This window comes from Homo sapiens, chromosome 13 (assembly GCF_000001405.40).
Source record: "Homo sapiens chromosome 13, GRCh38.p14 Primary Assembly".
NCBI classification, from domain to species: domain Eukaryota; kingdom Metazoa; phylum Chordata; class Mammalia; order Primates; family Hominidae; genus Homo; species Homo sapiens.
Genome location: NC_000013.11, coordinates 88,069,525 through 88,357,882, shown reverse-complemented (window position 1 = coordinate 88,357,882; position 288,358 = coordinate 88,069,525). Strand labels below are relative to the sequence as shown.

At 35.2% G+C, this 288,358-nt stretch overlaps 2 long non-coding RNA genes and 1 pseudogene across 2 annotated transcripts; 1 reads left to right on the top strand and 2 right to left on the bottom strand.

Annotated features, from left to right (window-relative positions):
- Positions 1-94,384: 94,384 nt before the first annotated feature.
- Positions 94,385-104,134, bottom strand: LOC124903243 (uncharacterized). The gene is made up of 2 exons (XR_007063932.1): positions 99,693-104,134; positions 94,385-97,481 (listed from the first exon to the last, which is right to left on the bottom strand). It is a non-coding gene; the product is annotated as an uncharacterized LOC124903243 (long non-coding RNA).
- RPL29P29 (ribosomal protein L29 pseudogene 29) lies at positions 120,914-121,321 on the top strand (annotated as a pseudogene).
- On the bottom strand, positions 121,801-215,016 carry LINC00373 (long intergenic non-protein coding RNA 373). Its single transcript, NR_131919.1, has 5 exons — positions 214,783-215,016; positions 145,444-145,542; positions 143,563-143,614; positions 123,465-123,560; positions 121,801-121,880 (listed from the first exon to the last, which is right to left on the bottom strand). It is a non-coding gene; the product is annotated as a long intergenic non-protein coding RNA 373 (long non-coding RNA).
- Positions 215,017-288,358: the final 73,342 nt, after the last annotated feature.

Genomic DNA, 288,358 nt, shown 5'->3' with positions numbered 1-288,358 from the left:
TCCTAATTTCTTATTGACCCACAGTCATTTAGGAGCATATTGTTTATGTTCCTTGTGCTTTCATAGTTTCCAACATTCCTCTCATTACTATTAGTTTTATTCCATTGTGGTCCAAAAACTTACCTGATATGATTTCAATATTTTTGAATTTTTTTACACTTGTCTGCAGCCTAACATATGGCTTATCCTTAAGAATGTTCCATGTGTGAGGAGAAAAATATGTATTCATCAGCTTTTGGATAAAATGTTCTATAAATGTCTATTAGGTTCATTTGGTTTATAGTACAGATTAAGTCTGGTGTCTATTTGTTGATTTGCTATCTAGGTAATATGTCAAATGTAAGTGGATTTAAAAGTCTCAAACTCTGTTGTATTGGGGTCTATCTCTCTCCTTATCTCCAATATTTGTTTTACATATTTATATGACTTAGCACTGGCTGCACATATATTTAAAAGTTTTATATCCTCTTGCCAAATTCAGCCCTTTATGATTATATAAGGATGTTCTTTGCCCCTTTTTATAGTTTTTGTCCTAAAATCTATTTTTTTCTGATAAAAATATATCTACTCTTGCTTTTTTTGTTTGCATTTGCATGTAACATCTTTTTCTATCCCTTCATTTTCAGTTTACGCATGTCTCTATAGGTTAAAGGATTTTCCCGTATGGAGAATATAGTTGGGTCTTTTTTTTATTAATTCACACATTCTATGTATTTTGATTGGATTATATTTTTCATTTCCGTGCAATGTTATTTTTGATAGGTAAGGACTTACTGCTGTGATTTTGTTGTTTTCTTATTGTTTTATTGGTACTCTCTTCTTCCCCCCCCCGCCTTTTTTTTTTTTTTTTTTTTTTTGTTTTCTTTGTGTAAATGTGATTTTACCTGGCAATATGTTTTAACTTCTGGCTTTATTTTTTGGTATTTATTATGGGATTTTGCTTTGTGTTTACCATGATGCTTAAAACAACATCTTGTAACCAATTATTTTAAACTGCTAACAACTTAAATCTAATCATAAAGAAAAGAAAAACCAAAAAAAAAAGCAAGCAAAAAGAACATTTAAAAAAACCTCTTCACTTTAACTCCATCCCTCTCCTTTTTTGCTTTTTCTGTTCACTATTTATCTTTTTGAAATTGTTGTAGTTACTACTCTGTGTAGGCTTATCTTTTAGTCTTTATACTAAAGATATAAGTGGTTTACCCACTGCAATTATGATGCTAGGGTATTGTCTTTGTCCATATACTTACTTTTACCGGTGAGTTTTATTCATTCATATAATTTCTTATTACTCTTTAACATCCTTGTCTTTCATACTGAAGAACTCCTTTTAGCATTTCTTTGTAAGATAGTTCTGGTGGCGATAAATTCTCTCACCTTTTGTTTGTCTGGTATAGTCTTTATTTCTCATTCATGTTTGAAGGATAATTTTGCTGGACATAATATTTTAGGTTGAAAGGGTGTGTGTGTGTGTGTGCGTGTGCACCTTAAATATGTCATCCCACTCCCTCCTTGTAAGTAAAGTTTCTGCTAAGTCTGCTGCCAGACGTATTAGAGCTTCTGTATATGCTGTTTGCCTCTTTTCTTTTGCTGCTTTTGAGAATCTTCTTTTATCTTTGACCTTTGAGAATTTATTATATACGCCGAGATAGTCTTATTTGGGTTGAATCATTCTGAGGTTCTCTAACCTTCTTGTACCTGTCTATTCACATCTTTCCCTATTTTTGTAAAGTTCTATGTTATTATTTATTTGAATACGTTTTCTACCCCAATCTATCTCTCTCCCCATCCTTCTTAATCCCAGTAACTCTTAGATTTGTTGTATATATACACATACAATGGACTGCCTTCTGGTTCAGAGTGAGTCTAGGAACATAGTCCAGGAGTAAAATCCTGGAATCACAGGGTTTAGGAATTTTCTTGGTGCTTTATTTTACTGTGCCTGAGCTGGTACCCAAGTTGCAAAACAAAGTCTTCTGTACTCTTCTCTCCCCTGAGTGGGAAATGTCATTCCCTGAGCTACTCTGCCAGGAGTTGGGGGGAAGGTGGTGCAAACATTCCCATGGCCACTGCAGTTGGTGTCACACTGGGTTACATCCAAAGTCCACTGCCTCTGAGACCAGGGCAACTGCATGGCTTGCCCAAGAATTGCAGTCCTGTGGCTCAACTGCCACACAAATTAATTCAGGCCCGCATCATTTAAGTCAGTCAATAGTGAAGCTGGCCAGCATTTAGTTTCCTTCCACTGGAGCAGAGGATTCTCCTCTAGTCCAGGGCTGGTCCATATGCCCCCTCCAGGGGCACCAGCTGTATTATTATTCCACTGTGACAGAGAGGCACTGAGTTCCAGTGCAAAGTTCCACACTCACTTTGCTCTCCTTCCACTAGGCACACAGCTTCTCACTCCATGCTTATACTAGCTGGAGGAGAGGTGGTGCAGGCAATGTAAGACTGTCTTTTCTACCCTCTTCAATGACTCTCTACTTGTTATTATGTTAAAAGTAGGTTCTGTGATCACTGACCTGAATTTTTTGTCCTTATGAAGGTGCTTTCTTGTGTAGATAGTTTTTAGTTCAATTTGATGCTCCTACAGGGAGATGAATGCTAGAAGGTTCTACTAGGCCATCTGGTTCTGCCTCTTTCTCCAAAATCTGAGTATTTTTAAGGCAAATATTTTTATTTTATGCCTTTTTAAAAAATTTTATTTGTCTTCTTGGGTATTCTTGGCCCTTTGCTCTTTCTTATATATTAGTATGAGCTTGTCAAGTTTCTTGTAGCCTCTTTTAGAATTTTGATTACATTTTTTAAAAATACATTTTACTATAAATTGGCAATTTATAATTGTATAAATTTATAGGGTACAAATATTATAATTTGAGTACAACGAGCAATAATTAAATCAGCTAGTTCACATATCCATTACCTCAAATATGTAACACAATGTTGTAGTGAGAAGAGTTAATATTTACTCTCTTCGCAATTTTGAAATATATAGTACTCTATTATTAACTACTTTCACCATACTGTGAAATAGAACTCAAAAAAAGAAAAAAAAACACATCTTTCTCTTAATGGAAACTGTGTACCCTTTGACCTTCATTTCCCCATTTACTCAACCTTTCAGTGTATGTAATCAACATTCTACTTCCTTAGAAGTATGTAAGCTATTTTATTCTAAACACTCTTTGCCCTCTGATGATAGCATGTTTTTCTTTTATCCACAAGAAGAAGCTAAAAGAGTGAGACCAAAAAAAACACATGGAGTTCCATAATCATTGGTGTCATCAAAATATACAGGAATTTCACAGGCTAATTAATTTGCTCTCAAAGTCTTCTCTGTCCTACTGACATTTGTTTTGTTTTACTTTTCCCTTTATGCACTCCTTCTATCATAAAAAATAATAAATCTATTATCTCTACTTGCTAAGAGAAACTAATTTTTAACAGTAAAACTATGTCAATTTTAAAAATTATTTTAATTATAATGCCTGAACATTCATTTATAAAAGGAATTTTTTTCTGAACTGAGTATAAGTATGATTGAGTAGACATATTGTAATCCATCTTGGTACACTTATATTATCGTGGCTGGATGGAAAACTTCTAAGAGTGGAGGTGACAGGTCAAGAATACGCCAATTTTAAATTCTGGTATATATTATCAAATAGTCCTAATGACTGTACAAGTATAAACGTCTATCAAAAATTTACAAGGGTGACTAATTTGTTATGCCCTTATAATCATTGTGTATTTCAGTTATTTAAATTACTATATAGTTCATATAATAGAGATGACTGTTTTGTTTTTTATTTAGTATTTTAATAATTATTTAATCATCCATTGTTTTAGAGCCATATAATTAACTATATTTCAATGTCAAAACATAACATATTAATATATACTAATACTTAGGAAGAGTCACAGTGTGTCTGTGAATGAAAGGAAGTTGAAAGCAGTGTGTATAATAAAATGCCAATTTGTAAAATATGTGAAAGTTTGTGTATATCTGGATGTTTATAAGTGCACTAATATGCACACATATAAAGATCTATATATATATACTGAAAACTTTGAGAGGTACCACTGGTATTAATAACAATGGTAATTTTAAGAAGAATACTTAGACTTTTTAAAATTTATTGTAATAACATTCTCTAATAGTCACTGGCTTCTCAAGATGAAGCTAATACAGAATCTATGACTCTTTCCTTCTTATGATGTTACAAGTAGGTACTATGATTGCTAACCTTCATATGAAGGTGATGTATTTTGTAGATAGTTGTTCAATTTGGTGTTCTTAAAGGGGAATGATTGCTAAAAGGTTCAACTCAGCCATCTGGCTGTGTCTGTCTCCAAAATCTCAATATTTTTAAGGCCAATATTCATACCTGTGAAATCTGAGCTTGCTCTCTGAAAATACAATATGACTTAGTACCTCCTGATAGGAAAGCATTGATGCGTTTTCACTAGACCTTAATTCATCACTAGCATAAATCTAGACAATGTAAACAAAATCTGTTTTAATAGCTGTTGAGCTCTGTTAATCTATAATGTAAAAATATATGAATATAATATTATCTATGTAACATATTATTTATTCATTAACTTGGATGCCAAAATTTTTAAATTTAAAATTTCAAAGATTATATTTCTAATTAATATATATTAATTTATGCTGCATAATTCAGTTATTTATCTTGGAGATAAAATAAAATTACATTCCACACTTGTAAAATTCACATTCCATATATCAACATTAATATGCTGGGCATGAAGAAATGAGAGACTTTGTTCACTGCAATAACTACTTACTCTTGACACTGCACTCATGTACATGTATACGTTCATATATATCTCAAGAAATGTGTTAAATCCAGTGTTTACATAACTGATGGCAATATAAGTATTTATTTAATGATACTGATGAAAACAGTAAATTGAAGACAGGCTTTCTGAAAAACAAGTCAATGTTCTTGTTCTGATAAACAAGAAAATGTTTTATGCAAATATGTTAACTCATGAATAAGTTGATTACAGCAGCATTACTCTTTTTATATTTGCATGTATTATTAACTTATTTTAAAGCTAACAGGCCAGTCCTATAATTTAATATAGTATAAATTGGATGTTTATTTAAATTGTTTAAGTTTGTTTAAGTGGCACTTTTATTTCTTTTTTAAGGTGGATTTACAGAAGAGTTGGATGTATGATGAATATTCTTAACCTTTGGATATTAATATTCAGGCTTATCCTGAACAATCGAACAGAACAACTGGACTTTTCACTAAGTGGTTAAAAATAACTGAGTCAACAGAAATATTTTTAGTTGCCATTTTAGTACTTATTTGATTTTTCTCTTAAAATAAATAAGCTCAAATTCACCTTTATTTAATCTTTGCACCCAATAGTTATTCTCTTCTATCAGACTTTTTTGACAAATACTGGATATCTTCTTAGTCATAATAAGATCTGATGAACAGAGATCAGAACAATGACACTTTTAACAAGTGCACTTCTGATTTCTTTTCTCACTTAATGAAAGACATCACTTTAGTGATTTACTATCACTAGAATTTTGCCACATACGAATACAACTATTATATTTTTAAATTATTTTTAAGTTTGTAAAAAGGCATTTATGGCCTTAGCATCAGACAAATCCTGATATTTGATGATATAACTAGAAAGTGACTTACATAGAAATTATAAAGATATTTTGGTATCTTTGCTGGAAATTTTAATGGCCCTTCCATTATCACGAATGTAAGATAGATAACATCAAGTAAATATTAGTGTTATTAGCATTGATGATATTTATGCATGGGAATTAAAGAGAAGACTAGACTTCCTTAATTTTGAACGTTAAAATAATGTGAGTATTTAAATTGAGAATAAATATTTCCAAGAAATGTCTAAAATTAAAGCATGGAATATTAGGGCTTCAGGTAATTTTCCCTTAATTTATGTTGTAGCATGATGCATTTTTCTTATTCTAAATTTCTGACCACTACCATACAGATCATTTATTCTGCTAACAATGGAATGTGCCAAGTGCTTCCTATTTAAGACACCAATGCTATACAACACAAGTTGGCTTAACGCCTACTTGTTTTTCAAGGTCTAGTGCTAACGTTATTGCTTTCCTGAAGCTTTTCCAAAATCCATCATTTCCAGACAAAACTAGTTATTAGCAAAACCTGAGGTGTTAAACATGATATTCACAACTTTAAATTAATATAGAATAAAATACTATGGATATAGTTCATAAGCTAAGAAATTATTATATGAAAATATTTCTGTATGTGTAAAGTTGAAGTGTGTATCACATGAGGTGCCTTGATTAATATGTTGGTAAGATTTTTAAGAAATTTGTATTGCTTTTTATTTAAAATAAAATTATTACTGTATTTAAAATAAAATAAAATTTCTTCAGCATTAGTAGCCATTAGACATCTTTTAGCTCAAGAGTCAGACTCTCATTCATTCAGTACAGAGTAGAATTGGTAAATGATACTCTCAGAAAAATACTAGATTTAGGCCGGGCGCGGTGGCTCACGCCTGTAATCCCAGCACTTTGGGAGGCCGAGGCGGGCGGATCACGAGGTCAGGAGATCGAGACCATCCCGGCTAAAACGGTGAAACCCCGTCTCTACTAAAAATACAAAAAATTAGCCGGGCGTAGTGGCGGGCGCCTGTAGTCCCAGCTACTTGGGAGGCTGAGGCAGGAGAATGGCGTGAACCCGGGAGGCGGAGCTTGCAGTGAGCCGAGATCCCGCCACTGCACTCCAGCCTGGGCGACAGAGCGAGACTCCGTCTCAAAAAAAAAAAAAAAAAAAAAAAAAAAAAAAAAAAAAAGAAAAATACTAGATTTAGATATCAGACATTAGAATTAGGGAAAGGACTGTTACAGTACTATGGTGAAAAAATGTAACAGAGGAGAAAAAATGAAAATCATTTCTCCCTTTAGAATATAAAATTTTAGGATGTAATCCCTTTTTTAGATAAGAAAAACACAACTTAGTCATATGTTTTCCTATGGGAAGAGACAAGCTCTCACAAAGACATAGAAAATTTTCTCCGCCGAAATGAAAAAAAAAGGAATATCTTGCCAATTTTTTCTTTTTCTTTTTTCTTCTTGATTAAGCCTTTTTATATCACAGGGGAGAGAAAATTGATTAGAAGTATTTAAATGTTTCATTTGGATGACATTATTTTTTAGTTTCCTACTTGATACAAGATTTATTCAAAGATTGATTTGTAATAATATACTAATTATCTCAATTTTAAAATAAATATTCTTAAATAAATTATGTAATCTACACAACAGTTTTCTTGTCAAAATTTCTCTTTGTCAAAAATTCTCATATAGTGTTCAGGCGTTTTGTTACTATTCAACATATTAATTTAAATTAGCTTTTTTATTTGCCTTTGCTTTTCCAACATTTGCTGGTTGCCCTTCCAAAACAATGTCTTTTTGGCAGCCTCTCTCAGAAAAGGTTTGATTAACTTATGAATGGGCATCATGCCACGTAAACAGATGAGGTAGAGTAGGTAGAATATAAACAGAATGTATCTGTCAGTGTAGCCATTGTGCTGGTATAATCCATGATTTCATTCTAAGTAACTGTATTAATGTACATATTAAGCCATAGTCACCTAGAGCATAAACTCTTTAATGACGAACAGGGACTTTTAGAAGCTGCTAAAAAAAATTTTATGCCAGTAGGATAATGTGCTATGTATTAAGGCAACTTAATAAATTATACAAGCTAAAAAAATTTGCACTGTACCAGTCCATCGGTAGAGTGGTGATGACAGCCTAAAGGCAGTCTAAATTCCCATGCATTGTTTTATCTCTTCTTTAATCAAGTATTAAGGTCTGCTAATGTTCAAGCAGTGTGATATACACTTATAAAAATATGTTATCTCATTTACGAGGCACAAAATTCAATTGAGCAAATATTCCTATTTTTAGCAGATGGGGAACACCGGCAGAGAGATTGTTCTGCCTCTTTCTCTCTTGGTCATTGTAACGATTTTTGTATCTTTTTCATTGTAAGTAAGAGTTTATCTTAGCTCTGTGTAAATCTGAAAATCAGCTGCTAATGTGGAGTTTTGATTTCTTTTTTACCTTTTTTTTTTTTTTTTGCGACGGAGTGTTGCTCTGTCGCCCGGGCTGGAGTGCAGCGGCGCGGTCTCCGCTCACTGCAACCTCTGCCTCCCGCCTTCATGCCATTCTCCTGCCTCAGCCTCCGGAGTAGCTGGGACTACAGGCGCCCGCCACCATGCCCGGCTAATTTTTTTTGTATTTTTAGTAGAGACGGGGTTTCACTGTGTTAGACAGGATGGTCTCGATCGCCTGACATCGTGATCCACCCGCTTCGGCCTCCCAAGGATTTATTTAAGAATCTAAATATGTGAATGAGTGTAGATAAACCATCTTTGGGTGCTGCTGAAATTGCAAGATAAAATTCCCCACAACTAAGACTGTGGTTTCATTGAAAGTTGAGCAAAATGTCCTAAGTAAAAACAAGTACTTTCGGTAGGAACACGTTCACCTCTCAGACAGATGATAAGCTGTAAGTACTCAGGGTGGTCGATAAGTAGATGTTTAGGTTCCTATTTCTCATTCAGGGCAGAATCCTTGGGCAATTTTCATTTGACACCCAGATTATGTAAATCAAGACCAGAGTAAGACAACTCTCCCTTTTCCCTTCCCAGTTACTGAAAGTGAATAAAATTATTGGAAACAGATTTCAATGTGCAAACCTTTACTCTCACAATATGCTGCAGCCATTTATCTTCATGCTCATTATTGAATCCCATACATTAAAAAAAAAAAATAGTTTAGGCCGGGCGCGGTGGCTCACGCTTGTAATCCCAGCACTTTGGGAGGCTGAGGTGGGCGGCGGATCACCTGAGGTCAGGAGTTCAAGACCAGCCTGACCAACATGGAGAAACCCCGTCTCTACTAAAAATACAAAACAAATTAGCCAGGCGTGGTGGCACATACCTGTAATCCCAGCTACTCGGGATGTTGAGGCAGGCGAATCGCTTGAACCTGGGAGGCGGAAGTTGTGGCGAGCTGAGATCACACCATTGCACTCCAGCCTGGGCAACAAGTGTGAAACTCCGTCTCAAAAAAAAAAAAATAGTATTAAACCAATGTCTGACTTCCTCTTTTTTAAATGCCATGTTTAATGGACACAAAAGTAGAGAAAAAAAGTCAATGAAATAAAAGGAGATGGAATTTAAACCTACCCCATTCTACGTAATGAACAGTTCCTGAGATGGAAAACTCAAAGGTGAGATACTAGAGTTATAAAGTGAGACATTAAAAGTACTCCAAAACATTAAAGCATCAATCTATTTTTAGACTAAATACAAGGAGGTCTATAGTGCCCTATCCCCACCAAATGCTTAATAAGAGGTGCAAGTCTGGACAGAATAAGGAGTAGTATTTACATGAGAAATAAAGCCACATAGCAATGTGCAGGTGGGACAGAAAATATGGTGAGTGCACCCTGAATGCTAGCTGTATGAAGTGGCAAACAAAAATTTGTTTCTAGGTGGTGGTACTTGCACTACTCTATTTGTTCTCTCTCTCGCTTCCTTCCTTCTTTCCTTCCTTCCTTTTTCCCTCATTCCTTCCTTCTTTCCTTCCTTCCTGCCCTCATTCCTTCCTTCCTCCCTCCTTCCCTTTTTTCCCTTCCTTCCCTCATTCATTCCTTCCTTCCTCCCTCCTTCTTCCCTCCTTCCTTCCTTCATTCTTTCCTTCCTTTTTCCCCTTCCTTCCTTCTTTCCTTCCTTCTTCCCTCCCTCCCTGCCTCCCTCCTTCCCTTTTTTCCCTTCCTTCCTTCATTCCTTCTTTCCTCCCTCCCTTTTTCCCTCATTCCTTCCTTCTTTCCTTCCTTCCTCCCTCCCTCCCTTTTTCCCCTTCCTTCCTCCCCTTCCTTCCTCCCTCCCTCCCTTTTTCCCCTTCCTTCCTTCCTTCCTTCCTCCCTCCCCTTCCTTCCTCCATCCCTCCCTTTTTCCCTCATTCCTTCCTTTTCCTTCATTCCTTCCTTCTTTCCTTCCTTCCTCCTTTTCCTTCCTTCCTTTTTTCCTTCCTTCCTCCTCCCTCCCTTTTTCCCTCATTCCTTCCGTCTCATTCCTTCCGTCTTTCCTTCCTTCCTCCCTCCCTTTTTCCCCTTCCTTTTTTTCTTTCCTTCCTTCCTCCCTCCCTTTTTCCCCTTCCTTCTTTTTCTTTCTTTCCTTCCTTCCTTCCTCCTCTCTCCCTCCTTCCTTCATTTCTTCCTTCCTTCCTTTTCTTCCTTTCAATAATAATAGCTAATTAATCTTCAATTTTCTCCCCCATTCAGTGTCTTCCAGTTACTATAAAATCTAGATCCTCTCAAAAGGTGAGGATTCCCAAATCTCAGTTGAGGAAAAACAAAATAATTTCTTCACAGAGATTAAAAGGGATTAGTTGCTGACGCTAGAATAGGTATTAGTGACTTCAATCCTAATTTTGCCTTAATCGTTTCTGTAAAAAGCCAAAAACGTATTTAACATAAACTGATTTGAGTTACATATAAATGGTGTGTAAATGACATTTGAATAAGGATGTATTAGGTGGCAGTAACTTGAGTTCTCTAAAGAAAAATATTGAGAAGTCTTCATTATCTTGTAATAAAAATCATTTTAATATAAAATATAAAAATAAAACCTAATTTGGTATTTGACATATTATCATTGGCCAGTATTTGCTGAAAGCCATTACAGTACACCCGTGAGCATCCCACCACTATAGAAGCTATTATTTCACCTTAAGTCATATTTCATCCAGACCTTAAGTTTATACTCTAACTGCTAAACACGTTTATTGCTTCACAAATATCAGAAAATAGTTTGTTCTCAAATAAGCTGATTAGTAATTAACAAAGTAAATTTGTGAGTATTCCACTCGTTTGGGTAATATATTTTAGAAAATTTGGCTAATCAACATTTTTGTCCTTCAGCAAATGTAACATCAGTTAATGAACTTGGCTATAAGGACTTTATACGTAACAAATGAACAACTTATTAATTGAATAATTATTTTCTGGGGAATAAGGAAGGAGTTTATCTTCTTCATGGTAATATAAATTATTTATTTTAAACAATAAATCAATATAGTGCACAGTATCAGAAAATATGTTGTTACACTATGTGTTCTTATCCTGCCATATGCCAGAAAACCTAAATATAAGCAAGGTGTCATATATTTAAATTATGTTCTAACATGATAATGATCTAATACACAATTTTTCAGTTGTGCTTTCTTTCAAGGCTGCTTTTATATTTTCATCAAGTGATAGTAAAATAGATTATCTTCTGTGTTTCTTACAGCACTTTAGGCTACTTCAGAGAAATCAATGTAGAACAAAGAAAAATGACGTTTTCTTTTCACAGGACATTTAATTATGGTTAAGCTCTATTTTATTTTATAATATGCTAATGGATAATAAGTATGTTTTTACACTTAAACTTGAGTTGAAAAACTCTCTCTGGCCTTATGTAAATCTGAAATGAAAGATCTGGCTAGCATCTTCGTAGAAAAGATTGTCTAAGCATCTATACTTATATCTATCTATTTTCATCTATCTCTCTGTCATTCTATGTATACATATTTTTGTGTAAACATATAAATACAAAATAGATATGTGCATATTTATGTAATTTAGATATCGATCTGTGTCTGTGTTGATACATCTATAAGAATACCTATACATATGTGTAGCTATGTTATCTATATACAGACAGCTAACATTACATATGAGACAGTGGTAGAGTGTTGATAATTCAACTCTTCATCTATCATTACTTAAATGTTGAATCTGGACTTACCTTTGGCTTTTCACATTGACAACCTGGAGTAATAATGTGTTCCAGTTACTGAGAGGTGACAACGTGCTAGCAGCCCTCACTCACTCTCAGCACCTCCTCGGCCTCGGAGCCCTTCAGCCCGCCACTGCACTGTCCCAGCCCCTCTCTGGGCTGGTCGAGGCCAGAGCCGGCTCCCTCCGCTTGTAGGGAGGTGTGGAGATAGAGGCGTAGGCGGGAACCGGGGCTGGGCCGGGAGGGGCGACACGGCTCGCGGGCCAGCGCGAGTTCCAGGTGGGCGCAGCCTCAGCGGGCCTGCACTCCGAGCGGCTGGCCCGAAATGAGGGGCTTGGCACCCAGGCCAGCAGCAGCGGAGGATGCGCTGGGTCCCCGACCGCTACCAGACCTCCCGCGCCAGGCTTGAATTCTCACCGGGCCTCAGCCGCCTCCCCACGCGGCAGGGTTCAAGACCTGCAGCCCGCCATGCCCAAACCTCCCGCGCCCGCGCCCGCGTCCGTGCCCCTGCGTCGCCCCGCCCCCTCCGCCCATCCCCGCGCCTCTCCCCGCGCCCCCCGCCACCTCCCCCCTCCCCCCCGCGCACCCCCCCGTGCCACCTCCCCCATTCCCGCACCCACCGCGACCCCCGACCATGGGCTCCAGTGCGGCCGGAGCCTCCCCAACACACGCACCGCCCCCTCCTCCGCAGCACCCGGTCCCATCGACTGCCCAATGGCTGAGGAGTGTGGGCCTGCGGGATCTAGTAGGCAAAGCCAGCTGGGCTCCTGAGTCTGATGGGGACTTGGAGAACTTTTATGTCTAGCTAGAGGATTGTAAATGCACCAATCAGTACTCTGTGTCTAGCTCAGGGATTGTAAATGCACCAATCAGCACCCTGTCAAAATGGGCCAATCAGCTCTCTGTAAAATGGACCAATCAATCAGCAGGATGTGGGAGGGTTCAGATAAGAGAATAAAAGCAGGCTGCTGGAGGCAGCAGTGGCAACCTGCTCCTGTCCCCTTCCACACTGTGGAAGCTTTGTTCCTTCACTCTTTGCAGTAAATCTTGCTGTTTGTTGCTCACTCTTTGGGTCCCTGCTGCCTATAAGAGCTGTAACACTCACCATGAAGGTCTGCAGCTTCACTACTGAAGCCAGCGAATCCACCAGAAGAAAGAAACTCCAGACACATCCGAACTTCAGAAGGAACAAACTCCGGACATACCATCTTTAAGAACTGTAACACTCCACGGGAGGGTCCGCGGCTTCTTTCTTGAAGTCAGTGAGACCAAGAACCGACCAATTCCAGACACATTACCATAAATATATGCAACTTCTTTGCACTAGGTTTCCTGTCACTTAGTCCCAACAATGCACTAAAGAACTTTCCATCAACTCCCATGTGACTAATTTAAAACTACTTCTACCTCAACCGTAAATCAATCCCACCATTACCATTCTTCAATTGTATTGTAAAATCCTATTTTTGACTCCACTGATTATACTTAGTACATCATTATCTCACTTTCTTCATTTCCTTCCTTGTTTAGATTCATTCCTATACTGTTATTGCAAAAGTATGTTTTGAAATACATTAAACTTCCCTGTGTTGATGTACTTCTAGAATACTTCTAATGGGTGCAGCACACCAACATGGCACATGTATACATATGTAACAAACCTGCACATTGTGCACATGTACCCTAAAACTTAAAGTATAATAAAATAAAATAATAATAATATATATTAGTTTGGACAGGTTAGTTTGAGTAATAAACATACTCCAAAATTTCAATGTAGTACTAGATGTCAGCAAACTATGGTGTATATATCTGGTTCATGGTCTGTTTTAGTAAATAAGTGTTTATTGAACACAGTCATGTTTGTTTGTGTTGTCTCTGGCAGCTTTTTCATTACAATTGCACAGATAAGTACTTGTGACAGAGACCTTATAGCCCACAAAGCTTAAATTATTTACTATCTTGCCTTTTAGAGTAAAAGAGTGCCTACCATTTATCTATCACAAGTAAATTTATTTTCTGTTGGCAAAAATATCTTGAATAGATACAAGTTTTGCTGGGAATTTCTCTGTCACGTGGTTATTCAGGGAACTTGTTTGATGGTCTCTCTGCCTTCTGCAACATGTGACCTCCAAGATTGTCCTGACATATTTATCCCAGTCAGATGAAAGACCACAGAGGAATGGATGGGAATATTTCATGCGTCAGAACTGAACTTACCTAAGATAAATTTCACTCACAGTTTTTGGCTGGAAATCAACTACTGGTCTTGTTGAGATACAAGGGAGAATGAAATAAGTAGCCCAGTTTTGTATTCCAGGAAAGAATACAGATTTTACTGAACAACCTGCAGTATTTGCCACAAGCTGTCTGTTAGAATGTTAATCTTGGAAGACCTCAACAATATGATTCTTCTAGGCCTCTCAGTGAACAGTCTAACAATGCTGTAGAAATTCACAAAACAAGGTTAATTTTTGTCACAATACAGAGAGGCATCAGATTCAAGTGGGATTTTCAACTTGTTCTAAAAATCATGTTAGAATTCTCTAGTGAACTCTCATACTTCCAAGTAACAATTTCAAACTTTCTTTACTTTATCCAACCTTTCACTTCTCTTTCAGCACTACTATCCCCTCTGTCTTAGAAGATAACCTTATCACTGGCTTCAAGGGGAAGTATAATCCATCAGATGGTCAGTCTTGAAAACTTTTGTACCAGTGATATCAACTTAACTTGCATCTGCAGCCAACCTTCACTTTTTCCCCGCTCTTATAAAACAGGAGTTCTTTCACTGAAGGACAAAACTTTTACTTCTACTGGAGATCCTTTATTTCTTACTAATTAAGAATATTACATAGCTTAGCCACTCGCGGTGGCTCACGGCTGTAATCCCAGCACTTTGGGAGGCCGAGGCAGGCCAATCACGAGGTCAGGAGATGGAGACCATCCTGGCCAACACGGTGAAACCCCATCTCTACTAAAAAAAAATACAAAAAATTAGCTGGGCGTGGTGGGCGCCTGTAGTCCCAGCTACTAGGGAGGCTGAGGCAGGAGAATGGCGTGAACCCAGGAGGTGGAGCTTGCAGTGAGCCGAGATTGCGCCACTGTACTCCTACCTGGGCGACAGAGCGAGACTCAGTCTCAAAAAAAAAAAAAAAAAAAAAAAAGAATATTACATAGCTTATTGTCCACGTGACAATAATTCCTCTGATAATAAGCTATGTAACTGATATTTATTTAAAATATAATTCTCAAGTTATAATCCTTTGGATAGTCTACTTCATCTTAAATGAAACAAAATAAATGAAATTATCCAGTCATTACCTTATATAATCATCTTTACATGGCCTCTAATTTATGGCATTCTTTAAAACTAAAACTTAACTCACTGATCTCTGCTTACATGATCTTAGACAAAATAATATGGAGATGGTCTTTGTATCATCTCCTCTCCCTATTCTCTGCTCCAGATTCAGGTATCATATTGTACAAAAGTACATACATTGCCATCCTGCTTATTCTCCCCATTGTTTTTCCTCTAATGTTACATAGCTCAAAAAATGTTATGGATATCCATTTGATTGAATGGGAATCAGCAAACCTGGGGCCCATCTTCTCATCTTTCTCTATGCACTATCTTCATAATACATCCTTTAAACACATAGTAACTTCAAAATATACAGTCTCAGAACACCTCAAATTTCTTACAAGTGTTTTTCTTGTTTCTACTTCAAGCTATTGTCATTTACTAGAAATGATAGCAGATAACATCCATCAGATCCGTCAGTAAGCCACCCTTTCCATTTCTATTCTCCACAATGTAGGCAGTGCAACATTATTTGCTGGCAAGACAATTACTTCCCCACATGCAAATATTACTATTCCCCCCTTTCACATTCCACAAAATGTTTAAGACAAAGTTGTCACCAATTCTATTGTTGTTGAAAAATGTTTATACCCTGAATAATCAAGCTATTTCCTATCCTGAAACTCACCCCTTGTAAGCCTCCTACATTTTAGCCTCATGAATCTGCTTTTCTCCATGGCCGCCTTTGTCCATTCTGTTTTCTTCCTTCTGTTATTACCTACCATACCACTCTGAAGAGTTAAAATCTGCTTAGCTACCAGAACTCAGCTCTAATATTACTTCCTCAAGGAAGGTTAGAATTATACTAGGTTTTTGTTTTGTTTTTTGGTATTTCCCCCTCCATGTGTGCCTGAGCAGCTGCTCTGCTGAGTCTCCACGCAGCTCTGTATGTCAAACCCAAGGTGGTGTGGGCTCACAGGGGACTCTGAGATTGCAAAGATCCATGAGAGTTGTCCACAGGAGTTGTATCTTCACTAACCACTTCTCTTGGCTTTACATACTCCAGCTCTGGGATTCCCTTCAAGGTGAGAGGTCTGTGCATATCCCTAGGAAAGGGGATGAATCCAGGCGTCTGAGCAGCATCGATGTTGGGGCCTCACTTTGATGGCACCTTACAAATGGCACCATTTACTTTTCTTATATAGCACTTAATAGAGGTGTCATTTGGTTTACTGTGACTATTATTTATGTGCTCATTCAATTAATGTGTGCATAAATTAGTACATTGTGAACTCCAGAGAGGCAGGACCTTGATCTGATTTTGCTCTCCCCTTTATTTTTAGTGCTCAGGAGAATTCTTGAAACTGAGTAGCAAATAAAAAAGTGTTTACTTAAAAAGCATCTCACAAATAATCTGATGAATAAAATCAAAGCAACTAGACTGTTTAATAAACTCATGACATTATCTAGTCCAAGCTTAACAAGTTTTCAACTCTCAACTCTAACTTCTCATCAAGTATCAAGGTGTTTTTCACTGTGCACTTTTAATAATATAGTATTTAAGAAGGCAGTGCATTCTATGGTTGAGCTTCTGTAATTTATTGGATCAGGCTTTGCTGTGCTGAATTAATCTTCTAAATTGTCACTCCAACGATATTGGGCCTTGTGTGAGCAGTAGTGTCTGCTTTATTGACCACAACATATGTTTTTATATGCAAACACAATATATTATTTTCCTTATGTGTTTATTTTTACTATGATAAAAAAATTATTTGTTTTATTTCTCATAATACTTATCTTTCTCATAATACTGTAGGGCAGAATTTTTCACAATAAAATGTGGATATTTATTTCATTAAAATTGATACTGAGATAATTGTAGATTCACAGGCACATATAAGGAATAATAGAGACAGAGCCCATGTGAAATTTTCATGGCTCCTGCACGACAACATTTTACAAAACTATAGCATAGTTTCACAATGAAAATAGTAATTTTAATCAAACCTACTGATTATACTCCTTTATCCTCAAATTTACCTTCATTCAATTGTGTTTGTGTGTATATGTTTTATTAACATAACATAACATAACATAACTGTGTTTATTTCTATACAATTTTATCAGATATGCAGATTCTCGTATCCCTCACCACATTCAAGTTACCGAAGGGTTCCAACACGACTATAACTTCTTTTGTTCTATGATAGAACAACTATGCCCATCACATTTGAAACTTCAAAACTTACCCCTAGCAACCACAAATCTGCTCTCCATTTCCACAATTTTGTCATTTCAAAAATGTTACATAAATTGAACCGTATATATAACCTTTTTGGAATGGCTTTTTACACTCAAATGACATGGAGCTATGTTGTAATTATGAATCATTCGTCCTTTTTTATAACTGAGTATTCCATGTTATGTAAATGTATACTCGAATTTAACCAGACGTTCATTAAAATATATTTAGGCTATTTCCAGTTTGGGGATATTATGAATGATGCTGTTATGGGCATTCATATGCAAGGTATCGTGTGAAGGTATGTTTTTAGTGTTATGGGGTAAATGGCAAAAAGTCAATTGCTGGGTTGTATGGTAATTGCATAGATTTACCATTTAAAAAAAATGTATCCCTAAACTTTCACCACTTGTCATAATAAGGTGATTTCTGAATAGCAGAATTACTTGAACATACGATTATTAATATACTTGAGTAGTTCATATGCAAATTTATTTTAGACACTCATCCTCAGCTAAGAGACTTGGTTAGTGAAGGTGCAACTCCTGGGAACCATGCTTCTCTCATGGATCTTTGCAACTCTCGGAGAGTCCCTTGTGAGCCCACACCACCTTGGGTTTGACATACAGAGCTGTGTGGAGACTCAGCAGAGCAGCTGCTCAGGCACACATAGACCCAGGAGCTTTACATAATCCAGCTCTGGGATTCCCTTCAAGGCAAGAGGTCCGTGTATGTCCCTAGGAAGGGGGATGAATCCAGGCGGCTGAGCAGCATCCGTCTGGTGGCCTCACTTTGATGGCACCTTACAAGATAAGATATGCTGGCTGGGAATTCCAGCCAGCCACCAGCAGCAGGGTGGAGCCTGCTTGAGACTGGATGGAGCCCTCCGTCCCCCGCCCCGCAATCTGTGCAGCTGTGTGTGGGAGCTGCCAGCCGGCTCTCCCTTGCCTTCAGGGTCAGCAGCTTAACTATTTCTCTCTCTGGTAACGAGTGCACCTGTACAGTGTTGGCAGGGCATTATACTTTTTACAGACAATAGTGGTGTAGAGCCAAGTGATGACCTTCCCGTTTTATGGCTTGATAGCTGTTTATACATTATATATGGAATTGTGTGCCTGTGCTCCAAACTCACTGAGTCATGCAGGATGTTTACCTCAGCCTCTCCTGCCTGGCTGCAGTGCAGCCATATTCCTCACAAGATGCTAGCGAGGTTACAGAGAAAAAAGGAATGCTTTTATACTCTTGGTGGGAGTGGAAATTAGTTCAACAATTGAGGAAGACCGTGTGGTGATTCCTTAAAGATCTAGGGACAGAAATACCATTTGACCCAGCAATCCCATTACTGGGCATATACCCAAAGGAATATAAATCATTCTTTTACAAAGACACTTGCATGCATATGTTCACTGTGGCACTATTCACAATAGCAAAGACATGGAATCAACCCAAATGCCCAGCAATGATAGGCTGGATAAAGAAAATGTGGCATATATACACTATGGAATACTATGCAGCCATGAAAAGGAATGAGATTATGCCACTTTCAGTGATATGGATGAAGCTGGAAGTCATTATCCTTTGCAAACTAATGCAGGAACAGAAAACTAAATATCACATGTTCTCACTTTTAAGTGGGAGCTAAATGATGAGAACATATGGACACATGGGTGGGCACAGCACACACTGAGGCCTGTCAGAGGGCAGGAGGTGGGAGGATAGAGAGGATCAGGAAAAAGAGCTAATGGATACCTGGGTGATGGGATGATCTAAGCAGCAAACCACCATGGCACATGTTTACCTATGTAACAAACCTGCACATCCTGCACGTGTACCCCTGAACTTAAAAGTTGGAAATTAAAAAAAAAATTACTTTACATACTCTTTCCACCCTTACTGAGATAACACAAAAGTCAACTGAAAAAAAAAAAAAACATTTCTTACTGTCAACAGTTTTACTAATAGTTCAAATGATATGAGCAATCTCAGGCTACTGGTTAACAAACTTTGTGATGTTTGAGACCAGCTTTTTATGTCTTTTTTTCCCACTTTAGGACAGGCTCTTATTCTGATTAATATGCAAGTTTCTAAGATATACTTCAGGGTACCACCTGTACAATGTAGTGATTTTAGCTGTGCGATTTTTTTTTTTTTTTGAGATGGAGTCTTCGCTCTTTCGCCCAGGCTGGAGTGCAGTGGCACAATATTTTATTTTATACTCTGACCACTACAAACTGTCACTGACATTTTCTGGCTTCCTATATTGCATAAATTTGAGGTTTGTTTATAAGCCATTTAGATGGACAAGATATATTCTGTTAAAAATATTTCATAGATAAATCTCAGTTAGATTTCCACTAGTATATACCACCAGGAGGTCATATTAGCATGTTTAAAAGCGAATTTGACCACATCATTATTTTAATTTAATTCATGAGCATTTCTAGGGGAAATGGGGAGGGAACTTGATTTTATTCAAGCTATTTATCCTTTCTTTTCCATCCATTTTCTTAGTTTGGAAGGTCCTAAATGTATTTTTATGACATATTTGGAATATATGTATCTATATCTATCTCTGTATGTGCCTTATGTGCTTTTCATGGTTTACTGAAAAATGAAATAAAAATGACCTCCTGTCCATAACATCATTGGCCAGTGGTATTTTTTCCTAGTAGATTCTACCGCAGCTTCTTCTGAGAGGAAAATACTGATAACTCTCATCATAAAGGTGTTGTCAACCTTTACTCCCATCTCTAAAACTCATTTGCAATCTTGCGCTAAACCTAATTTCAACAACACTCATATTGATTTTTGTGTGTGTGTGTGTGTGTGTGTGTGTGTGTGTGTGGTCATGTTTTGCAATATCCGTGGTAGGAATCTTACATCATGAGCTATTAGAACATTTCTGAGGAACCTCATTCTATAGGACATTTTTTATTTAGTATTCAATATGAACTTTATCAAATCTGAATATTTTAGTGAGTGTCATAAAACTGGCAAACATAAATTAATTTTAAAATAAATGAGCATACATTTGAAAAAAATTGCTGTAGTCAATGCCTCTAATATTGAATAAAGTAAATAAGAAGCAAAATTTTTAAAAGGACACAAAAGAAGAAATACAAATAGGCTTTGTGCCTTTAAATAGTCAGATTCATGTGTCAACTCGAATCCCATATTAAGTCAAATGCATTTCTTCATATGACAGTTATATAACATAAATATTGTCATGATGGTGACACAGTATATTAGTTTAGAAGAAAAAGAGCAGTTTTGGAAGATAGGCTTGCTCAACTTTAAGAACTGTATAAATATTTTTCAATTGCATTGCCTAAGAAAGCTTTCTACATTCTAAAATCATTCATTTAAATAAATGTATTATTAAGAGAAATATTCACTTTATTTAAATGATATTTAAATGCTAACTTTGACAGCATCAGCAAAGTAAAAGAGAAAGGAAACATTAAAAGACCAAAGAGAGGGAAAGAGCAGCCAGCCATGTTAAATTCATAACATACACCAAACATTAAAAGTATGACTGTCAAATAAACATGGAGGTATTTTGTACATTTTTTATATATTATTTTTACTTAGTTTTTCTTTACGAATCATAAAGACAAAATTGAAAGTCACATTTCACTTTTGAGTGTATTTTGTATTTATATACTAAAATGTACTTTTCTTTGTTTTGATTTAAAAATAAAAAGAGATCCACACTTCTCGTAACTTTACTATATATTTTTTTCATGAGCCAGAAGGTCATTATCCCTAGCTGGGAAAGAACAAATCACATTTAAGCCCTTGAACTTGACTTTTTGTGAAAATAAGGAACAAATAAGAAGAAAATTCTCTTATTCTCAGACCCCCTAAAGAGGCAATTTCCCCAGAATCCCTGTTGTGAAAGGCTGGGGGTGGGGGCCAGCTATAGAAACTAGACACTTCAAGATATAAGCAAAAAAAAGTATATGTGAGTAGATTATCTTTAATATCACTACCAAACCTGATTCTGTATGTTTCTATAATAGTCCTTTACAATAATGTAGCTAATAATGGAAAATGCAAATATCCAAATATTACATAACTATATCCCATCATGAACTTACATTACACTGCCCAGTCCCTCCATCATCCTGTAACACATGGATTAATTTACTAATCCTACAATTTCTCTTTATTCTCCCTTCTCCAGAACTCATTGAAAACTTGAGAAAACTTGCTTTTAAATGACTTATGGACATTTGATACAATTATCATTCTTTCAAATATGCCTTTTAGGTTTTTTGTCTGTTTGTTTTTGTTTTGTTTTGTTTAGCTTAAATCAATCTCCCTTTTCCACCTCTTTCTAAAGATAATAAGCCTTGGATAATTTATGTAGTTATTACCATACTCATTCAAACTCAAATTTGACAACTAAGCTTTCAGCTTCTGGAAAACACAAACATATTTTATTCATCTTGGTATGCTCACAGTATAGTACAGTACTTTTCCCACATAAACACAGAGGTGTTTTAACCCTCCACATGCTGAACACATGATTGCATAACTGAATTGCAAATTATCCAGGTAGAAAGATTTGTCCAAGTAGGTTTATAGCACCAATTTTTTATCTCTGCAACTTCAAGTTTTCTCACTTAAGAGGAAGGCTCTTCTGAAAAATATTGAATGGAGAGTTTCTAAAGTATTATCATAAAATGTTAAATATTCCCAGTGTTAATTTTTTTTTTTATTGAACACTGCAACCATCTCCAGAAAGATGGAAAGAAAAAAAAATCCAAATTGATATGGTTTGGCTGTGTCCCCACCGGAATCTCATCTTAAATTGTAGCTCCCATAATTCTCATGGGTTATGGGAGGGACCCGGTGGGAGATAATTGAATCATGAAGGTGGTTTCCCCCATACTGTTCTCATGGTAGTGAATAAATCTCATAAGATCTGATGGTTTTATAAGAGGTTTCTGCTTTCACTTCTTGCTCATTCTCTTGCTGCCACCATGTAAGAAGTGCCTTTCGCCTCCTGCCATTTATTCCACAGGGAATAAAATATTTAGCTGGCATGGTGGCTTACAACCATAATTCCAGCACTTTGGGAGGCCAAGGCAGGCGGATCACCTAAGGTCAGGAGTTCGAGACCAGCCTGACCAATATGGTAAAAACCCCATCTCCACCAGGGATATATTTAGCAATATCAAACTGCTGGGATTGGTGATTTTCCTCTGACTAGGGCTGGTTTAAATGCTCCCTCTGTGGACAGGCATCAGTTGAGTTTGGTCTTGTTTTCCTTTTTGCTCTAACAGGACAGCACTGAGTTCAATGCCTCACAATTGTTGTGTTCTCCCTCCCTCATGGTCCATAGATGGTCTCCGGACTGCACCACACTGGAACTCCCAAGGGTGGGAGAGGATGGGGATGTCAGAAATTCAGGACAGTTTTTTTTCTGTTTTTTTAGTACTTCTTTCAGCAATATGAAGTTAAAACCAGGTACCATGAGTTCTCACCTGATTTTTGGTTCTTATGAAGATTATGTGTGCGTGTGTGTGTGTGTGTGTGTGTGTGTGCGTGTGTCTGTGTAGATAGTTCTTAAACTGGTGTCCTTGTAGGAGGGATGATCGGTGGAACTTTCTACTCTGCCATCTTGCTGTTCCTCCTCTCTCCTTATTATGTCTAAATTTAGGGGGAATTTTTGTATGTTTGTTTTATATTTAGCTGTACACCAAGCTCTGTTAAATGAAACATGTATCATATTAACCTTTTAATGTTAACAAGATTAAAATCTATGCCCATGGTCTCATTATGCACACGCATAGCAGCTCTATTGACCTGAATTATTTGAATTTGCAAAACAGAGAGCTGATGATTTCATATATTCTATGTCATTTGAAAATTTCAGCTGTGCTTGCTATAGAGCTTTCCAATAAACCCTGCCATCACCTAGGGCTTTTCCAAAAGCTCAGAGGTCATGGATTTGGATTTGGAGATCCAGTTGCTATATCGCTTATCCATAGAATTAATTTGTCTTTCCCACAGCAATGATTCTGTCTCCCTCATCTTATTTACAACTGAAAAGCCATAAAATACAAGGCTTTAAGTAATACAGAGGTTCTATGCCTTCAATGTGCAATTTGGGATTTTCCTACCCGGTTAATACTTGTTCTCATAGCAGACATCTGCTATTCAAATTGTTCACTTTCTTATAACATAGCTTTTAATGCTAAAATTAATTTTTTATCTGGAAAAATCTTCCTTCTTTTGTTTTTTGTTTTTCTTGATAAACTCCCTCCCTTACATTGTTGTTTGTTAGTTTGTTTTCCTAAAAAGATAATATGGTTCTCTGTAAGCCTCAATTTATTTTTCAATTCTAACCTCTCAAATTGTCAGAGGTTATACAGTCTGCTTAAGCCATTTTTTTAAAAGACACATGCATTATGTGCTAATAAATTAATTCATCTATTGTAGTAAATAAAATACAGATGTAGTCTTCCATAAACTCAGAGGATAAAAGATCATACTAAGAAAATATTTATTTCCTACAGATGTGTGAACATCATGACTTTTAACTTCTACTATAGTTATCCTTCAAGATAATATGGTAAAATTGAGACCAGCCCAACTGCCCCATAGAAACGATGTTTATGTTTCTTTTTGAATACACATAAATTGATCCTCCCAGTCTTAAAACTTGTGAGTTAGAATTGTCTTATCTGAGTTCCTTTCTCAGGAAACCAAACATCATGCCTTCCAGATACTATAAATGAACTAAAACTTAACTAGATCACCCTGTCTGGACAATGAGACTCCAGACCCCTCATCTGTCATAATTGCCTAAATGACCACCTGGTTACTGTTGACCACCTCTTCTTTCTTACCTCTCCCTAATTCCTATTTTCTCACACATGGTTATATTTCTTCCCTCCTATGTAAGCCCTTCATTTTAGTCTATCAGGGAGATGGATTTGAGGCTAATTTCCCAACACCTCAGCTGCAACATTTGATTAAAGCCTTCTTCTCTGGCAATACACATTGCCTCAGCGATTGGCTTTCGTGCAGCAAACAACAGTACCTAACCCCTGGTATTTTGGTAACAAAATCTAAAGTTTATCTTTTAATGGGTTTAAAATATTGTTAGAGAAACATGGGAAAGCAGTTTGTCTTTCTAATCCCTACTTTGAATATATTTCAAGGGATTTAAGAAAAACATCAACCACAGACATTTTTCAAAACTATGGGTGACTTTTCTGCAATTAAACACATTTATTGACTTATGGAATACTATTATTTCCTGTCCTTTCTCCTATAAATTTTAAAGTATTTTTATGTTCTAGTTTTCAGAGACAAATAGCAAACATACTAATAATCTTGCCAGTGTTTGAAAATCTAGGTAATGAACATGACTAAACAGAGCCAAGATTACTTTTTTTTTAATTCAGAGCCTTTTGTTGGAATATATAATGTTTAAACATTTTTTTTTTTTGCTCCACCAGTCTTTGTGCTGTGGATGGGACAAGTTTCTTATCTGTTTTTACTTATGAGTAATCTTATTTTATGTAAAAATAACTTCATTTTATAAACTTAAACTTTTTTTCTGTTAAAATAAAACAAAACATTTGAGGTACAATTGAGTAATTTACTAATCAATGTGTTTATTAATACATATTTGTGTGTGCATTCTTATACAGAGTTTATCCTATGTATAATTTACCTTGTGGGTACATGTTTTTGTTTTTGTCAGTATTCGCATGGTTTACTACAAGCACAACCCCCCAGACACTCATCGCAAAGTATGTACGGCTAGCCATATAGGGTTGCTATATCATATACAAAGTAGCTCTTCATTTTCAAAAAATGTTTAGTGTACTTTTGTAACTTCGGGAGAATATGAATAAAGTTATACAAATATCATTTCAAATATACCATTATTATTATTATTGAATTGTTTCGAAACTAAATTTTAACATCACATGCATTGGCTTTGAGAAACTTAACTAGTAATAAAATATTATTAGCATCATTGCCCTGGAGTGATACTGGATTTCTCAAGCCTGTGTAACATCACCAGGGTCTCGGCTTTTAGTAATACATTTTTAAGCAAATTCTTCAAAGCAATGATATTTGGAAGACATGCTACAAAATTACAAATGATTGCACGAGGTAGTTGGAATCTTTCCTCATTTTTATAGATAATTTTGTGTTTATCATAAAATAAAAACAGGAAGTCAATACATTCAAAGCATCAGAGTAAGTCTCAAACCATTGCTATAGGCACTTACCCAGCTACTGGGTTTACTTCTTATGGCTTGAATGCAGATTGCCCTGTCCTGTTCAGTCAAACAAAACAGTCATATTTTAATGTTAAAATTGAAGCATGCTGAACATCATCATCAGTGTTTCTCCCCAGTCTTTGTCAATATTCATTCTTTCTATTTTCCTTGGGGACACAATAATTATTGCTGCCCTCTGAATAACATAAGGTCCCCTCTACAGATGCTGCTGGCATTCAGCCAGGAGCTCTCTCTTTGGTTTAGCAACCAAAGTTCAAATAGGAACATCATTTCAGTTTTAAAATGCAGAAAGTTAACCTGATTAACAATGTATGTGTATGTGTGAGTGTAAATATACATATATATATATATATATGACTCATTGTATTCTTGAGGTATACAATGCCTTCTGAGCATTGTTTACATTGTTTTTTATAGCTTTATTGAAGTATAATTGAAAAATAAAAATTGTACATATTCTGTTATGATATATGTATACATTGTGAAATGTTTACTGCAATCAACTTAGTTGGCATATCCATCATCTCATGTAGCTACTGTTTTGTGTATGTAGATGTATGCTGAGGACGATGAGGATCTCTCTCTCTCTTGCACTCTCTTGCTCGCTCTCTCTATCTTCTCTGTGTGTGTGTGCATTTTATTACATTAGGAAAATTTAAACATTTTTCCAAATTAAAATGAATAAAGTGAAAAAAAGAACAAACTCCAAAGTAACATTAGCTATTATGTTTATCTTAACGTGTAATTAAAAATAATATCTGACAGGCCAGGGCGGGGAGTGGCTCATGCCTGTAATCCCAGCACTTTGGGAGGCCTAGACGAGTAGATCACCTGAGGTCAGGAGTTCGAGACCAGCCTGACCAACATGGTGAAACCCCTTCTCTACTAAAAATACAAAAGTTAGCTGGGTGTGGTGGCATGCGCCTGTAGTCCCAGCTACTCGGGAGGTTGAGACAGGAGAATTGCTTGAACCCGGGAGATGGAGGTTGGAATGAGCTGAGATCGTGCCATTACACTCCAGCCTGGGCGACAGAGTGAGACACTGTCTAAAAAAAAATAAATAATAAATAATAATAATGCTGGGAATAGTGCTCAAAATCCTAAGGAGATTGAATAGTCAAAGAAAGGATTCTTAGCAAAGCAATTTTACTTCTGTGCAGAGGCGTGCTTCTCCTTGGACAGTTGACATGAGAGCACACCTGAACAAAGGGGCACGAGAGCCTTTATTCCTGATGCAAGTCCTGCCCCTGTACCCTTTCCCCATTGGCTGGTGTCGGGTAGCACAATCTGAACTAATCTCAGTTGGCTAGACATTTAAACTTTCTTTAGATAAGGTGGGCACATAAGGCAAAGAGGGAAAGAAGAAGGAGAAGGGGTGTCTGCAATGAGCTAGAGAGCTAGTCTCTTTTCCAAGTAAGGAAAGGAATGTGAGCTGGTACTGATAAGCCTGGTACTGTGGCGTGTCCGGGCATGTAACAAAGGCAGAAAAGAGAAAAAGGAAAAAGGGTTGGTGGGGGTATACTATGAATTAAACAATAAAGGATTGATCAGGCTATTTGAAGAGAAACCTCATTGTATCCCACAATAATAATAATAATATCTGACTACATTAGGCGTCCCAACTTTCTGTGTGGTATACTTCTCCTAATTATAATTTAGAAAAATGTTTTTTAAAAACCAATTAACTAATATTTAAAAATCAGAAGATAATTTATATTACTTTAAATGATATTCTTTTCAGAAAAAAAAACTCATTACATCCCTTTAACTTATTCAATTACTGAAAAAAAAAAAACTCATTACATCCCTTTAACTTATTCAATTACTCTTTGGGCTTAGTCTTTTTTAATCCCTCGGAATGAGTACACTAATCTCCATGTTTTGAAGGTTTAAACTCAACATCAGTAGATTAAAAAAACATGGCTTTTAAATGTGGCATGCACTTTAGAATACTGGTCATCACCTAGATGGAATCTTTTTTTCCCCCTCTAAAATGTATAGTTATCATAAAAATAATTTATTTTGTATAATTATCTAATTAATTTTTCTAGCTTTGAATGTTGCTCACAATCTGTATTCATGGCAGCATAAACCATTGGTATCGTGCCATACTCCAGTCTGTGTTCATTTAGTGAAAGTACATACTTTTAACACCATTTGTAACTGATCTTTCACATTGACTGTTGTCATTCTAGAAGATGGGCTATGATAGCTGCCAAAAAAATTAAGCATTTTAGGACCAAGAAAATTCAAAGTTTGAGAACCATGTCGAGTACGTATTATAACATTTTGTATTTTTGTCTGTATGAGACAAAACTGTGTGAAAATTAATGAGGCCAAAGGAACAGAGGCAAACTTATTTAGTTCTCTTCTCCTCCTGCCTTTGCCCCAGTAATGCCTTCTCTGATTCCTCATCCATTGATGTGGACTTTTTTCTTTTTTGTTTTTTGTCTCATTATTTCTCCCTAGCCCGTGAAATGTTTTATTTAATAATCTTAATTTTAGTCAATTTTTTTTCTCTTTTCTATGAGCCCAAAGTATAATTCAAGACATTTTGCCTCTTTCTTCATTTTTTTTTTGCAAAAAATATGATCAAGCAGTTTTTCCTATGCTATGTAGCAATTTTAGCATTGTGAATTTATATTGTGAATATATACATGTAAAAAAAGATGAAGATGAAGATTCCTGATAATAGACTATCCATTCTACTCCATTTGACTAAAGTAGTCTAAATAAATCCTGGACGTTTTTAGATTACTAGTTCCATGGTTTATAGCATTTATTGGCTTTGCGTAGTGACTAAATCATCCATTCCATATTGATAAAAGTAACTAAATAAATGTATGTGATTCACTATGTATGAGTTACGACTGTACCAATAAAGAGTGAGGGAACTGAACAGGTATCAGCATACATTCTCTAATTCCTATATCCCATGTAAGCTCTTTGAGTTGGCTATAATAAAAATACAACAGTTTAAACATTCAGGATTATAAAACATATGCCTAGTCTACTTCTGGAATGTTTGTGTAAGCCTACCATAAACTGACTATCTTACAGTTAACTAAACACTCTGGGTAAAATACAAAAAGAAAATCAATATTCAATGGTTATACAACATGAACAATAGCAGGTAACTTTTGAAGCAAGTTAAAATTTTGAGGGAGCTATGAACAAGCTATGATCACTGTATTTTGTGGCTTGTCACTGAGAGAAGACTGCGGTTGTTTGATGCAAGAAGGCTTAAACTCCAATTAATAGTTTGCCGTCTTTCTCAAATGAAGAACCAGGGAACAGAGTCCAGGCAACAATGGCTGCATGAGAATTAGTCAGAAGAAAGAGTGGAAGAAGAGGAATTGAGATTTAGTTGAGAATTAAATGGATGTTCACAGATTTTTCAGGTTAAATCTAAACAAACTAAACAAAGCATCAACATTCTTTAGAATAATGTAGCAGAATCCACAGTCTTCAACCATTACATTTACAATGCTTAAGCTACAAACCAAAATGTTTGATGTACAAAGAACCAAGTAAATATGGGCCATTTCCAAGTAATACTATAGCCACCAGAGGGGGTCCCTGATATGACCCATATTTTAGAACCATCAGAAGATTTTAAAAGAGCTATGATAAATATATTCAAAGAGGTGAAAAAACACACATCTTAAAAGAAAATAACAGAAAATCTTAACAGAGAAATGAAAATTATATGAAAGAACCAAAGGAAATGTTAGAATAAAAAATACTAAAAAAAATTATGGGCTTAATAGCTTTATAAAGTGACAGAGAAAATAATCAATAAACATGAAAATAAATTAATGATTTTTGCCATCTGAAGAAAATAAAACATTGAGAAACTGAACAGAATCTCAGGGACTTGTGAAATAGGAAGCACATCCCCATCTAAATATTAAAATCTGAAGAGAAAGAACAAATCTTAAAAGTAGCAAGAGAAAAATGACACTTTAAATAAAGGGCAAAAATTAAATTGATTAACAGTTTATTTCTCACCAGAAATTATGGAGGCAGAAGATAATGAAATAATATTTTAAGTTTATGAAAGAAGAATAACTGTCAATGTAGAATTCTACATTTAACAGTATTATTTCTCAAGAAGTAAGGCAAAATAAAGACAATTACATATTTAAGAAAACTAAGAATTCACTGCCATAACTTCCATATGACAGTAAGTGCTAACTACAGTTCCTTCAGATTGAAGAGAAATAATAACAATAAAATTTTGATATATATCAATAAATAAGTGGCATCAGAAATGTTAAATACCTGTATAAACATGAAAATTGTTTTTTTCTTTATTTTTGTCCTTTGACTCTATTTGTAATACATATTATACTTCAGCTTAAGTCATCAACTAAAACCTTATCATGTGGAGTTTACAATATTACCACATTTAAAAACTATCTAATATAAGGAATGAGAGGAGTATAAGCAGAATCCCATATTGGAAGTTTTCCATGCTTTATAAGGATAGATACAACATGAAGTCCAAGTAGACTGTGAAAAGGTAACAACATAGTTTAGTACTGGCACTTTGGAAAATATATGACAGTCTCTCAGAAAGTTACATATACACCATACATCTATTATATAACCCGGCCATTCAACTCCTGGATATTTACCCAAGAAAAATGAAAATACTCAAAGATTTGTACCAAATTTTTACAGCAGTTTTACCCAGAAAAAATAGAAACAAGTTAATATCTATCAGTAAATAAGTGAATAAAGAAAATATGACATATAAATATTGATACACCCAACAACATGGATGAACCTCAAAATATTCAAGCTGAATGAAAGACGCCAGAAATAAAAGAGTAGATACTGTATAATATAGCTTATATAAAAAGAAAATGAATATGTGCACACTAATCTAGAGTGACAGAAAGCGGGAGATCTCGAGATAAGAACTGGTTGGAGAGAGGAAGGGTTGCAAAAGGAACACTTGACAATCTTTGTGGGAGAAAATGATTTGAATATTGAATTTCACAGCCCTCAAAAATGGGTATAGAAGATGGATGGCAATCTTGAGGAACATCTTAGATTATGCCTATTGTGTGTGTGTATGTGTGTTAATACATAATTTTGTACACACATTCATGAATGTTTTGGGAGTGTGGAAGTTAGAGTTGAAAGTAGTATCATGTGAGTAATATTGGCTGTATAATGCTGAAAAAAAGGCAACTCCAAAATCGCAGTGAATTAACACAACATTAATACAAAGCCACAAATTCATTGTAAGCAAGCTGTGTATTTACTGAATTTCTGTATCATTTGCCTTCTAAGACTCAGAGCTGGGTATGGCAGTGAAAGTACTGAAAGAAGCACATTGCAGAAGGACAGAAACTTGTGTTTAGAAGAATCACACTACTAACTAATTTATTTAAGTGATGTCTTATTTTCCATTTTGTTATTCTTTAAATTAAGTTGTATTTTAATATTACTACTTGTTACAGATATATATCTGTATCAAGTGAAGGATTTTCTAAAAATTATTTATTTATGTTTTCTGCCTTCCCCTGCAACCCATTTGGGTTAGAGTTGCAGAAATAGAACAATTTAACCCAGGTGTTAGATTTGTGTAGTAATGCTTTTCAAATTGAGAGAAATTAAGGTAGAAAATGAAGTTTAGGTAGAAAATTTGGTAGACTGCTGGGACCAATTGCATTTTTTTTAATCTAGGAAATTCCCCTTCGGTTCTAAATTATTACAGATACTGAGCTGTGTTTCAATGTATTTACTTATTTTCCTTCAGACTCAAAAAATTGTCTGTAACACAGTTTCTTAAATTGAGTGCTTCACACAATAAAAATATTCTGAAATAAATGAAGATAGAACGGAGAAAAGAAAAAAGTAAACAGGAATGAAAAATTTGTAAAATGTAAAAACTGATTTATTGTGTCCTTTGTTCTTCCAGTAAATCATGTAAACATTCTTCATGCTGATGTAATCAGTGCTATAATTCGCAACACTTTCCAATGATGCATATTTTTAAATGTATGAAAATTTGTGCCACAATTTTCTTATTCAATTTGATCTCTTTATAATAATGTAAACATTTTGAATGCATATGATAGAAATAGCAGAACATTACTTAAAATTCTTTTAAAGCACATGTGAATATAGTCTAAAACTGTTCTTTATTTCCTGGAAATCTGCATCATTTTAGAGAAACTTAGAGACATATCTATTTCTTTAAAGTAAACTTGAATATCTTTTCTCTAGCTGATGTTTCTTCTTTTTCCTCTTATTATTGTTGCTGAAGTTTGAAGTTTTTCTTTAAAGATAGGATTCTGAAACACCTAGCTGAGTTTATGACAACTATTTCTGTTCCTTTGGTTGTGTTATTCTCATTGCCAATCATCTTGTTATTTTTGTAACACATATCCTGGAAGAGAAAAGGTGTTCTTAACCCACCTAAATCACAGAAAAATTTAGGGTCTGGTGATGGTGGGAATATATCAGGCTTCACCAAGATGCTATAAAAATGGACTGGAAGAATCTATGTTGATTGTTTTAAATTAACTGTAAACAATACAACTATTGTTTACTGAAATCGTATAGGTAAGCATACTCACTTTTCTCACTGCAAAACACAATTTACTTTTGCCTAACCCAATCAAGAAATTCCAGAAAGAAATATTTCTCATTGTCTCCCATTATCAAGGTTCCCAGAACTCTTATATTTCCTCCAGGCTGTACAAGCTCCACATACACGGCCTTTGGCAACCCACTGGAGTAATCAATGTCACCTTTCAAAATGTTCCAATTTCAGGAGCTTTCATTCTACATCATTTTCAGATAATCACAATCTTCAGAACCTTTTCCTTTTTCCCAAAAACTTTCAAGAAAAACAGAATTTCATGTACACCATGATATATTCAGAGCTCTCTAAACATTGGCATACTTTATATACCAAAAGTATTCTTCCTAGGGAAGAATTCCTAATGCTACGCATATGAAACCATGTTGGAAGACATGAAATTGGAAAAGGAGTTTGAACTTGCAGAAGGAATTTCAGCTGGTTGTCAGAAACACCACAGGAGTATTTTGTGTGTTTGCAGTTTTGTGCTTTCTGGGTAGATAAAGATAAGTGGGGCTTTGTGTAGTTAATTCTTCACTGGGTTTTAAAATGTATTTTATTGATGTATTCAAATAATATTGTCAGCTATTTATGTTCTAACTGTGCAGTTGGAAAAAATGGAGCTACTATGTTTTAAAAATCTGCAAAAGCTAAAATAGCTTCTCTACAATTGCACATATCATTTTGAAGGTATGTTTCTCTGATATATTTAGTCTTTGCTGTGGAATTCAGTAAATTAAGATGTTAAACATTATCCATTCAACTATGTTTAGCTTTGTTTATTTTTAACATGCTAATGTCTTTAATTAAAACTGCACCTGTTACCATCAGTGAATGTAAGGGTCTCATGTTTCCATTACAATTCTATTTTTAGAACTTTTTCTGGTATATCAGCTCTGTCAAACATTTTCAATTCTATATTGATTTAAACTAGATTTCAATACATAGCCATGAATATTTCTTCAAGCATCTCTTTTGTTGTTACTATTGTTGCCCTCCTCGCTTTGTTTTAGAAAATTTCCAGTGAATTATTGGGACATTATTAGGTTTCTTTACAAAATAATGCATGCTGTGGAAGCTAAAATAGTCAATAAGCAACACCATTTTTCTCACAATATTTTTAATGAAAATACTATCTTCCACATGCATTATCTTTTTTACTTTATTAAAAGGTATTCTCAGCTGGGTGCGGTGGCTCACGCCTGTAATCCCAACATGTTGGGAGGCCAGGGCAGGTGGATCACTTGAGGTCAGAAGTTCAAGACCAGCCTGGCCAAAGTGACAAAACCCCATCTCTACTAAAAATACAAAAATTAGCCAGGCATGGTGACACATGCCTATAATCCCAGCTACTAGTGGGGCTAAGGCAGGAGGATCACTTGAACCTGGGAGGCGGAGGTTGCAGTGAGCCAAGATCGTGCCACTGCACTCCAGCCTGGGCAACAGAGTGAGACACCATCTCAAAAAAAAAAAAAAAAAGGTATTCTCCACCATGATTAGCAAAGGATACTGCATAGGATAAGCTCACAGGTAATATTTATTGAATTCGAGAAAAGCTAATGAAAATAACCATAAACACAATTTCAAATTCACACCTCAGTATTTACAAGGATTTGGGGTTCCAGATTTGCATCTAAGATGGCCTTTTTCTACCTTCGTATCTGAAGCAAATCTTCAGGTATTCAGTCTGCTTCTTTCTTTCCATAACTAACTCTATACATTTTTCCCCTTGATATTTTGTTCCTTCCTAGCATGGCTATGTACATACTGTCTTTAAAAATACTCAATTTTTGAAATTTCTTAAAAAAATTACAAATGTAACTTACCATTTGATGGCATATTCAATGGATTGAATGTTTGTGTTTTCCCAAGTTTTTGTGTTGAAATGCTAATAACCAATGTAAGGAGACTTGGAGGCCGGGCCACTGGGAAGTAATCAGATCATGAGGATGAAGCCCTTATGAATGGGAGTAGTGCTTTTATAAAATAGATCCCAGAGAGCTCTCTCATGCTCTTCATGCCCCGTGAGAATTTGGAAGTCAGTAGTCTGCAATCTGGAAGACAGCCCTTCGCCAAAGTCAAATATGCTGTGCCCTAATCTGGGACTTCTAGCCTCCAGAATTGAAAAAAAAAAATTGTTGTCTTTAAACAGCCAAGTATTATAACAGCCTTAAGTAACACAGCTTATAACTGAACACTAAAGGGAAATGTAAAAGAAAAATGTAATTTTACTAATTGCTGAAGGCACAAAATCCTCACTTTAGAATCTTGTTTCCTACTGGATGGATGCTGATTTTATTCATGAAATCTAAAGTAAACGCAATATATCATGGTCTTCCCTCATTTATTTATTTCATAAATATTTATTGGGCAATTTTTCTGAGCTGGGCACTGTATTAAACATCAGGGCTTCAACAACATATAAAAACATCCACTATCAGAGAATAATTCTAGTAGTTTAAGGAGTGATATATTCACCGATGCTCTTTATTTTTCTCCAGAACTTCCTTGCAAAAAATAAAAACTTTATATATTTGAGTTGGGTAGAATTGTATACACACAATTGGATCCAAGTTCTACACACAAACATGTATATCTCATCAGGTCTTCAAATAGTTTATTGACTGATTTATTCATTCAGTGCATATGTACTTTACATCTTTTCTGTGGAAAATTCTAAGACTGAAAGAGTGCTGAACAAAGCACTCTCTGTTTCAATCCTCAAGGAGTTTGCCTTTTTTAAAGTCTATAAAATTGAAAAAATGTTAAAAAAATAACCACTTCATGGAAACTAAAATCATATAGATAATATTTCAGATAAATGTAATACTCATACAGTTTTCAGCTCTTAGAGATTGTAAAGATAAAGATCCCATAATCTCTTCTTTTAATAAAGATAAAATAGGGCCAGAAATATGTCATGACAACAATGGCAAGGAAATAGAATAGCTAACAAAATATCTGCATTTAGTAAACTGAGCATATGTTTTCTGGAGAAAATAAAGACAAGGACTTCAGCTCACTATAGGCATTCTGCTTTATTCTTCATTTGAGCCAGTATGTTAATTAAATCTGATTTGGACCACCTCTGGAGCATATTTCCACCTCTTAGCACACTTACTGCCTCCTTTCTTCTTTTTATATAAGCATCTTTACAAAAAATGTATAGAATTGTCCTCCTGTTGTTCTTTTGACACTCATGATTTTGTTAGATACTCAAACAAAAATGCACCAAGGAAGCTACATAGACTATTATTAACTGATTCTTTTTTGACGAGAAAATTCCAAGTTATAATCATGAGCTCCTAGGTCAAATAGTAATTAAGTCATATATAATGTGCCATTACAAATTACTTTTAAGAAATTAATTTGAATATAATAATAAAGAGATATGGATAGTCTTTGCATGGAAAAGAGTCCCAGGTTGCAGTTAGTAGTAATTACAGAACAGAATATAAACAAAACCATTCACATGACACCATTTAAAGTAGAGTTTAGGAATGGCTGGGGGGATTTAGAATATTTTAAGCAACTGTAATGTACAATTGATGAAACAATTTTAAGGCAATATCAAAAATAAATACAATTAAGTACAGATATTGAAAAATTAATTGATATAACAATGATGCAGGAGGCCACAGTAAATATAACAGTAACTATATAAGAAACTGTTATATAGTATAAGAAACTCTTATACAGTAACTATATAAGAAAACTTTTTTATCACTATCTGGAGCACCATGAATCCCTTCATTTATTCCATAACTATTGTTGACCATTTAATGTATGAAAGACACTACGTATTACATCTATGAGTGACTATAGCCCTGCTCTGCCATCTTGGAGTTATAGTCTTTCAGGGAGAAAACCAGGAAATGGGTCATTTTCATAAAATATACTTGTTATTAAATAAGTAAAAGTCCATTATTCTGTGGGAAAACTTTGAGGAGCTCCATTGAAGAGACTATTTTCTCTCTTGGTTGCAAGTGCCTCTGTTTCCACAGATTACAATGAACCAGAGTTTTCAAAATTGATAGCCCTTTACCTCATAACTTAAAACAGTTCAGAACCCAGACTTTAGATTTGTGACAAGGGCTAAGGTTAATAAACTTTGGGGAGGTAAAATTTGCATACAACTTGCATGTGTTCCTTGAGAGGTGAATAAGCATTTAAAATGCAGAAATGTAATAGTTAAAAAAAAGTATACATAACTTCAAGACTCAGATATTTTTCTGAGTTAAAAGTCAAGTAAAAGCAATCTCAGTGAGAGTACAATATAAATTTCAGAATCCATAAAATATTAACTATTTTCCAAGGTCAGTGCATCTAAACCTTTTTCAAGCCTATTTTTCACCGGGATATATAAAAAGAAACTTGTTATTATTTACCATTTGAAATTGTATTTTTATATGAACTAAATATAAAAAGGAAAATAAGCCAAAGATGCTATTTCTTTTCTTGGAACAGCCAGTGTTTTCCAAATTCTCTTTCCTTTCCCTCACCTCTCCCCTGCATATGCCTAAAATGAAATCCTCATGGCAGGAGAAAGGCACTGAAAAACATAAGAAACTCTATTTCATTTTCTTCACATTGTTAGATTCATGGTAGTAAACTCTAAATGTGATGAAAAATGTCTCTACTTGCCTGGGAGTGTGGGGAGCATTGGAAAGATAACCTAAGTTCATGGTATAGTCTAGTTTATTTTTTAAATGCATAGGTCAAAAGACACTTAAAAAATAAGTACACTGTGGTATCTGAAGTATTTGACTGAAACAATAACCGATCAATAACAAAATGCAAGCTGGTAAGATTGTAATAGCTTGTGGCTTGACTTCAGGGGAATATAGAGAAGCATAACTAAATAAATTCTCCTTTGGAGAGGAAAGTAAAGTCCAAGAGCGGGCATTCTCGTTGGTAATTGGAATCCTTTGAGACTTGTGAATGAGGGAATGAATAAGATCTAATAATTCGAACAAACTAAAAGGAGTCCAATCCATTCTAACGGTGGCTGACTTGAGAAATGCTGTTTTGTTCTTTCTGGAAATGTTAAAGCAAAGGCTGAAGAGTAACTTTCCAAAATCATTGTAAACAAAATTTCAGTTCTGCCCCCGAAGTGTAGTTAGATGAAAAGAACTATGGGTCAATGGGTGTCATGCTTTTAGAAAGGGTCTTTTTTTCCCCCTTCAGGGTTATCATTTTTGTTTTTTCTATAAATTATCCCCCTTCTACCAGACACACACAGTAGATAATGACTGCACTCCATGCAGGTGTTTCTGGTCACTGTTTTTCCCTTTTTTTTTTTTAACATACTGGTTTCAGTATACTTGAACTACACAGTAGCTGTTTCTCTTTTGAGTAAAAGAATGGTCCTCAGACAAGGGAAGCCCATTTCCTCCTTATATATGCAAAGCAAGACATCTCTTGGAATTCTTGTCACCTCCTCTTCCTTTCTGATACACGAACACTTTTATGCTTTACCTAAAGACTTGTGGGTGAAAGACCCTGAAAGACCCTCTTCCCTTCCCTCAGCTCAGGCCAACCTGGGTTATAACTTACTTGCTAGCATTCTTCTGTATGATGAGGCTGAGAGTATACACTGTGATTTTTACCCAAGATGGAAGTCTTTTCTTTGTCCCTTCTGTCCTTTTTCTCTTGACACTTCTATAAAAATAATTTTAAAAAATCTTTAAAAATAAATCACTAAAAAAATCAGCTAATGGTTGCTTCAAAAAAACCTTACATAAAACATTATTTATCATACTCAGCCCATTCCTCTAGATTCCTTGTAACTCCTATTTTTCCCTTGGAACATTCACTAACCACTCATCCTTAGATCATATATACAGACTGATGATCTCTCAAATATTTTAGAAGTGGTATGGAAACTTTTAAATCAATCCCCCTGCCATCTCCCATCTCTCTCTCTCTCTCTCTTTCTCTCTCTCTCTCTCTCTGTCTCTCTCTGCTTCTCACTTCTGTGTTGGCATATTTGGTCTCCTCAATAATATTATAAACTTTTAAAAATTAGAAACATATCTTTTATGTTTTCTTTGTGTGTGTGATGATATATTGGTAAGCAGTGAGAAAGAAGTTAATGAATAGTTAGTAAATGAAAAAATCAAGTCCTTATGAGAAGAAATGGAAATAAAAATGTGCCTGTTTTGTCTAGGCAAAATGCAAAATGAGGGACGTTGATTCTCTAAAACACACATTAGTTTTACGGCCATATAAATCATGAGTGAAATTCTGTACAGTTATCAAGTGAGTGAACTGGGCTGCAAACACAAGCCTATATGACTCAAAGGTTAATGTACTTAGTCAATGCTTTCAACAAAAGAATCCAGCGGCTCTTCTGAGATTATAATGCTGCTTACTTCCGATAAAGCTTATGCTAAAAAGACAAAAATTAGTTTATCCATCCAATTGTTAATACTTGTCAAATAATGACTTGATGCTGAGCTATTAAATTGGCTTTAAAAAATGTGGGAGACTGTCTCAAGGAGATCCGAGTCTAGTGGAAAAAACTGATGATAAAATATTAAACATAGAAAATGGGATAGGACCTTAGACTGCAAGTGTATACCATAGGTTATGGGAACACAGAAGGTATATTTTTAATTTCATATGGAAGTGAGGATGTATTTTAGGAGCCTTTATCTGTTATCACTATAGCCATGACCCCTAAGGCTAAAATTATTTTTTGTTTTAATTAAAATCAGAAGGATAATGAACATTTCTTACCTGGTTCCATTACAAATTGCTTACTCATAGTTTTATTTATGATTATTCAATATAACTGAAGTATTAATGGAGATTGTTAATTTTTATGATTAATTTTGTTATTAGATAAATTTGCTATAGAAATCTTGGTATTAGATTGGTGCAAAAGTAATTGTGGGTTTTGCCATTGATAGTTATTTCAAAACCCGCAATTACTTTTGCACCAACCTAATATATTAATAATATTCTCTGGTTATTTAGAATTCACAACAATTCAAAATTATTGAAAGAGTTAGCAAAAATGAATATGAGATATAAAAGTTTCTCTCTCCTTTTTTTTTTTTGTTGTTATATAGAGTAGCCTCCCCTTATCTATGGGAGATACGTTCCAAGACACCTACTGGATGCTTGCAACCACAGACAGTACCAAACTGTGTGTGCTATGGATTTTCCTATACATACATACCTAGGATAAAGTTTAATGTATACATTAGGCACAATAAGAGATTAACAACAATAACTAACAATAAAATAGAATGATTATAACACTATGCAGCATCACTACTGCTGCGCTTTGGCACCATCACTAAGTCAGATGAGAATTACTTGATCACAAGAACTGCACTACCATGACAGTCGACCTGATAAAGCCGACTACTAAGTGACTGACTGGAATGTAGTGTCTCCAGCACAGAGACACTAAGCATAGTGATGATGCACATGGGAAGTGGGACCTCACAGGACAATCCAAGATTTTGTCACACTACTCAGAACAACGTGCAATTTAAAGCTTAAGATTTGTTTGTTTCTGGAATTTTTCATATAATATTTTCAGACCACAATTGACCACTGGTAACTGAAATCGCAAAATGCTAGTCCAGAGATACAGAGTGGATTACTGTATTTGACAGTAGTTTGAACATCTATGAATCTATATTCATTTTTGAAGCAATGACTAAGAAATTTTAAAATTCAAAAAAACACACTCAGCTTATTCTAAGAAAAAAATCATTATGATAGTACATGGACACATTTTAAAAATTTTCTTTATACTTTACTGTTAGTGTTTTCTCTAAAATGTTATTTTTTTCCAATATATGTGTATGTATATGTGTTAGTAAAATTTTATTTAGTGATGTTATTCTTATCTTTTAGTAAGTTTAAAATATAAACTTTTAAATATAGAAGTCATAGCACAGCATAGATAATAATTATTTTGCATTCTCAAAGATATCTGAGAAGTTGTATTGGAGGGACTGCAAAGTAGAAATCAGGTAACAAAAAAGAGAAAAGATTGCATTGCTGGTGAAAATTTTCCTTTTAAAGTTGATTCATTTCCTTGTTCATCAAACAGAATTTGTGGTTGTAGCTCTGATTAAAGACAACACTAGCACTTTTATGGAGAATATAACGAAAAGAATTCAGTAAATCAACACAAAAATGAAATCCACTGAAAATACGTGTATGTATTAACTTTGAAGCTATTTTATCATCAGCAATTTTACTTGATGAGCACATAAATAAAGAGAATACTAAATAAGATATAGGAGAATAGTATAATCTTCCATTGGCATTTCACATTTTTAATCCATGTGAAATATACATTAACCTTATATTATGCAATCACCAGCCAGTCATTTGCCAATTTGCCAATAACAACAAAGAAGCTTTCATTCTCATATATATATATATATATATATATATATATATATATATATATATAAAGACATATATATACACACACACACACACACACACACACACACACACACAGAATTTATCCTGTTCCCAACTTTATATGCCAAGTATTTTTTCAGACTATTCAAACATATGCATAAGAACAAACATAATGACTTCTGAAGTCAGCTTTGAGTTTTTCTTTTAATTTAATATATTCCTTATTTGGGGAGGCATGTTTCTAAAGTAATTAAACAAATATTTGTTTGAATGACTATTAAAAGAAAGGAACTACAATAATTGTTTTTCTTTACTTTTGCCCAAAGTAGAGTACAGGAGTGTTTGTGCTCATTTATTAGAATAGCTGGTATAGTATTGATGTGTTCAAGGTCAATTACAGTGAAGTGACACCTGGGCAGTATCATACATACACTGGATGTATATTAGGGAATTTGTAATTTAAATATGATGTGTTTTATTTCATGAAACAAATTACTATTTGATTAAACATAATAGAATAACTGTAGCAATCATGTATAGATTTGAAGCCTGATACATCAATACTTAATATTTTTCAAGCCATAACAAAAACCCTAATGCTTTTTCTTTAGCAGATTTTTTTATCCTACTTTATATTTAATTTTGTTTGAAACAGTTTTGGTGTATATGCCAACTGGGTATTTATTTCTAGGTGCTTGCATATTTTGTTGTTCTTAAAATTTCAACCTCAAAAGCATTTATTAGTGTAGCAAGATTATTTTGCTGGAAATCACGAAATCTATACTCTGGAATTGTATAAAATAGGTCCTGATCTCAATCACAAACTCCAGGACCTTCTAATGAACAAATTTGTAATTTAGAATAGTTTAAATATTTTTAAAATTTGGAATTCCCAACAACATAATTTTGCTAAATTTTTCTAAAAATTCAAGGTTGATAAATACCAAATGGAGTTAAAGAGATGCAGTGGAGAGGGCAGAAGAGATGCAGCAGAAGAGGAAGTAGGGAAGGTTCCAAAAGCTAGAGAATTTTGACACACTGTTGCAGATATAAGGGGGCCACAGAGGGGCCTGTAGGCGGCAAGGTTGGCAATCCTTGGCTGACATCCAGTTGGGAAACAAGAACCTCCACCTTAAAAACACAATTCTACCAATAACCTGGTTGAGTTTGAAAGTAGGTTCTTCCTCAGAGCCTATCGAAAAGAAAGGAATTCAACCCTACTGACGCCGTAATTTCATTCCTGTGAAACCTGTAGCAAATGAAGCAGCTGTGCAACACTGTGGCCAGACTTCTAACCTATAGAAACTGTGAGATGATAAGGAAGTTTTTTGTTTGTTTGTTTGTTTTAACTGCTAATTTTGAGGTAATTAGATACATGGAATATTATCACTTATCTAGAGAAGCCATCTTGTTTTAATTACAAACTATACCTTTGGACACCACTTTTAAAATATATCTTATCAGTTTTCAAATATTAAATGTAAAGAAGAATGTATTTATAGTGAATAAATTAAACATTACTATTTATAGAGAGTAAATACATTTAGTGTTTTGTTGGAAATAGAATTATTCACTCATATAATAAAAAGTTTTGTAACAGTTATTATGTGAGCTAAAATTCTTAAATCATGTAGGTTTGTCAAAAAACAATATTTAAATCTAAAAGTTTTGTAAAAATGTAAACCACAAAATGCCACATATATGGGAAATTTTAAAGAGCTTATGAATATTACATATTAATACTTGATTAAATGAGACGTGGCCATAAGGTAATATATACTGTATATAATAATTTTGTCAGTACTATGCAATACTATATAAAATACTATAACAAACCATTTTCAATTCACAAGATAAAATAATTTAGTAAAGAGATTCCATTCAGAGAATAATTTATTCTCTATATTAAAGGTAACGTAATAGTTTAATTTTTATTTTACTGTGCCCTGTTTTTTTTTTCCAGCTTTATTGAAGGATACTTGACAACTAAAAATAATTATTTATAATCTCATGTATATGTGAAATCTGAAAACGCTGAACTCGTAAAAGTAGAGTAGAAAAGTGGTTGCCAGGGGCCAGGGAAAAGGGAAATGGGGAGATCTTGATCAAAGGGTATAAAGGTTCAGCGATACAGGGTAAGTTGTGGAGATCTAATATACAGCATGGAAACTCTAGTTAATAATAAGATACTTTATATTTACTATGTAATATTTTCTAAAAAGTATAGCTTTGATCCCTAAAATAAAAATCATTATAAGCTCTCAGTAACATATAGATATTAAAATATACATAACAACATATGGTTTAATTTCAAGTAATCAGTGTAACAACATTTTTTTTGTAAGTTGGCTCCTTTTTCCAAATTAAACATGTTTGTCTTAACAAATCCTTTATTTGGTAACAATCACAGTGTAGTTGTCAAAACAAAATGCTCATAGTTTTGCCAAATATTTTCCAACAGAAATATTGGTATTAGTTATTTAATGAGATAAACATCTGCTTTAGGACATGCTCCCCTCTGTGAACTTTGCCCTAGGAATATTGTCAATTAAGAAATCATTGTTTAAAAATAGTGGATAGCGTTTTAAGTGGAAATGTAATACTTACAGAAAATATAAACAAAAGTTTTCTTAAGAATACTTGAGTAAACAGACATTAAAGAAGACATAATATGGATGGCAAATAAGTGTATGAAAGGATGCTAAATGTCTTGTCACTAATGCAAAGCAGATTAAAAGACTTATTTAAATGGCTACAATTTAAATGATTGGCAATACCAAATGCTGTTACTAAGCTACAGGAATGTTCTTTCATTGCTATACTTTGCAAGAAATTCTAAATATACAAATGTTTACAGTAGCTTTATTTATAGTTGCCCCCAAACTGGAATAAACCAAGATATCCTTCAAAATGTGGATGGCTAAAGAATTGTGGTACATCTACACAATGAAAAATTAGTCACTGATGAAAAAGGAAAGACATACAGATAAATCCAAAATACATTATGCTATGTGAAAAGAGACAAATTGAAAAGGGTAAAAAATATATAATATGCAATTCCATTCACATGTCATTTTGGAAAAAAGTAAAATTGTAGGTAAAGAAAGCAGATTAGTTTGCCAAAGGTATGGGAAGTATGGAGTGTTTGAATAGGGAGATAATAGAGAATATTTTATGGTCATAGGACAAATCTGTGCATTACTGTGGGTAGTGAATATGTGACACTATGTATTTTTCATAGTCCATAGAACTATACAGCAAAAAGAGTGCAATTCAACCAGGAGGCTGAAGGGTCTCAGGAGATAGGACAAAATTTGTTTTAAGATTCAAACTTTATTACAAACGCATGACCTAATTGATTTAAAATAAAATATACTTAACTAGCCACATTTTATTTTAGAAGTTCAGTAATAAAAATAATGTATTTATCTATCAAGAATATTATGCAAGTGAATATTGTCTTAACTTTGCCTACTTTGTTCATTGGTAACTTTAAGCCAAACTTATAATGACCACATAGTATTTTATAGCTCGCACACAGAAACAGTTTTCTATGTTTTATAGAGCCATAACACTGATGACTTCATGCATTTGAAGGTTTGAAACAAAAGGTCAAAATGTCCTTTATTGAGTTTCATTAGTTGCTACTTGCAACATTTTTGAAGTCAGTGCCTCAGCTGACTGTCTTCAAGTCAGTTTTTTGTTTGTTTGTTTGTTTTTTGAGACGGAGTCTCACTCTGTCGCCAGGCTGGAGTATAGTGGCACCATCTTGGCTCACTGCAACCTCTGCCTCCCGGATTCAAGCAATTCTCCTGGCTCAGCCTCCTGATTAGCAGGGACTACAGGCACACGCCGCCACGCCAGGCTAATTTTTTTTTTTTTTTTTTTTTTTTTGTATTTTAGTAGAGACGGGGATTCACCATGTTGCCCAGGCTGGTCTCGAACTCTTGAGCTCAGGCAATCTGCCCGCCTCAGCCTCCCAAAGTGCTAGGATTACAGGCGTAAGCCACCGCGCCCGGCCTTCAAGTCAGTTTTAATGACTGTACAAATGACCATCCTAGTTTGAACCATTTTTATGCATTATTGACATGTGTACCTCTCTAAATGGAATAAGAAGAAATATGTTCTCATATATCAAAGAAAAAATAAATTAGAATTTCACAGTGGTTCCAGGTGTTAATTATATTTTATCATGGTGTGACAATTGTAGTCAGTAAATTAATAAGTAGTAAAGTATATTACTTTAACAGAGTATCTCTGCCAAAGAACGCAGATAAATCCACCCTGTTACCCATTCCCTTAATTTACCCCAATCTCAATGAGCTGCTCAGATCTTGGACATAGGACAGTTCAAGCAATTAAAGCATCCACCTTCAATCGGAGACCTATAAGTAATGTAGATTTATCTATATTGCTCATGTATTCTATAGTCTAAAAGGTAAGCATTTCATATATCCTTTGCAACAATCGCTGTTATATTTAGTGTTTTGAAATTTTCATTTCACTGCATAAGGAAGTATTAAAGTATGTTCTATACAAGAGTAGCAATGCATCCCCAAATCTGTGATACATACATAAAATCATGTAATAATTTCGGGTATCTTCCTACATATTGGAAGAGTGAAAGAATTACCTGTATAGTCCTCGGTTTTGTTTGCTCAATAAAATGTGCTTTAAGTATAAAATAGAAGACTTAATGGTCTTATAAAGCCACTTTGTACATACATTTTAAAGACAAGCTTATTATTTCAAATACTATTTCCCAATCAGTAAAGAAAAAAGACACATATTTTAGGAATCATTGTCCCTTAAATTTTCCTAAGATTTTCATTCTATATATTTGAATTTTTTAATGATTGGATAGATCTTGAAAATTAGAAACATTTCATAAAGGAACATTACCAATCATTCCTCAGGATTAACATTTTATATTAGTACATATAATAGTCAGACAAACAAAATCACCTGATTGCTTTCTGCAATATAAAATACAACAATTCTATCAAGATTTTATACAGTCATCTAGGCTTATAGACTGCTGCATCTAAGTAAACCAGTTTGCCTGGAAGTACTGGATTGGATGCATTGTGTCAGATAAACACAGTTCTGATAACTGATATGTTAAAGTACATTAAGAAATAGGAAATCTTATTTATTGTCACTAAAGTGACACATCTTAATTGTAGAAAGATATGAAAGGGTATTGGTTTTGCTACTTCCAAAAAAAGATTGACATTTTTCATATGAATTCTGATTTAGCCACTAACTCTGAGGTAAACTGTTATTGAAAGAAAATAACATTTTAGGTTACAAACTTTACATAAACTAAGAGTGAAGGATATTTATAAATTCAACACATATATATTGTAAAACAATGAAAGATTAAAATATTTGAGTTTCTAAAATAGATGAAATTTTTAATAAGCCATTGAAAATAGTATAATGTTGAAGACTATTTTTCAGAAACTTATGATTCTCTTTGAATGAAATTTTTGTTTTGTTTTTCCTATCACAAATATATAAACAAAATCTCCATAAGCATATAGTCAGAAAACTAGATCTACTGAGGATAAATTTGGAATCATCTGAGGATACATGAATGCTTTTAGCCAACCCTATTCGTGTTATAAACAAATGAAAATCAGGGCAGTAAAAATTGCTTAAGGGTTTCTTGGAAAACATTGCTCTTGTTTCTGTGTAAGTAAGTACATAGAAAGGCAGATGGATAGATGAATGGATGGATGGATGGATGGATGGATGGATGGATGGATGAATGGATTCACGTATGGTTAGATAAAGTTATGACAGATAAATTTAGATAAATATATATAGAAAGATATATTTTAATACTTAGATTGATAAATATAGACAGATGCCACAATGTTGTGTCTCAGATATGATAATTGAAAGATATGATTTCTACACCTTAACTTGATTGATTCATTTTTTCAACTTCTGTTTTTAGGTTTGGGGGTACATGTGCAGGTTTGTTACATACGTAACTTGTGTGTCACTCAGGTTTGGTGTTCAGACGGTTTCATCACCCAGGTAGTGAGCATACTATCCGATAGGTAGTTTTATGACTCTCATCTTCATCCCACACTCCCCCCTCAAGTAGGCCCTGATATAAACTATTTTTATCTTTGTGTCCGTGTGCACTCAATATTTAACTCCCACTTACAAACGAGAACATGCGATGTTTGGTTTTCTGTTCCTTGGAGAATTTGCTTAGGATAATGGCCTCCAGCTGCTTCCATGTTCTTGCAAATGACATGGTTTTATTCTTTTTATGGCTACGTAGTATTCCATGGTGTATAAGTCCCATATTTTCCTTATCCAGTCCACCATTCATGGGCACCTAGGTTGATTTCATGTTTTCACTTTTGTGAATAATAGTACTGTGAACATAAGGGTGCATGTGCTTTTTGGTAGAATGATTTGTATTGCTTTGGGTATATACCTAGTATTGAGATTGCTGAGTCAAATGATATTTCTGCCTTTAGGTCTCTGAGGAATCGCCACACTGTCTTGCACAGCGGTTGAACTAACTTACACTCCCACTTACCACTTATACAAAACAGTGTGTAAGTGTTCCTTTTTCTTCACATCCTTGACAATATGTACTATTTTTTTGACTTTAAATTAGCCATTCTGACTGGTACGAGCTGATATCTCATGGTGGCTTTGATTTGCATTTCTCTGATGATTAGTGATTTTGAGCTTTTTCTCATATGCTTGTTGGTCATGTGTATTTGCTTGTTTGAAAAGTGTCTGTTTATGTCCTTTGCCCATTGTTTAGTGGGGTTATTTTATTTTTATTTATTTTATTTTTTGCTTGTAGATTCGTTTAACCTCATTATACTTTGGATTTTAGACCTCTGTCAGATGCATAGTTTGCAAATATCTTCTCCCATTCTGTGGGTTGTCTGTTTACTCTGTTGACCGTTTCCTTTGCTGGAAAGAAGCCCTTTAGTTTCATTAGGTCTCACTTGTCTATTTTTGTCTTTATTGTAATTGCTTTTAGAGACTTCATCATAAAATTTTTGCTAAGGCCTATGTCCAGAATGGTATTTTCTGTTTTCGTCTAGAGTTCTTATAGTTTTAGATCTTACATTTAAGTATTTAATCAATTTTGGATTGACTTTTGTATAGGGTGAAAGGAAGAGGTCTACTTTCAATCTTCTGCATATGGCTATCCAGTCATCACAGCACCATTTACTGAATAGGGTATCCTTTCACTGTTGCTTGTTATTGTTGACTTCGATGAAAATCAGATTGTTGTAGATGTGTGGTCCTGTTACTGTGTTCTCTGTTCTGATCCATTTGTCTATGTATCTGTTTTTGTAACAGGACCATACTGCTTTGGTCAGTGTAGCCTTGTTGTATAGTTGTATAGTTGTTAGTGTAACCTTATTGCGTAGCGTAGGTTTGAAGAGAAGCTTTCTGGTTGCATCTATTCAGACATCTTGGCTCTTCCTCTATATTAGGTTTTAATCAAGGTGGAGTCACTAGCAGTCTAAACATATTATGGCACAACCTCTAAGGGAAGCATCTATATCTGTCACTTTTTTTTCAAAAAAATAATTTGACTTTCCATGAGGAATAAATAGTTAAACATGCCCAATAGGGGTACAGACTTCCTCTCCTTCCTCTGGTTTCATGTAGTGAGAACACATGGAATCCCTCCTTGTGAGTATAATGTAGCACAATTTCAACATATTTAGGTGTACATTATGGGACATTACAGACTGATTTACTAAATTTGTACATGTTTACATACTATATCTTCTGTGGTATAAACCAGTATATAATGACCTTAAGAATATACTTAGAGGGTAAAGTAGTTAATCAAGATCTATATCTTTTGAGTTAATCTCAACAGGTCTAAGGACAACTGGAAAAAAAAGTGAACATAGTACAGTATTAGAAAACCTAGTAAGACTTAATCTTCCTCCTTGCCCTTTTTCTACTCAAGCTCCCAAGGAAAGAGACTAATTCATTATATTAACAGTTAATTACGCCATTAGACAGAGTATATCTTGACTTGCAAGTAGAAGTACTTCATGTACCACCACTCAACATCAGCAGCATAAATGGCATTCATATTAACTATTTAAATGAACTCTACTGAAAACATTATGAGCAGTATGCATTAAAAAAAGTTTCAAATGAATGATACTCATTCATGTTAATATTAATAATATTAAATATAAAAAATACTTAATATTATAGATTTCCGAAGCACATATAGAATGTAGTACTTCTACCTAGTTTTTGCTACATGCCAGAAAGTATTTCCACTTGTTTTACAAATGTTAACTCATTTAATCACCTCTAAAAACTTCTTATTAGGTTAGTTATCTTTCCTGTTTATATTGTTAGAAAATGAAAAGATATTAAGAAAATTGAAAATTCACATGAAAATTAAGTGCCAGATTTAGATTTGAACTCTGGCTCTGGAATCTATTTGCCTAACTAGCGCACCAAACACTGCCTCTAGATTAAAAAGGTAGATACAATCATTAATATTAATTTATAATCATGTACTGTAATAATGTAATACATAATGTAAATTATAATGTAATATATTCTATCCACATAACAAGACTATTCAGGCTTAAAATAAGAAAAATTCCTTTGTTAAGAGAATAGTAAGCTATTTAAAACCTAAAAGATTGGTAGAAAAATTAAGCTTAATTGTGAAATTGGACATGTACAATTTTCTGTTTGGGGGAAAGTGTTACATAATAGGCAGAGCTAAAGCAGTGAGAAAAAGTATTACATAGTGAGCGGAGCTAAATTAGTGAGGAAAAGTGCTTAAACTATTTATATCAAAGATCAATATTACTGAAATGATCAGAAGCTTAATAAAAAAACTCTTAAGGAAAACATTAATAAAACAAGTACATTTTTATTTAAGCTAATGTTATTTTAGATATCATTTGAATTTAGATTTGTTTAAAAACAAGTTCTTAGGCATTTAGTGAGAGTATCTGGAGTCCTTGTATTTTAAAAATCAATTCAGGAACAAAGCATACATCAGTATTTTAAATTTTATTTGTTTAGTCATAAATATTACATAAATTTTGAAATATCAAAATGAAAATGGCATTTATAACATTAATACTTTATGTATAAGATATATTTTAATATTCATTAAAAGTAAATGTCAAATGCATTATTAGTCATATTAAAAGTAGCTACTAGTCCCGATCAAACAGTTAAGCAGTTCTAAGCAGCAGTGCAGTGACAGCTGCTAGGCTGGCATGTCATACTTCCATAGATTTTGCTGGTAAAGAGACAGTGAGCCCAAATGGATTTAGACAGGCAATTTTTCAGGGCAATACAGACATCTTGAGCTTCATGCTAGCATCGGTTTCCCAACGCTGCATAGTATTATGGGGATAATGGGAAAACATGCCCAGGTGAATATGACAAATAAAACCCCAGTGTAAATTTATTAGTATTATGATTTTCTTAAAATACAACATTTAAAAATTAGCAATGGCAAACTATAAAACTAAATAAATACAAATGAACTACATTAATAGATATGTGATAGTCTTTGTTTGCTTGATTAGTCTTGCTTTATTTGGAGTAATTTATTTTAGTCATTTTCATATTCATTCACATCATTTTTTTCCTAATTTTATAATGATATAATTTCAAACAACAAGTCTATTACTTTTCTCGGTCATTTAGTGTAATAATTTGCTCCAAAATGTTACACTGAAACATAATAAAAATGCACTTAATATGAACCTCATTGCATCTTTATTGCAATGTGAGAGAATTGCTGTTAAAAAACATTGGTATACAAAAAAGTACTACGTGGCATTTTAGTGAGAAATATCATATCACCTACCACGATTTAGCTTCTATTATATTTTTGGCATGTTTACATTACTGTTACATTTCATAATTATATTCTTCTGTTATTTTTCTCTTTGACTTATAACACATTTCTCTTTTCTGTATAGAAAATTATTACCGCACTTAGCCTTCATTTGATGTAATTATCTTATTTGTAAATTAACATCATACTTGTTCTTTTCTTATTAGCCCTCAGCAACTAAAATATTTTAGTATTTCACCAAAGAGTGCCATTTTATGAACAAAATAATCACATCAGTATATTATGCAAATCAAACAATAAGGTCATGTACTAGGAAAAAAATGCTATTTTGAATTTTTACTCCAAAAGATATTTGGACTTCATAATTTATAAACTATATGTGTCCATATTATTTTGAAAATGGAAATTCAACAATTATGTGGGATACGTGAGAGTCCAAGAATAGATCCTCTTGAAAATAAGAATTAGCAATATCCATGGCTATTTGGAATGAGGCTTGCCCATTCCTTCCTGCCCTTTCCTTACTTGTTGAGGCAACCAAGAGAGTTGTATGGTTCAATTAAAAAGCTCTAATGTGGTAGAACCTCTGTCCACTGGAGTATCAACATAGAGTAAACCTCCTACAGTGCTTTCTTATATGTATGAAATCAATGAAAATGAAATACAATTATGTTGTTTATATTATGGTTGTCTATATGGATGAATTCAACACATTGCTTCCAAAGTTGGATATCTTGGAAATTCAAGATATGAATTTGATATAATGTGTGTCACATGTAAAGAAATATATGCAATTAATAAATTAATAACTTAAAGTTACAAACATAATTAATACTTATTTACCAACCAAGCCAAATGAGTATTACAAATTACCAAATCTGTTACAACTAACTGTTTGCTATCCCATCTATATTAGCTATGACAAGATTAGACTGCCATAAAAAAGACAAAACAATAACTATTTTAGTGGTTGAAAAAAGATAATTTTTTAAATCCCTAGTAATAGTTCAAGGTGAGCCTCGTAAATCAGTGAACTAGTGGTCTTTGTAGACTCTGATTCTTCTATAATGTCCTCCTATTCACAGCTTTGACTCTTATTTCCATGGTTGAAGTTGTTATAATTCAAGATTGCAATGTGGAATGAAGAAAAAATGTGAAATCTTTCATACTATCTTCAGTATATATTTTAAATTTCACATATCACTTTCATTTACATTCTCCTGAATAGCAGTTGGTCTCATATCCACTCATAAGTCATCTCTGCCAGGTTGTCTAGTCTTATGACCTTGAAAAAGAGAACAACAGATTCTGGTGCACAGCTCTCTAGGTTTGACACAACATCCACTTGCTTACCTTGAAGTTACACATTTCCCTAAATGTTATGTTATTGATTCATTTTTTATTCCTTAAAACAATTGTCCCTGATTTATCTACATATATCCTTAAATGACAAGTTGATTCGTTTCGCTTGGTTTTGAGATTTACAGTAATTTACATGTTGATATGTTTTTAAAATAAACATTATATTACTGCAATTTTATCTACTTTCTCTGAAAGTTTAATTTCATTGATTTTGACTACTATATAAAATTCTATTGTGCGATTTTAATGTACTTTATTTTGCATTCTCCCACTAATGTAAATTGGTGCTATTTTCAGATTTTATTACTGTAAAGAACACTGCTATATATGTTTTCATGGTTACCTTCATTTTCAAATGCAAGTGTATTAGTACATTCTCACACTCCTATAAAGAAATACCTGAGACTCGATAATTTATAAAAAGGCTTAGTTGACTTATGATTCTCCAGGCTGTTCGGGAAGCACAGTGGCTTCTGTCTCTGGGGAGGTCTCAGGAAGCTACCAAGAATGGCCAAAGGCAAAGAGGGAACAAGGCACTTTACATGGCAGGAGCAGGAGGAAGAGAAACAGGGCAAGGAGGTGACACGCACTTTTAAATGAGCAGATCTTACAAGAACTCACTATCATGAGAATGTCACCAAGGGAGATGGTGTTAAACCATGAGCAACCAACCTCATGATCCAATCATCTCCCACCAGGCCCCACATCCAACACCAGGTGTGACAATTGAAGATGATATTTAGGCAGAGACACAGATTCAAACCATATTGTTTTGCCCCAACCCCTCCAAAATCTCATGTTGGTCTCATGTTTCAACATAAAATCATGCCTTCCCAACAGTCCACAGAGTCTTAAATCATTCCAGCATTAACAGAAAAGTCCAAAATCCAAAGTCTCATCTGATACAAGGCAAATTCCTTCTGCCTATGATCCTGTAAAAAACAAAACAAAAACAAACAAACAAAAAAAAACAAGTTAGTTACTTCCAAGATACAATGGGGATGTAGGCATTGGGTAAATACTCCCATTGCAAACAGGAGAGATCAGCCAAAAGAAAAGGACTAAAGTCCCCATGCAAGTCCAAAACCCAGCAGGGAAGTCATTAAAATTTAAAGCTTCAAAAGAATCTCCTTTGACTCCATGTCTGATATGCAGGGCACAATGATGCAAGGGGTGGATTTGCAAGCTCTTGGGCAGCTACACCCCTATGGCTTTGCAGGGTTCAGGCCCCACAGCTGTTCTCAAGAGTTAGTGTTGAGTGTTTATGGCTTTTCCATGTGTGTGGTGCAAGCTGCTTGTAGATCTACCATTCCAGGGTCTAAAGGATGGTGGCCCTCTTCTCAAAGCTCCACTAGGCAGTGCCCCAAGAGGAATCTGTGTGTGGGCTCCAACCCCACATTTCCCCTCCACACTGTCCTAATAGGAGTTCTGCCCCTGAAGCAGGCTTCTGCCTGGACATCAAGGCTTTTCCATATAGCCTCTGAAATCTAGCTAGAGGCTCCCAAGCCTCAACTCTTGCACTCTGTGTACTGGAAGTCTTAATACCACATGGAAGCCACGAAGGCTTACAGCTTGCACCCTCTGAAAGCAGTGGCCTCAGCTATACCTGGGCCCCTTTGAACCACAGCTGGAGCAGCCAGGATGCAAAAAGCCGTGCATGTCCTGAGGATGCACAGGGCAGCAGGGCCCTGGCCCTGGCCCAAGAAACCATTCTTTCCTCCTAGGCCTCCAGTTCTGTGATGGGAGGGGCCACCATGAAGATCTCTGAAATGCCTTCAAGGCCTTTTCCCCATTATCTTGGCTATCAGAACTTGCCTTCCTTTTAGTAATGCAAATTTCTGTAGCCTGCTTGATTTGCTGCCCTGATAATAGATTTTTATTTTCTACCACATGACCCAGCTGCAAATTTTCCAAACTTTTATGCTGTGCTTTTCTTTTAAATATAAGTTCCAATTTCAGGTCATTTCTTTGTTCATGCCTATGAACATAGGTTGTTAGAGCAGACAGGTTAATTCTTTAACACTTTGCCACTTATAAATTACTTGCACCAGATACCCTAAGTTATCACCCTATCACTCTCACGTTCAAATTTCCACAGATCCCTAGAGTAGGGGTACAATGCAGCCAGGTTCTTTTCTAAAGCATAACAAAAGTGAACTGTATTTCCGTTCCCAGTAAGTTCCTCATTTTCGTCAGAGACCTCCTTAGTCTTCACTTTCTTGTACATATCACTACCTGCATTTCGTTCACAACAATTTAACAAATATCTAAAAAGTCCCAAATTTTTCCTCATCTTTCTGCCTTCTGCTGAGCTCTCCAAACTCTTCTAACCTCTGCCTGTTTCCCAGTTCCAAACCTGGTTCCACATTTTCTGGCAACTTTATATCAATGCCACACTCCTCAGCACCAATTTTCTGTATTAGTCCATCCTCATATTGCTATAAAGAAATACCTGAGACTCAGGAATTTATAAAGAAAGAAGCTTAATTGGCTCATAGTTCTGCAGGTTATACCGAAAGCATAGCAGCTTCTTCTTCTGGGGAGGCCTCAGGAAGGTTCCAATCACAGCAGAAGTCAAAGAGGGAGTGAGGCACTTCACACGCTCAGAGCAGAAGGAAGTGGGAAGGTGTGTCACACACTTTCAAATGACCAGATTTAATAATAACTCACTATCACAAGAACAGCACCAAGGGGGATGGTGTTAAATCACGAAAACCACCTGATAATTCAGTCACCTCTCATCAGGCCCCACCTCCAACACTGGGAGTTACAATTTGACATGAGATTTGGGCAAAGACAGAGATCCAAACCCTATCAGCAAAATTTCTTCCAGTAGAAAATCTAAGAGTAGAATTGTCGAACTGCAGTATATATATAACTGAAAAGACAATGATAAAATTATTTTCCAAATTATTTGTTTAGGCCATTTTTTTCAAATTGATGATAATAACTTTATATAAATTCTAAACACTACTAATTACACTTTTCTTCAAATACTTTAAACCCCAACAGAGGTGTTTAAGTTGTTTATTTTCATCTCTTTCTTGTTGACTTTTGCTCTGTGTGTATGTTAAGAAATTCAACTTATTCACTTCTTAAATATGTGCCTTCAAATTATTAATAACACTACAAGGGATAAAACAGACTTTAAAACCATGAGTCAAGAAATTTCATGGAATAGATGTGTATTGTTTGCCAAATACATCAAGTTGTATATATTTATTATGTACAGCCATTTGTATGTGAAAATACATGAATAGAATACTGAAAAAAATTTCATAGACTGAAAGTTTATTTTGCCCATATAGCACCAATCAAAAGCCAAAAAAAGCGTGTCAAAATACCTCCACTGTCCAAAATACCTCCACTGTCCAAAATTCCAAACTACCACATATTTATTTTAAAAATAGCTACAGAATATAATATATTCATTACTATATTAAAAACTGGAGATACATAAGTGAAAAAAATCACTGTTATTTCCATAGTTTATTGAAAGAGATGAAAAGTGAAGTAGATGTAGCTACTATAGGTATATGAGAAATAGTAAAAAAAAAGTTGTAGAAGTCTTGTGTTTATTCAATATCTTAATCATAGAACATCACAGTGCTATAGGAGTTTGAAGACGGGGTTTTCTAAACTTAAGTTTGGCAGTTCATGTTAAACGGATACAACATGAAAGACGGGAAATGGTACTTTGGGGAAACTAAGCCCATTTGGCTTTGCTTCAGCTAAAGTTACCATAGAAAGAAGGCGATGCAAAAAGGGTGGATGAAGGTAATATACCAAAGATGAAAGAACTTCTTGCCAAACTATGAAGTTTGCTTTAATTTACAAAGAACTCTTGGCTGAATTGATTATATTTCCATCACTATGATAACAGAGTGGCTTAAATAATAAACTTCAAATGAAGTCAAATCTGCATTTGTGTTTCCAAACTCAAAAAGCAGTTGAAACTTCATGTACGTGAATACAGAGAACACGTAAGAAAATATTCACAGCTGGCCAGGCGCAGTGGCTCAAGCCTGTAATCCCAGCACTTTGGGAGGCGAGGCCGAGGCGGATGGATCACGAGGTCAGGAGATCGAGACCATCCTGGCTAACAAGGTGAAACCCCATCTCTACTAAAAATACAAAAAATTAGCCGGGTGCGGTGGCAGGCGCCTGTAGTCCCAGCTACTCGGGAGGCTGAGGCAGGAGAATGGTGTGAACCCGGGAGGTGGAGCTTGCAGTGAGCGGAGATCGCGCTGCTGCACTCCAGCTGGGCGACAGAGCAAGACTCCGTCTCAAAAAAAAAAGAAACGAAAATATTCACAGCTAATATATACTTTTTCAGGAATGTTTTACCTGGTAAAAGTCAATTATTTAAAAAAATTCATAATAATTTAATTAAGTGTTACTATTATTATTCCATTTGACAGATAGTGAAATTATGGCCCATAAATATCAAGTAAATTGCCCAATGACATACAGTAGATGATAGTAAATCAACATAGAATGCAAAGCCAGGCTCCAAGAGCCAGCACATGTAACTACAACGTTATACGAAGAACAACATTTAAAAGAATAGAAAATTATCATCTTTTAAGGCAGGCAAAATCAAAGGTACAACACAACAAGATAAAGAACCAATACATATGTTTCTTAAATCCTTATTTGCCTCTGAGTCAAATCTTCTAGAAGTTAGATCTTTTAAAAAATGAAGACAACAAAAAGTGAGACATTTCAACTGATCTGCATCTATGTGTGATTATACTAGATTGTGTCTCTTGTGAACATTCTATTGTTAGAAGATTTCTTGTGTAATTATAAGATGAAAAACAGATTGTGGATATTACCCTCTGTGATGGGACTCCTTGCTGTTGCAAGTGGAAGATTTTTTTGAGTTAATTGAAAGCACAGCTTGATGTCCCATGCAGTTTAAATACAGATATTCAAAGCAGAGAAAAATAGTAAATAAATCAACTCTGCTAAAGTAATATTTGAATTGAAATAAGTTGGTAGAATAAAGAGAATTCTGGATTATAGTTATTTTAAAGTCTTTCAATATCTCTAAACATATAACGTGTGTAACACATTACTGATAACTTGAAGATTTATCCTTAAGTAAATGTTCATCATCTTGAGGCAAACATGCTAATTAGCACTGGCATACAATGACTAAAGTGACTGGGAATAAAAAGCTTTTGTAGAATCTGTAGGTAAATATTAAGCATTCATATAAGTTCTTTTTAAATACAGTAAGTCGCTATGCATAAATTATTTTTCTCTGGAGATACTTTTCTTATCACCATTTTTCAGGAGATGAAACATTGGTAAAATGATTAAGCATGCCAAAGAGCTCAAGCCTAATTGGTGGCAGAGCCAGAACAACATTAATGACTATCCATCGTGTTCTTTTTACTATTGTTTTAAATTGACAGATAAAATTGTATATATTTATTGTGTACAACATGATGTCATGAATTATATATACATTGTTGAATGATTAAAAATAGCTACTTGCCATATGCATTAACTTATTTAGTTATTTTTGTGGTGAAAGCACTTTATATCCACTCTCTTAGCATTTTTAAAGAATATAATAAAAAAAACCGTAATCAACATCTCCTTTATCTAAGAAATCATTTTTGAGCCAAGTACTCTTGTAGGTGCTAAGAAGAAAGGCAAAAACTGAAGCCATAAAACTGATGAATGAATAAACAATGAGAGCATAAATATGTAGCATAATCATTTATATTAATAAAGTAATACAGATGGAGGAGAAATAAAGTGAGGCTTGATATTTCTCATGAAGTTATCAAGGAAGAAACGCTGTAAAGTCTCATAAAAGATCTCTTCATGAAAGATAAACTTGAATGAAATGAAGAAGTAAATAACAAAGATATCATTCCAGTGTTTGTATATTTTACCTTTTCTTACATATATATTTTAATTATATTTATATTTATATTCAGTATATCTAGATATTATGTATATCTATATACACATGGTTACCCTTTAGTATCCACAGGAGACTGAGGGGATTGATTCAAATACAATATGTAGACACCAAAATCTGTGGATGCTCAAGTCCCTTATACAAAGTCCCAGAGAGGATATGAAGAAAGGGGATTGCTTGTACTTTGTTGGTGGGAATATAAATTAGTACAGCCCTTATGGAGAACAGTATGGAGGTTCCTAAAAAAAACTGAAAATAGAACTATTACACCACCCCATTGTGGAAAATAGAACTATTCTACAATCCCATTGCTTGTTATATATCTGATAGAAAAAAAATCAGTAGATAGAAGAGATAGCTACACTTTTATGTTTATTGCAGCACTATCCACAATTGCCAAGATATACAATCAACCCTAGTGTCCCTCAGTGAATGAATGGATAAGGAAAATGTGGTGTATATACAAAATGAAATATTATTCTGCCTAAAAAGAGTGAAATCCTATCATTTGCAGCAACATGGATGGAATGAGAGGACATACAGTTAGGTGAAATAAGCCAGACACAAAAGGACAAATACTGCATGTTCTCATTTACACGCAGGAGCTAAAATATTTGAGCTAATGAAGGTGGTTACCAGAGGCTAGGAAGGGTAGTGAGAAGGGGATAGATAAAAGGGTTGGTAGATGGGTACAAAAATACAGTTAGATAGAATAAATAAATTCTAGAGTTCAACAGAACAATAAGTTGACTGTAGTTAACAATAATTTATTGTATATTTTAAAATTGCTAGAAGATTTGGAATGTTCCCAATACAAAGAAATGACAAATGTTTGAGATGACGGATATCCTAATTACTCTGATTTGATTATTAAACACTGTATGCTCGTAACAAAAATCGCATGGACCCCATAAATTTGTACAACTATTATTTATCGATGTAAATTTTAAAAAAGCATAGTATTTTTGTATTAGCACATTTCAAGAATTCAATGTATCATCAGCTATAATAATTATCCTCTCCTTTAACTTATTTAAGAAATAATTTTTGAAGCAGGTACCCTTGTAGGTGCAAAGAACAGAGGCACAAATTGTAGCCATAAAACTCATATTTAGTAAAATACATGTAGGCCCACCTGTCATATACTTTGACCATCTCTAGATTACTTTTAATACCTAATACAAAGTAGATGCTATGTAAATAGTTGTTATACTGTATTTTTTATTTGTGCTATTTTTATTGTTGTATCTTTTTAAAAAACCTAAATGTTTTTAATCCACGGTTGGTTAAATCTGTAGACATGAATTCCGTGGATATCGAACACTCAGTATATATGTGTGTGTGTGTGTGTGTGAATGAATGAATACGTATTCATTCATATATATATAAATGAATGTAATTTTAGATGAGAAAGTAGAAAATATAAATATACATTAACATATATTGTATATATTTGTGATCAAAGTATTTCCATATATATTTTTGCCCATATATACATGTATGTGTGTGATATGTATGCATAGTATTAACATATGTGTATTCCATTCCATTCCCAAAATGTCAATCTAAAACTCCTGATATAATTTTCAGAGATATTACCAACCTGTAATTCCCCAACTCCTGACTATCCAATCAAAATGTTGCTTCTCAATCATAAGCACAATAGTTTACATTTGGCCAACTCTCTATTCAGACAATGAAGACTAACAAATGTATTCTTAACTTTGCTGATGTCTTTTAGGGATGCTTCTGATACTGTCTCAGCCCATTCCCAATTAGAATTAAAATACTGTGCAGAACGAAGACTTTTGTAAAAGTTCCAACAAACATTCCAAGAACTCCCCATGAGAAGGTAGATGTGGTTTGAGGAGGAGGGTGGGCACCTAGGAGGTGATACCATGAGAATATGAGAAACATATTTATAAAATCTACCTGCCCCTGGGGTACTGCTTTTGCTCAGCCTAGAGCACATACAGACTTTTCAATTAAAAGCTGCATTTTCGTTAATCCAAAGCTTATAATGTGATAGATTAGTTACAATTTATAATGGGCACCTCAAGTTATGTGAGCACCTCAGGTTATGTGGGCATCTTATGGCCAAAAGACAGGTATTTTTTAAGGCCTATTAGCAAGCTATGAAGAATATCCCATACAACATAAGATGATCCAAAATCCCCAGGAATCTTCTCTGTGAATTTCTATTGAAGCTTTTCAGAGGTTTAATATGACATACCTACTTAAAACTATTAAAGTACAATTAGATCTGCTGGGTTATAGGACCAGTCCAAAAGAAAAGCTTGCACTCAACCTTGGAATTTTCGCAGAGCCTTTTCTTGCTCAGGGTTCTACTCAGAACCTATGAATTACCTGAATCCAGTATATGCTGCTCTAAAATGTAAGGGGCCCAACCAAGGGTTTTTTTTTTTTATGGTTTTGTTTTGTTTTGTTTTGTGATGGGTTGTGTAGGTAGCAGCAACTTGTCTCCCAATTTGTAAAGGATATCATAACAGCTTTTTAGACTATTACATACTGAGAAGTTTCACTTAAGTGGAATGATCTTGAATTTCTATGACATTTATGTCTCACCCTTTAGCATGCCCGTGTCACAACTTATTTGCTAACTTATTCTCTACTCCCTCCTTCTCAGGTCTAGTCAGCATGCTATTATCAATGTGAGAGATAATCTGTATTACATTTTGTGTTATGTCAATTAAACTAAGATCTTTATAACTAATGCAGAGAGAAAGAGAGTTAATATAGACCGGTGACAGTCCATAACAAAGTGTTATTTTCTTTTCTAGGTAAACGAAACTGCTTCTGTGAGTTTTTGTTAATTAATATAGTGAAAAGAGCAATTAATGGATCAATGGTTTTATATTAACTGATAGAAGCCTTGCATGTAAAATATTACACCTGAAATCAGGTGTAATCCTGTAAAATTTTACTACAGGATCAGTCCCAAGTAAAATTTTACTACAACCAATAGCCATTCACAGAAGCTAATAAGCCTCTGCACAGACCAAATCTGTAATTTAATTGATAATGTGATAGACACTAATACCCTCCTTCCTTAAAGTGTGGTGTGTGTGTTTTAATGATATTAATTTCTTGAATTCTCCCAGCTATGTGGTGCTTTTTTTAAAAAAGAATTATTATCCTGGTTAAGAAATAAAAAGGCTAATGGGGCTTCCAATTAGCATTTTTTTTATAATAGCCCAAGTCCATGGTTTAGATAGCCAATATGAGTAATCTGCTTGTTTCCAGTAAATGAATCCAATTCAGGAACAAGAGAATTAATGACAGATACGTTCTGTAGACCCAGTGACCTACCCATGCAGGAGACCTATGCCCAAGTTTAATTTATTACCTGATGTCCACAGAAGTCCACTTTGATTGGTGGACCGCAGTCACAGAGTGGGTGTCTCAGAAAATATCAACTCAAAACCTGTGTCTACTAGAACATGGTATTTTGATTTTTCCATGATAAAGTTATCTTAGTAAGTGGCCATAGCTCCTAATACAACCTAGAAAATTACTTACATACATCTTTCAGCAATTTTGAATGATCTTATCACAAGCGAACCCTGACTTAACTTCACTTGAGGAGTTCCAGGTAAATAAACTAGCCTAGATGTTGGACTTTGATTGCAGGCTAAAATATTCCATTATATCAATTGAGTCAGATTTACACCTTCAGATCTAGAAATTATGTATTTATTTATTTAATAAAGTATCACTTTAATATATTTTCTAAGTATTTTATTTATTGATAAATGTGTTTATTCCATCACCACCAAAATCTCTGTGGTTTAAGACATTCTGTTACTCTTTTATTCATTCCTGCTTCTACATATGGTAATGCCACCCACTTTATTGTTGGAGGTTGAAGATAACAATGAAGCCTCTGTTACTTTCAAACGAACATTGAAATTAGAGAGATATTCTTAATAGCAGCATCTCATAACATCATCCCAAACTAAAGGTCCCAGTAAATACAGAACTTTATAAAGAAGCTGGCCCTTATTTCTCCATGAATGCATTTCTCAATTCCTTAGTAAAGCAATTTTCTTCTGAGTCCTATCTGAGTGTGAAACAGGGTGTATATATCCAGGTTTTTCATCAAGAGTTAGTTCCAACTTTTTCATCATCTTAAGCGTTTGATTTTTTTCTCTCCACTATATCAGAGAAGTTTTGGTACTTAACTGCATAGAATAATATTCGGTCTTGTGTTCAGATTTCAATCAATTCACTGCACAAATTGTTTGAGCCACTCTCCATTGTTTAAACTAACATATAACATCTAGAATCTGGTAAGTTACCTAGAAAGATAATTTACTCCCAATTTTATATTTTATCTTTCTTATTCCAACATCTCTATAATCCAATTCTACACATTTTTCCATAAGCCTTCATAAACAAAAGTTAGTACAGATTTTCAACTATTATTGAGAATAAGCTATCTTTTCCTGTGTCACATTTGATACTTAAACCCTTACAGCATATTAATATATGATTCTAGTTATAGAGGCAATAAGGAGTAGAAGTACTGTATCTTCAGAAAAAATGAACATTCTCTTTTGAAGAATTTCCTAATAACAGGTTATTACAATGTTATTATGTAAAGATGAAAAATAAGTTGTTTCCTGTAGTCATCTGTTTTGCATGAAGGAATACCTAAGACTGGGTAATTTATAAACAGAAGAGGTTTATTTGACTCACAGTTCTATAGGCTGTACCCAAAACACGGTTCCAGCATCTGTTTCTGGCAAGGCCTGAGGAAGCTTACAATCATCGTGGAAGGCAAAAGGGGAGCCAGCATGTCACGTGGAGAGACTGGGAGAAACAGACAGAAGGGGAAGGTTTCAGACTCTTTTAAACATCCAGTTCTCTTGTGAACTCATTACCACAGGGAGGGCACCAAACCATTCCTGAGAGATCCACCCCCATGACCCAAACACCTCCTATTAGGCCCCACCTCCAACACTGGTAGTCATATTTCAACATGAGATTTGGGGGAGTAAAATATTTAAACCACATCATTTCCATTGACATTGGAGGCTCAGGGTGTTTAGGGACTCATAAGTCTCAATTGCATTTGAACGTCCAAGTCATGAATCCACATCTTCCCCAAAGAGGTTTTGGTTGTTACAAATAGATGCTTGACAAGTCTTTGGTTTACACTGTAATTCTTCAACATGCTCAATCACATGAACATGGGGTATTTTTAGTCACGTTTACTTTACAACTTCAAGAGGTCTACCAAAAAATAACTCTGGTTCTATTACTGTGACTTGAGCTGAAACTTTTCTTTCTGAACCTGCAATTTTCTTTCTATAAAGTCTGCAGTTAAATCATAACATAACCATCCTTGCCCACTAATAGCTGTCATCACTCTAATGGTTATGTACAGCAATCACTTGTTTAGACACAGCATGCTCTTCCTCAGGCACTTCACGCTATGCAGGCAGTGATGGTTCAATTCATCAACATACCAACGCATGTCATATTCCCTGTGGACCTTTTTCTCTTGTAAAGACACTCAATATGATGCAAAGGCCACTTACTAAAACATAGCAATCTCAGATTTCCATCGTTGAGAGTCTATTTTCTGACCTTATTGTATCCATCATTGTTTCATTAATGGTCCTGTCAGAACACAGAAAACAAAGTACGTGCTGAAGCGGGCTTATAATGATGAGTGGATTGTGTACTTATCTTCCTAATCTGTATTTTGACATCACATCTGTAGTTTCAATCAGACATGATGAGAATATTTACATCTTTAAAATAGCAAGTTCTACAAATCAAGGCTGCTCCTTTACCCTACCCTATCCATACCAGACAGCCAGTTGCTAAACATTCACCATCACCTCACAGCACATATATATTTTAAGTAGATGATTTTTAATAGGCTTGATTTAACATATATTGGATAACTAAGAGAAAAAAGAGTATCTGTAAATATTCAGAAACCAATAATTGCAAGAATAATTTCCAAACATGGGTGTCAGGAAATAAAGGGAAGAGGTGTCCTTATGAGAACTTAATGGTGCAAAAGAGCAGTGCAATGAGCTGTGTGTTCAGAGGGAACATTGCCCTCCTAGTGCTTGTATGTCTAAGGTGGTTGTTTAAATCACAGAAAAAGGGGTTGTTTAAACTACAGAGAAAAGCAACGTGCTCCCAACAGGCTGTTGTGAGGGGAGCAGCCTACTATGGTCTCAGACAACCCAGAGTTTGTTTCCCAGTGGATATGTGAGAGCAATGTGGCTGCTGCTCTGCTTGACAATAGGAATGGCATCTTTGCTTTTGGTACCTCTGAGTGAGCCCAGAGATGCTGGTGCTGGGAATGCCACCAGACATTGATGGTAACTAATCACTATCATTCAAAGAATATTGAATGACAAGGACTTGAATTCAGAGAAAAAAAAAAGTCTTTTACTTTCTTCACATTTTCTGATCTTACTCTAGGGTCTCCTGTTAGTAGAACCTATTAGAAAGCCAGCTGGTCAAAGAAACTGGGAAATATAATTTATAAGGTAAGAGCCTAGGAACACAAATCTGAGTGTAAAAGCAAGCTATAGAATTAGGATATAATAGGCAAGTAACCACGACTTGGAGCATGTGCATCTTGTAAACAGAGTTTGGAATTTTATACGGAGACAACTGAAAGGGTGTGAAATTCTTAATAGGCAGGGAATAAACTAACCAAATAATATTTTAGAAATAATTCTCTTCTTCAAGGCTAGGTTTGTCTACTTTTCACTCTGGGTTCTACTATTTGCAGGTAGGTCACCAGAACACCCACCTTGAATCTTAGAACAAGGATGTAAAAAGCACAGAGTGAGAAATGTTGAAAGTGTGGCTACACAGGCGTGTCCAAAGTCCAGGAGGAGGTTTGCCCATTATGGAGAACTTTCCAAGTCTACATGCTTCATAGTCCTCTCTGACAGCTCAGTCCTGTTGTGTCCGGAATTGGTGGGTTCTTGGTCTCACTAACTTCAAGAATGAAGCCGCGGACCCTCACGGTGAGTGTTACAGTTCTTAAAGTCAGTGTGTCCGGAATTTGTTCCTTTTGATGTTCAGATGTGTTCACAGTTTCTTCCTTCTGGTGGGTTCGTGGTCTCGCTGGCTCAGGAGTGAAGCTGCAGACCTTCGCAGTGAGTGTTACAGCTCATAAGGCAGTGTGGACCCAAAGAGTGAACAGTAGCAAGATTTATTGCAAAGAGAGAAAGAACAAAGCTTCCAGAGTGTAGAAAGGGACCCGAGCAGGTCGCCACTGCTGGCTCCGGCAGCCTGCTTTTATTCTCTTATCCGGCCCCACCCACATCCTGCTGATTGGTAGAGCCTAGTGGTCTGTTTTGACAGGGTGCTGATTGGTGCATTTACAATCCCTGAGCTAGACACAAAGGTTCTCCAAGTCCCCACCAGATTAGCTAGATACAGAGTGTGGACACAAAGGTTCTCCAAGGACCCACCAGAGTAGCTAGATACAGAGTGTCCATTGGTGCATTCACAGACCCTGAGCAAGACACAGGGTGCTGATTGGTGTGTTTACAAAACTTGAGCTAGATACAGAGTGCCAATTGGTGTATTTACAATCCCTGAGCTAGACATAAAGGTTCTCCAAGGCCCCACCAGAGTAGCTAGTTACAGAGTGTTGATTGGTGCATTCACAAACCCTGAGCTAGACACAGGATGCTGATTGGTGTATTTACAATCCCTGAGCTAGACATAAAGGTTCTCCACGTCCCCACCAGACTCAGGAGCCCAGATGGCTTCACCCAGTGGATCCTGCACTGGGGCTGCAGGTGGAGCTGCCTGCCAGTCCCTCGCAGTGCGCCCGCACTCCTCAGCCCTTGGGTGGTCGATGGGACTGGGCGCCGTGGAGCAGGGGGCGGCGCTCATCGGGGAGACTCAGGCCGCACAGGAGCCCACGGAGCGGGTGGGAGACTCAGGCATGGTGGGCTGCAGGTCCCGAACCCTGCCCCGCGGGAAGGCAGCTAAGGCCCGGAGAGAAATCCAGCGCAATGCTGGCGGGCTGGCACTGCTGGGGGACCCAGTGTACCCTCCGCAGCAGCTGGCCTGGTTGCTAAGCCCCTCATTGCCCGGGGCCGGCAGGGCCGGCCAGCTGCTCCGAGTGCGGGTCCCGCCAAGCCCATGCCCACCCGGAACTCCAGCTGGCCCGCAAGCGCCGCGGGCAGCTCCGTTTCCGCTCGTACCTCTCCCTCCACACCTCCCTGCAAGCTGAGGGAGCCGGCTCAGGCCTTGGCCAGCCCAGAAAGGGACTCCCACAGTGCAGCGGTGGGCTGAAGGGCTCCTCAAGTGCCGCCAAAGTGGGAGCCCAGGCAGAGGAGGCGCTGAGAGCGAGCGAGGGCTGTGAGGACTGCCGGCACGCTGTCACTTCTCACTGTTAATAGTCTGTTTGACCTCAGAGAGAGTGGGAGATGGTGGAATAGAACTCTCTAGCAATCGTCCCCACATAGAAAAATCACTGGACAACTATCCACATGCAAAAATACCTTCACAAAAGCTAGCAAAATAACTTCACAAAATACCTTCACAAAAATACCTTCATAAAACCAGGTAAGCTATCATAGTACCTTCTTGTAGCACAATAGTAAGAAGAATGTATTAAAGAGGGTAGGAAGAAGAGTTTTACATTATCTGCGTTACCCCCACCCTAGGTAGCACAGTACAGACACATAAAAAATTCACTTTGAATGATAGTGATTAGTTACCATCAATGTCTGGTGGCATTCCCAGCACCAGCATCTCTGGGCTCACTCAGAGGTACCAAAAGCAAAGATGCCATTCCTATTGTCAAGCAGAGCAGCAGCCACATTGCTCTCACATATCCACTGGGAAACAAACTCTGGGTTGTCTGAGACCATAGTAGGCTGCTCCCCTCACAACAGCCTGTTGGGAGCACGTTGCTTTTCTCTGTAGTTTAAACAACCCCTTTTTCTGTGATTTAAACAACCACCTTAGACATACAAGCACTAGGAGGGCAATGTTCCCTCTGAACACACAGCTCATTGCACTGCTCTTTTGCACCATTAAGTTCTCATAAGGACACCTCTTCCCTTTATTTCCTGACACCCATGTTTGGAAATTATTCTTGCAATTATTGGTTTCTGAATATTTACAGATACTTTTTTCTCTTAGTTATCCAGTCTTTCCAGTGCTATTCTTGTGGTAGTGAATAAGTCTCATGAGACCTGAAGGGTTTATCAGGGGTTTCTGCTTTTGCTTCTTCCTCTTTTTCTCTTACTGCCACCATGTAAGAAGTGCCTTTCACCTCCTGCCATGATATTGAGGCCTCCCCAGCCATGTGGAACTCTAAGTCCAATTAAACCTCTTTTTCTTCCTAGTCTTGAGTATATCTTTATCAGCAGCATGAAAATGGACTAATACAGTGTTATAATCAAAAGAGATAAAGAGAGGAGCTTGAAAGCAGCAAGAGAAAAGAAGTAAATAACATAAGGAATTTTAATAGAGCTAGCTGTAGATTTCTGAGCAGATATCTTACAGGACAAGAGAGATTAGGATGATATGTTCAAAGAGCTGAAGGACAAGAAACTGCCAATGAAGAATACTGTGTCCAGCAAAGGTATCCTTCTCAACTAACTAAGTCAGGAACAGAAATACAAATACTGCACAATCTCGCTCATATGTGGAATCTATAGAAATTTATATCATAGAAGTAAAGCATAGGCTGATGGTTAGGAGCAGATAGGAAGGTTGGAGAGTAGGGAGTTGGAAAAATATTGGTCAAAGCATAGAATATTTCAGCTACATAGGAAAAATAAGACCAAAAGTTCTATTGAACAACATGGCAACTATAGTTAATAACTTATTCTTAAAACAATACTAAGAGAATGGATGTAAAGTGTTCTACTACAAAAATATAACTATGTGAGTTAATGTTAATTAAATATATTTAGTCATTTTATAATGTATACATACAGTTAACTTTTGAACAACATGGGTTTGAACTGTGTGGGTCCACTTACATTCAGATTTTCTTCCACTTCTCTGATCCCTGAGAAAACAAGACCAATGCCTCCCCATCTGCTCAGCCTATTCAATGTGAACATAATGAGAATGAAGACCCTTATAATAATCTATTCGTAATTAATAAGTAGTAAATAAAATTTCTCTTCCTTATGATTTTCTTAATAACATTTTCTTTTCTCTAGCTTATTTCATGATAAACGTACTTTAAATAACAAGTGTACATAATATGTGTTAATCAACTGTTTATGTTATGAGTAAGGCTTCCAGTTAACAGTTGACTATTAGTTGCTAAGTTTTGGGGCAGACCAAAGTTACACATGAGTTTTTGTTTGTGTAGGGATTAGTACTTCTAACCCACATGTTGTTCAATAGTCTGTTGTACTTCAAGACATCATTTTGTACCTGGTGAATACATACACATTTATCTATCAATTAAATGTTTAAGCATATTTTTAAAGAAGTAAAATCATTTAAGATGAATGTTCAGAATAAGTAAGAAATAAGATAGAATTAATGAAAAACGAAGTAATTATAAGTTTGTTGCAATAACTTAGGAGAGAAATTTTGAGGGCAATAACAGTGCCAGTGGGATGGACAGACAAGGTAGCTTGAAATGCTTCTCGGGACATCAAAGTTCATGTGTCTTTATCCCATTTAGGTAACAATCTTAATAAATGCTAGATTTAACTTTGAAACTGTTGTATTGCTAATGCAAAAGAAGTATATGTTCTTAATATTCAATAGCATATTTTGTACACAGTATTTTTAAGTGTGCTTTAAACGGAAGTTCAATTTGCAATAAAAAACTATAGCATTTCAAGTTAGAAATGCCACTATTTCACTTCTACATAGTAAAGTTGAATATGATATTTTAAGTCAATTATATATTAATAAACATCTAGGTTTAGTATTTTTATAGTTTCATAGTAATTTATCACCTAACAGATATATTTAGATCCAATGCAAAGTTTTCTTTCATTTAGTTTTCATTTTAAGAATGAAGATAATTGCCTGTAACACTTAAAGTCTTGATTACTCAGAGATCAGTATTCTGGAATTTTCATATAATCTAATCAGCATCAAATATATAATTAAAGATGTTGATACAGTCTCAGAGAATAAATGTGCATTATGTGAAGAAACTTCTATTGATAAGTTAATATACAAAAGAGACTCTTCAGCCTATGCACTGCTATGGCTTCAGAAAGCCAGAGAGTTAACAGCAATCTAACAGAAATATAGGAATAGCAATTGCAAAGGCTGGTCTCATTGTAGATAGCCAACTAGTCAAATGAATATGGTCTTACTTATTAGTAGTTTGGATACTATTCAGGTAATTATTGGCCTCCAGAGTTCCAAACTAATAAGTAGAAGATAAAATCCACTCATCCTAGGCAGCAGTTCAATTTTGAAAATTAGAAGAACATGCCAAGGCAGAAATCCAATGCTATAAATGGATTCAGTCTTGGGAGGGGCAGATTATGAAGTACTACAGCTGGGCATGACATGAGTTTTTGTTCATCCATCTGATTAATCAAATCATGGTTCTCATTAAAAGCAAAGGAGATGCCAAGGACTGGCTTCTGTTTTCCTGATCTAATATGAGAACCCTTAGCCGTCTGTACTTCTGGTTGTAAGGCTGAAAGAATCTGTTGATATATGCACAGTTCCTGGTAGGACTGACTTATAAAACAGAAACAAAACTGGACAAACAGATGGTACTCTGCAAAAAATACTGCCCCGAAGATAAAGAAAAGACAAATACAGGTAAAACAGAATAGGGTTACCTGACTATGACCAAAAAAAAAAAAATCAAGAAATACTGAAGACATAACAATTACAGGACTAGATTTAACCAATGATTAGATGTTCAGTTATTTAGAGAAAAGGAATACTCAATTTATTGTACATGTTTACATGGCAAAAGCAGTGAATATAGTAGTAAGTTGCAGAAACTCAGCAAATAAGACGTGGTACTAAAAAGTGTTATGACATTAAAACTGAAATCAATTCAGTTAGAAAGGCAAATCATGATCACAATTTTACCATGATGTATAAGTAACATTAAAAAAAAAAAGGAAAAATGTGACATTTACACTCTTTAATAAAGTGCTACTGTAAGTTTGAAAACAAAATAATTGAGATGTATGCTTTCAAAAATATACCTTCTGAGTTTATTAATATAACAATAAAAGTGGGTCTCTTTATGGCTGTTTCAACATGTTGCTAAATTGAGATAAACATCCGAAAGCAATGACAAAGCAATTTTATCCTTTACAACATTCTTTCAAAAAGTGCTAGAGGTGCTGCAATTCATAACACCTTGGAGAAATTTCTACGAGTACTTGCCACCCAATTATCTCTCCAAAGCCTGAAGCATGGATACTGCATATATCCACAAATCCCTTGCTCAAATCTTCCCCGGACACTTCCCCAAATTCAGCCCAAATTTCTGACTTTTAAGTGGCACTTCCAATTCTACTTTCTGTATATAGTCTTTCCTTCTACCAGGAACAATGCTCTAAATTTCCCAATGTAAAATAGACAAAACAGTTTGAGTTCCATTCAGTTATCCCCTTCAAACTTTACCCTGATATAAACAAAAAGGTCCAGTAACAACATAATATGTTTTGGCTCTGTGTCCTCACCCAAATCTCACCTTGAATTGTTATAATTCCCACATGTCAAGGGCAGGACCAGATGGAGATAATTAAACCATGGGAGCTGTTTTCCCCATGCTGTTCTCATGATAGTGAGTGAGTTCTCGTGATATCTGATGGTTTAATAAGGGGCTTCCCCTTTGCTTGGCACTCATTCTCTCTCCTGCTACCCTGTGAACAGGTGCCTTACACCATGATTGTAAGTTTCTTGAGGCCTCCCCAGCCGGGTGAAACTATAAGCCAATTAAACCTCTCTTCTATATAAATTGCCCAGTCTCAAGTATTTCTTCATAGCAACATGAAAACGAACTAATACAGTAAATTGGTGCTGAGGCAGTGGGGCACTTTTATAAGGATACCTGAAAATTTGGAAGCGACTTTGGAACTCAGTAACAAACAGAGGTTGAAACAGTTTGGAGGGCTCAGAAGGACATAGGAAAATTTGCGAAAGTTTGGAACTTCCAAGAGACTTGGAGGGCTCAGAAGACAGGAAGATGTTGGAAGTTTCAAACTTCCTAGAGACTTGTTGAATGGCTTTGACCAAAATGCTGATAGTGATATGGACAATGAAGTCCAGGCTGAGGTGGTCTCAGATAGGGATAAGAAACTTGTTGGGAACTGAAGCAAAAGTGACTCTTGCTATGTTTTAGCAAAGAGACTGGCAGCATTTTGCCCCTGTCTTAGAGCTCTGTGGCACTTTGAACTTGAGAGAGATTATTTAGGGTATCTGGCAGAAGACATTTCTAAGTGACAAAGTGTTCAAGCGGAAACAGGGCATAAAAGTTTGGAAAATTTGCAGCCTGATCATGCAATGAAAAAATAAAATAAAAAAATTTTTAAAACACACACATTTTGGGGAGAGAAATGTAAGCCCACTGCAGAAATCTGCATAAGTAATGAGGAGCCAAATGTTAATCATCAAGACAATGGGAAAAATATCTCCAGGGAATGTCAGAGACCTTCATGGAAGCTCCTCCCATCACTTATCCAAAGGCTTAGGAGCAAAACTTGGTTTCTTGGGCCCAGTTCAGGGCCCCCCTGCTCTGTGCAGCCTCGGGACATGGTACCCTGTTTCCCAGCTGCTTCAGCTCCATTCTTGGCTAAAAGGGACCAAGATACAGCTCGAGCCATTACTACAGAGGGTGAAAGCCCCAAGTCTTGGCAACTTCCGTGTGATATTGAGCCTGTGGGTCCACAGAAGTCACAAATTGAGGTTTGGGAGCCTCTGCCTAGATTTCAGAGAGTGTACGAAAATGCCTGGATGTCCAGGGAGAAATTTGCTGCAGGGGCAGAACCCTCAGGGAGAGCTTCTGCTAGAGCAGTGCAGAAGGAAAATATGGGGTTGGAGCCACCACACAGTGTCCCCACTGGAGCACTGCCTGGTGGAGCTCTGAGAAGAGGTCCACAGTCCTCCAAACCTCAGAATGAAACATCCACTGACAGCTTGCACTGTGTACCTGGAAAAGTTGCAGGCACTAGGAAGTGTCCCAGTGGGGACTCTGTATGGGGACTCTGACCCCACATTTTCCTGGCAGAGGTTCTCCATGTGGGTTCAGCCCCTGAAGCAGACTTCTGCCTGGACATCCAGGCATTTCCGTGCATCCTCTGAAATCTAGGCAGATGTTCCCAACCCTCAATTTTGGTCTTGTGCATACCCACAGAACCAACACCCCATGGAAGCTGCCAAGGATTGGGGCTTGCACTCTCTAAAACAATGGGCTGAAATGTACCTTGGATCTTCTTAGCCATGGCTGGAGTGGCTGGGATGCAGGGCACCAAGTCCTGAGGCTGCACACAGAAGGGGGTCCTTGAATGCTGCCCAGGCAACCTTTTTTGCCTCCTAGACCTCCAGGCCTGTGAGGGGACAGGCTGCCATAAAGGCCTCTAAACATGCCCTGGAGACATTTTCCGCGTTTTCTTAATGATTAACATTCGGCTTTTCATTAGTTATACAAATTTATGCAGCTGGCATAAATTTCTTCTCAGAAAATGGGTTTTGCCTTTCTATCACATCATCAGGCTGAAACTCGCCTAAACTTTTATGTTCCACTTCCCATTGAAACATAAGTTCCAATTCCAAATTATATATTTGTGAATACATAAAACTGAATGCTTTTAACAGCACACAAGTCACATCATTAACACTTTGCTACTTAGAAATTTCTTCCACCAGATACGTTAAATCATCTCTCTCAAATTCAAAGTTCCATAGATCTCTAGGGCAGGAGCAAAATGCCACCAGTCTCTTTGCCAAAGCATAGCAAGAGTTGCCTTTGCTCCAATTCCAAACAGGTTTCTCATCTCTACCTGAGACCACATCAGCCTGAACTTCATTGTCCATATCACTATCAGCATTTTGGTAAAAGATATTCAACAGTCTCTAGAAAGTTCCAAACTTTCTCACATCTTCTTGTCTTATTCTGAGCCCTCCAAACTGCTCCAACTTCTGCCTGTTACCAAGTTCCAAAGTTGCTTCCACATTTTTGGGTATCTTTATAGCAGTGCCCCACTAACTGGTACCAATTTACTGCATTAGTCAGTTCTCATGCTGCTACGAAGAAATACCTAAGGCTGGGTAATTTATAAAGGAAAGAGAATTTATTGACTCACAGTTCCACAGGGCTGGGGGCACCTCAGGAAACTTACAATTATGATACAAGGAAAGGCAAACACGTTTTTCTTCACATTGCAGATGCAAGAAGAATAAAAACTAAGTGAAGTGGAAAGCCCCTTATAAAACCATAAGATCTTGTGAAAACATACTCACTATCATGAGAATTGCATGAAAAAAGCTGCCTCCATAATTCAGTTACCTCCCACTGGGTCTCGCCCATGACATGTGGGAATTATAAGAAATAGAATTCAATATGAGATTTGGGTGGGGACACAGCCAAAGCATATCAAGTCCCAAAACCTCAAAAGTAGGGAAGCCAACAATGCAGCCTTTATTCTGTGGCCAAAGACCTGAGAGCCCCTGGTAAACCACTGGTGTAAGTCTAAGAGTCTGAAAGCTGTAAACGTTGAGTCAAAAGTTCAAGAGCAGGACACATCAGGCACAGGAGAATGATGAAAGCCAGAAGACTCAACAAGTCTGCTCTTTCCAATTACGTCTCCTGGCTTTATTCTAGCTGCACTGGCTGCTGATTAGATGGTACCCACCTAGATTGAAGGTGAGTCTGCCTCTGCCAGTCCAATGACTCAAATATTAATCTCTTTTGGCAACACTCTCACAGGCACACCCAGGAACAATACTTTGCATCCTTCAATCCAATCAAGTTGACACTCCATATTAACCATCAAAAGTCCATCCCTTTTAAACTTGAACATATATGTCTCCTGAACTCATATATGATCTTCAAATAAAGAAAATAATAAGGTCATGATTAAGCTTAACATAACATGGCTATCATTTGTACAACTGGAAGCACACTATTCCTTAACCCAAATGCTATTACATAAAATTAACAGCACTCAAATGCTGAGATAAAGTCAATAAATCTTGTGTCATATGATAAAGAAAAAGAAAGGAAATAAAATGAAGATATTTTCTTAGTACAAGTGTATACATGCACAAGCATACAAGTATATATATGACAATTACAGTACTTGTTTCTGCAACTGGTCACGTGGTCCTAGCTGATATTGATAGCTACTTTCTTCTTCTACCAATTCTGGATTTCCTTTGCCTTCAGCAAGAACCTCATCTGGTCTTATCTTTTCATCTGATGGAGTGACCTAAACCTTCATTCCTGAAGGGTTTTGGCCATTTGTAGTTCTGCCTGGATTGGGTTGTTGTAGTTTCTCATTGACCTTAATCACAGGGCATGGTAATACTAACTGACGCTCTAAGGGATCTCCTGTATTCCATGCATACTCTTCCTTACCTCCACTGTGGAGTAGTAGAATGATGTCATCTTGATAGTTGCGTCAATTTCCCCAGCCAACACTGTTCATTCCCTTCCTTGCCTGTTGACTTACCTTCCAGTTTAATGGAATTGTTGTTGTGTCTCCTGGTGGCAGCATTCCTCCCTCTGGAACTAAGTTCTCTAGGCCAGAAGAAAATAATGTAATGGAAACAGGAATCAAAAATTTTGTTACTGGGTCACTAGGGGTGATGGTGAGTTGTGCCACTTCCACTTCCACCCCTTGATTCCTGGACCCCTAAATACTGGCTATGGGAGAAACAGTACCATATATTGGATGCTGATTCAGAGCATACACAGGCTTCTGGAGAACTTTGCCCCAGCCCTACACAGTATTGTCACCTAGTTGGTACAATGCTAGTTGGCATTGTAATTTTGACTTCAAAAGGCCATTCTACTGTTCTGTCAATCCAGCTGCTTGAGGATGATGGGGGACATGGTAAGACCAGTGAATTCTATGAGCATGAGCCCACTGTTGCACTTCTTTAACCATAAAGAGAGTGTCTTGGTCAAAGGCAATGCTATGTGGAATACCATGATGGTGGATAAGGCATTTCATGAATCCATGGATGATAGTCTTGGCAGAAGCATAGCATGCAGGATAGGTAAACCCATATCAAGAGAAACTGTCTACTTTAGTTAGGACAAATTGCTCTCCTTTCCATGGTTGAAGAGGTCCAATATAATCAACCTGCCACCAAGTAGCTGGCTAATCACCCCCAAAAATGATGCCATATCAAGGGCTCAATGTTAGTCTCTGCTGCTGGCTAATTGGGCACTCAGCAATGGCTGTAGTCAGGTCAGCCTTTATCCAATTTGTTTGCTACTTCTTGCTCACTGAATCCAAGCAGAATAATGCCCTCAATGTAATAGATCAACGTGGTATCTTGTGGAAGTGAAAAGAGATCAAGATCTCTGCAAACAAGATTATGACACAAAGCCAGAGAGTTGATATACCCCTGAGGTAGGACAGTGAAAGTATATTGCTGGCCTTGCCAGTTGAAAGCAAGTGGCTTCTGGTGGGCCTCATGAACAGGAATGGAGAAAAAGGTATTTGCCAAATCAATGGCTGCATACCAGGTTTTAGGAGATGTGTTAATTTGTTCAAGCAATGAAACAACATGTGGTACCGAAGCTGCAATTAGGGTCACCACTTGGTTAAGCTTATGAGAATCTACTGTCATTTTCCATGATCCATCTGTCTTCTCCACAGGCCAAATAGGAAAGTTGAACAGCAATGTGGCGGGAATCACCACCCCTGCATCTTTCAAGTGCTTGATGGTGGCACTAATCTCTGCATTCCTTCTAGCTATGTGATATTGTTTTCGCTTCACTATTTTTTCTAGGTAGAGGCAGCTTTAATGGCTTCCATTTGGCCTTTCCCATCATAATGTCCCTCACTCTATGAGTCAGGGAGCCAATGTGGGGATTGTTCCAGCTGCTAAGTATGTCTATGCCAATTATGCATTCTGGCACTAGCAAAATAAACACAGGATGAGTCTGTGAACTGCTAGATCCACTGTAAGTCAGACATGACCTAAAACTCCATTAATTACCTGACCTCCATATGCCCCTTTTTAAACTGGAGGGCCACAATAACGTTTTGGGTCCCCTGGAAACAATGTCAGCTGTGAACCACTGTCCAGTAGTCTCCAAAATGTCTGATCATTCCCCTTTCCCCAGTGCAGTTATCCTGGTAAAAGGCCAGAGGTCTCCTTGGGGAAGAATGGGAGAAAGATGAACAGTATAAACTGTCGATATTATAGTGGGGTCCTTCCTCAAGGGGACATAGCCTCCCCTTAATTTAAGGGGGTCTGTAAACTGTTGCAAGTCTGCAAATTGATTGAGGGGCCATGATTCTCTATTTTTATAATTCAAATTAGTCTTTTGTCCACTTGGCCTGGAAGTTTTCTGCCTATACAAATTAAGTAAGAATGCAGTAGGCTTCCTATCAGTTTCACTTCTGGGAACACCGTGATTAATTAACTAATGCCAGAGCTCTACACGAGTCAGACTATTCTGATTGCTGCTTTGCCTCTGCTGTCCATTGTGACAGCTAGGTCCACTTTGCCTTTGATGGTTGAGTGCTGCCACTTGGCCCCTGACACCTTGGAATCCAATTATTCTCATTACATTTAAGTTTTCCAATTGAGTGACTGTGGTTCCCACTGTAAGATCAGGCATACAAAGAAGAGCAATCACGGAGATCTTAGTGAAGAATTATTAGTGAAGAGTATGTCTTACGGACCCTCCCCATTGAAATGAGTATGTCTAAAGTGGCTAATCTCTAGCATTCCCATCCCCCTAAGCCTTTTTATCCCTTCCTCCACATTAAACCAAGGGAGACTGCGCATTTCCAACTCGCTCACAGTGGACCATCTTTTGATCCGTGTTTCAGCTAACCATGGAAATAAGCTATTAGAACTTTTTTTAACTCCCTGAGCTGAACATTAAATGCAGAATCCCTGCTTAGTAGGCCCATATCGGTAAGTTCAGCCTGACCCAAGTCTATGTTTCTTCCACCATTATTCCACACCCTTAGTATCCATTCCCATGGCTGTTTTCCAGATTTCTGCTTATATAAATTAGAAAACTCAAGCAGGTCTTTTGGACTCTAGCACAACACCCTATGGATCACATTCTGAATCTTACCTCTAGGGGCCTGCCAGGAATTTAGTTATAGGCCCAGAAGCAAACAGGGGTGTTGGGGGTCGGTCCTGAGGAGAATCAGCATTGTCTGACAACTGGCTCAGGTAGTGCATAGTTAATCTCCTCAGACCAAGGTGGATAGACTGATGGCAGTGTGGGAGGGGAAGGTGATGTTGCCACCACTGGGGGTGGGGAGGCTGTTTCTTCTGGCAAAAAAAGCTCTTCAGAATTTAAGACTTCAGTGCCCCCAGCCTCATCAGTATCCTTCCACATGTTCCCATTCCAAGTGGCAGGATCCAAATCTTTTCCAATCAATGCCTTCACTTTAACAGTAGACACCTGGCAAGGCTGTGCGTGCACCTTTCACTGCATGATAAGAGCTTATGTCTGATTTTCCACAATTTTAGCCCTTTGTGAACAGGAAATAAGACTCTCACTCAGGGCAGTCTTAGAAGATTTGAAGCTCAGTATGTGTTTCTGGAGCTGGGAGTTAGAATCCCTGACTTCATTTTCTTTCATCACTTTGTCTAGCAAACTTAGGAACAACCAGCCAACTTCATTATATTCCTTGGTTGTCCACCTATGGTTGAAGGTGTTACGTATAGAGTCGCTAAACTCCTTGCCTCTCAAAAGCAGTGAATCAGGAGTATCAAACACATTTTTTTTTTGAGACAGAGTCTCACCCTATTGCCCAGGCTGGAGTGCAATGGCACAATCTCAGCTCACTGCAACCTCCACCTCCCAGGTTCAAACAATTCTCCTGCCTTAGCCTCCCAAGTAGCTGGGATTACAGGTGGCTGCCACCACACCCAGCTAATTTTTGTATTTTTAGTAGAGACGGGGTTTCACCATGCTGGCCAGGCTGGTGTCAAACTCCTGACCTCATGATCCACCTGCCTCGGCCTCCCAAAGTGCTGGGATCACAGGCGTGAGCCATCACGCCCATCCCAAACACATTTATTTTTTATAACTCTCTAAATAGTTCACACCAAGGACTATCAGTGTTCTCCATACTATCAGAAGTAGAGTCCTTGGCATTTTGGAGTCTAATCAGATTAAGCAGCCAACTCCAGAAACCATAAAACTAAATAAAGAAATCTATCCTTAAAATTTTGTTCTTCTAGGTTCACTCCTGATACAAAAATCTGTATCAGTCAGGGTGCTCCAGAGAGACAAAGCTAATAGAATAGATGTATATATGAAGGAGAGTTATTAAGGAGTATTGACTCACTGGATTACAAGGGTGAAGTCCCACAATAGGCCGCCTGCAAGCTGAGGAGCAAGGAAGGCAGTTCAAGTCCCATATCTTCAAAAGTAGGAACCTGACAGTGCAGACTTCAGTCTGTGTCCAAAGACCCAAGAGCCCCTGGCAAACCACTGGTGTAAGTTCAAGAATCCGAAAGCTGAAGAACTTGAAGTCTGATGTTTGAGGGAAGGAAGCATACAACACAGGAGAAAGATGAAGGCTGGAAGGCTCAGCAAGTCTCCTCTTTTTATCTTCTTCTGCCTGCTTTATTCTAGCTGTGCTGACAGCTAATTAGATGGTGCCCACCCAGATCGAGGGTCAGTCTGGCTCTCCTAGTTGACTCAAACATTAATTTCTTTTGGCCACACTCCACAGACACACCCAGAAACGATACTGTGTGTCCTTCAATCCAATCAGGTTGACACTCAATATTAACCATCACAGGTGCCTTCCACCATGATTGTAAGTTTCATGAGGGCTCCCCAGCCACGTGGAACTGTGAGTCAATTAAACCTCTTTTCTTTATAAATTATCTAGTCTTGAGTATTTCTTCATAGCACTGTGAGAACGGACTAATACACCACACATTCATTTATTTTATTGCTCTCTTTACAAGCAGATATATCTCTTGAAAATAAATTGCTCAATTTATTCACCATTGCATACTTTATAATCACATTGACACACAAACTACCTCCATATAAACATATATAAATTTGAAGTAGAAACTACATTCTCAAAGGAATATGTCTGCATGTGTTTACTATACTCGACTCACCCTCAAATATCTTATTTTACATATGTGTGCTATCTTTGAAAGAAATTGTTTTTAGCTGATCTTTATAACTACCCTTTATTTGTGATGCTCTTCCAACCTTCAAATCTATTTTTAAAGCATTTGAGCTTGTATGTGTGTAAAGATGAATGTACAGATGCAATTTTCAATCAATTATTTAAAAATCAGACAAATGAAAGTTACAACAAAAGCTCAATAGATACTGATTTCTTGAGGTTTTTAAGGAAATTCACTACAGATTTTTCAGCAGTTCCAAGAGATAGCACTCTGACACTTGCCAGCTGTGAGGATTGTATTTCAGATAAACAACCTTGGTCCCATTGTAGTCAGTCATCATATAACAGCTGCTGAGTAAAGAATTTTAGATTTCTTTAATTTTCTTCCAAGAGAGAAGGTCATAAACATTGAATGAATTAGTAATGAAGGCATTGTTTTTGCATTTCGTTTTTATTTCAATATAGAAAATTTTAATGTTTCAAATCTTTCTGTGTACTCAATGGTTATACTGAGTCTTACTATAACCTTAAAGAGTGATGCAAAAAGTACATTCTGGACTCAAAGCCATTTTTTTAGGCTAGCAAGCAGTGATCTTAAGTTAATGAAATCATTACAAAATTTGTAAGTGACTTTATTTAATGTAAAATAGCAGAAAAGACAGTTGACAATCAAATATAAATGATCAGAGTACATTTCAAATGGTAAGAATGAGAATTGTCCCAGATACTGGATATATTAATACATATTTATAAGCAATGCTTTTCTTTTTAATTGGTCTCTTTTTTAAACTAAGGTACAGCTACATATAGAAAATGCATGAATCTAAATTATGTGGGTCATTGGGTTTTGACCAATCTACTTACCCATAGAATCAATACCTCAATCAGGTTTTAGAGCACACTCTTAAATCTTCTCTCATGCCCCTTTCAAGTCTCTCTTCCCCTTACACAGAGGCAACCACTTTTCTACTTTCCATAGATTGGTTTGCAAGTTCCAGAACTTCATATAAATAGGATGACACAGGATATGTTCTTTTTTGCCATTTGTCTATTGATATGTGTTTACTTTTCTTTTTTACAGAGTCTAAAGATATCTTAGAAAGTTTATATTAGACATTACATTTTTAATATACTTATAATTATGAATTTTTATAGCACTGTTTTAGCTTCTTCCCATCAAATTTGATATGTTACATTTTCATTAGTGTGTAGATAATAATGGAAATATTATCTTATTTCCATTGGCCAATAGGTTTTTTAGAAGTATATTGGCAAATTTTCAATTAACTTGGAGTTACCTAGATATGTTTTTTATTAACAATCTTTGATTTAATTATATTGTAATCAGACAGCATATTTATTAACACTTCAATTTTTGAAATTTATTGTGGCTGATTGTGTTGTGGACTAGCATACAGTTTATATTGAAGAAGATTCACTGACTGTTTAAACCACATTTGATATTTTTATTAATAAAACACTCTCAAAGTTTATAATATCTTAATTTACAATGTATCAAATATATATTACTTTTACTATTTTATCTTATATATTTATTACCAATAGAAATAAATATCTTTAATATTGTGAACAAAGTTTTTAAAGGCCATGAAGTAATTGCAATTTTTTTCATTGATCATTACTATTGATTTGCACGGTTTCAACCTGTGCAGTCATTTTTATCATGAGGATGAATTATAGTTTACAAAATTATTCACTAGAATTTTGTGGCCAAATCTGGGTTTAAATTTCACATGGCTAATAAGTCTGCCTTCTTATTATAAAGCCACACAGTATACCATGACTCCCAAATAATCCCCTTTTAGACATGTACTCTGATTCACAAAACGTGTGAGATAGTGCAGAAGATGTTTCACAAATTTCCATCCTAAAAAATAAAGTACTCCAAATGACTACTCATTAATGTACAGTGTTCTATTAGCATAGCATGATATTTCTAAAATCTTTAACATAAATTAGAAAAAAGTATTTTTTAATTGTGATTAGTAAGTTATAGTACTGGTAGAATACGTATCAAGAAAAAAACAAAATATGTATGTTGGAACAACTTAGAAATTGTAAGAGTGCCTTGTTTAATAGACAACAGAGTATTGTTTCAAATTGTATAATATTTACAGAAAAGTATGTTTCCTTATTTTTATTATTTAATAAATAATACATTTATAAATTTATTATCTTTATTTTTAGATAGGGCCTCACTCTGTCACCCAGGCTGGAGTGCAGTGGCATGATCTCAGATCACTACAACCTCCATCCTCCCTACTCCCCGACCCCCACACCGGGTCAAGCAATCCTGCCACCTCAGCTTTCGTTGTTTTTAAATAATGCTAAGAACCTTATGATATAATAATAGACATGCTACACCACTAATTTTAACCCATTAAATACAGAAATACGATGAATAAATTGTTTAATGGTAGCATTAAGTGCATACATAAATCTGAGTCTATGACACCTGAAAATTGAACTACTATTATTCAAACTCTTTACCTTTACCTGTCAAATGTAGGTCAACAACTGTATAAGTTTGATAAAAAGGTGTTCACATAATTAATGCATTCCACATAATTATACAACTTGGTAAGGTAACGAAAGTAATAAAGATATTTTGTGTAAAGTAAAAAATAAATCTAAATACTATATGCCACCAGTTTCTGTAGTTTGACTTTATATTCTTTTCAAAATAATTTCAGTAGGCATATCTATTCATTCAAAAGTATATGTTAAGATGCATAATAATTTATATACTCTTCACTTGCTGCAGGACAAAGATACTCTATGTATGTCATACTATAAAAGAGGTAATTTAGCATATATATAAGAAAATCACAGATTTTGTAATATATTAGAGAATAATTACTTTTGACAGCCATTACATTTACTCAAAATAGTGAATAATTTCCATAGTATATGAGTCAGGAGAAATCCAGCAGTTGAAATTTGCAGAATTCTCAATCTAATTACATTTAAATATAAATGGTAAATTAATGCTTATTCAAAGAACAACATGAAAGAATATGCTAACAATGACTAGGTGATACATTTATTAACTCTCCCTCACTAGTGTGGGCACTGTGCCCACGTAGGGTATGTTCTGGAAATACAGCGTGATCCTGTAGCTTCAGATTCAAACCACCTGTCCCCTTCACTGATTGAAAACAAAGAATCTTTACCTAAAAATTCAAACAAATCTCCAAAATTGGCCCTTATTGGCCTGGATTGCTTCATGTGCTTATCCATGTGAACAACAGCATGTAATACACTAACTGGTTAGTTTAAAACATATGGTCCATGGAATCTGAAGCATATAGTTGACTGTGAGATAAGTATAAAGTGAAGAATTATGCCCAATTTCCCAGGACAATTATAGTATTCACCTGATGTCTCCGTGTAATCATAGTAACTCTTTCATTCTCCAAAGTCATTCAATTTAAAAAATAAATTACATGGCCACCCTAGTAAGTGGTGATTTGACAAAATCAAGATAATGGCATTGTGCTGGAGGAATTGAAAATAACTTTAGGGCTTAAAAAATCAATATCTATTACACTAGGCAGGAAAAGTATTCTTAGCAAATCACAGAAAATTATTTACATCTGTGTATATCTCATGACTAAAATAATAAAAAAGGAAGATAGAAGGAAAGGAAGATAGAAGGAAAGAAAGAGACTGGAAAGAATTGGGGGAAGTTCACTTGAGTAAGAAAAGAACTGCAGTAAAGGATCATAGTAACGATATTATTCATTGTTCAATATTTATTATTCAGTATTTTATTATAAATATATGTTTATTCTCAGTTAAAAATAACATGATTTTGAGGGGCACAATGCTACAACAATATTTTTAGTCCTTTTTTTAATCCAGCAGCAGAGTAATATGGAAAATTGCCAATAGAAGAACAAAGGTATTTGATCTGATCAAATCTCATAGAAAATCTAACAGAATTTTTTTATTAAATTAGTTAATGACATGTATCATTATTTCTAATTCTATACTATGTTTTGTTATTGACTCCCTTAATTTTCTTATTTTTTATGAAGTTCTTATCTATATTATATTTATTATACTATATCTAGTCATAAATTTTCTTTGTAAGTGCCAAAATCAGAGTTAGCCCCACTCATATCATCAATGTACACTTCCAGACACTGGGCAAGATACTTTGTATTAAATTATTCTTAAAATCAAAAAAAGACTGGGATTTCATTGATTCAAACAAATATCAAAATAATTAATTTACAAGTAAATATCAAGTTAATCAACTGTTTAGTATAAAATAGTTTACAAAAATTATAATTACATAAATACCTTCTGTTGAGGCTTAAAGATAGTTGACAAGAATGGTAGTATGATAATTCTTCAAAAAAGCTTACATCCATTCAGGAGTATTTGCTGGAAACCTACAAGAAACAAATTTTTGTCCTACTAAAAGCACTACAAACATCTACACCATAGAAATTGTTTAGTTTTTGGAAAATAACTTATCAGCTCTGCAATCATGCAGTTCCCTGAATGACAAGTCTAAGACAAAGGTAATAATTTGAAAAGAGAGTGAAACTTTACCTTTAATTTTACCTGCCAGGTTCACACCTAGGCATTGTCATTTTCAATAACTGCAGTTCCTCCATAAAGCCAGTTTCAAGTGGTACCCTAGTTCTACTCTTTCTTGATTTTTCCAGTGGCGTTCATTTGTTACTTCAATTCAAAAACATCTTTCAATCATTTTGGGACTGTCAATCCAGTGATCCTACTCTTAATTGTGCCACATTCTGCTCATTTGCCTTTGGATCAACTATCTATTGCCACATAACAAATTACTCCCAAAATCAGGGGCTTAAAACATCCCACATTTATTATCTACACTTTTAATTAGAGAACAAAACAAGGCATAATCTACGTGGGTCCTCTGCTTAAGGTCTCTTACAAGGCTGCAATCAAGACGGCAGTCGGGGCTGTGATATAATCCAAAGGCTTGACTGAAAAAGGATTCACCTTCAAACTCACTCAAAAAAATATTTGCACATTTAAGTTCTGCAAATACTGCTGGAAATGAGGGCTTCAATTTCTCACTATATGTTGACTAGAGGATTCCCTCAGTTCTTTGTGACACAGAACACTCCAACATGGCAGTTTGCTTCAACAAAAAGTGCTATCCAAGAACACAATATAGAGAGAATGCCAGCAAATTGAAGTCACAACTTTTACTACCTAATTACAGAAGGGTCATCTCATCACTTTGCTTATATTCTACTGATTAGAATAATATACTAGGTTCATTTCACAGTCTAGGACAGGAGATTATACAAGTGTATGAATACCACTAGGTAAGGATTGTTGAGAATATTCACTAGTTACCTATCAAAGTCCTCATGACACTCCAAACACAACTTAATTTACCAATGGATCATTATTATTATGCCATTGCATACTTTCCTATCTAAATCTAATCATCTACCTACTCTTTTCCTGTACCCCTAATGATTGACTAAATATGAGTGGAGAAATATGGTCTAAACTAACTTTAAATCCATAACCATAAATCTCCAAAGTACCTCTAATGCCTTTAAAAATTACACCATATTTTATGATTCACTCATTCTCCTCAAAGTCTCCTCTTCCAAATTCAATCTCAGTTTATCATTGACTTGGCTTCTCATTCAATTAATTATCAGGTGAATATATATATGTATATATTTTTGAGACTGAGTCTTGCTCTGTCGCCCAGGCTGGAGTGCACTGGCGTGATCTCAGCTCACTGAAACCTCTGTCTCCCAGGTTCAAGAGACTCTCCTGCCTCAGCCTCCTGAATAGCTGGGACTACAGGTGTGCACACCACACCTGGCTAATTTTTTGTATTTTTATTAGAGACAGATTTCACCGTCTTAGCCAGGAAGGTGAATGAGATCCACCACTACATGTATTACCTACCTTTATGAGTTTATATAGTTACCATTATTTGCAATATAGAGATAAGTTCTACGTGTTCTCAAGGTCAAGCCTGCTTACATACTAAATACTATCTTACTTGCTCAAGAAATCTCCTAGGAATTATCTACTGCTACCCTCTTGAACAATCAGTTTCTCCTTAATAAATAGGTCACACCAGCCTACAAACTTGGTATAATTTCTCAGTCTTAGAAGATGATCTTTGCTTGACTCATGGTTCCCTACCAGCTGCTCCTCCCCTTCCTGGCAACATTTCTTTCCTTCTTTTTTTACAGAAAACATTCTTTAAAAACTTTCTAGTCCCCAACTCTTATTATTTTCTCCCCTCTCCCTGTTTTAAATGTGTCTGTATTCTTTATTCACAATCATGAACCACTGTAACTTGTATGGGTTGTAATGGTTTGAGTACTTCTCATTTTCCCCAACTGTATTTTATGCATTTTATGTTCCCTGAGGGCAAAATCCACAAACATATGGTTCTCAGTTTTAGTGAGTTATTGTGTTTTGCTCAGCCACTTCTTTAATCTTACATCTTCTATTCATTCTTGCCTACCTTCACTCTCAGCAGGTATCTTGTTTCCTACTTCACAGAAGAAAAAAAAAGACTATTAGACAAGAACTCCCTAAACTTTCTTCTTCTAGTGTTTACTGTGAAGATCAGTGAAAAAAAAGACAAAGCTAACGTGATTGGAAAATACTCATGAGCACAGTATTTCAGAATAAGTGTTAGTAAAGAAAATAAACTTGAAAGATCACCAACATGAGAATAAATTAAATGAAGAGACAGAAAATAACAAAAGGTAAAGTCATAGAAGGCATATTATAAAAATCCAGGTTACAAAATATAGATTCTGAAAAACAATGCAAATATCTTAGAAACAACAATCCACTGTATTGGTACAAAGAACTTTCCTGATCCCAAAAAGGGCTGATTCAGGAGCCCTAGAGATTGGAAAAATGTTCAAGCAAAACCAGTGTATTAAGTACACACACACACACACTCATACACACAGGTAACCCGGAAGATTTTTAAATTTCAGATTTCAAGATTAAAGAGTGCTCAATTTCAACTTATGATTTATTGTCTGTTCAAGCTAATGTGCCTACATGTCTCAAGACAACTGGTATTATAAATGAAATTTATAAATTATAATGAACTGTGGCTGAGTGCCACTGCCCAGCATCAGAAGTGAGTATTGTACCACATATCTTTGACCCTAGAAAAAAAATCAAAATTTGAGTGCAGTTTCTACTGAATTGGTATCATTTTTGAACTATCATAAAGTAAAAATAATCATAAATGGAGCTATCATAATTTGGAAACCAACTGTAATAAACATGGAAATTTATTTTGATACAAAAATAGTTATGATATTAGGGTAGCACAATGAACACAGGTTTGTGTGAGACTGGATTGTTGGAATTATAGAAAAATAAATTTACATCCACAAAGGTAATAGCTGAGGAAGTGGTAGAGAAAAAGGTGATTGGAAAAGTAGAAATTAAAGCAGAGAGGCTAGGTTATGGAAAGAATCATCTATGTGGACATTGAAATCACCCAGAATTACCATAAAAGTAGTACTGATATTAAAGAGAATGACAGTAATTCAATAGTTAAAATCATTTAGACTATCTGGAGTGACTTGGTTCTTCATAGGACTAAAATGAAGGGCAATAAAGGGTGATAAAAATGGATGGTTTAAGAGTCAAATGGGAAAATCACGAAGAATGGGGGGCTACTGATCTGAAAGTGCCAATGAAGTGCAAATGTGGCCTAAGATTTTAGCTCAGTGGAACAAAGAATTGCTAATCACCATTCACATTCTTTTGTTCAAACTCTTATTTCAATTTCTGCCTTTCCAGTCTGTGTAAAGTTACATTCCCAAAGAAATAGAGAAAGAAAAACATTTATGAATTGCTTGAGAGATGGACTGAGATAAAATATAGACTATTATACACCTCTACCCATCTGTTATTATTTGAAAATATTAATTTTAATTCAAGTTAACATGTTATTACTATCATATAATTATTATATATAGTAGCAAGAACACAGAATAAATAAAATGCTGCTCCTGAAATTGAAAAGCTCATGTCCTAGGTGCAAGAAAAAGATAAACCAAGACATAATTATAATTCAATGTTTGACATAGATTGTAGAAATGTAAAGTGAAAATAGTAGGCATTTTTAAGCTGCATATTGTTAGTAAAAGCTGAACTGTGTATTAAAATGTGAGTGGAAATTTGCCTATCAGAGACTATTCAAATATGTATATTTGAATAGATCATTTATTAAATAGAGGGAAAGCATGTGTAATGGAACGGGTGTGTGAAGGTATTAGGCATATTTGTTAATAATGATTTCCTAAAATGTTTATACCAGAAGAGAAGTTCATGCAATCAAAATAGAACACAAAAATTAGCATGAGGTCAGATATAAAAAAGATTTTTTTGCAATTCTAAAATATTTCTATGGTTAAATTTGTTTTCAAAACGGTTTTTGCTGGTAATAGACATAGAGAATGTTTTGTAATCATATACAGTTGTGAACCACTGCACGTTCTTACTTTTTTGTGGTTACTGATAATTATAAAGTCCTTGAATTTTCTTTTGCAAACGTGTTTGATTATAGAATTGGTATGAATTGTGCGGAGGCTGTAAGTTAAAAAAATAATGGGCCAAACAGGCCAAACAAAAGTGAATTACTTTACTTCATACATGTTGAAAGAAGAAAAAAACAGCTACAAAATTAAAGAGTTGCAGAAATCAGAATGTCTGTCCCTAGAACTAACTGAGATTAGCACTATGAAAATCCTTCTTAATCTCTCTCTCCCTGTTTTCCTATGGATATGTGGAATATATGGATAGATCTCTTTACATTGGCCTTTGGCTTTTGCCTATCCCAATATCACTTTATCACTTTTTTCTAGCAGGTACATGTTCCAAGTTCCAAGTCATGAAATCTCAGGGAGAGATATAAATGGTTAATCCAGATTACGTGTCCAACAATGTGTATGTATTAATGGTGGTGGTGGTGGGGAGGTATATCAGAGCAAGACAGAGAAGAATGGGGAAGCTTACTATCACACATGACTTCAACCACAGAACTGATTTTCATTAGCTCCTATTAATATGCTTTGGAATTCATTTCACACAGCACATGCTTACACAAGTGATGCATGAATGCATGGAGTTTATGTAAATAATTTCAAATTGGGCAATTATGACATTATAGTATGTCACAGAAAGATAACTCTGGATATGATTTAGACGATGGAAATAGTGTAGACAAATTAGAATTTGGGTAAACAAAGTTATTAATATCAAAGTCCTAAATGAGAAATACCAAGTAGAGGTCAATTAAAATATTTTAGTTCCTTAGATCCCTTCTACTTGTTACTTGAAAAGTAGAGAAATAACATTTGATTACTACTGAAAATGGTTGTTTAAATAGTTTTGAGTCTGAAAATGTACATACAACACTAAAAAGTACATGAAGTGTCTTCATAGCATATATCAACTTTTAAAATTTGGTCTACACGAATATTTAATGTTGTACTCTATAATGAGAATAACATCATAAGGTTAAAGAGATTTGGTCAAAGAAAAAGTACTGTTTTGCTAACACAATAAATGAAGATTGCATATTACATTTATATTTTCATATATTATGAAATTGCCTTAGCTATTTTTTTATTAGACAAATAGTTTGTAAAATTATTTGTATGCTAAGATATACTACAAAAATATCAACTGAAATATAATAAAAATCCCAATGACCCTGGGCAATTACAATGTGAAATCTCATTATAATTCATTTCAAAGAAAATTATATATTCTTTAAAAAAACTTTATTTTAGGTTCAGGGGTACATGTGCATGTTTGTTATATAGGTAAATTGTCATGGGGTTTTGGTGTATAGAATATTTCATCATCATTTACCCAATAGGTAGTTTTTTAAATCTCTCTTCTCTCACCCTTCACCCTCTGGGAGGCTCCAGTGTCTGTCGTTCTCTTATTTTTTCTCTATGTACTCAATCTTTAGCTTCTACTTATAAATGAGAACATGTGGTATTTGGTTTTCTGTTACTATGTTAGTTTGGTTAGGATAATGGCCTCCAGCTCTATCCCTGTTGCTGCAAAGACATGGTATCATTCCTTTTTATGGCTGTGTGGTATTCCATGGTGTATATATACTACACTTTCTTTGCCTAGTCTACCATCGATGGGCATTTAGATTGACTCTATGTCTTTGCCATTGTGAATAGTGCTGCAGTGAACATAAGGGTACATGTGTCCTTATAGCAGAACAATTTAGATTCCTTTGGGTGTATACACAATAATAAGATTGCTGGGTTGAATGGTAGTTATATTTCAAGTTCTTTGAAAAATTGCCACACTGCTTTCCACAATGGCTGAACTAATTTACATTATTCCCAGCAGTCTGCAAGTGTTCCCTTTTCTGCACAACATAGCCAGGCATCTGTTATTTTGTTACTTTTTCACTAAAGTGATTCTGACTGGTGTGAGATGTATCTCATTGTGGTTTTGATGTACACTTCTCTAATGATTAGTGATGTTGAGCCTTTTTTCATATGCTCATTGGCCTTGTGTATGTCTTCTTTTGAAAAGCATCCGTTCATGTTTTTTGCCCACTTTTTAATGGGGCTGTTTGTTTCCTTGTAAATTTGTTTAAGTTCCTTATAGATGATGGATATTAAACTTTGTTAGATCGGTAGTTTGCAAGTATTTTCTTCCATTCTCTACATTGTCTGTTTGCTCTGCCAGTAATTCCTTTTGCTGTGCTGAAGCTCTTTAGTTTGTCAATTTTCTTTTGTTGCAATTGCATTTGGCATTTTTTTCATGAAATCTTCGTCAAGGCCTGTGTCCAGAATGGTATTTCCTAGGTTATCTTCCAGGGTTTTTATAGTTTTAGGTATTATACTTTAGCCTTTAATCCATCTTGAGTTTATTTTTGTATACTATATCAGGAAAGAGTTCAGTTTCAATCTTCTGCATATGGCCAGTCAATTATCCCAGCATCATTTATTGCTTGCTTTGGTCCACTGTCAAGGATCATCAAAATACCATCATCATACTTCACAGAACTAGCAAAAACAATCCTGAAATTCATATGTAACCAAAAGAGAGCCCACATAGCCAAAACAATACTAAGCAAAAATAACAATCAAAACAATGACAACAACAAAAACAAAAACCAAAACTGGAAGTATCACATTACCTGACTTTAAATTATACTACAAAGGTATTGTTACCAATGCAATATGAAACTTGTATAAAAATAGGCATGTACACCAATGAAACAGAATAGAGAACCCAGAAATAAAGCCAAATACTTATAGTCAACTGATCCTTGACAAAGCATACAAAAACATAAATTGGGAAAAGGACATTCTATTTAACAAATAGTCCTGGGGAAACTGGCAAACCACAAGTAGAAGAATAAAACTGGACACCCAGCTCTCACTTTATATGAAAATCAACATACAATTGATCAAAGACTTAAATCTAAGACCTGAAACAATAAACATTCTGGAAGACAATTTCAGAAAAACTCTTCTAGACATTGGCTTACACAAAGAATTCATTACTAAGACCTCAAAAACATAAACAAAAATAAATAAATGAGAGCTAATTAAACTAAAAAGCTTCTGCACAGCAAAAGAAATAATTAGCAGAGTAAACAGACAACCCACAGAGCAGGAGAAAATATCCACAAGGTACGCATCTGACAAAGGACTAATATCCAGAATAGACAAGGAACTCAAACAAATCTGCAATAATAAAACAAATAATCCCATCAAAAAGTGGACAAAGGACATGAATAGAAAAATTCTCAAAAGAAGATATACAAACAGCCAACATGAGAAAAGATTCAACATGACTAATTATCAGGGAAATGAAAATTAAAACCACAATGAGATACTACTTTACACCTGAAAGAACGGCCATAATGTAAAAGCCACAACACAATGGATGCTGGTGTGGATGTGGTGAAAACAGAACACTCTTAGCCTGCTCGTGGGAATGTAAATTAGGACAAACACCATGGAAAACAGTAAGGAGGTTTTTAAGGAACAAAATATAGAATCCAGCAATCCAGCTCCTGGGTGTCTACCCAAAGGAAAAGATGTCATTATATGAAAAAGACACTTGCACATGCATGTTTATAACAGCACAATTCACAATTGCAAAAATGTGGAACCAGCCTAAATGTGCATCAACCAATGAGTGAATAAAGAAAATTATATATATATGTGTGTGTGTGTGTGTGTGTGTGTGTGTGTGATGTATGCATACATACAAATACACCATGGGATACTACTCAGACATAAAAGGGAACAAAATAATGGCATTCGCAGCAACCTGGATGGAGTTGGAGACCCTTATTCTAAGTGAAGTAACTCAGGAATAAAAAAATTAAAAAAAAATTTATGTTCTCACTTATAAGTGCAGCTAAGGTATGAGGATGCAAAGGCATGATGATATAATGTTCTTTAGGGACTCAATGGAGAAGGTTGGGAAGGAGACAAGAAATAAAAGAGTACACATTGGTTACAGTGTGCACTGCTCTGGTGACGGGTGCAGTAAAATCCCAGAAATCACCATGAAATAACTTATCCATGTAACCAAAAACCATCTGTATCCACAAAATTATTGAAATAAAAATAAAAATTAAAAGATGAAAATAAAAACAGATGGTGTGGTAGGTGTGTGGCATTATGTCTTGGCTCTCTATTCTGTTCCACTGGTCTTGGTGTCTGTTTTTGTAACAGTACTATGCTATTTTGATTACTGTAGCCTTGTAGTACAGTTTAAAGTTGGGAAATATGATACCTGAAGCTTTGTTTTTTTGCCTTTGATTGCCTTGGCTATCTGGGCTCTTTTTTGGTTTCATGTGAATTTTAAAATATATTTTTCTATTTCTGTGAAAAATGTCATTGGTAGTTTGACAGAAATAGCATTAAATCTGTAAATTATTTTGGACAGTATGGACCTTTTAACAATATTGATTCTTTCTTTCCATGAGCATGGAATATTTTTACATTTGTTTACATCATCTCTGTTTTCTTTCAGCAGTATTTTGTAATTATTATTGTATAGATCTTTCACCTTCATGGTTAGCTATATTTCTAGGTGTTTTATTCTTTTTGTGGCTATTTTAATGGGATGGCATTCTTGATTGGGCTCTCAGCTTGGACATTGTTGGTGTATAGAAATGCTACTGATTTTTGCACATTGATTTTGTATCCTGAGAATTTGCTGAAATTGTGTATCAGATCTAGGAGTTCTTTGGAGGAGACTATGAGGTTTTCTAGGTATAAAATTATATTACCTGCAAACAGAGATAGTTTGCCTTCCTCTCTTCCTATTTGGATGCCTTTTATTTCTTTCTCTTACCTGATAGCTCTGGCTAGAGCTTCTAGTACTATGTTGAATAGAAGTGGTGAGTGGACATCCTTGTCTTGTTCCAGTTCTCAAGAGGAAAGCTTTTAGCTTTTGCCCATTCAGTATGATGGTTGTAGATTTCTCATAGATGGCTTTAATTATTTTGAGGTATGTTCCTTCAATGCCTACTTTTTTGAAGATTTTTAACATGAAAGTATGGCAAATTTTATTGAAAGTCTCTTCTGCATCTATGGAGATAATCATGTGGTATTTGATTGTAGTTCTATTTATGTAAATAAATCACTTTTTTTATTTGCATATGTTGAACCAACCTTGCATCCTAGGGATAAAGTCTATTTGATTGCGTTGGATTAGCTTTTTGATGTGACGCTGGATTCAGTTTGCTAGTATTTTATTGAGGATTTTCGCATGTATGTTCATCAAGGATATTGGCCTAAAGTTTTCTTTTTGTGTGTGTGCTTCTGCTAGGTTTTGGTATCAGAATGATGCTCACCTTTGAGAATCATTTAGAGAGGAGTACCTCCTTTTCAGTCTGTTTTTGGAATAATTTCAGTAGGTGTGGTACCAGCTTTTCTTTATACCTCCGGTAGAATTCAGCTGTGTACCCATCTTATTCTGTTTTTTTGTTTTTTTTTTTTTTTTTCTGGGTAGTAGGCTTCTTATTACTGACTCAATTATGGAACACATTATTCTTCTTTTCAAGAATTTAGTTTCTTCTTGCTTCCATCTTGGGAGGTTATATGTTGTAAGTTTTCTAATGTGCGTACATAGAGATTTTTGTAGTAGTCTCTGAGAGACTTTATATTTCTGTAGGGTCAGTGGTAATATCCCCTTTGTCATTTATGATTGTGTTTATTTGGATCTTCTCTCTTTTTCTATATTAGTCTATCTAGCAGTAAATCAATCTTATTTATTCTTTAAAAAAATTCCTGGATTCCTTGATCTTTGGTATGTTTTGTTGTATCTCAAATTCTTTCATTTCGGCTCTAATTTTGGTTATTTCTTGTCTTCTCCTAGCATTGGAATTGGTTTGTCCTTGTTTTTCTAATTCCTCTAGGAATGATGTTAAGTTGTTAATGTGAAATCTTTCTAATTTTTTGATAAAACCTCTTAACACTGCTTTAGCTGTGTCCCAGAGATTGTGCTATCTTGTATCTTTGCTCTCATTAGTTTTAAAGAATTTCTCGATTTCTGCGTTAGTTTCATTATTTTTCTAAAAGTCATTCAGAAACAGGTTTAATTTCCGTGTAATTGTATGGTTTTGAGCTTTTGTGTTGGTTTCTGTTTTTATTGATCTATGGTGAAAGTATGTGGTTGGTATGATTTTGGCTTTTTAAAATTTGCTGAGTATTGTTTTATTGCTGAATGTATGGTTGATTTTAGATGATATGCTATGTGCAGATGAAAAGAACATCTATTCTGCTGTTTTTGTATGGAAAGTTCTGGAGATTTCTATTGAGCTCCTTTGGCCAAGTGTCTAGTTCAGGTCCCAAATATCTTTGTTAGTTTTCTGCATGGATGATCTGTCTAATACTGTCAGTGCAGCATTGATGACCCCCAGTATTACTGTGTGGTTATCTATGTCTCTTCATAGGTCTCTAAGAACCTGCTTTATGAATCTTGGTGCTCTTGTGTTGAGTACATATAAATCTGGAAAACTTAGGTCTTCTTGTTGAATTGAACCTTTTACCATTACATAATGCTCTTCTTTGTCTTTTTTATCTTTGTCACTTTGAAGTCTGTTTTGCCTGAAATTAGAACAGAAACTCCTGCTTTTTTCCGTTTGTTTGGTAGATATTTCTTTATCTGTTTACTCTGTGCCTATGAAAGTTATAAGTTTAAATAATAATACTGAATTTGCTTTAATTTTAACAGCTTTATTGAGATATAGTTGATATGCAAAGAACTTCACATGTTCAATGTGTACAATTTAATGAGTTTGGACATATGCAAACACCCGTAATACCATCATCACCACAATCAAGGTAATGGATGTGTTCAATATCAACCAAAGTTGCCTTGTGTCCGAGTGTGTATGTGTGTGTGTTTTTAGAATACTTAACATGAAATCTATTATTTAACAAATTTTGAAGTGCACAACACCATATTGTTAACTACAAGAAATGTGCTTTATAAGAGATCTCTGGAACTATTAATCTGGCATAACCAAAAGTCTAGTTTTAAAATAAATTATCCACAAACATACTTTTATCAGAGAGAGATAGAGAGACATAAAAAGAGGGAGAGAAACACAAAGTATCCAAATATTCCTAGTTGTCACAAATGTTCAACTTTAGCTTTAAAGATTTTTAAAAATATTTTTAAGTGGTCTACATGATCCATAAGTAAATTTCAAAACCCAAAGAAATACATAAATATTATTTACAATGTTAACTCCAAATTTTTGAGAGATATGTTTAAAGAATATGTAGAATCAGAGGTGGGGGTTAGGAAAAACACCTTCATGCATGGCAATTTTCCTCAATTTATGAAGAGCTCAGTTGTTGCCCTTAAATTGATTATTCCACAACAGTTTGCAAGAATGAGAGAACCTATTAGTATGAATTACCCTATGTACCCTTTAACAGCATCTCCACAAAAGGAAGATTATTGTTTCAGTTTCAGGGAAAAAAAATGTTTACACTGAGATAATGGGGGCAACTAGGCACGTCTCTCTTTTCATGGAACTTCTATGTTAGTGGGCGGTAAACTAGAAATAAATTTAGTAACAATAGCAAATGGTGACATAGATGAAGAAAAATAATAAATAAAAAAAGACAATTTTAGATTGGGTAGTTTAACAAGGCATCTCTGTTTATATGTTTTGAAAAAGAAACCTGAATGCACTGAGGTAGGAAGCTATGAAAACAAATGAGGGAAGTGAGCTCCAAACAGATGAACTGTATGTTCAAATTTCCTGATGTGGACCCAGATATAATTGTGTTTGAAATTTACCAAGAAGGCCAATTTAACTTAAAGTTATAAGAGATAATGATAATCACTGTAAGTAGCATACTAGGTACTTTGTTTATACTACACTTCTAAAATCCTAGGCCTTATTAACTCATTTATGTTAATTTATTTTATAATCACCATGATCCTCTGATGTACATATTATTATGATCTGTGTCTTATAAAGAAACTGATAAACAGACAGGTTAAGTAACTTTTTCAAGGTTTTTACCTGACACATATGGGATCCAGATTTCAAACCCAAAGCAGTGTGACTCCAATGTCATGCTCTCATTCGCAAATGTTTAATAAATTTTAGATAGATAAATGATAGTTACTCATGTAGATACAAATGTTGCATTCTACTTTCATGTCCATTTCAAACATTACAAATTATAATGTTGTAAGATCTTTTTACTGAGCATCATATTTAAATATGCTTAAGTATGATCCTTTGGTTGAAAAACAGAATTTGTACATCAAGATATTGTCTTCATTCAGAAGTTCATACAAGTGATATGCTGCCATATTATTTTTTTAACTTAATGATAAAAGGAGTCAACAGTTTTTTCTCTATCTCAAGTATATATAATTTGTTACAAAAATTCAGTTTTGTTAACATTACTGTACTACTGTATAAATCAAATGTAAACTATGCGCTTGGACATTTAGGTATCAGATTAAACTTAATCCAAATCATAATCTTATGAATGTATAGCACTCCAGAAGAAGGATTCAAAATTTCTGTAAATCACTGCCTGCTCTTTTTTGTCTCCATTATGTCTTGGCTGTAAAATCCAGCCCATTCATTGATTTCTGTGAAAACTAATTCATTCACACTCAAGCTATGAGGCTGATAACTTTTCAAAAGTTTCATGATTCTTCTTGTAGCTCATGAATCCACAATATTTTCATGTTCTTTTTTCTTCACCTCACGCAGAAACCTGCAAATGCTTTCCAAGTATTGTGCAGAAAATTTCATTTGACAATCAGGCCCAAAAAAGGGTCACTTAATAACTTATGGAAGAATCAAGTAGTTTGTTCCCTCCTCACCTGCACATGGGCACATACACACACACACACTAACCCGCTATCCAAAGTGAAATTCCCTTTCTAAAAATGGTAGTGGAAAATACAAATAACTCTGTCTAATAACAATTATTCAGAAATCCTATGCCAAAATTACATCCTTTAAATTATAACCAGGAAATGCCAAATACTTCCAGATACATTTTTAAATAGTTTGCCTGGTTTATATGGTGCCACTACAAGTATACCTTTAAGTTAGGACAATGTTGGGGATACTGAGTTTGGTCTTTCAATGTAGTTGGAAAATTCACATAGAGAATGGTCAGCCTTGGGCAGCTTTTCTAGAGTCATCTGATTATGTAACTAGAAAGTGTATTGGGCAAAATAGAGAAGGAGTAGAGTTGACTTGGAAGTGAGCATGAAGAGGTGAAAGCATAGTAAAGAACAAATTGAAGCCCATTTGATTACTGAAGATGAACAGGGCAGGATGTTCAAGAAGAGAAATAAATTTATAGTCTGATTGCCTGCATGTTACCAGGGCCCTGAGCTGTGTGCTCTAGACTCTAGAAATGTACTAAATATTTAGACAATTTTAAATGGACATAAAGTTGCCATGCCATTTGCAAAGTATAAGACTTCTCAATTTCAGAATAGGTTAGAAATTGTGTATTAGGGATGAGGGAGTTGTGAAATGGGATTTTGTTGTTGACTGTTTCCGGGATTTGTACATTACTATTTTAACAAATGTAAGTGAGAAATTGGCTTGAGTTATTTATGTGTTGTCCTAGTCCGTTTGTGCTACTATAATGGAATATCATAGACTGGGTAATTTATAAGAAAAGAAATGCATTCTTTATAGTTCTGGAGACTGGGAAGTCCAAGATGAAGGCATCAGCAGATTTCCTGTCCGGTGAGTGCTGCACTCTGCTTCCAAGATGCACCTTGTTGCATTTTCTGGAGGGGATAAATGTCATGTCCTCAAATGGAAGAGAGGAGAGAAAGATTAATTTGGCACCTATGGTCCTTTATTAGGCACTAATCCTTTTCTTGAGCTTAGCGCTCTCATGCCCTAATCACTTCCCAAGGCCTCATCTGCTGATATTGTTGCATTGGTGATTAACTTTCCATATGTATTTTGGAGGCAAAATGAACATTCAAACCATAGCATAATTACTGCAATAAGAGAGGTAAAAGAATATTATAAAGCCCTTCCTGAACACCAATTAAGAAGTGTTGGGGTCTACTTAGATTCTACAACACAAAGGCTGTGTCTTGCAATATCATTTTTAGGAATCATTGACCTTTCATATCCTTGTTTTCCATTATTTGTTTAATGTAGTAACCTCTTTCTGAAGTATAGCATCATACTCTGAAAACAAATGTCTTACATATGTAAAAGTACCTTAAAATACTTGAACATGAAACAAATTGTCTTTTTTTATATTGTATGTGCTGAATGTAATGCTATTCCATTACCATTTAAAATCTGTTACACCATATACATTAAACTGCATTTAGTTGATCTGTGATATTCACCACAGCAACTTTATTTCAAGATTCTTGTCTCACATGGAAAATATTTCCAGGTTGACAGAGAGAAATATTCATGTAGATATTCAGAAGATTTCAACCATAATGGCAAAAAGAAGGTTGAAAATGACAGGACATGGTTTGTCATGGGAAGTGGTTCCAAAAGAGTGAAGTTAATAATATATAGGACAGACTTTCAATCAGCCAGCTGTCTCAGATCAGCTAGGAAATGGTCTTGACAGACAAATCTGTGAAGTAGTTGCCAGATGTTTGACACTTAAATATTAAAGTGGGTCACCAATAACTTTCTTGATTCACAAGGTTTCCAAAGTGGATAATATCACAGACTTTTAACACTGAAATCAGAGAAACTTAAAGCTGGAGGAACTCGAGTACTGACAGTGAGTACTTGCCAAGCACATGCATGGTACTACAATTAAGGACAGTTTTAAATAGTATCAATAATTTGTGAGAGATATTCTAAATACTTTTGGCAAACTAAAACTAGAGAAATTCTTTTCTTCCATACTGGCTAATGAAATAGATTTTTAACTCTTTCCCATTTAGAAAAAAAAAAAAGTGCAGCTACCTGCCAGTGCTGATTTAATTTTACATAAACATTCTCTTTGAGGCTGAGGCAAATCTGACTGATTTTCAATGTGAAAATAAAACATAAAAACTATCCTTAGAGTTATTTCTAAATAGAACTAAAATCAAAATCATCAGAACCATCAGAATCATCTATTTTGGAAAAATCAGACTCTTGAAACTTTGGCCAGCAACTGAGAACGATGTTAACATCACGCCTAGGAATGCTATACTTTCTGGCATTTGACATTTTAATAATAAAAGCGAGATACTTTGTGGCAAAATTATCTCTGGGTAAATGCTGCAGCCAGCAAGTGCCACCAGCAAGTATTCTTGGGACAAATGGGAAAAGGGTTAAAAATAGAAAAACAATGATAAAGTATACCAACAAGAGAAATAGAAGAAAGTATAACCTAAAGAAATTAATTTTATAACATGATGATCAATAAAAAAAACCTAGAACTCTACCATGAAGAGTGCCAAGAGGTAGTGATTCAAGGCTCACATCCTCAACCTCTGTGAAAAGGTAGCCACTATGATTGCCCCAGTTGTCTTATCTCCTGGTGTGCATTCATTATAAATGAGCCACTTGAGTGTGGAGTGGACATATTGGCTCATTTATTAAAAAAAAAAAACGTGCTAGAAATTTTGAGGTATCTCAATACTAGGTTATAAAAAGACATTGGCTTCCATCTTGGGATCTCTTCCCCTCTCTCTCTCCCCGTCACTCACATTAGGGTAAGTAAGATGCCTTGCTATGAGCATCCTCCTAGAGAGCCCCATGTGGCATAGTGAGAAACTTTGTCCTTCAGTCTAACATCATATGAAGAACCGAAGCAAACGACCACATGAATGAGCACAGAAGTGAATCTTTCAGCCCCAGTTGTCTTCAGCTGACTACCACCCCGGGTGATAGCTTCACTTCAACATTATGAGAAAACACTGAGAGACAACCACAGAGCTAAGCTGCTCCTGGATTCCCTACTCACAGAACTGTGAAACAATGTTTTGTTTTGTAAACTTCTAAGTCTGAGGTTATCTTGCTATACAGAAATAGGTGGTTAATTTACCTGCAGAACCCAGAAGTCACGCTGGAGAGTAGATGAGTAGCTCCTAGGAGGACAAATCTACCCAGAAGTGCAATGGACAAATAAGGGAAGAACCCATGTGCCTGATGATCCATGGCAGGGAAAGAGGCTCCTGGACCACGTTGGAATTAGAAGATATATTATAAGAAGATATATTATACTCTTATAACAAGATAAGAAAAAGTAATCTTACAAAACATTAACCAGCAAATATTTTTTTAAAATGACCATATGCCACCGCAGCTATTTACATCTCCCATCACACACTCCAGTCTGACTCAGTAGAAAAACAAGAGTGAATTGAAAAAGAAATGCTCATTCATTCAACTGTGACGAGGGTGGACAATAATTTTTCAGTTACCATAAGAACCAAAATGTTATTTATTCATACCTCAGAGATTTGTTAGTTTGAGCAAAATAAAAAGAATGGGCATGCCATCTACCAATATGCATTCCCTACTCCCTATCACCACCAAAGGAAAAGGATTATAAAAAAGGAAAGCTAAAGAAGGTAACAGAATTTGAGATTGTGAAAGACTAAACAAACAACTTTACATAGAAGAATACAGAGAGCTATTAAAAAGCTACACCCTCCCCTCCAAAAAACACCCACCAGGCTTATAAAGTTTTTAAGAAAACTCCTACCATATGTTCAATTTCCAGGTAGTTTTACTGTATCATAAGTTGTCATAGAACATTAACAAAGAAGAAAACATTCTGTACTTATTTTTCTTAAGCAAGTATAACATCAATATCTAATCCTGATAAACATAGTAACATTAAAACTGCAGAATATCATTATTAATATCTATGCAAAAATACTTAATATTAGTAAACTGAATCCAGCACCACATTAAGAAAATACTATGAACTGTGAACAACTGTGATTTATTTCAAGGATGTATGATTATTTGAGTTTTGAGAAATCTAGTAAAATGTTGTAACACATTAATAACTTGAAGGATAAAAAAGACATAAATTATTATTTTCAGCATAATCTCTGAAAAAGCTTTGAAAATGTTAAATATGCATTTATGATAAAATAAGAAAAGAAGAAATGAGGTTCATGCACATAACATAAAGATTAAAAATAAAGGGTTTCTTTCCACCCTCTGTGTCTCAAAGTGGCTCCTCATCCCACACTTCAAGCCAGAAAGTATTTTGAAGTGCTTCTGTCAGTGCTCAATATGCAGTTTTAGGATTTGCTCTGCCATTGTGTCTAGACCAGAAGATAACAGAGAGGGAAAATTCCTATGAAACTCATGGGGTTATTTATTGTTTAAGTATTTGTTTTCTACCCTAATCTACCTACTCCAATTTGGTATTAAGAATTTTCAGATAGTGGCTCCACTCTTTCTTTGAGGATCTTTAGATACATTTATGCATAGAGGCAGGGTGAAGTATGATTGCTTTATCTTAATAAGAACTTGAAATCTGTTTTTACTCTCAGCTAATTGATATTGCGTGCAGTATACAGAAGTATTTTAATCATTTTCTCATTTGTATTCATCACTTAATTCCTATTGATCACGAAATTGTAAGAAAAATAGGAGACATGATCTAGTTTAAGCCCTCATAATTTCACTTTTCTAGATGTTCCTTAAGAATATCTAAGAGTAAGCCAATTGTGATGGCTCATGCTTATAATCCCAGCTACTTGGGAGGTTGAGGAGGGGTTGCTGAGGCCAGGAGTTCAAGACCAGCCTGGGTAACATAAAAAACAAAACAAAACAAACAAACATAAAGTTTAGGGATGAAGAAAACAGCAGAGACATAGGTTTTATACTTCAAAATTCCCTCCCTAAAAAACATCGGAGCGACTATTCTAGCAAAACAGAAATCTAAAAGACAATATCTATAGCAAAACTAGATGAAAATATATTTTCACTATTCTCACAATCAGCACTATTGGGCAAATCACAGCTGGCAAAAAACACATATGATTTCACTAAGTTGTGGAAGGAAAGGCAAGAAAGAAAATAAACTTTTGGTGTTTTCAAAACACTGAAAAAATTAGAAAATCAAAACCAAAATCCCCAAATTAGAAAATCAAAAATATGATCACAAGGTCGATTCTGGGGAGTTCTCTCTTCCGTCTAACAGCAGCAGTCAAACCTGGGTTTCTCCAGACTTCTGTTAATGGGCTAAACAAATTAGTGATTGTTTGGAGCAAAGAAAATGTGCATAAAAACTCTTAAGACCTAAAGTTAATTGAAAATGTAAAGACTATATTTCCTAATTCTATCCTTTACAATTTTAAATGATGATTAATTCAGTAGAAACAAGCAACCCTAGCATCCAGATTTAGGTTTCTCATTGCCATTTCCTCCTCAATGCAACCAATACTATTAAGAGATGTGTTGGGGCAAGGTGTGTTCAAGATGAGCCTGGTAGACTTCTAATTTTATAATGAAAAAACCCTATCACTACTTGTATTTTGTCAAGAGGACACAGGCAACAACTTGAAGTGATTCCTAATGATCAATGAGATAAATTAAGCATCAGTAAGAACACAGCCAAAAAATATTGAATCACATCAAATACATTAAAATCAATGAATCTATAATTATGTTAAGAAATGAAAATACTTTGATCAATTTTGGAGGATTCTAGGATATCAATTCATTCTGAAAACTAACCATTATAGACAAATATTAAGTATTTAACCTTTCATTTTTCACAAGATAATCAAATTGTACATAATGAGGAACTTTTTAATATAGAAAATCCAACTATTAAATCAGAAAACAATAACAAGATTTTAATATCATCAATTTCAAACTGCTAATAAATCAATTAATCTCATAATAATTAAATTACCAAAATAAAAAGAGACAATGGATGTGATTTTCCTCATCATGAAAGTACACAATTTCACCTGTGAAGTATTCTTGCAAAAATATTTAAAGTTAAATTAGATAGTGCATTGCAGTATTACCAACAATTTACAAAAAATAAGCATAAAATATGTTAGGAAACAGAAGTGCAATCAGCAAAATTCAGACTGCGAGAAATTCTATAGAGAACAAGACTCAGTTTCTTCAACAAATAAATACAAAGACAAAAAGGAGAGATGAAGATTAAATTGCTGGATTAAGCGAGAGAATTTAGACTTAGTAACAGATTACAATAAATAAGCTTTATTTTATGTTATAATTCAAGCTATTAAAATCTATTATAGAACATGGGAACATGAATAGATTAAGTAATATGATATTTGCTATTAGCTTCAAAGTCTTCAGGTATAGTCTTGGTAGAGAATAAATTGGGGATATAAATGAAACAAAACAAGACATCACTTAAAGGGTGTTGAAACCTGGTAATGAGTGCCTAGACATGAATTGTACTAGATTCTCTATCCTTGTACATTATTTTAATTTTCCATTAATAGTTTAAGAAACTCAAAATGTAAAGTTACTGATAATTGATCAGAACTAAGTATAAAAGCTAATGTGAATTCAGACATGTTTACGGCTGAAAATTAATTATTTTCAAGGTTTTTATCTACTGTGATATTAACTCTTATAAACTTATTTCCATAATTAAAAGAGTGCTATGTAAACTAAGATTTATAGTTCTTACTGAATATTAGGTATTAAGAACATTTCGGCAGTGATCCAAAGCCTTTTTGAAGACAAAGAGGAATTATAATCACTTACTGATCTGCTAAGAGATTCTTACAGGAAACCTGAGAAAGCTCATACACCTCAACATATTCAAAGGACTGATGTATATTTATTATGTGTAATTTAAAACATTTTTCCTTTCAACATAGCATTATTTGGTAATAATATTGTAAATTCATAGCTCCAATTAGAATCACTTCATTTAAATATGTGCTCATAATCACTCAATTCTGAGTAAATGTAATTACAAATGAATAGGAATAATTAAACCTATTTTTGAAAGGTACTTTTTAATATATTGCTATCTCTTTTGGGTTTATTTTTCTCATTTTAAAAAGCAGTGATCCACAAAAACATTCATACATAAACTCTCGTTTCATCAATCCCAGAAAATTTCAGTTAATTTCTCACTTTCACCACACTTCCAATACCCAGCTTTGTTGGGAAAAGCTGCAATAGCTTACATAGAGCAGAGCTCTGGAAGCAGAAAACACATTTTGCAACATAATGCAGAAGTTTAAAAACTTCTTGTTTGATTGTATTCATATATAAATAAATTTAATTTACTTTCTTGCATGTTTAATAAAATATTTCAATGGCCAATCTGTTTAATGTTAAAAGCTAATTGGAAAGATCAAACTTCTAACTTCCTGACTACATGAAACACAGTTCCACTGAGGGCCATTGGTTGAATACTCCCAGTGCCTTACATAATTTGCCTTATTATATGCATCTATTTACATAGATTTTGCATCTGTCTCTGTGCAAATTAAAAAAAAAAAAAAGAATGGCTTACTCACTGCTGAGTACAAAGGCATTTGATTTTTCCATGCATTTGAGGACATAAGGTACTGTTAGTTATCAGCCCTTCAACAGCATTAAGATCCTGAAAATTATTTTTTCTTATCATTTTTTTATTTGCCAAATTTAGTGCCATTTTGCTTATTTTCACCTAATTAAAGTCCGGTATCAAAAATTTGTCTAAATTAAGACAAATTGGCTGGGCATGGGGCTCATGCATATAATCCCTAGAATTTGGGAGGCCAAACCAGAAGGATCACTTGAGCCTAGGAGTTCCAGACTAGCCTGGACAACATAATTAGACTTCTTCATTTAAAAAAAAAAGAGAAAAAGGAGCTGGGCATGGTGGCCTGTGCCTGTAGTTCCAGCTAAATGCTGAGGCTGAGGCTGGAGAAATCTTGAGCCTAGGAGGTTGAGGCTGCAGTGAGCCAAAATGAGGCCACTGCACTCTAGTCTGAGAGGGTCTCACTCTGTTATCTTACTTTTAATAAAGTAAATTAACCCAAGTTGATCTGAATATATCACTGCTACTTAATTAATTTATTTATGCTATCTCAAAGTCTATCATTTCAATTTATTGTTAATGCTTATTTTTGGCCTTTTGTCCCCACCTTCCTTGGTTAAAGGTATCCAGATGTCATGCAGTCATTTCTTTACCCTTTCCAAATTATACATTCTAAAGCACTCTTAAAGTACTCTATGCACAATGTTAAGCTTTTCTATAATATCAAGATTGTATTCTTTTTAATTGACATGAGTAACCCAAGATCATATGAAATGTACTTTTAGAATTGTCTCAATCCTGGAAGTTAGACATATTTCTCTATTCAATCAAGATTTTCTGCCAAAATGTTACATGGTCCTTTAGATTCTACATGCTAGATTGGCAAATAGAGACTCTTTGTGACTATTATCATGTCTCCATATTTTACTGCAAATTCCTCTTTCTACATAAATCCAACAGTCACATGTTTTTATCTTGTAAGAATCACCATTTTATTCACTCTCCATTCTGGTCCAGCTGCTTCTCAATAATACTGCCCAAGTTAATCTTGTTATTCTTATCCTGTTAAAAAGTCATTAATACTTTATTTTCATGAAATCTGTAAATTTGCCTATTTTAAAATAAATCAAGTGGGTATTTGCATAACAAATATGCACATAACCTATGTATGCTCCTAAATAAATTTAAAAGTAAATTGAACTTAACACATTTCAAATAAGGAAGCACTACTTTCTAAATATTTATATTTCTTTGTGAACTATTACTTCAGGTTTCTCAAATTAATCATAATAATTAAAAAATTAATTCGGGACAGAATCAAATTATTAGAAGAGAGAACAGAATTTACAATAAATTCAAGTAATAAATATGATTATCATATTTATATAATTTATATTATAGATTTATAATTACAGAAAGACAGCCTTTACATTTTCAGAAACACAATATTAGCTTCTTAAACTTTCTTCTTCACTGATTCAGTAGGTTGTTTGTTCATAGTATCAATGATATATACTGCTTTAATATGGATGATATAGAGTGGCTATTATAGCATTTTTTTTTAATTTTCAAATTTTTAAATTTGACTAGCAAATTGTTGACAAATGAAATAATTATTATTTTCTGGCTTCTCAGACTGTATTGAAAACCAAACAAAATAAAACCCAGACAGACTCCCTCAATCCTGGATGGCTTTAGTTCAACCAATAATACCTGTAGGCCCATAAATTACTCTACTTTACTTAAAAGAAAAAAGAAAAGTTCAAAAATAAATAGTATAATAGTTCAGAGGAAAAAGGCTAAGTGTTCAGGAACTTGATAATGCTTAAGGAAATTTTGAAGATTCACCATAATGATGTACCATGCAGTTTTTCTTTCAGCAAAGATATCTTGAACAGATTCCATGGATCAGCCACTAAAATATAGGATGAGGAAAAAAAAATTAATGACTAATACACAATTTCTTATTTCAGGAGCATCAAAGCCCAATGGAAAAGATGAATACATACACATAATGCCAATAAATTTTATAGTTGTAACAGTCTTATGCAAAATGTGTTATTAGAAAATTGACTCTTTTTACAAGTCTTAATATTTTCAAAAATAGTTACTGAATAATTTTAAACAAGAAAATTAAATTACAAAAGCATTATACAATAAGATTTCAATGAAGAAAAATTATAATAGGAGAAAAACCTTATTAAAAATCAGCAATAATTATATCCATGAGGCTGCATTAATAGAATATTCTGAATATTTATTCCTGTTTGAAATTTGCATTTTCATGGTTGTATTTATATATACATATATATATATATATTTGCACTAGAAAATCAAAATTACAAGTCATAGGAAAAATTGGTGCAGGCTTTACATGTATATGATGAAGCAGGAGGACATGTAGGCTATAGTTGCTATAGTATGGTTAAAAAAATAAGGATGTAAGATATTAACAGGCAAATTATTTAGTTAGTTTTTAGCTACATAGAAAGGACATAATTATTGCTTCATAGCATCCAGTTTAAATTTTTGAAGTGATGTTATTCAAGTCAAAAAAAGGAGCCCCAAATTATGAGAAATACTTTCTCAAACACTGCATTTGAGGTGCCTGTTGAATATGCAAATTATGACTTCCCAGAGACAGTTGATTGTAAACCATTAGAGCTCAGAAGAGATATATGGTCCAGAAGCATAATTTGAATGTGTATGTATGTTTAGTATTTGAAATACTGTTTATATACAATACGTTTCTAAGAAAGCTGTGTAGGAACTAAAAGCAGAAACTCAAGAAAGAAAGATGAGGAAAAGAGGCCAAATAAGAGCATTCAAAGAGTAATGGGACAAAATATCTATAAATGCTGGTAGAAAAGAAGATAGAATATGACAGAAGTTGTGTCTAAAGAACCAAAACATGTAAAAGTTTTAAATTGAGAAAGTGTGTTTATGATTATAATGGTAAATTAAGCAAGATATTTCTTCCTTGGTATTCTAATGACCCATACAATTTTATAAAAATGATAAGACCTATATCACTGCTAGAAAGTCAGTTAACTGCAGTTCAGAAAGAACCAGCTTTAGGGAGATAAGCACACATTTACTTACAAATTTTCCCCTTAAAAATGCTGCAACAACCAGGGGAAATGCTGTAACAACACCAAACATACATCCAGATTTGATGCACAAAGAACAAATAGAACGATTCTCAGTAGTATCTCTTTCACAACAGTGACTCATGGTAGTTAAGTTACGAGGCTTTTGGCTATTCACATCAGCACCCCCAAGCAAAACCATGCTATTGGACAAGGGCTTCTTGATGAAACATGGCTTCTTCCAAAATATGATGCTATAAAAAGGTGGAAGAGGGTAATTGGGATAGTAATTGGACGAAACTGAAATTGGTTCACAGAAAACATGGCCTCTGGCACAGCATTCTCACCAAACAGAGAATACATTATATGAATATGAAATTTATTTAAATGACTTCCTAGGGCTCTGGGTGACTGTCAACTTGCTCTGAGTTCTGCATAATTGAACTGGCTTTCAAAATTTACATTTACCAAACTCTTCCTCCTTAGTATTTTAGAGGATGATGCTAATGAAAACCAATTGGATAGTTCTAGTGTTTTAGAAAAATCTATACTTTTCCAGTAAATGTTAGGGTTGGATTGATCTCTCTTCTTTCAACAGTGAATAAAAGGAGAGCAAATGATCCTTCCTAAAAAGTGTATAAAATGTGTAGAAATAGGAGCATAAAACTTTTTGAAAAGTATATAATAGAATAGCTATATATATATAAATATAGCTATATATATAAATATAGCTATATATATAAATATATATATATATTTAGATAGAGCCTTCTTTGAATCCTATTCACATTTAAAAATATATGGAATTTGGGAATCAAAATCTTGAAAGATTAAATAACTTATTACCAGACCAAAATACAGATGGAGTTTAAGAGAGTGAAATAAATCATTTGTGGGCCTTAAAAGTGAAACAATAAGAATAAAATCTGCATTAGATACCATAAAGGCAGAATTAACACTGAAGAAATGTAATCATTGATGAAGGCCTTTGAAATAAATCTCTCCAGGATACAGAAGCAAAAATAGAAATTAGAAAAATTGGTACAGTTGACAGGACATACGGATCTGAAATGTGGATAATTAATGTTCAGTAAAGACTACAGGATAAATTCACAAGGACTTTATTTAAAAATATTTTAAAAGTATAAAACTTTACTAAAATTAGAAGCAATATAACATTGCAGATATAAAAGTAACCATTCATTCAAAATTGAGGGAAAGAAAATAACTTTGAGGAATAGCATTTTTAGTGTTAAGGATAAAAGAAGTTTATGTTGCTCAGGCAAAAATTATTTACAAAATTATAAAAAGCAAATTTTAGATCCACATCCTTAAATTTTAAAAATAAAAAATGCAGCAACATTTGCAGAAGAATGAAAGTAAAGCAAGGGTGTAAAATACTTTTTCAAAGAGATAAATAACATAGTGCTCAGTTTGGCTTATAGTAAGCAAAAATAAATGTTCAATGAAGAAAGAGAGAAGTAAAATTAAAAATGACCCCAAAAGGAAAAGAAAGAAGTGAAGATTAATATGAATACAAAATTCACTGTAAAAAAGAAAATTTGGTGGTTAGTACAAGAACTGATGAAATAAATATTGTGCATATCCTTAAATAACTAGTATGGCAGAATGTCAAATTTATGAGTAGATAGTTAAGGAAAAAACAGCATACTTACATTAACATCAATATATTTAATACTAATAAGCAATTGTACTCCAAGAAGCAGGAAGATAGAAAGAGCATTAGGTAGAAAAAAAAAAACTGGCTTATTCTCCTATGTTTATTTTACATAGGAAAGAACCAGAAGTTCTTTGACATTTTATAATTAATGAATAATAATTCTCACTAAAAAAAATATTAGGCAGCAAATCTGTTCATCCTCCTGGGTAAGAGGAAAACACACTGCAGCTGGAGGTGGTGGGGAGTTAGCAAAAAAAAAAAAATGCCATTTGCATAAAACTGTCCTGTGTTTAACCCATTACAATCTGCTACAACTGGGTGAGGGGTAAGATGAATGAGAAATCCCCACCGTGGACAGTCAGCAGGCAAGCAACAGCAGGTGGCAAGACACAGTAGTCTACCGCTGAGCGACAGGCAAGCGGATGGAGAGAGGCTCTCTTTTAGGGCAGATATAGAGGAAAAGTCTGAAGCTGCTGATGGCAGAGAAGAAATATTAAGAAAAACCCTCCAGTATACCAACCTTAACTAAGGTAATGCCAGAAGAATGTGAAGCCTACACTGAAGGTAACCATAACAACAATAAAGTCCCAACCTAGCTCAACTCTTGACAGCATTCATCTAACCCCCCCACTTGCATCCAAGCAAAGACAGATACTATTTCAAGGCATATTCTTTATATATCTCAGCTTCTAATATTCTACATACTATGTTCAGAAATCAATTAAGAAATTCAAACTCGAACAGGCCAGAATAAAACAACTTTTTGTCAAGAGGTGAGATGATTAACAACAACATTCAGAGACTATCCCAATGTGACTCTATAAGGAAGAGACAATTAAGTGGCTATGTTAAATATGCTAAAGGCTCTAATGGAAAAAGAGATCAGCATATGTTTATCAACTGGTAAGTTTAATGGACAAATTATGTAAAAGAATAGAAATAATACAGTGTTAAAAGAAAACACAGACAGTCACAGATGAAGAATGCCTTTAAGGAGCTCATCGGTGGACTAGTTGAAGTCAGAAAGAGCATCAGTGAACTTGAAGATAGGTCAACAGAAATTTTACAAAGTCAAATAAATGATTACAAAAGTATAGAGGTAAAGAACAATAATAAAATAAGCATCCGAGAAGAGTGGACCAATAGCAAATGGTATAACATAACTCTAATTAAAATCCCAGAAGGAAAAGACACCAAGAAGAGGGAAGAAGAAAACATATGAAAACATAATGGATGAAACATTTTTATAAACAGTAAAAAAAAAAACCCAACACCACATATTTAAGAACAAACAAACAAATAAATAAGAAACACATACACACATATCTAGACATTGTATTCAAACTGATGAAAACCAAAGTTAAAAAAAACCTTGAAATCAAATTGAGCGGGGGAAAAAGAACTTGTTACATACAGAGAAAGAAAGATAAGAAAAATAAAATTCTCATCAGAATTTATGATATTCCACAAGACAATGGAGTAACACCTTTAGTGTCTAAAAGAAGAAAATGTTTAACCAGCAAAAGTTAATTTAAAAAATAAAGAAGGAATAAAAATATTAAAGCAAAGAAAGGCATTGAATTCATTACCTGCAGACCTACATTTCAGTTATGAAAGATAAATAAGCTCCATATATCTAATATACAGCATGATGATTAGTGGTAACAGTACTGTATTATATGCTTTAAATTTGCTAAAGGGTAGATCCTATGTGTTTTCACCAAAATAAAAAAGTAATTATGTGAGGTGATGGATAAGATAATAAGCTGGATTGTCGTGATTATTTTTAGTTATATATATATATATAATTTTTAGTTATATATAATTATCAAGTTTTAAATCTTAAGTATACACAATAAAAAGTATAGAATATGAGGAGCTCTCGTGAAGAAAAAAGAAATTTTTAAAGCAAAAATAGTGTAGTAAGATAGAGAAGACTACATCAACACCAAGAAATAAGATCCATGAAAATGGTTAAAGTAAAGGTAAATTATAAAAGATTATTTCTATTTTAACTGTATTAAGAAATAAATGATTATCTAAATCAAAAAAATACTGTTGGATTTTTACTACTTTGGATTAATAGCATATTCAAAAGTGAAATATATAAAATCAATAGTACAATACACAGGATGGAGTACTTAAGTGTATACTGTTTTTTTTAACACTACTAATGAAGTGGTATTAATATTACTTGAAGGTGAACTGTGATTAATTAAAGTTGTATGTTTCAACCTTAGTGCAATCACTAAACATCAGTGAAAGAGGTGTAAGTCTTAAGCTAATCATAGAGATAATATGGAATCATATAAAATATCCAAACCAAGCATAAAAATAGAAGGGGATAACAATCAAGCCAGATGAACAACTAGAAACAATTTAGCAAGATAGGACATGTTAACCCAAACATAGAGCTAATCATATGGAATATAAATAAACTAAACACACACATACAGCCACCACCACCCAAGACTGTCAGACTGGACAAACAGCAAAGCCCAACCATATGCTGCCATGAGCTGAGGCCTTCTGCTGCAACTCAATTCCAGTTCAGGGTCTCTCATCTTAATCCCACTTTTCTCTCACCATAAACCTCTTTCATATAAATCTCTATCTCAGAATACATTTCCCAATACAGTATTAATTAGTGGGAATAAAAATAGGCTGAAAACTTCACAAACTGTTAGAACAGGGACTTATAAATTATGTTCTAATGAACACTTGTTCTAAACAATGTTAATACATGTTACCCTCGTAAAAGTAAAAAAAAATAAATATAAAAAACTAGAAATTCAGGCTTAAACAAAGTTAAAGTTAATTTTTACAGAAAATAAGAAAACCATTCCAGTGATAAAATTAATGAGAATAATATAAGGAGTCATAGCAGAGTGGTTACTTGAAGCCAGACTGATTAGATTTGAATTCCGGATCCACCGCTTAATAGAAGTATGAAACCCTGGGCAAGCTACTTGATACCCTACTAATGACTCAATCTCCTAATTTAAAAATCAGGATAACAATAGAGGCCTTATTTCCTACTGTGGCTATGAAAATTAAATAAGAATATAAGTGAAATACTTTAAAGATAGTGAGCACTATATGAAAACTACTATTCTTTCCTGTGTGCTTCTGATTATGACTTTTCTTCATGGATCACTCCATTAGTATAATTTTGCAGAATAATATTATGAGAAAGGATGATATTTCGAAGATCTGCTACTTTGTTTTTTATGTATGCTAAATTGAGAAAGCAAGAAAATAAATTGTATGCCTCTTCTCTCTTACACCATAGCAAGTAAATGACTCTAATTTTCCCCTGAGACAAGACCTATATTGATTCAGTACATTAAAAATCTTTTTTATTTTATGTTTCCCTTGGCTTTGATGTCTGATTACTTAGATGGAAACAAAACCTCTGTATGAGATCCACAATGGAACAACATACAGCTCTGCAATACCCTTTTCAGTGCACACTGCTCTATGAGATATTACATTAGTTTAACCTTGCTAGATTAGGAAAAAAAATTACGACTACCATTGTAACCTATTTAACTTGTCTTTTTAATAGATGAGATGCATTTAAACACACAGGTACACCCCCACACATTCTAAGACAACATTGTTTTATGAGGCCTTTCAGAATAAATCACTTTAAATAGTGATTCAGTTATACAGACAGTAAAATATAAAATTATCACCTGTTACCACTCACCCCAGCAAACACACACGCATATACAATCACACATAATCACAATGGCACACATAGACAGACACACATATACATACATGCACACACAGCCTCATTCACCCTCATACTCTCAAATGTACCTAATTCACACTCATATACTTCCTCTCCCATATGTACACACATTCACAAATATATTCACACACTCACTCTTACAGTACAGTCATACTGTAACTATGTTATATGTATTTCTAATGTTACTAAATGTGGAAAAATATATCTGGGAGTTTAGGAGCACTGTGGATAAGATGTTCTGATTGCTCTGAAAAGTAAACATTGGGTCTCTACATTAAAGTGAAGACCAAGGGAACCACAGACATTGTATATTTAATAATTAACATTTCATCAGGTTTTTGGATCAGTTAAACCTCACCACAACTGGGCACGAGTTTCTTCAGGTCATTTCAGGTACTTAAAGCTGGTGGGACAACCTCAACCATTAGATAGTATTCATTCTGGCATAGATTTTATTTTACTTTAATTTTTTGTTTTTCTTGCTGTCCCGCTGTATCTGAATACTTACGGTAATTTACTGCAGCAATGGAATTGTCAAGTTTTGTAGATGTTATTAAGATGGCATCAAGAAAAATGTAAATGAATTCAAAACATTTGGATTAGTCTGCCACTAGCTCTCTAAGAAACTAGCCCCCTGATGACCATGTTCTAGACCTTTTCTCTTTGCACCCCGCTGACTTCTCATGATTGCCCTTTCGCTACTCAGACTAGAGTCAAGTGATGTTTCCAACATGCTTCTGAAGTGTCACAGTTTCCACTGCCACATTGTCCTCTAATGTCTCTATCAAAGCTAAAAATTTAATTTTTCAGGGCTTTGATTTCTTTTCTGAGACTGGCTTAATACTGGCCTATATGAATTCTTTATGATTACCAAAAAAGTCATTAAAAAGTCATCCTTTGAAACTGGCAGATTTTTTTCTCTTTTTCTAACTCTAAAATACAAAACAGAATATCTACATACTTGAGTTTAATATGAACAAAAATATTACATTAAAACTTCTGTATACTTTGTAATATATATCAAAATTTACCTCTGGAAAGAGAATTTACTATACATATTCTCAATTATTTGTTTACCTCTACTATTTATAATCTGAGCATAATTATTAGAAATCATTACTTAAAAGCTCTCTGTTGTGAAACTAGAGCTATAATTCGAAAGCAACTTTTAGATTTGTTCTTGTTGTTGTTGTTGTTACAGTGTCTCACTCTGTTGTGCTGGCTGAAGTGCAGCATGATTGTGGCTCACTGGATCTCCAGGGCTCAAGTGATCCATCTCAGCCTCTCGAGTAGCTGGGACTACAGGTGCATGCCATCACACCCCGCTAATTTTTGTAGTTTTTTGTGGAGACACTGTTTCTCCATGTTGCCCAGCCTGGTCTACAGTAGCTGGGCCCAAGCAATCTGCCCATCTTAGCCTCCCAAAGTACGGTAGACTACAGGTGGAAGCCACTGCTCCCAGCTAGCTTTTAGATCTTAATCAAATGTGATGCTTTTCAAAAAAGGACATACTACATGGTCTCGCTTCTAAATATGCTGTGTAATAAGTCTAGATGTGGTCATAATGACTTATATTTTCAGAAGTGCCTAAGAAAAAATGATATATCTGTAATGGGAAAAAAACATGAACAGAAAAATTCAAATGTTTTCCCTACATTCTCAATATGTTAGTGATATATCAACATATTTGACCTTAATGGTGCTTCTCTACCATATTTTTGCAAGCAGAATCTCTGTCATCTCTACTTAAACAAAATTATCTTAACACAGGCCACTTAGAAGAGTATATGCTCCAATATTATATTCTAATTTATTAAAGCTAATATATAATATCTACCTATTATGAATAATGTCTGTAATAATAGGAAGTTTGGGGAGAGAGAGAGAATATCATTTTTCTCTGAAGATAGTCGTTATAATTGAAAAGAAATTTAAAAAATATATTTCTAAAGTATTTTAAAATATGTCTCATATAAATATAAATATATTTGCCAAATATTTTATTGAAATTAATAAAGAAGCCAGTAGGATAGTAAAATAGACTCAAAAACATTTTAAAAACTGATTGTTTTGGGGCATTAGTAGGATAAACCTACTAGCCTAGTTACAAAGCTAGGTAATATCCAAAGGCATCATAAAGCATATATTTGGGGGCTTATTTTTTCCTTCAGACAAAAATTATTTGCATCTGTACAAAATCTACTTTTCTCCAAAAGCCTACAAGTTAACATATAGCTTCACTAAGTCTCAGAACTTTAACCCATGGTATATAGTAATTAGAATTAAAATAAATATTCCTCTACACAGTCTTTTACCCTTATGTGACATCGGAAAAATAGTTTACCCATTTTTTCCTTATTGTCAAATTTAAGATAAAATTTTCTCTGAAGTTCTTTTATAGCCTAGTGTTTTTAAGCAAGAATTTTGGGAGTGATAATGATTTCATCTGGAATCCAAGATTAGAAAGGGATCACGGAAATAAACATCCTCAATTTACCAAAGAAGAATTTGACTTTGGAGTTGAAAGAAATAATGAATGTTCTCAGAGACTATGTATGGCAGAGTTTGGCCTCCCACAGATATTGCTTAAATCTGTTATCACCGCAGCATCTCACAGTCCCTAGATATTTTTCAAAAATGAAGTAACCAGAACACAGTAATTTGAACAAATAGGTCAAAAGAGTAGAGCCAATCAAGCTGTAAGATCATCTTCCCTCTATTCTTGCCATCATCCTCCTATATTTTGGCACACCACAAAGACACACAGGTGATTCATGCAGCCACAGGTGGCAGTCATTGTCCCTTCACACAAAATCCAGATCTACTTCTGGAATTTTTCATTATCCCAAAAATTCCATTAGTCTAGAGGCCTTTTTCGATGCTCCATTTCCTCAGGGTACTATTTTTTTGTAGAAATTGATAAACTAATTTTATCTGTGAGGTTAATTGACACTGAACTTTCAATTTCCTGCTCTTTTCAAATTGGAAATATAATTTCACACTAGCTTTATGTGAATAGCAAAATGATGTAAAAATGATTTACATTTAAGGAATGAATACAAAAAACTTGGAGAGTAATTTCTTAGAAAAAATATTTTCCTGGTAGATAGTCCTAAAATTACACCATAGAGGTTCTGGTTTTCCAAGATATTATGATATTAGCCATAAACAGTCAACATTTTAAATCCACATGTATTTTAGTAATTCAGCAAATTATAAACATTATTTCCAAAATACCCATTTGCTATAATAGTTATTACTGATGTTGTCTTTTATTTAAATTCCAGATTCTAAATTTATAAATTCTTTACTATTATTTGTTATTTATCTTTTGCTCACTAAGCTCTAGCTTGCTAAATGTGAACAATGTTAGAATCTAGAGAAGTGCCACAAATGTTTTAAAAATTTACTACTGTTTCTTATATCATTACCTTAGGGGACACAATACCTCTTTTCAATGAAATTCATCACTATATTTTAAAACATCTAAATTATCTCTTTACAACAATAATTTTATATATTTTCCACTAACCCATATATATCATTAAACATTATTCTTTATTTTTCCTATTTAACCATTTCTTCTTTGAAATGCACACATTCATTTCATGACCTGTATCAAGAGAATCAATGATTTCTAGTTACAGTACTGAAGATAATAAAAATATTTTTTAAAATTTCTATAGAAGTCATCTTTTTTAAAGAAGCACAGTTCAGGTATAGCCTCTATTTCTTCTCATGGAAATGTAAAAATTAAATCTTAGAGCAATTTTTTGAAATGTACTACAATTTTACAACTTACAATTTTTTTCATACTGATTGATTTCAATTAAATAAGTGTTCAACCCTTCCTCATTGAGAAGTCTCAACAGTTTTGTATGTTTGTGATATTTTTTGGGTGAACATATATTACCACTGATTAATTATGTTTCAAATTTATTGAATCATAAATGCATTTATTAAACAATGAAAGTATGTAGAATTTTGAACACATTTGAAGTATGATTTTCAGTTGTGTTTCTGTTATTTACAAAGTAAATGATATAGTTGAACACATGATACCTGCCTGTAAGTCTTCAAAGTGGTATAATGTACACATGTAAGTTTGAATAAGGCTATATATACTAACCAGTAAATATACATGATTCCAACTTTTTCTTAAACATACCGAGCAGTATCACTGTGTCTGCTAAAATTTTTGGTTAAAAATACTCTTCGGTAAGCAGATGTCAACCAAAATGACAGAGGACAGACATCCAAATTTCACTCCTCAATGAAAATAATGAAAATGTAGAAAAAATTATAAAACTTCATTTTTCATAACTCTGAAAATTAAAATGACCAAAGTCTTGCAGCAAGCAATTTTGTCAGTAAAGATGGCTGAACCTTGATAAGAACAGTGAGTTTTGTACAAATTTCATCTATTGCAGTCCAGTTCCCCTGCCCCCTTTCCAGCTCTCTGGCAACCTTGAAAAATAACAACTTGCTTTCAGGTACTAGATAGAGAAGGCTAGAACTGTAACAACCCAATGGGTTATTCCTGCCTGCTGCACAAATAAAATCAATTCACAGAGCCCATGGCAGTGCAGTAAAGAAACAGTTTAACTGATGTGAGGCCAGCCACGCCTTGCGGGAGATAAAGTTATTACTCAAATCAACCTCTCTGAGCATTTGGGGCTATAGTTTTACAAAAGTAGTTTGAAGGAAGGGGTAGGGGTGGCTAGGCAATGGGTGCTTGCTGCTGATTGGTTGGGCATGCAATCATAGGAGTATGGTAAATGGTCCTTTTGCAAGCTGAGTCACTTCTGGGTGAGGCCACAAGAGTGGTCAGTGGGTCTAGGTGGAGCCATTATCAGTGGGTCCAGTTGGAGCCACTGGTCATCGGACATTGCAAAAAACCTTAAAAGATATCTCAAAAGGCCAGTCTTTGGTTCTACAATAGTGATGTTATCTGCAGGAGTAATTGAGAAAGTTGTGTATCTTGTGACCTCTGGAATAATGGCTGACAATTATTTATGTCTACACCTTAGCAGAATTCAGGCTCCTGTAGCCTTCTAGCCTAGTGGTCTCTCAGTTTTACAAATGCATTTGAGGTTTGGCAAAGGGCTACTATCATTTAAACTGTAAACTAAGTGTCTCCCAAAGTTAGTTTGGCCTATACCCAGAAATAGTTAAGGGCAGCTTGGAGGTTAAATGCAAGATGAGGGTTGGCTAGATCAGATCTCTCCCACTGCCCCAATTTTCTCAGTGATACAATTTTTGCAAAGTGGTTTCAGATTGAGAGCTCCTTCAAAGTTTTATTCCCAATGAAAATATGTTATTCAACCTGTCTGGTGGTTTCCTGGAAGAACCTGTTCAAAAGACTTATCTTTTTTGTGACCTCAATCAAAATTGCTCAGTACTAAAACTTCTCCACAAGGAAGCATTTGTCACATGTCTTAACATCGCAGCTTTCTCTGGTGATTGGTAACAGCTCGGGGAAACAATAGACTAAACAAAAACTTAAAAGAAGCAAGGAATGAGATGTCCTTAAGGGCTTGGAAAATGTTTAACATATTCCTGGGAATCAAGGTGGCCATACACATGCTTAGGCTGTCCAAATTCTCCTGAAAGACCTTTAGAGGTCTTAGGTTCACACCTCTACCTTACCTTGAGATTTCATGCAACCAGGAAGTGAGGACTCAGGAGAGTTTTCAAGTACCTGACTGCTGAAGGCATGCTCTAAACTCAAACAGGACCCCACAGCAGAGAATGGGAGACTTATTTTCCCAGGTATCTGAGGAAATCTGTGTCCAATGATTAAGTGACCATGAAACTAAGCAAGTGAAGACTTTAGTGGTTACTCATTTCAAAGATACAGACTTTACAGGATTAGTTCAGAAGTGTCACTTAAACTACTACAACAGGTAGTAACAACAGACCCTTAAAGAGGGGGGATCTAATTTCCAGAGATTCCATATTGTATTGATTTAAATATTGTTTTTACTAAAAAAAAGAAATAATAAAAATATAAAGAAATAAGAAACTATGATCCATGCACAGGGGAAAAAATAAAACATTCAATATAAACTATAAACCATTTATGAGGAAGCCCATAAGATGAATTTACTAGACAATGACTAGAATTCAGCGATTTTACATGGGTTCAAGGAGCTAAACAACACAATTTCTAAACAAAATTAAAGGAAAGTACGAGGCTAATATCTCACAAAATGGAGAATAATAATAAAGAAATAAAATTATTAAAATAATCCAAGTAGAAATTCTGCAGCTGAAAAGTTCAGTAACTGAAATAAAAAATCACTAGAGAGTAAACAGTAGATATGAACAGGTAGAGAAAGAGTCAATGAACTAGAAAACAGGGCAATTAACATTATGCAGTTTGAAAAAAATTAAAAAAAGGAAAATATAATTAGGGACAATAAACAGAAAAGTCATAATTCCAGATTTTAAAAGCTACTGTAAAGCTACAGTAATCAAGACAGTGTGGTACTATCATGGTTCTAGTCTAATATTGTTATTAGAAAGGGTTTCCAATCCAGATCCCAAAAGAGGCTTCTTGGATCTCCCACAAGAAAGAATTCATGGCGAGTCTATAGAGTAAAGTGAAAACAAGTTTATTAGGATAGTAAAGGAATAAAAAAAATGGCTACTCCATAGACATAGCCTCCCTGAGGGCTGCTGGTTGCCCATTTTTATGGTTATTTCTTGATTATATTGTGAATGAGGGTTGGATTATTCCTGAGTTTTTGGGAAGGGGTGGGCAATTCCTGGAATGGAGGGTTTCTCCTCTTTCTAGACCCTATAGGATAACTTCCTGATGTTGCCATCACATCTATAAACTCTCATGGTGCTGGTGGGAGTGTCTTTTAACATGCTTATTTTATAAGAGGCACAGAACACACTAGGTGATGTGAAAAAATATACATGATCATATGCAGATGAGAAAACAATTTGTAAATTCAGGAAATCCTTATTGTATGCTTATATTTTGGCATAGCAAACATTTCAACATTTTGAAAGATAATTGCATTTGTCATATTACTCACAATGTAGCGAAGCATGCATGTAAACATCTGTTCTAAAAATTGAAGGGCTTGTTTATTAAGACATTTTAATGAATTTTCATATTTAAGAACAAAATACTAGAACTGAATCATACAGTAAATTTTTTTAGGGAGATGGCTTTGCAACTCCTCATGCATGTTTTAATGTAGAATTCCCAGTGCACAAATCTTAAGGCTATTTTGTCTATTAATGTATTATCCTTATCTTACTGAATGGTTACTTCCAAATATCACTATGGTCTTATTAATTTTTGTGTTATTAAATCTTATCCAATTTTGATTATTTCTGGGGATTATTTTCTTTGGTATTGTGACTTTATTCATAATAAAATTTAGAAGAAATAAAACTCAAATGATCAAGGTCAAAAATAAGTCTGGAATATAAATTTTCTATGCCATGACAATCTCTAAAAGAGTAGCTAAATGCACTTTAGGTTTTGTCTTGTTTTGTATTCATAAGTGGAAAATAATGCATTTAAGTAGAAGAAATATGCATCTTTATAGCCTCAGAGTTCTTGCATCATAGTAGCCTGTAACTTGTCATAGACTTTGCTGTCTGTGATAAATAGTGGATTTCTGATCTGGTATGCAGTAGAAGTACTGCATGCTTTATACCCATTAACATATCTTCTGTATTTTAACTTATAGTGGAAAACTATAATCATAATGATAAAACAATAATCTGGGTGTTTGGGAGATCTTCTAAGAGTTACTAAAAATAATATGATGTGAAGCTAATTGTAGGCATATTAACTCAAAGTGTGTGAGGCTATCTGATGAGGCTGAGGAAACAGCATCATTTTTTTGCTTCTGGCTTAGTTAGTAATGGAACAAGAAGCGGAAACACTCACTTCTTTTACAATGGAAATAAAGTAAAAATATCAGTTAAATTAAAGTAACATAACATTATTCCCCCATCTCCTTGTTAATTTAATATTTTAAAAAACGATTTCAATATTGAAGAGCTTTGTGATAATTTCAGCAACTTTATGAAGATATAAATGACATATTAACAGGATTCTTGTCATTTGTAAAAGGTTAGTCTCCATAGAACCCCTAGGAAACCAACTATAAATGTTAGAAATAACAAATATAATACAGTTTTTTTTAGATAAAATCAATATTATGATCAAGCTGTTAAAGAATACTTGAATCAGGTGGGTTATGATGTATTCATGGCCAAGTTCAAGAACCATACCACATAAAACCAGTCCCCAAAATGGTACAGAGATTGTATTAAGAAAACTCAGTCACAAAGATATGAATTTCTTAAGTGGGTGGACCCCAAATTTCTGAGAAACATGTAGTTTTCCAAGAGGCACATTAATCAAGACCTGAAGAAAATGCAGGCCAACAATACCAAGGCTATGAGTTCATGTGTCGAGGGTATCAAGGTCTTCACAAAGCCAAAGAAAATCAAGCCCAATACCCCAAAGGGGATCAGCTTGAAGCCCAATCAACTTCTTTGTATTGCCTACCTGAGGCTCAGGAAGTGTGCCCTCATCACCAAAGGTCTCAGGCTCTTGTGGCCAAAGGCTCAAACCAGGACCCAAGCTGTGGCTTGGTCTTTTGCCTCACTTCCCAGCTCCAGTTCAAAACCCTGTCTCTGAGGTAGAGTCCTCTGCCTGCCTGTGTGAGGACAGAAGAACTGATGTGACGCCTGGGCTGTCTTCTGCATGGAGCTGGTGTCCTCTGTCCTATTTGTACAAATAAATCTGAGGTAGGGAAGAAAAAAAGCTTAATTTTTTGAGTGCTTAAAAATATATGGTATGTTTCAACAACAAAGGCACAATAAAATTACTAGCTTATTATTTGATGAACTTCTGCAAAAATATATATTTTCTCTATTGTCAAGTCCAAATCTCCTAGCAGCCAACACTGAACAATAAATATTAGACTTTGTGAATTCTCAGGGGCCAAGTGAGCAGATGCTCCTAATACAAGCAAACAAAATAAAATATCTGAGAGAAAACCTCATATCAACTTACCATTCTGCCTCTGAGAGAAGTAAGCAACAGAAAAAAAACATTTTGTGTTTGTGCACGCTTATGTTCTTACCTTATGTATGTAGTGAGCAGAAGCAAGAGCTGCTAGCAAGAGGCTTCCCCGGCTCATCAATCATATTCAAAGAGTATGTACCATCTGCATTGGAAAAGCAGATGAAAGGAAGGAGACAATGCTTTACAATTTTCACTCTCCAGCCCTTAATACTCCCCCAATGATCGTACTACTTTTATAATAATGCAATGTTAATACTGTCATAAAAACTGCAAAGATATGTTCACATTAACTTCTAAATCTTCAATACCAGGGATAAGCAAACTTTTTCCAAAAAGGACCAGATAGTAAATCTTTTAGGCTATGTAGGCCACAAGGCAAAATTGGCATATTATGTAAAAATTTGTATAACAAGAGATAAACCTCTTACACATACTTTCGTATAAGATATCATTTCTATTTTATTTTACATAAATAAATAATAAATAAATAAATAATAAAATAAAATAATATAAATATATAAAATAAAATTAATAAGTACATAATTATTTTATGTAAATAAATAATAATTGAATTTAATTCATCATAGTACAGGTTTATGTACCGTGTATTAGCAAAATGAAACTTTTGGAGGGGGTAAAGGTTAATAGTTGCTTGATTGTATCTCAAAGTTAGTATTCCCTATCAGTACAAGTGACTGAAATACTTCATAAGTTAATGCTGATAAGAAATGAGATTTCATGTATCTTATCTTTGAAAATATTTTCACACAAATATGTACTATGTGCTACTGATATTACATGAGCTCTTTTTTTTTTTTTCTTTTCTGAGACAGAGTCTTGCTCTGTCACCAGGCTGGAGTGCAGTGGCATGATCTTGGCTCACTGCAACCTCCGCCTTCCAGTTCAAGGGATTCCCCTGCCTCAGCCTCCCAAGTAGCTGGGACTACAGGCACGTGCCACCATGCCCTGCTAATTTTTGTATTTTTAGTAGAGATGGGGTTTCACTATGTTGGCCAGGATGGTCTCGATCTCTTGACCTCATGATCCACCTGCCTCAGCCTCCAAAATTGCTGGGATTACAGGCATGAGCAACTGCTCCCAGCCTCATAAGCTCATATTTTTATTGAGAATATTTATTCCTTGGAATGCATTTATGGAAGTCTATTAGATAATTTCTTTGACATTTATCTCTAATCACGTCATTGCATTACCAAGTAGTCACTTTCAGTTGAAGTTTAGGTAGACCTCCTCAATTGTACAGTTCAGTGGATTCTGAAATATCCTCTGAAAATGTAATAAAATATAAATACTAGAAATTTGTGTTGAAACGGTGATGTATTTTTTTATTTTATCATTTGACCACATGGGAAATGTTTTTAAAAGGTTGATGTCACTTAAAATACAAATAATGTTAGTTGTCATCAAAATGACATTACTGCAATATCAGTTTCACGTAGAAATACTATTTTACCCTTTAATTTTACACTGAATTTCACTGAGCAGCATTACCTATTCTGCATAAAAATAATCACTAAAGCCACTAAATATATTCTAATAGTAATTAAGGATGGTTCTTCCATTCAGAAAACAATGTCAGTCTTAGTCCTGAGCTAAAAAAATAAAAATAAAAATAAAATCCCAGTAATACTTTACCACAGCTAAACCATCAGATTTTGATGTGGTAGAAAAAGTCAAGTTACTTCACGTATATTTCTAACTCACATACCTGGCAATAGTTAACTCCAGGAAAATAAATCAAATTCATCAATAAACTTCTAGTTAAATTGTATATGATAGTATAAAATATTTTTCTGACAAGTACCTGCTAAAGAATAATAAAATGAATTAATGGATACTATAAACACCCTTTGCTATCACAAGCTTTGTAAATTTTCCCAACTAATTATTTATCTGCTTTATGTATAATTTTTACCACCATGAGTTCTAACACATCTTAGCAGATTCTGCTTTGGGTTGTACAGAATTAAGTCTTAGTCGCTTGGAAAACACTGCCTCTTGTACTTGTTTCAAACAATCTATTTATAGACTTTAACTCTTCAGTCACTTTCAAGTTGACAGTGACGCATCTGTTAAACAACAACAACAACAAAAACAAAAACAGTATTAGTAAAATTTGTAAACCTATCAAGAGCCAAGGAAAACTAATAAAAATATTTGCCTTGTTTTTTTAATTGATTATGGATATCACACTCAATGTTCTCTTTATGTAGCTGCTCTCTCTAAAGAGCTTGCAGTCTTAAATAAGTTTTTTATCTTAAGCTTAAGCTACATTTGTTCAGCTGCTGCAATCACATGTAATTCAGTTGATTCACTACTAATAAAGAATTTTTCTCATTTGTCTTACAAGTAAGCCACTCAAAATATTTATTTGCTTACTGCTTGACTATTAGAATTTTTTGTGTGTGAAGAAATTCTTCCACGATGAGATATTCCATTTTCAATTTTCAACTTTTCTGATTATTGTCTTCTTGTAAGATGGGATTACTGTGATAAGCATGTGTGTATGTGCATGGTATATTCTGACAATGTCAATGTGCATTATGTTCTTTTTATACCATTAGAGTGCCATTGTAAAATAAACATAACTGTCTTCTAATTCAGTAACCAAAAAATTGTCATACCATGACTTAAAAACACAACACTCAAACTTAAGTTTTCTTGTTGAGTATGTACTAGTATAAACAAACATAAAAAAGTCGGAGTACAATGATAAATATGACACCCCAAATGCTGTCCAGGCATAATTGTGTCACTGCAAGTTTTGGTTTGCCTACCAGTGGTGAAAACAATGAATGGAGACTGTTGCAGCTATTAAACTCTGTTGCTATAGCAAGAAAACAGCCATAGACAATACATCAAGGAAGGAGCATGGCTGTGTCCCAATTAAATTTTATTTATGAAAAATACAATTTGAGTTCCATATACTTTTCATGTGACATAAAGTATTATTTTAAAATTTTTAATCAGTTTAAAATGTAAAAATCATTATTAGTTCCCAAACAGAACCAAAAAAGGGACTGGGACACATTTACATGTCAGGGCATAATTTGCCAATTTCATTTCTATTGTAATACTATTTTGCTTCTGTTAAAAGCATAATAAAAAAGGAGTAAAGAACAAAGAAAGAGAAGGCTTCCATACAGAAGACAAAAGATACAATATGCAATTCATTTTAGAAGCTTCAGGAGTTGACCTCAAGAAATAAAGATACTAACATGGAAATTTCAGATTTTTTTTAATCTCTCAATATATTCTGTAGCAATGATATTTAATTGTAATTTTTTTTAATTTTTCCAAGTATTTCAAATATGTTGCTACATCTGATCTCCAAATTATCAATGTAAGACAAAGAGCGCATACATTACTTTCCTGTTTGTGCAATTTAGAAAACTGAAGCTCATATCTTAACACTTCCATAATTATAGGACTGGTAAATAGGAGAGAACATCGCATAGTTATGTTGATACTTACAGGTGTTATTGATTCTAGTGAAATATATTCTAGTCTAAGTAGTTAACTATAACTACAAAGGGAGAAGACCCATTCTACTTTGTAAGAGCTCCTGTGATATCAATAATCATAGGAAAGGCATTATGAATAGTGCTGCTATTCTACTCCATCACGGTGGCATTGTACATATACAGGAAGATAATATGTAGGTCCTATTTTTTTAATAGAAATAAAATTATTTTTATTTTCTCTGACCCACTATTTATTCCTCATCCTGATTAAAAATAAACTCTCACTTCACTTATGGTTTTTTTTTTGTTGTTTTGTTTTATAATCACTCCTTTCCCCTAGTATATACCTTCTCTGACCTAAGGAAGCTCAGATACGTGACCCCACTAATTAAATTCTAACTTGATTTCTTATATCTTCTTGATATATCTTTCTAATCCAGTATCTTCTCAGAAAAAAAAATTGGAAGGGTATTTTGAAGGTTGTGGCTAAAGGCAAAAGAAAGAAAAAAGTATGGGTGCCCATCAGACATTTCAAAGATATTTCTTTACTTGCCCATGAGTATATATTTAGGAATTGATTATATTTAAATATGAATTTACATCCAAATATATCATCAAATAATCTACCCTGCCAAAATAGTAAGTTGCAAATAGTGTGGTCCTGGAAAACTTGAACACGGCCACAAGCTTTCTGTAAATGATGGGAATTATACATTGAAAACACAAACCAGCAAAATATTAATTTTCCATTTGTAGATATATGAATGACTGACTTGCTCATTGAATTTAGAGATGCTAGAAGTGATATTTTTTTCAACATTCTAAAAAATAAAAGCTGACTCTCCAACAATCAGCCAAACAGGCAACTAGTTAAAATTAAAAGACTAGATACGTGAGAAATCCATTGCTTTATGTAGGTTTTGATTTTCCTTAGACCATGACCCAACTTGCATTAACAGCTATCATGGAATACCAAAAAGAGGGTGTGTTGGTGGTTTGTATATGAGGTTTGGCACCTATTCATGGAGATAATTGTTTAGACCAAATAACTAATTGTCCCTTTAACAACAAGCTGCTATCTACTTGTCAGTCCAATTTTTTGATATATATTCTCAACCTCAACACTAATTCCATATATTTAAATAAAATTTTTTCTCTCTCAGTGCTATTTCCAAAATTCTGAAGAGTATTTTTTAAGAATATTCAGACCCAAATACAGTAATAACACTTTCCCCATATTCAGCCTATTTTTTAAAAATTCAAGGTAATTCCTGTACTTTTATGATGCTCAATTAGACTTTAATAAATTGTCCCAGGAGAGAAATTATGTGTGTGAGTGTGTGTGTGTGTGTGTGTGTGTGTCTGTGTGTGTGTGTGGTATGTTTAGTAGGGACAGTGGAAATCCAATTCAGTTTACATCTTAGAGATATACATATACTGTATGAAAACACAGAAACAAGCGTCATGAAATATTCACAATAAACTCAATTCTTATAAACCAAAATAAGAGAAAAAAAAAAGAATAGGGAAAATGGCTCTCCACTTTCTCAGTTAACTTGTTCTCACTCCACATTCCCTCTACACAAACCCAAAACTGTCTACCCATAACATAATACTTAGTGTACATTTTATTTGTGAAAAAAAAAGAATCGACAGATTATATGTTCTTGTTTTAGAACTGGAAGAGTAAAATACATGTCTTTGAGAGTTTCTTAAAATTTTATGCAAAGTCAAAACTTAATATACATATAATAGACAACATAAGCCAACCAGTGGGCTAGGAAAATATTAAGCAATTCATTTCTTCTTTACATTTTATGACAAATCTCTTACTATCCTAATTACTGTTAATTAGGATAGTAGGTCAAAGACAGTATCTCATCAGTGTCATGGAGCTTTAGAATTGCAAATCTCAATTTTAGCTTTGCTTGGTCGCTCCTCAAAATTGTTAACATAATGAAAACAAGAAATAAACTGATGAACACATAAGACATTCTTCAAAGACAGTCCTATATGTGATCAGTTTCTCCAAGGTAGGAAAAATAAATTTTGTAGAGCTCACTAAAGTTTACCTGGAACACATTTTCATAGTTGTGTCTGGGTGATCCAATCCGGTTTTGAATCTCACATCTGTTATTTTAAACCAGATGACCTTAAACATGCTATTGAACTTATTTTATTAATAGAATCAGAAGCTCAGTGAAGTTACATGTAATTAATTAGATTGCAAGTTTACAGATTTGATGTCCAATGTGTTCTTGACTGTTTTTCAGCTGCAAAAACCAATTGAGTATAATGCATTATGATTTAAACATCTACTACTATCTTTTTTTTTCTCAGGAGCAGAACATCTAAAAGTGTAAAAAACACTTTGTAATTGTTTTGTAATAAAACAACCATAAAATCTTCTTGGACTTAGAGTTAGAACATAAACAGTAACGAAAGGGAATATAAAAATTGAGATTGAAAATGTAGTTAGGGCCACACACATTGTAACAGAATGCTCTGGTCAAAGTAATACGTGTAACTGATAATTATGTATAATTACCGTGTATTAATTTTAAAAAGACACTGTGAGTGATGGATAGGTTAATTAGCTTGATTGTGGTAATCATTTCAAAGTGTATATATATATCAAAACATCAGGTTATATAACACATATTTATAAATTTTGTCAAGTATACCTGAGTGGTTCAATACTTCAGTGGAGCTAGTAACTGCAGATGTGAGAGAAATAGCAAGATAGCTAGGGGTAGAGCCTGAAGATGTTGCTGAACTGCAGCAAGCTAATGACAAGACTTGAATGAATGAGGAGTCACTTCTTATGAATGAACAAAAAATTGGTGTCTTGAAATGGAATCTACTCCTGACAAAGATGCTGCAAACATTGTTGAAATAAAAACAGAGGGTTTAGAATATTACATAAATTTAGTTAATAAAGCAGCAGCAGGGTTTGAGAAGGAAGTCCATTTTGAAGGAAGTTTTACTGTGAGTAAAATAGTATCAAACAGCCTTGCATGCTACAGATAAATCTTTCATAAAAGAAAGACTAAATTAATGCATCAAACTTCACTGTTGTCTTATTTTAAGAAATTGTCACAGCCACCCTAACCTTTAGCACTAACCTGATCAGTCAGCAGTTATCGTTGAAGCAAGACCCTCTATCAGCAAAAAGTTTACAACTCACTCAGATGACTGTTAGCAGTTTTAGCAGTAAAGTACTTTTAATGTAGGTATGCAAATTGTTTTCTTAGACATAATGCGATTGCACAGTTCATGGACTACAGTATGGTATAAACATAACACTTATATGCACTAAGAAACCAGAAAAAAAAGTGTGACTACTTTCACCATGATACTCACTTTATTGTTGTGGTTTGAACTGAATCAGCAATATTGCTGAGGTATGTCAGTAGTTTTCATGGGCCAAGTCCATGGACCTCTAAGATCACTGCTTTTATTTGGATTGACTTTACATTGCTTTTGCTAACCAATACCCGCTTATAAAAATCACATATCACTGCCTGAAAAAAAAAAATCCTGAAAAAAAAAATCCAGCCTGCCTGTATATTGAGTCTAACTCCAGGTTAATAAACTGTCTGTTATTTTTCTGTCCTGGCTATATGCAAAGGCTTTATCTAGCAGGCCTCATGGAAGAAAGTTACCCTTCTCACATTAGACTTGGTGTATAGCCAATGCATGGCAGTCTTGCGGTTTCAAAGGGAAGCTGCATTCAGGGACTCAGGGCCACCTGGCCAATCAATGGTCTTTACATAATCACATTCCTTGCGCTGGCACCTTCATTTCATTCTTTGATCAGCCCTCAAATCCCTCTAACTCACTTCTTATCCTCTTGCATATTTCCCTTTTAAGCTCTTCTGCCCTCTGACTTTACAATTATTTCTGCAATTCCCATACCCGCTTCAATAATACGGTGCAAAAAACTTGTCTCCTCAATGATTTTTCTGACTCTGCATAAGCCACACTGTCTCATACTGCCTTGAGCATCAAAGCACAGGCCAACAGTGCAAATGTAAACCTACACATCATAAGTCTAAATATTTAAAAGTTACAAATTAAGCCCTTGTTCCAGCTTCTGTTTCCATGAAGGGCCAGAAATTTCATTGGTAATGGGCGTATAATGATATTGATGCCTCCCCTGTGTCAGCCATACTACCAAGTGTTTCTGTGGATCCCCTCGATAGAGCACGGAAAAGAGTGAATGCAGATCCCAGCTCAGGCAGTGACTGGACCTGCCTAAAACTTAGATGAGAACTGACAGTTCAAGCTACCCATGGCATTAGATCAGTCAAGTGCTTCTCCCTCATATTGCCTTTTTCCAATTCAGAATTTCCAGGCAATTATACATGCTTTCAAAACTATTTCATGTAAGCAGAAAAAGGAAGAAACTACAGTGATCTGGGAAAAGTGATCTGTCTGGGAGAATTTGGAGAGGCAACCAGAGACAAAACCTAGACAGAAGCTGTTAGTCCTCACCTTGCTCTGCACCTTATCTTCTAGCTACCTTGGCTCAGGTTTTCCTCAGTGGTAACTTCATTTTGCTCAGTTGTTACCTTTCAAAAAAATTTCTTAGGAAACTAAAAATGTGTGTTTTAAGATTGGCTGTTTATGTGATATTCAGGACCTGCTGCCCAGGTCTAAGGGTAGCATGGGCCTCCAGTACCCTCCCATGCTAGTGACTTCATTGGTAGCATCCTGTGGGGGTCATGTCTGATAGTCACTGTCTACCAACATAACATGTACATAAGAGTGCCCATATGCAGTATATAAAGTTCAACCTGATTTTCTGTAATAGATGGCCAAAGGTATACCGAATACCATACAAATGGAAAAGTCTAAAAATTCTTATTCTAGCACTTAGTGGAATTGTAAGATGATTAATTTATCTATCACCGTATCTAGGTTTGCAGCTCGTTATGTGTCATGCATCAAAATTTTCTTTCTTAATTAATTATTAGTGCAGTAACCATTTCTAGTATTAATTCCGAACACAGTATGATGGATAATTTTATTTGTCAACTTTACTAAGCCATGAAGTCATCACATATTTAGTGAAACATTATTCTGGATGTTTGCGTGAGGGTGTTGGTAGATGAAATTAACACTCAAGTGATAGAATAAAGCAGATTGCCATCCCTAATGCACGTAAGCATCATCCACTCAATGGAAGGCCTAAAGAGAACAAAACAGCTGACCCACACACCCCCTTCCCACCCCCACCCTACTCCACCCCAAGTAAGAGAGCCTTCTCCTGCCCAATTCCTTTGAACTAAGACATGGGCTTTTATCTTGCCTTTGGACTCAAACAGAAACACTAGCTCTTTCTGGATCTCAAGCCTGCCAGCCCCTGTATGGGAATTACACCATCAGTTCCATAAGTTTTAAGGCCTTTGGGATTGAAATGAAACTATACCACAGGCTCTCCGGGTCTTCAGTTTGCCAACTCAACCTACAGACCTTACGACTTGTCAGTCTCCATAATCATGTGAGCTAATGTTTTACATCAAATAAGAATATATATATATATATCCTATTGTTTCTGTTTTGCTGGGGAACCTTTACTAATACATGCAACATAACTTCCAAATTTCTGAAAAGTTTCTCAAATTACAATGGTTAGCATTCAGCTGTGAGTCCTCATATATCTATCAGTCTACAAACTCACACTTGATTTGATTGTTCTTAGTTGCTGGCATATTCAAATGATTAACAATTCATTTAAAAATGCTCATACCTGTAATCCCAGCACTTTGGGAGGCTGAGGCAGGTAGATCACCTGAGGTCACGAGTTCAAGTTCAGCCTGGCTAACATGGTGAAACCCTATCTCTGCTAAAAATACAAAAATTAGCTGAGCATGATGGCAGGTGCCTGTAATCCCAGCTACTTGGAGGGTCGAGATGGAAGAATCACTTGAACCTGGGAGGCAGAGGTTGCAGTGAGCAGAAATCGCACCATTGCCTTCCAGCCTGGGCAACAGAGCAAGACGACATCTCAAAAAAAAAAAAAGAAAGAAAGAAAGAAAAGAAAAAAAAGAAAGAAAAAAAAGAAAAATGTTTAATTTTTTTCCCCCACAAATGACCCTGATAAAATATATATGGTAGAACGTGTTAAAGGAGACAACATCTAACATATATAGGCAGAAGTTTGGGTATGGGACAATTATGAAGATAATTTTCATTGCCAGGAGCCTGTTGATGAAAAGCCCTATAATTAGATGAAGTACGAGGCACTAAAAGAGAAAGACTATTATGTATAAATTACATGCTAGAACATTGACATGAAAATAATAATTATTAGCATCGTTATTATTATGAGTTACAAATAGTTTACATACTTAATACAACAGTGAATTACACATGATCTTTCAACATAATGCTCATGCCCTAAAGTTAGACACAGCTGTCTGCCACCAACTCAGAATAAAAATGGGATGTGGAAATAGAATGAAACCAACACACAGCAATACAAAAAAATCAGCCATAAAATATTCATTGGCTCTATTCTCAGAAATTTCTGTTCCTCCTCCCTGATTAGAAAATTTTCCTGGCTGGGTGCAATGGTTGACTCCTGTAATCCCAGCACTTTGGGAGACCAAGGCGGAGGATAGCTTGAGTCCAAGAGTTTGAGAACAGCTCGGGCAACATAGTGAGACATCATTTTTACAAAATAAATATTAAATAAATAAATAAATATTAGCTTGGTGTGGTGGTACATGCATGTGGTCCCAAATACATGGGAGGCTGAGGTGCGAAAATTGCTTGAGCTTGGGAGGTTGAGGCTGCAGTGAGCCATGATCATGCCACTGCACTCTAGGCTGGGTGACAGAGGGAGACCCTGTCTCAAAAAAAAAAAAAAAAGAAAGAAAGAAAAAGAAAAAGAAGGAAAGAAAGGAAAGAAGAGGAAGGGAATGTAGAGGAGGAGAGAGGAGAGGAGGGAAGGGAAGGGAAGGAAAAGGAAAGGAACAGAAATGAAAAAATAATTTTCCTAAATATTTGAAATGAATAAAAGCAAAAATGTTATCGGAGCTGACCAGAGAACTTTCGTGCATAGTGTATCCCATAAATGATAATAATAGAGATTATCCTTTTCAAAGTAAGCAGAGGCAGAATTGTTTGTTCTTTTGCCCAATTACTTAGCCTTGATTTAATGTATGGAGATTTGATGGATAGTTTTCTTACTTTCAGATTCAGCAACAACTTCTAAGAGCTCACTCTTAACTACTGCAATTGTTACCAATATCATTTAATTCACAAATTCTTCTCACACTTATTTCCCCCAGTTTCTTTCCTATCCTATCCATAAAATTCAGTTTCTTTACTGTCACCCAGGTTATAATAACTAGTATTATGTGTATGTCTACCCTAATTTGAAATGCTATTGACAACCTCCCAATCATATTTGCCTACACAATGTTAATGCTTCTTGATGGCCCAATTAAGATCTTCAAGAATGTCTCCTGAAGACTACAACTCTTCCTCCAAATTATGATCCTATTAAATAATAATAGTGACACTTTAAAAAACAGAACTGGGCCGGGCGCGGTGACTCACGCCTGTAATCCCAGCTCTTTGGGAGGCCGAGGCGGACGGATCACGAGGTCAGGAGATCGAGACCATCTTGGCTAACACGGTGAAACCTGGTCTCTACTAAAAATAAAAAAAAATTAGCCGGGCATGGTGGCGGGCGCCTGTAGTCCCAGCTACTCGGGAGGCTGAGGCAGGAGAATGGTGTGAACCCAGGAGGCGGAGCTTGCAGTGCGCCGAGATCGCACCACCGCACTCCAGCCTGCGCGACACAGCGAGACTCCGTCTCAAAAAAAAAAAAAAAAAAAAAAAAAAAAAAAAAAAAAAAACATAACTGGCGGGCGCGGTGGCTGACGCCTGTAATCCCAGCACTTTGGGAGGCCGACGCGGGCAGATCACGAGGTCAGGAAATCGAGTCCATCCTGGCTAACAAGGTGAAACCCCGTCTCTACTAAAAATACAAAAAAAAAAATTTAGCCGGGCATGGTGGCGGGCGCCTGCAGTCCAGCTACTCCTGAGGCTGAGGCAGGAGAATGGCGCGAACCCGGGAGGCGGAGCTTGTCTGGGAGACAGAGCAAGACTCCATCTCAAAAAAAAAAAAAAAAAAAAAAAAACAGAACTGTGGGCCTGGGCGCGGTGGCTCATGCCTGTAATCCCAGCACTTTGAAAGGCCGAGGTGGGCAGATTACCTGAGGTCAGGAATTCGAGACCAGCCTGACCAACATGGCGAAACCCCATCTGTGCTAAAAATACAAAAATTAGCCGGGTGTGTTGGTGGGCGCCTGTCATCCCAGCTACTCGGGAGGCTGAGGCTGGAGAATTGCTTGAACCCGGGAGACAGAGGTTAGTTACAGTAAGCCGAGATCAAACCACTGCACTCCAGCCTGGGCTACAGAGCGAGACTCCATTTCAAAATAAATAAACAAAATAAATAAAATAAAATAAAATAAAATAAAATAAAATAAAATAAAATAAAATAAAAACTGAACTGGTGGGAGAGAGAATGGATATAAAATTGAAGTTAGACCTTTGTGTATGTTTATGAGAAATAAAGATTCTAAGCTAAAATACAATACGAACTTGAAAGGGCCTGAGATCTCTTTTTAGAAAGATGGAAATTAAATGGGTATCAGAAAGTTTATGAACTATATTGGTTGGAATTTGGTGTAGAATTGTGGATAAATGGAGCTAAAATTTTATACTTCTGTGTGAGATAATGAGGGTTAAGCTCTTACCACTATTTTCATTTGCTAGTCTAATATTGCTCCATTTAGCTATTCCACAAAAATTGTTTGTATTTACCAAAAGCATTTTCCGTCTAAAGACACAATATTTCCTTAGTGCTATTACATTACCTATTAATCCAGGATGTAGAGTTAACAAGACCATCCTGATTGAGCACCTAACTCCTCCAGTTCTTCAACTGAGTGGAGAATACCACAACAGCTCAAGAACAAGAAAAACACTGAATAGCTCTAAAACCAACTTTATAAGCGTACAAACAAATGTTGGTACATCCATACAGTGAAATACCATTCATTATGAAAAAGAAATGAGGTATCAAACCATGCATATACATGGATAAACCTGCTAAAGCAAGATTAAATGTATACTTTGCTTTTTTACAAATTCTAACACATTAGAATTTATGAAGAGAAATCAAATGTAGTGAAATAAAAAGCATTATATCCTTATCTGCTAAAATAGATGTAAATTCCCAAGAATACTATAATCATGATATAACTGCTGAAATAATTCATAGAAATGAGTAATGATATTGAGAGTGAATGAATGGTAAATAGAAATGTATTTAATCATCTATAAATTAAAACTTAATTACATAATATATGCCAGGAAAGATAATAGGCATTACAACATTGTACTACTTACCTCCCCTCTAATGTCTTATTATCGAATAGTATAGGAGAAAAAATATCTATTTACATGTATATTCATATTATATGATATGGAATAATAATTAGTCATTCAATGATATGAGAACCAAAGTGTAAAACCTAGGACATTCAGGTAACTGAAACTTTTTTAATAGTGAACTATAAGAAGAGAAAAAAATATAATATTTATATGATCACTCTATTACAAATATATTGTGAATAAATAGGACAAGTATAAAAAATATGGAAATTAGCAAATAGCAGGCACAAAACATATTTGTTTTTTTCTTTTTCTTTGAGATGGAGTCTTGCTCTTGTTGCCCAGGCTGGAGTGCAGTGGCGTGATCTCGGCTCACTGCAACCTCTGCCTCCTGGGTTCACGCGATTCTCCTGCCTCAGCTTCCCCAGCAGCTGGGATTACAGGTGCCTGCCACCACGCCGTTAATTTTTGTATTTTTAGTAGAGACGGGGTTTTGCCATGTTGGCCAGGCTGGTCTTGAACTCCTGCCCTCAGGTGATCCACCAGCCTCGGCCTCCCAAAGTGCTGGGATTACAGGCATGAGGCACCGTGCCTGGCCAACAGATTTTTTTTTTTAATTGACAGATAAAAAGACATATTTTAGAGCTCTGTTTTCCAATATGGTATTCACTAGCCATATTTGAAATGTGAGCACTTAAAACATGGATAGTCAAAAATGAACATATTTTAAGTGTAAAATACACATGTGATATGAAAGATTAAGTAGAAAAATGCAAACTATGTCATTAGTAAGTTCAGATCTATTATTTGTTGAAATAATAACATTTTAATATATTTGGTTAAGTAAACTATATTACTGTAATGGATTTTATCTATTTATACTTTTAAAAAATATGGCTATTAGAAATTTTTTAATTATATCTATGTTTCATATTATATTTCTATTGGAATGGCATCATTTTAAGACATCAGAAATATTGGAAAAATATTGAATATTTTCCCACATTGACCAGAAAATTTGCTGCAAACTTATACCATTCTAAGGAGTCAAAATGTAACCTGATAGATAAAAGAGAAGTCTCCAGTAAAGACACCCATTTGCATCTGCTACCAATTTCATCATGCTGTCTCTACTGTTAAATAACAAACTGCCAAAAACTTGGTGGCCTAAAATAATAATAAACAGTTATTTACTTATTATTCTTCAGTCTAGCTGGGTTCAGATAACTGGTTCCGCTGGTTGGTTGTTTAAGGTCTCTCATAAGTTCAACTAGGTTGTTTAAGATCCTTGGAGGTTCAACTAGGGACAAAAAATTCTGAGCACTCCTCCCTCAAATGTTTGGCACCTCAATGTTAGATGTGGACGAGACGCTCTCTTCTTGTGTTCTCTCCAGTAGGGTATCCTAGATATCTTTCTGTGGTGGCTCATAGTGCCAAGACAGTGAAGGAAACCTTTTTGTATGTTTCCTGAGGGTTCCAAAAGAGCAAGGGGTGTTGCCAAGCCATTTAAGGTCAAACCACATCTGAGTTATTTTTCACTTCTGCCGTATCTTACTGGTTTCCAAGAAAATCATGTGGCCATATAAGGGCAGGTGAATAGATCCAATATATATGGGAAGTGTTTTTGACAGTCTTCTCTGGAAATTATTTACCACATCATTAAATTTATTGGACTACAGACATGTCTTATAATTTTTCAAATATTATTATTTTCTAGATATCGATACAATCACACTTATCATGTTTTCTTTGAAAAATATTGCACAGGTCAGGTGTGATATCTCATGCCTATAACCCCAGGATTTTGGAAGGCTGAGGCAGGAGGATAACTTGAGGCCATCGCAGGAGTTCAAGAGCAGCCTGGGCAACATAGCAAGACCCCATCTCTAGGAAATAAAAAAAAAAAAATCAGGTGTAGTGGTGCGTGCCTGCAGTCCCAGATACTTGAGAGACTGAGGCAGGAGAATCACTTGAGTCCAGGGGTTTGAGGCTGCATTGAGCCACGGAGCCATGATCAAGCGGTTGCACTCCAGCCTGGGTGACAAAGCAAAACTCTGTCTCAGAAAAACAATTAAAAGCATAAAAAATAATAAAAGAAAAGAAAAAAATTGTACAATGTTTGCCAAAGTTGTTTACTGAATTTAAATAATGCATCTTATATTTAAACAAATGACTATATGATTCACATTCTAAAAACTTCAAAATAGAGAATAGCATTATACTTAAAAATAAATGTCCTTATTTAATTTCTAAAGATTAAAAGGCTCAACTTCAGAGATACCATGAGCTTGCTAATTTTTTTGCGAAAACAAAGCTATTTATGTGTTTATGGTAATATATATTAATCTACATTATTTTTCATTTATGTTACAAAGCCTTAGAATTGAAAGCTGCCTTTTGTAGAAGTTATTGACTTCAGAAAAGATCATGCTGCATTTTTAAATATCCATCATATTTCTTACACATAATAACCATTTTGAATGAAATGTTTTTGCTCCTACCATTGCAAAAGAAACTTCTCTACTTATTTTATACTGCTGAAATTTCTGATTAAGTAAATAAATCCCTAAAATAATTCACTTTTTTGAAAATTCCCTCTTTTTTTCCAAAGGCATTAGAAGTTAACTTTTGTTGTGAAAACCAATACCTCTGAAAATATTAAAATGGGCCATTCCATACATAAAGGGAAAGATGGTAGTTAAGCCTCTGACAGCATGAAAGAAAAATCCGTTCTGATTTTTATTCAATAGGGAAAGCCTCAGTTCTAAAGGTGAGGAGCACAGAAGACAAAAACGGCAGCCAGTGGCATAGAAGATAAAACCAAGGATGTGCAGTGTACTGAAAGCCAAAAGAGGTAAGTGTTTCAAGTAGGAGTAAATGAACCCTCTCAAATCTCACCAAATGGTCAAGTTTGATGAGAATGGAGAACTGAATTCTATGAGCATTGGTAGAAATAATCAGGCAGAAGCTGGACTGAAATTGGTTCAAGAGAGGCGAGGAGTTGTGATCTGGAGTTGGTTTTAGAAGATGTTTTGTAGAATGGATGAATACACTTAAAGGAAAAATCTGGAGACAAATTGATTTAGAGTGATTTTTATGCTCAAAGCAAGAGTATTAAAGGCTTATTTAAGATCACCTCATGGACAACAGAACATAAGGATAAAGCTTGAGATATTATGAAAATATAACCTACAAAAATACGAAATTAATTGAACAAGAAAGGACAAAGGGAGAACCAACTACAGATAATTACAGATTTTGCACCTGGAGGACTCTGAGAATAGTGGGTAAAGTAGATAAATGGGACACAAATAGAAACTCTGTTTTAGACCTATTGAATAAAAGTAATAATAACAAGCAGGAGATGGATAGTAGAAAACTGAGAATATATATTTTACATGTAAAATGGTACAAACTATGTGCCAGAAAGCTAAGACCCACAGGCCCAATTTGGGCTGGTGCCTGTTTTTATAAAGTTTTATTGAGACCTAGCCACACTCATTCATTTTTGTATTGTCTGCAGCCGATTTCACACTACAGTGGCAGAAGTGAGTAGTTGTTGTATAACCCCAAAAAGCTTAAACTATTTACTATTTGAATCTTTGTGAAAAAGATTACCCAACTCTGGCATAAATAAATTCTCTCTTGAATGTAGCAAGTGACTACTAACATAGTTAATAATTTATTTTAACTAAAATTCTATTAATCACTAAAAGGCGTAATATGATGATGAAAAAAATTTGTTTGTTAGAAAGTGGTCAAACAGCTGAGTTCAAATATGATTACCCTGAAGTCTTTCAAATCTAGTAAAATATCCCACAACTGTTTGAAACATATTATCAATATTTCAAATGGAAAGCTACATATGGAAAGATAGAGTAGATCAATTGAATAATTAACTTGGTTCTGAAACATTCAGACATTGAACATTTTAAGTCTTTACTTGACTTTAAAAAACTTGAGAATTTTAGAACTATCACATATTTCTATTATATTTAAAAGATCGTCAAAATCAGAATAATTTTGAATAGATATAAATGATACTTTAAATTTTAACTAGCAAGGAGTAAAGTTAGTTGCTTCAATTACAATACCCAAAAGTTATAATTAGGTAAAGCTTTAAAATGGCAATGATAATTATGCCTAAAACATTGCTGAAATTGAAGACTACATAAATATTTTTTATAAAAAATATTTTTATAAAAATATTTTTATAAAATATATAAAATAGTTTTATAAAATATATTTTTATATTTTATATATAATATTTATATTTATATAAAAATATTAAAAATATTTTTATAAGTATTATACTGATAAATATTTTTACACACGAAATACATGATCTAGACATTTACTGAAAACTCTTGATCATCACCATTAGTTTGTAATCTTTATTTAGGTTATATATTTTTGGTATTTTATTTTCAATGATTCAAGTTAATTATGTCAATATCCTATAAGCAAATATGCAGACATACAATATTACTGTTTTGCACCAGTGGGTTTTCACGACCTATTTATGTAAGCAATTATCCAAATATATAAGACAATCATTTCCGTTTGATTATTTTTTATACATGTGTATTTCTTGCATTTAGTGAACAAAGAATATCTGTTTTATTTAGGTTGGTGCCTTAATTAGAATGATGTTCCTCTAACTGGAAAGTAAAAGTACAATTTAAACAGAAAATAAGAATGAAACCAAGACAAAAGATTAATTTTGAAGCAGGAATTTATCACAGTTAAACCTAGGAGATAAGACACATGTAATTAGAATCCTCACAATAGAGGCAGAGTGAATAAAAACATTAAAGGCCTTTGCTAAATTAACACTTCATTGTATTAGCATTTTACAAAATCTTTGCCTGCAAAATATTTGACATAAATGGCAATGTCTGACAACATTGAAGAGTTAACTTTCTGTGACAGTGTGTGGATAATATACATAAATAAATTGAGTATTTTAAAGCTACATTTGTAGAGTGAGAACGATGATATCGTTAAATTTCACTGAAGTCCTTCAAAGGAAAAGATGAGAATCTTCACTCTAGGTATAAATTACATTGGTCCACAATCCTTAAAATTGACACACCAAGAAAGTTACCAAACCATTCAGACACACCCTATTAGCTAGAGAAATCTCTGATGTTTCATGGAAATTTATTCCTGAGTCATGAAAAATTCCTCAGTATATTGCAAAATCTATTATAGAATTTGTGTCTTTGAAGGATTTTTTACTGCCACTCATGGACCCTCTACCCAAAGGCTAGTCCTTCACCTAACACTGCATTGGACAATAAATTACATATTTTCAGTATAGTCTTATCTGTATGTTTAATTTGAACAAGCATTTGGTTATTACTATAATATTTCATATTTAAGAGAAAATGTCAAGGATGATATTTTAACTCATCAAGAAAACCACACCATTACTTTGGAATTTTTTTCTTTTGTATCAACATAATAATAAAATATATAACATGACATTTAATTATGCCAGATACTTTAAACATTAATTTTCATGTGTTTTTTTAAATTAGTGTACCGTGCCGTGTATTTTAGACCTTTTTTTTCAACTTTATACTGTATTAGCTTTAAATGTCTTGCTGAAATGAATCATATTTAGCACTGGGTTTGAAAGTTCCTTGACAGTTTGATTTATAGTGCATATTCCTTCTACATACCTCAGATGCACAGCAGTATGACAAACACGGGGCTTACTAAGGGAGACATTTCTCTCATGTTTCAGCAAAACTACTCTGTTTCTGAATAAGCTCGTTTCATTGGATGCTCAAAAGTTTTATTTTATCATCCCAACCTTGGAAAATATTGTTGATGGAAAACGCTTCTATCGCTATACTATATTTCTTAATACAATCGCCCACCATTTTCTTTTCTGTATTTTAAATTTGAGTCACCTCAAGGTTAACTTTTTGTTAACTCTTTTTCTCCAAGTCTTATCTAATACAATTATAGTGATGAGCTTTTAGAAAAAAAAGGCATTTTCTATCTGCTAATAGAGGAAGCGTCTGGATGATAAAAGATGATAAAGAGACAAAAATGTTCTCCTTTTAACCTATAAAAAGCACCCAGTATGCTGAATAAACAGTACTTGCATAACGTTATTTCTGAAAAAGGACTATCATAAAACCTCTAGACTTTATAGATTATTGCGATTTACTGATTTGTTTTTAAGTTCTGTAGTCCCTCGTTGGTGGCCCTGCTCTCAGAAACCAAAGAGGTACCTCTGCCCATGGGAACCCAGCCGGAGCCAGATCCTGATCCACTTTGAGGATCGTTCTTATCTCTCTTGAAGGATACATGTTCATAGGGGGTGGCTTAATCAGCCCATTTCCTGGCTGTGGAAACACAGATTTCCAGAGCACATTTTCTCTCTCTTTTTTTTATTTCATTATTATTTTTATTATTATTATTATTATTTGCAATATGGATAGTCTAAGTATTTATCAAGTTCTGGTTCTTTTTTGCTTAAAAAAGAAAACCAGATTTTATTTCTTTCCTCTCTCATTTTACTATGAGCAGCAAAGAGAAACTAGCTCATCAATTTACAAGTTCTACTTTTCATAAAATAGCCAAGTTCTCACCACTTTATAACAAGATTATCTTTTTCCACCAGTTTCCCATACATGTTCCTCGTTCCTGTCTGAGACCTCAGCAGATATCTCTTTAACACTCATATTTCTAGCAACAGTCTCTTCAAAGCAATCTGGGTTTTTCCTATTATGTACCACAAAGCTCTCCCAGCCTACAATATTACCCCATCCCAAAACCACTTTCACATTTTTAGGAATTTGTTATAGAAGCACCACACTTCTTGGTACCAAAATCTGTATTAACTGGCTAGGCCTGAAGTAACAAAGTACCACGAACCAGGAAGCTTAAACAACCAAAATGTATTTTCTCACTGTTCTGGAGGCTAGAAGTCCAAAATCAAGGTGTCCGAAAGGCCATGCTCCCTCTAAAACACCAGAGAATGATCAGTTCTAGCTATTTCTTCTAGCTTCTGGTGGTTCCTTGGTTTGTGACAGCATAACTCTAATCTTCATTTGATATTCTCCCTGTGTACGTGTCTGTTCCAAATTTCCTCCTTCTATAAGAGCAACAGTCATATTGGATTAGGGAACAACTCTACACCAGTATGACCTCATCTTTACTAATTACAGTTGACCCTTGAACCATGCAGGATTGAACTGCGCAGGTCCACTTATATGTGTATTTTCTTCTGCCTCTGCCACATTTGAGAGAACAAGACCAAGCCCTCCTATCCTTCCTCCTTCTCAAACTACTCAATGTGAAGTCAATGAGGATGAAGACCTTAATGAACAGTAAATATGTTTTCTCTTCCACAATTTTCTCTTGGTTCCATTATTGTAGGAATATAGTAAATAATACATATACAAAATATGTGTTAGGCATGTTATTGGTAAGTCTTCTGGTCAACAGTAGGTTATTAGTTAAGTTTTGAGAGAGTCAAAATTATATATAGATTTTCAACTGTGTGGAGGGCCAGTACCCCTAACACCCATATTGTTTAAAGAACAACTGTATGTCCGCAATAATCTATTTCCAAATAAGATCACATTCTCAAGTACTGGAGATTAGGACTTCAATATATGAATTGGAGAGGGTGGCAACATTCAACTGATAACATGCTATGTTTTAGATAAGTAACAATTACCTGGTAAAAAGCATATCATTATACAAATACTCACTAAACAGTTATAATTCCTATTTTCTATGTTTCCATGATATTTTCTCCTGGAGACTATTTCTTTTGTTTTGACATAAATATTGTATAATGAGAGCTGGAAAGAAGCAAAATGTTTTAAGGCTATGCTTGTATTAATTCTCTTTGACTAAAGTAACAAATAACAAATTATAGTAGTTTGTATGCTTAAAGATTCTGATTGAACATTATCGATTTCTTGGAAACCACAGGTTAGTTTCACAAAGTGTGGCAAGCCTAAGAGGTTCATTTTAAATTAAATTACAACTTCTTTCAGGTTATTGGCAGTATGTCTTCAGATTTTACTTTCAATGTGTAATTATATGCATAAAAACTAACATGCAACCATATTAGAAAATAAAGAAACATGACAAAGTACAGTGCTCTATAATAGGGTTTTCATTACATTAACAGAGTAAATATATAGCTGTTTGTTTATCATAGGCAGACAGTGATGTTTAAATTTACTGACTGATAAAGATTATTTTTGTTATGGAAATCTCGTGTAATTGTCCCTTATCAGTTTTGTTATATATCCTTGAGTAAATATAATTTGCCTACTAAGATTGTAGAGATGAATTACTTTTCTTTAATGCTATTTGATCCACTGCAAATAACTTAATCAGGTAATCTTTTATCCATGTGAGAGGATTTGCACTGATTTGAACTCAATGCTTACATGGATGCAAGAAAGACACAAAAATAAGTTGTTTTAATGGTTTCCATTTTCCATATTATTTTCATAGAAAGTATGATAAATTGGGCCCAAGATAAGTGACTTTGCATGTTTATAGTATATTAAACATTTCCTTTAACCTAATCTTAGGTTGTTACTCTTGTTCCTAAGAAGAACTGCAAATTTCAGAAAATATAATAAAGACATAGGTAAAATTTCATGTATTTATTTACCTGAGTAACACTTACTATAATTTAGATATATGACAATGTTTACATATATACATATATTTATTTATTTATCTTAGGAATTTAAAAAATATGGACTGCAGAAATATTTCCAAACTTTTTGAGTTGTAAAATTTAAGAAAAAATAAATAAAAGGAAATATACCTTGTAAATCACTGGAGAAATCTGTGAGTCGAAATAATAACTGAAATAAAATTTAAAAGTTAAAGATAGTTGTTCTGTGGTAGTAGAATATAGATTATACTTACAGTTTGTTTCTAATATCTGTATTTTCTCTGATGACCACTGTTATTTGGTAACCTAAAAGGAATCATAAACAATTTTAAATTATTTGAGAAGCAAAATCAGTAAGTGACAATAAAGTAAGAAGAATCAAAGAATATTGATGTGAAAAGGTTTGCATTTTAGAAAAACACTATAATATTTTATTCTATCCTGGGGTTTAAATATTGCTTCCTTATGGAGAAAAAATAACAAGAATGTATCGAAAATGAAAAGAGAAATTTTAGTACTCTATTATATTCTAAAGTATATTTAAAAAATGGGAAAAATTTGCCATAATATCAGCTCTAATGAATTTATTTTGCTTTTTTGTCAATTCCAAATGCATTTACAAAATACCCCCATGATGTTTTAATTTGGTTATTTGTTTTAGGCTCTTAACAAACAATTTCTAAAATCTATGCCAAAAAATAAACACAAAGGAATAGCTGTGTGAATTTTCAGAAACAAGGCAAAGAAAAAAGATTTGAACATACCAGATATTGTGACATTCAAAGAGTCATTGCTATGAAAACAGTTCAGTCTTGGCTTAGATATAAATAAGCTCCTGAACAAAATAGAGAGCTCAAGAAAAAATACATAAATGGAAAAATTAGAAAAATGAATGAGATATAAGACGTAAATTAGTAGCATTGAGAAAACCATCTCAAACATGGCCAAAGATAAGGCAAGATCCTGCTTTTGCCACACATCCAAGTGAGCCATAAGTTAATTAAAGACCAAATGTAAAAGAATATAATATAAACTTAATAGGCAATAATGTAAAAATATATTTTCATCAGAACAAATTTTTTTTCCAAAGTACGAAAGATGAGTGATTTTTTTAGATTTGGTTACCTCAAAATGAAGGATTAAATTAACGAAAAGATGATGTAGACTGGGTAATAAATTAAAAAAAAATTTGCCACATCTTAAAACACCAAAAATTTACTTCTATAGTATAAAAAGAAATCTACAAAGCAAGAAAAAAATATATAAATAGAAAGTTTTGCAGAAGAAAATCCCATTAGCTATGTGTATTTAAAGAGATGCTTAAAATCACTAGTAATCCTATAAATGAGAATTAATATAAGTTATATTACTATTCTAAACCCAATGTATTGAAAAGATACAATTATATATAATATAATGAATTAGAAGGGATTTCACGAGAAAGAAACTCCTATTCACTTGTGGTGAGGCTGGAGGTTATTTCAACTATTCTGTACAATTTTCAAGCTCATTTAGTAAACTTGAGTAAAATAAAGTTCTTCAACTAAACATTTATACTATCCTTGGTTTTATATATGCCAGATAATTTTTTAGTAAACTGTATACAAAGTTCCATACAAATATATTGACTTGGCAACTTTCACAGTCTACATATGTATATAGGGAATAGCTAAATAAGATGCTAGGGATTCATGGTAAAGAATACAATGCAGTATTTGTAAACTATGGATTAGTGGATATGACAAAAGCCATAGGTGATAAAACAGTGCTGAAAAAAATTAAGAATTAGGATGAGATGTAAATCAAATATATTTTAAGTAAATTATGTAAAGCCATATAGAGTGACAAAAACCTATATCAAGACATGCTAATGCGGATGCATTTAGGAGAGATTTGTGTGGGAATAAGGGATAAAGAAAGAACCATAAAATAAGAAAGAACCTTGGGTATGCTGCTGCTGATTACACACTATGAAGTGAGCAGTCTGATTAACTCTCTTTCCTGCACCTGAAAATCCACCAATACATTTTATTCATTCATTCATTCATTCATTTATTAAATCAGAAAGACCACCTTGTCAGTGGGATTTTGCAGTTCAATTTTAAAATAAAGAAATAAAATAAATCAGGACTTACACAAGACACTTATGCAAAAGGATTATTGCAAGGAAGAATAGGGACTTCACAGTCGGGAGAAAGCTGTAACCCTCAGATCCACACGTGCAATCTCGGTATCTGCAGGTTCCATATCCGCAGATTCAACCAACCGTGGATCAAAAATAAATAATAAATAAATAAGTAAATAGAAACAATACAACAATAAAAGAGATTCTTTAAAGTTTATGGGAGAATGAACATAAGTTATATACAAATACTATACCATTTTATATCAGAGACTCGAACATCCGTGGATTTTGGTATTTGCAGGGGGTCCTGAAACCAATCCCCAACAGATACTGAGGGACAAATGTTTCACAAATGTCAAAGAGGCGATTGTTTTTGTTGTTTGTTTTTGTTTTCATTTTTTAAAGAGGGGAGTAAATAAGACTAGGAACATCCCAATGTGGGGAGTAGATCAGTTTGGCCCAGTAAATCAGAGAATGTCAATGGAAGCCAGCCTATCTCAGAAGAAGTTGGCAGTCTGACTCAGGCTGAGAGTCGGCCACGGTGCAAGGTCCTGGAGGAAGGAAAGAATCTTAATCAAAGTTTAGTTGACAAACATTTTGTTCACATTGATCAGCAAGGACAAACAGTTTAGCTATCATTTATGAGACAAATAATGAGAATTTGGAGGATCTGTGTCTGGCATTGTCATAAATAAACAAGTGAGGCATCCATGAGTCTTATCTAAGTCACATGGGAAAGTGTGGTCCTCTGCAGTAGCCATTTTAGGAGACACAAAGGATTGGGGTATTTTTTAGCCTTCACAGTTTTACAGGAGTACAGGGCTCATGTAAAATTTAACGTTGTCACTAAAGATATTCACCTTCATAATCTCCAAAAATTGTCTGTCTTGCCTTGCTGCAATTTCTCTCTCTCTTCCTAACTACAGACCCATTACATAATCTATCCCATTATTTATACTTTTAGAAAAGACAGGGAAAGAAATTAGCATTAGGCTGCTTCTAATGTTTACCTTTAAAAAGTCCTTGAATCGAAAAATTGTACAATCTGTCTACATTTTAGAAATCAGAGGAATATATTTACAGATATACTCAATGTAATATTTGTCTTGCATCACAAATATATCATTCATCACAACTTTCTAACTCACCAACCGGTTTACTCAAGTATTCCTACCAAAGCAAGTCTGAGATCATATCGTGCCAACATTTATTATATGTATAATATTTTCATTGTGCAATAGTCTCTTGTGGCTCACTTCTCTATTGGTCAAGCTGTAATCCAGAGATCTTCCTTTAGACTTAAATTACTAAAAAGAAGGCCCAATCCTTTCACTCAGGCAAAAGCCCAAGTCTGCATAAAACTTTAGTCCATGATTTCCATATCGACATCCAAATAGCTGAAGAATAGTAGAGACATTCACATAAATTTGCTTTAAACGTGTGATGATAAATCCCACCCAACCACTCAACATTGATAGATTAATTTTTCTATTTTTACAAGGGTTATTTAAAATTTTCTTTGTGCTCTTTAAAACTTCTGTATCTTCTTACAAACACATTTTTATGGTAATTTATAGGCTCATACTTCACAGATAAAATAGATTTAATCAGAATAAAATACATTTATCTTCCCTTCAATTAATCTGTAAATACATCTATTATCAAATCTATTTTCAGTATTATTTCTGCTTTACAACTCATTGTAAAACAGACCAGACCCCTTCTCAAATCAAAGTCTCTCCACTTCCCGTGCAGGTTTGACTAGCTCATTCATACTCCTCCCCACAATTCCAGAAGCATACAACCATGACCTAATGTTTTCTTTCTGTAAGAGTCTCTTTTTTCCATATATCTTTCAGAAATTTCACATCCTACTTGATTCTCTTGCCATTGAAATCTTCTCAGAAACTGTATATAAAATGTCTCCATTTCCTTGACCTCAGTTATTTTTAACTTATGTGAATTTGGTTTTATTTCCCACCATTCCAGTGAAATTATTTTGCCAAAGCCACCAAAACACTACATTTTGAAATGTAATTTGCCTACTTCTATCTACATCTTTCTCGATTTATCCATATGGTTTAACACAATTGAATTGATTTGCCTTGTTATAACACTTGTGATATGATCCACTCCTAAATTCCTTCCTATCCCAGTGGATGTTTCATTTCAGTCTACTTCGCTGAGTCCTTCTCTCCTCAATAACAGATGTGAAACTTCATCAGAACTTGGTCATGTCTCTCTTTGATTCATCCTTTCTCCCTAAATTCCGGGGAATTAAATAGAATAGAATCATAAAAACTCAGGAACTTATCTTCCCAGCTATCTTTCAATTAAGCATAAGGAATCTAGTGTCATGTTCCTTATTTTTCTCTTGTAGTTAATTTGGTACTTTTTTTCTGTAAACCTTTAGGATTTTCTTTTTCTGTGAAGTGTCAACATATTCTGCCTAGCTTTATATCTTTTTTTTAATTTATTCTCCTCAGAATTCACTTGGGGATTGTCAGGTGAAGATTTATGATCTTCTTCAGCACAATTTTCCCCTTTATTAAGTATTTTATTGTTTTTCTTTACTTCATTCCCTCTGCCTCCTTCTGAATTTCTCGAAAAGTACAGTAGAGCTATCAAAAAATATCCTTTATCTCATTCACATATGTTCAGTTCAATACATCTTTTTGTCTGCCTCTCTTGCCATGGGATCTAGGAGAATGCTGTAGATCACTAATTTGCTCTTGAGGTGAAAACATTAAGCTAATAATTCCATCTTTTTTAAAGAATATATTTTTAAATATCAAATATCTCTAGTAATCCCATTCACTTTATGGTCTGTCTTTGGTTAATGGTTTCCTATCCATCCCTATGAATTTTCTAGCAATATTTGATATAATATACTTTTGAAATATTTTATGTGCATTACTTTAATTCCACTTCCTAAATTAGCAATTATTCTTTTTGTTTAGTGTTCTTTTATCTCCTGAAACAATATTTGGTAATTCTCAGTTGCCTGCTTGTTTTGTATTTTTTATTCCCTCCTAATCTCTTGGTAAATGCTAGCTCTCATTATAGCAGCTTTTTGAGTGAGTTACATGGTTAATTAAACATGTGGCTGTAGTGGAATGAGGATGAGGTAGCTTGTTTGCTTTTGCCACTCCTCCATGTCTTTCCTGGTGTTCACTTCTTTATCTTCCTTTCATAATACCAAATAAAAATGGTAATATTAGCCCACACATTGATTCTCACCAATGTTGAAGGTAAATTTCTCAAAAAATTGCCAGATTGTTGAATGTTGAAGGTAAAGTCTGTCAACAAACTAACCTGCCTCAAATGCAAATTCCTCATTGCACCTTTCATAGTCAATTACCCCTGAGCTTTACATCACTCTGGTATTTAGTTATTTGGAGTTTGGAGAACTGGAATTCTATCCTCTTTGAAAATAATGCTCATATATTGTATTCATTTCTACTAATCTTGTTTTTCCTTCAATCTAGAAACATCTGCTTCCTGATTTTTAGTAATTTTACATACTCCTGATTTGTACTTCCTTATATTGGACAGTTGTGGAGCATGTTGGGGACCAAGAGGGGAGGAAGTTGGTTCAAAAACTGGTAAGTACCAGTATGTCTTTTTTTATCCACAGAATTGTCAATGATTGGAGCCAAGGGAGGATGTAGATATACATGCCCAGTACATCATCTTAACCCAAATTATGACATTTATTTTTCCTGGTACCATTCAGAAACATTATATGATTACATCATGGAATGAACAGATTCACATGAAGTATGGCACAGCCTGAGAAACAAAAAACAAATATGTGCCAGGATGGCTCGTTCATTGCACGTCAAGGAGTATTATTCTAGTGACCAATGCAGGCATAACATTGCCCTCAGCTTGACAAAACTATAGACAAGCTTCCCATTGCCTCTAGATCCCTGACCTCCCTCTTACCCTGTTCCTTACAGAATTCAGATTTTCTAACCACGGAGATCTCTCCTCTACATTTTCTTAGCTTATTTACCTTAGAAAATTTTTGATTGTAGATTCCTTCTCTGCCCCATTAAGTTGTAAATCGTTTTATAAGCCTCTCATAAGTTTTAAAACTTATGACTGTCTTTCTCAAAGATCTGGGAGCCATCCTTTTGAAATGTAATCAAGGAATATAGCATTCCGCCTCTTCTCTGTGGGAGGGTAGGAGCTTAACTTTGGTAGGCACCATCTTCAAGTTGTAAAACTATCTCCTGTCATGAAGATACAAGAAAATTTCCTTTTCCTTTGGGTGAGGTCAATTCTCACAGATGGCTTAAGACTCCCCACTCTCCAAGCGCTTAAAACGCCTTCCCAACCTTTGTTTAAGTGGAGTAGAGTTTGCAGCACTTCTTCCTAATCTCTTTAAGTTTATCCAGTGCAACTTTTGCTTTGGCATCAGTTCAAATTAAATCATTAATTCATCAATATTGGGAGAGAAAAATGCTTAAAGCAATTAAAGTAAAAAACATACCCATCAGAAATCTCTTTCTTCCTTGACTACATTGGCTACTCCTTAAAGTACATGACTAAATTTAAAAAGATCTGCTTTTTTAAATGATGCAGAGCATACAATTGGGAAAATGTACATACAAACTATGTGGAAACTCATTCTCTTTCTGCCAAATATCTGTTTTCTATTTTTCTGGACAATGACCCTCCATCCATTCTAATGTCTGTGTAAGAAAATACACACAAATAATTGGCAATGTCAGCTCTTTGCCTTTGGTAATATAGGGCATTCTCAATGTTTTCAGAAATAATTTGGTTATTTTGGGATTGATGTAACTCTACATGAACTTTTCTTATCACGATATGTTTTCATGAATAAGAGGTATGTTTTGCATAAAAATAAATTTTTTCTTATTACATTTATTTCTGAACTATTGTGTTTTGTTTTTCATGAATCTGGTAGTAATGGTTGACCCCAAAATGAGATGGAAAATATGAATTATTAATTAAGTTTTCAAGTCTGTGCTTTTATTTCTATGATTAAAAGGTTATAATCAAGGCTGACTTTGGTGGCTCACACCTGTAATCCCAGCACTTTGGGAAGCAAAGGCAGGTGGATTATTTGAAGTCAAGAGTTTGAGAACAGTCTGGTCAACATGGCGATAGCCCATCTCTTCTAAAAAGATACAAAAATTAGCCAGGTGTGGTGGTGGGCGCCTGTAGTCCCAAGTACTCGGGAGGCTGAGACAGGAGAATCACTTGAACCTGGAAGGCAGAGGTTGCCGTGAGCCGAGTTTGAGCCACTGCACTCCAGCCTGGGAGACAGAGTGAGACTCAGTCTAAAAACAAAACAAAACAGAACAAACAACAACAGCAGCAGCAGCAAAATAATAATAATAATCAAGCATTATCTATGTTTGAGGTCATTTTAGTTGATCTCATGATATGTATACATGTAAATGTATGGCTCCTAATTTATTTTCTACAATGAAAGTTGGTAATGAACACATGTAACTGTAGCATAACATGCATAGTAAGAAGACAAAATGTTTGTGACATAAGTAGTATTTGATAAGACTTAAAAGTAATACTTTAGAGTACTTTAGGATAATACTCCATAGGAGTTCTGTTACAAAGTTATGAGGTGTTCACTTAAAGAGGCTTTATACATTTAGCATTACTTAAGATAAATCTTTGTGTGGGGGTATTATTTGACTTATACACGTGATACACTGATGATAATAGAAGAAATGTGAGCAATATAGGGCACTACAGGAAAGTGGTGGGAAAGAAATTACATCCAAAAGACTGCTTCAAAACTCATCTTTGATCCTACCCAACATTAATTTAAGGATACTATTTTTCTCTGAATATCACTTTCTTCATCTGATAATGATAACATTCATTTCTCAGAATTAGTTGAAGAACAAAAAAATGAATTTTGAAATTTTGTAACTAGCAAATTAATTAGCATGGAAGCTACACAAGTAGAAGCTCAATACATATTAGTTCACTCTCTACTAATTCCAATAGATGACATATGAAAAGAATGACATATCAGGATAATAATGGTCAGTAATGCAGTATATCTAGAAGATAGGTTATATCACTAAGTAGATGTAGATGGCAAAATTAGGCTACTTTCGAAAGCTTATAAGACCAAGAAAATATATTTGAATGTTTTCATACAGAAAATGGATAGCAATGATTTTTTTCATATTTGTTGCCTTTCTTCAGATTTATATTACAAAAAGAGTATTACTGTACCAGTAATAAATATATAGGCATATTATGTATATATTTATTTATATAACATTTATGAAAAAATAGTCAGCCAGACCAAAGCAAATATTTTAGTGTAATTTATACCATGAATCAACTGGAATGATTTCAAAACTGATTTTAGGACAATAAACTGAACCTAGCTACATTTATATATTATTAGTAATATTATAAGCATGGTGCAAACTCAAAAAGGTAAAGTCATTTTTCTTTCGACGATATCAAAAGTTTCCCCTCTCCAAAACTGAGCATCTATGGTACTACCTGATTTCTTTGGCATTTGTTCACACTCTTAAATTATTTGAAATAATCACTTTATAATAATTCTGAGGAAGATGATAGTTTACTTAAAATACATATTATATGTATTTAGCCCGATTAGTATGGCAACATTAGTAAGTGTAACTTATTAACAGATACAAATTTACCAGATTATCTAGATGCTACATTAACCCCATTTGGAATAATAACCATGTTGTGAAGAATTTTCTCTTTCTTGGGCAGTGTGATAAACTCTTTACAACCATGTATAGCTCATTCATTATCAAAAAATCCTGAGATTATAAACCTATCATTGTTTCTATTTTGTAGAGAGGATATTGAGCTTGGTGATATTAAGTACCTTATCTGAGATTACTCAAGTAACAAGTGAAATGAGCCAAAATTCTCCAGAGCTAACACTTATATCCATAGTGTTATAGTAGAGATTATTAGGTCCAAAGTCTTAAGGAGAGGTCAATAATAAGCATTCTTACAGAGCATGTGAAAATAAGCTAGGGCAGGTCATTTTCAGTGATCAGTTGAAATGGGTTCTGGATGGTGACAGAAGAAAGCTTTAATCAAAAACATATTTAGTGGCTAGCTAAAATCACTGATTTTTAAACAATCAATTCTGTTTTTTGTTTGTTTTGTTTGCATTTTTCCAGCATATACTAAGAATATTCATAGAATTGTAGAGTAATAATAATTTAGAGGACATCTAAAATTTCCACAAAATCAACAGTTCAATGCTGCTGGAACAGAAATGGCCACTTCTCAGAATAATTGTCACTTCTTTACTGTTGTAATTTGTGTGTGTGTGTGTGTGTATATATATATATATATATATATATATATATATATATATATTCCTTTAAGGATACAAATATATCTTTTTCCACCTCCCATAAACTTGCACTGTTTTCAACAACTAAGATTCTGGTGAGAACCAATTGCCTTTTCCACATGAAATAATTTTTGATATCATAGAGCTAATACATATTCTGAAAACTTCCATTTTCTAGGATATTAATTTTGTTCGTTATAGTTGAATCTCTAGAACACATCACAATTATCCTTGCTTACCCCTGAATACAATACAGCTTATCATCATACTTCTTAACATGTGTTGTACAGAATTTAAATATATACATAATGAATAATCATATATACATTAAAAGATTTTTGATATATCTCTGGTTCCTTTTCACCAGAAAAATCATAATGTTGGTTATTCATTCATATTGAATTTTAACCTACAATCATCTGTCTGAAGACAGAAGATATGAATTTGCCTTAAAAATATTAACTCAATTTGCATGTAAAATATCAGCTGAAGTACATACTTTAATTGTAATAATTATACTTTTGGCTTTTATTAAAAACATAACAATTAAGAAAAAGTTTCAAGTAATTTGGTCATTTAATAATGGAAGATATTTCAATGTCCCTGGAGTTTGTTTAACAAATTAAAGATTTTAAATCATCAACACTTATTTCAATCATTTTAATTAAAAGCCTATGAAGACTTCCACTTAGGGCAGGACCCACCTAAAGATGCAACTCTACTCTCATGCTAAATTAATATTTTAAGTTTTCTATATGATGACAGGAACCATATAAAATGAAGCTAGTCAAAGAGGTTAATTAGCTGGGACAAGTGCCCAAAAAGTTTCATGTTGTATTATTTCTACTTAGAGATAGGGCACAAAGTTAGTCTTCAAGAGCAATATCAATGACAGTGACAATATGTGAGACAGCAGGCAGTGGTAGGAACATGGCTCATGAGAAATCATGCTCCCAATGAAAAAGAATTTCCATTAAAATGAAAAGAAATGGATCACTGTACTGGCACAATGAAAGAAGGCGGGAAAGCAGGAAGGCTGACAAGAAGAAAGAAGCAAAGAAGGGGGAAGGGAGAAAGGAAAAAAAAGAGGAAAGGGAGGGAAAGTAAGTCTGATATAAATTCAGGAAGTGCATTGCTTGTGTGTTACTCTCTTCTCTACATAGAAGTCAATCAACAGCTTCGGTCTCTGCATGATGGAATCCAAAATGACTCTTTTTACAATGTGAAGTAAGAGGATATCCATTACAAAACCCAACATTAAATTCAATGCTGTTAAAATCATAATAAATTGTGAAAATGAAACCTGATTTCCCAGTGTTCCAGCTCCAGCAGAGAGATAATTTGCCTTGCAAAATGGAGCACGCATTTCACTTTCCTATATTATCATCTCTGCTGTTGTTGGACTGAGCACTTAATTACCTGAATGGACCATATTTTCACCTCCAAGATCCCACACAAGCTATTCCTATTCTTGCAACTCTAATTCCTTTATACTACTCCAGAATACTATTGTTTATTTGAATACTTTTAACTTAAAATAACATTTCCTACTCAGACCTTTAAGGGATGCAGCAGGTATTTCCTCTGTGCTCCCACATTGTTTTGTAATTTTCTCTATGTTAGCACTTATCATACTGAATAATAATGGACTAAGAGATTTGAAGATGGAGATTTGTCGGGTCCAGCTTGAATCCCGAGGGTATGGAGCAATATCTCCTCAAGCCTGACACAATTTACTAAATAAATGAATAACTACAGAAAAAAATGTGCTATTGCTTTCCCATCAACTTAATTACACATTCTAAAGGAGTCTATTTATGAGGAAACTAAGCATGCTATTATTTCATATTGATTGTGAACTAACACTACTAACACATTCTCCTCCTCTTTACACAGACTGCTGCCACACCAATTATCGCCAAAACGCAAATTCTCCTTCAATTGATCCTTAGTAATACATACACACAAGTGTGTGCACACACACAGAGACGCACACACAGACACACACACACACACCCCTTACAATTTACATTCTCGTTTTCCAGATCATGTTGAATCTCTTTCTCAACGTGGTTAAGCTGACATTTACTATTTTCTTTTTTAGCTATTAGGTACTGTTCTTGGTATTGAGAACACACAGGCATTTAAGACTTATTCCAAGCCCTTCTCAGTGGCTTTCTGCCTTATGGAGAAAAGGAAAACAAATAAAAACCAAAACGTAAACCAACTAATACAATGCATTGTAAAATTGTGCTACATTAACATTTTACTTAGGATGCTACAGCAATGCCAAACACTTATAACTAAATTCAACTGGGTTCTTATAAAAATTAAGCCTTGTGAAATGAGTAAAAGTCAACTAGATGAAAGGAAGTTAATAACAGGAAAAAGGAGACCCAGATAGGACAATGGGCGAACATAACATGATCACGGAACTGCCAGTAGTTTTAAATGGTTAGGCTTAAGGATGCCTGTTAAGAAATTCTAAGATTATGAAAATCTGTTGAGATAAATCAAGGAGATAAAATTGTATTCTAAGAATTATTGTAAGCTGCTGGACTTCAAATACAGAGTAACTTCAACGTATTTTTCTGTGAGGTTAACCATGCCACAAAATCTTTAACTTCACTTCCACATTTAATTATTTCCTCTAGTCATCGATAAAAATATAGAATGCTTAAGAGCCAAGGATAGAGCCCTACAACACATCACTAGTGATTTTTATTAATTAACAATTTTTAATTAGGAGTTTTTGCCAGATGTGAATACATTTAACCATATTATTTTCTGCCCAATGCTTCTTCATCTTTCTGTGAAGATATAAGAAGAGATTTTGACAAATGCTTTGTCAAAATACAGACACACCATTGATTGCTGTACCTATACTTACAAATAACTTCATTACTTGGAAGAGAGAGCACTTAACATCTTATAATGGAAATATTTTGTTATTAAACCATGACTTTTTCTCTTTTGTCTCTTAGAACCACATTCTTCTTTTGGGCAACTGCTCCTTCCTGACTCCAAACATATGCCTTTAGAGGGCACTAGCAATTATTTCATTTTACCCTCATAGGTACAAGGAGGGTTTCAAAGAATAATCGTGCAACCCAATCCTTGCCAACCAGAATTCTTCACAAAAATTTTTCAAACTGATCTGAATAAAAGTTCTTTTTGTTTGTCTTAAATGGTACAAATGTAAAGACAGAAGCCTGGTAATTGCCTAAGATTCAGCAACTCACTTGTTGAGAAGTTGGTCTGTAAGGGAAATAGTATAGATTCAAAGACAAAGTTTGAATAGCTATGAGTCTCTGCATGTAGTCATAAGCAGCTAGCCATGGTGCATCCGTGCTGTATGAGTTATTAAATGTTGTTTTAGAATACAGACTAGGTTACATTTATATTATATTGGAATTAGATTAGTGCAAAGTGTAAGCAAAAGAATTCTTACTAATATATAGCACATTGATTGTGATTACATCACAAGTAGCCGCATATGGCCAAAGTCATATATGTGCAACATTTTGTATATTGATTATACCTCAATAAGGAAAACAAATGTGTGTGTGTGTGTGTAGGTGGGTGGGTGGATGTATTAGTCCATTTACACACTGCTGATAAAGACATACCCAAGACTGGGTAATTTACAAAAGAAAGAGTTTTAATTGGACTTACAGTTCTACATGGCTGGGAGGCCTCACAATTATAGTGGAAGGCAAGAAGGAGCAAGTCATATCTTACGTAGACGGCAGCAGGCAAAAAAGAGCTTGTGCAGAGAAACTGAGAATTTGGCAATAGAGATGTGATCAGTGAACTCACGAGGAGGTCTCTCACTTTGCGTGTTCATTTTGTGAGTGTGTGTATGTGTGAGTGTGTGTTGAGGGAGTTGTGTGTTTGTAGTAGGAAGTAATCAGGATTCAGGGGACAAATAAGTCATTTATTAAATACTTTATTTCACATTAGCGAGAACAATAAGGTATCTTCTATTAACAAAATGAAAAGAACCACATTTATCTTCATTAACAAAGATCCAGAAAAATAGAAGTCATCTAGTTCTCTAAAAGCTCAGAAAATATTCCAGTTTGTATATCTTGAAGTTTATAGAATTGCCCGGAAAAACTTAACTGGTTCAAGAATTGTAATCTTACCATACATACCTGAAAAAACAGACAAAATACATGTTTTCAGATATTGGACAACGGACCTTGAAGGACTGGGATACTTGAAAGAAAACAAAGCCCACTTGATCATGGTGGATAAGTTTTTTGATGTGCTGCTGGATTCGGTTTGCCAGTATTTTATTGAGGATTTTTGCATCAATGTTCATCAAGGATATTGGTCTAAAATTCTCTTTTTTGGTTGTGTCTCTGCCCGGCTTTGGTATCAGAATGATGCTGGCCTCATAAAATGAGTTAGGGAGGATTCCCTCTTTTTCTATTGATTGGAATAGTTTCAGAAGGAATGGTACCAGTTCCTCCTTGTACCTCTGGTAGAATTCAGCTGTGAATCCATCTGGTCCTGGACTCTTTTTGGTTGGTAAACTATTGATTATTGCCACAATTTCAGATCCTGTTATTGGTCTATTCAGAGATTCAACTTCTTCCTGGTTTAGTCTTGGGAGAGTGTATGTGTCGAGGAATGTATCCATTTCTTCTAGATTTTCTAGTTTATTTGCGTAGAGGTGTTTGTAGTATTCTCTGATGGTAGTTTGTATTTCTGTGGGATCGGTGGTGATATCCCCTTTATCATTTTTTATTGCGTCTATTTGATTCTTCTCTCTTTTTTTCTCTATTAGTCTTGCTAGCGGTCTATCAATTTTGTTGATCCTTTCAAAAAACCAGCTCCTGGATTCATTAATTTTTTGAAGGGTTTTTTGTGTCTCTATTTCCTTCAGTTCTGCTCTGATTTTAGTTATTTCTTGCCTTCTGCTAGCTTTTGAATGTGTTTGCTCTTGCTTTTCTAGTTCTTTTAATTGTGATGTTAGGGTGTCAATTTTGGATCTTTCCTGCTTTCTCTTGTAGGCATTTAGTGCTATAAATTTCCCTCTACACACTGCTTTGAATGCGTCCCAGAGATTCTGGTATGTGGTGTCTTTGTTCTCGTTGGTTTCAAAGAACATCTTTATTTCTGCCTTCATTTCGTTATGTACCCAGTAGTCATTCAGGAGCAGGTTGTTCAGTTTCCATGTAGTTGAGCGGCTTTGAGTGAGATTCTTAATCCTGAGTTCTAGTTTGATTGCACTGTGGTCTGAGAGATAGTTTGTTATAATTTCTGTTCTTTTACATTTGCTGAGGAGAGCTTTACTTCCAACTATGTGGTCAATTTTGGAATAGGTGTGGTGTGGTGCTGAAAAAAATGTATATTCTGTTGATTTGGGGTGGAGAGTTCTGTAGATGTCTATTAGGTCAAAACCACTATGAGATATCATCTCACACCAGTTAGAATGGCAATCATTAAAAAGTCAGGAAACAACAGGTGCTGGAGAGGATGTGGAGAAATAGGAACACTTTTACACTGTTGGTGGGACTGTAAACTAGTTCAACCATTGTGGAAGTCAGTGTGGCGATTCCTCAGGGATCTAGAACTAGAAATACCATTTGACCCAGCCATCCCATTACTGGGTATATACCCAAAGGACTATAAATCATGCTGCTATAAAGACACATGCACACGTATGTTTATTGCGGCACTATTCACAATAGCAAAGACTTGGAACCAACCCAACTGTCCAACAATGATAGACTGGATTAAGAAAATGTGGCACATATGCACCATGGAATACTATGCAGCCATAAAAAATGATGAGTTCATATCCTTTGTAGGGACATGGATGAAATTGGAAACCATCATTCTCAGTAAACTATCGCAAGAACAAAAAACCAAACACTGCATATTCTCACTCATAGGTGGGAATTGAACAATGAGATCACATGGACACAGGAAGGGGAATATCACACTCTGGGGACTGTGGTGGGGTCGGGGGAGGGGGGAGGGATAGCATTGGGAGATATACCTAATGCTAGATGACACATTAGTGGGTGCAGCGCACCAGCATGGCACATGTATACATATGTAACTAACCTGCACAATGTGCACATGTACCCTAAAACTTAGAGTATAATAAAAAAAAAAAAGAAAAAAAACAAAATGGGGTAAGTCCTACAACTTTCCTAGATTGCTGCAGAAATCAGTCTCTAAGCCCGAGCAAAGGTGTATGAAACTAGTCTAGTGATCTTGCTGAGATGAGGAGACAGACATTAGGGTTTAGAAAGGAAAGGTTAAGATGGCTATTATTTATATAGCAGAATACTGGAGATAAAGAAGCTGCATAAACAAAAACAGATCACGAAAAACTGGCCAGGGAAACCCCCTCTCCAGTCTTTGGTAGAGTACCAATCTCTGCATGCATGGGTAAAATTTCAAGGCCAAAGAAAGCACCACTGGCAAGCAAGTAAACAATTTTTACCAGACAGAAAGCAGAGCTCTCATACTCCATAGGATATTAAGTAGAATCTACAGAACAACTGTGTTTAGTAGTACAGCTATAAAAGCGTAAAAGTAGGGGCTGCTCCATATTTGTCATTACAAAAACTCAGAAGCAAATGAATCCCAAGTAATTTAACTAACAATGTAACATTTTCTCATTAATATTATTCATATACAATAGTAGGTTACTATATGATAAATTAAAAATAAAAATGTTTAAAATATTTTATGAGATTAACAGTAGATTATGTACTACAGAAGAAAAGGTAAGTGAACTTGAAGACATACTAACAGTAACTATCCAAAAGGAAACACAGTAAGGGATAGAGACACTAATAAATTATTAGGTAGATGTTTCTTGCTTTGTTCTTTTTGCTTAGTATTGCCTTAGCTATTTGAGCTCCTTTTTGGCTCCATATGAATTTTAAAGTAGCTTTTTCTAGTTCATTGAAGAATGTTTCTGGTAGTTTGATAGGAATAGTATTGAATCTGTAAAGTTTTAGGCAGTATGGCCATTTTAACAATATTGAATCTTCCAATCCATAAGCATGGGATGTTTTTTCATTTGTTTGTGTCATCTCTGATTTCTTTGAGTAGTGTTTTGTAATTCTCATTGTAGAGATGGTTGCCCTCCCTGGTTTATCATCCACAAAGAGGGATAGCTTGACTTCCTCTCTTCCTATTTGGACGCCTTTATTTTTTTTTTCTTGCCTGATTGCTCTGGCCAGGACTTTCAATACTATGTTGAACAGGAGTGGTGAGAGAGGACATCTTTGTCTTGTGCCAGTTTTCAAAGGGACCATTTCGTATGACAGTGGCCTGTGGGTTTGTCATAGATGGCTCGATTTCTTTTGAGCTATGTTCCTTCAATGCCTAGTTTCTGGAAAGTATTCAACATAAAGGGATATTGAATTGTATTGAAAGCCTTTTCTGCATCTATGAAGATAATCATGTGGTTTTTGTCTTTACCTCTACTTATGTGATGAATTACAATTATTTATTTGCATATGTTGAACCAACCTTGCATCCTATGGGTAAAGCCTACTTGATCACAGTAGATTAGCTTTTGACGTCCTGTTGGATTCAGCTTGCTAGTATTTTGGTTGAGGATTTTTGCATCAGTGTGCTACTTAACTTCAAACTACACTACAGGGCTACAGTATTAAAAACAGCATCGTATTGATACAAAAACAGACACATAGACCAATGAAATAGAATACAAAACCCAGAAATAAGTCCTCAAATCTATGGGCATCTGATCTTTGACAAAACTGAAAAAGAAAAGCAATGGGGAAAAGACTCCTTGGTGCAGGGATAACTGGTTAGCCATATGCAGAACACTGGAACTAGGCCCCTTCTTTTCACCACATAAAAAAATTAACTCAAGATGAATTAAAGACCTAAATTTAAAACCCAAAACTATAAAAACCATGAAAGACAACCTAGGCAATAACATTCTAGACATAGAACTGGGCAAAGATTTCATGATAAAGATGTCAAAAAAGCAATTGCAACAAAGGTAAAAATTTACAAATGAGATCTAATTAAACTAAAGCATTTCTGCACAGCAAAATAAACCATCATCAGAGTGAATAGAAAATTTATAGAATGGGAGCTGGAGGCATTATCTTTTGCAAACTAACACAGGAAAAGAAAAGCAAATGCTGCATGCTCTCACTTATAGGTGGGAGCTAAATGATAAGAACACAAGAACACAAAGAGGGGAACAACAGTTGCTGGGGCCTACCTGAGGTTGAAGAGTGGGAGGAGGGAGAGGATTAGAAAAAAGTAACTATTGAGTACTAGGCTTAGTATCTGGGATGCAAAACAATCTGCACAATATACCCGCATGACAGGAGTTTACCTATATCAGGACTGCACATGTACCTTTGAAACTAAAAGATTTTTAAAAAATCAGCACAGCATCAGTGTATTAGTCCATTTTCATACTGCTATGAAGAAATACGCAAGACTGGGTAATTTAATGGACTCACAGTTTCACATGACTGGGGAGACCACACAATCATGGCAGAAGGCAAAGGAGGGGCAAAGGCACATCTTACATGGTGGCAGGAAATAGAGAGTGTGCAGGGGAACTGCTCTTTTTAAAACCACAAGATCTCATGAGACTTATTCACTATCATGAGAACAGCATGGGAAAAACCTGCCCTCATGATTCAATTACCTTGCAACTGGTCCCTTCCACGACATGTAGGGATTATGGGAGCTACAATTCAAGATGAGATTTGGGTGGGGACACAGCCAAACCATATTATCATGGTGGAAGGGGAAGCAGACAAGTCCTTCTCCACTTGGTGGCAGCAAGGAGATGTGCAGACCAAAGTGCGGGGGAAAACCCCTTATAAAAACATCAGATCTCATGAAAACTCACTCACCATGGTGGGAACAGCATAGAGGTAACCATGCTGGGATTCAATTACCCCCCAACGGGTCTCTCCCATGACACATGGGGATTATGAAAGTTATGATTGAAGATGAGATTGGGGTGGGGACACAAGCAACCATATCAATCAGTATCTGAGGAATAAAATTTAATACTCTAATAGATATCTAATAGATATGTAGTTAGAATACTGAAAAAAAGTCTAGGGTAAGTCAGAAAATAATATTTGAAGAGACACTGACAAAGAATTATCTAAATGTGATCAAAACTATGAATCCACAGATCTAAGAAGTTTAATCAACTGCAAGCATAGTAAACATACAGAAAATGATATCAAGGCACATCATAATAAAATTGTTGAATACAAGTCATAAAAAGAAAAAAATTAAAAGCAGCAGGAAAAAAAGACTATATACAGAGAGAGGAACAATGGTACATCATGACATAGACAACTTTGTGTCAGAAACTATTCAATACTGAGAAAACTAGAGCACTACCACAGAAGGACTAAAGAAAAATCTGGTTAATTTAGAATCCTATTCACAATGAAAATATATTTTAAAAGGCTGGCTAAATAAAACTTTTTTAGAATGAATGTATTGCTAATAGACATGACTATAAGAAAAGTTAAAAGAAATTCTTCAGGGTGAAGTAAAATATTTTAAGGAAACTGGGAGCTATACAAAGGAATGAAGACTTATAGAAAGTTATGTGGGTGAATAAAAATCTTTCTTCTCATTTTAATCACTTTAAAATCAATTGATTGAAAGGAAATTACAACTGACGTTTTGTGAGGCTTATAAACATATGATATATAAACAAGTACAGAATTAAAATGCTAGCTAATAGTACACATAAGGGGATAACTAGAAGTACAGTACACTGATTTAAGATTCTTACACTTTAATGTTATTTAAATAGCATTAGATGTTATTTAAATAGCATTAGATAATATCTGATTTAATGTTGTTTAAATAGCATTAGATAATATTTCATACTAAATACTATTTGAACTAGTTTTTTAAATCTAATATTTAATATTACTTGATGTTATGTTATGCATCTTAAATAAGAGTTTCTCAGTCTTGACACTACTGACACTTTGGCTTAGATAATTCTTTGCTATGGGGGGCTCTCCTGTGAATACTAGGATGTTGAGCAGAATCTCTGACGTCTACCCATTAAATGTCAGCAGCACACACACTTCCTATCCAATATGAAAGCAAAAAATATCCCCAGACACTGACAAATGTATCTTGAGGGCAATATCGCCGCTAGTTGAAAATCACTGCTTTAGAATAATTAAAATGTAAATAAAAGAGGAATAGCTAATGAAATAATAGTAAAAGTAAAGTGAAACACTAGCATATAATATTATTCCAAAAGAAAACATGAAAAGATTTTTGTTTAAATAGATGAGACAAGTGGAAAACAGAGACATTGGACTCAAACCCAATCATATTAAAAAGTACATTAAAAAGTATAGCAGTCTATAAACACCTCTACACAAACAAACTAGAAAATCTAGAAGAAATGGATAAATTCTTGGACACATACACCCTCCCAAGACTAAACCAGGAAGAAGCTGAATCCCTGAATAGACCAATAACAGGCTCTGAAATTGAGGCAATATTAATAGCTAACCAACAAAAAAAAAGTCCATGACCACACAGATTCACAGCCAAATTCTACCAGATGTACAAGGAGGAGCTGGTACTATTCCTTCTGAAACTATTCCAATCAATAGAAAAAGAGGGAATCCTCCGTAACTCATTTTATGTGGCCAGCATCATCCTGATACTGAAGCCTGGCAGAGACACAACAAAAGAAGAGAATTTTAGACCAATATCCCTGATGAACATCAATGCAAAAATCCTCAGTAAAATACCGGCAAACCGAATCCAGCAGCACATCAAAAAGCTTATCCACCATGATCAAGTGGGCTTCATCCCTGGGATGCAAGGCTGGTTCAACATACGCAAATCAATAAATGTAATCCAGCATATAAACAGAACCAAAGAGAAAAACCACATGATTATCTCAATAGATGCAGAAAAGGCCTTTGACAAAATTCAACAGCCCTTCATGCTAAAAACTCTCAATACGTTGGTATTGATGAGACTTATCTCAAAATAATAAGAGCTATTTATGACAAACCCACAGCCAATATCATACTGAATGGGCAAAAACTGGAAGCATTCCCTTTGAAAACTGGCACAAGACACGGATGCTCTCTCTCACCACTCCTATTCAACACAGTGTTAGAAATTCTGGCCAGGGCAATCAGGCAGGAGAAAGAAATAAAAAGTATTCAATTAGGAAAAGAGGAAGTCAAATTGTCCCTGTTTGCAGATGACATGATTGTATATTTAGAAAACCCCATCGTCTCAGCCCAAAATCTCCTTAAGCTGATAAGCAACTTCAGCAAAGACTCAGGATACAAAATCAATGTGCAAAATTCACAAGCATTCTTATACAGCAATAACAGACAAACAGAGAGCCAAATCATGAATGAACTCCCATTCACAATTGCTTCAAAGAGAATAAAATACCTAGGAATCCAACTTACAAGGGATGTGAAGGACCTCTTCAAGGAGAACTACAAATCACTGCTCAACAAAATTAAAGAGGACACAAACAAATGGAAGAACATTCCATGCTCATGGATAGGAAGAATCAATATCATGAAAATGGCCATACTGCCCAAGGTAATTTATAAATTTAATGTCATCCCCATCAAGCTACCAATGACTTTCTTCACAGAATTGGAAAAAAACTACTTTAAAGTTCATATGGAACCAAAAAAGAACCCACATTGCCAAGACAATCCTAAGCCAAATGAACAAAGCTGGAGGCATCACGCTACCTGACTTCAAACTATACTACAAGGCTACAGTAACCAAAACAGCATGGTACTGGTACCAAAACAGAGATATAGACCAAGGGAACAGAACAGAGGCCTCAGAAATAATACCACACATCTACAACCGTCTGATCTTTGACAAACCTGACAAAACAAGAAATGGGGAAAGGATTCACTATTTAATAAATGGTGCTGGGAAAACTGGCTGCCACATGTAGAACCTGAAACTGGATCCCTTCCTTACACCTTATACAAAAAAATAATTCAGGATGGATTAAAGACTTACATGTTAGACCTAAAACCATAAAAACCCTAGAAGAAAACCTAGGCAATACCATTCAGGACATAGGAATGGGCAAGGACTTCATGTCTAAAACACCAAAAGCAATGGCAACACAAGACAAAATTGACAAATGGGATCTAATTAAACTAAAGAGCTCCTGCACAGCAAAAGAAACTACCATCAGAGTGAACAGGCAACCGACAGAATGGGAGAAAATTTTTGCAATCTACTCATCTGACAAAGGGCTATTATCCAGAATCTACAATGAACTCAAATTTACAAGAAAAAAACAAACAACTCCATCAACAAGTGGGCAAAGGATATGAACAAACACTTCTCAAAGAAGACATTTATGCAGCCAAAAAACACATGAAAAAATGCTCATCATCACTGGCCATCAGAGAAATGCAAATCAAAACCACAATGAGATACCATCTCACACCAGTTAGAATGGCGATCATTAAAAGTCAGGAAACAACAGGTGCTGGAGAGGATGAGGAGAAATAGGAACACTTTTACACTGTTGGTGGGACTGTAAACTAGTTCAACCATTGTGGAAGACAGTGTGGCGATTCCTCAAGCATCTAGAACGAAAAATACCATTTGACCCAGCCATCCCATTACTGGGTATATACCCAAAGGATTATAAATCATGCTGCTATAAAGACACATGCACATGTATGTTTATTGTGGCACTATTCACAACAGCAAAGACTTGGAACCAACCCACATGTCCATCAATGATAGACTGGATTAAGAAAATGTGGCACATATACACCATGGAATGTCATGCAGCCATAAAAAATGATGAGTTCATGTCCTTTATAGGGACATGGATGAAGCTGGAAACCATCATTCTCAGCAAAGTATCGCAAGGACAAAAAACCAAACACTGCATGTTCTCACTCATAGGTGGGAATTGAACAATGCGAACACCTGGACACAGGAAGGAGAACATCATACACCTGGGCCTGTCCTGGGGTGGGTGGAGGGGGGAGGGATAGCATTAGGAGATATACCTAATGTAAATGATGAGTTAATGGGTGCAGCACACCAACATGGCACATGTATACACATGTAATAAACCTGCACATTGTGCACATATACCCTAGAATTTAAAGTATAATGATAATAATAATAAAAAAAAGTATAGCAATCTTTCTTTGACAGCCCCTCCCTAGGTCTCCTCTGTTACAAAGCTTGACAGACATTATGTCCTGCTCACAAGATCCAGGGAACATCTTTGCAGGCCTGGTTCCTGCTTTCCACTCTATGAATTATATTTAGCTATAACAATACCACTGTACCTCTGCCAATTCACAGAATTATTTTGGGCTGGCTTACAATAAGTCTCTCATCAATTCCTCCTTTAGAAAACTAGGAGTTTATGTAGTAATCCGTGTGTACATCTCAGACACCCTCAACTGTGTGTGACGCTCTCAAGCACCTAAATGGGCCCAGGCCCCAACAAGGTTTCAGCCTTTGATTGGAATTTGGAAGAATAGTTGCAAAGACACTTGAACTCTTTGAGCTCAAAGTTTGAACTCATTTGAGCTCAATCTTCTCACATTTTTATATAAAACACTGGGTTTGAAACATACTATCCAGTGATATAAAATGGAAAGGTATGTTTATATGTTGTTTCTGTAACTTAAAATTAGCTATATTGGGGTGTGTTTTTAATGTTAATGAATAGATAAAATTCTCATAATTTTGAACTCCCTTTAAAATAATCTATGTAGGATTCTGAGAGGCCAGGGGTTCAAGACAAGCCTGAGCAACAAAGGGAAATCCAGTTTCTATAAAAAATAAAAATGAAAATTAGCTGGGCATAGTGGCATGTACTTATAGTCCTAGCTACTCTGGAGGCTGAGGCAGGAGGATCACTTGTGCCCAGTAGTTTCAGGGTATGGTGAGGTATATGATAGTGATTTTATGAGGTCAAAATTTATACTTTTCCTTTAACTGCTTAATAGAATTTTAAAAAAAGGATTAGAACTCTCCTTCTTACAAAATAAACAAATGTCTAGATTTGACATTAATGGATGGCATTTGTTTAAAAATTACAATTTATAGGCCAGACACGATGGCTCCTGCCTGTAATCCCAGCAGTTTGGAAGGCCGAGGTGTATAGATGGCTTGAGCTCAGAAGTTTGAGACTAGCCTTGGCAACATGAGGAGACCCTGACTCTACAAAAAGTAAAAAAATCAGCAGGGTGTGCTGGTATGCACCTGTACTCCCAACTACTCAGGAGGCTGAGGTGAGAGGATCACTTGAGCCCAGGAGGTGGAGGCTGCAGTGAGCCGAAATCATGCCAGTGACACCCTGCCTCCCAAAAAATAACAAATAAAATTACAGTTCATATAACTGGCTAACTTATATGTATTTATTCTATCTAGGCTATTGAAATAAGTGCTTACAAAGTGATTTAAAAGCATGACGCTCGATGAAAGCATTTCTATTTCTATGGAGTATAAAATGGGATAAAAAATAAGGAATAAGGTGACATCCTTAACACTGTAATACAAAGAAAACTTAAATGGGCTGGTAATATGGTTTGAAGGATAAGTTATTCAAAAACCAATATAAGAGAAATAAAAGATATATTTGAATTTAAAGACATAATTTTCCTACTCATTTTGGTAGTACAGAGTTTATGACCAGGTATATACCTGAAAAAAAATTGAGCCAAAGAATGGTTCATAAACTACATAGTGTAGCCTTGAATAAGATAGGCAATTGATATTAATCTTATTCTTTCATATTAAGAAACTTCTTTAGTTTTCATTGCCTTTCTTTTCAGCACATTTAATCTATTCTTCCTGAGTGATATACTGTCAGAGGATAAAATGTAGAATCTGAAAATAATTTTGAAATCCTTTAAGAAGCTATAGTTCACCATTTTAAAAGAATGATATATAGACAATGTGAAAAAAATCTACCAATTGAGCCTGAGAATTACAAAGTTTTAGAAGCCAAAAAAGACAGAGTCCCAAAATAGGTCATAATACTAGAAAGAATTTTCTTTGCCAGATTTGTCGATCACAAACATGCTTCAAGTACAACACTGCAGTGTTTACTTTTGGCAATAATCTTCTCCAGTGTTTCAAGTTGTACCTTATGTTCTGTTTTTGTTATTTTTGTACTCCTGGTGTGCCAAACCCTACAGTAGATGATGGGCAAGTCAAACACAACCCGCCTTCACAAACAAGCATATTAAGAAGAGGAATGAAGGAACATACTTTTGAAATTTAAACTGAATTTGTTGTGATTTTAGAAAGAGGAAAAACTATTAAACAAAGATTACTACAAAGTCATTTCCAAGTCTTAGTAAAGCTATGCCAACACAACATTTGTGTGTGTGTTTTTTAATTTTCAGGATTTTTAGAACCTTCAATGATTTGAGCTGCACAGTGTACTTCATCAAATAAAGGGGTCTCTGCCATGTGAATTTCTCTTAACTCTAAAGAGCCATGCCACTTATGGAAATGTCAAGAAACTGCTGGGTGTTGGGTGAGCTTTTGATTTTTTAATTAAAGACCATACTTTATTTTTATTTTGTTAGTTTTCCCCTAATTTCCTTTGTTTTGTCCCATTTCAAAGTCACATCCAAGACACCACGTTGCATTGTCATAATTTTTAAGCTATTCAAGGCCGTAACAGTTTCTCAGGCTTTCCTTGCGTTTGATGACCTTGACGTTTTTGAGGAGAACTGATCAGATGTTTTGTAAAATGTACCTCAATTCAAATTTGTCTAAAGTTTTTTGCATGGTAAGATGGTGGTTATGGGTTTTTGGCAGGATGACCACAGAAGTGAAAAGCCATTATCATCACATCATATCAAGGGTTTGTGCTATTAACATGACTTCACTGTTTACCTTAATCACCTGGCTGAAAGAGGCTTGCCAGGTTTCTGTACCATAAAATAACCACTCTCATTTTTTTACTGCAAACTTTGGAAGCAAGTAACTATGAAAATCCCATTCTTAAGGGATATAAAATTATGTTTCCCCTCCTTGAGTGAGGAGAGTATCTACGTAAATTATATGAAACCCTAAAAAGAAAATTTGTCTCTTCTATCTCATTTATATGTCCAGTCATTTATTTGTATCAGTATGAACTCATGGGTATGCATTTTTTATTTGAGTTATAATATAATACTACATTTTGTTTATTGCTCAAACTTCCCCAGCTTTAGCCAGTGAGCCTCTTTCAGTTGTTTACTATTCCCCTTTGACACACCTACATCATTGCGTTTAAATTCGCTATGTCCTTACTTTCTGGTCCTACAAGATATTCAAGGTTCATCTTTTATATTCCATATCCCTGCCCTAGAATCAGCCATTTCTCCAAGTAGCCCTAGTTCTTTTTATTGGAGAGTCGTATTAGAAACCAAGTGTTGGGTGTGCTTGTTGTTACTGAAGCATTGTTGGTTCTGCGAACAGAACTATGGAATATATGTAAGTATACCAAGCTTACACACAACAATTTTTATAATTATTTCTCTATCCATCTGTATTTATATTACATTATACATGAGTTCATACTGATGGCTTCGACTCTAATCCAGTAACATAGGATTTATTCTAACCTTCTTCCCTTTTGTGTCTGTAGCTTCACCCTTTTACAAGTAACCTGGTTTCCACCTTCTGCTATCCTTGTAATTATCTGTTCAATACTAGTATATATGCAGAGTGCTTTCAGAATTATCAAACCATATGGAGTAAACTTTTAAGTTAAAGATCCTAGATGGCACGGTGTTAGTGCATATGAAGAGACAGTTCTAGTTTCAATCAACTTGGCAATTATTTTGTTTCTACATTCTTTTCAAGAATGCTAATCTCAAGGTTCATAATGTAATTTTAGCAATAATTAAGTGCATATTTGATGGGCAATCTGTCAGAAACAGCAGGTATTTTAAAGTATATCCTACTATTAATGAAGAGCTTAGTAAGTATAGTACTACTACTACTACTTATTTCATGTCCTATTAGCATTCAGAGCTAATAGATACTATTAAGGGAAATTATAGAAATTCAACTTTCTTAGCATCCGTATCATATTTTCCTACCATTATCTTACAAGCTCTTAAATCCCCTTAAATAAAAACACATGAAATTCGTATTTAATATTAGGTTGGTGCAAAAGTAATTGCGGTTTTTGCCATTAAAAGTAATGGCAAAAAACCGCATAATAATCACATAGACAATACTATTGTAAATATGTATATATATATTTAGACAGAGTCTAGCTCTGTTGCCAGGCTGGAGTGCAGTGGTGCCATCTCGGCTCACTGCAACCTTCATCTCCTGGGTTCAAGTGATTTTCCTGCCTCAGCCTCCCAAGTACCTGGGATTACAGGCACCTACCACCATGCCCAGCTAATTTTTGTATTTTTAGTAGAAATGGGGTTTCACTGTGTTGGCCAGGCTGATCTCGAACTCCTGACCTCGTGATCCACCTGCCTTGGTGTCCATATATATATATATATATATATATATATATATTTTAATTGCTATAATTAGCTCAATTGGCTTCTATTATTAAATACTACTGTGATAGTTAATTTTATGTGTCAACTTGACTGGGCAAATGAATGACAACTTGAGTGTGTCTGTGAGGGTATTTCTACAAACAGTGAGCACTTTTTTTTTTTTTTTTTTTTGAGATGGAGTCTCACTCTGTCGTCAGGCTGGAGTGTAATGGTGCCATCTCAGCTCACTACAACCTCTGCCTCCCAGGTTCAAGCAATTCTTCTGCCTCAGCCTCCCAAGTAGCTGGGGCTACAGGTGTGTGCCACCATGCCTAGCTAATTTTTGTATTTTTAGTAGAGACGGGGTTTCACCATATTGGCCAGGCTGGTCTCGAACTCCTGACCTCGTGTTCCACCTGTCTCAGCCTACCAAAGTGCTGGGATTATAGATATGAGCCACCATGTCAGGCCAACAGTGAGCATTTGAATCAATAAACTGAGTAAAGACGATGACCTTCACTAATGTGGTCATATCTCAATCCTCCTTTCCAGGGCCTGACTAGAACAAAAGGATGGAGGAAGAGCAAATTCTCTCTTTGTCTTCATGAGATACTTCTCTGGTGATTGCTAATACAATAATCAACTCAAACTCTGAAAAATCATCTTGATTATTGGTAAGTCATGAGGTTTATTTTTATAATCAGTAAGTTTATGAATGGCCAGCACATTCTTATCAAGTAATCTATTCTACATAATTGTTGTCCTTGGGCTAGAACTTCTGTTAAACAACTGGAAATTTTCTAAGACTCAGGGATAAATCTATAATGTGTGCATTCACAGCTCTATTTCACTAATTTAACTACAAGAGTAAATATTTAATTAAATTTGAAAGTCTCCATGAAGTATCTACTTGAATAAATCATGACATATACTTCTAAAACATTGGCTTTCAGTCTAAACTACTACAGTGATTTTTTAAAAACTCATTTAGGAATAGAAAGTTATTTAAGACTGATACTAAGCTAGTATCGTGCATATCTCTTTAGAATAATAGAAATGTTCTAAATTTGACACACTGTTTATCTCAGGGATTATTTAATTATATATTCTTTAAGGTCAGGGGAAAAACTCCATTAATTTTATTTAAATGAAAACATTCATTCTCAGAAGCTAGGGAATAATAATTACTATTATTAATTATTAATAGTAATGTGGTAATGATTATTACAATAACTTGCAATTGTTTTAATGCACTTCATTGCGTGCTTTATAATTTATGCATCTTGTTTAAATGTTTTAAAATAGCATTAAGTAAAAAAAGTTCACAAAAGGTTATATCAACTGCTGCTTAGTTTTTATTATTACTGAAAAATGAGATGTTCAGCAACTTTTAAACTAGACTTTTAGCTGCCAATTTTTTTGATAATCCTTATACTTGGGTAGGGCTCTTTGACTCCTTCTGGGCAGTGGGTCATGTACTGAAGCAGTACAGATCACCTCTGCTCTGGGGCATTTAAACGCAAATGTTAAAATCTCAAATATCTCTTCCTCCACCACTTTTATCAAAGATACGCTTCAGATTGTCATGCTAGAAGTTGATGGTGAAAAAAAATGTTGATGCTGCCAGAAACACAGTGGATTGATGATTACTCTGTAGCACAATCCTATCCTCCCTATTACAGAAATTAATATCAGAAGAGGTTCATTGCTATAACTCAAGCCTCAAAAATGTGAGATTAGCCTTTAGATGTTGAATAAGTTGAAATAGGACATTAACACAATAGCATTATATGTTATGTAGTTTCTAAGTATTTGATAAAATCATCTATCACCTGTGGCACTTGAGAGGTAGATAATATACCTAATAAACTTTAATATGTAATTATTGTAAAAACATTAATAGTGTATGTTGACTACTGGGGGTTGTTTTTTGCAAGGTATTAAAAGAAACAGATGACCTCAGGAAAACAAAATAGCTGTGCAAACAGAAATGTACAGAAATAGAGGAAGTCTAAAAATTTTGGGGCCTTGGGAGAGGCAGATTATTCTCAGTTCCAAATAATAAATTATAAAACTAAGAATGTTTTAGAATTAAAAGGCCCCTAAAAATTTGTCCTCAAGGTAAGGACCAAATTAAGGGTATGGCCTTCACCTTATTGTGGAAACCTGGGAAAGGACTAAATGGCCTCTACCTAAGGATCAAATCAAAGGTGTGGTTCTCAGTCATGCCTTTCAATTAGACCACAAGGCTCAGGAAAAAAAGATTTGAATCTTGAGACTCTCCCACCTAAACCTGATGGGATTAAAACACTTTGAATTTAATTACAACCAGAGTCTGGCAAAACCTCAGCATACCTAGGCTATTTCAAGAATTTAATTAAGTCATAACTATGTTCTTGGACAATACTAAGATACATTTGCCTTTCTACTTTGTTTATATTTTCACTAATTGTTCAAAACCAATGGTGGTTAAAGATTCTGGTGTTTTAGCAGGTACCAAGGCACTGTCAGGAAGCTGTAGTAGTATTCATTGAATTCTTCCTTGCCAAGCACTTCCAGAAAAGCAAACAATTTTACTTAAGAACTTCCTTGATAAGACATTGACATTATTGATTTAATTAAATCTTGAATCTTGTACTTACATACTTTTAACGTCTTGTGTGATAAATCAGGAAGTACACATATGTGTCTGCATAGGTTGGGAAAATATAATTGAAAACGAAAACTTTGAATTCAGAAAACCTCTCCACAAAGTTAGTAGAGAAAGAAAACAGTTTTATTATTGAGCAAGTATTAAACCAAAATGAGATGTACGGCCGGGCTCAGTGGCTCACGCCTGTAATCCCAGCACTTTGGGAGGCTGAGGCAGGTGGATCACGAGGTCAGGAGTTCCAGACCAGCCTGACCAACATGGTGAAACCCCGTCTCTACTAAAACTACAAAAAATTAGAAGGGCGTTGTGGCACACGCCTGTAATCCCAGCTACTCAGGAGGCTGAGGCAGGAGAATCACTTGAACCTAGGAGGCGGAGGTTGCAGTGAGCCAAGATCATGCCATTGCCCTCCAGCCCCGGCAACAGAGCAAGATTCCGTTTCAAAAAAAAAAAAAAGATGTACATCATAGGTAATCTGCTAAGAGATTACACATATAGAAAAAAGTCACACTCTTTTACGTAGTCAAGCAGTACAACCTATTACATCCATATTACATCAAAATCGTAGTTAGTGCTCAAATTGTTACCAGTGGAAGATATCCAAATTACCAGTAGAGAATCCCTATGAGTTTGCAGCAACCTCAATTTTTGGCTCCTCAGAAGAAAGATTTTGACTGAGGGGCATAAGGGAGAAAAGGAGACCAAGGCAAATTTCAGAGTTGGTGTGAAAGTTCATTTAAAAAAGACTTCAGAACAGGAAAAAAGGCAAAGAAAAGTACACTTAGAAGAGACCCAAATGGGCATGCAAAGGTCAAGTGCCATGTTTAACCTTGAACCTAGACCTTTAGAGACTGGCTCCTTTTCCATTATTCTTCTCTTAGCGTGGTCTGCCCGCCAGCCAAGTCCTCTCCTCACCATTGGGAAGTGAGCAAACGCAGAGTTTTTTTAGGAAGCTGTACGCTTGCGCATCTGAGGCTTTCTTCCCTCTTCCAGCTGCGTGCCCCTGGAAGGTCATATTCACCATTTTGTCTCTTAGTGCGCATGTCCAAGAAGTTGCTTTTCCGTAGCATCCGCATTGAATTAACACTTTAGTGCAATAAGTATAACCCATCATGAAATAGCCTCTCCCTGGGGCCAGCAGCCAATTTATCACGTTTAAAGGAGCAATGTGATCATTGCTGAACCATCGCTTGACATTCCTAATGGGTGGGAGAGAGAGCCCTCTCCCGCCCTTGCTCATGCCTTTCTAACTACCTGTAACAAAGTAAGAGGACTTGGCAGCACCTTTTATTACGCAATGTTCATCCTAAATTCATCTAGTAATTGGAGTGACCACCCCTGTTAGTTAATTGGTTTTAGACAATGTAAAAATAAACTTTTATTTTTTGACAAGAAGTTTTGCCATGGAGTAAAGCATCTACCAGTTAAGTTTCTACCTTCTCACAGACTCACAGATACAGAGAGATGAAAGTGCTGTCTTCCTTGGATATTTACATTCCCAAGGGATGTTTTTCAGGTGCTTGAGACTTTTCTGAGTTGTAAAGCTGTCTTAAGACTTGTTACCTTTTAAAGAGATTTAAATTCATTTCAAAAAGATTGAGAAGGAATTACAAAGTTTCTAAAGTAAATCCTCTAAGAAAAATGAGGGAGGGAGAAGTCTTTCCCCTGTTCATCAAAAGAATTGTCTCTTTATTTTTAATTTGCATTTGCTGTTATCCATACTGAAGAACAATGGTTCAAAGAAAAGCATTTGTACAATTGTTTGAGTCACAAGGGAAACTAGAAGCTTTTTTTATGGAACAACTTTTTTACTACAATGTCCAACTAACAGATAAGCAATGGTTATGCACATTTAAGCAACTGGCGAATATTCTCTCCAAGATGAATTAAGTGAACCAGTCACTTTAGGAAAAAAAACTGATGGTATTTGTTGCCAATGATACAATTCAAGCTTTCAATATTATAATTAAAAAACTTATATCTGCTTTAATGTGCTTGACATTCTATTCAAATGTTTTCTTGATGACATCAGTAGTAATAACATATGTAATTTTTAAAATACTGTTTAATAAAACATGTCAATATTGAAAAGAACTACTAAACTAAGGAAGCCATGCTTTCCAAATATCCAACATAATGTTATAAAGTTATGCATGGGTAAACAATCCATTCGTAGTGCAAGATACATCAATGGATTTAAAAATGACAGAATCCAGTTTTTTAAATATAGTTTTGAATTCTGTATTGCACAAAACTTTGAGAAACTACCACTTGTTCAATATTAGTGCAGTATAAACAAACAATATCCACAATTATCTGAATATACCGCCATCAAAATTCTCCAGCTTTGTCCAACTTTCAATGTGAGGCTGAATTTTCTTTATATACTTCATCCAAGACAACATATTGCAAGAGACTAAAGGCAAAACAAAAATGAAAATCCAGCTGTGTTCCCTTAAGCTAGGCATTAAAGAGATTTCCACTTACTATGAAAGAAAACACTTTTTTCACTATATTGTTTTGAAAAATAGTTATGCTTTATGAAAAGAGGCTATTTCTATTAACATACAACAGATTTTTGATACTATTTTAAATAAACATTTATAATATTTGTTTAAATTTTTATATCATATAGACAGATATAACCCAGATGAACAGAGCTTCTTTGAACTTTTCAAAGATTTTTAAAAAGAAAAATGGTTCTTAAGGTCAAAAACTATGAGAACCACTGATTTAGAGCAACAAGAGAGTTATAGTGGTTAGAAAGCAAGTATATAACTCTAGGAACCATGCTTTTCAGAAACATATAGGAGTGGCTGCTGGTACATGCGGCTGACTGTTATAAAATACATAAGCAGTATGAAAGGTTCTCAGAAACATGTGCTGTCAAAAAGAAACAACAAAAATGGCTTAAAAGATGTGGTGATGGTTAAAGTCTTAAGATGACTCTTGAGCTTACAATCATATCTGGAAAGAAAAGAGCTGAGAGAACCTTTCAGTCCCCAGTGAAGGAATAGATCTTATGTATACTTCCAGTGTTGGTCAAAAAGATAGTGGGAAAGGGATGATCTCCAAGAGAGAATATTCTGATCCTAGACAGAAAAATAAACCAACATTTATTTAATATCTGTTGAGTGTACCTTTTCATTAGTCCTCAAAACAATTATTTCAAAACAAACAAACTCAGCCCCTTCATAGAGAAAAGTAATCTAATAAGGCACAAGAAGTTGAAGTGACTTGCCTAAAATTAACAAAGATAATAAGTTATGGAGGCAGCATTTAAGTTGGTGTTATTTCATCAGGAGATAAGAGTTGGGCAGGACTAGTTTCCCAACACACAGGTCACAAAACTGTGCTGATAAAATAGGATGCGGTGGAGAAGCTGGCCAAAATCTGCCAAAACCAGGACGGCAACAGAAGCAATCTCTTCTTACACTTGTTCCTCATTATAGACTAATTATAATACATAATCATGGTGAAAGAAACTCCCATTGGTACCATGACAAATGCCATGGCAACTCCCAGAAGTTACCCTCTATGGTCTGAATAGGGGAAGAACCCTTAATTCCAGGAACTCTCTACCCTTTCCAGAAAAACTCCTGAATAATCCAACTCTTATTTAGCATATAGTCAAGAAGCAATCATAAACACAGCCAGTCAACAGCCCAAGAGGGCTACTCTGCCTATGAGGTAGCCACACTTTTATTCCTCTTCTTTCTTAATAATTTCACTGCCACTTTACTCGGATGACTTCCTCTTGAATCTTTTCCTGTGTGAAGACAAGAACCCACTCGGCCTCCCTGGCTGTGCCACAACCTTGGGGTAAGTCTGCCTGTAACAATCAGATAATATAGTCTTTTCTGATTAAAATATGATTGTGTGTTCATTCATTCATTCATCATTCAGTACATTTTGAATGGCTACTGTCTGTAAATGACACTGTCTTTGAAATAATGTATTTTTTAAAAATTTGACTTAAATTTTGCCTTCAAGGTACTTGTAGCCCCATAAGCAGATAAGATATGCACCTCAATTTTTATAATTTTATAATATAGAGAAGATGAAAAGTAACTGAGGGTGTGGGGGTGTGATGGTTAATACTGAGTGTCAACTTGATTAGATTGAAGGATGCAAAGTATATTTCCTGGGTATGCAAAGTATTGTTCCTGGGTATGTCTGTCATGGTGTTACCAAAGGAGATTAACATTTGTGTCAGTGGACTGGGAAAGGCAGACCCAACCTCAATCTGGGTGGGTACCATCTAATCAGCTGCCAGCATGGCTAGAATAAATCAGGCAGAAGAATTTGGAAAAAGCAGACTTTCTGAGTCTTCTGGCCTTCATTTTTCTCTCATGCTAGATGCTTCCTGACCTCAAACATCAAACTCTAAGAGCTTTTGGACTCTTAGACTTACACCAGTGGTTTGCTAGGAACTCTCAGTCTTTTAGCCACAGACTGAAGATTACACTATCAACTCGCCTACTTCTGAGGTTTTGGGACTCCTGCTGGCTTCCTTGCTCTTCAACTTGCAGATGGCCTATTGTGGGACTTCACCTTGTGATTGTGTGAATCAATACTCCTTAATAAACTCCCTTTCATTTTATCCTGTTAGTTCTATCCCTCTAGAGAACCCTAATACAAGGGTCATAGGCTCTTGGGCCCCTAAAGGTTCACCTAAAAATTATTGACATGATTGATCAATAAGAGAAAATGCATACAGATTTATTTAAGGTGTATACATAGGAGCCTCCAGAATGAACACCCCATTTTTCAATGAGTAACAGAAGTTTACATACCATCTTGAGGTTACAGAATAAATGGGAGCTTGGATCCTTATACAACAGATTTAGCGGCAAGACAGGTTATGAGAGAGAGAAAGGAAGAGTTTGGCCAAGAAAAGTGTCCTTGCTGTGTAGATGAAGCCTCCGTCAGAGGGAATAGATGGTGAATGTTTCTTTTCAGACTTTTAAAGATGTCAGACTCTCAATCTCTCCTAGATCTGGGAAAGGCATAGAAAGGGTAAGCATGGCTGCATTAATGAAGATTCTCTACTGATGCTAATTTCACCCACCTCAGTCTGCTAACCCTAAGGCAGCCATTTCAAAATATGCCAAAAAGTACATTTTGGGGAAACATATTTTTAGATCATTCAAGAGGATTAGTACAAGCAAAAGTCTAATCTTTAATCAAGGATTATCAGAAAAGAATTGGTGAAAAGGTCATCTTGGTAAAAGGCTTTGTTTTTATTGTTAATATTCATCATTTCAGTTTTTCTCCAATGTTCTCTTGGTATGTTGATATTTTCACCACATTAAAAAAATCATATTTGCTAGAACAAGAATTATCTGGATATACATATTTTGAAAGAATACTCCAAGGAGAAGCAACACTTTTTAGTTAAGGTTATTAAAAGAATGTGTGGATATAGCTGTGTGTCCAAGTAACATTTTTTCTATGTATTATTCTAGCTGGTAAAGTGAAAGAAATTCAAGGCAAATGTAGTGTTAAGAGAAAAACCTTAGACAAATTAAATTTAACAGAGTTTAATTGAGCAAAGAACAACTCGTGATTCGGGCAGCCTCCTGAGCTAGAGTAGGCTCAGAGAGACTCCAGTGTAGCCACATGGTGGAAGATGATTTATGGGCAGAAAAATAGAAGTGACATACAGAAAATGGAAGTGAAATACAAAAACAGCCAGATTGGTTACAGCTCAGCATTTGCCTTATTTGAACACAGTTTGAACGGTTGGCCACCTTTAATTGTTCAAAACTTGGCGACTGGCACAAAAGTAGGTTACTCTGTCTACATACCCAGTTAGGTTTCAGTTTACTATGTGGGGAGAAATCTTTAGGCTTCACTTAAAATATTTAAGGAGGCAACTTTAGGCCAAGGTTAACAGTAGGATTATAGGAGGTCTATTTTATAAAGCTAAAGAGACATTACATTATTCTCAATTTACAAACAGAAATATACATTTCAGACAGAAATGTCAATTTCTGTGATTACAGATGAATAGTCTATCAAATACACACAAATATTTGACATCTTATCTAGTAATGATAAAATAAAGCAGAATAAGGGAACTAAGAACGATGGTGGGGCTTCTCTTTGGAAGTGACATTTGAACAGAGACCTGAAACAATCAATACCAGAGAAAAGCTTTCCAGGCACAGGGAACCATACTGCAATGTTCCTAAAAGGAAAATAATCTTGCTGAAAGTGACCCTTTCTAAGGTGGGCAGTTCCTTCAGGATATCTTCCACCATGAAGCCGGCCTGCTGTAACTGAACTCAGGTCTGACAGCCAAAAAACTCCAGAGATGAGCTTTGGTGAAAGGAAGGTTAGCTTTATTTGAAAAGCCAGCAACCCAGGGAAGTCAGTCAACCTCCGCTCAAAGACCATCATTCCAAGTTGTGCCTCTGGATCAGGGGATTTTAAGGGCAATTAGGAAAAATTATGATCAGATCATTCCTGTGCAACATGCATAGTTTCAGGCAGGCAGTTAGTGATTGCTTTCTTGGTATTTCATGGCTCTATGCAGATACCCTTAGCCTATTCTAATCAGGCTGGCCAGCCCATTCCAAGGTTGCGGGTCTGTGTATTTTCTTTTATCTCTGCTGAAGGTCCTGTACTCCCACGGCTGTTTTTAGTAAATAATCTTCATACTCAAGCAAAGCAATAATTATATTCAAGTGAGCAAACTTCTCTCTAACATGGAGTCAGCACTGTTACACTGCTGCTTTTGTTCTTTACCAAATTATTCCCCGGGCTTGTACAATTGTCTCTCAAAAACTACTGTTCATTGAGGACCTACACTGTGTCAGGAGTTTTCATCTATGCTATTATCAAGACACATGACAGTAGAGATTATATGGTCATCACCCTTAACCAATACAAAAACTGTTCCTCTGAAGGAAAATTATCCTGTGAGATTTGGATTTAGTGCTGACTGACCACCCAAAGCCTGGACCCTCTCCTCTCTTTTACACAGTCTCCAATGAAATTGAAGTACATTTTATTTTTCTCAAATATCCAGGTCTCACAAAGAATTCTGGGAAATAGACTGAGACTAGTTTCATAGAAATTGGGAAAGTAAATACTGAAAATTGTGGTGTTTATAGGAAAGTAATTTCATCGGATGCAACTCATTCATGTCCCTTGAATCATGAGCAACTTGAGGAACACTCACAGAGTCATAGAGGACTGCATGATAAAGAACTACACAGTGGTCATCTCTCTGCTTTCTTGGGATACAGGCATCCAAAATTTTAAGGACTTGGAGAAAGTATATCTTGGTATATGCAAAGGGAATTTTAGCAGGATAATATTAATTCACAGTTAGTGGCAGAAAGAAGTAATTCCAGGCACTGTTTCTTTTATTTTCCATATAAATCTGAAAATCATTGACTATTCACATTTAGTGTAAACTTCTGTAGTTCACAAATATAGTTGCTCAGATGTGAGAGGATCCCGTCTACAGGGAAAGAGTGCAACAGTTCCAGTTGATTAAGACTGTCCATCTCATTCAAATATTTTGTGTTTATATATATCAAGGAACACATTCCCCAGAGCACAGTGAGACTCGAAACTTTATTTTGATGGTAGGTTTGTGTTTTAACTGCAAGCAAAACAGAAATTAAAAATGTGAAAGAGTCATTTATCATCAAGATCCAAACCTGGGGCATTAACTGATTTGAATTTTTCAGTTTTGTAGAGGTTAGGGCAGATTGGATTGTGGATTTCCCTCAGATTTTCAATGTATTTATTCAATTTAGTTGGTGGGTGCATATTTTCCTAGTGCTTTGAAAGGATGGAATTCAGCACAAGACTCTTCATGGTACAGATCATGCAGTCCTCTGAAACTTTTAGTATATATTTGTATTTAATTTTAATTGTTTTAAAAATTGTTTTAAAATTTAATATGTAGTTAATTTACATTTCTTAAGCATAGTAAGTAAATTGACTTTACTTACTGAGCTGGTAGATGGGAGCCATAAACTTAGAAAATGCTGAAATTTATCTGTCATGTAGAAGCCATGTAGGATGGAAAGAATGAACCAGATAATAGGAATAAAAGCCAAGTACAATAATATTATGGTATGGTATATTTTTAATATTATCATTTAAGCATTGATAATAAAGCAACCCCACCCAGAACATGGTTTTTCATTACTATTCCTTATCGGCTTTTTTTTTTTAAGCTACATAATACTATGTAGTATTGGTGAACATTTAGGTAAGTAATTTGCTAGTATGCCAGCAGACTAGGGCTTTGGACATATTTGAAATGATTAATAGACTTAACATCCCCATCATTCCAATCCTCATAAGATTTCAAGAAGGTAAACATAGTTCTGACTCTTCTAAATTCAATCTTTGTATCCTCCTGAGTAGCTGGGACTAAAGGCATGAGCCACCGTCCCCGCCTCACTGTTTTAGTTTTCTGTAGAAACGAGGTTTCACTATGTTGCCCAGGCTTGTCTTGAACTCCTGTGCTCAAGTGATCTTCCCACCTCAGCCTCCCCAAATGCTAGAATTACAGGCGTGAGTCATTGTGCCCAGCCTGTTTCTAGGTTCATTTTATATAGAAGCTTCATTGAGTTGTTGTAATACATTTGCAATGTATTTCATTAGAAGTAATTCAATATTTAACTGTTAATGACATAATAGTTCATGCTTCACACATTCTAAGCCCAGTTCTTTCTTTGCTGAGAGGAATATATCTTAGTGTAGGCTGGGGAAAGGTGAATATTATTCATTATATTATTTGAATGTGTATTAACTTGTATCAAGTAATCACAAATGAATGTAGTCAAAATTTGTGCTTCTGAATATTTAATATATTATTAATAATAGCAAGTTACCCAGGGGTAATTAAAAAATTATTTAGCATATGACATTTGAGAAAAATAAATCTGAGTAATACATTGTGCAGTGTTAAGCATTTAAATCTGTAAAAACAGTAAATCTTAAAATTAGATAAATGGCAGCACACAATTTTTGTGTGTGCTAGTGTAAGATCATACAAAGGAGGAAACCTATGGGAATTGTTAGATTTAATTATTCTCTAAAAACTGGGTACAAATGCACATCAAAGCAACATTACTATTATTATGACAAAAGTTAAATATAATTCTTATATAAGTGGTTCATATAAACCAATATAAAAAACAGAATTGAAAATATCCACGTTTGGTGATCTCCCAGTTCACCAATCATACGTATGAAATACGAAAATAATTCAGCTGTTTTTCTATTTAATTGGCAAGCATATGAAGAATATAAAATAATCCATAATTAATCGTGGAAGGAAACCAGCTAGAATTTGTACATAGTAATGCAAACAAAATATGGCAATTCTACAATTTTCCATGAAAAAATTAGAAAAGAATTACATATGTAAAACATTATTATTCACAAATGTGATTAATAATATTTTTAAAAGGACAGAAACCAAATGTTTATTTGGAAAATAATAATATATATTGAAATACCAGTGCACAAAAATAAAAATCATATATATATGTGAGTGTGTGTGGGTATACATATATATGTGTATACATATATACATATATATATATACACACTTGGAAAATGCTGTATATATATATACTTGGAAAATGTGTATAAATATATATACACACGCGCGCACACACACACACACACACACACACACATATAGCCTTAAAAATGTTTGGCATGACATACTTGAGTAAAAACATAAAACATATTACAAACTATATGGTCAATTTTTGTGAAATAGAGCAATGCTTTTACAAAGGTACATATTTAACAATGTACAAAATATTAACTAGCAAAATTTTGAAGTGTTTCTCCTTTGGTAGCCTTAGTTCAGATGATTTTTAAATTGAATTTATATGTTCTTATTTTCCATATACTATATTTCCTTTAAAAGAACATATTACACTTGACAGAAATAAGATAATGTTAAAATTCACATAGGATTTTTAACTATTAACATGGTAAATTTTCAGAACTCATTGAAAAACTTATAAAGTGATAATAATTGAGGTAATTGCTTTTTCTTCATACTAAACTTCACATTTTCTGAGTGCATAACACATCACACATATTATGTCTTGCCTGATTCTTAGAATTTATAGTTAAACAATTTTGTATTTTTCATTTACCTTCTGCTTGCAGAGTTTTGTTCTGATGCCTGCCCCCTCAGAAAATAGTACTTAAAATGTTGTCTTTTAATTATTATTTTAGCTAAATTACCAGAAACTGTATGAGTCTTTTGTGAATCTAGTGTGCCTATATATAACAAACAATGTTGTTTGATGTGTTTGGGCAAACGGCATCTCAGTTTGCCAGAGAGAAATGGACTAATGTCTCCACTGAGGCATAGAACTTTGAAAGATTCACAGTTATTTTATTGAAGTTTAGCTGTACATAGACAATTAAGGAAGAATTTGTGCAGATGTGCTGTTTCTTCAGATTTTTTCTTTCTCATAGCTTTTCAAATCAGTCAGAAAATTGTCTCCCTGTTTCTGGCAGTAAGTGCTGTATGTTACCCAGTAACAAAATTGCTCGGTGAAGGTTTCAGTTCTTGCTTTTTTTTTTTTTTTCAAAGCTCGGAATCAAAGTTCATTATAACATGCTGTCAGTTCCGTGGTATAAAAATCTTGCGTTACAAACAGAAAGCATAGCCTATTAGGGAATAGGTTAGAAGGCCATGAAATGAAGTTTGACTGGGGCAAAGTCTCCTAAGAACTAACTATACCCTGGCATTGCTTTTTAATGCATTCCCTTCACTGCTTTAAGTGCCCCCAATGAGAGCAAGTTTTGTAGAGAATCACTATCTTCCCAAAATTAGTAAAAATATTTGAGGGACTTTGTAAGGCGAAAGAGAGGAGCATTGCTATGAAATATACTGAGTCATTAATTTGAAAATTCTTCAAGTATTAAAAATTTGAGGGATTTTTCTTCCCCTGTCTTCCTTTAACTGGTGGAATCTGGTTGAAATTGAACACCAATAATTCAATATTACTTGAACACAAGATTTTTACTCACAGAAGTAGTTGTGGTAGACTAATTGCAAAACATCCTCTCTAACTATATCTTCTCTAAAATGTGACTTTGCATCTATTCCCATCAAGGACAGAACCTCTTCTTCCACTCCTTGAATCTGGCTGGTTTTATGACTGCATTTGATCAAGAGAGCTAGGTGGTGCGGAAATAAATCCAGACCACTCAAATGAGTACAAGCAAAGGCTATTTATTCAGAGCTTGCTACCACAAGGAAGTCAACCACTATTACCTGCATTGTGGCCAAGACTCAAATGCAGGCAGAGAAGTGGGAAAGCTTTGTCATGGAAAAACATGGAAGGTTTCAGGTATGCCTCGATTATTGGCATAGGGAAACTCTAGACAGGTTACCTAAAAACAAGGCATCCTATGTGACTAATTAGGGGTGCAAAATTGGCTGTCTTCAGTTGGTCCTAAGTTGAAAGTAGGGACAGAAATTAAAAGAAGCTGCCAGCTATGAATCAAATTCTGGCCATTTGGGACTAATTGTTACAGGCATTATTGTTTTCCTGGGCTGGCTGCTAGAGACAGTAGTTTCACTTCCTGGACTGGTTATTGCAGAAAGTAGTTCAAAGTTTTATTTTATATACAGTCTGGCCATTGTCTGTTAGGTATTCAGTCTCTCAGTAGAAAGATAGGTTGACAGTTTCAAACTTAGGCCTCAAGAGTCCCTGAGCACTTCTGTCTCTCTCTCTTTTTTTTTTTTTATTTGGCCAGTGCTATGTGTTTAAGCTTCAGGTAGCCCACTAGTGGTTAAGAAGCCACATGGTAGAAAGCCCAAATGCCCCAGCCAATGCCATCCTAGATCAGCTTACCAGCCAGCTAACTTGCAAACATGGGAGAAAACTCAACCAGATCAAGGGTCTCTTCATGCACAACATACAGCAAAATACAGACACGTGACTTGGTTTAGCCGAGCACAGAATATCGTGAGTCCTATAATCATGAGCAGTAATAAATATTTATTGTTTTAGGACACTGGGTTTTAGGATCTTTTTATCATCATTACATAATAAGCATTTTATAGTATATTTCATTATTTGAGAAATTCAAACTAATAACCCAATTAAATCCCAAATATTTTGATTTGTACCTTGTGTGTTGACAAAAGCCTGAGGCTTGAGGATTCAGAGATGAAATTGAGCCTACTGAATTATATTTTTGAAGTTAAAAAAAGGTGTTGCATTTATTTACATCCTAATAATTTAGCTTGCAAAATATAGAATCACGTTTTTTTGTTTTGTTTTGTTTTGTTTTATTCCACAGTAATGGCATTCCCACTGCACTGCACAGTGAGAGAATTTGTTTCTTTTCTATATAAATCACATCCTCCTAATGTAACTTTGAAGAGGAGAATCAGTAACTCCATTGGATGTTTAGCTCCTAGAAAGAAGAATGTTCTCAAAGAACAGAAAATGAATTTTGTCCCTGCCGAGCATTAACATGTGGATGTCATTGCTAAGGGCCCATGCACTGTATAATTTGAGTTATATTTTACCACTTTCTTGTAAGTGCTCAATAATTCATTTCCTTGTTTTTCTTATATTCAGGTCAAATAGATGAAGACTAATGTCAGTAGAATTGGATTGAGTTTCTTCATCACATCAAAATTTTTATTGCTGCTCGTTTGCCTTTATATTAATGTTGTGTGGATGTAGACACATGCATGCAGGTATTCTTATGGATATATGAAGTAGTCCAGAAGAAGAAAAGCAATCAAGATCTTATTTAGAAATATTCTGTCATTTATAGTACCCACTTTGTCTTTCCAGCTACTGGGGTATTGGGGCAGGGAAGCAGGTAGCTTTTCAAAGACACCAAGATGCACACTCACCATCTGAAACATCTCAAGACCTTACTATTAATTAAACACTCAAAATCCTTAGATGAAGAATCCCTCCATATAATGGTTCTGAGTATCTTGAAATTTTCAATTCCTTTAACTTGATTGGTTGACATCAAAGGATCTTTTCTTCTTAGAATAGTAGTGCATTTATTTTATAATTTTTTACAAGTGTTGGTAATTACTATAATAAACACAAGGATTACAATAATAAACAGAAGGTATTTTAAACCATTTTATAACATTTTATGTGTATATTTATTTAAATCTCAAGCAAAGGTTCATCATAGAATTAAACAAAATTCTTCTAAATTACACCCACTCTAAATTACCGCAACTTAGAAACTCAAAGGAAAAAGTAAACAAATGAGACACAATCAAAATTCTAATATAAATCATACCATGCCCAGGAATATATAGCAGTTTTCAGCTTTCTGACATTTTAGTACAAATTGTTGCCTTTGCAATGAGACAATCCCATTGGAAAACAGTTTATTTTTTTATTCTAACATTTTAATTAATGAACTAATGCCTGAGTACTTATTATATGCCCAGGAATTATAATTATGGATGTTGCAGACCATTTAACGTATTTTTGAATTTTATTGATAAAATTTTATTTTAGACATGTTATTTTTCTAGGAATAAAGCAAGTTTAAATGCTAAGGAAATTTTATAGGCTTTTCATGTCTGTCTCCAATCACTTGATCTCATGGCCATATAATTTTACAGTATTCTCAAAGTGTTAAAATCACACTTTTGCTAGTTTTCATTTTTCCCTACTTTTCTTTCTCTTGTGGAGTACAAAGAATAAATGCTGTCATGGGATTAACATTTGAAAGAAAGTGATAATAGAAATGAGGAATATGTAATATTTCATATTATAGGTATTTCAGAGGCAAGATAATCAATGGAATTAACTGACAAAATGAAATTCACCTGTGCTCTAAATGATTGAAACCAATGTATTAAGACAGTGAAGAAGTAAACTACCCGAATCCAGGCATCATGATATTAATGCTACTAAAAGAAAATTACCTGATTCAAAAGATTTCCTTACACAGTGATTACTATACAATGATTCTCAGAAACTACATAGAGACAAATAATACAAATCTATAAATATTATTCTATAGTATACCTAAACAGTTAAGAGTAAAGAGACCTGAATACTAAATATATAACTACATATTTTAAAGCATATATCAGAAAGTCAATTTAAGTAGAATGCCAGGTTCACCTGCAAAAGGGTGTAAGTAGCAACAACATTACCTGAGGCGCTGCAGAGCTTATTGAATGTGTTCACAAAATGACTACAATCTCTCTGGGAAGTTGCCGACAGTACGAAGGTGCCACAGAACTCACATAAGTGGAGCTGCGTAAGTGGAATATGTAACAAGGCCAAGGCATCCATATTTTGAATATTTAAATAATTTTTGGTACACAGAATACTTGCCATAAACAAGTGGTTCAATTAAAAAATTACTTTTGCTGTAGTCCTTAGAAGGTGCATGTTCTATCTTAAACTCAGCAGTAGCTTACACCCATACAGGGAGGAGGTGATTTATAATCATTATTAAATTGATTTTTACAAATCAATACATGTCAAAAAATAAAATAGAAAATGATGAAGTATAGAGGAAATAAATTATATTTTATTGATCTTTGCATTACAAAGTACCAAATAATCATAAAATGTTTGATGATTTGAAGTATTTTAAATTATAAAATTCATAATTTACCCCAATCATATTTTTTGCAGATAATGAATATATGCACTTTTAAAATTTTGATTATTCCATCATTTAACTGTAGCTATTTTAAGAATAATCTATTCTCCCTACCACATGACTTAAGTCAAGTAAAAGAAAGTAAAAGTAATATATAATATGTAAGTATTACTATATATATTTTATATATATGTATATAATATATAAACAAAAGAAACAGGGTAGATTGGCATATTTGGGCATGTCAGTAGTAAGTTCCAATAGCCAGCTGATATTATGATTGAAAGGAGAGAGTGACATACTTTCATGAAAACCTTAAATAAGTCCTATAGTCATTCTATGTGTCTAGCCTAGTTGGCATTATTTCAAAGAAAATTTTGTTTTAATGTTTAATGTAAAAAATAATAGATTTATGCAGAATGGTTGAAAATATGTAACAGAGTGTACATATCCAGAAATATTTATCTTTTTAAAAACAGGCTAAATACTAGAAATAACTTTTAGCTTCAGGGATCATATTACAGTGTCTTCCTTTTTTTTATTTAATGAAATAAAATATCAAAAGGGTATTTGATATTTTGATTTTAATGGAAGGAAAAATTATCAAAGCATTTAGAATAGAAAATTATGTAAAAATACATTAGTGCTGAAATAAGACAAAATTATAATTATTTGCAGACAAAATTATGTGCAGACTATAGTTTTGTATGTATAAAATCTAAAGAAATCAGTGAAAAGTAAGTAAAAACAATAGACTGTATCTGGGTGAGTGATTGCAAAATTTACAAACAGCAACATGTTACGAAGTGAAAAAAATTATGAAAAATTATGGTTTAATATCAGCACAAATTAAATAGTAAAACTAGAAAAATGTTCAGAATTTATGGAAATATACTGAAGTAGAAATATAAAAGAGTAAAAACAACTATTAGGGAATACTATAATGCTCTCTTTATTGTTCACTACCTATTACTTCTACAATATCTCAATATTTTGAACCTGTGTTGCTTCCTAATTTAGTCTAAAAGTAGAAAACTATGTGCATATAAAAAAGTTCCGTTATTTTATTTTTAAAATATGAATAGTTATTCACATAGGGTTTTATACAGGCATATAGAATTATTAAAAAAATAGTTAATAAACACAATCTAAAACATGCATATGAAAATCTTAAATAAGCACGTAAGTGCCAGTTTCAGGATGGTATAGAAGGCAATACAGTTGATCCTTGAACAACATGGGTTTGGACTGCACAGGTCCTATTATAAGCAGATTTTTTTCAACCAAACGTGGATTGAAAATACAGCATTTGAGGGATGTGAAACCCATTTATACAGAGGGCTGACTTTTCCTATGCGGGGATTCTGTAGGGCCAACTTTAGGACCTGGAGTATGTGTAGAGTTGGGTACACATGGGAGTCTTGGACCAATCCCCCGAGTACACCAAGGGACAGCTGTAATTTAAGATGCACCTAAATATAAATTTATAATAAATATCTAGCAGGTTATGTTAAAACATTGGAAAACATTTAAATGCTTATAAAAGTATCAGTAAACATGTTCTATGTAAATACTAAGGCAATTAAACATTTTAAACTATTTAGTGTTCAGCATCTAATATTCAGTGAAGGAAAGCTAGGTAAAGATGGGCACATACATATGATACAAAGCATTATGCATCATTCAGTCTCTTCTCCTTCCCATTCGACCAATTCCCATGGAAACATCCATAAACATACAGATTAATAAACACAATATTAAAAGGAAACACTATTATTCAGGGATTATTTCTGAGTTTGAAACATTCAGTTATTAGGTCTTAACTTAATGTTTCATACCCAGAAATAACCCCTGAACAGTGTTTGAAACACAAAAATAATCCCTGAATAGCATTAAGTTATTATCTATTTAATTAAGGCATTACGGTATTGTCTATTTATAAAATGGTTTTGAATTTAGCATAAATGATGTATGCTTTCGGTTAGATAAAGTCATAATCAAGTCTCCCACCTGCAGCCTTTAAAACAAGATGAAGTAGAATTAGTGCTTTCAAATGCTACTTCTAAATAGATCACACGTAGGCAGTTATTCCTAAAATACTGAGGGCAGTGTACAAGATAGTGGTACCCTCAAACCATTTAATAACTGGCGCATTAAGATATTTTACTTAAAATAGCATTAACATGTGAACTAACTGGAACTGTTCAAATCCACTGGTAAAATACTCACTTGTCATTTGGGTCCACACTAATGTACCAGAACACCTCCAGATTAATGGTTGTTAATCCTATCTATATCTTAGAATCTTCTATGGAGGAAGTTCTAAAATTACCATGCCAGAGCTCTGGGATTGAAGCCAGACAAGACTTTTAAAGTCTACCTAGGTAATTCTAATGTGCAACCAGGCTAGAATCACTATGCTACATGAGATTTAAACCTCCTTCCTGCCTCCCAAGTGAGATTCCTTCCCTTAAAGGATTAATATCAATTTTTGCTTCTGGAAAGGACATCAGAACAATACAACATTTTATTTGGAATCATTTGCTTGTAATATTATATATTATAAATTGCTTTTTAATGCATTAAAGCATATGGACGCAGGTTACATTTTGATATATGGCTTCAAGAACTGGAAACAAATTACTTGAAGCTAAAAATGTAAAAGGCAGCTACAAAGGGCTTGGACAGAGATAGCTGACAGCTGCTGTAGAGATCAGCTACTATAGGATTTCTCCCATCACATCTCTGCATCTTGTCATGGTCTATCCCATTCTTCTTTCTCTATAAACAAACTGGTTTCTCTATTTTCTTAGGTGCTGCTCCATCATAATTTAGTTTATCCATACATAGAATGTGATGGTTAACCTGATTGTTTTTGCTAAGTCAGTCTCATTATCCTGAAGGGAGGCTGCCCTTGGATCAAGACCTCAGCACAGGTTTAACGCTTGGTAGCAAAACTCACAATAACCAAGGGTTCTATTATGTGAGTAGGGAAGGTTCTCCAAAAAGGCATCATTCATGGATGAACGAGGGCACACAGCAGTGAATGACAGTTCCGGTTAACACTAGAGAGTTGCCCAAGACATTCAGGCTAACACTGGAGGTGTTAAACATAACACTAGTTATGTTTAAGGAAACACAAACAACTTTTCTTAAAAACTAGTGAAACTGTTTTTACTAGGATATTTCCATGAAATTAACATGCCTACAATCATGTTGCATCTTTTAGGAACATAAATATAACTAAGCAGTTAGTTCTGTGCTCATTTGAAGGTGTCAGTATTATTTGCCAAACAATCATGCTATTCAGTTGTGTGAAAAACAATGTTTACAAATAAATAACATATACACTGGTGCTCTTGCAAATTGTATTGACACAATTTCACTAGCTTGTTTCTGAAAACTTTCTCACATTTAAGTCGTGAACCATCTTACCTCATTGTTGAGAGCTGCTTTCCCTTTTTACCTATACTATGCCAAAAAGGGCTTCATCATTTTATAACTTTATATATGTTATTTCCTGATTCATTAAGAGAAAGGACAATATTATAAAGGTGAATCCCATTTGAAGAGTAGCCAGTATCAGTTATAAGATCTTAGAGAATGGCAAATAATAACATATTAGCATATTGATGCATCAATTACATGACCTCCACCTATCATTAAAAGTATAAAAGATAAAATTTAGTCTCTTGTTTGAAATGTTCTCCTTACAGTAAATTTTTATCATATTTTATATTACGACTTACTGTATGTTACAAATAAAATTTGGTAAATTATACAACTTTCTATTTACTAAATATATCTTGAGTGGAATGATTCCAAAATAATCATTAACTTTGTTGAAGTTGTTAAAGCCTTTAGCTCTAATGACCTATTTACAAAAAAATACAAGACACAGGTATATATAATAAAGAAGATTGCAATCAGCAAAATCCAGAGCATGCAAAACTGACAGACACAATGAAAACCAACTGGCTTTATTTAATAATCACAAAAGAATGAAAAGAATTTTTAAAAGAGAAAGAGAAAAAGTCTATAAACTGAGACCTAATAAGCACATCTACCAATGGCAATGTATAGACCTTATTTGAATGCTTATTTAAGAAAAAACGCTGCCAAAGTTATTTGCAATAATCAGAAAATTTGAACACTGCATGTTCAATGATATAAAGAATCAATCTTTATCCATATCCAGCTTAAATATTTTTGGTTAACGTTGAGGACAATTAACTTTTTCCTGTTTCTCCTAAAGTAAAAATGTCCAGTATCTGGTAAAATCTTACCTAAGAGTTCTGCAGCTCCATTACAAAACATCAGATTAGTGGTTTTCTAATACTATAATATTCACTAGTGGCATAAAACAGAAATTCTTTCTTTAAGTGTGTTCAATCTGGTTGCTTAGGAAAGTTTCTGCTTATGTCCAACATCATCTGCTCTAAAACGTATTCCAAGTTAAGTGCTGCAGAAAAATATTCTTTTTTTACAGGGAGAAAATAATATTTTAAAAAGGAATGAATAACAAATATACCCACCATACCTAATTTACTATTTAATGTTTGTAATCAGCTTAAATTTCTGCACAGACAAATATGTGATTATTTTAAGCATATGGAGTTCAGCTTAATATGTCTCAATGAGTTTTTTAGCCATAACAAAAGCTATCTTCTACTATATAGCTGGAGCTGAAAAGATATCAAAATTCAGGTTCTACTCCTTAAATTTAAAATAGAGACCAAGAAACTCTACTTGCTTAGGGTCACAACTAGGACTAGATTCCAGACCTAATCCTAGACCATTATTTTTCTAACACAGTATAACTTATGTCAAAGCTCTCTGTATGATCTATCATTTCTGGCTTTAGGTAGGAGAGAAAAGAGGGAAATAAGTTAAAGTTCCAAAATAATTTTATATTACTATTTCTAGTAAAATGTCAGCTGGGTAGCCTCAGAAAAAGGCTACATTTCAATAATTAAAATTGCTAATATTCAGTATTAGCTTCTATACTTAAATAAAAATGAATCATGTCCTTTGCTTGGTTTGAATATTGTTTGTGCCCTCAAACTCATGTTGAAATTGATTGCTATTTTGGTACGGTTTTGAGGTAGGGCCTAATGGGAGGTATTTCGGTCATGAGGGCAGATCCCTTGGAAATAGTCTCAAGAGAGTGAGTTTTCACTATTGCGGGGCTGGATTAGTTAACACAAGAGCAAGACGTTATAGATCAAGGTGAGGTTCCTCCTTAGGTTTGTTTTCTCTTTGTACATACTCGCTTGCTTTTCTGCCATGTTTTGATGCAGCACATAGTACTCAACAGAACCCAAGCAGATGCTGGTGCCATGTTCTTGGGCTTTCCAGCCACCAGAATTATAAGCCAAATAAAACTCTTTTCTTTATGAATTACTCATTCTCAGGTGTTCTGTTACAGCCAAACAAAGAAAACTTGTAACAAGGAGTGGGATTATTGCTATAAAGATACCTAAAACCTTTGAAGCAGCGTTGGAACTGGATAATGAGCAGAGATTGCAAAGGTTTACAGGAGTATGCTAGAGAAAGCCTGCATTGCAGTCAGTCAATGAAGCATTACAGGCAGTTCTGGTGGGTGCTCAGATGAAGAATTAGAACTTCTTAGAGACTGTTTCAGTGGTTTTGACCAAAACGCTGAAAGAAATATGGATAGTAAAGACATTATGAGGTTACAGACGAAAATGAGGAGTATCTTATTGAGTAATGAAATATACCACACCCTTGTTATATGGTTGTAAAGAACTTGGTTGCAGTGGGGCCAAACCCTAGTACTTTATGAAATGAAATTTCAGAGTGATAAACTAGAATTTCTGGCAGAATAAATTTGAGGGAATAAACTGCTCAAGAAGCTCTATAGTTACTGCTAACTGCTTACATGGAGCTATGGGAGTAAAGGGATGATCTAAAGGCAGAATTTATAAACAAAAGGGAAACAGAGACTAAAAACATAACCGTGTGACGAAAGATATGTTCAGGAGATTGTGCCAAAACTGTGGGCCCAGTGACCATTTTGTGCTAAGGAGAGTAGCACAGATCAAAGGGATCCAGGTGCTGTGTAATCAGGACATTGGAAAGGCCTAGAGGCCTGAGAGAGCAAAATTTATTTCAGGGGACAGAACCAAGGCACTCTTCATAGGCTTAGTGTCGAAGGCCACCCCAGGACATTGTATCCCATATTCTAGTCATTCTGGTTGCTCCAGCCATGCCTAAAAGCAGTCTCAGGAGTTGATCAGGCTGCTGCTTCATAAAATATAAGCTGTAACCCTGGGTAGCACACAGCCATAGCTCATGTGGGCCAAGGTATGGCCTATTTTTCAAATCCAGAGGGCAGAAGCAGTAAGCAGGTGCACTAAATATGTTGGCTGTGGGGTCCTGGGAGCTTCCACCTAGCTATTAAAGGATGTAGTAAACAACTGGAAGGCCCAAGCAGAAATCTGCCACAGGGGCAGAGCTGCCACAGAAAATCCCTTCAGGGCAGTGTCTAGTGGAGCCATGGGAACAGGGCTGCCCTTGAGACTCAAGAATCATAAAGCCACCAGCAGCATGAAACACCTGCCTGGGAAAGCGACAGGTTCTCTAGGACAGCCTGTGAGGACAGCCATATGGGCTATACCCAGCCAATCCTTGGGACAGGGCTACCTGAGGATTTGAGAACCTAATCCTTGTACTAGTGTGTACAGAAAACACACTGAAAATTTATTTTGAGGTTTTAAGATTTAATGTCTGCCTTCCTGGATTTCAAACTTACATCGGGCTTGTCACTCTTTTGTTTTGGCCTATTTATCCCTTTTGGAATGGGAATGTTTACCCAATGTCTGTATCACTGTGTCTTGGAAGTAAATAACTTGTTTTGTTTGTTTCTGTGTTTTAATTTCACTGGCTCTCAGATAGGACTTGAACTTTGAAGTTTTAAGTTTGTGCTGAAACAAATTAAGACTTTTAGTACTATCGGGATGGACCAATTGTATTTTGTATCGTAAGAAGGATGTGAGTTTCAGGGGCAGAATGCAATACCTTGAATATGGGTTTTCCCCTCCGAAAATCATGTGGAAATTTGACTGCCATTGTGGCAATGTTAGGGGGATGAAGCCTAATGGGATGTGTTTGAGTCATAGGGGCAGATTCCCCAAGAATCACTTAATCCAGTATCATGAAAGTGAGTTCTTGTTCTTGTAGGGCTGAATTAGTTAATGAGAGACCAGGTTTCATAAAGCAAAATTCCTTCTCTTGCTTTTTTCTTCGCACAGAATTACTTGGCTGCCCACTTCTCTACAATGGCTTGAAGCACATAGCCTTCAAGAGAAGTCAAGCAGATGCTGGCACCATGCTCTTGGACTTTCCAGCCACCAGAATTTTGAGCCAAATAAGCCTCTTTCCTTTATGAGTTACCCAGTCTCAGGCATTCTGTTATAGCAACACAGTTTTGGTACTAGGAGTGGTTCTAGATAAACACAATTTTAAGAATAAATCTTAATTGGTTTTAGGGTTTCTGGAATTGGCTCTCTGGTATGATTAGATCTAAGACTGCTAAAGACTGTATTTCTAATAGTACAGAGAACACTGACAGTCCACAGCATTAACTGTTTATAGAAATATGCAAAATGAATGCATTTGATACTCCTAATTCACCACTTAGAAGCAGGAAATTTGGTGGCTATATATGATACTTTCAAACACTTATGGAAAATCAGGGAACATAATTATATTGGTTGGTTGCTCTAACATTGCTGGACAAATTGATGAAAGAAAAAGATGAGCTCAGGGATTCAAATTATTGGCTCCAGATGTGCATAAATAGCCTAAAAGCTTCTAAATATGCCCTGAAGAAGAATCTTCTCTCCTGTAGTCATAGGGTTGAAATTGCTGCAAATCAAACATAAGCCTTCATTATGCAATTAATTGGCTGATGTACAATGAAAGGCAAACTTTCAACCACTCAGGGTATCTACTGTTAAACAAGAACTTTGGGAAACAATAGGACCCTGTTGGGATGAGGATGTGTGGGAGGACAATTATGACGCTGCAGACATTGGGCTTCTAAATTTTTATTAGTGTTTTTTGCCAGAGGAAGTAGCCTCCCCACCTCCAATACCATCCCCAGTGGTATTAGCCTTTCTACTTCTTTCTGAGGGAATTAACCATGCATTTCCTAGGGAAACGGTAATGGCTTCCCAATTCACTCACCAAGCAACACAATGCTTCTTTTCTTCAGGACCCATCTCCACCACCCCTTTTTGCTTCTAGACCTATAACTACACTCAAGTCCCAGCAGACACTCAAAGGTGTGGTGCACAGTATAATTCATAAGAAGGTATGCTACACTCCAGAATAACTACTTAAGTTTTCTAATTTATACATTCAGAGATCCATGGAGCTTATGTGGCAATGGATATTAAGAGTGTGAGTAATGGTGGAAAAAAACATAAAATTGGATTAGCCTGAATTTATTGATATGGACCCACTAAGCAAAGATTCTGCATTTAATGTTGTAGCTCAGGGAGTTCAAAAAAGATGCTAATACTTTAGTTGCTTAGCCAAAATGCGGATCAAAAGTGGCCCGACATGGGTAAGATGAAGATGCCTGATCTCTCTTGTTTTAATGTAAGGAAAGGGATTCAAAGGCTTGCGGAGATTGGAATGTTAGAGCAGCTTTGTCACATAAAACCTACCCAACCACACTGGGAGAGTTCAGAAGATATGATTTTCACCAATACTTTGAGAAATAGATTGATGAGGAGACTACCAACATCCTTGAAGCGCTCTATGACTGTTCTTTTCTATATGCTAGACTTTACAATGGGAACTGCAGTCACTCAATTGGAAAGCTTACATCTAGTGGATGTAATTTTATTTCTGGGTAGCAGGGCCCAGGTGGCAGTACTCAGCCACCTAAGGCAAGGTGGGTATAGTTAGCAAAATAAACAGTAGAGGCAAAGGAACAGTTAAAATATTCTGACTCATTCAGACCTATGATGCTAGCTAATAAACATAATGTTGCTAGAAGTGAAACAGATGAGAACCCTACTGCATTCTTACTTGATCTGTGTAAGCAGAAAACTCCCAGTTCAAGTGAACAAAAGTCTAACTCAAAGGATAACAGAGATCATGGCCTTTCAATCAATTTCCAGACTTGAGCCAGCTTGCAGACCTCTAAATGAAAGGGAAGTCCTTAAAGAAGGACCTGGGTACAATACTGAAAATTTATACTGTTAATTTTTGTCCAAATCCTCACCCAAAGGGACCTCCAGCATTTTACCAAGGTAACTGTGCATTGAAAAAAGGGAAACAATCAGACATTCTGAGGACTTCTTGACACTGGCTCTGAATTCATACTGATTCCAGAACACAGAAAACATCACTGTGGCCTCCAATCAGGGTAAGGGCTTTTGGAGGTAAGGTGATCAGTGGAGTTTTAGTTCCAGTATGGCTTACAGTTGGAACAGTGGGTCTCCAAACCTATCCTGTGGTCATTTCCACAGTTCCAGAATGTATAATTGGAATAAACGTATTTATCAGCTGCCAGAATTCCCTCACTGGTTCCCTAACGTGTGGAGATGAGGGATATTATGATGAGAAAAGCCAAATGGAAGGCATTAGAGCAGACTCTACCTAAGAAAATAGTAAACTGAAAATACTGCACCCCTGAAGGGATGACAGAGATTAGTACCACCACCAAGGACTAGAATGACATGGGATGATGTTCCCCACTAACTCTATTGTAAGCTCAACCAAGTGACGACTTCAATGGCAGCTGCTGTACCAGATGTGGTTTCATCGTTTGGGCAAATTAACACGTCTCCTGGTACTGATATGCAGCTCTTGATCTGGCAAATGCCTTTCTCACAATCCCTGTCCATAAGGCCCACCAGAAGCAGTTTGCTTTCAGCCAGCAAGGCCAGAAATATACCTTCACTTGTCCTATCTTAGAGTATATCAACTCTCCAGCCCTATGTTATAATTTAGTTTGCAGGGGCCTTGATTGCCTTTCCCTTCCACAAGAAGTAATGGACCACACTGGTCCATTACATTAATGACATTATGCTGATTAGACCTAGTGAGCAAAAAGTAGCAACTGCTCTGGAGTTATTAGTAAAAGATTTGTGTGTCAGAGGGTAGAGAAATAAGTCCAGCTAACAAAATTCAGAGGTCTTTTACTTCAGTAAAATTTCTAGGAATCTCATGGCATGAGGCATGTCCAGATAGCTCATCTAATGTGAAATATAAGTTGTTGGACCTGGCCCCTCCTACAACCAAGAAAAAGACACAGTGCCTACTGGGCCTATTTGGATTTTGGAAGCAAAAAATTCCTTATTTGTGTGTGCTACTCCAGCCCATTTATCAAGTGATCCAAAAGCTCCTAGTTTTGAGTGAGATCCAAAACAGGAGAAGGCTCAGCAATAGATCCAAGCTGCTGTAAAAGGTGATCTGCCACTTGGGCCATATGATCTAGCAGATACAATGGTAAGTGAAGTGTAAGTGGCAGACAGATATAAACAGCATGCCTGTCACTGACACCTCATGTACCACTATATCTGCTAGATCATATGGCACTGTAGGTGAATCACAGCAGAGGATTTTGGAGCAAGTCCTTGCCATCGTCTAGAGTTAACTACTTTCCTTTTGAAAGACAGATCTTGGCCTGCTACTGGATCTTCATAAAACTGACAACTTGACCACAGGCCACCAAGATACCATGTGACCTGAGCTGCCCATCATACATTGGGTGCCATATGACCCACCAGGCCATAAAGGTGACATGCACAGCAGCACTCTGAGCAGGTCCTGAAGGCACAAGTTACATGAAAAGGTGGCCAAAATGCCCATGGTTCCTTCCCATAATACCCTGCCTTCTTTTCCCGGCCTGCACCTATGGTGTCATTGGAATAGCTGAGAAAGGTAAAGAAGACTAGGGCCTGGTTTACAGATGGATAAACCCAGCACTGCAACCCCATTATGAGACATCCCTGAAGGACACTGGTCAAGAGAACTCTCAGTGGCAAAATTTTGGCCAGTGCACCTGGTTTCACACTTGGCTTGGAAGAAGAAATGGCCATATGTGCAATTATGGTTTGGCTGGATGGTCAAGGACTTGAAAATAACATAATTGGGAAATTAGTGACAGAAATTTGGGAAGAGTAATGTAGAGTCTGAGTGGGCAAAAGGTACCTATATCTCATGGGAAAACTCTCCAAAGGGTGATCTCAGTAGAGAATACTTTTAATAATCAAGTAGATAGGATGACCCCTTCTGTGGGTACCAGTTAGCCTCTTCCTTTGGTCACACTAATCATTACCCAATGGGCTTATGAACAAAGTGACCAAAGTTGCAGGGGTGAAAGCCATGCACGGCTTCAGCAATGTGAACTTCCAGTCACCAAAGCTGAAGTGGCTATCACTGAATGCCTAATCCGCCAGCAGCAGAGACCAACATTAAGCCCTGACTATGCCATTATTCCTTAGGGTGATCACCCAGCTACCTGGTGGCAGGTTGAATACACTGTACCAACTTCATCATGAAAGGAGTAAGCATTTTGTCCTCACTGGAATAGTCATTTACTCTGGAAATGGATTTCCCTTCCCTGCAAACAATGTTTCAGTCAAAACTATTATCTGCACACTTACCCACCATCACAGAAGCCCACACAGCATTGTTTCTGGCCAAAAAACTCACTTTACAGCAAAAAATGATGCAGGAATGGTCTCATGCACATGGAATTCACCGGTCTTACCATGATCCCCAGCACTCTGAAGCAGGTGGCCTGACAGAATGATAGAAAGGCCTTTTGAAGTCAGAGTTAAAGCACCAGAGAGGTGACAATGCTTTGCAGGACTGGAGCAAGGCTCTCCAGATGGCTCTATATTCTCTGAATCAGATATGGTGCTGTCTCTCCCATAGCGAGGATTCAAGGATCTAGGAATCAAGGGATGAAAATGGGAGTGGTACCACTCACCATGAACCCTAGGGACCCACTAGTAAAATTTTTCCTTCCTGACCCTATGACATGTTCTGCTGACCTTGAGATCTTACTTCCAGAGGGAGGGAAGCTCCCACTAGGAAAAACAACAATTATTCCATTGAACTGGAAGATTGCCACAGGCCACTTCAGGCTCTATGCCTCTGAGCCAATAGGCTAAGAAGAAAGTAATGTTGTTGGCTGGAGAGATTGATTCAGGAAACCAAGGGGAAATCGAACCATTGCTCTACAATGGAGATAAGGAAGAGTAACTCTGGAACACAGAAGATCCCTGACAGTGTTTCTTAATATAACCATGCCCTGTAACTCAGTTCAATGGGAAACAACAATACTCCAATCCAGGCAGAACTAATGGCTCAGACCCTTCAGGAATGAAGATTTGGGACACTTCACCAGGTAAAGAACCATGACCAGATGAGATGCTTGCTGAAGAAAAGGGGGAAATAGAATGGATAGTAGAAAGTGGTTACAAATACAAGCTACAATCACATGGCCAGTTAAAAAAATGAGGACTTTAATTGTAATAAGTATTTCCTCACTGTTTTGTTAAGATGTTTGTGTATCTATACATACGTATTAAATAAATATCTTTGATTTTTCTCTTATTTGTTTATAAAGGAACTTAAGACTTACTGACTTTTTATCACTACTTAAGTATTGTCAACTTTATGTCTTAATATTTAAGTTATAGGACGTCAATAGAAAAGTAAACCTCACTCAAGAACTTTACCTCCTTCTGGGAAAAGAATTGGCATGTTTTGGGTTGTACACAGGATAGTTATATTGTGTTAGGTGTAATTATGACCTTGTCATTGGCTTTATTCAGAATTAACTATGCTTTACGAAGATGCATATAGGTGTCATGTTGACAAGAGGTGGACTTGTGATGGATAATTTTATGTGTCAATTTGGCTGGAGTAACAGATGCTGGTGAAGCACTGCTTCTGGATATTTCTGTGGCAGTGTTTCCAGAGAACATTGCTGTTTGAGTCAGTAGACTAAAAGAAAGAGCTACCCTTCATGTGGGCAGACACCATACAATTGGCTGGTGATCTGGCTGGGACAGCCAGGCAGAAGAAGGGCGATTCTCTTTTTGCCCTCTCTCTGTCTTCCAGAGCCTTTTCTCCTCCTGCTCTTGGACATAGACTCTAAGTTCTTTGGCTTCTGAACTCTGGGGTTTGCACCAGCAGCTCCCTGCAGGCTGTTGGCCTCAGATTAAGGGCTGCATTTTTGGCTTCTCTGGTTCTGAGGTTTCCAGATTGAGCCATGCTACTGATTCTCTGGTTTTCCAGCTTGTGGATGGCCTAACATGATACTTTCTTCACCTCTGTAACAATGTGAATTTCCTCTAATAAATGCCCTTTCACATAACTTATTGATTCTGTTTCTCTGGAAAACCCCACACATGACCATAAAGACAAGTACCTCTGTCATGACTTAACTGTATTATGTTAAGTAGGTCATGTCACCTCTCAGCATCAGCTGCATCAAGTACATAATAAGATGCTTTTTAAGGTAATTGCCATCACTGATGATGATTCCAAATTATAAAATTTAGATAATTTTAAAGTTTCTTCATATGTCAATTTAGGTAGTAGAACTGTCACTTAAATTTTAATAGAACAGTAAGCTTCCTGTTATATATGCAGAGGCCAATAATTAGTATGTTATTAATTTTTTCAAGTCTTCCTCTTCTGTAGACTGTAATATTGCAATATACTCCTAACTAGCTCTCCCCTGTGGACTGTCCATACTGCTGCCAGGATGGCTTTTTACAAATAGAATCTCATTAGGCTAAAAATCCTTTTATGGCTATGGCTTCCCCAACATTTGTAGAATAAAATCCAAAGCCTTAATGTATCATAGAAAGTGCTTTGGCCCAGCGTGGTGGCTCGCACCTGTAATCCCAGCACTTTGGGAGGCCAAGGCGTGTGGATCACCTGAGGTCTGGAGTTCGAGACCAGCCTGACCAACATGGAGAAATCCCTTCTCTACTAAAAATACAAAATTAGCCGGGTGTAGTGGCACATGCCTGTAATCCCAGCTACTCGGGAGGCTGAGGCAGGAGAATCGCTTGAACCCAGGAGGAGGAGGTTGTGGTGAGCCAAGGTCGTGTCACTGTACTCCAGCCTGGGCAACAGGAGTGAAACTCCGTCTCCAAAAAAAAAAAAAAAAAAAAAAAGTGCTTTGCACACTGGTTTCCACCTGCCCCTCAAGCTTCCTCTTGACTGCTTTCCACATTTCTGTATCCTCAAATCACTTTATGTAAACTCACTGACATTTTTATAGTGTAGGTAACTTGAAACAGATAACCCAAATTTTGTTGATTATCTTTTATGTTTAATAGAAACAAACAAAAATTCTAGGACAGAAAAAATTTGCAGTAGACAAAAATTCACTCTACTTTATCAAAATTACTGCCAGATTCTGATTTTAGCTACATTTACTGTTTACAGAATAACATGGCCAGTCAGCATCACATTTAAAAACACACAAACACAGACAAAATCCTGCCAATATCTCCAAAACAATCTACTATACATAAACCTGGAAGGTGAAGAGGGTCCGTTTTTTGCCTAATTGATACTGCCTTGGTAAGGTATCATGAATCTATAAAGGCTGCAACTATTTTCAAATACAGGTTTTTGGTCTTTTCCAAATACATTAATAGCAGTTTATTAAAAAGCATAATCCCTGTTATATGACAAATGATATTCCATGTGCTAGGATACAATCATGAACAAAATAAAGCGCTTGTTCTTTATGGACTTTCACGCTATGGAAGGATGTAAACAATAAAAATCAATAAAGATGTGTTAGATCAGTACTAGGAAGAAAATAAAGTAAGGTAAGAAAGAGAAAGATATTTTAGATAGAAGTCAGAAAAGACCTCTCTGATAAGGTGATATCTAAACAGAAATCTGACTAACAGGAAGAAGCCAGTCCTGCAGACATCTAGGCAACAAACAGAAGGAGGAAAGGGCCTTCAGAGAGGGGAGTTTGTGGTGACCCAACAGGAGGGAATCCTGCAGGGCCTGAGTGGTAAGAGTAAGGGAGAAAATGGTAGGAAGTTAAATCCTAGAGGTAATGGATGTATGGCTTAGGGTAAAGACAGGGCCAAAACAGGTAAGACCTTGTAGCAGTTACCAGTTATGCACAAGGCACTCTATTTTTGCCTTATATAAATTATTTAGTCTTCATAGCAACCCTATGAGGTAGATATCATCTCCATTTGAGAGATGGAAAACAGATTTATAGAGGTAAAACAAAATTTCCAAACATTGTATTGTAAAAGGCAGTACTGGGATTTGACCTCATGGTCTACGTGATGTCAAGGCATTTAGCAGGCACTAACATATATATGTTTTATGAATGCCTTATATATGTATTTTTTACCAATAAACCAGTTTTTAGCTGCCTGTTTATACAGGCTTACGGGTTAAATACTTTGTAAACAGTGTAAATTAACAATTTGGCTTCTGCTGAATAAGAAATTATCACCTACTACAAAGTTAGGGTAGGCATAGAAATGAAGCAAGATTTTAGCTAAACAAAAAGAAATAAAATAAGGTTTCAAAATGTTGCTACTATCATATAATTCCTCACTGTAGTAAATTGAAACTTGGCAAAACTACAAAGAAAAGAAAAAAACATAAAAAGAAAATGGGACATAGATTTTAGTAAGCGGATAGAATTGAGACGACTTAATCATCAGCTTTGTGGTTGTCTTAAAAAATGCAGAATATGCCTTTATTTGTATGTCAAAATTTGGTTATCTGTTTCAAGTTACAGTTACAGTGTAAAAACTTTTAAGCTCTGATTTTTGTTGAGTATATTACTTCCTTCATTTATAGGATATTTTGCTAGAGAAATTAAAGTTATCATTGCCCTTAAATTAACCTAAAAAGAAAAACAATCATGCCATTATAATAATAAAGAATTGAGAGGAATTATGATAAAGACACTGCTACTTGAAATTGCCTTCCTACTTTTATAGAGAAAATAGAATGCGTAAGATGAAAGCATAGATAAGTTGCTAAATGATATTAAAACTCCACTTAATGCACTAGTCATAAATTTTAAGTATGTCATTTGGAATTTATCTTTTGCATTGCAATAAATATAAGGAATGCAGGGAACCACTAAAGTGTATTTGCTTGTAGCATAGTTTTGTTACATAGCTACTAGCAATTTAAACATCTTTACCGTGAAAATTGCTAACATGCACACAAAGTCATTACTACTTGTATATTTCCAATACAAAAACATATGGATAATTTACCACTTCCCCATTACTATAATTTTAGCTTAAAATAATCAACAAGAATTTTTTATGTTGTTGGATTTTGTTTTTTTAATTATCATAATATTTTTAAATTGCAGATACTTCATAAACAAGTATAACACAAGAAAAATAACTGTTGCCAGTCTTCCAAAAAGCATGTTAGCAGTTTTGAGGTAGGAGGCAGGACTTAACTCCAGAAGTGGGGCTCAGATTGAGGACCAGCTAAAACAGGGCCAGGGCTAAAGCGGCTTTCATTCAGACACACCCACCAGTGTGCCGTGTCAATTTACCACTGCCGTGGCAATACCCAGGAGTTACCACCTCGTTCCATGGCAATAATCCAATGACTCAAAAGTGACTACCCCTTCCCTAAAAATTTCTGGATAAACCACCACTTAATCTGCATGCAATTAAAAGTGAGTGTAAGTATGACCGCAAAACGGCCCTAAGCTGCTACACTCTGCCTACAGGGTAGTACTGCTCTGCAGAACAGTCACGTAGCTGTTAACACCCCTGGAGCTGTAACACTGCCTCTTTAGTAATGCTGTTTTCTTCTACCTTTGGCTTGCCTTTGAATTCTCCCCTGGGTAAAGCCAAGAACCCTCACGGACTAAGCTCCACTTTGGGGCTCACCTGCCCTGCACCAGCTTGACTCCCGATGCAGGGTGAAGACAGAAGACAGTGATTGGTGATCTGGGAGTGGCAGCCTGTAAGGACAGTGATGTGCAGGATGGCCGTCTTGAGAAGTGGCAGTCAGTGATCAGCAAGGGTAGTGGTCAGCAGGATAGCGGTTGGCAGGGCAGCAGTTGGCAAGGCAAGGAGGGGAGAGACAGAGAATCAGGGCTATATCACCTGAGCTCTAACACTACCCAAAGGCTCTCTTCAGAGCCATCATTTACCCTGGCAAACAGTGGAACAAATCAAACAGGCAAGTAGCCATAGTACCATCTGCCTCCTGTGACACCCACCTCTCTGACAGGCAGCCCAGTGGGTTACAGACCTGTACAGGTCTCTCCCACCACAGCAGCTGAGCCCACTGGTGGGGCAGCCATAGAGCCATCTGTCTTACGTGACACTCGCCTCTCTGACTAGCAGTCCAGTGGGTTACCATCCATGCAGATTCCTCTAACTGAGACAGCTGAGCCCCACTGGGTGGCTGGTCAGGGTGGCCATAGTGCCATCTGACACCTGGGGTGGCCATAGTTCCATCTGCCTCATGTGACACCTGCCTCTCTGACCAGGATGGGTTACTGTCCAGTGCAGGCCCTTCCCACCATGGCAGAGGTGCTGAGGCCACCCAAGTTGAGGTACCTTGGAGAGATCTTCACATGGAAGATCAGTCAATGCCATTTGTGTCTGCTGAATGAGTGAGTCTCCCTTCTGCCCCCACTCCATAGTATCAGGAGAACTAGGGAATAAAGTAAAAGCCGTCAGCTAGGTGATTAGTTAGGCATCCATGATTGTTTGAATTTCCCAAATCATGTTCTTATCACCCCTTCTCCTGGTCCTTTTCTGACCCCATTGTATTGTCCCTGTATTAGTCCCTTCTTACACTGCTATAAAGAACTACTTAAGACTGGGTAATTTATTAAGAAAAAGAGGCTTAATTGACTACAGTTCTGCAGGCACAACCAAAAGCATGACTTGGAGTCCTCAGGAAACTTACACTCTTGGTGGGAGGAAAAGGGGAAGTAAGCATGTCTTGCCTTGGTGAAGCAGGAGAGAGGGTGAGTGAAGGGGGAAGGGCCACACACTTTCAAACAACCAGATCTTGTGAGAACTCACTCAGTATCATGAGAACAGCAAAGGGAACATCTGTCCTCATGATTCAATCACCTCCTACCAGCCTCCTCCTCCAATACGTAGGGATTAAAATTTGAGATGAGATTTGGGTGGGGAGACAGAGCTAAACCATATTAGTTCCATCAGTCATTTTATTTTCAGTCCCAAAATGTGTGCAGTCTTATGTTTTCTCTTAACTTTCTGCTAATTGTGTGTAGACAATTAAGGCAGGACACTTGGTTATGTGAGGACCCCTTTGTGTTGACCCTGGAATGCCAGAGTCACATTGTTCTGTGACTCCAACTTGGTGTTAGGTTCACTGTTGGCTGCTCCCTGGGTGCCCCAGGGTTTTCGGTGTTTGGTGAGGGAATCCTCATTGGCTGAAGCTTGGGCACTCCAAGTTTTCAGCATGGGTATTTTGGTCACCTCCACCCCACCAGATGCTCTGTGGATTAGGTATTGACATTCCCTCTAGGATTGTGGATTATAGCCTCTCCTCCAGGGGAATATTGATCTTGCCTTTTCTGCTCCAAAGTTAGAAATATTATTTTCCTAATAGCCAGTTGTTAGCCTCTTCCTGTGTGCTGTCTTACAACTGCCTTGCTCAAGTCTCTCTTGGTTAAAGAAATTGGGAGTTTCCAGGCCCCTGGCCTGACAGACAGCCACCTACAGTGGCAGAAAGGTGGTCACCTGAATATGTTTTTTTCAGTGTCTCCACTACTGGGCAAGTTCCCTGGCAAGTCAGGGCCTCTGAGGTCTCCCCTTGGGCAATGCTATTTACCCTTCCCATCCTCCCTTCCAGAGTCACCATTTGCTTAGCCCCTCCCTCTGCATAACCCGCTGCTTTCTGTGGAATTTAGGCTTAACATCCAACTGCCCATGTGAAGCTAATAATCTGCTTTTGTAACATATTGCTATTTATAGAAAGTGGGAAAGTAAAAGGGAAAATAAGTAGGCATTTGCTAAACTTGGTCTAACTGAAACCCTCCATAGGGATCCTTACTAACATGGGGACAGCAGGGAGAACCCCAGAGGACTCACCAGTGAGGTATTTTTTAGGCTATTGGAGCAAATTCAAATTTGGCTAAAAGAAGAAGAAACTCATTCACTACTGCAATAATGTCTTGGTTGCATACATATTGGCAAACCAACGGATTTTGCCTAAACATAGTTTTACATGTTATAATGATATTTTACAATTAGACTTATTTTGTTTAAAAGAAGAGAAATGGGAAGAGGTTCCTCATGTGCAGGGTTTTATGGTCCTTTGCTGGCTTACAATACTTGCAGGCACCAAAAAGCCATTCCCAGTGGATCCATTCCTAGTTGTTCCCCCTAGAATAGCTACACCCTCCCCAGGGTCTCCTTAGTTCCCCATTTCTGACGGTTTCCTGACAGTTCTTTAATACAGGATTCCACCTCACGGTCATCAGGCACACCTCTCCCTTATCCAACTATCCCTAGCCTATAACCCCGCTGCCTAAGAAAGTAAGCCCAACCAGTACCACCAGGACTGGAGCCCCATATCAGCTCTGTCAAACCTGTTTCCGTTGTGGGAGGTAGCTAATGGAAGTGAGAGAACACTTAGAGTCTATGAGCCATTTTCCATGTCTAATTTGGCTTTACAAAAGAAAAAATTTGGAGTTTTCAGAGAATCCAGAAAGCTTTTCTGAGGAGTTTGTTAAGTTGATCATGTTCTTTGGTTTAACTTGTCATGACTTACAAATATTATGTTTGATATGCTGTGAAAAAAAAAGCAAGAGAAAAACTGTGTGATTAAGCCAGTCAGTTATGACGAGGTTAGAGAAATAACTCAGGGCAAAGATGAAAATCCCCTTTCTTTCAGGGTCATTTGGTTGAGGCATTAAGGAAATACACTAACACAGACCCTGACTCTGCAGAAGGGCAAGCTCACCTGGGTATACATTATTCAATCTGTCCCTGACATTAGAAGGAAGCTCCCAAAAGCAACCATGAGACTTCATACACCTATGAGACAACTTTTAAATGTAGTAGTTAAAGTTCACAACAGTAGGGACAAGGCAAAAGAGAAAAAAACAAAAAGACCAAAAGAAATAGCCAAAAAGTATAATTGATAACAGTTGTTTTATGCACCTTCCCCACTGAAGGTTACCCATCTTAAGAAAATGTCATGAAAGTGGTGTCTGGGATGCCCAGACAAGAGCCACCAACTCACTGACCCCCAGATCAAAATTAGTGTGCCTACTGTGAGCAAGATGGCCATTGACAATGAGAATGTCCTAACTGTCTCTGGTGAGAGAGAGGAAAAATAGTGTCCCATCAGTACTAGAGCTAACCTTCTTCCACTAGCCCCAACAAGCTGCCTTGAACAAGTAAGCTTACTGAGAGTCTTAGACCGTTGACCCAGCAGACAGCTTCCTACAGTGGCAGGCAAACAGCTGCCCAAATATTTTTCTTCAATATCTCCATTGCTGGATGAGCTCTCTGTCGCTTGGCAACTCTTGGGTCTCCCCTTGAGCAATGCAGTTTGCCCCCTCCTTTGTTTATTTGATGCCCTGGGATCCCCTTCCCTGCCTCTTCATGTTTTCTATATTTATTGTGGCAAACAAAATTTGACCAGGTAAACAGTTCTTAATTATGTAAATAATTTGAATCTATTTGTCTTGTATAGGTCATTTTATTTAATGTGCTCGTTTAGGTGTATATACAGGTATTGTGATATATGGCGTATCCAGCATGCTATCAAATTGGCTTATAAACAGAAGAGCATTCATAAATAAGACTAGTCAAAGCTTATTAGTTTGAAGAGAATGTTATTTCTTCTGAAATTTAACCTTAAGATTTTTATGTAGGTAAATCAACTATTTTTCATAGGCTTTAAATGTTTCAAATGGCTTTAAATGGTGACTAGCTGTGCATAGTATACTGGTTCTTAGAGGTGGTCTAGATAAAACTGTTAAAAGTGAAAAAGTCAAATACATGTAAATGGAATAGATGCATAAAAAATGAAATTACTGTGTGGTTCTTAAAATGGTCTTAAATATTAAAATGGTAGAACGGTTCTCATCTATAGAATGCCAGTGTCTGATGGACACTTCAGAGCTAAGTCTTACTTGGGGTTATATAAAATATGCCAAAGAACTGTTTTCTTTAATGGGAATTTTTTTTTTCTAATTCAGAAGTTATTAAAAGGGAGGCTGAAAATGTGAGAGAGCCAGTAAGTAGATAAAAGAGTTATAAAGATTGTAATGGATAGAAAATGTATTGTTTTGCAAGGAAGTATATAAAGAAAGAATAATTTAATATGAGGAGGGATCTTCTGTAGTAAATTATTGTCCTAGAGTGAAATTGCTGGTTAAGAAAGAGGTAGTATAGGACAAGTCCAAAGTTCAAGAATGTTGTAGATCGTCTGCGTAAGTTATGATACAGTTCATAAAGGGCGATTTATGAAAGAAATTTTGTGTATAATTAAATTTGCTATGATAAAAGAAAATTGTGGTTGACATTCTACAAATCGGTCTATATATCAGAAACAAATTTTCTTAAGGTATTAATTTGCTAAATTACTAGAAATGTTGCCTTTCAATCACACAATCTATGTAAGAGCTTCTCAGATTCATGGAACTCTTTCCTTTAGCATTTCTGTCAGCTCCTGTGAGCTTTTCTCCTCTAATTATGACTGCTGCTATAGCCTGATGCTAAACTGTTTTGTCTTAGTCTATGGGACCACTGTTTTCTCCCAATATAGCTTAATTCTATGCTCATTGTTTTCCTTGATGTGTGCCATTATTTTGGCTTTTGGTTTTTGACTTTTATATTGCTTAAAAGGGTTCTGGTGACTAATGGGTATCTGCCCAACTCCATTCCTTTTGATCTATGGTTTTTGTTTTATATTCCCCCTTTTAATAAGAGTGTGCCAGAGGTAGTGTTGATGGCCAAGCTTTTATTTTGTCCTGTGCCTGTGCTACAGTAGCGTGCTGCCTACCCTAGGTTCTTTGTATCCCTCAGTAATACCTGCAACCCCTGGCTGGGGGACTTGGAGTCAGGGGAATTGTAGCCAGTTGGATGTTCTGGGCTGGACAAGAGTAGAAGTGGGTGGACACTCATTGCCTCTTGAACCCATTTAGAGCAGTGAGGGAGCCAAAAACTAGGAGTCAGGAAATGAGGTTCTAAAACTGACTTCTCCATTGATTCTGGATTTAGCTGCTGTGGTATTGGCTTGTAGTAACTAGTTCTACAAACCTTTTCCCTCACCTTTAGAATGTAGGCAATGTTCTGAAAGCTTTCCCATATAAAAATAAAATACTGCATTCCCCGCAAAGGAAGAAAAAGCTCATCTATTCAATCAGGAGACTTAGTCTTGCTAAAAACTTGGAAAGAAGGATCTCCTAAAGATCAATTACAACCGAAATGGAAGGGTCCCTTTCAGGTTTTGTTGAGTACCCCCACTGCTATTAAATTTCAGGGAATAACTAGTTGGGTATATTTGTCCAGGATTAAACCTGTTTCTTAGGAGTCACAGGCACAAAAGGAGGGCACCAAAACCTACAGCTGTGAGCCTTTGGAAGACCTTGGCTACCTATTTTTAAAACATCAACATTCAGCCAGAAGTGGTAACGTGATACTGTGGGTGGGAATAGGAACTTTAGTTTTTCTCTTCTTCCTGAGTGTAATACTTCCTTTCTGTAGCTTTAGCTAATCTCAAGGGAAACACCTCCTTTGTCCTTGTTGGGTGTAGAAGCCACACTAAGGCCCATCTTAAAACCATGTTGTCACTGTTCATCTTGTTCGTTCTCCCAATTACCATGATCCAGTATGGGTGGGGACATAACTCTATAGTAAATATTTCAACAATTATTGCATCAGGGAATCATCTTATTTGTTGGTTTTATCATCAACATTCCCAGGATACAGAATTTTATCTTCTGGTTTATCTGGAAAATATGACCATTCCCCCAGACCTCCTAACTAACCATAGCAATCCCAAAATATCCAAACTTCTACTTGTTAAATGGAACTCTTCCCCACTTAATGGACTCCACCTGAACACCCCGCCAACACCACCACTATTTCCTGGATGTGGAAAGCTGGGTATCTCTATCTCCAATGCACTAATCATTCTACCTTTTTAACCCACTATTGCATTAATGACACAAAAGTGGAAGCTTCCCTTCAGTGCTCTCATCCAACTTCAGTTGCCAAGTTCCCAAGGCTGCAGCAAGGTAAATGAGATTCCACTTGTCAGCAAGGAGACCATGTGCGGTGCCTTCTTCCGGACCAGAAAACACAAGAAAAAAACAGTTGCCTAGTTTGGAAAGGTGGGAGTACTACACCTTCTAGAAAACGAAGATTGTCTGACCACCCCATTAGAATGGGAGAAAAACATCTCTATAGACCCAACTTGGCAGTAAAGAATAAACATCACAACCTATAGAGCTTTTGTGTCCCAACTCGGCATATTTTTGTTTGTGGCAATAAATGGGAAGATGTCACAGCCTGTAACTGCTCCCAACTCCATAGAGAATCACCTGTTCTCTTAGTAGTAGCTTTCCCTTGTATATCAAAAACTTGGAGCAGAAGTGAATATTTGTTGGCCACCCTTGCCCCTCCAGAGGTCACTGTCTATAATCCCATAAGACACAAACATACCGGAAGTAAGCAAGCAATAGGATTAGTTCTGTCAGGAACCTGGGCAGTGATAGGACTAGCAGTACCCTGAGGCAGCTTTGCCTACCATGAGTTAACCCTAAGGAACTTGACTCAAACCCTGGAAGCCTGAGCCACTGACACAGGTCAGGCATTAAAGGGAACTCAAGAGTCTTTAGATTCTGGCAAATGTAGTTCTCGATAACAGACTACACTGGTTTATTTACTAGCTGAACATGGCGGAGTCTGTGTAGTTATTAACAAAATCTGCTGCACATATATTAAAAACTCTGGACAAGGTGAGATTAGCATTCAAAAGATCTGTGACCAAGCTACCTAGTTACATAGTCATAACCATGGCACTGATCCCAAATATAGCCAGTCAGCTATCAAAAGTGTCTTCCCAAGTCTCACCTGGTTTTTACCACTCCTAAGATCTTTTGACAGCCATCTTGTTGTTACTAAGTTTTGGTTCTTTCTTGTTTAACTTCTTAGTAAAATTTGTGTCTTCTAGATTAAACAGTTCCAGGTAAAAACAATGCTTGCAAGAAGCTTCCAAACCATCACATCTACTGACCTGAAGAATTAAAACCATCCTGCCTCTGGGCCCCTTAGATCAGGTATCCAGAGATTTTTACTCCTCCGGTGCTGGGCAGGACGTATGCCCATGGACCTCCACCTTTCTGCAGCCCCTTAAGATTAAGGAGAATCTAATCTCTGAGGGAGAATGAGGTAGGTGGCAGAACTAGACTCCAGAGGTGGGGCTAGGACACCAGGCCAGACTGAGGATGAATTGGCAGAAATATGAGTGTCAATCAGACACTGCCACCAGTGTGCTATGTCAATTTATCATTGCCAGGGCAACCCCTGGGAGTTACCACCCCTTTCCATGGCAATGAGCCAATGACTCAAAAGTTACTACCCTTTACCTAACCACCCTTTATATCCACTTTTAATTACATGCAGATTACATATGACTGCAAAACTCTCCTGAGCTGCTATGCATCTCTGCCTACAGGGTAGCCCTGCTCTGCAGGAGCAGTCACAGACCTGTAACACCACTGGAGCTGTAACACTGCCTCTTCAATAAGGCTGTTTTTTTCTGCCTCTGGCTTGCCCTTGAATCCTTTCCTGGGCAAAGCCAAGAAATCTTGTGAGCTAAGCCCCACTTCGGGCTTTCATGCCCTGCATCAGTTTTAAGAACTGAATTATGGCGAACTTAACTAGAAACCGAGTTGAAAGTAAGTTTACAACTCATACGGCATTTAGTTTCTCCTGAAAAGAGCCAGGGGTGGCGTTTGATAAGATCTCAAAACTAATCCAGGTCATCCCTGGTGTCCAAAACCCAGGAACAGGATAGTACTACCTTCAGCCACAATAACTGTTAGTTAGCAACTAACTTAATTTTTTAAAATACTGAAACGATAAAAGTTCCCTTGTTCCCCTCACAGGGTGTGCGATGTGGGCGTGGCTGGCTTCTTCAGTGCCCAGCTGCTCAAACCTCAAGGGGAGCATACAGACAGGCAGGCTGTGAGGCTGCGACCCCACGGCAGTGTCTAAGGGTGAATGTTTACAGCTCCTGAAGCCCCAGTGGGCATGTGTTAGAGGCTGCTCTTTTAGTTTAGCCATCCGTAGGTGGCTTGTGTTAAGCAGCTCACTTAGACCCTCTACCTTGTCATGAGGACAGAAGGCTTTCTGTATCCTGAGTTCTTGCCTTGGTGTACTGGAATAATCAAATCACACGTGGCTTGAAGAATGAGTAGGTTTTATTGAGTAAAAGTAGCTCTCATCCAGATGGGGGAGCCAGAGGGAGATGGTTTTCCCCTGAAGTCCGGCCGCTCAGCGGCCAAGCGCTCCTCCAACTGCCCCACCCAAACTCCGGGTCATTCTGCCAGTCAATGGCCTGCCAGCATCCAGGTACCTGTCAATGCATTCCTCTCAATGTCTAGCCACTTGTGGGTTCCCCTGCCGATGTGTTTCTCTCAATGTCTAGCTGTTTCTATCTCTGCCTTGTTAGGGTCTCGGGTTTTTATAGGCACAGAATGGCGGCATGGCAGGCCAAGGTGGTCTTGGGAAATGCAACATTTGGGTAGGAAAACAAACTGCCTCTTCTCACCTAGATCTGTGGGGTAGAGCCCTAGCCAGGGACCACACCCTCCTCTCCCCAGCACTTCCCTTCCTCCCTTCTGTATCTTTTAAAGGGACAACGCTCTTCCCCTCCCAGCACTCCCATATCAATACCGGAGGTTATAAGTGAGATTTAAATGCATTCAGTGCATGCTCAAGTCTTCATTTTATTATTTATTATTTTCTTAATAATAGCTAACATTTGAGTAATACAATGTGATAGACTTGGTCTTTTCTCATTTAATGTAATGAACTTTTCTGTGAAACAGTTATTAACAGTCTTATTTGGAGAAACTTAAGGCTCAGTGAGATAAACAAACTTGCCCTCACGTATTGGTCTTCCTTGGGATGCAATAACAAAATACCATATAATGAGTGGCTAAAACAACGGAATTTTATTTTCTTAAAGTTCTGGAGGCTGGGAAGTCCAAGATTAAGATTTTAGCCAATTTGGTTTCTGGTGAGGGTTCTCTTACTGGCTTGTAGATTTGCCTTCTCACTATGTTCCCACAGAGCACCTTTCTTTGGCTCACCCACTGAGAGTGGGGGGATGATCTGATATCTCTTCTTATAAGGACACTATTCTTATCAGATCAGGGCTCCACATTTATGATCCCGTTTAACTTAATTACTTCTTTAATGGCCTCATCTCCAAATATAGCCAGACTGTGAGTTCAGTCTTCAATACGTAAATTGTGCAGAGACAAAAACGTTCAGTCCAAAACACTTCTGTCACCTACCTAGAAAATACGTAGTAACTTTTTATAATACTTAAACATTAGAAGTCAGCCACCATATAGTTTTTATGTTAACTTCTCATTGGAGACTTGGGTTAAGTAAAATGACTTTAACAGAGTCGAAGATATTAGAAGAAATTAAATGAATCTGAGATGTATGAACTCTCAACCAAGCTATTTAAAAATATTTAATATTTATTTTAGGATGGTTACCATCCTAAAATAAGGTTGGATACCAAAAACTGATATTAAAATACCTGCTATAGTACACAAGTAGAAGAAGTAAGACAGGGGAAAAAAAAAAAAAAACACAGGCAAGATTCAAACTCATAGAAACAGGCCAGTGATATTATTTATAGAGCTCATCTTTAATGTTAATACCTAAGCTACAAGTAGGTTATCATAGAAATCCTTAGACAAGGCTGAGACACTTATTAATTTGAGATCACTAAGACAACTGAAAGGGGTAAAAATGAGAACAAATATAAAGTCTTAATGACATGGAAAAAGCTAATTTAAAGGTACAGAATAAATTTTCCCATATTAAACTGCTGCATATATTTGGAAATTAGGAAGTTTTTCAGACTGAATAACACTACAAATAATTTAAGAACATAATAGTACAGAACAGTACATACCTGCATGCCACACAATGTTTCCAGAGTCCTCCAGGCATGAGACAGTTCAGCAATTTCAAGTCCCCTCTGTTCTCACTATAATTACCAACAATTAAATCTTCGTATATGTCCCCTCTACCAACACCACTCACAAGTGCAAACTAGATCATGTTCATACAGATACTTTAGTAAATAACGAGCCTTCGATGTGACAAATACACAGGCTGCCAAAACCTACTCAGGTAACCTGTTTTTGTTTGTTTTTTGTTTTGGTTTTGGTTTCAATACTGACTTTACCAGATGAACACAGATTCCCCACATGTTGGCTGAAGGCTACTTACTTGTAAGCATCTAAGACCAAATAAGAGTTGAAATTGAAACAACCTCAACAGTTCCAAGACAGTATTTTTTGTTTATTTTTTATTTATTTATTTATTTAGTAAACATAGAAATTGACCCTTCTGGTCTTACAGCTTAAAACTTACATTTGTTTTATCTGAGCTCCTTCCTTATGAAATGACCCTCAGGCCTCTCACAGTATCAAAGGAGTGAAACTCACCAGATCACCACATGCAGACATTGAGATGGCAGATACATCATTCATCACGATTGCTTCCTTACCCCTTTCTAGCTCCTGTTTTCCCACACATAGTTACATTTCTTCCCTGCTATATAAACCCCTAATTTTAGTTGTTCAGGGAGATGGATTTGAGACTGATATCCCATCTCCTCAACTGCAGCACCTGATTACAGCCTTCTTTCTTGGCAATACTCATTGTGTCAGTGACTGGCTTCCTAGGCAGCTAACAGCAGGACCTAGACCAAACCCCTGGTGTTTCCATAACAAATTGAATATGTGTACAAGAAAACATGGCCCGATAAGGTTATGTGTTATTTCTTAGCAGGATTCAAGAGAACAAAGAATTCATTTTACATTTTAGATAAATCTAGCAATCAGAATGTAAACTTCAGCTTGTCTTCAAATCACACTTGCATATGATCAGGAAAACTCACCCTTTAAAATCTCTAACTATCTACATCCTAATGCTGGTGCATTTCTACCTGGTAAAGTATTTTTTGAATATCATGTCCAAGGAATCAGAGTCTTATATTTAGCTGTGATAACACTGGAGACTTCACCATTGTAGAATTGTTTCTTCAACAAATACAAACGTTCAACACTATGTTTAAGATTAGTTTTGGGTATAAGTTAATGGTTTTAGGATTGCAGAAACTGAAATTATAGTTTTCTCCATTTGGATATGAACAATCAATAAAAGGGGTCAGACATATAAGTAAGAAATAAAGCGTACAGACAAATTGGATCCCATCAGATACAAAGCTTTAGCAAAGTGGCCCAACAAGAAGCTTAGACATTGTTACAGCAAGATCTGTAGCTCATACACATGCTCTTAAGCACTATATAATTCTAGGATAGTTAACATTCACTTTTTAAGCAGACTTTTTTTTTTTTACTTGAAAACAATAGCTATTTTTTTCAAAAGCAAAGACGTTCCTACACATCTGAACTCAATCAAAAAAATTTGTAACGAGTTAAACTTCTATAATAAAACAGTATCAAACACTAACATTTGCAATACTATTAAAATCATCTCTGTCTCTAAGGATGCACAGCAAATAATCAACCTATTATAATAATTCCCTAAAAATCAAGTCATAAAGCAGATACATCAAGTAAATTACATTTATTCAAAAGTTACAAGGGGATAATCATTATCAGCCATCATCCATACAGTGAGCATCAATTATGGCCCTGCTGTGAAAACTACTTATGGGTAAAAACATATTTTTCTATAATCACTTCTAATAGTGAGAATATATTCAAATCATTCAAAGTAGATCAATATACACATTACAAAATTGGTCCCCAATGTAAGGTAAACAAACCCAGAATTACTAAAACACAATATATCTAAATGAATATTTGATCATTTTCTTTTCATTCTAGGTCTTTAGACTAGGCTGAAAAAATAAAATTCAAATGGTCCATATCGTTCCGCAAAAACTTTCCAAAAGTTTAAGAAGTAAGAAGCAGTGGGCTAGGGATTTAAGAAACAATAATCTAATGCATTTCTTTCAAATGTTTCCATAGTTTTTAAAAATTCAATTTAATTAGTTGCCTTATAGATTATTTCAACTTGGTACAAAAGATTATCCAATACATGTTAGTTATAGATTATTGCAATCTACTAAAAACATTTTTAAAGAACTATTCACCCACTATAGCACATTTGACAAAGTCTGGAGACAATTTTGGTTATTATAACTGGGAAACTGGTGGAGAATGGGCTGAAAGATGAGAGTACTCCCAGCATCTAGTGAGTAGGGGCCAGGGATGCTATTAAACATCCTACAATCACAGAACAGCCCCTACAACAAAGGTGATATTAATAGTCTCAGGGTTAAGAAATCGGTTGAGTGAAATATAGTTCAGACATAAAAACTCATGCAAATGCAGCAGGTACAGTGCTAGGTGCCACAGATACAAAGAGTAGGACAAGAGCATGGATTTTAGAAACCCAGAAGCCTGAGTTTCATTCTTGGTTTCATCATTCAATAATAATGTAATGTTGGAAAAAATTGTTTAATTTTCTAGTAGCAAACAAAGCTAATTCCACTTCTCTTATTTACTCTGAGAATCATGAGATAATATATGTAAAGTGTCTAGGACAGTGCCAGGGAATAAAGAGATATATAACTAAATGTGAAAGAGGAAACTGTCACAGTATAGAGCAGCCTAAGGACATATGACAACTCAGTGTAATGTAGTATCCTGGGTGATATCCTGTAACAGATGAAGAACATTAGGTAAAAACAAAGAAAATTTGAATAAAGTATGAGATCTGGTTAACAATCATGTATGAATATTGATTGTTGCACTCATTGTGATAAATATACTGTACTAATGTAAAATAATAATAATAAGGGAAACTGTATATGGAGTATGTGGGAACTCTGTGTACTAACTTCATGATTTTTTGTACGTCTAAATCTATCCTATTTAAAAAATATATATATTAAAAGGAAGGTAATCATTTTCTCCCTAAACTCAGTGATCCTGTCCCCTCTGTCAAATTTTCTCTTTACTTACTCCTGCCATCGGGATGATGATGTTTAGCTCCAACAGCATTCAAATAAAGACTAGATGAGAAGACAAGATGTGATACATACCAGAGAGTTTAACTCTATTAAAAATCAAGATATATAAGTCCTAAGTCATTTAGAATATAAAATAATTTAATTTTTTTCAAAAGAGATTTCAAAAAATTACTCACAAAATTGTCAAGATAAAGGAAATGGACAACGCTTATTAGATAGTAACCAAAACCTCATAAAAATAGATAAATGAAAAAAGCATTTGGGTGTTAAGGCAGTCCTGTGACTGAGTGGAAAATACTTTCTATGCTATGATCCCAAGACAACAGCATGTTTACTGGATGGATATTGGCTTTTCTAGTGTAAAATTTATTTTTCTTTCTATATGAAGATTTACAGAGATTTCATGCTAAAAACTGAGATTGCCCCTGAAAACAAGGCTGCAGGCAGATAAAACATGCAAAGCAAATCTCTACTAAAAAGAACCATTTTGAAATATGTTAAGATAAATATTTAAATACTAACAAGCACAAATTTTAAATATGTAAAGAGAAATAAAAGTAGCTGCTGGCCCTGCTTTAAATCATATAGATAAATAAAACAGCATATGGAAAGTACCTTGAGCTCTCCAGAAAAGTGCTATCAGGTAAGTTCAAGAATTAGGTTATAAAATAAAGAGGTAGCAGCATAACATACCACTTCCTTCTTGCATTTGTGTACATTAAAAAACAAACAAACAAAGCAGTGTATTTGAGTTACTGGCTGAAGGTTGGCATAGAGACCTTATTTTTTATTTCTTACCTAAATCAGGTGGCCAGTCTTTATAGCCTCTTTAAGAGGTATAGAAGAGCTACAAATTGGTAGAGAAACAAAAGTGCAAAGCTGCTTGCCAGATCAGAGCACACAGAAACGCAATGGTAAATTTTATGAGTTGAATTATTTCTACCAAAAATACATTGATATTCTAATTCCAGATACCTGTGAATTATGACTTTATTTGGAAATAGGGTGTTTGCAGATGGAATCAAGTTAAGATTAGGTAATTATGGATACTAATCTAATGACTGGTAACACAGACCTTTGAACAAACATTAGGTTTCTCTGAGTCTCCTGCTTGACTAGACTCAACCTTGGGTTTCCCTCTCTGTCCTTGTAGAATAAAATTTATGCAAGAATACTGATGAAACAGTTTACAAAAGCAAAGACGTTCCTGATCTGGGTACCTGATCACCCTTGCTATCTTATCACTCTGGCCTGTCTTCAGTAATATCAAGTCTATTTAGCCAGAAACCTTTTATCCTTGACTTTCCCTTTTAATGATTTTCCATCTACTGACCCTCACTCTGCCCCTTGGTTATAAATCCCCACTTCTTCCTGGAGTCAAAGTTGAGTTCAGTCTTTCTTCCCCAGCTATAAGACCTCATCGTAGTGGTCCCTATAGCTATTGCTATGCCCCCCGCCCTTCTGTAAGGTTAGCATTACTGTCTTCAAGAAGTGTTATGAATAATTTTCTCTTTAATACCTGGATCACTATAAGACAACAGCACATGCACAGAAGACAGTCATGTGACAATGAAGGCAGGGATTGGAGTGATCCATCTACAAGTGAAGGAGCACCAAGGATTAGCAAGGACAACAACAAGCAGAAGCTAAGAAGAGGCAAGGAAGGATTCTCCCATAGAGCCTTTAGAGGAAGAGAGACCTGCTGACACCTTAATTCTGGACTACTAGTTGCCAACACTGGGAGGTAATATATTTCTGTTGTTTTAAGCAACCTAGTTTATAGTAATTTGTATGGAAACCCTGGGTAACACACATAGTAAGGAACCAAGACTCATAGGCTCCCATCACTGTGCTCACCAGAACTGTGACAAGGCAACTAAATAGTGGAAGAGCAATTAACAAAATGCCAGCAGATAGGGAATCCAACTGCAGCAAGCCAAACAAGCAAGAAAGCCCAATGGACCCATCCCTGCCCACTGCACATGAGGTAGAGAGGGGAGTGGTGTTTTCCTTGGGATAAGATCCACTAACCAATATAGCTCTTTCCTCTGAGTGTCATCTAGTTTCCAAATACACCTTTACAGCACTAGGAACTTGTTTAAAAGTGCCCAAAGCCAACAAGTATTCCTGCTGTTTTAGAAGACAGGTACCATGTTTTTTGTCACCTAAAATCTGACAATTTATTTTACTCAGGAAGTGAACCTAAGATTTATCAAGACTGTCTCCAAATAGCACTGGAAAATGTTTTAAATGATAAATGTCGAAGAATTTCCCCTCATTCCGTAGTGTAAAACAAGCCAAAATCCTGTCTTTTGAAATCATGTGCTTATCTAAATTTTTCGAATGGGAGCAGAGTAAGGCCAATATTCAGATCTTTCTTAGAAAAGCGGTTCTCTATCAACATTTATCATTATCATTTTGAAGATTAAAGGAACATTAATTAGTAGCTCAGACGTAAGACTGGAGCGTATGAGATGCACCCATTTGACCTAAACCAGTTCACCTTCAGGAAGAGGTCAGTTTCACTGGTTGGGATTTTACAAAGAAAGCCTTTTGTCAGGTGAGGAATCAATTTCTAGATCACTCCAAATGTGGCTCCAGAAAGGTGAAAAGTTGTAACTTATCTAAAAGAGAAAATTAGTCAACAGGATATCGTAGTCATCTAAATAACCCCTATTTACTGTCTTATAGACAGGCTAGAATTACAATGTTAGAACTGATCATCCAATTCCATTCACTTGTTTGGACATCGGCAGAAACCGAGATCCTCAGCAAAAATAACATTAAGCTGGTGGCAGAAACTACCAAGTTCTCTACCAATGTCATGTAACAATAACAACAACAAAAAAAGTCAAAAACTTGTTTTACTTAAATACTGCTTATCCACAGAAAACGTGACAAATATCTTTTATGCCACGCTTCTGCCGTTAGAATTTATACAACAGAAACCTCTCATCTCTCTCAGGAAGTTTGGAGGAGACATGTGGGGACTCCTGAACCCCACCCCACTGGAGAATAAAGGGGACAAGCGAGGCGCCCCACTGGAATCCCGTTCGGACTGGGAAACCAAGGTTGGTGGCTAAGACATGGCAAAGAGGGTCACAATTTCCACCTGTCACCAAACCCCCATGTCACCTCACTTGTCACCAGTAATGACTTGTAGTACCTAAGTGCACAAACTCTCCATATCACCACATTTGTCACTAATGATGACTTGCAGCGCCTAAGTGCACTGGAGGCACACTGGGGGGTCGCCTAACCCCGAGCGCGCTGGGAGCCCAAGGGGCATAAGAATTAGAGTCTGCCTAACTCAGGGGAAACTGACCTGAGAGGGCGAACCAACCGCGGGGTTGCCAGCGGCAGTCTGTGGGAAGGAGGGGAGCTCAATTCGCCCACACCCCGGAGGGTCCCCAAGGAAGGCCATGTGGAGCGGTGGAACAGGCTGGCTGCTGAGGGAATGGCTGCCCTAAGCCAGGAACCTCCACCACCACCGTCCACCAGTCCCGGGCAAGGACCATGGTCCACGTTACCCAACTGCTCCAGCCCTGGAGGGGGTCGCCTTCACCTACCTGGGGAGCCTCTGTGCTGAGCCTTGGCAACCGAGAAGTTCCTCCAGGATGCTTTCTCCCCATATTACCACCCTAGGGAGTCAGCACCGCTGTCCACGGAGGAGCTCTCCCCAGTCCCTGCCCCGCTCGCCCAGGATATGACCCATGCCCAGGCCTCATGCCTCCTTGGTCCGCGTGAGCACGTGGCCAGTAGGGTTAGGGGCAGGTGCCAGCCCATGCACTCCTGAGACCCTTAACAATGCCAGCGAGTAGCCGGATGGAAAGTAATTCACTGTCTCTTGTCTGGCAATGCTGCGCTGGTCCACACCCTGCCCAATGGCAGGGGGAAAAGGGCCAGCGCAGACGACTTGGATTCCAAGCAAAAATTCACCCTAGATTAACTTCCTGCCTTAAAATAGTGGTTAAACTATTTAACCCACTCTGTGCCTAACTTTCCTCACTTGTCACGTGGAGGTAATATTAGTACCCACTTGATGGAGTTTTTTGTGAAGAGTACACAAACTAATCTGTATTTAGTAATTGGATCTGAAACATAAATGCTTAAATGATGTTATAGTAATAAATGCACTAAGTTTTTCACATATAAAGAACAAACAAATCTGTATCAGGCCCAGAAGAGCAGTATCTAGAGGTCACAGACAGGAGGGCCTGAAAGGCTGGGTAGGAGCCAGTTGCTATAGAAAGGGAAGAACTGGGCCAGGCGAGGTGGCTCACGCCTGTAATCCCAGCACTTTGGGAAGCACGAGGTCAGGAGTTCAAGGCCAGTCTGGCCAACATGGTGAAACCTGGTCTCTACTAAAAATACAAAAATTAGCTGGGCGTGGTGATGCGCATCTGTAAACCCAGCTACTCGGGAGGTTGAGGCAGGAGAATCCCTTGAACCCAGGAGGCGGAGGTTGCAGTGAGTAGAGATTGTGCCACTGCACTCCAGCCTGGGTGACAGAGCAAGATTTCGTAAAAAAAAAAAAAAAAGAAAGAAAGGAAGAGGATCCAGCTGATAATAGAAAGCATCTTAGTTGCAACAGAAGTTGAAGCCAAGGAATCCAGGGAGAAGTCCATTGTGGGGACAGGCAATCCGGAAGCTGCAGTTACCTCTGAAATGATAAGGGGTCTAAGAGATGAAATAATGCAGTTGCCAGGCACTTGCTACTTTTTCAGGTTTTAGAATTTTGCATTTATTTTAAACCTTTGGTAAATCTATTAATGTCTTTTCTTCCTGAGAAGGATGTTTGTTTGATTTTGTTATAAATTAGTAGAACGTTTAAGAGGGAGCTCCTTATTTTGTTTATTGGAAAAATCTACATGTGGTTGTTTCAGAGACTACATAGTAAGAAGCGGTGATCTTAAGGGTAGTGGCTAAATCTTGGCGGGGGAAGTGGAGGGAAGGGGACAACAATAACTTATCCTAAGACTTTGAAAAATTTGTCAACCACTGGGCTTATGTACCCATACCTTTGTGGGTAGGGGAGGGATAAAATCCAGCCTCACTTCTTTTCAAGAAATCTCCTTTGTAATTGATCAGTTGACTATTGCTTACAGAATTAAGATACAACTGAGGGCCAGTTTCAGTCATCAGATAGATGGGTGTTAAAACAAAGTAATATGGCCTGAGAAGGACTCCCTAGTTATATATTTGAGTACTTGTGGATGAACTGCCACCTAACTTAATAGGTAGACAAGTTTGGAAATCCAACTTAGGAGTTTGTGCCTATAACAATAGCTGAGTCTTGGCCCATCCCAGCAGCCATACTTCAAATGCTGAGCGTTCAAACTGTGTTCAAATAAGGCAAACACCAACCTATAACCAATCCAACTGCTCTGTATGTTACTTCTGATTTCTGTACATTATTTCCCCTTTTTTTTTGGCTATAAATTTTTTTCCACCACGTGGCTGGGCTGGAGCCTCTGAATCTGCTGTGATTCCAGGGGCTACCAGATTCACGAATGGTTCATTATTGTTGAATTTTAAGAGTTCTATGTATATTTGGCATAAAAATTATTTGTTGGATATGGGCCTTTAAATATTTTTTCCTAATGTGCAGCTTGTCCCTTCATTCTGTCTGTTGCAGAGATATTTTCAACTTCACTTAAGTCCAACTTACATATTTCATGGAGAGTGCATTTGGTGATGTGACTAAATGCAAGGTCACTTGGATTTTCTCCTATGTTCTCTTCTTGGAGATCACAGTTTTGCATTACATATTTCTGTCTAAGATCCACTTTAAAAGATTGTTTTTTGACAAGTGTAATATATGTCTACATTCATTGTAATGTGTGTGGCTGTACATTTGTTGCAGCACCATTTGTTGAAAATATTATCTTTTCTGCAATGATTTGCCTTTTCCCTTTCGTCGGAGATCAGTAGATATTTGTATGTGTGTTGCATGAAGTCAGGGACCCCAAACGGAGGGACCGGCTGAAGCCATGGCAGAAGAACACGGATTGTGAAGATTTCATGGACACTCATTAGTTCGCCAAATTAATACTTTCATAATTTCCTATGCCTGTCTTTACTGCAATCTCTAAACATAAATTGTGAAGATTTCATGGACACTTATCACTTCCCCAATCAATACCCTTGTGATTTCCTAGGCCTGTCTTTACTTTAATCTCTTAATCCTGTCATCTTGTAAGCCCTGTGATAATTGCGTTAACTGCACAAATTGTAGAGCATGTGTGTTTAAACAATATGAAATCTGGGCACCTTGAAAAAAGAACAGGATAACAGCAATGTTTAGGAAACAAGAGAGATAACCTTAAACTCTGACCGCCAGTGAGCTGGGCAGAACAGAGCCATATTTCTCTTCTTTCAAAAGCAAATGGGAGAAATATCACTGAACTCTTTTTCTCAGCAAGGAACATCCCTGGGAAAGAGAATATGCACCTGGGGGTGGGTCTCTGAACTGGCCCCCCCGGGCGTGGCCGTCTTCTGTGGTTGAAACTGTAGGGGTGAAATAGATCCCAGTCTCCCATATCACTCTCAGGCTTATTAGGAAGAGGAAATTCCCGCCTAATAAATTTTGGTTAGACTGGTTGCTCTCAAAACCCTGTCTCCTGATAAGATGTTATCAATGACAATGGTGCCTGAAACTTCCTTAGCAATTTTGGTTTCTCCCTGGTCCTGTGGTCCTGTGATCTCACCCTGCCTCCATTTGCCTTGTGATATTCTATTACCTTGTGAAGTATGTGACCTCTGTGACCCACACATATTTGTACACTCCCTCCCCTTTTGAAAGTCCCTAATAAAAACTTGCTGGTTTTGCGGCTTGTGGGGCATCACGGAACCTACCGACATGTGATGTCTCCCCCGGATGCCCAGCTTTAAAATTTCTCTCTTTTTTACTCTGTCCCTTTATTTCTCAAACCGGCTGACGCTTAGGGAAAATGGAAAAGAACCTACGTGACTATCAGGGCAGGTTCTCCAATATATGTGCCTATTTCTAGACTTTCTATTTTGTTCTATTGGTCTATTTGCCTGTTCTTTTGCAAGTACCACACTGTCTTCATTACTGCTGCTTTATAGTAAGTCTTGAATTCAGGTAGTTGAGTAACTTTTTTCTTCCTTAATGTTTTGTTAGCTATTCTGGGTCTTTTGCCTTTCCATATAAACTTTATAATCACTTTGTTGATTTTCACAAAATTACTTTCAGGGATTTTGATTTGGATTGCATTGAATCTATAGATAATTTGGAAAGAACTGGCATCCTAACAACATAAAGTCTTCCTATTCAAAAACATGAAACACTTATCCACTTATTTGGACATGCTTTCATTTCATTCATCAGTTTTATTTTCCTCATATAGATTTTGTGCATATCATGCTAGATTAAAATCTAAGTAATTCATTTTTTGGTGCTAACGTAAATGGTGTTTATTTATTATATTTATTTTATTTATTTATTTATTTATTTTTTTGAGAGGGAGTCTTGCTGTGTTTCCGATGCTGGAGTGCAGTGGCCCTATCTCGGCTCACTGCAACCTCCACCTGCCAGGTTCAAGCAATTCTCCCCACCTCAGCCTCCCAAGTAGCTGGAATTACAGGTGCCCACCACCATACTTGGCTAATTTTTGTATTTTTTGTAGAGACAGGGTTTTGCCATGTTGGCCAGGCTGGTCTCGAACCCCTGACCTCAGGCTATCCACCCACCTCGACCTCCCAAAGTGCTGGGATTACAGTCATGAGCCACCGCACCCGGCCAACCTTTTCTACATTTTCAAATTACAATCGCTATTGGTGGTATATAAGAAAACTATTGACATTTATATATTAACATTGTATTCAGCAACCTTGCCGTAATTGCTTATTAGTTCCAGAAATTCTTTTTGTTGATTTCCTTGGGGTTTTCAACAATTATATCACCTGCAATCAAAGAGAATTTTATTTTTTTCTTCCCTATTTGTATACCTTTTATTTCTTTTTCTTATCTTCTTGCACTAGTAGGACTTCCAGAAGAATTTTGAATAGGAATGGGAATGGAGGCACACTTGCCTTGTCTCTGATCTTAGGGGAAAAGCTCCTAGTTTATTGTACATTGAATAAGATGTTATTTGTAGGATTTCTGTAGTAGTTGTTTATCAAGTTGAGGAAGTTCCCCTTTATTCCTAATTTTCTAGGTTTTTAAAAATCATAAAGAGATAACAGATTTTGCCAAATGCTTTTGCTGCATCTGTTGAAATGATCATATGACATTTTTCTTTTTTGGTCTGTTGATGTGACAGATGTCATTTATTGATTTTCAAATGTTGTACAATTTTTTCATATCTTGAATAATTCTCACTTGGTTATAGTATATAATTTTTATCCATTGTTGAATTGGATTCGCTAATATTTTGTTGAGTATTTTTGCAGATATGTTCATAAGAAATGTTAAATCTGTAGTTTTCCCTTCTTGTAATGTTTATGTCCGGTTTTGATAATAGATAATGCTGGCCTAGTAGAGGGGTTAGGAAGCATTCTCTCTTTTATTTTCTGGACGAGATTGTAGAAAATTGATATCATTTCTTCCTTAAATGTTTGGTAGAATTCTACAGTGAACCCATCTGGGCCTGTGCTTTCTGCACTGAAAAGTTATTAATCATTAATTCAATGTCTTTAATATACATACATGTATATTCAGATTATTTATTTCTCCTTCTGTGAATTGTGGTAGTTGTGTCTTTCAAGGAATTGGTCTATTTTATCTAAATTTACAAATCGGCTGGCATAGAGTAGCTCATAATATTCCTTTTTATCCTTATAACCATCTTGGATTCAGTAGTGATTGTCCTTGTTTCATTTTTGATATTATTAATATGTGTATCTTCTCTCTTTTTTCCCTTGGTTAGCCTGGATAGAGTTTTGTCAGTTTTGCTTATCTGCTTACGGAAGCAGCTTTTGATTTCATTGATTTTTTCCTATTGATTTTCTGTTTTCAATTTCATTGGTTTCTGCTATAAGTTTTAATGTTTATTTTCTTCTGCTTACCTGGGATTTTGTGTTCTATTTTTTTCTAGTTTCCCGAGGTAAAAGCTTAGATTATTGATTTTAGGTCTTTTTTTCTTTTCAAAAATATACATTCAGTGCTATAAATTTTCCTCTAAACCTTACTTTCATTGAATCCCACAAATATCGGTAAGTTGTATTTCCATTTTCATGTAGGTCAAAATATTTTCAAATTTCTCATAAACTTTCCTTCTTGGCTTATGTGTTATTTAGAATTGTGTTGTTCATTCCAATTTTTTTTTTATTTTCAACTATATTTCTATAATTAATTTCTAGTTTAATTTCATTGTGGCCTAAGAATGAAATTGTGTGATTTCTGTTGTTTTACATTAGTGAAGGTATGTTTTATAGTACAGAATGTGGCATAGCTTTGTGAATGTTCTATGTGAGCGTGAGAAGAATGTGTATTCTGCTGTATTTTGTAAATGCTAATTAGATACAGTTGATTGATGATACTGTTCAGTTTAATCGTATTCTTTATGGATTTTTAACATTTAATTAAGATAACATATTTTAGGCTTTTTCTGATATGAACATAGACTTCCAACATATGTATATCTGTATGTGTGTGTGTTTATGTGTGTGTGTGTGTGTGTGTGCATGTGTGTATATGCTTAATGATTTTGTGCCTAAGGATCTTTCAATTCGATCTGACAGAAGGGTCTTGAAGTCTCCAAATATATTGGTGGATTTCTTATTTCTCCTTGCAGTTCTATTAGTTTTTGCCTCATGTATTTTAACACTTTATTGTTAGGAAAGATATAATTTAGGCTGGGCATGGTGGCTCATGCCTGTAATCCCAGCACTTTGGAAGGCCGAGGTGGGCAGATCACCTGAGGTCTGGAGTTGTAGACCAGGCTGACCAACATGGAGAAACCCCATCCCTACTAAAAATACAAAATTAGCTGGGCAAGGTGGTGTGCACCTGTAATCCTAGCTACTCAGGAGGCCAAGGCAGGAAAATTGCTTGAACCCGGGAGGCGGAGGTTGTGGTGAGCCAAGATCTCGCCATTGCACTCCAGCCTAGGCAACAAGAGTGAAAGTCTGTCTCAAAAAAAAAAAAAGAAAGAAAGAAAGAAAGAAGAAAGGATATAATTTAAAGACTGTGGGTTTTTTGTTTTGTTTCATTTAGTTTTCAGAGAAATAACCCCTTTATCATTTCATAATGCCCTTTCTCCACATCGAAGGCTAGAGGGGCCCAGAATTGGATATTACTCTTACACAAGCTAGATTAGGCTCTGGCAAAAACTAAGTTGGTTAGGCTCTGGGAAAATAGTTTTGTTGGAGGTCCCTTTTTTGTTAAGGGAAATAGACTGCTCTGGCCGTATTTGAAAGGGGTCAGTCATCTCCTCCCCCTTTTGAAGGTTCAAAGGTAATTATTTCCAAATTTCATCTCTAGAAAATGGTGGAGCTACTGGGAGGAAAACTTGTAAAAATGTAAGAATCCATTCTAAGACTAGGCTCCCAGAGGTTTTAAGCCTCCAGCTGGTTTCACAGAAAGCCTCCAGCAGTTGGTCAATCACAGTGTATATGCCCTTTCCAGTACGGGCTCCAGAGATGAGTTTCTGCTCCCCTGCTTCTACTCCTGGTAATCTGTGAACCTTGATGTCTGTCTTTCTTACAATTTTTGGTGTGGTAGTTTGCTGTATGTTCCCAAATGTCTAATGGATCTAAGCAGTATTGTTGATTTTCAGTTTGTTCCACTTTTTTTCTTGTTATGAGAACAGAAATGACTTCCAATCTTTTTACCTGTAGTACACCAACCAGAAATCATCCTGTCATATTTTTATTCTCTAATATTTCAGAATGTATATCTTAATTACTTGACAAAATGGAAAAGTGTTTAAGGCAAGGAGCATATTTTATATGCTCTCATATTAGATGCTGATATCGTTTGGATGGTTGTTCCCACCCAAATCTCAGGTTCAAATGTAATCCCCAATGTTGGAAATGGGGGCCTAGTATTGATTAGATCATGTGGCATAGTTCTCATGAATGGTTTCGTACCATCCACTTGGTAGCATTCTTGCAATAGTGAGTGAGCTCTAACGAGATCTGGTCATTTAAAAGTGTGCTGCACCCACCCTGCTCCCCCCATCTCTCTTTCACTCCTGCTTTCAAAATGTGATGTTCCTACTCTCTCCCTTTGCCTTCTGCCACGATTGTAAGCTTCCTGAGGCCTACTTAGAAACCGAGCAGATGTCTGCACATGCTTTTTACAAAGCCTACAGAACTGTGAGCCAATTAAACCTCTTTTCTTTATAAATTACCCAGCCTCAGGTATTTCTGATAACCAATGCCACGATTATTCTCATCAAAATCCAGAGCTTAAAAAATTTCAGTTTATTCCTTTGTTAAATTTAAGGTTTGGAAACCTCTAAATTAAAAAAAAAACTCACATATTAAGTAAATATTACAGGCAAACAGTTTATGACATGAAAGGAAATTTCTTTCATCCATTTTTTCTTAACCTGCTGAATAGCTGCATAACTTAAAACTGATTTTTTTTTCTTTTGTGCTATAAAACTACCAGCAGCATACACACAGGTTGTAATTTTTATGGAAGCTTTTTTTCCACTTATACAGTGCTTAAAATCAATTTTATTGATTATTTCTCCAAACAAGTGTGTCAAATCAGTACTATGGATAGCATATGGGAGAACTTCACATGGTCTAAGACAAAACTTGTCTAAGCCAGTTGAGAGATAGAAAACACTACAGAAAGCTTACAAAATTGCTTGTCTGTTCTGGGGTAATATGAAATTTGTGCATGTCCAAAAATGAGCTCATTATATTCCCCTTTAAACTGAATCTATTCAAAAAAAAAAAAAAAAAAAAACACTCAGGCCAAAAATCTTTGAGCCATCTTTGTCTCCAATTTTGCTTTCACAGTTTGTATCCAATTCATTATGAAATCTGTTGTCTCTACTTTGAAAACATATCCTGAATCTGACCATGCCTCCCTACTTATTGTATATATTGATTTATGGATTATACCTGTTGCTTATTTTCTGTCTTCTCACCCAGCCCATCCCTGCCCCTGCCAATGTAATCTCCATATGTGTAGGACTAATTGACATATCCTAAGAACCTAGAATGGTTGTCTGGTATACTCTAGGTGCTCAATAAATATTTATTGAATTAATGAACGGAATTCTCTTCTCCTTATTACTAAATTCTCTTTATTTTCATGGCAAAATTGTTCCACTGTTTTCATTTTGAGTTTTTCTTTCCCTCTCACTTTTTTCTTCATTCTTGAAAGAGAAAAGGCCTAATTTGTCTAATATTTGTATAAAGCCAAGCGAAAGAAATGATCCTTAAATCTTCACATTATAGAGTGCTGTGTTATTGAATATCTTTGCTTGTTTGGCTCTTTAGCAGGAGAAATGACCAGTGTAGATTTACATGACGAGGTCTGTAATCCAGCATCTGAAGAGTTTCTTTTTGTGTTTGGAAAAATCTGTGCACCAGGGTCGACTTTCTAGACTTTTATTTGACCCAGATTCTACTCCATATGCACAGTATGAATATATTCAATGTCTTTTCCATTGCTACTGTCTCCTGTGTAGGAAAATACCAGGTCACCTGCCCTTTCAGCTCTTACAGTCTTCAGAAGCCTTTTGAGTGTGGGGAAGGAACTTCAAGTTTAACTTCTCTTTTAAAACCTGGTTACCTATTCTTTCAGCCACCATTTATCCAATAAATTCGGGCTTGATAGTTTAATTCGGCCAATTTTTTACTGAGTTATTTATCATACTAACATCTTACTTTCTCAAAAAGCAGTATTGAATGTCAGCCATGGTGGCTTTCTTCTGAGCCCTCCAAAGTGTTCCAACCTATTTGTCACTGAGTTCCAAAGTCACTTCCACATTTTCAGGTATCTTTAAAGGAATGCCCCACTAGCCAGTACCAATATACTGTAGTAGTCCATTCTCACACACTAATAAAGACATATCTGAGGCTGGGTAATTTATAAAGAAAAGAGGTTTAATTGACTCACAGTTCATCATGTTTTGAAAGGCCCCAGGAAACTTACAATCACCGCAGAAGGAGAAGCAAACATGTCCTCCTCCATACGATGTCAGCAAGGAGATGTGCTGAGCAAAAGGGGAAAAGCCCCTTATAAAACCACCACATTTCATGAGAAGTCACTCACTGTCATGAGAACAGCATGAGGGTAACCATCCCCTTAGTTAAATTACCTCCCACCAGGTCCCTCCCACAACAAGTAAGTATTATGGGAACTATAATTCAAGATGAGATTTGGGTGGGCACACAGCAAAAACGTATTAGTATATGCATCTATAATTATTTCAAAATTAAAAGTTTAATTGAAAAAATTAAGTGCAGAGTGATTGAAGGAAAGAATGTAAGTTTAGGATCCCGAAGCTTCTGTCTCATTGCTTCAGGGACAAACTGCCTCTTCTAGATGCAGTTCTAGTTCTAGTTGCTGTGGATACAGAGGTGAACAAGCCTTACTCGGTTCCTGCTCTCATAAACTTGACATTTTAATTGAGAATTTGAATCGAGAAGAAAATGGTGGCAACATAATTTCAGTTAGTTTTTAAGTTATATGAAAAAATTAAGGGAAAGGGGCAAAGAGATAAGAATATCAGGGGAGAGGGAGGAGAATTAATTTAGGCTTCTCCGATGTGATGGTGCTTCAGTGGAAACCTGACTGAAGTGAAGGAGGCAGCTATAGGAAGAGTGGCCCAGAGGAACTATCAAGTACAAAGATCCTAAGGCAGGAATGAGTTTGAAAGATTGATATATTTGAGACGAAAGAAATCTAATGGGTTGTAGCTCTGTGAGGTAGGAGAGCCTGTGAGGTGGCCAGCAACCAGATAAAGCAGAAATTTTGAGGCCATGATAAAGAGTTGGAATTTAATGTTAAATGTAAAGAAAAGCCATTCCAGAGACTTAAGTGGGAAATGGCATGATCCAGTTTATTTATTTATATATGTATTTATTATTTTTTTGAATCATCCTGGCCACAATTTGGAGAATGGGTAGAGAGGTCCAAGAATAGAATTAGAGAGAACAGTTAGGAGGCTTTGAAGCAAATAAGAACTCCTAGAAGAGTCAGATGTCAGATTAGGTAGACATAAATATCTTAAAAAGTTCTTCCTGATTCAATAAGCATGGAGCCTGAACTGAAAATAGAAGCTGTGCAGAAAAAGATCTGTTCATAAATCCAGGAAGCCAAAGGTAAAATCTGACAGGCTGTGATACTATAATTTTAGAAGAACCATGCCAGGCATAGATGATCTCTAATAGCCTGTAGCTTAACTGACCATGAGCTCCCTTCTTTGGTGCATTTTATAAGGTACTTAAGCTTAAAGAAATAATTGGAGGTTAGTTGAAGATGATCGCCAATTAAATGGCTACTTTGTTCAGGTGTATTCTAAAAGTTATTTACTGCTCTTTGAATTAGATATCTAATTAGTTTCTTACTTGAGTGTTAAACAGGGCTAATGGCAATTGAGGCCTATCTAGTAAGAAGTTGAGGTTTCCAATATTATTTCCTTCGATGAAAGCTAAGTTACCCTTTCTATGTTAGGACAGGTTCTTTTTATGTATTTTACTTCCTGCCCACCCCTTGTAATTCCCTTAGAGCATTTTTACCTACCTAACTTTAATGTGGTTAAAGTCATACCATAAGCTTTCGAAATACATTTCTTTCTAGTCTCAAGTTGTAAGATTAATATTTGCACAAGAACAATAAGCAAAAGATTGGAGCTTAAGAATGCAAGTTTGGAAAGCTTGCTTCTTGTGTTAGAATATTGACTCTACCAACGGGCTGGTGACCTGAAGCAAGTCTTTTCTTTTTCAAAATACCTCAGTTTTCTCATTTGTAAATGGAGGTAAAAATAATAGCTCATCCTAATGTTGTTTTGAGAATTGAAGCCTGCCTGGAAATCTCAGTCTTCTTTATGCCCAGGAAGGACAGGAAGCAGGTGTAGGGAAGCTCTGGAGGTCCGTTCCACTGCAAGTGATGCAAAGGCAGCTTTAAAGAGATGTCACGGATTTAACACCCACACTAAAGGAAATAGGATGGATATTCTCCACGATTCTTTCTTAAATGAGAACGGTTGTCACGTTTGGTATACCTAATGCAGTGTACATCATACTAGATGATGACTTGTCAGATTTTGAGGAGACGCAGATATGCTGGAGTAGGTAAGGAAAAAAATGAATATTAGAGTCAGCAATGCTCTGCTGATTATATGTCCAACCTGCATGACTGCTATTAATCCTACCCCCACATAAGTGCTACCCAGAAGCCCCAGGACCCTCCAAACAGGACTTAACAGAAGACAGACAAAATGGCATGTTCAAAGGCAAAAGAGAAGGAGACCCATCTTTATGGAGTTGAAAAGGCTTTCATTCTTCAGGTTTAATAAGAGCAGTGGACACATTGGCCACTAACAGACCTGACAGTATTGGGCCTCAAGATTTGTGGAGAGATAGCTACTAATACATGGAAACTATGAGGTAAACCTACAATTGCTGGGGGATTTGTAAGTGGCAGAAGTACTAAGTGCTACTTTGGCCTCCTAGGCTCTTTAAATCTGAATAGAGTAGCTGGCATTCCATTCTTTTCATGGTATTAGCATACTATTGTCTTGAGTTGTCTAGGTAGGAATATGTAGCCTTTAATCTAGCTCTAAGTTTTATGACCCTTATAGAGAAGACTGAAGGCAGAGGAAAGAGTCCTTGACTCTCATTTGCCTACAGCCCCCAGATGTGGAGCTGAGTGTTAGAAGATGATGGTATCTTTACCTGTGCATTTTCCTAGAGACTCAGGATGAGAAGAATTATTAAAGCAAAATTCATTAGGTTTTCTTCCTCCATGAGTTGTCATAACACTGCATAGAATATAAAGGACACCAATATTTCTGAAGGGATTCTACATACCTCTTTCTATCCAGATATGATTGTTTGGGGAATTATAACAATAACACAATAATTACTGGACCATAACAATTCATCCAAATCCTAGGGTTCTTTCCCATCTATTTCTAATACCTGTATTAGTTGGATAGGACTGCCATGATGAAATATCACAGTCTGGACAGCTTAAACAACAGATATATATTTTATCACTGTTTTGGAGACTGAGAGTTCAAGATCAAGCTGCTGTTGGGTTCGGTTTCCCCTGACATGTCTCTGCCTAGCTTACAGATAGCCCCCTTCTCACTGTGTCCTCACACAATCTTTTCTTTTTTTTTTTTTATGTGTACTTCTCTGGAGTCTCTTTTTCTTAAAAGGACACTAGTCATCTTGGATTAGGGCCCCACCCTTTTGACCTAATTTAATCATAATGACCTCTTTAAAGGCTTTATGTCTAAACACAGTCACATTTGGAGGTACTTGGGGTTAGAGTTTCAACATATAAATGATGGCAAGGATGCAATTCAGTCCATAACAATACCTAAAGCATATTTCAGTTAAAGTGGTGTCTCTATCTTTGCACTGTCCAAGGAACACAATGCTATCAATCATCCATATAATAATGAGTGAAAAGTGAAAATCTAATATCCCTAGGAAATAGCTTTTTTCTTTTCCAATGGTAGAGAATAGAAGCCTAAATCTGTAGTGACCTTTACTGTTAACTAACAGTGATGGCAGCCTAGAGTTTAGCAGTCTTGGAACACATAAAGAGGGTGTTCTTGAGAAGCCTGTCATGGGTTGAAAATTGAGGAAAGTCTAGGAACTTCTTAACCCTTTCATGGCTCCCATATTTTCATCTGAAAATTGGTTATTATCTCTGGCTTTATTCCAGAGGTGTTAAAGCATGAATCTGGTCAAGTTGTAAAAAGATACATAGGAACTGTATATTAATTATATATATTTGAAGTGAACAAGCTGAACTATATTATATAGATATGGGGTCTCACCATGTTGCCCAGGCTAGTATCAAACCTTGGACTCCTGGGCTCAAGCGATCCCCCTGCCTCAGCCTGCCAAAGTGCTGGGATTACAGACGTGAGCCACTGCACCTGGCCGGAATAGCTAAACTAAATGACAACAAGAGTAATTCTCACATTTTGTGGCTTCCCATGAGTGTTCTAAGAAAGACATTTATTTCCCAAGTTATAATAATAATAGATAGTATTTATCACACTTATTTTGTGTAAGGGTTTGTTTTCAAAGATTTTTACATGTATTAGCTTGTCTTTCGCACAGTACAATCTTATTTTATGAAGATAAAACTATGTAGGAGAGATATTTTAAAACTTGCCTAAATGTGAAGAGCTAACAAGCGATAGGGATGTAATTAAAATTTAAGCACACTGGCTAAAAGTCATTATGCACTGCTTGTGCCTCTTTCCTACTTACCAAGGATGACATATTTAAATTATTTAAGTTATTCCTTTTTTAGTCAAATTGTTTACCATGTGAGCTAGTTAACAAAAGAAGTAATGAAAAAACCTTGCTCTAAATACCTACAAAGGTTTAATATGGAGTATTTATGACAGAGAAATTCTTATAATGCAAATATATGCTTATGAGAGAAGTTTAACATTTGCCATTGTGAATACTTGGGATAAAACATGTTTAGAAAAAATGGGGAAAATTTCAACATATGCAAATCAACAAATGTGATTCACCACATAAATAGAATTAAAAATAAAAACCATATGATCATCTTAATTGATGCAGAAAAAGGCTTAGATAAAAATTCTCAACAAACTAGGCATCCAAGGCTCATACCTCTAAATAATAAGCATCATCGATGGCCAACATGATAGTGAATGGTGAAAAACTAACATGATACCAAATGGACAAAAACTGTAAACATTCTCCTTGAGAACTGGAACAAGACAAAGATGCCACTCTCATCACTCCTATTCAACACAATACTGGAAGTGCTAGAGCAATCAGGTAAGACAAAGAAATAAAAGGCATCCAAATAAACAAATAAAAAGTGAAACCATCTCTCTTTGTGGACAATATGATTATATACCTAGAAAACCATAATGGTTCTGCCAAAAGACTCCTGGAACTGATAAATGACTTCAGTGCAGTTTCAGGATACAAAATCAATGTACAAAAATCAGTAGCATTTCCATATGCCATTAGTGTTCAAGCTGAGAGCCAGATCTAGAATTCAATCCCATTTACAATAGCCACAAAAATAAAATACCTAGAAATACAACTAACCAAGGAGGTAAAAGATCTCTACAAGAAGAACTACAAAACATGGCTAAAAGAAATCATGGATAACTTAAACAAATGGAAAATCATTCCATGCTCATGGATTGGAAAAATCAATATCTTTAAAATAGCCACAACACCTAAGCAACCTACAAATTCAATACTATTCCTATCAAACTACCAATGACATTCTTCACATAATTAGAAAAAACTATTTTAAAATTAATATGGAGCCAAAAAAGAACCTGAATAGCCAGCACAATCCTAAGCAAAAAGAACAAAGCTGGAGGTATCACGTTACCTGTCTCCAAACTATACTATAGGCTACAGTAAGCACAACAGCATTGTACTGATACATAAACAGAGCATAGACCAATGCAACATAATATAGAACCCAGAAATAAAACTGCACACCTGCAGTCACCTGATCATCAACAAAGTTGACAAAAAAAAGCAATGGGGAAAAGATTCCCTATTCAATAAAAGGTGCTGGAATAACTGGTTAGCCTTATGCAGAAGAATAATCTGGACCAGTACCTTTTATCATATACAAAATTCAATTCAAGATGAATTAAAGATTTAAATATAAGACCTCAAAATAAGAATTCTAGAAGAAAACTTAGGAAACACCATTCTGGACGTTGGCCTTGGGAAAGAATTTATGACTTATTTCTCAATAGCAATTGCAATAAAACAAAAATTGACAAGTCAGACCTAATTAAACTAAACAGCTTCTGTGCAGCAAAAGAAACTATCAACAGAGTGAACAGACAATGTGTGGAATGGGAGAAAATATTTGCAATCTATGCATTGGAAAAATATCTAACATCCAGAACCTATAAAGGAACTTAAACAATTGAATAAGCAAGAAATAAGTAACCCCATTAAAAAATGGGCTAAAGACATGAACAGAAACTTCTCCAAAGAAGACATACAAGTGGCTAACAAACACATTTAAAAATTTTCAACATCACTAATCAAAGAAATGCAAATCAAAACCACGAGATACCATCTCATGCCAGTTAGAATGGCTATTACTAAAGGGTGAGAAAACAACAGATGCTGGAGAGTCTACAGAGAAAAGGGGAACGCTTATACACTGTTGGTGGGAATGTCAATTAGTTCAGCTACTGTGGAAAACAGTTTGGAGATTTCCTAGAGAACTTAAAACAGCACTACCATTCAACCCAGCAATCCCATTACTGGGTATACACCAAAAAGGAAACAAATTGTTTTACCAAAAAGACATAGTGCTTGTATGTTTATTGCAGCACTATTCATGATGCCAAAGACATGTAATCAACCTAGGTGCCCATCAGTGGGGAATGGAAAAATAGAACATGGTACATATACACCATGGAATACCACACAGCCATAAAAAAAGAATAAAATCATGTCTTTTGTAGCAACATGGATGCAGCTGGAGGCCATTATCCAAAGTGAATTAATGCAGGAACAGGGAACCAAATACTCTGCACATTCTCACTAATAAGTTTTCTAGAAGAAAACTTAGCAAACACAATTATAGAACTAAAAAACATGGCTAAAAGAAATTTTTGATAGTTCATAGACATAAAAATGGCAAAAATAGAGAGTGGACACTACTAGAGTGGGCAATGAGGGAGGGATGCAGGGGTTGAAATACTAACTATTGGGTACCGATATGGTTTGGCTCTGTGCCACACCCAAATCGCATCTTGAATTGTACTCCCATAACTCCCATGTGTTATGGGAGGGACAGAGTGGGAGATAATTTGAGCCATGGGGGCGGTTTCCCCCATACTGTTTTCATGGTAGTGAGTAAGCCTCATGAGATCTGATGGTTTTATCAGGGGTTTCCGCTTTTGCATCCTCCTCATTTTCTCTTGTGGCTGCCAAGTAAGAAGTGAATTTTGCCTCCGGCCATGATTCTGAGGCCTCCCAACCATGTGGAACTGTAAGTCCAATTAAACCTATTTTTCTTCCCAGATCGGGTATGTCTTTATCAGCAGCATGAAAACGGACTAATACAGGTACCATGGTGAGTACCTGGGTGATGAGATCATTCGTACCCCATACTTCAACATCACACAACACACTCAGGTAACAATCTGCACAAGTGCCCCCAAATCTAAAATAAAAATTAAAAAAAATAAATAAAAAGTATTATAGTTGTATTCAACACCAACAATTATAATTACACTAATTGAACAGATAATAGCTATGGAGTATGTTGAACAAGGAAAGAAAATAAGAAAAGTTTATACCTCAGATTGAGCATCATTTCAGAAAACAGCTCCAAAAGGAACAAAGCATTTTGGAAAGAAGCTATTTCCAGAACTACAGATCTCCACATTGGTAAAGAGAGGCTTAGAGTTCTCTCTTATTAGAGCTTTCGCTGTCTCACGCACACTCATCTTTATACCTATGCATAAATATCTTCTGTTTGACAATGATGGTTTCACAAATAGCAAATTAAAACAAAATAAAACTATGCTCCTGAGTGTAGCGATAGTTTACAATCCTATCTCTTGTCTAGAACTGGGTATAAAGTGAATTGTCTTGAGTGCTCTAAATTTGCTACTCAAAAACATTTTTTAATGAATTAAAAATCAAGATTTTCAACATATGACTAGAAAACTGAAGATGGTCTATTAAATATATAAATATTAAATATTAAATATTCTATTAAATATTGAATATTAAATTCAGCTTTTGCTGAAACATCTAGAAAAAGGACTTTCAATATTGTTTCTTAAGAAAGTCTCGACATTTTAGTCTTTTATAATAACTCATCAAAAATACTGCACAACTTGTGTAGGTTTCTGGATGGACACAAGGACACAGCGGATCTGGACTCAAGGGGATAGTTAAAACTATTCAATTCAATCTTTTATATCAAATATTTAAATAAAATTGAATAAGTTCTGGCTTCCACTTTGGTATATATAGAACTGGAATATGTAGATAATTGATATTAGTGATGATTCCAATCTTATGACAAAAAGGAAAAAAACTACATTGAAACTCATGACTTTCAACAATCTTATTGGAAAACTGAGTTCACAGAGTAAATAACTGGCTCCAACTCTAAGATACAGTGTCTCTAGAGAGAAAGCACCACACAAATGCATGCCCACCTAGGGTCGATGAAACTGGACACCAGTAAGAATAATTCAGCTAGGATTGCTGAAAAATTGAGATAGGCCTAGTGTGGGTTGTTAGAATAGTGTGGAAATACGTGGGTGCCACAAAAATTAAGAGTCTTTACTCTTTTGCAGGATCTGTCTCTGTTAACCACAGTGAGCACTCAAAATACAGATCAGAAAGAGCCACACAACCATTGAAGGCAATCACCCTGAAGGAGGACAAGAAATCTCACTTTTCCACCTACACCTCTTTTGTTTTATGGTTATTGCTTTAATCTAAACCACCCTGTCCTCCAGCATACTTTGCAATGTCAATCTATATGGCTTCCCCAGCTACCAAAATTCCAGAAAAAATGATATCACAATTTACTTTTTTTATATTTGGTGATTGGAATAGCAATAGTAGCAAGACTAATTTCTATTAAATAAATTATCAGAAATGATGTAGAATATGTCTTCCATTTCTGACAAAACAATAAAAACAGGCTGGGCAAGGTGGCTCACACCTGTAATGCCAGCACTTTGGGAGGCTGAGGCGGGCGAATCACGAGGTCAGCAGATCGAGACCATCCTGGCCAACATGGTGAAACCCCGTCTCTACTAAAGATACAAAAATTAGCTGGGCGTGGTGGTGCGTGCCTGTAATCAATCCCAGCTACTCAGGAGGCTGAGGCAGGAGAATCACTTGAACCAGGGAGTTGGAGGTTGCAGTGACCTGAGATGGCACCATTGCACTCCAGCCTGGCAACAGAGAGAGACTCTGTCTCAACAAACAAAACAAAACAAAAAACAATAAAAACAAATGAAGAGATGTGCAAGTCAGTATGGTGAATACATGTGTACACATACATATTCATGTACATACATGCCCTCATCTGCAGAGCAAAATCCCTTGAGTTACTCTCTTATCTCTACTTGGGTTGAATTTATGACCGTAAGTGACTGCATTATGTTGGGAAGGAGACAATGCCTGTAAGGTATCAAAGTTCTGTAAAAATCATCAAAAACTGGCATCTGTTCTTGCTAACATGCATTCCCTTCCTGTAGCAATTCAAGTTTTTTAAAAATAATTTTAAAATTGAAAACATTAAGGGAGTCATCCTGTTAAATGACAGTTATTTTTTAAAATTTTGTTTACAGCAAACTCATATAAAAGAAAAACTGAATCACACATGCCAGAGCAAAAAAAAAAAATAAGTAAAATTATAAGATATGAACCCAAGGAGAACCCTGAGATCTATGAGCAGATCCAACAGCTACAACATTGTCTGAGAACTAGAAAAGATTTAGAGGTCTTCTAAGTGCATATCCTTCAGTGCTGTTTCCTCTTGTTTTGATTTTTATTGTGATCACCTATCCACTGATCCAAGATGAAAACATTCCTGAGTCACCTGGCTTGTCATATACAGATAGAACTGGCATAATGACATTGGAACTGGTTTCTTTTAAATGTTTTTAGCAATCTTAAGTCAAATTATTTTGCGTTGCTTCTTAACACATTGTGGATCTGCACACATTCTGTACAGTCTGTTGCATTCTAATTCCCTCGTGTGTATAATGAAGTTACCGATGCACGGTTGCTGAGGCCTTTCTTGCTCTAACATCAATCCTCCAGTCTTCTTAGAATTCAAGTGTGTCATTCCTCATATGACTATTGAGTGTAAATAATATGTTTACCAGAGCCAGGGTCAACATAGCCCACTGGCTACAAACAAAGTAATAAAATTACTTCTATAAATTAAGGTTTATATAATACTTTATTTATACACATGGATTTTTATTAATCTTTCATTTTTTTTCCATAATTGTCTCCTCCTTTTCTCGTAGGTCTTCACCCCTATATTATAAAGCTGCCACCCTTTCCCCTGGGTATATTGTATATTATAACCTATACTTGTATATTATAATTGTATATTTGTATATTATAACCTATACAATATAAATGGTATAGATGTATTATACTATAATCTATTTAGTTGTTACTTATTTATTGGCTTTCATTTTTACTTATTTTCTTCTACTTTTGACCTCTTTTATTAAATATCTTTGTAAAAGGTGTCTGTATGTATTGGTATTCACAGTCAAGATCTGAGATTTCACCCTTCTTGCAGGCCAACAAGTTGGCCTATGGCAATTTCATGGGTTCTGGCAGAAGACATGAGGAAGTTATAATTCACAGTACAGCAGGCAACAGGAGCGTCATGCTCATGTCTATTTCTCTTCACCTCAAGTTCTACGTGGACTACAGTGAGGAGCCCAGGTGAATGATTTGCATGCAGCTAAGGAACCTCAATTTTAGGAAGCTCAAATATTTTATCAAGCTAACCTGCCTCATCTTTGACCAAAAAGATGTATTATTTTTATTATAATGCATATCACTTGTCTTTGTTCTATCACTATGTTACTGGAGAGTAAACAAACCTGCTCCCTACTCTGTAAGGAGTCTCTATCTCTGTCTTCCAATGTTTGTATTGTCACTCTATACAAACATTCCTGACAAGATAATCTAGGATAAAATGCTGACAATACTTAGATTTGCATGAGAGACTCATAAGGTTCTTGTTCATTCACTGTTTGGTTTTTTTCTCATGTATTTTTCTTAAGCGCAACATTACAGTTATTGTATATCTTTGATTGCCTTTCTCTAACAAGTCGTGATAGCTTGACTAGATAAGATTACAGGATGACAGCACTCATTTTACAATGTTTATTACATGATAATTTCTAATGTAGCAGTTAATGGGAGAAGTTTGATGTCAAAATATATTTTCCTTGTGAATTTTTTTGTATTGCATGAAAATTTTAAGATATTTTTTCTTTAGTGAAGTACTTATCTTGTACTTCTATTAATTATTGTCTTAAGGACACTTATTGTGTGCATTTTAATTCTAGAGATGTCTTCTAATCATCTTAACATTTTCCTCATGATTTCCATTTTATTACTCTGGAATTTGAAATATTTATTGTGATATGTATTACATACATATATCTAACACATATATAGAAAGAGGTATCTATCAATAAAGTATAACCCTGCAGAAAACCTTGCTGCTCTCCAAAATTCCTATATTCTCACAATGGCGAAGCAGGTCAAAGTAGGAAAGATTCAGCCCATAATCCCAACATTTGTGCTTTTTTAAAAATGAGTGTTAGAGTGAAACATAGTTATACATGCTTCTTGACTTCAGCCTGGGAATTCAAAGGTCATACACTTTCTTGTATGCTCTGTTCTCCAGCACCATTTCTAGCACCTTCATGAAAATATTTTCCACCAGTTTTATCCATGCTTTACTGCACACAGCACCTGTAGATCATAGCATTTATTGCACAATAAAAGAAAAGTATCTTAGAGTTTAGAGGAAAATGGAATTGAGTTCAGACCATCATGTTCTAGAATCCCTACACCATCTCAAAAGCTTTTAAGTATTTTCTTTCCATTTAATCTTTACATTATTTATAAAGAAATATCAGGGTTCATACACCAAATACAGAGAGGTTGGAACTACCAAATCTAGCACTTTATCTAGATAGTAATGATAATAAAAATAACCCAAACCCCTAAAATCTTATTTTTCACTATGCTACTTCTGACCAAGAGTGATAATTTAGTTTCATATAATCCTCTATGCCTATAAAAAAATACCAGAATTTATTTTTGGAGGTTTTCAAAATTTATTTTGTTTGCTTTCTTCCCACAGTAGAAGAAATTGTTTAAACATCATACTAATTAATATATCTGTTTCATCATGTATAAGAAAGAAATGAGGAATTACAGTCTGACATAAAGAATGTAATATGCCAAAAATATAAATAATTTATTTCATTTATCTAAATGCTTAATTAACAGAATCAGTTTAGCAAGCTCTACTGCTAAGAATAGAATATAATTTATTTTCTGCTTATTCTATCTCCAAGCAACTTTTACCCAGAGAGGATTAAATGTGATGGACGATCTTCTACCATAAATAGAGAATCCTTTACAGTGGAAGAAAAAGTCACAGTCCTTTTTAAAACAGCCTCCCTTGCTCTGTTATCAGGCACAATATACATCTCATTTTGTAGTAGCAGACTTTTAAGCCCTAGTAACTGATGTATCAAAATGTAAGCCTGAAATGTTACAGTGCTGCCTTTATATGATTTAGATCCATTTTAGGACCAAATATCTAACACTGGAGAGAGAGAGAGAGAAAGATCCCATGTAATAGATTTGTCATTTTTATGCTTTAGTTCAAAGCTATATGATTTTCTCTATCACTATCAATTATCTTTCAAAAGCTGTCAAATATGTTCTCTTGTACTTCCTATGCAGCCAGAAAATAGAAATAAGAAATGAGATTTCTAAAGGTAGATAAGTTATCAAAGCAGAGATGTCTTTGAATTAGATCATTCTTCCAGAACATAATGAATTTGAAATTCCCAGTAGCGTTTTGTAAGGTGCATTTAGCAATACTTACTTGGGGAATATCAAACATTGGGTGTCAGTTAGCCTTTTCTCATAGTCCACACTTTATACCACAACCTTAACATTAACTGAGAGGGGGGCAGCTCAGTCGGTATCTGGTAACACAGTGAGGAAGGATGTCTGTCTCTCCACGAGGTGAGCAGTTCTAGTGGCTATTCTTTCACATTTGTCAAAAGTCATCATTTTCTAGGACATAGTTCAAGGCAAGGACTAAATGAGGCTTTTACTAGCACAGAGGTAGTAGCTATGGTTCAGAGGCTTTTCTGTAAAGTTTGTTCATGTCCAAAGCATCAGCTCATTGGAAAGGGATTCTATGTAGCGTGATTTAACAGAAAACTGGGAAAGGATACAGAGAACTCTTCAACCTTTAATAAATAGAAAACACATTTACCAATGCAGAGAGAATCAAGCTATGAGGTTGATTTTTATCTATTATGCATTTCATATATTGTTACCAGAATGATTTAAGATCTCTTACAAGGGTGTATAAAATGGAAAGATAAGAGCGCTATTTCAGAAAAAAAAGTGGGAACAAAGTGGAATCAAGAAAGAGAAAAATAACTCACAAGCCTACTGCAGATAAACTGTAATAACCCACAAGCCTACTGTAGATCTAAAAATAGATCTGAGTGATAAATAAAAAAAGATTATAAGTTACAAAATTTACAATGTCCATGAGATAAAAAACAAAACAATTGCTAAGGAGAAAATACACTATACTTCATACTGAAATCAGATAGCAATTTCTCCTGGGGATCCTTATGAAAGGATGTTGAGATGCAAATGAATCAAGCACACCCAGAGTACCACAGTCCACTCTTAAGAGATGAGAATTTCTTTGTTTCAGAACCTTACATCTCTTGAGATAAAACACTATTATGAAATTTATAATCTAAAAAAATTCTTACAAATTGTCTTTATAAAATATATTTAACTTTCTAAAAATGTAGATTCATAGTTGAAATAAAATAAATCTTACTAAACCCACTTTAAATATTAATGTCATATTAAATTTAAAAAGCAAGGGTCATATATTACAGTAAAAGAAGATGCTACTAAATTCCACAATTTTTTTTTTTTCCTGTTAGGAATTCACCTTTAAAATCAGCCTTCTCTTTGGCCGAAGACATCTCTTGGTACCATGGATGTAGGTTCTATTTTGTTAATATCTCCTAGTTCTTGTCTATTCCTTAGAGCCAGCCCCACTGCCACCATTTGGGTTCCCATGATCTCTCTGTGGATCATTCCTCTAACTGCCCCTTACGTTCCAGTTTTGCCATAAGCTTTGTTTCTCCTTAATCATGTCTCTTTTCCACTTCCAGGTTGATTTTTCTAAATTGCAGATGTATTTATGCAAATCCTCTATTCAATATATTTTATGTGTTCCCATCGTGAATCACTTGCCACTTTATGATATGTTCCTTTCTTTCCTTTACAGATGTATTTGGAACATTAACTTCAAACACTCAGATAGTTTCCTCTTTTTCAGTCGTCCTGAACCACATGTACTTCCCTAATTTTGTCATTCTTTTTTTTTTGCATATTTTCTCTTTGCATATCCTATTGTCACTGTTTTAAATGTCTTTCTTTGCATTAATTTGAGTATGAATTGTCACCTTCTCTGAGATCCTTTCCCTGGTGTCACCAGTATGTATTGGCTTAGGTCGATGGGGTGCTGTCTTAGTCCCTTAATGTTTATTTTAGCCTTTATCTCTGTTAAAGCACCTTTTCTCTCTGCCTCCCACAAGACTGTGAGCTTTCTAGGGATGGCAAATATGTCTTTTTATTGTTCTAACTCAACTTCTTATAGCTTTTTTTTTTTTTTACAAAAATATGATCCAAAGATCCATCAACTTCTTATAGTTTTACTTGGATAAGAAGTTAATAAGTTTTACTAATGACAAAATCAACTGTCATATACATAATTCCTCAACTGGGACAGCCTGTATTATAAGGCTTGGCACATATATACACGTCTAATTCACACAATAACTGTGTGAGATAAGTAGTAATGTTATCTTTAGTTTATAGAGTTAAAAAAACTGACGAATGAAAGTTTAATCAATCTGTGAATCTAATACAGATGCCCAAAAGGCTAAATAACTGCAGTGATTAAAAAATTAAAATGTCTAAATGAAAAACTATCGTTCTTAAGCTCAGAAATGAAGACCTGAAAGAGGAATATCTTTTAACTACTTCAGCAGAAAAGGATTAGATACCTTAATTAACAAAGAACTTATTCAAATCCATGCAAACAAGATGAAATCAAATTAAAAGAAAGAGGAGCAAAAGTGGGCAAGGCAGATACTAATGATATGATAAGTAAAATTGCATCAATACATGGTAGCTAACTTTTATTTAATATAGGCATTTTGTGTGATAACACTGCCCTATAAAAATGGCCATGTAAGCAGAAGCTGTGCAAAGCAATCATAATCGATGGGGAAAATTACAATTGTTGTATGGCTTTTAATTTTTTTTGCCAATATGTTAATAACTCTCTTCATAGCATGAATGTAAAGAAAAATAAAATTAGTAAAATTAGCATTTACTTAGTAAATTGTAATTAAAAAATTAAAAATGAGAATTATTTCATTTCTTTGTAAAATATTATCAGTAGCTAGGACATTGCTTCCTTTTACCTCATGTTGTTTAATTTTCAACAGTGTGCTTCTATGCCTTGGCAAATTGTCATTCTCCGTTCTGACACTGAATCAGCTCCGAACATTTTATCCTTTGTGCTTTCAATGTTGTAAAATGCCTCTGAGAGTTCCTTTAATATGAAGTACTTTTGCCCATGTTACTTCCTTCAGGACATCTTCACTCTTTTTGTCACAACCATTTTATTCATGCATATTAATAACTATCTCCTTTAATTCCATTTACTTTATGATTCTAATTTCATTTTCAGAGTTATTTCTTTTCATTTATTTGCTGTACCTTCATCCTTCTTGTTCAATTCCCTCTTTCACTTATCTATTTTTATAAAGTGTCACAGGGGTTTATCTCTGGGAGACAAGGAGGAGACCCAACTATATGCTTTGCTGTCTGTGTGGGAACTGAATAACAGGTGCACAGTGACCAGTCAAGGACAGAATTTGGAAGTAGTGGTGGGAATGGCCACTGATCTTCATGCACATCTATTATTTATGTAGTTTTTTAGTGTCCTGAGGAGCTAGCAGAGAAGATTCTACTTTGAGCAAGTACCACAGTTAATATAATGTCATAACTGCAGTTGTAATTGTGTTTTGGGGAACTGATGCTATTTAAACCATGGTCAATGAAATTACTGCACATCAGAACCATGCAAAAATGAAAATTCTTATACCTACTATATACCACACCCTCTGCTTCCTAGTCACTAAATCTTCTCACAATGACAGTAAGCAGGCACTATTACTATTATTTGTCTGTTATCAGGATTCAAATCCAGTATCTTTGTTTGGGAGGCTGTGTTCTCAGTCACAATCCCCTATTACCTCTGATATTCTAAATAAATGAACACATTAATATATTAGGTATGAGGTTTTCTGTCCTTTGTGGTTTTACATTAGAGTTATATTATTAAATCCTCTGTGATTAGATGAATTAGTTTTAAAACCTCATTACCTGATAATGTTAGATACAAGTGAATAAAACATGAATGTCCATTTTTCAGAAAGAGACAAAATATACCAAACAAAACACTGTACAATGAGTGAGAAGATTAGTAATGCAACTTAGATTTTAAATTAATGTCATTCACTCCAATTTGATGTGAAATACCTGTATGCAAACCAAATTTTGTTTTCATTTTGTTTTTCAGTTTGTTTAATTTGTAGATTCTGAGAAGCTGTGATGAGAGAAAAGAGATCAAGGATATCCTTTATATTCTGATTAAACTGTGAACACTCTTCTAAAAAAATACACATACACTCAATATTTTGCATGTAATTTATGTGAACGCATTGACTCTTTGAAACCTGAAGATTTCCTATGAGATGAAGAGCCTAAGTCTCAGTTTCTTAACAGAACAAAGGATCATTTCTTTCTCCTCCTACAACATTTAGTGAATCTCGGCTGACTGGATTAGTTGAGTCTCCAACATGGTATGATGCAATTGTCTCAGCACTAGGATGCAGCATTTACCATGGAGGAGAGAACAGCATAGGTTAGTATGCAAGACCTCTAAAAGTTTCCTTCGCAAGAGACTGCAACACTATCGCTTACACAGCACTTTGAAAAACAGAATTTTAAACATTAGTATGTTTTTTGTTTTACCTCCTCCTTTCATTTCATATTATGTCTTGTATTTGATTATTTCTACTCCACTAATGAGTCCATATTGATTATCATCCATGTAGTTATGAAATCAACTAATATTTATGGGGTACAAAATATGCTAGTCATATGTCCTAGGTGCTGAGGATACACCAATGAACAATTCATACAAAGGGTATGTTCTCAAGAACCTCACAAGATGACAGGAGCATAAACAAGTAAAACATTTAAGTAAATATTAAATTTAGTATATTAGTATATTCACAAAAATTGATTACAGGGTGATATATTACAGAGAGATTGGTTAGAAGAAGAGCTTACTTAGCATCTATAGTGTGATGGGTCCCTGCCAGGTTACTTATTCAGCTTCCCAAACCCTGAAGGCCAGGCAGTAAGCCAAGGCCATGATGCCCAGCCAAGGAGCAGGTATCCCTGAGAACCCAAAGGAACTTACCAAGGAAAACAGTCCCATTGTACTCTATTAGAACTAACAAGGAAAACCGTCCTATTGTACCCTATTAGAACTAACAAGGAAAATGGTCTCATCACACATGCATGGTAGCCAAAAAACCAGAAAATTAGCTTAAAAGCAGCTTAGGAATGAGAAGCAGCCCAGATCTCTAGAGCCGTCCTGCTGCCACCCAAGAGTACTTCGTAAGTCTTAATAAACTCATCTCCTCTCCAAGCTGAACTTGGCCAAGTCATTCTTTGATCTCTCAGCTCCCTCCGAGTTTGAGGAAATACTTTTTTTTTTAAATATGATTGCAAGATTTTCTCCTTACAGCATCTTTTGAGGAAAAAATAATTTAAAGACATAATATTTAAGTTGAGATCTTTTGGGATAAGGGAAGAAATAGTCCAGGCTGAGAGAACAGCAAGTTGTCTCTATAAAAAGTCTCCTAAGTTAAAAAGACCCTGAGATGAAGAGATCCTATTTGTGCGTTAGGGAAAACCTGCACATGTTGGAATGAATTAAAAGTGATAATAAAAGAAATTTTAAAATCTACATCAAACACCTTCAGGATTCTGGAACAGAAATAGAAAAGGACAGAATAACTGATGTTAGTAAGTGGTTTATGAAATGGAGTTGGTGTTGTACAGGATATTTGAAGCAATTGAAAGTAAGTGATTGATCTAAAATATCTCTATAATGTGTTTTATATACACCACTCTGACTCCTTCTGAAGGTTTGTAAAGAGGTGTTTAGGGAAACAGTAGTAATACCACCACAAGGCTAATTTTATAGTTCAGACCAGAAATGATGGGGGTTTATGGTAAGGTGAAGGCAATGATAAGAGAGGGGTGAAGAAAGCTTAGAGAATGATTTTAGATAGCCCTATCTAATTTGCATTAGGAGAAAAAAAAGCTTAGTTCAAGTTAGTGACAAGTTATATTGATTAAAAATATTTGTAGAACCAATCACTGTTAATAATAAAGCTTCAAAGTTTTATAATGAATGTTTTTTCAGCTAAGCTCGTATATGTGAAAATATCAAGAAATTTCAATATGTACATTAGATGCCTACGCACTTTGCTGAAATGCTTTCTAAAGTTTTAGATAAATATTTCTTAGTATGAATTTTTTTTCATTTAATCAATTTTGCTCTCAAGTTTTAGATATAGTGGTCTATTTAGAAATAATTTCTTCTGTGATTTTTAGAACACATTTCTTACTTTTGAAAGCAAAATAGTTTTCTAAATATCAAGTAACTCATACATTATTCTCTTACACCTTCTTTAACTGATTTGGTTTATATAATGGATCTCATTTTTAGCCTTTATTTCTTCTTATCTAAACGTCTTCCATGTTTTAGTGGTACATATTTGAATACTGTGATTTTAGATGGCTTTTAAATGTTTTTAAATCATAAACATGCCATTGTAAATTTCACCAAAATATGTCAATGCTAAGGTGAAAACTTATCTTCATCATATATAAACTAAATTAATGACTGAGGCAAGAAATATTTGCCTAATAATTCAGTTCAGCAAATCTCACTGGAGAATGTACCCTGACAGGCATCGTACCCATTGCCGTAGGAGGCTCCCTGTGCCTGAGAGTCATTACTAGTCTTCAAAATTGAATTTACATCATTAACATAGTAATGATTCTCATTTTATTTCTTAATAGCATGTTGATAGTCGACAGGTAGATCGACCTCGCAATTTTTTCTTTCAAATATCATTTGTCATGCTCCCACCAGTGGCTACGATTTTCAGTGATTTTCTTGTCTCATACCAGTTGCTAAGTAACATGGAAAAGTACAGCTGCAGCTTCACTTTCTTCAAACTGCTGCTCCTAAATATGAATAAAACCACAGACATTCTATTTTTGTGTTCAGATCTCACTGCTTTCAAAGCTTCTGTGTCAGATACTCTGAAGCATAATGGTGAAGGAAATAAAACTTATAGACCAAATAATACTTGTAAAAAATATTTGCTTCCTTTTTTGTCTTAAGATGCAATAAGATTATTTTTCTTCTACCTCTAAGAATCAATTAGAGTCCTATAATGGACAAAATAAACTAAGAACAAAGAGGAATCATTACTTGACCTTGGGCAAATTATTCATTTCTCAATAATAATATCTGTGTTTCTTAATCTGTAACATTAGAAGTGGCTAAATTTGATGACTGTTCTTCTTCTTCCAGCTGAGTGATTCTATGAAGTAGTTGTGCACAACATCACTAAACCACCAAATGAAATTATTTCTAAATAAATTTCAAAAAAAATGTTTTTTTTTTTTTTTTCAAGACAGAGTTCTGTTCTTGTTACCCAGGCTGAAGTGCAGTGGCCCAGAATCTTGGCTCATCTCAACCTCTGCGTCCCCAGGTTCAAGCAATTCTGCCTCAACCTCCCTAGTAGCTGGTATTACAGGAGTCCACCACCACACCTGGCTAATTTTTATATTTTTAGTAGAGTTGGGGTTTCACCATGTTGGCCAGGCTGGTCTTGAACTCCTGACCTCAGGTGATCCATCCACCTCGGCCTCCCAAAGTGCTGGGATTACAGGCATGAGCCATCATGCCTGGCCAAAAATTGTCTTCTTATTTGTATTTCATCTCTACTTAGCTTACACAGAATATAGACTAAAGATATTTAAAAGAGAATTCTACTTCTAGTCTCTTTATAGTTCATTATACCCTCTATGGATAAGTGAAAATATTCACATAAAGATAATGTGAAGTAATGACCCTATGACAACGTTCTAAGTCATTTCTCTTTTCAACTTCTATATTAAGTCGAAGCTTCAGTTCAGCTCACTTCTTTGGGAATAAGCAAGATTGTATGTTACCTTGCCTTCTGTCTCCCTGAAATTCAAGTTCCTGATTGCTTTAGTAAGGGCTGTCTTGGTGAGAAGAGTTCTGGTAGAGTATGCTGAGTTTTTCAAATAGAATGTGTATCCTTGTCTGTTATGACTATGAATGCAAGTCTGTCTTTCTCCTTGGGTTGTGACTTCCTGAAAACGGAATGTTTTGTGCATTTCATTTTTACATTTTCAGGACTTAGCACAGTTTCTGGTGTTTTGCAGTTATTAAATATGTCCTTTTAACCCACAAATGTAAAAATGCTTTAGGAAATTTTATATATCCTTTGGCTAGTGAGGATACAGTTAGCAAATTACTTCATTTTGGAACAAAATTTCATGGAATATGTATCTTTAGGCTCTGTAACCTCAAAAGCAATCTAAGAGTTAACGTTTTATTTGTTTCCATATGGCATGTCTTTATTTAATTATAAAGGAAGGTATAAACAGAAAATAAGCAATCAATTATTTGAGACTCATCAACTTTCTGTTTTGCCATTGTGCTAGCACATGTGTGGTACTGGGAGTAATTGCAAAGGGAGTTATCCATTACTTCAAAAGAATTTTTATATTAACAGCAATATTTATAAAATATATTTTAGAATAGAATTAATTTATTACAAGACTGCTTTCACTTAATTTATAGTTAAATAGAATGTCTAGCAGCACCTTCTTTCCAAGTAGCAGTACGTTATATTCATATAATATAAATATATATATTATATATAAAATATGTGTCTGTAAAATAATCTCTGTAGAACTAAATAAAGGAACTAGCATCATATAAGATTTAAATAATTTAGTTTTTTTTAAATGATATGAGAGTTTACTGGCAAAATACTCATTCTTATTTCTACCTTAAACTCATTAAATACAATGTTAGGTAGGGGAGTAAAAGATAAATAATATAAATATTTTATCACAGTAAATGAATAAAGACAAACTCTTCTTTCTCAGTACACCAAATAGGCTCAGTTCCCACAAAATTTAAACCAAATTAAAAATACTTAAATAGATTATTTCCTACTTTCTTGTTTTCTTTTTCAAATATGTTGTTGTTTTGAATAGTAAGGTGTAGGTTTTCAACATTTTTTTTCTTTTTTAGATGATGGTTCTCTATACTCAGTAACAATTAAGTTGAATGAGGATTCTGCCAAAAATGTATTTTCTTGCAATATTGATTATTTTCTCTCACAAGTGTTTGGTCATTTTGAAATGCATTAATAATTTATCTGAACTATTTTATATGTTTTTTTGTCTTTGTACAATTTAATTTAAGGATACACTCTATTTTTTAAGTACAAGCATAATATCATGGAAGAATGTGTGTAAAATACATTATAAAATACAGTGTATACTTATCATAATTTTATAGTCTAACGTGAAGGAATTTTTTATATCATGAAGGCCAATTTGGATGAACTGAAAGAAAGAAACAAGAAAAGGGAAGGGATGGAAAAAGGGAAGAAACGGAAGAAGGAAGAAAGGAAAGAAGGGAGAAAAAAAAGAGAGGAGACAAAGAAAGATGGGAAAAAGAGAAATATGGGAGATTTCTCTTTTTTGTTTTTGTTTTTTGCTTTCTATTTTTAGCACTAAAATGTATACGAAGCAAACTAAATGTAACATCTTGGGCATAGCACTTACCCTACATATCACTTAAGCTAAGCCTCTTAATTTAGGAGAAAGATATATTTATTAATACGCTGGCAAGGTTACATCTCAAATATTACATCAGTATGCTTTTTACACATATCCCAGCTTCTTTTTCAGTAGGACCAGCAACAGCAGTTTTGTACACTATTCTAGCCTGATTTGGACTTGTCTCTGATTCTCAGTCAGCTGGTGTGTAGGATGAGGATGACTACTTAGGATGGCCTTGACTGAGACAACATAGTTCTGCTTCACATGGTTCCTCTTCCTTAAGATAATGAGTATGAACATGTTTTAATGGTAAATCCAAAGGAACAAAGGAAAAAATGGAAATGAGAAAGAACTTTTTCATCTTTCTGACTGCATTGCAAGTCTGCAATATTCTGTTTCCCAAACCAAGTCATGTGGAGAAAACTAAAAGTGGGCGTGAACTACAGGTTGATAAGAAAAAAGAGTATGGCTACAGAAACATCATAAGCTGTTCCAGCAATGAAGCCTATTACAGTCTTCAGAACGTGGAGGGAGTGCTGTTCCACTGAAAAAGGAATATAAAAGGGATCAAGGGATCAACATACTTGGATTTATTGGAATACATCCAAACACCTCTTTTTCTTTTCTTTGGCTTCCTTTCTTTACTGAACAATGCCCTAAATTTGACATAAGAGACCTGGAAGTGTTGTTGAATTCAATCTTCATTTTATTCCAGCCACCCATAAAATTAAAAACTGATTTTATTCAGAAAACTTGTCTTGTAGCTATAAGACATGATATATTCATTCAGGGTAGAACTAGAAACTTTTTTTTTTTTTTTTCTCAACCTTTATCTTGACCTGGGAAATAAAAGCTCAGAAAATGAAAGCCAACTGAGAACTGAAAAACCTCCTGGCACAAAGGACTCCATTCAACCCTCTGCTCTAAGAGACTTAATCAAACTCTAGTGTGGCTTCTAGCAGCCTAAAGCCCTGTCCTTGAGATGACCCAGCCCTGCTCCACCCCTTAAGTTTCTGCCTGAGAAGCTCAGTACTTCCAAAAGAACTCAGTTTGTTCCAGTCCAAACATGATAATAGGCTTCGGCTTCCCTTTTCTGGAAGTATTTGCTTTTAAGAAACTTTCCATTTTAAATCTTTCTCTGTCCCTTAGAGAAAGTTACATATTTTCTACAATGAAGGAATGCCTTTTTCAAAAACTTGGAAGCTATTTGTTTGAAATGTAATCTGAAGGAAGGATAAGAACAGTAACTCCCAGTTTCTGTGAGAGGGCAGAGGTTTAACTTCAACAAGCACTGGGTAGCAAACATGGCCTAATCATCCCTTAATGTCCACCAATACTTCTCCTTTAGTACAGCCTGTTGTTTAAATGGCCTCACATCTTTTTCTTTGACAGAGCTGAGTTTGGGTTCCCTGAAGCCCCTCCCCCACTGCAGTAGTGATAAATATAATCTGCCTATGGCTTTTAACTAGTGTTCAGATTTGTTTCACTTTGCCAGAGCCTGAAGGCAACGATTTAATCAAGGATGGGGACTTTCTGCTCAAAGGTTTGGTTGAGACTCTAAAATTTTAATTTCTTTTCATATCTGCTGCCGATTTCTACTAGTCTCTTAATCCTTTCTCATTTGTTTGATTTACACTTTATTTCTCTGAACTTATTATATATATATACTTATTTATGTTCTGTTTCCAGTAATTCAAATATCTGTGATCTTTGCTAGTGTAGTTTCATTGTTTCTATTCTTTCTAATTCTCTTCTCTGAATACTTGCTTTTTTTTTGTACATTTTGCATGTTGTGTGTCTGTGTTTATTTCTGATTCCTGTTTGTTGGAAAGCTATTTATGGGAATACATAATGACTTAATTGAGGACGCTTTTCTCTGGAACTATTTCCATTTTTTGGTTGATGAGATACTTAGGTCTTGGCAAAGATTCTTTGCTCTACCAAAATTTAGTCAGGCTTCTAAACCTTCTCTTAGTCTCACCTGTGTACTTCCTTGTAAACTCCAGTTTTAGATAAAATAAAAAATCTTTCACCCTTCATACATAATCATCCTCTGATTAACACTTCTCATGCCCCACCATCGGTATCTGATCACCTGGATTGCTTTCAGCAGGACACCTTTAGGTTAGTCCAGCCAGAATTTCCCCCAGAATTCATGTCTTCTTTTAGCAGTTTTCCATCCATCGACCCTCCTTCTCCTTGGCTATAAATCCCCACTTGTTCCTGCTGTATTCAGAATAGAGACCAGTTCTATACTGGAGTATCTTTTTTCTATTGCAATAGTCCTGAGTAAAATTTGTCTTCACCACTTTAATATCTACTTGCCTCTGTTTTGACAGTCAATGTTCAATTAACATATTTAACATTCAGTTTTTAAAGTACAAATGCCAAATACTCAAACCGGCAAACCACGTGTCAGGACATCATTGGTCATGAATTCTTATGGATGACTACTTTTCAACTTCCTGCCAGAATGAAGATTGAGACAAGTTCTCTGCTGAACACCACTGCTAAATATGTATTTTTTTTTTTTACTTCACTTTTTCCATGTCAGTTTTTCTGAGTTCCAATTCTATGCAGTATGATTTATAATTAGGCCTACTGTGTGTGGGTTCAATAACTTTCTTACTTTATATATCCATGAACCAAAGCATAGATAACTCAAGAGTACCAAGTATCTTCTGAACTTAGCAGTGTCAAAGCAAATGATGTGAGGCCATTTAAAACTAATAATGCATAGATAACCTGAGAGTTCTCATTTCTTGGTATTCTTGATCACAGTTTTTACTGATTTCAGAAATAAATTCTGTTATTTTATTTAAAGCACCATTAACCATTTTAATATTTTATTTTCTCTAGCACTAATTATTAGGGCTTTGCAGCAAGAATCCTTCAATATTTTTAGCCTATAGGAAAGCTAGAAATTAAACTTTTTTATAGTATTTGTGCTGATTAATCCATCAGCTCCTTCTATTAGAACATTGAAATTATTGCATTCTTTAAAAATGTCTTCCATTATTTCCTTGATAATTTATTCCTTCCTTTTACTCTGTTTTCTCTTTCTGAAACTCCTATTATTCAGATGTTGGATCTCTCAATTGATTCTGTAATTTATTTAAACTTTCTCTTCTAATTATTATTTATGTTTATTTCTTCTACTCTATTTTAGTAATTTCATTGCTTTTGAATTTATCATAATTTTTAAGATTCTATCTTAGTCTTTGCACACTTCTTTTTATAATATTATTTTTACTGAATCACATAGCCAGTAATTTTATTTTACCTTTGAATATATTAATTAGGGTCTCTAAATTTTTTCAAAGAATAACTTCTAAATTCTTATTAAATTTCTTTCCACCTGTTTATTGTAGATTCTGTATGTCATGTTAAACACCTGCCTGTAACTTCTGGTTATTCTTGCTTGCTTGTTCCTATTTAAGGGTAGGGTTTTAGAGAGCTACTGAGAAGTTCTTTTATTATTCCTGCGGAACACACTTATTAGAGTTGTTTGCAGGTGTGTGTGCATGTGTTTGTGTAATCTTATATTTGTTGAAAGTCTATGTGTAAGTTACTTGAGATTTTAATTTGTTGTTTTTCTGTGGGAAATACTGTAATTTGCTTTTAGAAGTTTCAGAGTCATCTACTAAGATTCATCAACTGATTTTAGTGATTTGCTTGAATATTCCTGACTGGCAGATTCTTTAGGTCTTTTGTCCATGACTTATCAAAATCCTCAGACTAATGTGTTATAATCTTTTTCCTGGAAAGCATAAGCTATGCCCCAGCATCCTGGGAGTAATATGCATGAAGACTTATCAATCAAAGACACCTGGTTTATGCTGTAGTAAAAATGATCCCAACATCTACATGATTTATACAAATTTTTATTTTGCTCTTATGTTACTTATTTTTGAAGGATCAGTACATATCCTTTCCATATCGTCTTTATTCTAGAACCCAAGCAAGGGATCTAACTTCCCATGGCAAAGCTTTAAATTGCATTGCTCAGAAGTTAAATATCTCATTTTCCTTCACATTTTATAGATCCAATCAAGTAACATGACCGAGCCTTTCTTGATGGCCAGGGAAGAATAATCCTTTCCCAGAGAGAAGCAGGAAATGTATGCCATTAATAAAATAATCTACCAAAGAGGACTGTTGATCTTATTTTCTGTTTGTAGATGTTTATTACTTGTTCTCTTACCTGTATCCTTTCCTGTTTTCTATGAGTGTGGAGTCATTCTTAGTTACCCTCTGGAAAGAACTAACCATTCTTCTCCCAGGGTTGTGTTAGGACAGTTTCTTAGCTGCTTAGGGTATGGATCATGACTCATGTCCATATGTTCTCTGAAGTTCTTAGGCTCAATCTCAAGACTACTTGGGGTACCAGAAATTATTTCCTGAGTTTAAATATACAAACAATGACAATGAGAAACTAAAATATATACCAGTGAATGAATTAAGTCAGATTTATTGTCAAATATATATATATATATATATATATTTATTTTATTTTCATTACAAATTGAAGGTGGCATAATGACAAGGATAAAATATATGATATAATTTAGAAAGCATATCTAGACAATTGATAAAAGAAGGAAGAAAGAGATAGCACAATCCATTAACATAACTGTGTCTCTTACTATCTTCCACCACTTTCATTGAAAGGGTTTTAGGTCATAGAAATGAAAAAGAAATATCATATTTCAAGATGATATAAGGACAATTTATATTAGCAAAAACTAAATGAAAATGTGATGACTGTGTTGGAAATCCTAAACTGTTTAGTTTAGATTGAGGTAAAGGTGAAGAATTAAGTTTTCAATTATATGTGAGGGGGAAGAAGAAAAGACGGCAGAAAATGTCCCTGAAGAGGCATGGTATAGTGGAGGTACAAGGGTGTGGAGGGCTCTCCCTCATTGAAGATGATGAGTACTTGATGCATGGGCTACTTCCCTAACACTCCCTAAACAGTAGCCTTATATAGTAAAGTTTTGGAATTCAGTAAAATAAAATACTGAATCCAAGCGTTGCCACCCACTTGTCCCGACATTGAAAAATGTACTTAACTTTGCTAATTTTTAAATTTATTTTATCAGAAAACAAGGATAATTATGTTTATGTCTCAGTGGCTCCATCTTCAAATACAATCACATTGAGTATCAGAACTTCAAGCTATAACACCAACATTCATCCCATAACAGCATCCAAAATGTCTGTCATCCTGTCTGGTGATAATGTCAATTTCTATGACTAGTCAAAGAAATTCTCCAGATGGAAATAGTTTAATTTAAATTCTATGGGCTCATGTAGAATTTTTGTTTTTAATCTAGACTCTGACATAATAATATATAATTTTCCAGAAATTATTAACATTTTCATGACTTGTTTCTTCAAGTATCTTATAAAGAAGAAATAGAAATCTATAATTAATTTTTCTTTCAATAGTGTAAAATTTAAATTTTAAGTTCCATTTTATGATTAAAAATGTAGGTCACTGTCTACATAAAGTTTGAATTTTTTTCCATAATATATTTATTTTATATTAATTGTAATTTGAAAGTTAACATGAAACTAGAAATGAAGAAAATATGCAGAGATAAATTTTCAAAATAGCTCAAAAACCTTCAGTGCTCTCTTTAACATGTTTTAAACATCTTTTTTTCAAGGTAGAAGGTGAACCTTTGTCTTATTTATTAAAAATACAAATTATCTTTTTAGATTTGCTATACATACACAGAGATAGTATTTTATCAAACCACTTTATATCATCAGTACATAATAACAAAACTTGTATCTATGATTCATTAATCTAATAACAAATAATTGTAATGAATTCCAAATTTGTTTAAAAGTATTTTTTACAATTTATTTTAATAACCGTATCTAAATGTGATATCAATTTCAATACATTTTTTCGAAAGTTTCATTATATTCAAACAAATCAGAAGGCACATTTTTGAATAAACAGTAATTTCAACTATACAATCTTTATAACATTTTTGAAACTTCTTCCTGTTATGTCATCCTGATTTTCCTCTTCCTTCTTTCTCTTCCTCCTTCACTTTTTCTTCCTCTCTCCATCTACAACCACACAATACATATATTTCTTTATATTTGCCAGACACATTATTTCAAAACGTTGCCAAGGAAACATTTTTTTTTTTTTTTTGGCATCAGATCTATGCTAGAGTCTGGATCAACCAGTTAAATCTATGACTTAGGAAAAATCAGTTCCTCATTCAGAAACTATAGTTTAAATAAATAATAAGTAAAAAGCACTATTCTTATAATATTTAAATTATGTTAGTGTTTACTGAACTATCTGATATCTAACAGGCAGTTGAAATTGTTGAAACTGGGAGATAAACATTAGGGAGTTCATTATAGTATGTTCTCGTGTGCTATAAAACATATCCTAAATAAAAGTAAAAGCTTCTAAGACAAAAAATGTGTACATAAGCATTGAATGTTGTCCTCAGTTTATCTCCACTCCTCACACTTGATGTTTCTCAAAAAAAGTAGGTAGGCATTATATGTAGTGGTAAGTGATATAGTCTTAGGAGATATGGTCTGTCCCTAAGTATATATATGACCCTGAAAAGTTACTTACCATTTAGAAGTCTTTTTGGCCATTTTGAAGATAAAGAAAGGTGACAAAATTTCATAATTCTTCAGATTAGAAAAATTATATTTCTAAGTCATATAAAATTATCCATGAGAAAATTATAATAATTCTAACCTTATATATCTCATGCTCAATTCAAAATTAGCATGGGAACGTCCAACTGTAGATGTTTGCTCCAAACCTGCGATTCATGCTGCATCCTAAACTCAATAAGTGGTTTTAAATTGTGTCCATTTTTTTCAGATCAAAATTGACTCAAATGTATTTAGCCCGAATCACAAAATAATTTCTTAACACTATCAATTCTCAACACAATTACTATTCTCACCTTCCTCAATTTCTTGCCAGGTTGTTGTGGCAGAGTTTAGTTTCTCTGCTTGCAATTTAATCCATTTTTAGTCTGATTTTCTTAAGATAAGTAGTGTCATCCTTTCAAGTCATTAGTAATGTAAATGCTAGGTTCAAAATCCTCTGATTTCTCACTATAATTAGAAAAAAATTTTAAAACTATGAAACCATATAAAACGTATATATTATCATCTGTCATTCATTCTCCAATTTAATCTCTTCTCTTTACTGACTGTGTGGCAATGACATGTCAAATACATCCTGTCTCATGTCCCTTGCACTTCCTCTTTAATCCTCAGATGACATATTCGTATGACTTGCTTACTCACATAATTTGCATCTCTATTTTAAATGCCATCTTTTCAATAAAGATTTCACTGGCTCTGTTACCTAAGTTAGTATTCCCTTATACTGGATCTGATTTCTCTGCTATTTTGCATATATCATTTATTGCTGCATAAGATTGTGATATATGTAATTGTTTATAAATATATTGTCTTTCTATGTAACATTAATGTGAGCTTCATGAAGAGAGAGAATTTTTTGTTGTTGTTGCCAATTCTATCTTTGTTCCCTAGGACAGCACCTGTTGCATAGTAAATCCTTAAAAGTTTTGTTAAAGTTTTCTATAAAATAACTTTAACTTTTATTACATTATCCTGATATGTAATAGAAGGCTCAAATTTAAAAGTGTGTGCTTTATATTTTGCTGGGCATTGATTAACATGATAGCCTTTAATCTCTACATGACTCTTTCTACATTAAATCTGAGTTGTCTCTAACATATAAAGGAAAACTCTAGTAGAGTCAATAAGATGTCAAGATTTCTACAAATGATATAGTTTGTAAAAAGAAAATACAAATTAAGAATAAAAGCCTTAATTCTTCCTGCTGAAAGAAAGGGGGAATTGTTCCCTTCTCTTCTTTTTCTTAGAGATTTTTACCTTGAAAAATTTGAAATTGTATTTTGAAAAAGTATTTTCTCCTCTGAACTATATAAAGTCATGCACTGCATAATGACAACTCAGTCAACAACAGGCTGCAAATATGACAGTGATCCCATAACATTATGAAGCTGAAAAGTGACTATTCCCTAGTAACATTAGAGCTGTTGTAAAGTTGCAACACAATGCATTCCTCATATGTTTGCGGTGATGCTGGTGTAAATAAACCTGAGCATTCAGTTGTATAAAAGTATAGCACACGCAATTATGTACTGTACATAATGCTTGATAATAATAATAAACTGTTACTGGTTTATGTATTTACTATATATCTTCTCATTACTTTAAATTGTACTGCTTATACTTATAAAAAAATGACTGTGAAACAGCCTCAGGCAGGTCTTTCAGGAGGGATTCCAGAAGAAGACATTGTTATCATAAGAGATGACAGGTCCATGTGTGTTATTGCCCCTGAAGAGCTTCTGGTGGGACAAGATGTGGAGGTGGAAGACAGTGATATTGATAATCTTGACCTTGTGTAGGCCTAAGCTGATGTGCTTGTCTTTGCCTTAGTTATTAACACAAAAAAGCTTAAAAAGTTAAAGAAAAATTTTTAAAAATTAAAAACAAGAAAAAGTTTACCGAATAAAAATTTTTGTACAGTTGCACAATGTGTTTGTGTTTCAAGCTACAGTGTTATTACAAGAGTCAAAACTCAAAGGTTCAAAAGTTTATAAAAAGTAAGCTAAGGTTAATATATTACTGATGAGAGAAAAATATTTTCAGTATATGTAGTGTTGCCTAAATATACAGTGTTTATAAAGCCTATAGTAGTGTTCAGTAAAATATTTGTAATAAATTTAGTGTAGTCTTAATTGTGCAGTGTTTATAAAGTCTACTAGAGTGTACAGTAATATTCCAGGTCTTCCCATTCACTAACCACTTATTCACATACCCAGAGCAATTCCACTTATGGTATGTACTATACATACCACTTTAATGTTTTGTGCCATGTTTTCATTGTATCTTCTCTATGTTTAGATATATTAGATACACAAATAATTAGTATTTGTTACAATTGCTCAAGGTATTGAGTACAGTAACATGGCTGTAAAGTTTTGTAGCCTAAAAGAAATAGACTATACCATAAGCCTAGGTATGCAATAGGTGATAACATCTAGATTTGTGTAAGTACATTCTGTGATGTTTGCATAATGACAAAATCATCTAATGATGCATTTTTTAAAATACATCTCCACCACAACTTGGGAAATATATGTATACTTTGTATATATGAATAATTCATATATACGATCATGAAAGGATATATTTCAAAAGGATATATGTATTCATTCGAAAACTATAAGGCCTTTTGTCACCTTTATGTCCCAGGATTAACTTTCTCAAGGACTGAGAGAACTATTTGAAATGTAATAAAAGTGTAATCAAAAAAGACAGGGTCCCTATCTCCAAGACTCCGTGGGAAGGTTGGAGCCTAACATTGGTGAGGTACTGACTCTAACTTGCAAAACTACCTCCTGTCATAAGGATACGAGTGATTTAGATAAAACCAATTAGCTAACACCTAGATTTCAGAGGATGTATAGAAATGCCTGGATGTTCAGGTAAAGGTGTGCTGCAGGGGCAGAGCCCTATTGGAGAACCTCTGCTAGGGCAGTGTGGAAGGGAAATGCGGGGGGGGTGGGAGCCCCCACACAGAGTCCCCACTGGTGTACTGCCTACTACAGATTTTCAGGGGCCACATTTGAGGACAAAAAATGCTGGGGCAAACAGTATTGAAAAAAAATGCAAGTTGATAAAAGTCTTTGAAATAGTGGCAAATTAAAATTTAATATTCATAATCACTTTTCCCAGAATTACCGTTATATTAATTTTGTGAGTACAGCTAGAGATATTGGCAGGACGCTGATGCTAGGTGATAGAGAAGCCAGTGTAGGAAGATCGCTGGAGCTGGGAGGTCGAGTCTGCAGTGAGTCAAGATAGTGCCACAGCACTCCAGCTGGGGTGACAGCGTGAGACCCCATCTCAAAATTAACAAATAAACAAAATATTACATAAACCATGAACATTTTAAAGTAATAATCTTTTTAATGTACATGTGAATTTCACATAGATGAAATTGATTCTCCCTCCATTAAAATAAATAATATAGTTGGCATGCTTAGCCTTTCTACTGTCTTCTTCCGATTTTCCCATTTTCTATAATTATGTCATCATTTTAAAATTTACAACTGTTAAACTTATTATCTTTTGATGACTTGATTCTCATCAGTGTGCTTGGTCTTAGTAAAATATTTAGATTATAAAAATTTCTAGGCTGGGAATGGTGGCTCACGCCTGTAATCCCAGCACTTGGAGAGGCCGAGGAAGGCAGATCACCTAAGGTCAAGAGTACGAGACAGCCTGGCTAACATGGCGAAACCCTGTCTCTACTAAAAACACAAAAACTAGCCAGGTGGGGTGGTCAGTGCCTGTAATCCCAGCTACTGGGCAAATCGCTTCAACCAGGGAGGTGGAGATTGCAGTGAGCTGAGATCTTACATCTGCACTCCAGCCTGAGCAACAGAGCAAGACTCCATCTCGAAAATTAGAAATCTAAACTAGAACTTTTATCATGAAAAAAAATTATATAAAAAGATAGAATTTTATCATGTTTTCCTACTTCTCAGATTTTTTAAGAATTCTCATCCTTGTTGAATTAAAAGTTTGTTTTATTGTTTTATTATTTAGAAAAAATCTCATAGATGTTGTATTCTCTGACTTCCACACATCAAAGGACATTATGTGCTTTACACTGTGAAGAAAATTGGATGAACTTTTAAATGTTCTCTTTGTTGTATAGAATTTTTTTAAAAATTATACTTTAGGTTCTGGGGTACATGTGCAGAATGAGAAGTTTTGTTACATAGGTATACACGTGCCATGGTGCTTTGCTACACCCATCAACCCGTCACCTACATTGAATATTTCTCCTAATGTTATTTCTCCCCTAGCCCCTCACCCCCTGACAGGCCCCAGTGTGTGATATTCCCTTCCCTATGCCCATGTATTCTCATTGTTCAACTCCCACTTACAAGTGAGAATACGTGGTGTTTGGTTTTCTGTTCTTGTGATAGTTTGCTGAGAATGATGGTTTCCAGCTTCATCCAAGTCCCTGCAAAGGACATGAACTTATCCTTTTTTTATGGCTGCATAGTATATCAGCAGGAAACCAAGTCAGGAAGACATTCAGTTTAAAACTAACCCTAAAATTTATATAGAACTACCAAAGACACACAATATCTGAAGCCATCCAGACCAAAAAGAACAAAGCTGGAGGCATCACATTGCCTGACTTCAAATTGTACTACAATGCTCTAGTAACCAAAATAGCATGGTACTGGCATAATGTTAGACACATAGAACAATGGAACACAATAGAGAACCCAGAAATAAATTTACTCATTTACTGTCAACTCATATTCAACAAAGTCTACAGCATATTCTGAGGAAAGGACAATCTCTTCAATAAATGCTGCTGGGAAAATTGGATATCCACATGCAGAAGAATGAAACTAGACCCTTATCTCTCACCATATGCAAAACTCAAGTCAAAATGTATTAAAGACTTAAATCTAAGACCTAAAACTATGAAATTATATTAGAAGAAAATATTGGGAAACACTACAAGACATTGATCTTGGCCAAGATTTCTTGATTAAGACCTCAAAAGCACTTGAAGCCAAACCAAAAATGGAAAAAGGAATCATACCAAGCTAAAAAGATTTGGCACAGCAAAGAAAACAACCAATAAAGTTAAGAGAATACCCATGCAATGAGGAAAAAAACATTTGGAAACTATCCATCTGACAGGGGATGAATAGTTAAAATGAGCTCAAACAACTCAATATAAAGAGCACAAACATCTCAAAAGGAAAAAATAATATGTTTGAAAAATGGGCAAAAGATCTGAATTGACATTTCTCAAAAGAAGACATACAAATGGCTAACAGGTATATAAAAAATACTCAACATTGTTGATCATCATAGAAATGCAAATAAAAACTACCATGAAATGTCATGTCACTGCAGTTTAAATGGCTTTTATGCAAAAGACAGGCAATCGTGAATGCTGGCAAAAATACATAGAGAGATGAACTCTTATACGATGTCAGTTGGAAAGGAAATAAATAAAGCCACTATGGAGAACACTATGGAGGTTTCTCGAAAAAAAAAATACGTGGTAGCCAAGGAGTGGTTACTGCAGGCCTTGTGTGAGACCCAGTGCTGGACTGGCTTTAGATCTAACTCAGCAAAATCCTGGTGGTAGTGGTGCTTGTGTCACTCTACCCCCCAGCTTCAGGTGGCTCAGAACAGAGAGAAGGAGAGACTGTTTGGGAGAAAATAAGGAAAGAGAACGAGCTTTTCTTCTTGGTAATCCAGAAAATTCTTCCAAATTGTGTCCAAGACCATCAAGTTAGTATCTCTACTAGTCTGGAAAAAAAAAAACAAAAACAGCATTACTGGGCTTATGTGCCCCCTCAGGCAGATGCAGATGCAGCTTAGATCACAACACACCAGTCCTTTTAAACATCTGGAAAGCATTCCCAAGAAGTAAGGGTACAAATAAGCCCAGACTATGAAGACTACAATAAACACCTAACTCTTCAATGCCAAGACAAAGACAAACATCTACAAGTATCAGGACCATTCAGGAAAGCATGACCTCAATAAAATGAACTAAGAAAGACAACAAGGAGAAATCCTGGAAAAACAGAGATATGTGGCCTTTCAGATAGAAATTTCAAAATAACTGTTTTGAGGAAACTCAAAGAAATTCAAGATAACACAGAGAAGGAATTTAGAATTCTATCAGATCAATTTAACAAAGTGATTCAAATAATTAAAAAGAATCGAGCAGAATTCTGAAGCTGAAAAATGCAATTGACATACTAAAGAATGCATCAGTCTCTTCACAGCAGAATTCATCAAGCAGAAGAAAGAATCAGTGAGCTTGAAGACAGGCTATTTGAAAATACACAGAAGAGACAAAAGAAAAAAGAATAAAGCACCCCTATAGGAGCTAGAAAGTGCCTCAAAATGACAAATCTAAGATTTATTGACCTTAAAGAGTAGAGAGAGAAAGAGATGGGGTAGAAAGTTTAAGACCAGGCAGCACTTTGGGAGGCTGAAGCAGGTGAATCGCTTGAGGTCAGGAGTTGGAGACTAGCCTGGCCAACATAGCAAAACCCTGTCTCTACTAAAAATACAAAAATTAGCCGGGCGTGGTGGCTCACACTCGTAGTCCCAGCTACTTGGGAGGCTGAGGCATGAGAATTGCTTAAACCCGGGCACACGGAGGTCACAGTGAGCCAAGATGGCACCACTGCAAGCCAGCCTGGGCGACAGAGTGAGACTCTGCCTCAAAAAAAAAAAAAAAAAAAAAAAAAAAAGTTATTCAAAGGGATAGTAACAGAGAACCTCCCAAATCCAAAGAAATATATCAATTGCCAAGTAGATAGTTATAGAACACCAAGCAGATTTAAACCAAAGGAGATTACCTCAAGGCATTTGATATTCAAATTTCCAAAGGTCAAGGATAAAGAAAGGATCCTAAAAAGCAGCAACAGAAAAAAATCAAATAACATATAATGGAGTTCTAACACATCTGGCAGCAGAGTCTTTAGTCGAAATCTTACAGGTCAGGAGAGAGTGACACGGTTTATTTAAAGTGCTTAAAAAAACAAACAAACATACAAACAACAAAAAAAACCTTTTACCATGGGATAGTCTACCTGGCATAAGTACGTAAATATCCTTCAGACATGAAGGAGAAATAAAGAGTTTTCTAGACAAAAAACAAACAAACAAAAAAAGTCTGAGAGATTTCATAAACACCAGACCTGTCTCACCAAAAATGCTATAGTGTTATTCAATTGGAAAAAAAAGTATGTTAATGAGCAATAAGAAATCATCTGAAGGTATAAAACTCACTGGTAATAGTAAGTACACCAACACACACACACACACACACACACACACACACACACACACACACACACAGAGAGATTATTATAGCATTGTAACTGTGGTGTGTAAAGTACTCTTTATAAAAAATAGGCCATTTTAAGAACTTTGTGTAAACATATCTCGAGTAGCAAGACTAAATGATGAACCAATCAACAGTAATAACTATAACAACTTTTCAAGACACAGACAGTACAATAAAATACAAATAGAAACAATAAAACTTATAAAGCAGGGGAACTTAAGGTGTAGAGTTTTTATTAGGTTTCTATTTGCTTATTTGTTCGTTTATGCAGACAGTGTTAAGTTGTTATCAGCTTAAAATAACAAGATATAAGATAGTGTTTGCAAACCTCATGGTAACCTCAAACCAAAAAATGTACAATAAACATACAAAAAATAAAAAGCAAGAAACCACATTATGAGAGAAAATCTCCTTCACTAAATGGAGGACAGGAAGGAAGGAAAGAAGGAAGGGAGACCACAAAACAATCAGAAAATAAATAATAACCAATATCATCTTAAGCAAAAATAACAAAAGTGGAAGAATCACATTACCTGGCTTCAAATTGTACTACAGAGCTATAGTAACCAAAACCACATGGTACTGGCACATTAGACAAGTAGAGCAGAATGGAGAACCCAGAAACAAATCCACACACATGCAGTGAACTCATTTTTGTCAATGGTTCCAAGAACATACACTGAGAAAAAGATAGTCTCTTCAATAAATGGTGCTAGAAAAACTTATTGAGTAATACCCCACAAGCAAAGGCAATCAAAGCAAAAATAGACCAATGGGATCACATCAAGTTAAAAAGCATCTGCAGAGCAAAGGAAAGAAACAACAAAGTAAAGAGACAACACACAGAATGGGAGAAACTACTTGCTAGCTATCCATCTGACAAGGGATTAATAATAACTTAAATTTTTAGTGAAGAGCTCAAACAACTCTATAGGAAAAAAATCTAATAATTCTATTTCAAAATGGGAAAATATTTAAATAGACATTTCTCAAAAGAAGATATACAAATGGCAAACAGGCGTATGAAAAGGTGCTTGACATTATTGATCATCAGAAAAGTGCAAATCAAAATTACAGTGAGATATCAACTCACCCTAGTTAGTACCCTAAAACTTAAAGTATAATAATAATAATAATAATAAATTAGTGTATTTCTTGCATGCAAGATTGATTTAAAATTTTTAAATCATCAATTTTATTTTTAACATTAACAAAATAAATTATACTATTATTACCAAAAAACAAAATGGCTTTTATCCAAAACACAGGCAATAACAAATACTGGCAAGAATGTGGAGAAAAGGGAACTGTTGTACACTGTTGCTAGGAATGTAAATTAGCACAACCACTATGGAGAATAGTTCAGAGGTTCCTCAAAAATCTGAAAATAGAGCTATCATGTGATCCAGCAATCCCATTGATGGGTATGTACCACCCCTGCAAAAGCATGCACTCCCTTATTTGTTATAGCACTGTTTTTTTAGCCAATATTTGGAAGCAACCTAATTATCCATCAACATATGAATGGATAAAGAAAATTTGGTACATATACACAATGGCGTGCTATTCAGCCATAAAAAAGAAAGAGATCCTGCCGTTTGCAACAACATGGATGGAACTGGAGATCATTATGTTAAGTGAAACAAGCCAGGCACAGAAAGAAAAACATCACATGTTCTCACTTATTTGTGGGATCTAAAAATCAACATAATTTAATTCATGGAGATAGAGAGTAGAAGGATGGTAACCAGTGGCTGGGAAGGGTAGTGGGGGTGTATGTTCAATAAATATAGGTTTGAAACATTATTCTGTAATACCTTTTCTTATAATAAGAAAAATCTCTTCATTTATAAATATGTGGTTCTTATCATCTCAAGAAATATATACTGATGTCTCCAGAAAATTAATAATTTTTACTTAATTTCAGGAGGTTTACAGAACCTGTATAAACCATTTGTGAACTATTTTCCATGGGTATTCAGAATCCATGTTACTGACAAAGAGATTGAGATCCATATGTGAAAAATTAATTTAAGTCAAGGCCTGTCCCATTATCCCCTACAGTAGCAAAGCCAGGCCAAATGTAGGACCCTATGCCTTAGCACTAGTTTCTTTTAAATTTAATAAATTGGCATCCATCTTTTATAGACACTATCTAGAGAAAAATAATAACTGGTGCATTAACCTGTATAATTCATAGTATGCTTTCACAAACAAACTTTCATTTTATTCAAATTTTTGAGTTACAAATTTTTTTTTAGCAGAAAAGGAAATGGAGGCTTGAAATGTAATAGCACTCTCAAGAAAACTAGTAAATAAACTAGTAAATTCCATCTTAAAATCTGACAACTATTCTAGTGGATCCCAAATGCCAATCTGTTTATCTATACTTGATTATACAAAGATTTTACCTGTCACAGAGAAAAAGGAACAGCAGGCAGAATTAAATGGAGGTTTCATAAAGCTAGAGGTGTATGCTTTCAGAATTGTCCTACACGTTCTACATAACTTCCATTATTAATGATATTTATACTAAGGCATATATACATAAGAATTCGTTTACGTCTCTGTGCATGTGCCTGTATGTGAATAAAAATTCACTTAATTAGTGGCAAAACAACACAATGATAAGAAAGTACATTAATAGCAAAATAAAATGTTGTCAACCCTAAACCTGAGTCTTGGTTTGTTTTCCAACATACAGAGCTCCAAATCCCGAGTAATATCTTCTATGCTACAGATGTCTAAAATTCATTCACTTAACATCAGCCTAACTGGGTTATTGCCAAATCTGCTTGTCTCTCTTTTCCTCACAAAAACTCATGTAAATTTTTGACTTAGCCTAAACTTAAGATATATAATTGCATAAATATCATTTACCCAATACATCATTAAATCCAGTCCAAACCTGAGCAAATCTGAATTGGTGATCTCCTATTAATAATTATTGATCTTCAATTTTAAGTAATAAGAAGTCACTTTGAAATAAACCTTGCTAATCAATGTCATCTCAGATATTAATTTTACTTCCTATTGCTCACTTCATGAAGTTTTGGCTCAATATATCTTGCTATTTTCAGATACTCCTTTATTCCTCCATTTAGCTGAAAGCCAGGAATTCTTATATCCTTATCTACTGTCAGTAAAATGAAATCATAGTTTGATTTTTTTATTTTTAATCATCTGTTCAGAAAACATTTACAACTAAGAATATAGAGATGATAAATTATTTTCAAAATATATTCAATAATTTTGGGCTGTTTTCCAATACTTGACTTTTGAGGAACATGTTCAAAAGTACTCTTTATATTAGAAGTCTGCTTATTTTAAATCAATAAATATTGAGTATTAGTCACATAATTAAGAAAGTCGTATAGCCAATATGTAATTTTTCTTTCTGGTACAGTTGCATTGGCCTGTTTTCTTGTTTGTGTTTCCTCAGCTACTTACATCTTAATGCAAGAGCAATCAAGCTCACTTTTGTAGTAATCACTTACTCGTGTAATAAAGTCCAGAAAAACCAATGTTTTTATTTTAAAAGATGTCTTCAGTCTAGTTAAATGTTATAGTCACAATGGACTAACACGTGTTTTTTAAAAATTGCAATTCTGCTTTACTTTGAGTTAAGGAACTCTTACTATGTTTTTTTTTTTTTTTTTGTAGGAGAACTTAAACATGCACTTTTAATTTCAACATTATGACACTTTTCGAATTACCTTGATGTAAGAATTGGCAAATAACATGCATGTTAAAACAGATGTAATTTGAATGTAAGCGCTTAGATACTCCATTACCAAACAAAGCAAAACAGGAGAGGGCAAGTCGATAGACAAGACCGTTTTTTTCACTGATGTATTTTATTGATGCCTGCAAACCAAATTTGAATATAAACTAGATCTCACTGTTCTTGCAAGGTAACATAAATTGCAGTTTCAATATATAATTTCTATCTCTGCATTTATAGGGCATGAAGTGTACATGAATGGATTGGAAATGATTATGCCAAGAGAACCTTCTATGTCCTATGTGTACAGTATCTTTGGGAAGACTTAAATAAAACACTGACTTATTACACTGTTACATTAACCAAAGTTAATTGGACTTGGAAAGGGTAGCTCAAGAGGAGCAGCAGACTCTTAAGAGGACAGCAAGGTAGGCTTGCTCAATAGCTCTTAGGATGTTTAAATGTGATGCATATAAAAAATGCAATGCTCATAGAATGTAAGCAATTAGTAATGAGTCACACTTTCATCCCTCCCTGCCTTGCAAAACCACAAGAAGTTAAAACCAGTACCCGATATACTCTAGTTAAGGACAGCAGGTAAAAATCATGCAAACTTGGCTAATTTCGGTTTGAACCCGTAACTTATATCAGAGAGCCCTTAGTGTTGTTTGACCTTTCTACACTTTATTTCAGGCTACTTAGTCTCCCATTATCCTATAAATCTATTTTACATTCTCCTCTCTCCAAATCCTCCTTCCTTCAAATCCTGCTCACTCTCAGCTGGAGTTTGTTTCTCATTTCACTGTTAAAACAAAAGCCATCGAAGGCAATTACATTATATAAGTTAAAAAAGGAATTAGCATCCTGTACCTTCCCAAATTGTCACTGGAAAAAAAATAGTTTCTCTCTCTCCCTCCCTCTCTCTCTGTTCCTCTCTGTCTCTCTCTCTCCTTCTCTCTCTCTCTTTCTTTCTCTCTCTCTGTCTATTTTATTTTCTACTCACAAATTTTGTGAAAACAAACTCTAGGGATGGCATGACAGCTCATTAGTAATCACAGAATGTACTCTTTTTACTTTTCTACTATCCTATTCTTAACCAGTGGCTTGTGTCCTCAAGTTTGACTCACAGTCATCATATGACTACAGGACCCCTAATTGTGACTTCTGAATTCCAGACACGAAAAGCAACAGCAAAGGGAAAAGTAAGTAAACCTCTCCAGCTGTCCCAACTTCTTTTAAAGGTATTTACCAAAAATCCTAACTCATTTCCTTTTTCACTATTTATCCTCTCTCCATCTTCATGGGTGCCTGAGCATAGGGCGTTCCTAATAGCAGAGTGATTCAATGTCAATGGAAGATGAGGAGAAATGATATTGGATAGGCAACTGATAATCCTTATAACAGTGTCCTGCATTTCAAAATATTGACTTGGAACCTGAGGTCTCTGGATCATATGTAATCCTACCTCATCTGGATATTGTTTTTCTGAAGAAAAGGAACATACAAACTTCAAAGTAGCCCACATAGCTTTATCTGAGTTCATCTTCTTTGCCAAAAGTAGCAATAAGAGCCACTTATTACTGCATGTAAAGTTTTAAACATTTTCTGCCATTTTCTTTAGTTTTACAATCTCATTAGGCATGTAGTTCATTTTTACATATACATCAAATGAAGGATTAATCAAATGGTCATTATTATTATTTCTTAATGCCAGCTCTGTCTTGTACCACATGAAACTTATCCAACTACTTTCTGACTACCTTCTTCAGCCACATTTCAGTTTGCATTACTATCAACACCTCACTTCTAAATTATGCCTCTTTCAAGAATTGTGTTTAGTAAACACACAAAAAAGTATAACCTTAAAACATAACTGGAGGAAGACAGTTCATGGCTGCTTCTGGTGGCTTCATACTCATTAAACAAATGATGATTGTCTTCCATTCTCAGTATATCAGAAATAAAAGATTGCTGGTTGGACTTCAGCCTACTCTTCCTCATTCTAAAGAAGTCAACAGAAGAATGGTTGACCTGTATCTCTTGATTTATTGCTCACAGACAGTGAATCATGCCTAGTCTCAGTGGCCAGAGCTATTGCAAGAGTGGCTATGACAATTAGTTTTTAGCTGGAAATGTTGGCAAACTCCAGTAACACAAGGATCATTCAATAATTAGGAAGGGGAGACAACATATTGAAAATACAACATGTTCCCATCACATACCCATGTGTACTCACACACTGTGCTTCATCTTCTGCTATTATGAATGAATGTTTAGGCTTCTATATTATGCTAAGACTTCCCCTTTTATACTATATGCCATATCCACATTCACATTTGGTCTACTAAAGAATATAGCTCCTCTGATTCTGTCCTCTTTTGGATAATTCAGGTCTGCTTCTCTGTTAGGTTATATAAATCAGCTTAAAAATATACAACCATTATGGTACAACTCCTGCATCAAAACATGTTTATTATATAAATATCCTCTATCAGCTCACGTTTCATTTCTTTTTTATATTGAGATGTATAATGAGGTGGGCATTAGACATGTGGCTATTTATATTTAAATTAATTAAAGTAAATATAATTAAATATTCATTTTCTGAGTTGCACATTTTAAGTGTTCAGTAGCCACTAGTGACTATCATACTGGATAGTGCAGATTATATATTATTTTCATTTTGTAGAAAAATCAATTATATGAACATATATAATGAAAACATGCAAGTTTCTTAACACCTGAAGAGAATTAAATAGTACATATCAAGACGTGGGAGACACAACAAATGTTCTATGCAAAGGAAAAATTATAGCCTTAAATGCATAAATTAGAAAAGAAGAAAGTTGAACTCTAATGAGTTTAGAAAATCATCAAAAGAATAAACCCAATGATTGTAGACTAAATAATAAGAAAATAAATTCACAAAATGAAAACTAGGCCAACAAAGAGGATCACCAAAGCCAAAAACTGATTTTCCAAAATTAGTAATAACATTTATCAACCTCTTCAGGCTTATCAAGGAACAACAAATGTTAGCCAGAAAATAAATATTAAGAATAAAAATGGGTTTAATGGCATACTTAGTGATTAGAAAGAAAATGAAGGCATGCTATTAATTATTTTGAGTAAATTTAAAGCATAAGCAGAAATATGCAACTATCTAGAAAAATATTACTTACCAGCATTTAATCAAGAATAAATAAAAATCCTGAATAATCATTTAAGTATTAAGTAATTGGTGTTGTGGCAAGTAAAAAAAAGAAGTAGCACTAGACGGTTTTATAGTTTAACTCTATAAAATTCTCAGTAAGTAGATCATTCCAAAACTACAGAAAAGTAGACGTCAGAGATGAAGGGTATTCTGCAAATCATTCTGTTAATTCATTAAACTTAATGCTATACCTGACAAGAGTACAAAAATATACAGAACAATAAACAAAGATGAACAAAAATTTAAAATAGATTACAATTAGTATTAAATTATGTAGCAGTGTATAATATGAACAAATCTAATTTGCCTTAAAATGCCAGGTTGATTAAACAATAGAAATATAATTTACCACAATAACAGATTAAAGGGAAAATTAAAACACAACAATTTTAAAACATAAACATTCAGTAACTATTTATAAAAACTATTCTTAGAGTACTAAAAATGGAACGTAACTCATTTAAATTAACATAGGGCATCTACAAACATAATCCTACTTCAATATTGAAGGAGAAATGTTTGAATCATTCTCTTTAAAGTCAGAAGTAAAATATGAGTATCTATTATTGCCATTTCTGTTCAGTATTGAAATGGGGGTTTAAACCAATGCATTAAGACTAAATAAATACAAAAACTAAATAAATAACAAAAGATTCTGTAAAAAGAAAGCAGAAAAAAACATTATCTAGCAAGCCTATTTTACTGTTCCTTTACGTCTTTGCTCACACGTGTCTTTCTTGTCCATTTCCTGATTGGTTCTATATAGCAGGCATCTACAATTTTCAGATTTCCATGAAAACTGCCTTCCTTGTAGGTGCAGCCAGTGGAAGTGCCTTGCAGAAATTTGGAGTCCAGGAAGACCAAGAAGCCTGAACATTTCTGTCTCTAGTTCTCTCTGTGGTGATACGTCCAGCAGAGACTCTTTCTTTGTGGTGCTAAATTAAAAAAGATAGTTTCTTTCTCTGTGATCATAATTTCTATAGGAAGCCTCCTTAATCCCACTTTCACAAGGTTCTAGCTACTCCTGGAAGGCTTTGGTTTCCATGCACAAATAAAACTATCTTCTTTCATAATCTTATCAGCATAATAAAGTGGCAAAGGATTTTGAAGGTGGCAGAGGTTTTTAGATGTTGCTAAAGCCTGGTTGCTTCACTTTTCCCTGGTTGTTCTTCAGCTTTTCCATCACTTTTGAATCCAATCCCTGGTATTAATGTCACTCTCAGTGAAATAATTGCAGTGATTTCTGTTTCCCTGACTTGACCCTAGTGATACAGATATGATCCAATAAGGAGAAAAGGGAATTCTTAGGACAATGATTAACAACTATGCAACAGGCTGAAGGGGAATTAAGGAAAGACAATCAATTGATCAAATCCTAAAACTGAAGACTCAATAATGTGAGAAAGGATGGTTTTGAAGTGTTTCTTATGCTTCTAACTCAATCTACAGTCAATAAAATATGAAATCTGCACTCCTCGGTGATATTAATTTCAGAGAATCTAACAGCAGCCAACTGTTACTTTCTTGACATGACCTAGTGCAAATTTTTTCTAAAGTTGATGATTGTTCTACACAAAGCGTCCAAAGGATGCCACGTCCTTGGAAGGCAAACTGGTAAAGGAGATATACTTCCAGAAGAGATTCAGAATCTTTCCTTTAAAATGGAAAATATTATTTCAGAGCATGGATCAGAGAGATTTCAAGAGGAAAGTTGCCAGCGGGAAAAAAATGTGGAATTGAGGACATACCAAATAACATGAAAACAATGTTTGTGGGAGGAAATAGGAGACTAGCAACTTCCTGTGTGGCACAGGTGTACTGGAATGTGGAGTGGGCTTACTATGGTCTTCAAGGTTCTAGTAAAAGCAGACTGGGTCCTGGTGGATATCAGAACTGTAATTGATTATGGTCTGTGTCCTAAATAGGTGTGGTTTCATCTTTGTTTTCAACTGAAAGTTGGTAACTCTTCAGTGAACCAAATACTGGAGTCTCCATGTGAATGCATCTTTATGAATTTCAAGATTTTAGAACTTTAGGGACATAATCAGGTGTTATGCTTGTTATAGAAAAACACAATTTTGAAAATGGAATTTTATGTGGATATTAATTTGCTTGGAAACTAATATCTACTCATTCATTAACTTTTATTCATTCTACGAATATATATTGACCCCCTGTTGTGCACTTGACACTTTTCTAGGTGCTGGTGATATGGTAGTGAAACAACACATCAGAACCCCTGGCTCGATAGAGCTGATTCCTGAGTTTGTAGAATAAGATGAAAGATTAAACATCAGATAAAAGCTAAGTATTTTTTTTAAATGTCTCAATAATATGGAGATGAAGGTGGCTACATTTATAAGTCCAATACAAAAAGAAGAAATTTCTTAGCAATGATGCATGGATATGTTAATTTTTTATTATATCATCTTATTTAAACATAGTGGATAATGTATCTCATTTATAACATATTTATTGCATTCAAATTTTGAAAAAAATATGTTTACAACTGTACAGTTTCTACATCACTCCAACTAAAAGTCATAAACACCTCTTTCCAAAAAGACCAAATTTCTCATGATAGCCTTGGTAAATTTCTCATTTATAAAATTTTTTAAATTAATTTCAATGCAGAAAAGTAAGTATAAAAATTGAGGAAAAGTATAATCATGCAACTAGTACTGAATCTGTCTCTCCAAAAATAGAGTAACTTTTATATCTACATGGGAAAAATATTTTTTAGTGTTGCATATTTCTTTAAAATGTCAAATGGAAACTTTTTATTTTTATTTATCCTGCAAAGTTAACTTAAACATTTGAAGATTCATGAATTTTTACATCTGACATCTGCTCAATCCCAGAACATGACTTCAAAATGAAGTAGATCTTGCTAAAGGGAATTTTTAATATTAAAGCATACTTCAGTCTTTCAATATCATATTAATTAAATTCAGGAAATTTATTATGAGGTATATGATATTAACTGTAATATTTTAAAAATCTAGTTTTAATGTCATTTTCCAACATACTAAAGAAAGGGAAATTATTAGTTCAAATTAATAAGATTTTTTATATTACTTCATAATAGAGTATAGTGAATAAAACATCCTTCTATTGGGAGCAATTGCTTGACATTAGGGATATTATTAAACATAAATGGAAGGGAGCAAAGAAGAATTAGCAGCCTTTGTAACAAACCAGCAGACACAGAAATCATGGGAAGAGAATTGCTAATTTAAGACATCTTGTGTGAGTGCTTCAAAGATGGGGAAAACTCTGTAATGGAAGAGAGAAAGTGATTTTAAATTTACTGATTATTTTGCAAGGTGAAGGGACAGGAGAGCCATTAGAGCCACATCCTAAATGGGGCACAATATAGAATAATATTATTTTATAGGCCATTTTTATGATAGAATTAAATCATAAAAATAGCATAATTACAAGTGGAGAAAAAAGCCCTCAAATATATAGATATTAATAGCTAGTTAAAAAAGAAAGGAACTAACATTGAAGGACATTCTCAGATAATGTGTTTGTGGCTTTTTTCTTAAATTACATATATCCAATAATCTATGAAATCATGCAAATATCTTTATAAGTTTGAAACATCACTTTAATTATATTTATTATATATTATATTATTGTTCTGTCAGCTTATTTCCTTTACCTATGTCTACTTAGTAAAGAATTATGTGTGAGAGGTCTCACAGTTTTGCCTACATCCTACAATCGTGTTTGCATCTCTGCATTTTAGGCATATGAGGGTTAATCTAAAATTTACTAAAATCCTTCAGGGATTCTACAACCACTTTTTATACACAGTGTTAACATTTAACATTGTTTGATATTTTAGAAACTAATCATTGAATTAGTATTTTTTAAAATACCTTCAGAGATAAACATAATTTATTATGTTTTTACCAGGTTGTTGCAGTCTAGTCAAGCTGCTGTAACAAAATACATCACCTGGGTGACTGGGTGGCTTATAAACAACAGAAATGTATTTCTCACAGTCCTGGGAGCTGGGAAATCCAAAATCAAGGCGCAGGCACGTGCACTGTCTGCTGAGGGCCCATTATCTCACAGATAGTGTCTTCTGCCTGTGTCCTGATGAGGTAGAAGGAACAAAGGAGCTTTCTTGGGCCTATTTTATAAGTGCACTAATTACATAAGAGGTTCTTTCACCTCGCAAAAGACCTCACCTCCTAATACCATACCTATATGAGTTTTGGTTCCTAGTTTATACTTAATATGAAATTTGAGGGAACACAAACATTCAGGACATAGTATATATCACTATCTTTTTGGTATCTTTTCTAATTAATATTTATAAGCAGTATTGAACATTGTAATGCCTCTAACTCACTTCTATTTTCCTATTTCTCAAATCCTCTTTATTGTGACATTTTTGCTCATTTGTATTTGATTTTTTACTTCTCTTCAAATAATCCTATGTTCTTATATAAAAAGTTGGTTGCTCCATTCTCCCCTCATTAATTTTATTTGTCACATACTAACCTTACTCAGTGCTGCAAGATAAATGCAACTTTCTTAACTGCACCATCAAATAGACCACCTCTTGTAAAGAACTATAAAGCTGTTCATATAAAGTCTAAAACATAATTCAATTTGAAAAAAATTAAAAATAGGTGTTAATATATATGCAAAAAAGAAAAGTATAACTTAATATTTTTTATGAATTTTGAGTCTAAAATTAAATGCTGGTCAACAATAAATTTTTTTATTGTGAAACTAAAAATATTTAAACAAGGTGTCTTACTGTGATACATATTATTTATAATTTGATAGCCCTTACTCTAGTAAAATGCACATTGGATTAATAGTTCAGAAACCGAGGCATGTTTTCAGTTTCTGCTACTATTCAGCTCTTTCACTTTGGAAGTCACCTACATCTCCAGGTCTAGTGCTTTTACAGTGGCTTGAGTAGGAAGACAGCCTGGATTATGTCTTGGCACCCTCAAAAGCAATGAGGCACTGACGACTGTCAATGCAAATATAATATTTATCTATTTATGGAATCCCTTTGTTATTTGCTTTTAAATTTGGATATCTCGCTTATACTAGAAACCAATAAAATAATGAACTGCCACTCTGAAGATTCAGAAAGCTAATCAATCTCCTTTCTGACAAGTATAAAACTACTCCATGTAATCCATTTCATGCTTCACATTCTTTGTCTGCTTTTCAAATAGTTACAAAGCTTTCTACTAAGAAATGTTCTCTTTCACACCCCCTTGAAACAGAGATGCTGAGTAAGTCTTTTAGATATCAGGGCTCTAATGGAATGGCAGCTGCTTGATATATTGTAGGGTTGGTTGAGTAATTAAATAAAACATCTTTTTTTTTTTTTACATTTTATTTTACCTGGTACTGTTGCAGAAGTGGGGGGTGGTTATACAAAGAGACTTATGAGCCAGCCTCTTGCCTTTTAATCACTCACATTCTAATGGAAAGAACCCATAGATATTTAAGCAAGCTTGAAAAATCATGGAAGACTCTGTGTAGAAGGGAATGTGTGAGTTATCAAAAAGCCAATTAGTATATAGTCCATTTAAGACAGAATGACCATTTCAGGAAGAAGATATAACATAAGCATTGCACAAATGACTCAGGTGAGAATAGCACCAGAAGACATATAAATAGCTTTGCATGTCAGGGGCATAGGGATAAGTAGGAGAGATGTGAGGAGATGGAGAGAACAAATCATTAATGACATTTTATATCTTGCTAAAGTTATTGAATTTTATCCTGGGGATTTTAGGTGGAGAAGTGACCCTATCAGGAGTATGTTTGAAAAAGATTCTTGTATCAGCAGCATGAAGGATAGATCTGACAGGGATCTGAAGCAGGATGAACATTTAATAGATAAGAGAGATGCATAGAGCAGCAAAGACAGTGCACATTAGTGAGCCTTCAAAAATGTTTATTGAGTTGAAATGAATTGAAGAAGTTTGTTGAAACTTTCCTTTCTCACGTCTTATTTTTAGAAAATGTCAATAGTAGCTATTCATTGGGTTGCTTCAAAGTTACTCGGCTGAACCCCAGTGAGGGTGTGAGATAGTTGAAGTCTGGGTGAATGACCCATGTCATCACAGATGCTTCAAAAATGTCATCAAACACTCATCTACAGATGGTCCCGTTGTTCCGCGTGGTCTTTACAGGTCCTGAGTCTTATGCTGCAGTCTGATGCACAAAATAGTATTCTGCTTTTTGCAGTGAAATTCAATACGCACCTTAATTATTCCCTTTGCGCTTGGACAAAGGGCATGTCAGTGATTGCACTGACTTTGGTTGTTGTGCACACTCCTTGGTTACTAACTCTGTTTAAAGATTTTGTTTATTTTGTTCTGTGCCATTTTCAGAAAGTTTTGCCAATAAAATAAATCATTTAGCAGTTTCCTCAATAATTTTCAAAGCTAGGATATACCAAAGAAGAAGCTGCTTTCTGATAATTGAAAGCTGACTGCAACATTTTAATTTTTAAAAGATTTTCACATTTTTATAAATGTATCATCATAACACTGTCATATAAATGAAAAGAAATATAATTTTTCCCATGTTGGAAATGAATGATTTAAAGATTGACTTTGGAGAAGTGAGTAAAAGTGTTTAGTTCAAAAGGAAAAAAAAAATCTCACCACTAAATATCACTATTTCAATATCCATAGTACGTCTATTGGTGGTAATATTTTGTTACTTTGGCTTTGGCAATAAAAATATTATTATATGCATAAAATATTTTATATTTTATATTCATATATGTTTCCAAGCCTCATATTCTAAAAAGCCTAAAAACAATGACAAACCCAGTAACACTGACCACCTTGGCAAGCAGACGGTAGCCTTCTATATAGCATTTTACATTCAAATAAATCAGGGGACCCCGAATAACTGATTAAATCTAGATATGGTGCAAAAAATGTACAGAATTGGTCTGAAACAACCTATTATCCTAAAAAATTAAGGAAGATTTCAAAGACTACATATCAAAAGATCTCATGGTACAATTGGAAGAGGATTCTATTGTTAGGACAAGGCAATTTTAGTAGCAAAACAAGTGGCAGTTACTGAAAAATTGATTGACATTAATTAGTGATGAAAATGATAATTTTTTAACTTAATAAAAATTCTTTAATCACATTTGGTGAATACTATGTAACCAATGCATTCTGTAAACTGAGAAAGAAAGGGAAGGACGCTAGCATTCATCCTAATATTCTTATACAACTGCAAGTAAATAATTGATGAAATATTTTTTAAATTAAGAATTCTAGCTGATAAAGAAAAAAGGTTAATAGAATTGTAATATCATCATATTGCACCCACGAATGAAATTGTAGACACAAAAAATTATTATCAATGGCTGCCTAAATTATTATGAGAAATGCTACAGAAGATTAGGCTAACACTTGAACCCACTGTCAATATTAACATTTAAAAAAAAGAAAAGGAAAGTGTACACAGTATTTACATTATAGGAAATACAAATATTTCACTGTAAATCCTATAAAATAATTCAATTTATTTCTTTAATAATAAGAGGAACAAGGAGTAGCAAGAGGGAGTTTGCTACCTGGGAAGGGAAGATGTTAAATGACATAGGAAGTGAGGTGTGGTATGTCAACCAGCTGACGAAGTGCAAGACTTAAATATGTCAGAAGGCTCTAGGTAGCAACAATGGCTCAGAGGCTGTTCCATGAATAGGACATAGACTGAGACTAAGCATACAATTTGTGTGTGTATGTGTGCTCTGGGTTCTGATGGAGACGTCTGGAAGTTCAAGATTTCAGCAGCATAGTTACTGAGGGAATAGATGAGCTATGGAGGCTGCCTCTCTGAGATGTGTTAGGCCACATATATCCAAAAGCATAGAGATCTCAATAAAAATTAAAGCAATTTGTCTAAATCGGGGAGAAAAGTAAGTTTAGGTAATTGCCTCATAACTGTATATTTCAAGAGCAAAGCTTTGGAATCAGTTGTATATATATATATGTGTGTGTGTGTGTGTGTGTGTGTGTGTGTATACATAATATATATGTATATATACATGTATATATATACACGCACATACATATACATATAGTGGAGATATATGTCTATCTGTCTATCTATCTATCTATATTCAAGTTTAGAGATCTAAATATCCAAGTTCTAACGTTATATAGCAGTATGGTCTTGGATTATTTGCTTCATTTCACTGAGGATATTTCTCAACTGTTTAATGAGAACAAACTGTATATATCACAGTAGAGTTGAGATGGTTAAATAAGATACTATATAAAAATGAATATTAAAATATATGTCATATTTTTGGTACTCAATATTTTCAATAGAGAATAGAAAACTGCTTATTTGCTTGGGCTGAGGAAAAGTAAAAGGAAGAAAAATAGGGAAAACACACACTGTGAGAAATGATAGGGAAGACTTGAAAGGAATAACTTCAATGTTACAGGAATAAAATTGGAGGCTCTTGGTTTATGGTTACCAGTCCCTGGTTTATGGCAATAAAGGAACAATGTTGGAAACCAGAAATCCACATTGGATAACATCGATTTGGGGTCCAGACAAGATACAAAGTCATGCAACACTTTCTTGGATATAACTATGATTTCCCACAGTCAGAATATACTCAGATACATGAACATGATTAATCCTGGAGCTGAAAAGATTCTATTGGCCAAGATGACTGGAGCTGATGAGAGAAAACTGAAGAACTGGAGGCATGCCACTGACAGATGTTGCAGATCCTCCAACGTTGCCTCCAGCCCCTCTTGTTGCTTACTAAATTTGTCAGTATTCATTGCGTAAAGGCTGCTGGTTTCTTCTTTTGTCTTGAAAGAATCATGTCTTCTGTTGGCTGCCAAACTGAAGATTTGTTTACATTAATGTTCCACCTGAACTTTATCATAATTGATTTAAACAACATTATCTGGAATCATAGAATGGTGGAATATTAGAAACAGAGCCATCCACAGACATTATGTAATCAACAACACACATTGTACCAAAGAATAAGTGATTTTACTTACTTGTAGTTGGTTAACAGCTTTGCATAAGACCTCTTACTCAATTCTGATCTCTTAAAATGCCTCTTATATTACGTAATCATTATTAATGCCTGGTAGGAGTGTCTGTGAGAAAGACTTGTGGTTTTATGTGATATTATTTTATTCAGAAAACAAAACAAAAACTAAAGCATTTTGTTAATTTGGCTAAATGAATATCTGTCCCACTCTATAACTCGGAGTAACTTCAAATTTATATTACATTAACAAACAAAAATAGATTTAAAAAATTACATACCAGAATTTCATTGTCTCTACTTTGTTCTAATATGAATGTTTCATTTCTACAATAATTCCATTAAGAAAAACTTTCCAAATAAAGGACAGGTAAGGTTTCCTTAGTTAGTATTTTGCTGTATACAGGAATTCAGACAAATAATGATCAGATTTTATCAAAATTCTTGTTCTCATTAAACAGAACACGATTTAAACTATATAAGAAACTCAACTTTACAAATGAATGTTTTTCAAATTTCAATTTGAATGTTTATAATTTAGAACTTGTGCTAGCACAAGGATTCATTACAATATGAATCCTTCTTTTGAAAGAAAATATCTTTTGAGTATATGCTACAGGTGCTGCATAGATTGTATGTCTGTGCCCTTAGCAGCAAAAGAAATCAGAAAACTAAATTTCTTATTTGTATCTTGGAGAAGGATTCATATTGTAATGAACTCTACAGTAAAAAAAGTATGTTTAAAGGTATTAGCAACCCGTGATACATGGCTGCTTCCAATGCCCACCCAAGGAGTACTATGCAATGTTTACAATTTTGGTAGAGACTTTCACTTGGAAGATACAGGTGAGATGCATTGCATTTTTTAGTGGAGAGGGTGGCTTTTTGGTGTCAATGGCAGTTTCTGGAATCCAGTGCTCTGTTCAATTCTGCCAGACATTGTGTCTCTTATCATAGCATCATGAGTGGGGTCACTGCTGAGAGAATCTTTCCATGCCTTTGGTGGGACTCCCTGATAAACTGATTCTGAGATACAGATATACCTGCTATATTTTACCTGGGAGTGCTTCAAGAGACCCATTTATAAAAGCATGAAGGACACAGGATTGGACAGAAAGAGAAGTTGTGCTTTCCTCAAGTTGCATCAGAGCATTTAGCCTATCCCATGGGACATTCAAGAGCTGGGATAGCAATTCATTGTTTTTCCAAATTGAGAAAAGGAGCCCAGACTTTGTATCCATTTTAACCAGTCATCAGATGTGGGTTGATTCTAAAGATAGGGCAGAATCTTAGATGAGGCACCTTCTTTTGGTTGAGGGCAATTTCTTGAGATAGACTCAGCTTTGAGCCTTCAACTTCCAAGACTTCTCCCATCTTAGTCTTGAGGGGAAAATCCAAACAAGGCACCAAAGCAACAACTTTACTGTGTGGTTTGGATGTCTTTTCTGACTGTATCCTCCAAGCCTAGCATTCTGGCTCTGGAGATTGTGAGACTTAAAAGGCTGAGTCACATGTCTTTTGATTTACTGATTAAAACAGTTTATATTTTATGCAAATAATATATCTGGCTGATATAACCTCATGTTTTCTTAATTTATTATAAATTTTTACATTTTTTTATCATGATAACTGAAAATTAGAATGTATCATCAGACATTGCATGCAGAAGCCTTTCAAGATTTTCTAAGGGTTGTTGCTATGAAAATAGGGAACAGCAACAGTCTTCATATGTGTGTTTCTCTTAATCTGTCTTCATATTAGCGATTATAAGTGAATACTAGGTAGCACAGAGGCAATAAATAGCTTATTCTAAGCATTTATATTCTAAGCACTATTGTAAGATGGAGCTTCTACAACAAGTTTTGTCTTTGACCAGCACTAGAATGAAGTAGGAGAACCAGAGTGGGAACGCATTAGTCATTTCTTCACACAAACAAAAGGAGGACAGAAAGAAAGATGAGCTATCCAAATGGCAGCAGCTGGGATAAAATTGAGATACTTGATTTTGTCTTGCTGTTTCTCCTAAAAGACATGTATAAATTAGGTGTAACTAAGCCTGGACTACTCCAGTGGGTTAAACTTGCCAAAATGGTATGATATAATATATATAAAGACTGAAAAATAAAGTGAACCAGGTGAATTTTTTAAGCTAGAAGCTACTTCCGTTTGCTCATTATCTTCTTCAGTCTTGTGGCCTCTCATTCTCCAATTCTGATGTGAGACTATTAAGATGGCAGGAATAGTCTCTTGGCAAGAGTTACAGAGTGTGGGAGCCAGGAAAAAAACAGAGAAAATAGTTTCAGAAAAAAAAAAAAAAAAAACTAACATGTAGGAGACTGTTCTGGAGAACCTTGAGAGTAATCTCAGTAGTAATCGTAGAGGAAGCATTGGCAGGGAGCTTGGATGCTCTGAAGGCCTATGGAGTATAGACAGCACTACTGATTTTCAAGTGATGTGGGCTGCTGATAGAACTATTAAGCTCATGAAGAAAATCTGTGCAGCTCCTGCTGTTGATCCATCTGCAGAAAGTTTTATATGCCAGTTTTCTTAATTAGGGTGGGCAGGGAAAGACACCCTGTTGAGATTAAGTCCACAGCACAATAAAGGAAGAAACTGTTTTTCTTATTGAGCTGCTACCAAAAAATGTGTTAATTATCAAAATAGAAAAAGACTAGGTATATGTGGTAAGTGCAATTGTTAACAAATGCAAAGATTTGAGGTGATCTTTGGAATTTTTATTCAATAAGGAACAGTGCATCCTACTGAGAACGCTTATTGAACTAACTGTTCTAAGTATATTTATTTGATCTCTAACCCTGATTTATCTAGAATTCCACTGTGCCACTGTGTGTTGGGCCTTTTCCTTTTCCACCAAAAAAAGGTATTTATATTATTTTCAACTAGACAAAAATAGGTTCTTTAATTTCTTTAAAATTTATGCTTATGCTAGAAATTGAAGGATGTTTTGAAACATGAGAATCTTGTAAGGACGGAAAGTTACGGCAGTTTTCCTCATCATAAGGGTCACAATAGACACTCCTATAACAAGAGAAAAGCATAGCAAGTTTGTTTAATCAAAGATTTATGTGACACAGGGGACTTCAGAAAATGAAGACCTAAAGATCCAGAGAAAACTTGTCTGTTTTATGATTCGGTTTGATGAAGATTGGACAATTGTGTAGAAATGTGACTGGACAAAGGGTAGGACTAATAGTGATAGACTAAGTGGGGAAGCCCAACAAAGCCTGTCTGTCGAGATTTTCCAGGCCTCTCTGGGTGGCATTCCTTACTCTTAGGTATGGGGTAGGACCCTCTGGAATGAGGATCTTTAAGGGAGAAGGGAAGGAGTGAACTTTCTAAGTTTTATGGCTTAGTTTGCAGGAGAGGGGTTCTAGTTTCTATGACAAATTTTAATGAAGAATTCTGGTTTCTATGACTCACTTCCGGAGAAGAAGGAGGGGCAGGAAACAGGAGGACAGGAGAAGGTGCAATCTTGTTTCTGAAGTCTTCCAGTGTCCTCCTGTTCAAAGTACTCAGCATGTCAAGGCTATGAGCTTTGGGTTATTGTGTTTTGAGTCCCAGCAATATACTATCAAGACAAGAAATGTCTAATACCATGATATCAGATATAAATATTAATAACATAGCCTGGCCAACATGGTGAAACCCCATCTCTACTAACAACACAAAAAATTAGCTGGGCATAGTGGCGTGTGCCTGTTGTCCCAGCTACTTGGGAGGATGAGGCAGGAGAATGGTTATAACTGAGGAGGCAGAGGTTGCAGTGAGCTGAGATAAAATATATATATATATGACAGTCTTTTCCTTTTATTGTTTTTTTACACATATTGGTTTCTTGTAGTTTTATAATCTCATCCCTTCTGTAAAATGGCCAATACGAAGAGTGTTAATAAAGGACCTTCAACTCTCTAGCATTCAGTAAGCATTTTAATTAATTTTAACATTTTTATTATTTTGTTTTTATGTTAAATTTCTTCATTGACTTTTAAAATTACATCTGTCTACCTTTGTGATTTAAGTAAATATACAACATTTCCTTTTCTTGGTATCTTAAACTTCCTCTTTGACTACTTTTAAAATTCTACTTGATGCATTTAACTTTTTTTAAATGTCATTTATAAATTAACTTGGAAAAAAGACTGAAGTAGGCGTGATTTATAATTTGACCTTCCTTACTAATAAATGTGTTCACTTTATATTTTCTTCAACACTTGGGAAATAAAGCAGTATCTCCTCTAAGTTAAATTTCTACCAGAACTAGAAGATTTATTTGATGACTAATAAATAAAATACATTATATTATTATATTATGTAACATATCATAATTTCTTATTTATATTAATTATAAAATATTTATACGTGAGTATATAATATAGAGCCAGGCACAGTAGTGGATACCTATAGTCCTGGCTACGTGGGGAGGCTGAGGTGGGAGGCTTGTTTGAGTCCAGGAATTTGAGGCTATAGTGTGCAATGATTGCACCTATGAAGAGCCACAATATTCTAGCCTGAAATACACAGCAAGACTCTGTCTCTAATTCAGATAAAATTACTTATATATAATATATAAATATATTTAATAAATATACTAACCATAGATGTATAGTAAATATATATTTACTATAAATTTATATAGTATATTATATAATTGTATTACTGTATTTATAAGTAAATATAAATTGCTTGAAAGATTAAAGATATAAATAAATATAGACATAGGTATAGTTTACATATATTTCTTTCATCTAGGACTTTTTATTGTCATCTACATGGTCTTATATTTATTCTCATTATGGGGACCACTATGATGCTAATATAATTTGTAAAGCACATACTCACTTTATGGCTCTATTTTAGAAACCTAAATTTGGCCTTAATAATCCTGTTTCATACTAGGTAAGCAGAATAGCCTATAGTTGATCGAAATAAAGCAGGATTATATCTTTACCCATTCTTTCACTACATCAAAACAATAATATTTCTGTTACTTTTTTTTTTATCCAAAGGCTTTTATTTTCCTAATCTTTAAACCATCTTGCTTAGTCTGGTAACAACTCCATATTACTGAGGATTATAAAGATGTAGATAGTATGGACTTAAATATGAAGACACATTATCACAAGGAAGAACAATATATAAATACATGGATATCCAGTGATGACATGTATTAGTTCGTGCTGCTATAACAAAATATTATAGCCTGTGTGGTTTATAAACAACGGAAATTCTCTTGTCTGTAATAGTAGCACTTTGGGAGGCCAAGGTAGAAGGATTGCTTGAGGCCATAATTTCAAGACCAGCCTGGGAAAGACCCCATCTCTACAAAAATAAAAATAAAAACATTAGCCGGGTGTGGTGGCACATGCCTGTAGTCCCAGCTACTCGAGAGGCTGAGGCAGGAGGATCACTTGAGCCCAGGAGTTCGAGGCTGCAGCCTAGGAGACAGTGAAAACCAGGTTTGTTTTTTCATTCTGTTGCCCAGGCTGGAGC